This window comes from Dendrobates tinctorius, unplaced genomic scaffold (assembly GCF_039654945.1).
Source record: "Dendrobates tinctorius isolate UK_male_01 unplaced genomic scaffold, ASM3965494v1 ptg000103l, whole genome shotgun sequence".
Lineage (NCBI taxonomy): Eukaryota > Metazoa > Chordata > Amphibia > Anura > Dendrobatidae > Dendrobates > Dendrobates tinctorius.
In genome coordinates, this window is record NW_027361771.1 from 36,159,665 (window position 1) to 36,396,772 (window position 237,108).

The 237,108-nt window shown below is 45.8% G+C and overlaps 3 protein-coding genes across 3 annotated transcripts; 1 reads left to right on the plus strand and 2 right to left on the minus strand.

Annotated features, from left to right (window-relative positions):
* Positions 1 to 12,469: 12,469 nt before the first annotated feature.
* LOC141100208 (uncharacterized) lies at positions 12,470 to 173,983 on the minus strand. Its single transcript, XM_073588551.1, has 8 exons — positions 173,831 to 173,983; positions 154,899 to 154,987; positions 100,816 to 100,998; positions 100,613 to 100,730; positions 97,042 to 97,136; positions 96,838 to 96,949; positions 80,793 to 81,641; positions 12,470 to 14,357 (listed from the first exon to the last, which is right to left on the minus strand). Exons 2-8 carry the CDS (start codon positions 154,971 to 154,973, stop codon positions 13,720 to 13,722), a joined length of 2,070 nt encoding a protein of 689 aa, XP_073444652.1. The 5' UTR covers positions 154,974 to 154,987; positions 173,831 to 173,983; the 3' UTR covers positions 12,470 to 13,719.
* On the minus strand, positions 145,743 to 152,207 carry LOC141100204 (uncharacterized). The gene is made up of 2 exons (XM_073588547.1): positions 148,601 to 152,207; positions 145,743 to 148,490 (listed from the first exon to the last, which is right to left on the minus strand). The coding sequence occupies exons 1-2, from the start codon at positions 148,951 to 148,953 to the stop codon at positions 148,040 to 148,042; spliced, it is 804 nt and encodes a 267-aa protein (XP_073444648.1). The 5' UTR covers positions 148,954 to 152,207; the 3' UTR covers positions 145,743 to 148,039.
* Positions 173,984 to 220,339: 46,356 nt separating the features above from the next.
* On the plus strand, positions 220,340 to 221,885 carry LOC141100160 (uncharacterized). Its single transcript, XM_073588438.1, has 2 exons — positions 220,340 to 220,538; positions 220,645 to 221,885. Exon 2 carries the CDS (start codon positions 220,821 to 220,823, stop codon positions 221,883 to 221,885), a length of 1,065 nt encoding a protein of 354 aa, XP_073444539.1. The 5' UTR covers positions 220,340 to 220,538; positions 220,645 to 220,820.
* Positions 221,886 to 237,108: the final 15,223 nt, after the last annotated feature.

The window sequence follows — 237,108 nt, forward strand, 5'->3', positions numbered from 1 at the left end:
AATTTTAAACAAAACAATTCAGATGCAGTTGAAGTTCAGACTTTCAGCTTTCATTTGAGGGTATCCACATTAAAATTGGATGAAGGGTTTAGGAGTTTCAGCGCCTTAACATGTGCCACCCTGTTTTTAAAGGGACCAAAAGTAATTGGACAGATTAAATAATTGTAAATAAAATGTTAATTTCTAGTACTTGGTTGATCTTGGTGTCATCTGTCCAAAGAATGTTCTTCCAGAACTGTGCTGGCTTTTTTAGATGTTTTTTAGGAAAGTCCAGCCTAGCCTTTTTATTCTTGATGCTTATGAGTGGCTTGCACCGTGCAGTGAACCCTCTGTATTTACTTTCATGCAGTCTTCTCTTTATGGTAGATTTGGATATTGATATGCCTACCTCCTGGAGAGTGTTGTTCACTTGGTTGGCTGTTGTGAAGGGGTTTCTCTTCACATGAAGATTATTCTGTGATCATCCACCACTGTTGTCTTCCGTGGGCGCCCAGGTCTTTTTGCATTGATGAGTTCACCAGTGCTTTCTTTCTCAGGATGTACCAAACTGTAGATTTTGCCACTCCTAATGTTTCTCAGATGGGTTTTTTCTGTTTTTGCAGCTTAAGGATGGCTTGTTTCACCTGCATGGAGAGCTCCTTTGACCACATGTTTCCTTCACAGCAAAACCTTCCAAATGCAAGCACCACACCTCAAATCAACTCCAGGCCTTTTATCTGCTTAATTGAGAATGACATAACGAAGGGATTGCCCACACCTGTCCATGAAATAGCCTTGGAGTCAATTGTCCAATTACTTTTGGTCCCTTTAAAAACAAGGTGGCACATGTTAAGGAGCTGAAACTCCTAAACCCTTCATCCAATTTTAATGTGGATACTCTCAAATGAAAGCTGAATGTCTGAACTTCAGCTTCATCTGAATTGTTTTGTTTAAAATTCATTGTGGTAATGTCTAGAACCAAAATTAGAAAAATGTTGTCTCTTTCCAAATATATATGGACCTAACTGTATGTAAATCCTCTCAATAGAATGAAATCTATATCTGTGTGGAGGGGAGGTGGCCCTGCTGTGATTAAAAACGCCTGCGGCTACAAGGTGGAGTGCTCAGTCAGAAGGTTAATGAATACAAGTTCCAAAAAACTGACCATCACATCCAAACAAAACCAGATTTGAACAAGTGCTTAACATAGAGTCACCAACTCATATACATTCAAACAAAAAAGGAAGCACACTGTAGTGCCATAGCATTCAAACATGAAATATGAATTGCATTACTGCATTAGAAACATGAAAAATTGAGAAAGCTTAGCGCTTAAAATGGGCAATTTATGTGTACCTGGAAGCCACGGTAAGGCGTTTCTCGTATTCCAGGACCCTAAACTAATGCCAATCCTCACTTAGAATAAAGTCTTCATCTGTATGGGAACATATGTAAATCCTCTCCTTAGACTGAAATCTATATTTCTGTGGAGGGGAGGTGGCCCTGCTGTGATTCATTTTTCATATTTGCATGCTATGGTGCTACAATGTGCTTCCTTTTTTGTTTGCATGTATCAGTTGGTGACTCTAGGTTAAACACCTGTTCACATTTGGTTTATGCTTGGATTTGACTGTCAGTTTTTAATTATTATTATTATTATACATTTTTATAGCGCCATTTATTCCATGGCGCTTTACATGTGAAAAGGGGTAAGTACAATAAACATGAGCAATACAAGACACACAAAAGTACAGAAGGAGAGAGAACCCTGCCCGCAAGGGCTCACAGTCTACAGGGGATGTGTGAGGATACACTAGGAGAGGGTAGAGCTGGTTGTGCAGCGGTTCAGTAGACTGGGAACCACTGCAGGTTGTAGGCTTCTCGGAAGAGGTGGGTCTTCATGTTCTTTTTGAACATTTCCATGGTAGGCGAGAGTCTGATGTGTTAGGGTAGAGAGTTTCAGAGTATGGAGGAAGCACAGGAGAAGTCTTGTATGCAATTGTGGGAAGAGGAGATAAGAGGGGAGTAGAGGAGATCTTGAGAGGGTCGAAGGTTGCGTGTGGGTAAGTACCAGGAGACCATGTCACAGATGTATGGAGGAGACAGGTTGTGGATGGCTTTGTATGTCATAGTTAGGGTTTTGAACTGGAGCCTCTGGATGATAAGAAGCTAATGAAGGGCTTGGCAGAGAGGAGAGGCTGGGAATAACGGGGAGACAGGTTAGTCGGGCAGCAGAGTGTAGGATGGATTGGAGTGGTGCCAGAGTGCTAGAGGGGAGGCCAGAGAGTAGTAGGTTGCAGTAGTCGAGGCGGGAGATAATAGCGTGCACTAGTGTTTTTGTGGTTTCATGGTCAAGGAATGCACGGATTCGGGAAATATTTTTGAGTTTGAGATGGAAGGAGGAAGCAAGGGTTTGGATGTGTGGCTTGAAAGAGGGCAGAGTCCAGGATCAACCCGAGGCATCGAACATGCGGGACTGGGGAAAGTGAGCAGCCATTGACATTTATGGATAGGTCTGGTGGAGGGGTAGAGTGAGATGGGGGAAAGATTAAGAATTCAGTTTTGTCCATGTTCAGTTTAAGAAAGCGAGCAGAGAAGAAAGCTGAAATAGCAGACAGACATTGTGGGATTTTGGTAAGGAGGTGAGGTCAAGACCAGATAGGTAGATCTGCATGTCATCGGCATAGAGATGATACTGCAAACCGTGGGATTCTATGAGCTGTCCCAGACCGAAGGTGTAGATGGAGAAGAGTAGGGGTCCTAGAACTGAGCCTTGAGGAACACCGACAGACAGGGAAAGAGGTGAGGAGGTGGTGTGGGAGAGGGAGACACTTAATGTTCGGTTTGTAATATATATTGAGATCCAGGATAGGGCCAAGCCTGTGATGCCAAGAGATAAGAGAATCTAGCAGAAGGGAATGGTCAACAGTGTCGAAGGCAGAAGACAGGTCCAGAAGGAGGACAGAGTTGTGTCGCTTGCTCTTGGCGGTTAGTAGGTAGTTGGTGACTTTAGTTAGGGCAGTTTCAGTTGAGTGATGCAGTCGGAAGCCTGATTGTAAGCGGTCAAAGAGGGAGCAGGAGGAGAGGTGGGAGGACAGTTCAAGATGGACATGCTGTTCCAGTAGTTTTGAGGCATAAGGGAGAAGAGATAGGCGATAGCTAGAAACAGAGGATGGGTCAAGGGAGGTCTTTTTGAGGACGGGTGTGATCGAGGCATGTTTGAAGGATGAGGGGAACACACCATTTGTAAGTGAGAGGTTGAAGAGGTGTGTTAGAGTAGGGATGAGGACTGTGGCGAAGTTAGGGATGAGGTGGGACGGGAGCGGGTCAAGCATGCAAGTGGTGAGGTGTGATCTTGATAGTAGGGTGGAGAGCTGATCTTTTGTCATGGTGGAGAAGTTGGTTTTGGAGGAACAGGGCTGAGCAGCTAAGAGGGGCGTTGGGGTCTGTGGGCCAAAGCTTTCTCCGATCGTATCAATTTTCTGCTTGAAGAAAGAGGCAAAGTCTTTAGCGGTAATGAGAGAAGGAGGAGGTGCTGGGGGACGTAGTAGAGAATTGAAAGTGTTGAAAAGCTGTTTAGGGTTGTGAGACAGGGAGGATATGAGAGATGAGAAGTAAGTGTGCTTTGCGGCAGTGAGCGTGGACTTGAAGCTGGTGAGGGATTGCTTGTATGCAGTTAAGTGCTCGGCAGAGCGGGATTTCTTCCATCTCCGCTCAGCAATCTTGGAAGCTCATCTCAGTTCTTTGGAGAGGCTGGTCAGCCAGGGCCGCCTTGACTGTACGAGTTTTGCTATGCATAAGGGGGGCGGCCAAATCAAGTGCTGCTGTTATTGTTGTGTTACAAAAGGTGGCAGCAGAATCTGTGTCATGAAGTGAGGATATGTCTGTAAGAGGGAGGAGGGACTCAGAGAGCGATTGTAAATTGAGGTGCTTGAGATTTCTGCGAGGGTGAGTTTGTGGAGTGGGGATTGTGCACTAGAAGAGGAGAGGGAAGAGAATGTCAGTAGGTTGTGGTCAGACAGGGGAAGGGGTGAGTTAGTGAGATTAGTAAGGGAACAGAGGTGGATGAAGATAAGGTCCAGCGTGTGACCATCTTGGTGAGTGGCCGCGGAGGACCATTGAGTGAGGCCAAAGGAGGCAGTGAGCGATAAAGGTGGAGAAGTGGTCGAAAAAGGTGGAGATGGCAAGTTCTGGGTGGCGGTAGATGACAGCCAGCTGGAGGTTGGAGGGAAAGTAGATGCGAACAGAGCGCACCTCAAATGAGAGAAAGGTAGCGGAGGGTGGTAGCGGAATTGGGGTAAAGGAGCAGGTATCAGAAAAGAACAAGCCAACTCCTCCACCACATTTGTTGCTGGGGCGAGGGGTGTGAGAGAGATGGAATCCGCCATAAGAGAGTGCAGCTGGAGAGGCTGAGTCAGAGGGGGTGAGCCAGGTTTCGGTGATGCCAAGGAAGGAGAGTTTGTTGGTGATGAAGAGGTCATGGATATACGAAACAGGGCGTTTTTTGGAATTTGTATTCATTAACCTTCTGACTGAGAACTCCACCTTGTAGGCGTTTTTAATCACAGCAGGGCCACCTCCTCTCCAAAAAATATATAGATTTTAGTCTAAGGAGAGGATTTACATAGGTTCCCATACAGATGAAAAATATTCAGGATTGAGAGTCCTCAGTAGTTGATACCTTTTAATGGCTAACTGAAAAGATGGTAATACATTGCAAGCTTTCGAGACTACTCAGGTCTCTTCATCAGGCTAGACTAATACAAAATCTGAAGTCACATATTTATGCACAATATGTGACTTCAGATTTTGTATTAGTCTAGCCTGATGAAGAGACCTGAGTAGTCTCGAAAGCTTGCAATGTATTACCATCTTTTCAGTTAGCCATTAAAAGGTATCAACTACTGAGGACTCTCAATCCTGAATATTTTTCTATCTACTGGCTAACACGGTACAAAGATATACATCTTTCCTGTATCATACAGATGAAGACTTTAGTCTAAGTGAGGATTGGCATTAGTTTAGGGTCCTGGAATATGAGAAACGCCTTACGGTGGCTTCCAGGTACACATAAATTGGCCATTTTATGCGCTAAGCTTTCTCAACTTTTTTTTTTTTTTCTCAATTATTTTTATTGAGGTTGAACAAGAAAACAAGTCAAAACAATGACAACCATAGTTACAACCACCATATATATGAAACTAGGGGAACGAGAGGAGAAAATAAGGAGCAGAAAGTGGGGACCGACATGAAAAACAGGAAAGGAAGGGGGGGAAGGGGTGAGGGGAGGAACAGGCATTAGTGGCATCGATAGAACTATGTGTAACAGCAAGTACACATAAGTCTCAGTGTTCTGCAGTACAGTAATATATTCCAAAAAGGAAAGAAAACAAACAACATCCAATATCTAATATCCGGCATCTTAATTATATACGGCTAAGCAGGCTGGAGCGGGGCAACCGTGGAGTGTCTACTATGTATCCAGGGGTGCCAAATGTTCTGTCTTTTTATTATGGCGGTCATCGAGTGAGCTAGTGCTAGTTCAAGCTGGCAGTGAGTGTTAATTCTATCAATTAGTCCTGCAACCTCTGGGGGGGATGGATCTTTCCATCTAGCCGCTGTCAACACTCTAGCAGCTATCAAAATATGTGACAGCGTACCTCTAAGAATATGAGGAATTTCGTTCAGGCCAATGTGTAAAATGGCCTAGCTTGGGGTCAGAGTCATCTGGATACCCAAGACTTGTGAGATCAATAAATCAACACCCCTCCACCAAGGCTGGAGCAAGAGACAGGACCACCAAGTATGCTCAAGAGTACCCCTCATCCCACACCCTCTCCATCATTCACCAGACCCACCAGCTCCAAAATGTGCCGTTCGGACCGGGAACTGGTACCATCTCAGGTGCGTCTTTTTCAACTGCTCCAGATGGTTCACACATGAAGAGACCCGTACAACTTCACACAATCCTTCCTCCCAGTCAACAGGTTCGGAGAGAAAACCCAGATCCCGCTCCCACCTGATCATATAGGGCAGTTTTGTACTATCCGGCGGGTCATTCAGGGCTCTATATAATAATGAGATACCTCTCGGGCCAGAATCAGGCAGCAGAAAATAACCGTTAACTGTGTTATTTAGTTGTGAATTGAAAAAAACCGAGTCCGGTGAATTATGCAACATATGACGTATTTGTAGGTATTGGTAAAAACACCTCCGGGTGGCCGGAAACTCAGCAGCCAGTTGGTCAAACGGGATTAACCCACCACTCCCCACCAGGTCTCCCAGACTCACAATTCCGGCAGCAACCCATGACTGAAGATTAAGGTATGGAATATGCATCTCAAGGGCCTTTAACGATATGGAGTGGCATGATAGTTTAATAAGAGATGGGACTACTGTCCTCCAATGATGTAGCGCAGCTTTGATAGTTGGCAAAAGTGGGGAATATTTAGTAGTTTTAATAGCTTCAGCCTCCAAAATATATCAGGTAGACCTGGCGGTAGCATAATAGTTTTCTATTTGAAGCCATTTATGGTCTCTGTCCGCTTGCCACCAGTCTCTCAGTCCCGTCATTATAGCGGCTTTATGATATTTTAACAAGTTAGGTACCCCCAGTCCCCCTTTTTTATACGGGAAATACATTAGGGCCCTGGAGATCCTAAACTTTTTATATGACCAAATATAACTATATGTCATAGTTTGTAATCTTAGAATTCTTTTTTTAGGGATTATCAGTGGTATGCACCGGAGTAGGTACAATATTTTAGGTAGGACAATCATCTTAAAGGCATTAATCCTTGCAATCCAGGAGGTCTGGACAGCATGAAGCTGCTCCAATTGTTTCTTAAGCTGTATTTCCAAATTAGTAAAGTTCCGATCCACAATCTGCTCAGAACCCGTCAGTGTAATGCCCAAATATGGAATACCTTCTCTCATCCACTTAAACGGAAAGATGGCCTCCAGCCTTGTCTTTGCCGCACAAGGAACCGCCACTGGAAACAACAGGGATTTTGTGGGGTTCAGTTTATAGTATGAGACCTTGCTAAATTCCCCAAGTTCACAAATAATCGCAGAAAACGAAGATTCTAAATTTACACCAGATAGAATGACATCATCGGCGTATAGACCGACTTTGTGCTCCACCTGTCCAACCCTAATCCCAGAAATGCCCGCCGACATTCTAATGCGCTCGGCAAGCGGCTCCATGCACAGCGCAAAAATAACAGGCGAGAGCGGGCACCCCTGTCGCGTACCGTTCGTGATCTGGAACGGGCCGGACAAGAAGCCAGACGCCAAAACCCTGGCGCAGGGGGTCGAGTACATGGCACAGATTGCGGATAATATAGGGCTCGACAGTCCAAATTTCTTCAGGACTGCTCTTAAATATCCCCAGTGCACCCTGTCAAAAGCTTTTTCAGCATCAAGTGACAGGAATGCACTGGGATGGCCAGACAGCTCAGATATTTTAATCAAATTCAACATACGTCGTATGCCATCCTTCGTCTCCTGTCCTGCAACAAAGCCCACCTGATCTGGTGACACTATAGTCGGTATAATTAGTTTCAGTCTAGATGCTATGATTTTAGTAAACAGTTTGACATCTGAATTTAACAAAGCAATGGGTCTGAAATCTCCGGGATGCGTGAGTGATTTCCCCGGTTTTGGTATAGTGGAAATAGTGGCCTCTAAATTAGGGGCCATCACAGTACCAGCGTCTCTCCAGTGTGTGAACAGACACTGTAGATATGGTGTTAATTGCTGAGAAAAGGTCTTATAATAATCATTCGTTAAGCCATCCGGGCCTGGGGCTTTATGAAGTTTAGTCTGTATAATCGCCTGCTGAATTTCTGCAGCCGCGAAGGGGGCGTTTAAATAATTTAATTGGTCAATGGTAATACATGGCAAATTAACAGAATCTAAGTATGCAAGTATGTATGTATCATCTTTTAAATTATAGAGGGCAGTGTAATATTGAGCAAAGGCTTGCACTATGTCCCGTGGGTTCCTAAGGGCTCTACCTTGCTCATCCAATATGTGGTCAATTCGTGACATGACCTCCCGTTTACGAACTCTGCGAGCTAGAAGCGCTCCCGCCCTGTCCTCGGTAGCATATAAGTTAGTTTTAAATTTTCCCTTAATTTAAATCTAATTTGTGAGATCTCCTCAGAGACGGAGGGCGTATGTTCAGCCTTATTAATAGCATCTAAATAATGTAAACGGGAGAGCAGAGCCTCTCTACTGGCTTCTCTTTTCTTCTTTAAATATGAAGCTTGTTGTAGGAGAACCCCCCTAACCACTACTTTGTGAGCAGACCAAAGGGTCTCATCAGAGGCCTCCCCATTATCGTTTATTTGAAAGTAGCCCTCCAGCTCCGAGGAAACCTTATCAACCACCTCCCCCCTCAGCACCAATGAGTCATGAAGATGCCACCTGAACGCAGGGTCAGCCTGGTGGGCAAGAGCAAGGGTCAGAGAGACAGGAGCGTGGTCAGACCAGGCGATTAGGCCAATAGTGGCATTTAGACACCTGCTTAGGGTCGCACTATCTATCAAGAAATAGTCAATACGGGAGTATGTGGAGTGCCTAGGAGAATAAAAAGTATAATCTCTTTCCGATGCGTGTGAGTATCTCCAAAAATCATGTAGGTGAAATTCATGGGATAGGAGGTTCAAACCCCTCCTAGTTCTCTTCCTTCCTGAAGAGCAGTCAAGGTCCGCATTCATGGGGAGATTGAAATCACCACATATGATATTGCTACCCTTCGCTTTTAAAGAGATATCATTAAAGGTAGTTCTCAAAAATTTGTGTTGGCCTTCATTGGGAGCATATACATTTGTCAACGTGTGCACCTCTCCATTTAGCAGGCAAGTGACTGTCAAGCTTCTACCTACGGAGTCAGCATATTGTGATAACAATTGAAATGCTATTGTACGTTTCACCATAATGCACACACCAGCCTTTTTGGTCTGACCATTAGCAAAAAACATGTGGGGGAAGTGAGGGTGTCGAAGCCTGAAATTATCGGCTTCCAATAGATGTGTTTCTTGAAGGCAGACAACATCCGCCCGTGACCTCCCCACCTCCCTCCACATCATAGAGCATTTTTCAGGGGAATTTAGGCCCCTAACATTCAAGGATAAGATTTGTATACTCATAATACTGATACGAGAAGTTCACAGTGCTGCCGGCAGAATGGAACTGCACACTTAATATAGTCACATATAGCATGCTAGAACCAACACGTCTACAAATACACTGAGAGTCCATTGTAGCACATAGATGCCTGGGTATTTGGGAGGAAAAAAACCTGGAAGAAAAAATGGGAGCAGATATACTTACAGACGGGCCAGAGTATTGACCCGAAAGGATGCCAAAAAGAAAATAAAAAAGAGAACAGACAAAAAAAGAAAGGAAAAGTAAAAAAGAAAAAAAGATAAGAAACCAAAACATAGTCAAATATACGAGAACCACTCGTATAAACATCCAGAACAGTTCGGACGATTCGCAGATCAAGGATCTACGAGGGGGGTGGAAGTGAAAAGTTCACGAACCAAGGCCCACTAGGAAGCATAGCAGGAGAGTCCAGTTATCCAGACTCATACCATGCAGTACAGTCAAGCCATAGACCACTCCGAAGCCACCTTCTGACCCGTGTCAGCTTGTCTCGGTGAAAAAAGGATCTTCCAGTTCGTGAGCTTCTCCGCTTGCTTAGGAGAGGAACAGACGACTGTACTTCCGTCATGAGTAATGAAAAGCCTCACAGGATTGAAACCCCACCGATATTTCACGGAGACCTCCCTTAAGGTTCTGCAGACGTGGGCATATTCCCGCCTCTTAGACAGCGTAGCAGCCGACAGATCTGGGAAAACTTGCAGTGCCTGAAACTCAGGAGGAAGCTCAGGAGGATTTCTTATTTGTCTCAGAAAGGTCTCTTTAGTAGTATACAGGTGTATCCTTGCAAGAGTGTCCCTGGGGAGAGACGAATCCAAGTGCTTGGGTTTGGGCATCCTGTGGACCCTATCAACTAACAGGTCCCTTGGGGAGAGCGATGGCAGGACAGCTTGCATATAGTTTTGGAGGAAGGGGGCCAGATCTTTATCTCCTATAGTCTCTGGGATGCCTCTTATACGAAGATTATTTCTTCTAGATCTGTCCTCCAGATCGTGTATTTTATCAAATGCCCCTGCCAATCTACCTTTCATGGCTTGATTCTCATCCACAAGAGCGTTGATAACAGAAACATACTCAGACATCTTGTTTTCTCAGTGGTCTGTACGTACTCCTAAAGAGTTAACTTCTCTTATCTCCTTTAACATGTCCTGCATGTCCTCCCTTAAAGAAGTGCGTATAGATGCCAGGAAATCCCTCATGTCCCCCCTAGTCATAGGTGCAGAGTTACTGTGATGTGTATCTGCTGAGGTCTCACCTCTCTCTGAGCCCTGGGAGGAACGAGATGATCCTGTGGGCTGTGGGAGGGAAAGCTGCTGCCATTTTCCCTGCTGCATGTGCAGTCTGAGTCCTCAGAAATTCAGGCAGGCGCGGAGGAGAAGCCTTTCTCTGTGTTCTACCACGGGTCATCATGTGCCCTGGGGTGTTAGGAAGCCGGCGGTGCACTGCACGGCGGTCGAGGAAGCCGCTGAATGGCGATATGAGCCGATGTAAGTCTGGAGTCACCTTGAGCTCTGGAATCACACTCCCTCCATCTTCAGCACGCCTTCTCAATTTTTGATATTTCTAATGCAGTAATGTAATTCATTTTTCTTGTTTGCATGTTATGGTGCTACAGTGTGCTTCCTTTTTTGTTTGAATGTATACGAGTTGGTGACTCTAGGTTTAGCACCTGTTCACATTTGGTTTATGCTTGGATGTGACAGTTTTTTGGAATTTGCAACAGGATAATGACCCAAAACACAGCTAAAAACACCCAAGAATGGCTAAGAGGAAAACATTGGACTATTATGAAGTGGCCTTCTATCAACCCTGCCCTAAATTCTATTGAGCATCTTTGGAAAGAGCTGAAACATGCCATCTGGAAAAGGCAACCTTCAAACACGAGACAACTGGAACAGTTTGCTCTTGAGGAGAGGGACAAAATACCTGTTGAGAGGTGCAGAATAGTGATGAGCGAGTATACTCGTTGCTCGGGTGGTCTCTGAGTATTTTGGCGTGCTTGGAGATTTAGTTTTCGTCACCTCAGCTACATGATTTGCGACAGCTAGACAGCTTGAATACATGTGAACTTGAATACATGAAATCATGCAGCTGAGACAAGGAAAACTCACCCGAGCAACGATGCTACTCGCCCATCACTAGTGCAGAAGTCTCATTGACAGTTACAGGAATCATTTGATTGCAGTGATTGCCTCAAAAGGTTGTGCAACAAAATATTAAGTAAAAGGTACCATCATTTCTGTCCAGGTCTATTTCATGCGTTTTATTTTTTAAAAAATTCTGTGGAAGCATAGTTGAAAAGCAATGTCTGACTTTCATTTTCATAGATTTTTGATTTATTATTATTTTTGTCAGATTCAAGTTATTTCTGTGACCACTGTGGGTTTTTCTCTCATTAAACGAAGGGTACCAACAATTTTGACCATGTGTGTACCACCCACTTGGACTTAACAAAAGTTAACTCATCAGTGGCTAAATACTTTGATTGCAAATATCTCTAAAACAGAGAGGCAAAATAAAAAACATACATTTTATTCTGCTCTGTAGCCATTATCACATCATGTGTCCAGATAAACGTGAAAAAAATGTGGTGAAAACTCCTCTTAGGCTATGTGCACACACGGAAGTTACCGCGGGAATTCCGGAATTCCATTTCGCGGGAAAACCGCATTTTAAATTCCCGCGGAAAAACTAGCGTTTTGCAAGCGTAATTAGCTTGCAGAATGCTAGCGTTTTCCAAGCGATCTGTAGCATCACTTGAAAAACTGATTGACAGGTTGGTCACACTCATCAAACATAGTGTTTGACTAGTTTGACCAACTTTTTACTATTGAGACTACCTATGCGGCATCAGTAGTAAAAAGATCTAATGTTAAAAATAATACAAAAATCATGTTTTTCTCACCTTCCGACGTCCCGCGCAGCGTTCCCGATCATCACGAGGCTCCCCAGCAGGTCCCGTTCCCAGTGATGCATTGCGACAATGACCTTTGATGACGTCGCGGTCAGTAGGCAGAACATTGCATTCCTATGTGTGCAGAATCCCCGCGATTCCGCAAAATTAATGAGCATGCTGCGTATTTTTCCACAATGCGATTCCGCCGCGGGAAAATCCGCAGCATTAGCACAGCATTGCGGAATCCCATAGGATTGCATGGGATGCTGATTTTTGCGTTTTCGCATCAAAATCACGCGGTAATAATCGCAACGTGTAAACGCAGCATAAGGCCTGTGGAAATATCACTCACTTCACCAAAATCCCACGCGTGTATCTCAAAATGTTCCTCCATTATATCTTTGTAATTTTGATGTAAAATCATTGCATAGGTAAATAATTTTATTATTTTCATGCCATGACTACAGAATACATATATGTTACAAATGAACTAACATATTATTAAAATATTATTGACCAAACACTTCAAATATATTATGATAAACATCACACATATGGAAAGGAAATATTATCATAGAATATGCAATAATATAATGACGGAAGAATGGGAGGTCCTCTAGAACATCAAAGATCAAGAGAGATAAATATAGAGCCGGGTGAGTTCTGTGGATGGATTACGGTATATTATAAATAACAGTTTTTTCTTATATTATACTTACTGCTTGATTTGTTTTGTGCTACATTTTCAATTTCAGTTTAGCCCTGACAAAAAGCTGCACTTACACTGCAAGACAATGTTGTTAAATACACTCGTTTCACGATTATCTTGCCATATAAACAGGCTGCCGATCACCTGATGAGGAAGCAAAATGCTCAATAATCAGATAAAATGATATTTTGTGCAGTGCAAAAAATCATCATTCTCATCAGTGCATTGCCCTGTGTAAACAGGACTCGGACTGAAGAGAACTATGGCAGTATTTGTGCCCATATCAATCTAGTATAGATCATTCAATGTGTGTCACTTGTGTCTGCCTGTATAAACAGGTATTTAAAAGACCACAGATTTACGGATCGTCAGTCATATCGCACCACCTTTCGGTTCATGTAAACAGACCCTAAGGGACTCATTACACCAAGATAACTCTCTGTTGTAGACTACAGTAACAGGTAGGAAAGTTTAAGGCGATGGATAACTCTAGGTTTACTGCTTAAAAGGCATGGCTGTCGAGTCGGTAAGCCAAACCACCAACTCCGAATCTGACTCCTCAATTTCCATGACTTTCGACTCTGACTCCACAGCGCTGCCTCACTACTGAGCATGTACATAAAGTGCAGCACAGATTCATCTCAACTAAAAGCCGAGATCCTTAGATCAGAAACAGAACAGACATTTATAGGATATTTCATAACTTTCCCAAATTCTTATGAAAACATTTACAGCACATCCTGCACTGAACCCAATGCAATATATGTTAGGAATCGGAGTCAGTCCATCTTATACCAACTCCGACTCTACCAAAATGCCAAAAAGGACACCGACTGCGACTCCACATCCCTATTAAAAAGGTAACATGCCTACACCCTGCACTTCTTGTCCATCTTGGAATCCCAGTTATGGTGGACCTTATGTGGGAAAAACCCTGTGACTTAAAAAAAAAGTGTTCTATATTTCACATATTGCGATATAAAAAGGGTCTATCTCCTGTGTGAATCCTCTGATGTTTCATGAGAACAGATTTCTGGGTGAAACACCTTCCACACTCTGAACATGAAAATGGCTTCTCCCCTTTGTGAATTCGCTGATGTTTATCAAGAACGGATTTCTGGGTAAAACATCTTCCACATTCTGAACATGAAAATGGCTTCTCTCCCGTGTGAATCCTCTGATGTTTAACAAGAACAGATTTGTCAGTAAAACATTTGCCGCATTCAGGACATGGAAACGGCCTCTCACCAGTGTGAGTTCTCAGGTGATTAACCAGAACTGCTCTCTTATTAAAACATTTACCACATACAGAACATGAAAATGGTCGCTCCCCTGTGTGAATTTTCTCATGTTCACTAAGGCCTGATTTATAGGTAAAACATTTCCCACATTCTAAACATACAAAAGGTTTCTCCCCTGTGTGAATTCTTCCATGTTCAACAAGGCTCGATTTTCGGGTAAAACACCTTCCACAATCTGAACATGAAAACGGTTTCTTGCCAGTGTGAAGTTTTTGATGTTCGAACAGACCTGATTTCTGGGCATAGGATTTCCCACATTCTGCACATGAAAACGGTTTCTCCCCAGTATGAACTTTCTGATGTTTTAAAAGATCCGATTCTTGTGTAAACCATTTTCCACATTCCAAACAAAGAAATTGAGGAGGACCTGTGTTTGTTCTTTGCTGATTCAGAAGATACGGCCTTTGTGTTAAACTTCTCGCATCATCTGAATAAGAAATAGGCTTTTCTCCTGTGTAACGTCTTTGATGTTCTACAACATAAGATTCCCAAGGAGAGGGTTGGCCGCTTTCATCACTATCTGATTTCTGAGTGAGATGGTCCTCTGGCTCAGGAAATGGGACTATATTACCTTCTTCATAACTGGTACTTTGTGTATTAATTAATGATTGACCAGGAAAAGTTATCTTGATATTAGAAGGATAAGATGATGTATCATTGCTGAGAAGTTGTGGCTGTATATTAGAGCAAGTAGAGTTTTCTATTAAAGTACCTTGCGTGATACCATTACTTTCCTCTGAATCTGTGGATAAAAAGGAGATGTCACTCAAAGTTACTCCTATAGTCAATTAATGTCTACAAAGACCATGAAAAGTATCCGAAAGAATTGGTATTAACTTGTCAAAATGATTCTATTCTATTATAACAGGATGAAACTTTTTCAATACAATTGTAAATATCAACAAAACAAAATTATATATACAAAATAACCATGGTAACACAAAGCAGAATTACTGAGAAAGCCTTTGGAGTGACCGGCCATAGGCTACAATCTCAAAACCATATAGTGATTACTAAGGTTGATTGAATAGCTTCGGATTAGTGCTTATACGAATAGCTATAGCGCTTACCAAACAGCTGCATCGGTAACCCGAATACCTGGAGCGCTCCCAACAATCAGGTGTCCGGAACCGCAGCTGCATGTGTCGCAGCTATGTGACAGTCACAACACATGCATGGATAGACCAACAAACAGTCTGTCCATGCATGTGTTGTGGCTGTCACACAGCCGTGACACATGCAGCTGCGGCGCCAAACAGCTGATTATTGGGAACGCTCCGGGTATCTGGGTTACTGAGGCAGCTATTCGGTAAGTGCTTTAGCTATTTGGATAAGTGCTTATCCAAAGCTATTTGATCAACCCTAGTGATTAGGCTTTGCAGTCTATTGGCTTAGTATTAGTCTAAAATTCAGATGCACATTTAGGGGTTTCTATCTGGATTTGTAGATTCAACATCTCTCTATTGCAGTGGTCTTCAACCTTACTTACGTTAAAAGCTACATTCAGCTCTGTCAAATGGTCACAAGCCACATCTATAGCCCTCTGATTAGTGACATTCAGTAATGACACCATGAGCCTTCAAGTTATTGATATGACCCCCCCCCAAAAATCACACTGAGAACTTGTGCCACCTTTCTTTTTTGGTAGCATACTTACATTCAGGGGTTCCCACCTTACACACATTCAATATTTTTGCATACAGCGCTCCCTCTACACTATTATATCCAAACATCTGCTTTATTGGAAAATGTTTACTATGCCCTATGTTTGTAATCAGTGCTGTGCAGTTGGTAGGCCGAACCTCAGGCTCCTCAATTTCCCTGACTTATCCTGACCCCACAACACTACCTCACTACTGAGAATGTACATACCCCAAACCCACAGCACTCCCTCACTACTGAGCATGTATATACCCAAACTCCACTGCACTGCCTCACTACTGAGCATGTATATACCCTGACCCCACAGCACTGCCGCACTACTGAGCATGTACATACCCTGACCCCACAGCACTGCCTCACTACTGAGCATGTACATACTCCAACCCCACAGCACTACCTCACTACTGAGCATGTACATACTCCGACCCCACAGCACTGCCTCACTACTACTGAGCATGTAGATAAATTTCAGCACAGAATCATCTGAACTAAAAGCCGAGATCCTTAGATCAGGAATAGAACAGATATTTATAGGACTTTTCATAACTTTCCCAAATTATTATGAAAATATGTACAGCACATCCTGCATTGTACAACTGGACCCAATTTATTATATACTAGCTTGGCTCGTGTGAAATTTTCGCACATTGGTCATCGGGGACGCAGGCAATTTCAGTAAAAACAAGCTGGTCAAATGTAAATGTATTTCATGAGCTGATGAACACAGACAGGTATTTATATATGTAGATTGGTAATACAATAAATTGTTTTGATAAGAAGAGGCCAAAAAATGTTTTCCGGTTGAGGTGCCACCTGCAGGTCATTGTGTCTTTCTGCAGGTTTATGAAAATGAATGTTTAAACTGTATTTAGTGATAAAATCGTGAATGTGTGGTTTGTTTGGCTGTTTTCTTCCTGAAGGGAGCAAATTTACCTTTCAAATGGTGTATCGTGTGTGTGTGTGGGGCGAAGTAATGAGTGAAAAAGCAGTGCATGTTTACAAATGTGTGGTAGTCTGCTTTGGAGTACTGTGGTGCCACCTGCAGGTTATTTTTCTTTACTGCAGGTTTAAGAAAATTAATGTTTAAACTGTATTTTGTGATCAAATTTTGGATGTGTGGTTTGTTTGGCTATTTTCTTGCTGAAGGGGGCAAGTTTACCTTTCATATGGTGTATCATTTGTGTGTGTGGGTGCAGTATGAATGGGGATACAAAGGAATCACCGAAAAACAGTGTTTAGAAATAATAGAATAGATTTTAGGAGTCGGAGTTGATACATTTTATACTGACTCCACCAAAATGGACACCGACTCTGACTCCACAGCCCTGCTTGGAATATGTATTAAAATTACACTGGTACTATATATTGATTTCATGAATATTGCTCACCTGGACTGATATCTACAGGAATTTTTTCTTCCTTACATTGCTGATCTGCTTTGACATATACTTCTTCGTCACCATCTATAACTTCAATTTTAATATCGATCAAGTCTTCACCCGGATTCGACTTATAGGAGAAATGATGTACAAGTCAGCAAAGACTTGTAAAATAAGTACAACTGATTAGCACATAGCAAACTAAAATGAGATATCATTGCTTTAGTTATACCATTAGAGGTTTTTCAATGTTATTATTTAGTGAAATTAGCAAATTTTCTATCTACAGAAATGTTCCAGGACACGAGGCCTTTAATAAAGAGGTTTTCCCACGAACAAAATTTCATTTTAAGTAATAGATCTTGGAATAAGTTTCACAACTGGATGTGTTTAAAAAAATGTCCCTGTGCTCTTATAAATGTGCCCCTGTTGTGTACTGTGTAATGGCTGTGTCTGACCATGCAAGGAAATGCTTTACCTCACAAAAAGAATTAGCTGTGACCCCGTGCTGTCCTGTCTGTATCCTCTTTTGCATTGTACCCTGCCCAGGAGCTGTGGTATGATCAGACCATGTTCCTGTACGGTCAGTCATAGCCATTACACAGTACACAGCAGGGGCATATTTATAAGATTATCTCAGCACAGGAATATTTTTTTAACACATCTAATTGTGGAACAGGTTATTATTTCAAGATCTATTGATTAAAATCTACTTTTGTTTGTGGGAAAACCCCTTTAAGGCTTTTATCCATGTTATGCACTATACCTGATGATACAGTGGGACACTGTGATTTTCTTCTTGACAATCCTGGGAATACAGGGGGTCAGGACATCCTCCAGGTGGATTTCTCTTACTGGATCCATCTGTATACACACACAATGGCTCAATGATAAAGTGTATTGATTATGTGATAATCAGATAATAGAGTTATCCAAAAGTGCATTTTCACTGGATGATAATCAGGAATGAGCATTCCTGGGAACGCTTGTTTCCTGATAACAGTGACATTGCCATTTCCGTGTGTGATTTCACCATTACTCCACAGCAACATGCCCGCTGTCTTGAGGTCATACTTGATTCTGAGCTTCATTCACCCCCCACATTCGATCACTGGCTCGCTCTTGTTATCTGCACCTCAAAAACATTTCTAGAATTCGACCCTTTCAAAAACTCTTACTGTTTCTCTTATTCGTTCTCGTCTGGACTATTGTAACTCTCTACTAATCGCTTTCCTTCTTACCAAACCTCCCCTCTCCAATCTGTCTTAAATGCTGCACCCAGAATCATATTCCTCACCAATCGTTACACCGATGCCTCTACCTTGTGCCAGTCATTACACTGGCCACCCATCCACTCCAGAATCCAGTACAAACTTATTGCCCTCACACACAAAGACCTCCATGGCTCAGCACCACCCTACATCTCCTCCATCATTTCAGTCTACCACCCAACCCGTTCCCTCCGTTCTGCCAATGTCCTGAGGTTAACATCCTCAATAATCAGAACCTCCCACTCCCATCTCCAAGACTTTGGAATGCACTACCCAGGTTAATACGATTAATCCCCACAGTTTTAAGCATGCCCTAAAAATGCATTTGTTCAGACTGGCCTACCGCCTCAACGCATTAACCTAAATAACCATGTGTTGCCCATTCAAAGTTTTTAACATAACCAGGTTCCTCGCATCATATTCTCACATACTTTATGCATTTAATAGCCCTCTGTGTCTGCACTGTTACATGCTTAAGCTGATAACCGGTTCATGCAGCATCACAGGAACACCAGATTCTTAGATTATGGCTGGTCCGACTCCGAACAATGAAAGCAATTGTTACCATCTACCTTCCGTGACTCCCCTTTTCCTCATAGATTGTAAGCTTCATTTCTCGTGGCATCTGTTTTGATTTATGTGCTTATTGGTATGCTGTAATGTCTAGTCTATTGTCTGTAGAAGTTCCCTCTATAATGTAAAGTGCTGCGGAAAATGTTGGCGCTATAGAAATAAAATTATTATTTATAATCGGCCTGTCTAAACAGGCTGCCAATCACCAAATTTTTGAGCAAAATGCTTGTTTGTTAGATACAATGATTTTTAAGCATCCTTCAAAATGTCTCCTTAACCGTCATAACAAATATCCACCTACCCAGAGATGTAAGTGGCTGGTGCTCTTCCATCATGATGTCCTTGTACAGATCCATGTGTCCTTCTATATACTCCCACTCCTCCATGGAGAAATGGACAGTGACATCCTGACACCTTATAGGAACCTGACACAATGATACAGTAATCACCCAGACACATCATCCCTTGTGTTACTGTATAATGCCCCAGTATTCCCAGCAGCGCTCACCTCTCCAGTCAGCAGCTCAATCATCTTGTTGGTGAGGTCCAGGATCTTCTGATCATTGATTATAGAATGATTTTTGTTTCTTTCCTCTGACGAAACGGTACGACTTCTGGATGTTAAATATTTACTTGATGTTTTTTTCACTATTGTAAACTCCTGGGAAATAGGATTACATGACAATTTACATTTCCAAAACCTCTCACAGCTTCTCTGGTGAAGCCATATAAGAGTAAGGCCTGCCAGTGCACCCTTAATACCGGGATCCCTCACCTCTCCAGTAAGCTGGTAGATTATCTCCAGGGTCAGATTTAATAACATCTTGGTCAACTCATTCTTGTCCTTTTCCATCCTTGGTTGATTAGTCAATAAAAGTACCATTGTCTTGTGGAGTTTGAAGACACTATACCTATGAGGATCCTGGAAAATAGAGACAGCATTTCTAACATTGTACAGGTTGAAAATATGTCCTGGCAAATGAAACAAATAGTCTGAATCTAAAATAATATGTCAATAGTTTTGTTTTTTTTAAACCGTCTTTATTGAGTGTAATACAAAGTATACATATAATGTCCAATAACATAACAGAAGAATATATATGCAATATTTTTAACATTCGACGGCATTTTTCAACTATAACCCCCCCCCACACCCCGGGCAAACTCCATAACTTCATAACACAATTTCAATCCAGTCTAACAGGAATATTACCGGCAAGCTGCTCTCTCATATACCAGTTGGTGAGCTGGAAACAACTATGTATCTATCGCCTGGCATGTGGAAGATGTCTGAGTATTGATAAAAAAGAGGACCATGTGAAAAAAAAGCGTTCGGTGTCTTTTTCTTTATTAAGGCCTCTATCCAATCCATTTTGAAGAGATATGTTACTTTCGTAGTAATTAGGCTTAAAAAAGGTGTTACATCCTGTGCCCACAAATGGAGAATGCTTTTACGTGTGGCTGCCGCCCATATGAACAAGATGCGGCGCTGCTGAACAGAAAGCCTCACCAACTGGTCCTGTGCGAGAATATTAAATATGGCCCACTCCGGGGAGAGAGAGGGAGATATGCCAAAAGTGTTGATGAGATGTTGCAGAAGTGTAACCCACACCTCCCTTATTTTTGGGCAGTCCCAAAGGCAATGGAAAATATCAGCTGGAGAGTGTAAGCATTTAGGGCAGGGATACTCCCCTGAGGGGGACATTTTAGACTTGACCTCCGGGGAGATCTATGCTCTATGAAATATCATAAGAGACATGGTTATGTAACTGTCATATGGTAATATAGAGTTAATACGCAGTGGCTTTCAAAAGGTCATTTACCCAACAGTTCGTTAATTGAGCAACCCATTTTCCAGGGCCTTGTGAAGAGTCTGACCAATGTATAGAAGGCTTTAATGAGTTATATATAAGACTCATAGAATAAGTTCCCATTTGGGCTTTAACGGATATTAAATTTAGAGGGTGTGTTCTAGCATCATCTGGTATGTCTCGCAATATTGAGCTTACATAATGTCTAATTTGAGAGATAGTAAAATTGTCTTCTGTAAGGATTGGGTATTTGAAAACCATGTCCTCTAAGGTAAGTGTTAGGAACAGCGGAACGCACTAAATAAAAATAAATAATAAAAAGTGCGTTCGCAGCTCGGGGTCCACCGTGCAGTAGATGATATGACTGCTGCTAAGTAGTGACAGACGAGCAATATGGCGGAAATGCGCACGCAGGTTGAACGTCACCCAAGTGCGCTAAGCAATCTCTGTTTGCTAACAGTGATGTCAGCAGAGGTAAACACAAAAGGCTGAGCCTGTTAGTGTCACAGGTCTCAGGTAAATGCACACACAGTATCTGGTCACAAGAGCAGGACCCAAGACACAGGAGCTGCGTCCGTCTAGACCTACCGTGCGTGCGGCGTCGCTTCTGCGGACGCCAAAGAGGGCTGCAACTGCAGCGCGGCGTATGACACTGCCGCTGGTCGACAAAGCAAGGAAGCAGGCGCAATGTTGGACGCTAGCACTGTGGATGATGGTGTAGTGGCTTGAGGCTTGACACGCGCTGGCGCTGACTCTAATCTAAGTCCTTGTACACATTCGTAATATCAGAGGGAGGGAATCTTAATGAGTCATTCGCAGGTTCATACATCCATCAACATTCACACAGTAGCAACTAGAGACTATACTAGCGCATGGCCGAACGGTCACGCGCGCTTTTTTATAGCCGGGACCTTCCGGAAGCTTACAGATCTCCGAGATGGACCAATGAGATCTGGAGCAGGATCTGGGCACATGACTCTCGATCTTGGGATATCGTCTCGTGAGCATGCCCAGTAGGAAAACAGAGGGACTTAGTCTCTGGAGCGATCTGCTGCAAAGTAATCTCCTCTGCGGTAGATAGACAGCAGGAGACCGCAGAATGTGAGGCTCTGGATTCCTGTAGAGCAGATGCAGAAACCTGACGCCTAACAGTAAGGCCTCTTTCACACATCAGGTTTTCGCCGTCAGGCGCGATCCGGCGCTTTTGACAGAAACCGGATCCGGCGAAATGCAATGCCGGATCCGGTTTCCCCCCCATTGACTTGCATTTGCGCCGGATCGCGCCGGATGGCCATGCGTTTCATCCGGTTTTCGCCGGATCCGGCAATGTGTCGCGATCCGGCGTCTGGAAAAAACGTCTACTGTAACGTTTTTTGTCTCCGGCGAAAAAGCCGGACCCGCCGGATCCGGCGCGTCCGGCTTTTTCACACAATGAAAGCCTATGAGCGCCGCAATGCGCCGGATCCGGTTTTTTTGTCTGAGCATGCTCAGTAGCTCTGCCCACAGGAGATATATAAAAGCAAGACAATGGGACCCTCAGCCACACCCAACATGCCACCCAAGCCAAGAACCAGGAGCAGGAGAAGGCAGCAGACATCTGCAGCAGCAGCACCATCAGCACCACCCCAAATGGATCAGCAAATGGAACATGCTGAGGAGGGGAGTCCAGCAGCAGATGAGAGACGGTAATTATCAAATCCCCCATTCCTCCAAACTAGGGCCATGGAATATCAAGATATTCATTGGCCCTTTGTTTCTCTTTATTCAACAGCCGCCAAAGAGATGCAGCAGCAGCAGCAGAAATGGCATCACTGGCAGCAGCAACAGCAGCAGCAATACCCACAGCCATGGAGTCTGGCCATCAACAGGACAGCACATCTTCTTCTGGGAGCCCTCCCTCGCATCGTCAGCGTTTGACGGTAAGTTTTTATTTCCAAAATCCATCATCTCTGTAATATATGTCTATTCATTGCCTTTTATTTCAAAACAGGAATCACAAGATGAAGAGGAGCTCCCAGAAGAAGAAGGAAGGGGTGGACAGACACCTGGAGTGGGCTCACAATTGGTAAGTTTTTTGCATCAAACGCAGAAACACAACATCACACTACACACAACACATAGAAAACAATGTTCTGCAGACCACACACAGCAAACAAATGCCTACATCCAAAGACATAACATTTTTTGTTTTCTTCTCTAGTCTTCCCAATCTGGTGCTCGGCCAAGAGGTCCTCGCAGTGCCTCCCAGGGTCGTCGGCGACAGCAACGCGGCGGTCACCAGCGTGTAAGTATAAATATTTTTGCTTTGTTTTTTTGCACTTTTTATTTCATTTCTTTTGTGGAGGCTAATTATGTTATTTTTGTCTTTTTCTTTAACAGCCTTCACAGCGTGCTCCCGACTCTGACGGTGAGGATGGAGGGATTGATGTGGACCGCCTCATCGATCTCGTCAGAGAAAGGGAGCCGCTCTGGAATATGGCTGACCGCCGCCACGCTGACCTGATCATTACCCGACGACTCTGGGAGGAAATCTGTTCTCTCCTTGTGGGCCGCTGGGAGGACCTCGAAGCTCGGGCCCAGATTAAAGAGCGTAAGTATATACAGTACCGGTTGCTTGATGTAAACCAGTGTTTCCCGAACTCCAGTCCTCGTGGTCCCCACGGATCATGTGTTCAGGATTTCTATTTACTATGGAAATCCTGAAAACATGACCCCTGGGGACCATGAGGACTGGAGTTTGTGAAACACTGATGTTGTATACTAACCACTCCTTTCTCGTTTCAGGGAACAGAATTGTGAATCGGTGGCGGTCTGTGAGGGATCGTTTCAAGAAGGAGTTCAATAAAGAGATGCGGGCCCCGAGTGGATCTGGAGGACGCAGGAGCAAGTACAAGTACGCACAAGCCCTGTCGTTCCTCCGGGAAACAATGCTCACCAGAAGGTAAATATTACACACCACATGTGAAAAAAATGTTAGATGTAACTTTTTTTTTTCAGCCAGGGCCATACCATGTCAGTATTTTAATTGTTTTTTTTTCTCTTTATTACACAGCACGGTGAGCAGCACTCGGGAGCCTGCACGATTGGACCCTTCTGAGGCGATCCCTGAGGAGACCGGCACCGAGGGACACTTCGACCGCCCCGGTACATCTGCACCTTCCCAGCCTTCCCACACATTCGACCCATCTGTCCCATCCACCAGCACAGGAGCATCGTGGCCGCCTACATTACATGAAGCTGCTGGTGAGGAGATCGCTTTCCCTTTACCCCACCCTTCTGCCCCTGCCACCTCTAGTACACCTGCGGGTACTGGGCGGCAGCGGCAGAGGGGTCAGGAAAAGAGTTATGCGCAAGAGTTCTTGCATCTGAATGCATCTTTCCAGAACTGTCTCAAAGTCTTGTCAGAGCAAATCTCCGCAGGCTTTCAGCAGATCAACTCCAGCATTCTGGAGGTGAAGACACTTCTGCAAACCATGCATTCAGAAGCAAGATCTTCGCCAAACCACACCTTTTTCAGGTCTGTTGTGGAGCGCATGGCAACACTATCTCCTACCCAGCAGATGCATGTAATGCATTCGTGCCACGGTGCTCTACAGCAGGTTACCTCCCAACCTCCACCTCCCACCACTGTAGTTCCTCCACCTGCACCCCCTCCAGCCACTTTCCATCCTCCCCCTCCTATTACATCTGCACCCCCTCCAGCCACTTTCCATCCTCCCCCTCCTATTACATCTGCACCCCCTCCAGCCACTTTCCATCCTCCCCCTCCTATTACATACCAGCAACCTCACCAGTACCAGACATCTCCCCACTTCCAGCAACCTGCCCCGTACCAAACTCCTTCCCCGTACCAAACTCCTTCCCCGTACCAAACTCCTTCCCCGTACCAAACTCCTTCCCCATACAACTTTCCATCAACATCATCTGCTCCTACAGTCCCTGCCCAACCCTCCACTCCACCGCCCACCACCTCTTCTGCCTCCCACATGTCCACCCATTCTGTAGCTTTTTCCACACCTTCACCTCTAACTGTTCCTTCCCCACCACGATCCCAGTCCTCTCTCCACACACCCAGTGTCGAAGTGTCCCGCAGCCCCTCCAGCAGTATTTCCACCCCACAGTACACAGATTTGTAATGTTTTTTTTTTTGTAATAAAAATGCCCATTGGGTTTAAAACCTTTATTAAAAAAGTTTTTTGCACTTTAAAAACATTTTACAAAAAAAAAAAAAAATTTAAATAAAAGTTAAATTATTGTTTCACAATGGTTGTCTGTCATTTCTTTGTGCGGCGAACTATGTTTTTAAAAAAGGTTAAATAAAGGGTATTTCAAAGGTAAAAAGGTATTCAAAACCAGGTATATAACTGTGGGTAAATTTTAGCTTTTTGCCACAGTTGTGTTCCTGGTTGTGTTTGAAGCAAAGTATTTCACCTAAAAAGTTGTGTTTATTGTTGGTGATTTCCTAACAATGTACACAACTTTTGTTAAAAGGTGAAATACTTTGCATAAAACACAACCAGGTACACACCTGTGGCCTAAAGGTAAAAATAGTAAGACCATGACAAGATAGCCAACTTTGGTTGGCAAAGGTATATACTGTTGGTCCAGAAGGTACACAAGTTTAGGGCACAAATCTTTCACACTCTGTCATCCCAGTGTACTCTGCCTTGAGGTGACATAAAGTATAGTGGAAAATTGTCCCTGAAACCGTCACAGAACTTCTAGTGGTAATATTTCCAATGACAACATCCATCTTCGCCAGTAACTTGCTCTTCTCTCCAACCTGCACTTTCTTCTCTACAACCTGTCAAAGAAGGGCTGTAGGAACATGCTATATCTAGTTTTCCAGTAGCCAATCCCGTTCGGAAGGCCACAAGGGTCAATTTTAAAAACCGGATCCGGCGTAATCCGTCGAAAAACGGATAGAAAAACGGATGAACCGGATGAGACGGATCCGGTTTTGTCTGTCAAGAACAAGACGGATCCGGCAGAAAACCGGATCAGGCACTTCAGGTTTTACAAAACATTTGCCGGATCCGGCATTCCGGCACGACGCCGGATCGCGCCTGACGCCGAAAACCTGATGTGTGAAAGTAGCCTAAGAAGGCATTGATTATTTGTTATTGTATCTCAGACTGGTCTACACCCATTGTTTCCAAGCACCTTGTAAATGGGAGGTGGCTTGCCTTGTAGGAAAGAGGGGTTACCTTGAAAGGGAAGAAACATCGAGATGTGGGGGTCAAGACCGCTAACTCGTCTAACTTGACGCCATCCTAAGATTACCGACCATAATGTCAATAGTTTTTGAAGCTCTATTTACCCTTTAAATGTATTGAAAGGGAATATGTGACCAGGTATTTGCTACCCCGAGAGGAGCATGATGTAGGGGCAAAGATCCCGATTCCTGCAATGCAAAATGTACAGCTTGCTTCATTTTTCAGAAAATCCCTGTTTTATCTGCTGCAGATCTTCCAGTTCTCTGAATGCTGAGTGCTGTATAATCCCCCCCACCAATGATTGGCAACTTCCTGTGTACACTGTGTATAGGCAGAAAGCTTCCAGGGCGGCAGAATTATACAGAGCTCATGCGTCCCTAAGCACCTGATGCAAACTCGAGTAGCAAGTACTTTCGCCCATTAGAGGTGGCCAGTTTCATAGAAATAGGACTGAAAACTGATAAATGGCAAATTCTTTTTGAACACCTGCATACAACTGTCAGTCACAGCCATGCACGAAGATGGGTCATCAACTGAGAAAAGTCCCATATTGCCCCATCCCATGAGAAATAAATGTTAGGATTTATTTTGAACACCAGAGAAGCAATCACTTTTTTTAAGTGATGCAAGACCCCTAAAACCACCCAGAATCAATATCTTTTTGCCAAATGAAGAGGTTTTATGCATTCCTTAAACATGGAAATACAACAAAAGTGGTACAGAGACCTGAAATCTCGGGATGAGCCAACAATCCTTTCCAGAGACAGATAATCCTCCATGAGTTGGTGACTCTACCTGAAGAACTGGAGATTGTCCGAGAGAGATCTGGACAAGCAAGGAAGCTTGGAAGACACTGGCATTAGCATGCTTTCCAACTGTTCTGGAACCATGCGGACTGTCTCGGGAGCTCGGGGTATGAATCGACGTCAGATACACGAGTGTCCTGAAGTCATAGATATAGCTAACCATAATAGTGAGCAAGAGTATAAGGCCGGGGTCACACTAACCGACGCAAAATACGATCCGTAGTTTACAGGCGTAATACGGATGAATGACCCCTAAATAGTGCTCCGTATGTCATCCGTAAGCCAGGTGCGGTCGCGTATTTTGCGCATGTCAGCATCCGTATGTAATCCGTATGGCGAGATTTTCTCGCCGCCTTGCAAAATGGACATATAATGGAGCCCTATGACAGGGTTTCTAACAGAAACGAAATAATAGATATAGACACATAGAATACAAATATATATATATACAGTCATATGTAAAAGTTTGGGCACCCCTATTAATGTTAACCTTTTTTCTTTATAACAATTTTGGTTTTTGCAACAGGTATTTCAGTTTCATATATCTAATAACTGATGGACTCAGTTATATTTCCGTATTCAAATGAGGTTTATTGTACTAACAGAAAATGTGCAATCTGCATTTAAACAAAATTTGACTGGTGCAAAAGTATGGGCACCCTTATCATTTTCTTGATTTGAACACTCCTAACTACTTTTTACTGACTTCCTGAAGCACTAAATTGGTTTTGTAACCTCATTGAGCTTTGAACTTCATAGCCAGGTGTATCAAATCATGAGAAAAGGTATTTAAAGTGGCCACTTGCAAGTAGTTCTCCTATTTGATTCTCCTATGAAGAGTGGCATCATGGGCTCCTCAAAACAACTCTCAAATGATCTGAAAACAAAGATTATTCAACATAGCTTTTCAGGGGAAGGATACAAAAAGTTGTCTCAGAGATTTAACCTGTCAGTTTCCACTGTGAGGAACATAGTAAGGAAATGGAAGAACACAGGTACAGTTCTTGTTAAGCCCAGAAGTGGCAGGCCAAGAAAAATATCAGAAAGGGAGAGAAGAAGAATAGTGAGAACAGTCAAGGACAATCCACAGACCACCTCCAAAGACCTGCAGCATCATCTTGCTGCAGATGGTGTCACTGTGCATCGGTCAACAATACAGCGCACTTTGCACAAGGAGAAGCTGTATGGGAGAGTGATGCGAAAGAAGCCGTTTCTGCAAGCACGCCACAAACAGAGTCACCTGAGGTATGCAAAAGCACATTTGGACAAGCCAGTTACATTTTGGAAGAAGGTCCTGTGGACTGATGAAACAAAGATTGAGTTGTTTGGTCATACAAAAAGGCGTTATGCATGCGCTGTATTGTTGACCGATGCACACTGACACCATCTGCAGCAAGATGATGCTGCAGGTCTTTGGAGGTGGTCTGTGGATTGTCCTTGACTGTTCTCACCATTCTTCTTCTCTGCCTTTCTGATATTTTTCTTGGCCTGCCACTTCTGGGCTTAACAAGAACTGTACCTGTGTTCTTCCATTTCCTTACTATGTTCCTCACAGTGGAAACTGACAGGATAAATCTCTGAGACAACTTTTTGTATCCTTCCCCTGAAAAGCTATGTTGAATAATCTTTGTTTTCAGATCATTTGAGAGTTGTTTTGAGGAGCCCATGATGCCACTCTTCATAGGAGAATCAAATAGAACTACTTGCAAGTGGCCACTTTAAATACCTTTTCTCATGATTTGATACACCTGGCTATGAAGTTCAAAGCTCAATGAGGTTACAAAACCAATTTAGTGCTTCAGGAAGTCAGTAAAAAGTAGTTAGGAGTGTTCAAATCAAGAAAACGATAAGGGTGCCCATACTTTTGCACCGGTCAAATTTTGTTTAAATGCAGATTGCACATTTTCTGTTAGTACAATAAACCTCATTTGAATCCAGAAATATAACTGAGTCCATCAGTTATTAGATATATGAGACTGAAATAGCTGTTGCAAAAACCAAAATTGTTATAAAGAAAAAAGGTTAACATTAATAGGGGTGCCCAAACTTTTACATATGACTGTATATATACATACATGTCACTGTGACAAACATATATATATATACACACACAAGTCATTGAAATAAACATATATATTATATATATATATATATATTTATTTAAATTTCACAGAGTTCCTCATAGCAGAATAGCCGCTAATTAAATTGCCGGCTTCTATCAAATCATTCCCCAACCCGACATGAAATGACACATGGTTTACATACAGTAAAGCATTTAATTTCATGTTTTTCTTTATATGTCCCTGACTAATAATTAGATGAGGGTTTGTGTGCAAAAATTGTGTCTCACCTTACAATCGAATGGTGACATTAACCCTTTGTTAGATTAACCCATTCGCCACCACTACAGGACAATGGGAAGCCCACGCATTTTTTAACAACAAATTAACCCCTTAAAATAACAACTACAACTCCCAAATTTTGCACACAAACCCTCATCTAATTATTAGTCACGGACATATAAAAAAACATGAAATGAAATGCTTTACTGTATGTAAACCATGTGTCATTTCATGTCGGGTTGGGGAATGATTTGATAGAAGCCGGCAATTTAATTAGCGGCTATTCTGCTATGAAGAACTCTGTGAAATATAAATATATATATATGTATGTCACAATGACATGTATGTGTATGTGTGTATATATATATTTATATATATGTATTCTATGTGTATATATCTATTCTTTCGTTTCTTTATTAAACCTGTCAGTGTGAGTTTACTGTATAGTGCACTGAATTGCCGGCTTTTCTAAAAGACACCGGGTGCGTATTTCTCGCAAGTCACATGTGTGGTCCATGTGTAATGCGTATTTTTTGCGCACCCATAGACTTTCATTGGCGTACTACGGGCGTAGTACGCTGACAATCGCAGCATGCTGCGATTGGCACGGACCGTAGAATACAGACGAGAAATATACGGCTGTTGGGAGCAAACCCATAGAGAATCATTTGTCCGTGTGTAATGCGTGCTTTTAACGCCTCTCACTCGTCCGTATTCCTCTCTAGTGTGACCCCGGCCTGACAGGTCCTTCCTCTACTGTTTAGTCAATGTGAAGACTCAAGGTCCAGCCAGTACCATCTGATTGTCAGCAGAGCTGAAGGAAGAGAAGCAGGACACAGGCAAGGGGCGTGTGTGTGATGTAACAGAACTGAGTGTGTATACAGTGACATGTAACATTGGGCACCACTGGTCAAAACTGCTGTTATTGTGAACAGTTAAGCAAGTTGAAGATTAAATGATCTCTAAAAGGCCTACAGTTAATGACACATTTCATTTGTACTTTAGGCAAAAAAAAACCCAAAACATCACGATAAGGAAAATGGGCCAATGCAAAAATTTGGGCACCCTTGGACATTTGTGTGCTTAGATAACATAGACCAAGGTTTCATACCTTAATTATCCTGTTAGGGTTATGGCTTGTTCACGATCATCGTTATAAAAGGCTTTGTGATGCAAATTTCCCAGCTTTATATAAGCCCAGCCTCCTCTAACCTTGTGCCAAAACCAGTAGCCATGGGTTCTTCTAAACAGCTGCCTAGCCCTCTGAAAATTAAAATGGTGGAAGCCCACAAAGCAGGAGAAGTCTATAAAAAGAGAGCAAAGCTTCAAGTTGCCCTTTCCGGAGTTTGAAATGTAATTAAGAAATGTCACTTACCAGGAGGTCAAGATAAGGTCTGGAAGACCAAGCAAAATTTCAGTGATAGCTGCACGATTGCAAGAGAGGCAAACTGGAACTTCCGCTTGACTGTAAAAGACCTTCAGAAAGATTTAGCAGACTCTGGAGTCAGGGTACATTGTTTTACTGTTCAGAGACACCTGCACAAATATGGCCTTCATGGAAGAGTCATTAGAAGAAAACCTCTCCCGCGTCCTCACCATAGAATTCAGTATCAGAAGTATGCAAAAGAACATCTAAACAAGCTGATGTGTTGTGAGTTCATTTTCCCCTTTGATGTCTGATGAACTCTCTCTGCTGGTGAAGAGAGGTAGTGAAATTGATTGGGATGGGAAGAACCTATTATCTGAACAGGCGGAGTGTGATTGGACATCTGGAATTTCTGAGTGGATATAAGGCAGCCGACGCCCTGCAGGGTTTGCTGGTGACCCTTTCTGCTCTGAGCTCTGGCATCCAGTTTTAGTTCCTGTCTACTAAAAGCTAAGTTTTTGCCCTGCTATTATTCCATGAGATTTTGTCTGGTTTCCTTAGTGTTTGTATTCAGCCAGTCCTGGTTGGGACTGGCTGAATTCCATTTTTGTCTCTAATCAGTTGATCTCTTTGCTCTGTTTTCAGAATATGCCTGAGTGCTGATATAGTGATTTTGAAGTCTAGCGACTTCAGGGCCGTTTTTCCTATCAGACGGTTGGGACATTTTTGGTAGGGTTTTTTGCGGATTGCAGCCAGCATCTTTTCTGTCCTGTCCTATCTAGTTAGTTGGGCCCCATCGTTTGCTCAGCCTGTCTTTCTGTCTGTTTGTGTTTTCATCTGTATTTCACCGACAATACATGTTGGGGGCTGTCTATTGCTTTGGGGTCTGCTCTAGGGCAGTTTAGATTTCCCCTTTCCTTCTTTAGGCTTATGTAGTTCTCCGGCTGTGACGAGGGGTCTAGGGCACCGTAGGAACCCCCCACAGCTACTGTTAGTTGTGTGAATAGGATCAGGGGTCTGCTGTTATGATTGAGTCACCGTAGGAGGCAAAAACAAAAATGCTAGCTAAGTCCAGAAAACCAGAGAGGTTGGCAGCTATCGGATTGCAGACCCCTGATCCTATCACAACAACTAACAGTAGCCGTGGGGGTTTCCTACGATGCCCTAGACCCCTCGATCACAGCCGGAGAATTAAATAGGCCTAAAGAAAGAAAGGGGAAATCTAAACTGCCCCAGAACAGACCCCAAAGCAATAGGCAGCCCCCAACATATAATGACGGTGAAGCAAGATGAAAACACTAACACAGACAAAAAGATAGACTGAGCAAAGACGGGGCCCAAAACTACCTAGATAGGAAAGGACAGGAAGGCTGCTGTCTGCAATCCGTGAAAAACCCTATGAAAATAAGAGCCAACAGACTGACAGTGAAAAAGGCCCTGAAGACGCTAGGCTTCAAAAAAGCTATGTCAGTACTCAGGAATATTCTGAAGACAGAGCAACCGGCAAAAGGAGATTCAGCTCATCCCAGCAGGGAATGGCAGAATCCAGAAAAGCAAGGAAAACAAACACAAAACATAAATGCAAACAGGCAAAGCAGGAACTTAGCTTTAGGGAAGCAGGAATCAGACTGGTGTCCTAGGAGTCCACAGAGAAATCACCCGCAGGGCAGAAGGGCGTCGGCAGCCTTATATCCAGTCAGTGACTCCAGTCATCCTCATTAGACTCAGGTGCCCATTACCTTCCTTTACCAGAATAGGGAGTTCCCCAGACCTCAGTGACGAAGGGGAAAATGAACTCACAACAGTCTGCAATCCAATAGCTACCAACCTCTCCGGTTTTCTGGACTTAGCTTGTATTTTTGTTTTCGCCTCCTGTGGTGACTCATTCATAACACTGATGCATTTTGGAAACAAGTCCTGTGGGCCGATGAGGTTAAAAAGAATTATTTTGCCACAATGATTGAAGGCATGTGTGGAGAAAAAAAAGCAGAGGATTTCAGGAAAAGAACATCTTGTCATGGTTTGGGGTTGTGTTGCAGCCAATGGCATCTGGAACATTTCACAGGCAGAGGGAAGAATGGAATCAATGAAATTTCAATAAATTCTTGATGCAGACATAGCACCATGTGTAAAAAAGATGAAAAGAGGATGGCTTCTACAAATGGATAATGATCCTAAATACACATCAACATCCACAATAGACTACCTCAAAGGCACAAGATATACGTTTTACAATGGCCCTCACAGTCCCCTGATCTGAACATTATTGAAAATCTGTGGCTAGAACTCAAAATAGCAGCGGATACAAGACGACGCAGGAATCTCACAGAACAGGAAGAATTTTCCAAGGAAGAATGGTTGAAAATCCCTCAAACAAGGATTGAAAAACTCTTGACTGGCTACAAAAAGCTTGGATAAGGTGTTATTTGAGCATGCTCAGTGACTTTGGCGATACTTTCAGAAGGGGGTGCTACTAGGTACTAATCATGCAGGGAGATCAAACTTTTGCATTGGCCCATTTTCCTTTTTGTAATTTTTAACATGTAAAAAAGACAATGTTTTCTTAAAATATATAGGAAATGTGTCATCTTTAACTTTTGCCCTTTTAGGGATCATTAAATGTTGCCATTCTGACCTGGGGTGCCCAGACTTTTACATGACACTGTATACCCTGCTGCTGACATCATACTATGTGTGGGGGCAGCTTTTCGTACAGGGCGCACTGTGTGGAAACGCTAGTGGACCTCACTGAAATAAAACGCACTAGGTGAGGATACGGCACAGGCTTGGTGTGAACAGGGACGCAGTGTGCGCCCCTCTCATCATTTCCATGTCGGATGGTGAGGGACAGGATTCACAAATGGCCACAATTCACACAGGTGAGAGAGGTCTCCTCAGCAGCTACAGCCGACAGGTCACACTAAGGAGAGGCGGGGACGGAGCCACACACAGAGGCGGCGGCGGCGTCCTGTCAGGGCTGTCTCCGCCCCTGCACACACGCACGGCAGCACACAAGGCGGCAGGTAGCTGCACCCCATACATACCCTGCCCAGGAACAACTCCGGCTGTTCGCTCCTAGAGACTGCAGGACCTGTGATGATGTCACCGTCATGTGACCAGGCGTAGGAGGGGGCGGAGCTAAGTAGGAGGTCGTGAAGCAGCTGGGAATGAAAGAAAGTGCTGGGTTCATTGGGACTTGTAGTTCTCCTTCAGCTGTGATACCATCAGTTCTGTAGCTATCCGGTCTGTGTTACTTCGAGTTCTCATATGTTCCCCTTTCTATTATGTCTTCTAATATCCTGTAATAACTGGCCACACATTCTGAGACTTTTAGTTCCTGTATAACCACTTCCAATAATGGTTCTTTGCTAACCTATAATAACTTGCCTGGACGTGCTGGGACTTTTAGTTCTTGTATAGCCACTTCCAATAATGGTTCTTTGCTAACCTATAATAACTTGCCTGGACATGCTGGGACTTTTAGTTCCTGTATAACCACTTCCAATAATGGTTCTTTGCTAACCTATAATAACTTGCCTGGACATGCTGGGACTTTTAGTTCCTGTATAACCACTTCCAATAATGGTTCTTTGCTAACCTATAATAACTTGCCTGGACATGCTGGGACTTTTAGTTCCTGTATAACCACTTCCAATAATGGTTCTTTGCTAACCTATAATAACTTGCCTGGACATGCTGGGACTTTTAGTTCCTGTATAGCCACTTCCAATAATGGTTCTTTGCTAACCTATAATAACTTGCCTGGACGTGCTGGGACTTTTAGTTCCTGTATAGCCACTTCCAATAATGGGTCTTTGCTAACCTATAATAACTTGCCTGGACATTCTGAGACTTTTAGTTCCTGTATAGCCACTTCCAATAATGGTTCTTTGCTAACCTATAATAACTTGCCTGGACGTGCTGGGACTTTTAGTTCCTGTATAGCCACTTCCAATAATGGTTCTTTGCTAACCTATAATAACTTGCCTGGACGTGCTGGGACTTTTAGTTCCTGTATAACCACTTCCAATAATGGTTCTTTGCTAACCTATAATAACTTGCCTGGACATTCTGAGACTTTTAGTTCCTGTATATTCACTTCCAATAATGGGTCTTTGCTAACCTATAATAACTTGCCTGGACATGTTGGGACTTTTATTTCTTGTATAACCACTTCCAATAATGGTTCTTTGCTAACCTATAATAACTTGCCTGGACGTGCTGGGACTTTTAGTTCTTGTATAACCACTTCCAATAATGGGTCTTTGCTAGCCACTAATAACTTGCCTGGACATTCTGAGACTTTTAGTTCCTGTATATTCACTTCCAATAATGGGTCTTTGCTAACCTATAATAACTTGCCTGGACATGTTGGGACTTTTATTTCTTGTATAACCACTTCCAATAATGGGTCTTTGCTAGCCACTAATAACTTGCCTGGACATGTTGGGACTTTTATTTCTTGTATAACCACTTCCAATAATGGTTCTTTGCTAGCCACTAATAACTTGCCTGGACGTGCTGGGACTTTTAGTTTCTTCTCTTCTCCCCCCTCCTTGTAATCACTTGAAGTCCATCCATAAGCGCATGAACCTGTTGGGACTTGTAGTTCTCTCCCTGATACCACCTTACGGCTCCCAGTACTGTCTTCTGTAGTCACAGCCTGGGAACGCTGGGACAGGTAGTTCTCCCACCTGGACACTATATAGCGGGGGCCTGAACTCTGCACCCTATGTGTATTTTAAGCTTTTATTATGTGACATAGGCCGGGATCACACATGTGACCGCACAGCAATACATGGGGCCGCACGCTCCGCTCCCGAGTGCAGTGTCGGGTATTAACATGCGAGACTCGGCCGCGTTCCTCACGTGTGATCCCGGCCTTACTAAGAATAATATAGGCCAGGAGCCTTGTGCTGCTGTCAGGATGAAGAGAAAACTGATACACACGGATCCTGTTCCTGGTATATAATATAATGAATATAGAATTTGTAATGAGGGGCAGATCCCAGTCCCTCCCCAGGTCCCGGCGGTGAGTCTCCTCCCTTGCTTCCGGTGTCTTTTGTCTTTATAGCTGGTGCGGCAGCTCATCCGTGAGTTCAGGAGCTCTGAATGCGGCATTCAGGCTGCACGTTGTCAGGAGCAGCACCAGATACTCAGTGCTGGACTCGGGCACTCCTTAAAAACACGGCTTTTTTTCCTTCTGAATAGCCCCTTTAAGAACCTGAGACCTCTTAAAGGAAACAAACAGATCTGTAAAGATGAAAGCGTTGCTACTAGGAGATCACTATCATTTCATTAATATCAAATAGCATCTAAAACCCCATCGAGAGCAGAAGGGAGGGCAGAAAGAGCATTGGGGAAAGCTTTCCTATCCACAGTTTAGGGCCGTGTAACGAAAAAATCTGAAAAGCCAAGCACAAGAGCACTTTATAAAGAATCCGTAGTAATACACCACGATGGCATGCAATCAGCATAATGGATCAAAAGCTCGTGGATATTGAATAATATCCCATATATCACAACTGCAGCCTATGAATAGTCATATTTCTGGGTCCACACCTACCATTAGAATAGCTCCACTGGTGGATTTAGTGTCATGGATCAATTCTGCGGACATTGAATAGTGTCCCAAATCAGACAGTTGTAAACCACGATGTTGATAATATCCCTATTCCACACCCACAACCGTAATCACTGCCAGTGGTTCTTTTGTTTGATAATAGAAAACTGTTAAGAAGGTGAATAAGTTTTAGGCTACGTTCACACGTACCGGAACTCTCGCGGAAATTACCGCGAGAATTCCGGAATTCCATTCCGCGGGAAAATCGCATTTTAAATTCCCGCGATTTTCCCGCGGAAAAACTAGCATTTTGCAAGCGTATTTAGCTTGCAAAATGCTAGCGTTTTCCAAACGATCTGTAGCATCGCTTGGAGAACTGATTGACAGGTTGGTCACACTCGTCAAACATAGTGTTTGACGAGTGTGACCAACTTTTTACTACTGAGGCCGCCTATGCAGCATCAGTAGTAAAAGATAAAATGTAAAAAAAAAAAAATCACTTCGCGATCCCGCGAGAACGGAAGCCATCGCGGGCATTTTCTCAAAGGATTACTGGGAACGAGAGCGTGAAGAGAAGTGGGAAGGCTGCTCGAGACGCCGGAAGGTAAGAATAACAATATTTTTTATTTTAAATTCTATTTTTTACAGGGATATGGTACCCAAAGCCCGGAGGACAGTCTCCTCTCCTCCGGACCGTGGGTACCATCCGCAAATGTTCTGCTTACTTTCCACATGGTGTGCACAGCCACATGCGGGAAGTAAGCGGAACAATGCATTCCTATGGGTGCAGGACTGCCGCGATTCCGCAAAATTAATGAGCATGCTGTTGTTTTTACCGTGAAGCGATTCCGCCGCGGTAAAAACCGCAGCATTAGCACAGCATTGCGGAATCCCATAGGAATGCATGGGATGCTTATTTTTCGCGTTTTCGCGGCAAAATCGCGCGGTTAAAACCGCCGCGGAAACGCGAAAAAAAAACCTCAGCCTTAATCTTAGGAATAATCATTAAAAGTTACATTACAAAATACAGGTGATTCTCACAAAATTAGAATATAGAATATCAAAAAGTTATTTCAGTTCTTCACAACAAAAAGTGAATCTCATATATTATATAGAGTCATTACAAACAGAGGGATCCATTTTATGTGTTTATTTCTGTTAATGTTGAGGATTATGGCTTACAGCCATTGAAAACCAAAAGTCATTATCTCAGTAACTTAGAATAGTTAACAAAAAACACCTTCAAAGGCTTCCTCAGCCATTAAAAATGTCCCTTAATCTGTGTCAGTGGGCTCCACAATCATGCGGAAGACTGCTAAATTGACAGATGTCCAGAAGGCCGTCACTGACACACTCCACAAGGAGGGTAAGCCACAAAAGGTCATTGCTAAAGAAGCTGGCTGTTCAGAGTGCTGTATCCAAGCATATTAATGGAAAGTTGAGTGGAAGGAAAAAGTGTGGTAGAAAAAGGTGCACAAGCAACCGGGATAACTGCAGCCTTGAAAGGATTGTTAAGAAAAGGCCATTCAAAAATTTGGGTGAGATTCACAATGAGTGGACTGCTGCTGGAGTCATTGCTTCAAGAGCCACACACACAGACGTATCCAGGACATGGGCTAAAAGTGTCGCATCCATAGTGTCAAGCCACTCATGACCAATAGACAACGCCAGAAGTGTCTTACCTGGGCCAAGTAGAAAAAGAACCAGACTTTTGCTCAGTGGTCCAAGGTGTTTTCAGATGAAAGTAAATTTTGCAATTCATTTGTAAATCAAGGTCCCAGAGTCTGGAGGAAGAGTGGAGAGGCCACAATCCAAGCTGCATGAGGTCTAGTGTGAAGTTTCCACAATCAGTGATGGTTTGGGGAGCCATGTCATCAGCTGGTGTAGCAGTCCATGAGCCGGGCCAGATATCGGTACTACCCGGAGTGACTAATTCTCTTTGGTGTTTTTAGGTAGATGCATGTCTGTAGTTTATGTTTTGATATGATAGCCCTTGCACATCAGTAGCTTAACCCCTTCAGGCCTATTTGTACCCAAATGCCTAGGCCATTTTTTGTAAATCTGACCTGTCACTTCATGCGGTAATAACTTTGGGACGCTATCACCTACCCACGCCATTCTGAGATTGTTTTCTCGTGACATATTGTACTTCATGGTAGTGCTAATTGTGAGTCAATAGATTTTACCTTTCTGCATAAAAAATTACAAAATACACGAAAATTTGGGAAAAATTCGCTATTTTTGAACTTTGAAATTCTCTACTTTTTACAAAAATGCTGATACCCCCCATAACAGTTATTAGTTTACATTCTCCACATGTTTACTTCACATTAGCATCATTTTGGAAATTAAATTTTATATTTTTCGGATGTGATAAGGCTCATAGTTTTATACGCAATTTTTAAAGTTTACGACTAAATTTCCAAAACCCATTTTTCCAAGGACCAAGTCAGTTCGGACGTCACTTTATGGGTCTTGTATAACAGAACCCACCCATACATTACCCCATTTTGCAAACTACACCCCTCAAGGTGTCCAAAACGGATTTTCAAAACTTTGTTAACCCCTTAGGTGTTGCACAGGAATTCAAGCAAAATGACAGTGAAATATCAAAATTTCAATTTTTTAGCAGATATTCCATTGTAATCCAATTTTACCTGCAACCCAGCAAGGGTTAACAGCAAACCCAAAATTGGTTACCCCAATTCCGCAGTTTATAGAAACACCCCACATGTACACGTAAACTAAATTATGGGCGCGCGAGAGGGCTCAGCACAGAAGGAGAGCTAGGCGGTTTTTGGGATAATAGATTACACTGGAAGAAATCCAGTGGGCCATGTCGTATTGGAGAGACCCTGAGGTACCCCCAGAGTGGAAACCCCCAAAAGGTTACCGCATTTTGGAAACTACACCCCCTAAGGAATGTTTTAGGGGGTATAGTAACCACTTTGACCCAACAAGCGCTCCATTGGAGTTTCATGCACTTGGTTGAGGAAATTGAAAAGTAAGTTTTTTTACCGGAAAAAGTCGCTTTAGTCCCACATTTTTCATTTTGAAAAGGGGGACCAGGAAAAAGTACACCCCACTTTTTATTCCCCATTGTCTCCCGAACACGGCAATACCACAAGTGTTGTCTAAAACCACAGTATTGGCGCATATGGGAGGGGGAGGGGGGATGTGTAGTGTAGTGTTTTTGTTTTTTTTAACTTTCTTTTACACTTTTTGCCTGCCTGCCCAGACTTGCTGGGACTTGTGGTACCACAAGTTCCAGCGAGTGCAGGCAGGTCCGGCCAGCCTGCACAGTGCAGCGATCGTCCCTGTATGAGACCCTGTGCTGACAGGATCTCATACAGGCAGAGGCGACACTGTCGGCCCTGCTACATCGCTGCTATGGCTAGAACGATGTTCTAGCCAATCGCAGCGCAGGGGGAGGAGATCAGACACTGACATCCTCCCCCTGGCCTGTGGAGTGACTGGTAAATGCACCAATCGCTCCACAGGCACGAACCCCTGCAGCGAATCACGCCATGTTTTACAAGGCATGCTGCGATTCACTGGGCTATATAGCCCAGCGAATCACAGTGATTCTAGCTGCAGGGGGTCGGCGCGATGGCCACACACGGCGAGGGGACAAGCCCTGCTGCCGATAAGTGCGGCCATCTACCCCCGATCCCCGCACGATTAGCGGCGGGGACGCTAAAGGGGTTGTGCCGTACTAGTACTGCTCTTGTCCTTTGGTCCAGGACGAGAGAGCAGTACTCGTACGGCGCTCGGTGCCAAGGGTTTTAATGTTTTTCTTTGTGCTTGCAGGTGTTTACTGACATATCTAATGGCATGATGGAAGTACCAGCGAGGAAGAAATCACGGATCGACTGTATCATACACTGCTCTAATGATGACAGTGATGATCTGGCGTCCCTACAGGATTTGGACTCCTGGAAAACATTGCTTAGGGCTGCAGAGATCAGACAGCATGAATCCGTCCTGGAAGCAGCTAAGGGCCTTGAAGAACGAGAAATACCACACATACAATATCACCGTAAATGTCGTAGTCTCTTTACAATGAAGAAGTCACTGGATTCTATCCTTGCCAAGGGTGTCAATGTCGAAACAGCAAGCGAAATCCCCAGGAGGAGGCTACCGAGGGGTACCCCCAGTGATAGCAGGGTGTATGCCAAAGTATGTATGTTCTGCGAGAAGTCAAGCAAGTATCTCAAAGGAGAAAAAACAAGCGAGCCAATCGTCCAGTGTGTTGAGCTACGAGCAGATGAGACGATCCGCAGAGCAGCGATAAGGAAAGGCACACAGAGAATCCTTGGTTTACTTAGCAGAGACCTTGTTGCTTCAGAGGGGCACTACCACAAGTCGTGCTACAAACTATTCACAAAAGATGATTCCCAAGTGGCCTGTAGGTCTGGTGCAGCAGAAAATCAGGAAGAAAGCAAGGAAGTACGCTACGGAGAGGCAGAGAGAGAAGCCCTTGAGGAACTCTTCTTATATATAAGGACTGAATTGTTCCCAAACCCAGAAGTACTGCCTATGATAAACCTCACATCTAGGCTTCAGAGATGCATGATGTCCCGTGGTATCATCAAACTGAAACCATCGACAAAGAAACATGTTCGCCGAAAACTTGAAACAGAGTTTGGTGAATCACTCCGCTTTCTCTCCGATGAGAAAGGTAAGCTTCTAGTCTATCCATATAGCCTATCAATGGACGATCTTGCCCGGCAAGCACACAGCATGACAAAAGATCTGCAAGAAGCAAGAGCCGCTAACTCTGGAGATGTCGTAACCAAAGCAGCAATGCAGCTGAGGAATGAGATCAAGAAGCAAGATGTGAGTCAGCCATGGCCTCCCGATACAGATCAGAATGTCGTTCCTGCATTAGTCACTCAATTCCTGCAAACCCTGCTTACAGGAGATTGTGAGTGCCAAACTCCCTCTGAAAGAGCTCAACGTCTTGCCACATCCGTCGGCAGTGACTTGGTTTTTGCTGTTACCAATGGAAAGACAAAGCCACCCAAGCACGTACTGCTGTCCTTTGCAATTAAGTCTTTGACCGGCAATACAGAACTGGTTCGAACTCTGAATCGTCTTGGCCACTGTGTGTCATATTCAACGGCTGAGGAGATCGATACAGCCCTTTGTATCCAGAAGTTGGAATGTTCAACGGATGACATCCCAATGCCAGCAAATATCTACCCTGGTGTGTTCACAACCTTGGCCTGGGATAACATTGATAGACTTGAGGAGACACTAAGTGGAGCAGGTGCATCTCATAGTCAATGGCATCGCTGTTCAGTCCAATGTTGCATGCTCTGTGACAAAAGTCCTGCCAGATGTAACCAAGTCGAAGAAAAGAAGCATAATTCCGACAGAAATAATGCTACGAATATACAATGTTGGGCGGCGGGGAGGGCCACTCAGGATTGAGACTGCGAATGTTAACACTACCGAGGAGGTCCAGGATTCAAAAACCAAGAACCATATCTGGCTTCTGGCTAGAATGTCAGACCATGAGGATCAGACCATTAGCAGTTGGACTGGGTTCAACATCCAAATCCGCAGCGACATTGTAGTGGCCCAGGACACTGTAAGCTACCTGCCCACTATCAATGCTCCTGCAACAGCCATGTCCACTGTGAATGAAGTCTTGGAGCAAACACATGCCATCATGCAGACCCTGAAGCTTAACAGAATTGTGTGCGTGTTTGATCAAGCACTCTATGCCAAAGCTGCCGAGGTTATCTGGAAACAGGAGAAGTTCAAGAACATTATAATTAGAATGGGTGTCTTCCACACAATCTGTAATCTCCTGTCCATCATAGGTAAGAGATTTCAGGATGCAGGCCTTAGAGATCTGTGTGTTGAATCCGGTGTCATCGCTGAAGGATCAGTGTCTGGAGTGATGGACGGCCGGAGGTACAACAGAGCAGTGAGACTACACAAGCTGGTCTATGAAGCACTTATGAGGCTTGCATGGAAAAACTTCCTTACATGGCTAGACGAAAACCATGCAAGGGACCTTCACCATCTGGATGAAACACTGAAGAACATCACAAACTTTCGCATCAGTGTGTCGCAGGGATCCTTCAAAAAGTTCTTGGATAATGAATCTTGCACACTTACCCTGAAGCTCTTTCAAGTGTATCTTGAGACCTTCAGAAATGAACAACTCTCAGCATTCTGGATGTCATACTTGGACATGGTTGAGACCATGCTGGCCCTGGTTCGAGCTTCAAGAGAAGGCAACTGGATGCTTCACCTAGGAGCAATCCGACAGATGATACCGTGGTGTTTTGCCTATGACAAGGTCAACTATGCCCGATACCTAACCTATTACTATGCTACGATGTCTCGGCTGCCCATAGACCACCCAGAGGTCCATGAATACTTCATGAAAGGTGGCTTTTCGGTCCAGATCGGTAGCAAGAATCCTTTTGGACGGATTCCTGTGGACCAGACCATCGAAGAAACAATCAACAAAGACACCCAGACACCAGGGGGCACAAAAGGCTTCAGCCTCAAAGTTGGAGCTGTCGCCAGATTCTACCTGACATTGGAGTACCGCAGCATGTACTTGATGCAGCTGAGGGCCCTAGTAGGCCAACAATATACTGACTTCAGTCATTCAGACCTACAGGTGTCCAGGATTAGATGAGATGAAGCCGATGTCCGATCTTTTGTTGAACTGCTGGAGACTGGTTGGTTGAACCCCTTCAACAAAGAGCATAATGGTGACCTTATCAGTTTATCAACAGCGACTGCAGCACCACCAGATGTAGCCAAAGACCTTCTAGGGGCATACAGTATAGGAGAGGATGCATATCACACACTCAAGGATGAGCGTTTGGGTACCGATACGTCAACTACACTGTTTCATGACAAGATGACGAAGAACAATCTTAAAACGTTCTCTAACATCCGAATGAAGACACACAGACAAGGCCTTGGCAAGGAGGTAATTTTGAAGGCTGACAGGAACCTATTTGGCCAGATGATACTTGTAGCTGAGAACAGAAAGCTACAAATGAGTGATGTCTTGACTCATCCCCTAGGGCCATTGCCATGGGCACTTGCCAACGGTGATGGGTCTATCCACAAGACCAACAAGGCTGCCCTAGCAAGGGAGTTGGAGAGGAATGCTCCTCCTGCAGAGGTGATCCCTGAGCCCTCTGCAACCATCATTGATGGGATGAGCCTGGTTCAGAAACTGAAGGGAAACGATGCAACATTTGCCCAGCTAGCAGGCACAGCAATGAGTCGCGCTATCCATGAGGGTGCTAAGAGCAAGCGCATTGATATTGTCTTTGACGTCTACAAGGAGACATCCATCAAAGATACAGAAAGAGTCAACAGATATGAAGGCACAGGGATCCATTTCAAGAACATTCAACATGGGCACAACATCCAGCAGTGGAGAAAGCTACTAAGTAATTCCTCCAACAAGGCAAGTCTCATAAAGTTTCTGGTAGAAGAATGGAAGGCGAAACACCACAGGGAGAAGCTTGAGGAGAAGGAGATGTATGTCACATGTGAGCAGCTCTGCTTTAAGATCACCAAAGAACAGTGGGAAGAGGCTGCTGACCTTAAGTCAAGTCAAGAAGAAGCAGACACACGCCTCCTCCATGCTCTTCATGCAGCAGAATCTGGTTACAAGTCTGTCATCATCACTTCAGAGGATACTGATGTCATGGTCCTGTGTCTGGGCATGTGCCACAAAATCCCATCCCACCTGTTCCAGAAATGCGGTACACAGAACCGGACAAGATTCCTGGATATCACCACTCTGAGCAGAACATTGGGAGGCAGCGTGTGTGATTCATTGATTGGTATGCATACATTTACAGGCTGTGACAGTCAGTGCATTCGCTGGCCGTGGGAAGATGACGACACTCAAGCAGTTGAAGATGAACAAGGCATACCAGGATGCCTTTCAGGAAGTTGGTCGTTCATGGGAAGTGTCTCCCGAACTCTTTGAGATGTTACAGGAAATCACCTGCCACATGTACCTGCCAACTACCCAAACAACTGAGGTAAACAGGCTCTGGTATCAGCTGTTCTGTGCCAGACGTGGAGTGGTAGAGTCAAGTCAACTCCCTCCTTGCAAAGACTGCCTTTTCATGCATGCACTGCGTGCAAACTACCAGGCTGCGATCTGGAGGAGAAGTCTGCAGAGCCAGCCATTTGTTGCAAACCCAACAGACTGCGGTTGGATGATAGATAATGACGGAAAGCTTGTTGTCAAGTGGATGCGAGGGGCACCAGCACCAGAAGCTATTATCCAGCTACTGTCCTGCAAGTGTGTGCGGTCATGCGAACTTCCTCAGTGTACTTGCCTCAGCAATGGCCTGAAGTGCACGGACATGTGCAGGTTACAGACATGCCAGAACAAGGGTATTGAAGACGAGCCAGTAGAACAACAGTCAGATTCAGAGTCTGATTTTGAAGATATTATGGAGTAACGTTATATAATTATACATACACACAATATATATATATATATATATATATAATATATATACACACACACACACACACACATACACATACACACACACACACTCTAGTATGGACAAGCCCATGACATGTTCAGTGTGTATTTACATAACTTGGATTAAATTTTGTTACAAATACTACATGCAGTGTATTGACATTTTGGCATTTCCCCTAAATCGACCTTTAATCATTATTTTTTGGAAATATAGGTAGGATCTATTCAAAAGGTGAAAAATACCATTAACCCCTTCGCGCCGGCCGCCTTAGCGGTACAGCGAATCGTACCCGGATCATATGCCGGGCGAGCGCCGCGGGTCGGGAGCCGGTTCCCGGTGCAAAGTGGTTACTGTACCTCCTAAAACATTCCTTAGGGGGTGTAGTTTCAAAAATGGGGTCACTTTTTTGGGGTTTCCACTGTGCGAGACCTCAGGGTGTCTCCAAATGTGACATGGCCCCATAGATTTCTTACAGTGAATTTTGCCGCAGCTTCGCTTATGAAGCCTGCCGTGCGCCAATACTGTGGTTTTAGACAACACTTGTGGTATTGCCGTGTTCGGGAGACAATGGGGAATTAAAAAGTGGGGTGTACTTTTTCCTGGTCCCCCTTTTCAAAATGAAAAATGTGGGACTAAAGCGACATTTTTTGGTAAAAAACGTACTTTTCAATTTCCTCAACCAAGTGCATGAAACTCCAATGGAGCGCTTGTTGGGTCAAAGTGGTTACTATACCCCCTAAAACATTCCTTAGGGGGTGTAGTTTCCAAAATGCGGTAACCTTTTGGGGGTTTCCACTCTGGGGGTACCTCAGGGTCTCTCCAATACGACATGGCCCACTGGATTTCTTCCAGTGTAATCTATTATCCCAAAAACCGCCTAGCTCTCCTTCTGTGCTGAGCCCTCTTGCGCGCCCATAATTTAGTTTACGTGTACATGTGGGGTGTTTCTATAAACTGCGGAATTGGGGTAACCAATTTTGGGTTTGGGTTTGCTGTTAACCCTTGCTGGGTTGCAGGTAAAATTGGATTACAATGGAATATCTGCCAAAAAATTGAAATTTTGATATTTCACTGTCATTTTGCTTGAATTCCTGTGCAACACCTAAGGGGTTAACAAAGTTTTGAAAATCCGTTTTGGACACCTTGAGGGGTGTAGTTTGCAAAATGGGGTAATGTATGGGTGGGTTCTGTTATACAAGACCCATAAAGTGACGTCTGAACTGACTTGGTCCTTGGAAAAATGGGTTTTGGAAATTTAGTCGTAAACTTTAAAAATTGCGTATAAAACTATGAGCCTTATCACATCCGAAAAATATAAAATTTCATTTCCAAAATGATGCCAATGTGAAGTAAACATGTGGAGAATGTAAATTAATAACTGTTATGGGGGGTATCAGCATTTTTGTAAAAAGTAGAGAATTTCAAAGTTCAAAAATAGCGAATGGTAGTGGCGTGGGTAGGTGATAGCGTCCCAAAGTTATTACCGCATGAAGTGACAGGTCAGATTTACAAAAAATGGCCTAGGCATTTGGGTACAAATAGGCCTGAAGGGCTTAAGCTACTGATGTGCAAGGGCTATCATATCAAAACATAAACTACAGACATGCATCTACCTAAAAACACCAAAGAGAATTAGTCACTCCGGGTAGTACCGATATCTGGCCCGGCTCATGGACTGCTACACCAGCTGATGACATGGCTCCCCAAACCATCACTGATTGTGGAAACTTCACACTAGACCTCATGCAGCTTGGATTGTGGCCTCTCCACTCTTCCTCCAGACTCTGGGACCTTGATTTACAAATGAATTGCAAAACTTACTTTCATCTGAAAACACCTTGGACCACTGAGCAACAGTCTGGTTCTTTTTCTACTTGGCCCAGGTAAGTGGGTAGGTGATAGCGTCCCAAAGTTATTACCGCATGAAGTGACAGGTCAGATTTACAAAAAATGGCCTAGGCATTTGGGTACAAATAGGCCTGAAGGGGTTAAGCTACTGATGGGCAAGGGCTATCATATCAAAACATAAACTACAGACATGCGCTACCTAAAAACACCAAAGAGAATTAGTCACTCCGGGTGGTACCGATATCGTCAAAATTGGCTCATGGACTATAGGTCCACTGTGTTTTATCAAGACCAAAGTCAGCGCAGCCGTCTACCAGGAAATTTTAGAGCACTGCCTCCCTCTGCTGACAAGCTTTTTGGAGGTGGACATTTCATTCTCCAGCAGGACTTGGCACCTGTCCACACTGCCAAAAGTACCAATACCTGGTATAAAAACAACAGTATCACTGTGCTTGATTGGCCAGCAAACTCGCCTGACCTTAACCCCATAGAGAATCTATGGGATATTGTCAAGAGGAAGATGAGAGACACCAGACCCAACAATACAGACGAGCTGAAGGCTGCTATCAGAGCAACCTAGGCTTCCATAACACCTCAGCACTGCCACAGACTGATCGCCTCCATGCCACGCCACATTGATGCAGGAATTGATGCCAAAGGAGCCCCGTATTGAGTACATTTACTGAACATACATTTCAGTAGGCCAACATTTCAGATTTTGAAATCATTTTTCAAGCTGGTGTTATAAAGTATACTAATTTACTGAGATAATGACTTTTGGGTTTTCATTGGCTGTAAGCCATAATCATCAACATTATCAGAAATAAACACATGAAATAGATCACTGTGTTTGTAATGACTCTATATATGAGTTTCACTTTTTATATTTAAGAACTAAAATAAATTCACTTTTTGAAGATATTCTAATTTAGTGCGCAATCACCTGTATATAACTCCAATTGGATTAGTCAGTGAAATTTTGTCGTGTGTGTCACCAATCAGAAGAGATACTGGGAATGCTGACAGGTAAGTGGAGAATCGCAGTTCTCTTTCGTTTGTTGCCACAGACTACTTAATTGGCTACTGGACCAGGACCCTGTGAGTCTTTTGGCTCATCTCTAAGGAACAACCTATTTTATTTCAATTTGGCTTTAATAAGGCAGTTTGCTGGCGTGTGAACACAGTTATAGGGCCTCCTATCATCACAGCGAGGCATGGCTTGGACAAGTAGGACAGCTCCTCGCCTTAGAACTGGCACAGCTCTATGAGAAAGAGGTCTGCTTTGTGGAATAACACTCACTAAAGGGATTTAAAGCTGACTTTAGAAAACCTAAGATGGATTACTATTCCAGGGATCAATGGAATTGTGGAACACTACTATAGAAATAGTTTGGGCTAATGTGGCTTCTGTGACATTAGCAAAAGGGCACAAGCACTTTTCATGGAGGCTTCCTCCGAGGTCAGTCCTGCATGCCCACAAACACTGTAAGGTGCAGCACTGGCAGAGGCTTTTATCATTGCACCTCTTTTGGGAGTGTGTTGTGAACTTATTTTCTGGTCTACTTCTGGTTTCTGGTGAGGGAGCTGGTTGTGCTGACAGAGGAGTTGTGAGTTCTCTTTCCGGGCTCCCTCTGGTGGTGGCAGGAGGTAGTGAAGCTGATCTAATTAACAGAGACCTGCCACCTGATAAGGAGGAAGAGGAGTGGACATCTGGAGTCTCAGACTGGATTTAAGACAGCCGGCTCCCTATTCCCATGTTGGTGATTTTTTCCTGCCTCCTGAGGTCTTAATTTCCAGCTCAGTTCCTGCCTTCTCAAGCTAAGTTGTCTTTGCTAATGTTCACATTTGATTTGGTTTGGTCTATTCAGTTTTTTGTGTGGTCAGCCAGCCCCGGCTGGGGCTGTGCTGAATTTCCACTCTTATGTCACTGTATGTGCCAGTTTGCTTTTTGTCCCTTATTAGATTGGCCTCTTTTTTGCTCTGTTCTCAGAATATGCCAGAGTGCTGATATAGTGGGAGAAGTCTAGTGACTTCAGGGTATTTTTTGCTATCAGAAGTGTTGGACATTTTTGCAGGGTTTTTTGGCAGCTGTTTCTATGGCATACAGAAGTACAATCAGTGCTTATTCCCACACTGCTTTTTGCCACATTTTTTCCGTTCATTTTTCAAGGGTAAAAACACTGCGCTTTGCAATGCCAGCAAACAAAATGAAATTTCTAAAATATCATGAACATGCTAATTTCTTTCTTGTTGATCTGAACCAGCAAATATTTTTTTTTTTTTAAATCTTGCAGCATGTCAGTTCTTTAAGCGTTTTACACCCAATTCAAGGGAATGGGGAAAAAAACACAAGTAAAAATGCATAAAAAATGCGCGTATTTTAAGCAGAAATTTTCCTGCCAAGACTTAGAAACATATCCTGCAAATGCTCAACCTATCCACATACACTTACCAGCATTTCATACGTTTTTAAACATTTATTGACAAATACAAAACAATACATTTATGCTAAGACTCAATATTACAGTGATAACCTTAATCAAGATTTCTGCTATCCACCCTGCTTCTGAGCCAAATCCTGACTGATGACAACACATATTTGGAATTCATCACAATTTCTGTATTTTTGTTTGTCCACAAACTTAGAGAATTGACCAAAGGTTCTCAATGGGATTGACAGCTTATACCTTTTCTGACAATTTTCATGTTGTTTTATACCTTTCTGCTTCACTTCCTGTGAACTGACAGTAGTCCTTTTGTCATAGCGATCACTTCACAATCCTCTGCTCACCCCTTACTCCATTTTCCATCACCCATTTTTCTGGGTTGCAAGCCAGCAGTGAGAGCACACCTCCTTTAACTCTATCTAAACCCCTCCCTGTCACAAACGACCCAAGCATGACCTCGTGTACAGGACACAGCGGGGACTAGAAGAAATGCATAAAGCACCATTACACCAACCTTGACACTAAAGATTATTCCATACTCCCCCTTACTGATATGGATGATTGGATGGATCAATGGATGGGATGCGGAGAGATCTGAATGTATTCACATTATAAAGAGAATACAGAATGGTGTATATACATTACACAGAGTATACAGCAGTTTGTGAACATGAATATACACCATGCTGTATACATGCAGATGCAAAGAAGAGCTGAGTATGCAGCAGCATTCAGAGAAACAGTGAGCTCTGCTGAATGCAGCCTTGCCCCCCCACACAATAGCACTGCACATCCGCCAGTTCCAGAGCCCAGAATGGAGGGAGAGTGTGATGTGAGATCACAGCCAGAGATTATGTGAGCAGAACAGCTCCATACCTCCCAACTTTTGAAGAAGGGAAAGAGTGACAAAGGTTGCGGTGCGCGCAGCAGCAAGTTTTAGGCCACGCCCCGACCACACCCATTTCATGACTAGTCACACCCATGTCCATGCCCAACCGCACCCATTTAGCACTGCTGATCACACTGACTGGTACTGGGGGCATAGTCGCTGGCATTATGGGCACAGTGGCTGGTACTGTGGGCACACTGACTGGTACTAAGGAAAAGAAAGAAAGAAAACAGAGAGAGAAAAAAGAAAATAGAGAGAAAGAAAGAAAGGAGAGTGAGAGAGAAAGAACAGAGAGAATAAAGAAAGAGAAGAAAGAACAGAGAAAGGGGAAAGAAAGAACAGAGAGAGAAAGAAAGAGGGGAAAGAAAGGAGAGCGAAAGAAAGGGGAAAGAAATAAAGAACAGAGAAAAATAACGAGGGGAAATAAAGAAAGAACGGGGAAAAAGAACACAGAAAATAAGAAAGAGGAGACAGAAAGAATAGATAGAAAGAACAGAAAGAGTAAAAAAGGGGAGAGAAAGAAAGAGGGGAAAGAAAAAAAGAGAGCAGAGAGAGAGAAACAAAGAGGGGACAGAAAGGGGACAGAAATAAAGAACAGAGGGAGAGCGAAAGAAAGAAGGGAAAGAAAGAATAGAGAAAGAAAGAGAAAAAAGAAAGAGAACAGAGAGAAAAAGGGGAAAGAAAGAACAGAGCGATAGAGAGAAAGAAAGAGGGGAAGAAAGAACAGAGAGAGAGAGAAAGAGAAAAAAATGAGAGAAAGAACAGAGAGAAAGAGGGGAATGAACAGAAAGAGGAAAGAAAGAGAGGAAAGATAGAGGAAAGAAAGAAAGAAAAAGAAAGAGGGGAAAGAAAGAACAGAGAAAGAGAATGAAGTAAAGAAAGAAAGAGAACAGAGAGAAAGAAAGAGGAAAGAAAGAAAGAACAGAGAGAAAGAAAGTGAGGAAAGAAAGAGGGGAAAGAAAAAAAGATTAGAGAAAGAAAGAACAGAGAGAAGAAAAAGAGAGGGAAACACAGAACAGAGAAAGAAAGAAACAGAGCGAAAGAAAGATTCTATAAAGATGCTATAGCAGCCCGGCTCCCATTGTAGTGCCCACCTGAGCCTCCCGATGCAGGACATATCATGATCCGCTCACATGGCCGGCATCCCTGATTCCAAGGCGATCCTGCTGTTCGCGCTGTCGGAGGAGGACATGGTGATGGATCTGAAGCATTCCCTGAAGTGCCTCCATGGTTCCGTCACAATCTCCTCATGAAATTACCTTATTTCCAGTCAGCTTCCAGCACATCACTTCCGGTGGAACGTCATGTGCGAGTTTTAAAGTGCTCCTCGGGTCTCCGCCGTATACTCCTGTGTCCGTGGGAAAAGCCCACTTTTTATGCCTCATACACACTTGGCTCCGCTCCGTACATCCAGTACACATATGGCTCCACTTCGTACACCAAGTACACACACGACTCCGCTCCGTACACCTCGTACACACGCGGCTCCTCTCCGTACACCTCGAACACACACAGCTCTGCTACATCCACACTCTAAACCCCTCCTGACCCCACACAAAAACTTTACCTCATCCAGCACCATGACAAGCAGCACAGCAGAGTTCTGCAGAGTGCAGACAGACACAATGCCCCTGATCATGTGACTCCTGACTCCTCCCCTCCTGTGAGCTCATCACAAGTCCTGTAGTCGCTCCTCTCCTGCAGCTGTAGGTCTTCACTCTGGATCATGTGACCCCTGTCTCCTCCCCTCTCACAGGTCCTGTGCGCATAGAACACACACAACCCAGCCACATCATTGCAGGCTGAGGTGGGTCTAGTATCTATGATGGCGAGGATGGCGTCGGTGGATGGGGGCGCGTGACAGCTCAGTGCAATGCGGGAAAAAAAGTGTCGCGGGACGCGGGAGGGAGGTGTCAAAAATGGGACTGTCCCGCGGGAATTGGGACGCTTGGGAGCTATGCATCTCAGCTTACAGCAGGATTTGGCAAAGGAAGGTATTTAGTGAAGTTCTTATCTATGGCAGTTAGTTTACATAAAAAGGCCATGTAAAGTAGTGGCCAACCAATCATAGAATCGTAGAGTTGGAAGGGACCTCCTGGGCCATCTGGTCCAACCCCCTGCTCAAAGCAAGATTCGCTAAATCATCCCAGACATATCTGTCCAGCCTCTGTTTGAAGACTTCTATTGAAGGAGAACTCACCACCTCTCGTGGCAGCCTGTTCCACTCATTGATCACTCTGTCAAAAAGTTTTTTCTAATATCTAATCTGTGTCTCCTCCCATTCAGTTTCATCCCATTGCTTCTAGTCTTTCCTTGTGCAAATGAGAATAAAAATGATCCTTCTGCAATGTGACAGCCCTTGAGATATTTGTAGACAGTTATTAAGTCTCCTCTCAGTCTTCTCTTCTGCAAGCTAAACTTTCCCAAATCCTGCAACCTTTCCTCATAAGACAGGGTTTGCAGACCGGTCACCATTCTGGTCGCTCTTTTCTGAACTTGCTCCAGTTTGTTGATGTCTTTTTTAAAATGTGGAGCCCAAAACTGGACACAGTATTCCAGATGAGGTCTGACCAAAGAGGAGTAGAGGGCAATAATGACTTCATGTGATCTAGACTGTATGCTTCTGTTAATACATCCGAGAATTGCAGTTGCCTTTTTTGCTGCTGCATCACACTGTTGACTCATATTCAGTCTGTGATCTATTAGTATACCCAAGTCTTTTTCACATGTGCTGTTGCTTAGCCCTATTCCTCCCATTCTGTATATGCTTTTTTCATTTTTATTGCCCAGATGTAGTACTTTGCATTTTTTCCTGTAAACCCCTTTCTGACATCAGATGTACTATCCCGTCCATGGGACCCGGGCCCCTATACCCATGGATGGGATAGTACGTCTAGCGCGATCAGCGGCGCCCACGTGGTGAGCGCCGCTGACCGCAGCCGGGTGTCAGCTGATTATCACAGCTGACACCCGGCACTATGTCAGGGGCGGTCATGGACCGCCCCCAACATGTTAACCCCTTGCACACCGCGATCAAACACGATCACGGTGTACCAGGATTTAAGGGAAGCATCGGCAGGGAGGGGGCTCCCTCCGTGCTTCCCTGAGCCCCCCACAGCAGCGCAATGTGCAGCGCTGCTGCGGGGGGCTCTTTCCCTGCAGGTCCCCGGATCCAAGATGGCGATGGGGACCTTCGGGGGCCTGCAGGGAGCTGGCTTACTCAGTGCCTGCAAAGCGCAGGCAAGGAGGAAACCTGCACACTGCCTGTGACAGATTGCTGATCTGTCACAGTGATCTGTGATGTGACAGATCAGCGATATGTCACAGGACAGTGATGTCCCCCCTGGGACAACCTAATAAAGTTTAAAAAAAAAAGTGTAAAAATAATTTAAAAAAAAATCGCTAAATAAATTTAAAAAAAAAAAATTCCCTAATACATTCATTTTTTGGAAATAAAAAAAAACAACAAACAATAAAAGTACACATATTTGGTATCGCCGCGTCCGTAACGACCCGCCCTATAAAACTGTCCCACTAGTTAACCCCTTTAGCGAACCCCTTAAAAAATAAAAATAAAAAAACGAAGCAAAAAATAATGATTTATTATCATACCGCCGAACAAAAAGTGCAATAACGCGCAATCAAAAAGGTGCATATAAATATCCATGGTACCGCTGAAAACGTCATCTTGTCCCGCAAAAAACGAGCCACCACACAGCATCATAGAGAAAAAATAAAAAAGTTATAGCTCGCAGAATAAAGCGATGCAAAAATTACTATTTTTATGCTCCGTTCCATTGGCCTCAAGGATACCGTTCTCTCCTGGTTCTCCTCCTATCTCTCCGACCGCTCCTTTACTGTATCTTTTGCAAGTTCCTCCTCCTCTCATCTTCCCCTTACTGTTGGGGTCCCCCAAGGATCGGTTCTAGGCCCCCTCCTCTTCTCCTTGTACACTGCCCCTATTGGTCAAACAATCAGTAGATTTGGTTTCCAGTACCATCTCTATGCTGATGACACCCAATTATACGCTTCTTCTCCTGACATCACGCCAGCCTTTCTAGAAAACACCGGCGATTGTCTAAACGCTGTGTCTAATATCATGTCCTCACTATATCTGAAACTGAACCTGTCAAAGACTGAACTCCTGGTGTTTCCTCCCTCTACTAATGTACCTATACCCGACATTGCCATTTCTGTGTGTGGTTCCACTATTACTCCCCAGCAACAGGCCCGCTGTCTTGGGGTCATACTTGATTCCGAGCTTTCCTTTGCTCCCCACATTCGATCACTGGCTCGCTCTTGTCATCTGCACCTCAAAAACATTTCTAGAATTCGACCTTTTCTTACCTTTGACTCTGCAAAAACTCTTACTGTTTCTCTTATTCATTCTCGTCTCGACTATTGTAACTCTCTTCTAATCGGTCTCCCTCTTACCAAACTCTCCCCTCTCCAATCTGTCTTGAATGCTGCAGCCAGGATCATATTCCTCACCAATCGTTACACCGATGCCTCTACCTTGTGCCAGTCATTACACTGGCTACCCATCCACTCCAGAATTCAGTATAAACTTATTACCCTCACTCACAAAGCCCTCCATGGCTCAGCACCACCCTACATCTCCTCCCTTGTTTCAGTATACCACCCTACCCGCGCCCTCCGTTCTGCTGATGACCTGAGGTTAGCATCCTCAATAGTCAGAACCTCCCACTCCCGTCTCCAAGACTTTACAAGTGCCGCGCCAATTCTTTGGAATGCACTTCCCAGGTCAATACGATTAGTCCCCAATCCCCACAATTTTAAGCGTGTCCTGAAAACGCATTTATTCAGACTGGCCTATCGCCTCAACACATTAACCTAATCTATCCCTGTGTGGCAGAGCCAAAAGTCTTACCATAACCAGGTTCCCCGCATCATTCTCCCACATGCTTTATGCATCCATTAGCCCTCTGTGTCCGTACTGTCACACACCTAACATTATGGCTGGTCCATACAATCAGGGCAACTGTTACCACCCACCTTTCGTGTCTACCTCTTTCCTCATAGACTGTAAGCTTGCGAGCAGGGCCCTCTTTCCTCTTGGTATTTGCTATAATCTACTGTATGTGATTATTGTTATGCTGTAATGTCTATTGTCTGTACAAATCCCCTCTGAAATGTAAAGTGCTGCGTAATATGTCGGCGCTATAAAAATAAAATTTATTATTATTATTATTATTTTTTATATAAAATTGTTTTTATTGCATAAAAGCGCCAAAACATAAAAAAATGACATAAATAAGGTATCGCTGTAACCGTACTAACCCAAAGAAGAAAACCGCTTTATCAATTTTACCGCACGCGGAACGGTGTAAACGCACCCCCCAAAAGAAATTCATGAAACGCTGGTTTTTGTTCATTCTGCGTCCCAAAAATCGGAATAAAAAGCGATAAAAAAAGTCACGTGCCCGAACATGATACCAATAAAAACGTCAACTCGTCCCGCAAAAAATAAGACCTCATATGACTCAGTGGGTCAAAATACGGAAAAATTATAGCTCTCAATATGTGGTGATGCAAAAACTATTTTTACAATAAAAAGCGTCTTTTAGCTTGTGACAGCTGCCAAAAATAAAAACCGCCATAAATAGTAAATCAAACCCCCGTTATCACCCCCTTAGTTAGGGAAAAATAATACAATTAAAAAAATGTATTTATTTCCATTTTCCCATTAGGGTTAGGGCTAGGGTTAGGGCTGTGTTGGGGTTAGGGTTGGAGTTAGAATTGGGGGGTTTCCACTGTTTAGGCACATCAGGTGCTCTCCAAATGCAACATGGCATCTGATCTCAATTCTGTGTTGAAAAAGTCAAATGGTGCTCCTTCCCTTCCAAGCTCTGCCATGCGCCCAAACAGTGTTTTACCCCCACATATGGGGTATCAGCCTACTCAGGACAAATTGCAAAACAACTTTTGGGGTCCTATTTATCCTGTTGCCCTTAGGAAAATAAAAAATTGGGGGCAAAAATATCATTTTTGTGGGAAAAAAATGTTTTTTTTTATTTTGACTCCCGGGCGTTATAAACTTCTGTGAAGCCCTTGGGGGTTCAAAGTGCTCACCACACATCTAGATAAGTTCCTTAGGGGGTCTAGTTTCCAAAATGGTGTCATTTGTGGGGGGTTTCCACTGTTTAGGTAAATCAGGGGCTCTCCAAAGGCAACATGACACCCGCAGAGCATTCCATCAAAGTCTGCATTCCAAAACGTCACTACTTCCATTCCGAGCCCCGACGTGGGCCCATACAGTAGTTTTATCCCACATCTGGGGTATCAGGGTACTCAGGACAAATTGGACAACAACTTTTGGGGTCCATTTTCTCCTAGCACCCTTGGGAAAATAAAAAAATGGGTACTAAATGATCATGTTTGTGGAATAAATACAATTTTTTTATTTTCACGCCCGGGCGTTATAAACTTCTGTGAGGCACTGGGGGAGTTCAAAGTGCTCACCACACATCTTCCTTAGGGGGTCTAGTTTCCAAAATGGGGTCACTTGTTGGGGGATTCCACTGTTTAGGTACATCAGGGGCTTTCCGAACGTGACATGGTGTCCAATCTCAATTCCAGCCAAAAAAGTCAAATGGCGCTGCTTCCCTTCCGAGCTCTGCCATGCGCCCAAATAGTGGTTTACCCCCACATATGGGGTATCAGCATACTCAGGACAAATTGCACAATAACTTTTAGGGTCCTGTTACCCTTGGGAAAATAAGAATTGAGGGTGAAAAGATCATTTTTGTGGAAAAAATATGATTTTTTAATTGTACCGCTGTACGTTATAAACTTCTGTGAAGCCCTTGTGGGTTCAAAGTTCTCACCACATATCTAGATAAGTTCCTTGGGGGTCTAGTTTCCAAAATGGGGTCACTTGTGGGGGGTTTCCACTGTTTAGGTACATCAGGGGCTCTCCAAACGTGACATGGCGTCCGATCAGAATTCCAGCCAATTTTGCATTGAAAAAGTCAAACGGCGCTCCTTCCCTTCTGAGCTCTGCCATGCGCCGAAACAGTGGTTCCCCCCCACATATCAGGTATCAGCATACTCAGGACAAATTGTACAATAACTTTTGCAGTCCAATTTTCCTTTTACCCTTGGTAAAATAAAAAAAATTGAACCTGAATTATTTTTTTGTGAAAAAAAGTTAAATGTTCATTTTTTTTTTTAAATATTCAAAAAATTCCTGTGAAGCACCTGAAGGGTTAATAAACTTCTTGAATGTGGTTTTGAGCACCTTGAGGGGTGCAGTTTTTAGAATGGTGTCACTTTTGGGTATTTTATATCATATAGACCCCTCAAAGCGGCTTCAAATGTGGTGTGGTCCATAAAAATAAAATGGTGTTGTAAAAATGAGAAATCGCTGGTCAACTTTTAACCCTTATAACTTCCTAACAAAAAAAATTTTGGTTCCAAAATTGTGCTGATGTAAAGTGAACATGTGGGAAATGTTACTTATTAAGTTTTTTGTGTGCCGTATCTCTGTGATTTAAGGGCATAAAAATTCAAAGTTGGAAAATTGCGAAATTTTCAAAATTTTCGCCAAATTTCCGATTTTTTCACAAATAAACGTAAGTTATATGAATGAAATTGTACCACTAGCATGAAGTACAATATGTCACGAGAAAACATTGTCAGAATCACCGGGATCCATGGAAGCGTTTCAGAGTTATAACCTCATAAAGGGACAGTGGTCAGAATTGTAAAAATTGGCCCGGTCATGAACGTGCAAACCACCCTTGGGGGTGAAGGGGATAAAAACCATTCTGTTAGTTGCTGCCCACTGCTCCAGTTTATTTATATCTTTTTGAATCTTCTCTCTCTCTTCTCTAGTATTAGCTATCCCTCCTAGCTTTGCGTCATCAGCAAATTTAATCAGTTTACCCTCAATTCCTTCATCTAAATCGTTGATAAAGATGTTGAACAATATAGGGCCCAGGACAGAGCCCTGTGGTACCCCACTTGAGACATTCTTCCAACTGGATGTGCAGCCATTTACGCCCACTCTTTGGGTCCGATCACTAAGCCAGTTATGAATCCACCTAACAGTTGCCTTGTCCATTCCATACTTAGTCATTTTTCAATAAGGATTGTGTGAGATACTTTGTCAAATGCTTTGCTGAAGTCAAGATATACTACTGTATATATACAGCATTTCCCTGATCCACCCAATCAGTGATTCTGTCATAGAAGGAAATTAAGTTAGTGTGACATGACTTATTAGTTACAAACACATGCTGACTGTTTAATCACTTCATTCTTATCCAGGTACTGAGATACATGTTGTTTAATAATTTGTTCAAAGATCTTTCCTGGTATAGAAGTCAGACTCACCGGCCTATAGTTGCCTGGGTCCACCTTCTTCCCCTTTTTGAAGATAGGAACATTTGCTCTTCTCCAGTCTTCTGGGACTTCTCCTGTTCTCCACAAATTTTCAAAGATTATGGAGAGTGGTTCAAAAATTTCTTCTGCTATCTCCTTCAGTACTCTGGGGTGTAATTCATCTGGACCTGGAGACTTGAATTCATTTAGGTTAGCTAAGTGTTTCCTCACTATATTTCTGTTTATAGATATCCTGGATTCTTCTATTCCCTTAATAGGACAGTGAAGAATAGTTGATGTTACATTTCCTTTCTGAGAGAAAACAGATGCAAGATAGGAATTTAAAAGTTCGGCCTTCTCAACATCCTGTCTTACCATTTCATCATTTTCATCCTGTAAAAATCCTATAGCATCTTTGACTTTTCTTTTACTTTTTACATATCCCCAAAATCCTTTATTAGTGCTTTTGACGTCTCTTGCAAGCCTCAATTCATTGTCAGCTTTAGTAATCTGATTTGTGACCTGCAGGTTCTGCAGACAGCATTATATTCTTCTTTAGATATGCCTCCCTCTTTCTATTTTATAAACATTTCTTTCTTCTTTTTCAGCATGTGCTTAAATTCTGTGTTCATCCATCCTGGTTTCCTTAAACGCTTCCTATTCTTCCCTCTTTTCGGAATTGTTTACAATTATGCTTTGAGAATTTCATTTTTCATGATTTCCCATCCTTCCTGGACATTTTTGTCCTTAAGGATATCCAGCCATTGGATCCCTACAATTCTCTTTCTGGATCCCTTAAAATCTGCCTTTCTGAAATTTAACCTTGACGTCTGAGTCTTAACAGGTCTTCCTCCTCTAGTTATCCAAAATTCTAAAATAGCATGGTCGCTACATCCTAAGGTCCCAGGCACTTTTACCTCCGCAACCATTTCCTCCCTGTTTATAAGGATTAGATCCAAGTTAGCAGATCCCCTTGTTTTCTCCCCTACCTTTTGGAAGATTAAGTTGTCAGCAAGAGAGGATAAGAATTTCCTTGACCTGTTAGTTTTGCTTGAGATTCCCAACAAATGTCTGGATAGTTGAAATCTCCCATGACAACTATGTCATATTTTTTTTGGAGAACTTGGCCATTTGATGCATAAAGAGTTCATCCATATCTTCAGCTTGCACAGGCGGCCTGTAGTAAATGCCTACAATGGTGTCCTTTCCATTGTTCTGTCCTTGTATTCTTACCCAAACAGTTTCCACAGAACTCCCAGTCTCTGAAGCTTCAATCTCTGTGCAGATATACACGTTTCTAACATACAATGCGACACCTCCTCCTCGTTTATCAAGTCTGTTTCTAGCAAATAAGTTGTATCCTTCTAGTCTTGTATTCCAATCATGTGTATTGTCCCACCAAGGTTCAGTGATTCCAATGACATATTTCTTTTCCTGTGTTATTAGTTCCAATTCTCCTTGTTTGTTGCCCATGCTTTGTGCATTAGTATACAAACATTTTAGTTTGTGATTGGTTTCTCTTTCTCCAATATTTTTATTATTTAGATTTTTTTTTGTCTTTGGTCTTTCCTCCCACTTCTAATAGCAGAGTTCCCAATAGCATTTGTCAGGTGTATGGCTTTTTCTGGCCTTTTGCTTCCCTTCCCGCATTGTTCTAGTTTAAAGCTCTCCTGATGACTGTAGCAAGGCGACTTCCAAATACATGTTTTCCAGTCTTCGTAAGGTGCACCCCATCTCTAGCAAGTAGTCCATCGTATAGGTAATTCACTCCGTGATCCAGAAATCCAAATCCTTGCTGACGGCACCATCGACGTAGCCACTTGTTCACCTGCAGAATCCTATTCCACCTCCTTGTTCCATGGCCATCCACTGGGAGGATGGAAGAGAAGACCACCTGCGCTCCCAGTTCTTTCCATTAAGTATGGAAAATATAGTTACTGCAATATAGATGGATGAGTACTAGCAATATGGTAATATGGCACATACTGTGACGACTCCTGGAGTGGACCGTCTGGGTCATGGCACCAACCCTCCCAGGGCAAGCTGACCTAGTGAGGACCACCCCCTATACAGGAAGTGTCAGGGGCAAGCCCAAGGGGGTGAGGTACCATGACTGCTGGCACCAGGTGGCCGGCTCACAGGATACACGAGTACAGGGCAAGTGTACGGAGGCACGGAGAGTACAGGACAATACAAGGCGTGTACACGGGAGTGCGCTAGATACAGGATAGTGCAAGGCGGGTACATGAAAGCACGCCCGGGTGCGAGCAAAGCAGGGCGCATGCTAAGGAGCACGCCTGAGTACAGAGTTAGACAGCGCGTGTGCAGAGAAGCATGCCAGAGTGCAAGGCTAGGCAGAAGGTGTGCCAGGAGGCACGACAGAACACAGTGCAGGAACAGAGCATGTGCCAGGAGGCACAACAGAGCACCTGGCAGAGTTCAAGGACAGAGCATGTGCCAGGAGGCACAACAGAGCACAAGGCAGAGGACCCGAATACAGCACACATCCAGGCAAGGACAAAGCAGACAAAGCCAGGAAGCACAACAATTATCAGGCACCTCCCATAGGAAGAGGTAGCCTATATAGCACATGAGCGCTAGGCCTTCCGGGTCAGGTCCTCCAATACCATAGAGGACATGACCGGAGGCCGAGCAGAGAAGGGTGCGCGTGCGCACAAAGAACCTCGTGCAGACATGGCACTAAGTAGAAGTGCGCGTGCGCACCCGACGGGACCCCAGGAGCGGCCGCGGCACCGGAAGAGGCGACATCGGGCCCGAGGTCCCACCCCCAGGTGAGAGCGACGCGACAGGCGGTGTGACACATACCAGACTCCCTGCAGACCGGTCAGGCATGAGCTCAAAGATGAAATTACTTCACCAATTGTTGGTCACCCCTAGGTATACGTGGGTTCCTGGTAAGAATGTGAGAGCGAGCAGAAAAGAAGTCTATATTGTGCTCCAGTAGACGTCCAAACGACTAAGATATTTTCAACAACTGAAGTTTTCTTTGCAAGTTACTGATTCCTAGAATGGAAAATGGATGCGGAAGAACAAATATTAACTGGTAAATAGTTGTAAATGCGATCAGCAAGGAACTCTGAGCTGTCAGTGGTGCAAAATCAGTGAGATTTGGATATGACTCGTGCATCCCATGGCACAGTTTGCGCAGAGATTTTAGACTTGCTATAGCTTGTTATGATGGGACAATCACAATTGGACACAATTGTGTCTACAGAAGGCTACAGAACACCTCCACAGAGGAACAGATGGGTGACATTGCCATTGTTACAAGTGACTGATTTTCAAATTTCCATTCCTGGTTCTTACCATAAAATGGCTGCTGGTGGAGGAGAATGTGACCAGACCTGTCCATCAGTCTTGTCCAAATGAACACTTACATAGACAAAATTGCTTTTCTAGAGGAGGCTGATGGATAGGTCTGGTCACATGCTTCTCCACCATCTGCCATGTTTTGAACTGGAGATCTGTGCAGTCTGTGAGGAAAGCTCCACGAACAAGACACTAACAAGAGCAGGAGGAGAACCTGTATATATTAGTATTGCAAAAAGGGAAACAGCTGATCGGCACCGCTATCACAACTCATTCGTCAATACTTTTTACTGTGCAGGAACTGCAACCGGCAAATATCCCAAAACCCACGGGTGCCCATTCAATTGAAAAAACATGTCCATGAAGCAAACAAGAAAAAAATGAACGGCACTCACCGGGTGTAGGTTCAAGCGTTTTTTAGGACATCTTCAGCGGGAGAATGGGTGTGAGAGTGATGGCCATTTTGCGCAAACGCGCTTCCATGGATCACATGACGAGAGGGAAATGATGGAGGATAAAATACCTGCAACCAGGTAAACTCCTCCCACCAAAACCTCCCGCTTGACTAACAGTGAAGTATAATACAAAATGAAAAGAAAATAACAACAATAACAATTTTAAAAACATAGTGAATCACTAACAAATTACCCTGAGCTTAAAGACCTACGGTAATTTAGAGAAAGACATAATCGATCCTTTCATTGAAGCCGGTGGAATAAAGCGCACAAGTGCACATGATCCACCTGGCTTCCCTCCTGAGAAGATTTTTATGCAGATCGCCTGCCTGAGGTGGTAACACAACCCTCTCTATGCCGGCAAAAGACAAAACCCTTGGGTCCCCCCCATGAACTTCCCTAATATCAATGATTAGTTTGGTTACATCCTTTCGTGAAGTAATGGAGTTATAATGTTCCCTGAACCTGACAGAGGGGGTGTATAGTCTTCATTATATAAAAGAACCTACAGGGACAAAAAAAATCACATATACTATGTGGGTAGTCTTACAGGAAATAAAATCAGAGACACGATGTGTCATGCTCCAATATGTAAACAGCGGTCTGTAATATGGTATATACAAAAAGGACAATGTCCACATCTGTAATTTCCCTTAGGGACATTTGAGGCAAGCCAATTAGTGTGTTCCTTATCCATGCAAATATGAACAAGAATATCCTTTAAATTGGTACTTCTTCTACAGGAGAACAGAGGTCCTCTCATCACAACATCTATTAAATCATTGTCCCGTTCAAGAATATGCCAATTTTTACGAATTGATGATCTAATAAAATTGTCCATAGGACCATATTCAAAACTAAAGACAAATCTCTTGTCCTTTTCATTAACCTTGTTCTTATTCGAAGTAACTGGATTCGGACTAATCCTGACCTGTGTTTTCTTGAGTAACGCACTGGGGTAACCCCTTTCTCTAAATCTCCTATATAAATCAGCTGACTGTCTTTCATAGCCAGCAGAGGTGTTGTTAAATCTTTTCAACCTAAGAAACTGGCTGTATGGCAGAGAGTGTTTTGTGTAAGAAGGGGGATAGCTGTCATAATGTAACATGGCATTTGTGGAAGATGGTTTACGGTGTACAGTAGTACATAAAAGCCCATTATTAATCTAAAAAAAAAACATCTAAAAATTCCATGGAGTCACCCCCAAATTTTGCAGTGAATGACATATTCATGTTGTTATAACTGTTGAGATATGCTACAAAATTGTCTGAAGATTCTTGAGGACCGTCCCACACCATAAATATGTCATCCACATATCTAATGTATAATTTGATATGTTTTAAATACATATTAGTAATGGAATACATGTATTTATTTTCAAGCAATGCTAGGAACAGGTTGGCAAATGTGCATGCTACTGGAGTCCCTATTGCAGTCCCAACTCGTTGCAAATACCAGGTATCTTGAAATTTGAAAGCATTATGTCTCAGGATAAACTGTATCCCCTCGCATAAAAAAAATCAATGAAAACAGAATCTTTTTCAGTTGTGTTTAATATCTCTCTTATGGCCTCCACCCCTAAATCCTGTGGGATTTTAGTATAGAGATTTTCCACATCTATGGAGACTAGGGAAAACCCATTCTGCCACAAGAAATCATTGACAACATCCAAATACTTATTGGTATTCTTTATGTATGAGGGGATATCCTTGAGAAGTTCAGGGAACATTATAACTTCATTACTTCAGGAAAGGGTGAACCCAAACTAATCAACCATATTAGGGAAGTTCATGGCGGAGACCCTAAGGTTTTGTCTTTTGCCGGCAGAGCGAGGGTTGTGTTACCACCCCAGGGAGGCGATCTGCATAAAAATCTTCTCAGGAGGGAAGCCAGGTGGAACATGTGCACTCGTGTGCTTGATTCCACCGGCTTCAATGAAAGGATCGATATGTCTCTCTTTCTCTAAATTAGGTTCATAAGCTCAGGGCAATTTGTTAGTGATTCACTATGTATTTAAAATTGTTAATGTTGTTATTTTGTTTTCATTTTGCATTATACACATCGTTGTTAGTCAAGTGGGAGGTTTTGGTGGGAGGAGTTTACCTGGTTGCAGGTATTTCATCCTCCGTCATTTCCCTCTCGTCATGTGACCCGTGGAAGCGTGAAACGGCCTTCGTCACTCCCGCTCCCTCGCTTTCCATTCTCCCGCTGAAGATGTCCTAATAAACGCTTGAACCTACACCCGGTGAGTGCCGATCATTTTTTCTTGTTGTCTGCTGTATATATTAGTAATTGCTGCAAAATCATGTCCCCAACACATCTGTCAGAGTTAAGATATTTGGCCGGCCCCATAACCTCATTATGCAGTCAGGACTAGACAGTGTAATACAGTGGCTACAGGAGGCAAATGGAGCAAACTTGTAAATCAAACCCAATTGCAAATGTTAATTTTGGGCCCACTTACATGCATTCAAGTAAGAAAAATAAATTGTCCTCAAAGTGGACAACCCCTTTAAGGGAGTGGCAAGTGGTGTGACAAGAAATGAATACAAATGTCATGGTTGATGTTGCACTCTGTTTTTTTATGTTAAAGGGGTATTGTCATGTCGGACGCTGTTCACACCACAGCATCCGGCAGGCAGAGGTAGTTCCACCTCCAGCCACTATAGCCTCAGTGGCGCCGGCCTGATCTTCAGGCTCTCGGGGGTTAATCCTGCTGGAGACCAGGTTGGATGGTTAGTCACGCCCACGGTCTTTAAATAGTCATACTGGCATATGGACGTCGCCGATTATAGCTTGTGTTTCATACCAAGTGGTTCCGGTCTGGAGTGGAGGTGTTCAAGAGAGAGAGATTCATTTCTGGTGTCGTATGATCCGTCGTTATCCTTTCTCCTTCCCATATTTGTGTTTAGTTGTGCCCTGTTCACATTACTGTTTATTCCTGTGTGTGTGCGGCGCAGTGCAGTTTAAGTTCTCCCTGTCTGTCATTATTTGTGTGGGAGCTTTGGTGGTGACTTCTCACTGGGTGGAGGGTGGAGGGTTAAGTGCAGGGCTGAGCAGGAGATAAGGAAAGGTCGGAGGCTCAGGCATTTGCACCTTCAGCAAAAACCCTGGGTTGAGGGTCAGACAGGGTTTCCCCTAGTAAAGGGACACCACAGGGGCCCCGGGTATTTCAGCCTTAGTTGAACTAAGCCCCCGTGACATTATAATCGGCCCACATTTTTTCAGGAGTCCATGGATCCATTAGATTCCATAACCCGCCAGTTGGCGGCGCTGTCCATACAGGTCTCCGAGTTGAATGGGGCAGTTCAGCAGCAGGGCCTGGTAGTAGCAAAGGTGCAAACGGCATCTGCAGGTATCGGTGCAGAGCTGAAGTTTCCGCTGCCAGAACGATTTTCAGGCGTTCGCAGCAAATTTGTCGTATTTCGGGAGGCCTGCAAATTATACTTCCGCATGCGGCCAATATCCTCAGGTAATGAGGCCCAGCGAGTAGGGCTGGTGTTGTCATTACTGAGTGGTGACCCCCAAGCATGGGCATTTTCCTTACCACCTGACTCTGCTACATTTCATTCGGTCGATAATGTTTTTTCTGCCCTCGGGCTCATTTACGATGACCCTGACCGACTGGCTCTAGCGGAATCTAAAATCCGCGCCCTCCGCCAGGGGGAGCGCTTGGCAGAAGACTATTGTTCGGAATTTCGCCGCTGGGCTGTAGACACACAGTGGAATGACCCAGCACTGCGGAGCCAGTTTATTCATGGGGTATCAGGGAGGGTGAAACAAGCCCTCCTGATGTATGAGACTCCGGCATCATTGGAGTCTGCCATGAGTTTGGTGATACGTATTGATCGCCGTTTTCGTCAGGGGGCACAGGAGACGCTACCTCTGGGGGAAAACAGAGGTGCAGGTGTGGTTGAAGTAGATGAGTCCCATGAACCTATGCAGATTGCTGGCGTGGCACAGGTTCAGCCTCGCGCTCCGGGAGTCCGGAAGTCCGGAGCATGTTTCTACTGTGGTAAAGGAGGTCATTATGTTAACGTTTGCCCGGTACTACCTAAGAGGGTCACACCGGCGGAAAACTGTTAAGCTCAGAGGGTATGGAGGAGACCCAACTGAGCGTATGCATATCCTCCATGATGGTATCTCAATGTATGCTCCCTGCCAAGGTTATTGTCGCCGGCAGAGAGCTACCTATATCAGTGTTTGTGGATAGCGGTTCCGCCACCAATCTCATAGATGAGGAGTTTGCACACACCGCCGGGTTTAAGATTGAAAAACTTCCTCACCCCATACAGGTGGTGACCATTAATGCTGTTCCCCTCCCTCAAGGGGAGATTACTGAGTTTGTGGCAGAGGTGAAACTCCACATTGGGGTCCTACATTCTGAGTCGGTTACATGTAGGGTCCTCCGTAATCTCCCAGCTCAAATGGTCCTGGGTTTTCCATGGCTGTCCAGGCACAACCCGGTAATTGATTGGAAAACTCAGGACATAGTACAATGGAGTGGTTTCTGCCAAGACAATTGCTTGGCCACATGTGTGTCCGCCGTGACGCCCAGCCTGCCGGAGGCTTTGCAGGATTTCGCGGATGTTTTCTCTGAGAAGGGTTGCTCAGAACTGCCTCCACATAGAGCCTATGACTGTGCTATTAGGTTAAAACCCGGGGCCAAATTACCTAAGGCCAGGATGTTTAATATTTCTGGTCCTGAGAGACAAGCTCTGAAAGACTACATCGCGGAGAGTCTGAGCAAAGGTCACATCCGGCCTTCATCCTCGCCTGTAGCCGCGGGGTTTTTCTTCATTAAGAAGAAAGATGGGGGGTTACGCCCGTGTCTGGATTTCCGAGAGTTAAACCAGATTACTATCCGTGATCCCTACCCAATGCCGTTGATCCCGGATTTGTTCAACCAGGTAGCGGGGGCAAAATGGTTTTCCAAGCTGGACCTCAGGGGGGCGTATAACCTCATAAGGGTCCGTCAGGGGGATGAGTGGAAAACGGCGTTTAACACTCCTGAGGGTCATTTTGAGAGTCTGGTTATGCCGTTTGGGTTGACCACCGCGCCTGCCGTTTTCCAACATTTTATTAATGATGTCTTTGCTCATGTCCTGGGGAGATTTGTGATTGTATACCTGGATGATATCCTCATTTATTCTAGCGATCGGGACACTCATTTAGAGCATGTCAGGCAGGTGTTACAGCTGCTCCGTGAGAATAAGCTCTATGCTAAGCTGGAAAAATGTTTATTTTTTGTCCAGGAGTTGCCCTTTTTGGGATATATTGTGTCCGCAGCTGGTTTTAAAATGGACACCGCTAAGGTGCAAGCGGTGTTGCAATGGGAGAGGCCGGAGAGTCTGAAAGCACTCCAGCGGTTCCTTGGGTTTGCGAATTATTATAGGAAATTTATAAAACACTTTTCGACTGTCGCCAAACCGCTCACGGACATGACAAAAAAGGGTGCCGATCTGGCGAACTGGCCTGAGGTGGCTATACGTGCATTTGAGCGTCTGAAGAATAGTTTTGCTTCAGCCCCCATTCTGGTGCAACCAGACGTGTCTAAACCTTTTGTGGTAGAGGTTGATGCGTCGGAGGTGGGAGTGGGGGCAGTACTGTCTCAAGGCTCGTCCTTGAGCGAGATGCATCCATGCGCCTACTTCTCCAAGAAGTTGTCGCCGGCCGAACGGAATTATGATATCGGCAACAGGGAGTTGTTGGCCATCAAACTGGCTTTTGAGGAATGGCGACACTTCTTGGAGGGGGCGGCTCACCAGGTCACAGTTATCACCCACCATAAGAATCTGCTCTACCTGGAGTCGGCCAAGCATCTGTCTCCTAGGCAGGCTCGCTGGGCATTGTTTTTTACTCGTTTCAATTTTCTTGTGACGTACCGTCCCGGGGCTAAAAACACCAAGGCGGATGCTTTGTCTAGGTGTTTTCCGGGGGGAGAACCTCGGGAAGAGCCGGTACCTATCCTCCAGAAAGGGGTAGTGGTCTCGGCTCTCACGACTGAGGTAGAGGCGGAGATTGCCGAGGCCCAAGAGGAGGTACCACCAGCACTTCCCGCCAACAAATCATTTGTACCCCTGCATCTTCGGCCTAAGGTGTTGAAGGAACACCACGATTCGGTACTGGCTGGTCACCCAGGGGTGAAGGGCACCTTAGAGCTGGTATCCCGTCGTTTCTGGTGGCCCAAAATCCGGCAGGACGTGGTCTCGTACGTGGCAGCTTGCATCACGTGCGCTAGGGCTAAGTCACCCCGAACCCGTCCTGCTGGCACGCTACAGCCTCTGGGGGTACCCAATAGGCCATGGACAGAAATCTCCATGGATTTTATCACTGACTTGCCAGCCTCGGCAGGGAACACGGTCATCCTGGTGGTGGTTGACCGTTTTTCAAAGATGGCGCATTTTGTGGCGTTGTCCTCTTTGCCCAATGCTAAGACGTTGGCTCAGGTATTTGTGAAGGAGGTGGTCAGACTCCACGGAGTACCGTCTGACATAGTATCTGATAGGGGTACGCAATTTGTGGCGAGGTTTTGGAAAGCTTTTTGCTCAAGGTTGGGGATCAAGTTGTCACATTCATCGGCGTTTCATCCACAGTCTAATGGACAAACTGAGCGCATGAACCAAAATCTAGAACAGTATTTACGATGCTTTGTGTCCGACAACCAGGAGGAGTGGTCTACTTTCCTTCCTCTGGCCGAATTCGCATTAAATAATCACCGCCAAGAGTCATCAGGAGAGTCTCCATTCTTTTGTGTGTACGGTCAACATCCTCAGTTTTGTACCTTACGTCAGGGTGACTCCGGGGGTGTCCCGGAGGAGGATCAGCTAGGAGCCCAATTGTCATCAGTCTGGAGGCGGGTGAAACAGCGTTTGTTGAGCATGAGTGCCAGGTACAAACGGGTGGCTGACAGTAGACGCGTGCCAGGTCCGGACCTGTGTGTGGGTGAATGGGTGTGGTTAGCTACTAAGAACATAAAACTCAAAATCCCTTCTTTAAAACTGGGTCCAAGGTTTATTGGGCCTTTTAGGATTTCTGCCATCATTAACCCAGTAGCTTATCGGTTGGAACTTCCCGCGGTGTACAAGATACACAACGTGTTTCACAGGGCTTTATTGAAAAAGGTGGTAGGCTTGGTGGACACGACGCCGATGCCACCTCCAGTCATGGTGGATGGCGAGTTAGAGTTCGAGGTCGCCAAGGTAGTGGACTCTCGAGTAGTACGCCGTACTCTTCAGTATTTGGTGCACTGGCGGGGGTATGGTCCAGAGGAGAGGTCTTGGGTTCCAGCCTCAGACATACATGCGGATCGGCTGGTCAGTTCTTTTCACCGTCGTCATCCGGACAAGCCGGGTCCTATGAGTCTTGAGGGCCCTGGGGTCCCTCGTAGAAGACGGGGTACTGTCATGTCGGACGCTGTTCACACCACAGCATCCGGCAGGCAGAGGTAGTTCCACCTCCAGCCACTATAGCCTCAGTGGCGCCGGCCTGATCTTCAGGCTCTCGGGGGTTAATCCTGCTGGAGACCAGGTTGGATGGTTAGTCACGCCCACGGTCTTTAAATAGTCATACTGGCATATGGGCGTCGCCGATTATAGCTTGTGTTTCATACCAAGTGGTTCCGGTCTGGAGTGGAGGTGTTCAAGAGAGAGAGATTCATTTCTGGTGTCGTATGATCCGTCGTTATCCTTTCTCCTTCCCATATTTGTGTTTAGTTGTGCCCTGTTCACATTACTGTTTATTCCTGTGTGTGTGCGGCGCAGTGCAGTTTAAGTTCTCCCTGTCTGTCATTATTTGTGTGGGAGCTTTGGTGGTGACTTCTCACTGGGTGGAGGGTGGAGGGTTAAGTGCAGGGCTGAGCAGGAGATAAGGAAAGGTCGGAGGCTCAGGCATTTGCACCTTCAGCAAAAACCCTGGGTTGAGGGTCAGACAGGGTTTCCCCTAGTAAAGGGACACCACAGGGGCCCCGGGTATTTCAGCCTTAGTTGAACTAAGCCCCCGTGACAGGTATTCCCATCCCAAAAGATCCCATCCCAATATGTAGTAGGTGTAATAATAATATTAGCAAATACCTCCAAGTAGAACTATAGTATAGTTTTTCTGATTCTTTATGTCTCTTTCCTCATGTGCAGGCATTGCAGGACCTTAGGTATCCATGGTTATGACCATTAGCAACTAGTGCTAACTCTCACTACATCAGTAGTCATAACCATGGATACCTAAGTTCCTGCAATGCCTGCACATGAGGAAAGAGACATAGAGAATCAGAAAAACTACACAACAGTTTTAATTGGAGTCATTTGTTAATATTACTACACCTACTACATATTGGGATAGGAACTTAGAGATGAGAATATATCTTTAAGTTTAGGGGGAGGCAATCATTTATGTAGACTGCTTGGGTCTTTGTACCAGGGATTGTCACGTGTTATGATTGAGTCACCGTAGGAGGCAAAAACAGAAATGCTAGCTAAGTCCAGAAAACCAGAGAGGTTGGCAGCTATCGGATTGCAGACCCCTGAACCTATCAGCACAACTAGCAGTAGCCGTGGGGGGCTCCTACGATGCCCTAGGCCCCTCGATCACAGCCGGAGAATTAAATAGCCTAAAGACAGAAAGGGAAATCTAAACTGCCCCAGAGCAGACCCCAAAGCAAAAGGCAGCCCCCCACATATAATGATGGTGAAGCAAGAAGAAAGAACACAACACAGACAGAAAGATAGACTGAGCAATGACGGGGCCCAAGCTAACTAGATAGGAAAGGACAGGAAGGCTGCTGTCTGCAATCCGTGAAAAACCCTATGAAAATAAGAGCCAACAGACTGACAGTGAAAAAGTCCCTGAAGACGCTAGGCTTCAAAAAGACTATGTCAGTACTCAGAAATATTCTGAAGACAGAGTAACCGGCAAAAGGAGATTCAGCTCACCCCAGCAGGGAATGGCAGAATCGAGAAAAGCAGGGCAAACAAAAACAAAACACAAATGCTAAAAGGCAAAGCAGAAAACTTAGCTTTAGAGGAGCAGGAATCAGACTGGTTTCCTAGAAGTCCACAGAGAAATCACCCGCAGGGCAGAAGGGCGTCGGCAGCCTTATATCCAGTCCGTGACTCCACTCAGCCAGTCATCATCCTTAGACTCAGGTGCCTGATAATCAGGCTCATTACCTTCCTTTACCAGAATAGGGAGTTCACCAGACCTCAGTGACGAAGGGGAAAATGAACTCACAACAGTACCTCCCCCTTGAGGAGGGGTCACCGAACCCTCATCCACGCCACCAGGGCGATCAGGGTGAGCCCGATGAAAGGCACGCACCAATCTTTTGGCATGAATATCAGAGGCAGAGACCCAGGAATTATCCTCCTGACCATAACCCTTCCACTTAACCAAATACTGGAGTCTCCGTCTAGCCAGACGGGAATCCAGTATTTTCTCTACCTCATATTCCATGTTCCCTTCAACCAATACAGGGTCCGGAGGTGCCACCCCAGGAACAACTGGTTCAACAAACCTCTTCAACAAGGACTTATGGAACACATTATGGATTTTAAATGTGACAGGGAGAGCCAAACGAAAAGAGACCGGATTAATAATCTCCAAAATCTTGTAGGGTCCAATAAATCTAGGCTTAAACTTAGGAGAAGCCACCTTCATAGCAATATTTTTTGATGATAACCACACCATATCACCAATATAAACTGGGGACCAATGGTCCTATGTCGATTGGAAAACCGCTGGGCCTTTTCCTGGGAGAGAGATAACTTATCCACCACTTGGTCCCAGATTTGGTGCATTCTCTCCACCACAGTGTCAACACCTGGGCAGGCAGAAGGCTCCACCTGCCCTGAAGAAAATCGAGGATGAAACCCAAAGTTACAAAAAAAGGTGACATCAAAGTGGCAGAACTAGCTCTATTATTTAAAGCAAATTCGGCCAAGGGCAAAAATGAAACCCAATCATCCTGATCAGCGGAAATAAAACATCTCAAATACGACTCCAAGGTCTGGTTTGTTCTCTCTGTCTGCCCATTGGTCTGAGGGTGAAAAGCAGAGGAGAAGGACAAATGAATTCCCAGCTTGGAACAGAAAGTCCTCCAAAATCTAGACACAAACGGAACTCCTCTGTCAGATACAATGTTCTCAGGAATCCTGTGCAAGCGAACCACCTGTTGCAAAAACAGGGGCACCAACTCAGAGGAAGACGGCAACTTAGGGAGTGGTACAAGATGAACCATCTTAGAGAACCTATCACAAATCACCCAAATAACAGTCAATCTTTGAGAGACCGGCATATCAGAGATGAAATCCATTGAAATATGGATCCATGGCCTCCTGGGGACCGGCAAAGGCATCAACAACCCACTAGAGCGAGAACAAGATTTAGACCGGGAGCAAGTTCCACAGGACTGCACAAAATTCCTGACATCATGAGACAAGGTGGGCCACCAAAAAGAGCGACTCACCAGATCTCTAGTACCAAAAATACCTGGATGACCAGCCAATGCAGAGCAATGAACTTCAGACATCACTCTCTTCTTCCACTGGTCAGGAACATACAACTTTCCACTGGGACAACGCTCAGGTTTGTCCTCCTGGAATTCTTGCAGAGCAAGTCTCAAATCAGGCGAGATGGCAGAAAGAACTACCCCTTCGCCTAAGATGGTAGCAGGCTTGGTCACCACAGGAGAATCAGCAAAGAAGGTCCTAGAGAGGGCGTCTGCCTTGACATTCTTAGTTCCCGGAAGAAAAGAGACCACAAAATCAAAACGTGTAAAAAACAAGGCCCACCTAGCCTGTCTAGGGTTCAAGCGTTTAGCCGACTCTAGGTAAATCAAATTCTTGTGGTCAGTGAGGACCACAACTTGATGTTTAGCTCCCTCCAACCAATGTCTCCACTCCTCAAATGCCCATTTCATGGCCAACAGTTCCCGATTCCCCACATCATAGTTACGTTCAGATGGAGAGAACTTTCGAGAAAAGAAAGCACAGGGATTCATTTTAGATGTTACAGGATCCTTTTGGGACAAAACAGCTCCTGCACCAATCTCAGAAGCATCCACCTCTACCTGGAACGGGAGTGAGACATCAGGTTGCCGCAAAACCGGGGCGGAGGTAAATCTTCGCTTCAGCTCCTGAAAGGAAGCAACAGCCTCCGGAGACCAATTCAACACATCAGCACCCTTCTTAGTCAGATCAGTCAATGGCTTGGCAATACTAGAAAATTTTGCTATAAATTTCCGATAAAAATTAGCAAAACCCAAAAACTTCTGGAGGGCCTTCAAAGAAGTGGGCTGAACCCAATCATAAATGGCCTGTACCTTGGCCGGGTCCATTTCAATAGTTAATGGAGACAAAATAAATCCCAAAAATGAAATCCTCTGTACTCCAAAAAGGCATTTCGATCCTTTGACATACAGGGAATTCTCCCTCAAGATCTGGAACACAGTCCGAATATGTTCCACATGAGAATCCCAATCCTTGGAGATCAAAATATCATCCAGATAGATAATCAAAAATTTATCGACAAAGTCTTGGAAAATATCGTTCATGAAGCACTGGAAGACAGAAGGGGCATTAGTGAGCCCAAAAGGCATCACCAGGTACTCAAAATGTCCCTCCGGAGTATTAAACGCCGTCTTCCATTCATCCCCCTGCTTAATGCGGATAAGATTATACGCCCCCCTGAGGTCAAGCTTGGTAAACCAGCAAGCACCTCTAACTCTAGAGAATAGATCCGAAATCAGGGGTAACGGATACTGATATTTAATAGTAATTTTGTTGAGGGCACGATAATCAATACAAGGCCTTAAAGAACCATCCTTTTTGGCCACAAAAAAAACCCCGGCACCTAAGGGTGAAGAGGATGGTCTAATATGACCCTTCTCCAACGCCTCCTTAATATAGGACCGCATAGCCTCGTGCTCGGGTACAGATAAATTGAAGAGCCGACCCTTGGGAAATTTACACCCCAGGCTCAGTTCAATTGCACAGTCATAACTCCTATGAGGAGGCAAGGACGCAGACTCATTCTCACTAAATACATCATAAAAGTCTGCCAAATAGTCAGGAACATCATGCGACTGAGGAGAGGTGGAAAAAAACGGAGCCTCACTACAGGCACACCGACAACCCCAACTCACCACAGACACAGATTTCCAATCCAAGACTGGATTATGAATTTGCAACCAGGGAAACCCCAGAACAACGGCATCATGCAGACCATGTAACACCAAAAATCTGCAATTTTCTTGATGGTCTGGGGCGACCCGCATGACCACCTGGGTCCAAAACTGAGGTTTATTTTTCGCCAAAGGAGTAGCATCAATCCCCCTCAAAGGGATAGGCGTCTGCAGAGGTGTCATTGGAAATCCACAACGTTTAGCAAAATCCAAGTCCATTAGGTTTAGCGCTGCTCCCGAATCCACAAAAGCCTTGGCGGAAAATGTGGACAGGGAGCAGATCAGAGTAATTGCCAGAAGAAACTTAGGTTGAACACCACCAACAGAAAACGTGTGTGCAAAGCGTTTCTCTCGTTTAGGACAAACAAATAATATGCGAGGCATCTCCACAGAAAAAACACAGCTTATTACGCCTTCTGAACTCCTGACGTTGCGCCTTAGACAAAACTCTATCACATTGCATAGGTTCAGACGTCTGTTCTACCGGTGGCAACACCTCTCGTGCAATCCTGCGTTCACGTAAACACCGATCAACCTGAATGGCTAATGACAGAATCGTCCAGACCAGAGAGAACAGGAAATCCCACCATAGTATCTTTTACGGCTTCTGACAAACCCTTCCGAAAGAGAGCAGCCAAGGCATTATCATTCCAGATAGTAAGGACCGCCCACTTTCGGAACTTTTGACAGTACAACTCTGCAGAATCTCGACCCTGGTTCAATGCCAACAGGGTCTTTTCAGCCTGATCAATAGCATTAGGTTCGTCATACAACAACCCCAAGGCTTGAAAGAATGCGTTCACATTAGTCAGAATAGGATCATCTGGTTTCAAAGAAAACGCCCAATCCTGGGGATCGCCACGCAGCAAAGAGATGACAATTTTAACCTGCTGCGCGGAACTCCCTGACGAGTTAGGCTTCAAGGCAAAAAATAATTTACAATTATTTTTGAAACTCAAAAATTTAGATCGATCCCCAAAAAATACATCAGGTGTAGGGGATCTTTGGTTCAACAGCATGCGAACGAGCAAGGTAGGCGGAAATTCCCCGCACTTTTGCAGCGAGCTGCTCCACACGATCAGACAATTGCTTTATCTCCATTGAGAGAAAAAAAAAAAAAATTCCCCCTACGGCCTCAGAGATATAGAGGAAAGAATATACACACTTTTTTTTTTTTTTAAACACAATTCTTTCCTGCTATTGAGTACCCTAGGATCTGCGGTATGGCGGGTGATTCTGTTATGATTGAGTCACCATAGGAGGCAAAAACAGAAATGCTAGCTAAGTCCAGAAAACCAGAGAGGTTGGCAGCTATCGGATTGCAGACCCCTGAACCTATCAACACAACTAGCAGTAGCCGTGGGGGGCTCCTACGATGCCCTAGGCCCCTCGATCACAGCCGGAGAATTAAATAGCCTAAAGACAGAAAGGGAAATCTAAACTGCCCCAGAGCAGACCCCAAAGCAAAAGGCAGCCCCCCACATATAATGACGGTGAAGCAAGAAGAAAGAACACAACACAGACAGAAAGATAGACTGAGCAAAGACGGGGCCCAAGCTAACTAGATAGGAAAGGACAGGAAGGCTGCTGTCTGCAATCCGTGAAAAACTCTATGAAAATAAGAGCCAACAGACTGACAGTGAAAAAGGCCCTGAAGACGCTAGGCTTCAAAAAGCTATGTCAGTACTCAGGAATATTCTGAAGACAGAGCAACCGGCAAAAGGAGATTCAGCTCACCCCAGCAGGGAATGGCAGAATCCAGAAAAGCAAGGCAAACAAAAACAAAACACAAATGCTAAAAGGCAAAGCAGAAAACTTAGCTTTAGAGGAGCAGGAATCAGACTGGTTTCCTAGAAGTCCACAGAGAAATCACCCGCAGGGCAGAAGGGCGTCGGCAGCCTTATATCCAGTCCGTGACTCCACTCAGCCAGTCATCATCCTTAGACTCAGGTGCCTGATAATCAGGCTCATTACCTTCCTTTACCAGAATAGGGAGTTCACCAGACCTCAGTGACGAAGGGGAAAATGAACTCACAAGTCACGTGTACCTGTCCTGTGTGACACGACCCGCAGGTCGGTAACTGAAACAACAAAACTGTCACGTGTACATAAGCCAGTGTCTCTGTCCTGTGTGACACGACCTGCAGGTCGGTAACTAAAACAAGACAAAAGGGGAACACCGGGGAAACAGTTACAACGGTGGGCCCTGCAATAGGGAACGGGGGCGTGGAGACCTCCTGCACTCCCCTGAGGCAGTGTCCCTGAACACTCCTAACGTTCCCTATATGGGCTCTTCACCTGTCGCCGACCACGATTCCTGAATCCCTCACTAGCCCTGCGCCTATCCCTTACTAGGGAACTGAAAAGTGCGGACACTGGTCCCACCGCTGCACTAATACACACAAAGGAAAATACTCCAAACAGGTGAAAACAACAAAACACTTATCTTTCTCTGCTGCAGTCACCGAGCAGCAGAGTTCATCACCGGATTAGCTTTCAGCAGTGGCTCGACACCTAAGAGCCAGCTGCTACCTTCACCATCTTCAGCAGTGGCTCGACGCCTAAGAGCCAGCTGTTACCTTCACCATCTTTCTCTGCTGCAAATACCGGGCAGCAGAGATCAGCACCAGATCAGCTTTCAGCAGTGGCTAAACACCTCAGAGCCAGCTGATAACTTCACCGTGGTTGGAATCCACCAAGGACCGGCTATAACCAACACCAGCTGATACACCGTGACTTTATATAGCAAAGGAGAAGTGTTAACATCAGCAGGGAAAGCAACAGACATGTAAAAACCCCAGTGACCACCGGGGGCAAAAACCCATATTAAGGCCCCAAAGGCCTGAAATGAAAACAAAAGGTTTAAATGAGGGAATCCAGAATCTGACACAGATCCAAGAATTGGACTGTGACAGTACCCCTCCCTAAATAAGGGGCCTCCGGACCCTCAACACCGTACTACACTGGAGACCACCTACAGTGAGGACACCCTGTTCCGCCAGAGTTCACTTCAGCAATCATCTGACACTCCAGGTCATGGCAAGAGAGGGCAGATGGAGGTGATGACGTATACTACGGAGATACCACAAATCTCCAGAGCGCCAACCTGGGGAATGAGCTAGGCCTGGCTATAACAAAGGGTAACTCCAGTTGATAACTTGCTGGCGCGAGAATGGCAGACACCCATACAAACACGTACACACCCAGGTCCGGACCTGAACATTTATTGTCATTCACTCTCTTGCCACTAGATGGTGAACTCCTCACAGAACCGACAACAGAGGCGCCCCCCCTTGTCGTAACACTCACACCCGCACAAGGCTCAGAGGTAACCACTCCTCTCTGCCCCCCACCTCCTAAGAGGGCTCCGACTCCAAGGGGCAGCTTGTGAGGGTTGCGACTTGCCCCTACTCCCTGGCAGCACCCCTGCTGCCATTACTGGAGAAGGGGACGGGAATATGGTGGAAATATACACTCCCTGGTCGTCTTCCTCCGCACGACCAAGAGGGGGCGGCTTCTTCGAAGATATAGTAGTTTCGGCATGAGCCCCGTGGACTAAATCATCAGTCTGCTCACTACAGGGACGTGCCCCCTCACCATGGGGAACATCAGGTAGCACCTAGGGGACACCAACTCCTCCCACCTGCCTGGGTACGTCCGCGTGTATGAGCAAGTCCTGCTCCCTAGCAGGGACTACAGGGGGCATATTCGCCAAAGCCGCACATTGGGGTTCTGGTTGAGCCACAGGGGAGGCCGCAGACCCCAACAACTGCTGCTCAAATACACAATGCAGCACCTCACTCTCCTCAGTGAGGACCAGAAGCAATTGGTCACAGATCTGTACTTGGTCCGTGGCTCACCAGAGAAAATGAGTGGTTATAAACTGTCACGTGTACCTGTCCTGTGTGACACGACCCGCAGCTCGGTAACTGAAACAAAACTGTCACGTGTACATAAGCCAGTGTCTCTGTCCTGTGTGACACGACCCGCAGGACGGTAACTAAAACAACAAGACAAAAGGGGAACATCGGGGAAACAGTTACAACGGTGGGCCCTGCAATAGGGAACGGGGGCGTGGAGACCTCCTGCACTCCCCTGAGGCAGTGTCCCTGAACACTCCTAACGTTCCCTATACGGGCTCTTCACCTGTCGCCGACCAGGATACCTGAATCCCTCACTAACCCTGCACCTACCCCTTACTAGGGAACAGGAAAGTGCAGACACTGGTCCCACCGCTGCACTAATACGCACAAAGGAAAATACACCAAATGGGTGAAAACAACAAAACACTTATCTTTCTCTGCTGCAGTCACCGGGCAGCAGAGTTCATCACCGGATTAGCTTTCAGCAGTGGCTCTACACCTAAGAGCCAGCTGCTACCTTCACCATCTTCAGGAGTGGCTCGACACCCAAAAGCCAGCTGCCACCTTCACCATCTTTCTCTGCTGCAAACACCGGGCAGCAGAGTTCAGCACCAGATCAGCTTTCAGCAGTGGCTAAACACCTCAGAGCCAGCTGCTAACTTCACCGTGGCTGGAATCCACCAAAGACCTGCTATAACCAACACCAGCTGATACACCATGTGACCTTATATATCAAAGGAGGAGTGATAACATCAGCAGGGAAAGCAACAGACATGTAATAACCCCAGTGACCACCAGGGGCAAAAACCCATATTAAGGCCCCAAAGGCCTGAAAGGAAAACAAAAGGTTTAAATGAGGGAATCCAGAATCTGACACAGATCCAAGAATTGGATTGTGACAGGGATGCTGTTTAATTCCAGTCCTACCAATAGGGATGCCGAAATTCAGCCATATTACGACTATACGACTATCTGATAAAGAACCTTACAGGGAATGTCAGCAGGTTTTTGTTACCTCATCTGAGAGCCTGATGTAGGTAAAGAGATCCTGAATCCAATGATATGTCACTTAGTTTACTAGGTGCAGCTGTTCTGACACAATCAGAGCTTTTAAATTTAGCAATGCTGCAGAGCTGTGGAAGCTAACCCCGCCCACACCAGACTCTATATGTATAAAGTCTGTAGACTGCGAGGGGCTCATTACAGCCAGACCAGGAGGCATGAGCTGCTGTGTCCAGCAATGATAAGCTCTTGGTGCTAAAACAATCATTGCAAGCAAACAAAACCACGGAGCTTGATAAGAGGCATTGCTGAAATCTGTGTTTTAACCCCTACAGCATGGGGTCTTCAGATTACATAGCAAAAATCTGCTGACAGATTCCCTTTAGGCTATGTGCCCACGTAGCGATTAAGCGTTTTTGGCGCGAAAACGCTGCAAAAACGCTTAAAAATCGTGTACAGAACGCCCCCCATGCATTCCTATGGCATTCCACACATGCTGTGCTAATGCTGCGCTTTTTTCCGCGGCAGAATCGCATCGCGGAAAAAATCGCAGCATGCTCATTCTTTTGTGCGGAATCGCAAAGAATTGCCGCGATTCCGCACCCATAGGAATGCATGAGAATCGCTTACTTCCCGCATGTGGCTATGCCCACCATGCGGGAAGTTAAGCGTCTCATGTGTGGTTGGTACCCACGGTGTGGAGGAGAGGAGACTGTCCTCCAGGCCCTGGGTACCATACCCCTGTAAAAAAAAGAATAAAAAATAAAAAATCGGGGTATATTTACCTTCCGATGTCCCGCGCTGCATTCCCGGCCTAAGCGTTCCCAGTAATGCCTTGCGGCACGGTCCAGTGATGACGTGGTCTCGCGTGACTCTAGCGGTCTCGCGAGATTGCTATAGCAACGCGAGACCACGTCATCACAGGTCTCGCAAGGCATTACTGGGAACGCTGAGGCCCGGGAATGCAGCGCGGGACGCCGGAAGGTAAATATACCCCGATTTTTTTATTTTTTTTTTAGCGTTTTAACATCCTATCTTTTACTATTGATGCCGCATAGGCGGCCTCAATAGTAAAAACCTGGTCACACTTGTCAAACACTATGTTTGACGAGTGTGACCAACCTGTCAATCACTTTCCAAGCGATGCTTCAAATCGCTTGGAAAGTGCTTGAATATCGCACACGAAAATCGCGGCAAAATCGCGATCATAATCGCGGTAAAATCATGGTGAAATCGCACGGAAAAAAACGCGCGATTTCTGGGAAGGAGTCCGGTTTTTAGTGAGCGTTTTAAAACGCTACGTGGGCCCACAGCCTTAAAGTATCATTATTAAAAATTATACTTTTCTGACGACTGTAGAGTCCATGATTCTCTATGTCACTTGTTTCCAGTGTAGTATGGTTAAATCTATAATAGGAAAGCCGGGTCCCCGCAACTTTTGATAGACATTTCTTCTCAATTCTTTTGACAACGAATTACAACCACAGGTTACCTCAGGTAGAAACATTTTAGGGTTTGAAAAATCTAGGAAAATTTCACATTCACAAAAGGAGATTTTTTTTTAATTGGCGGTTTTACATGCGTGAACCTGTTGTATTTAAATTGTTGATTGTTGCGTAAATGTTTTTGATATAATTAGCATGGAATCAACGCTCTGATTTTTTTTTTATAAATGCTTCCTATGCTATAAACAAAAATGACTTCTTTCAAGAGTGAAGTTTCTGATGGCTAACAAGAGATGATTTTTGAGTAAAACATTTTCCACATTCAGAACATGAAAACGGCCTCTCCCCTGAGTGAACTCTACAATGGTAAACAAGTTTAGATTTCTTGATAAAACATTTTCCACATTCAGAACATGAATATGGCTTGATTTCAGAGTGAATTTTTTGATGGTTAACAAGATATGATTTCTGGTTAAAACATTTTCCACATTCAGAACATGAAAATGGTTGCTCCCCTGTGTGAATTCGCTGATGATCCCTAAGTTTGGTTTTATTAATAAAACATGTCCCACATTCTGAACACAAATATGGCTTTTCCCCTGTGTGAATCCTCTGATGTTCAGCAAGAGAAAGTTTCTGAGCAAAAGAGATCCCACATTCAGAACATGAGTAAGGTTTCTCCCCTGTGTGAGTTCTCTGATGCTCTCTTTCCTTTGCTTTACTAGAAAAACATTTTTGACATTCAGGACAAGAAAATGGTTTCTCCCCAGTGTGAGTTCTTTGATGTTGAACAAGGTGAGGTTTTTGGGTAAAACATTTCCCACATTCAGAACATGCAAACGGTTTCTCTCCAGTGTGAATTTTTTTATGTTTAAAAAGAAAAGATTTCTGATTAAAAGATTTCCCACATTCCAAACACGTAAACGGCTTCTGGCCTGTGTGAATCATTTCATGTTGATTGAGAACCGATTTACGTGTGAAACACTTTCCACATTCTGAACAGGAGTATGGCTTCTTCCCTGTGTGAATTTTTTTATGTTGGAAAAGATTTGCGTTTTTTGTAAACTGTTTTCCACATTCACCGCATTGAAACATTGCAGCCTCTGTCTGGCTTGTAACAATTTGTGAATGCTTAGGAGGATGTTCTTGAAGATTAGAGAACTGCGCTGTAGTGTGAAGTTCCATATGCACATCATGGATGAGATTTCCTACTGACGAACGTTGCAAGGTATCTTTCACGTCTTCTATATAATTTGGAGTAACACAGCAGTTTTCTTCCAAGTTCTTATTAGGATTTTCTGCAAGATAAAAATAGATTTGATTATATTTTTAGGTTTTACAAACCACAAAATAGACTTATTTCATAATACTTCTAAGATTTTAACTTAATGTAGGACAAATACATGGATTTATATGGTAGTCACTTATTTACAGGTATATGTAATAATTACCTTATCTGAACCTCCATTTTATCCTTGTCAGCACATTCGGGTCATTCATACAGAGTATTCCAAAGGTTTAAAAGATCACTTTTATATGTCTATTCCAGGATACTATCAACCCGTCATTTAATAGCTAGTTTTAACAGGATAATATGCATAACATGCTGTGTCGTAGAATACACAGACACTAATTCTATTTACGGTACTGGTCAAAAGTTTGAGTATACACATTGTAGATTCAGACTGAAGGCAGCAAAACTAGAACACCGTTGAAACAAATCAGAATATGTTTCGGATTCCTCAAAGTACCCCCCTTTTAGAGCTCGCTTACATGAGCGTATAAATTGATAAAACATCACACTGCACTCTGACCAATGTTGGCAACCGAGTGAGTGCTCATCGAGCTTTTCCTCAGCTCTAATCGGACGGAGGAAAAAAACTGCAGCATGCTGCGAGTGGATGCGAGAACTGGTTCGCACTTGCCAATGCAATTCAATGGGTGCAAGAAAAAAAATAGCACTGCACAAAGACCATGCGTGTGTCGTCTGATTTTACACCTGACATTTAACCCCTTCACCCCCAAGGGTGGTTTGCACGTTCATGACCGGGCCAATTTTTACAATTCTGACCACTGTACCTTTATGAGGTCATAACTCTCAAACGCTTCCATGGATCCCGGTGATTCTGACATTGTTTTCTCGTGACATATTGTACTTCATGATAGTGGTAAAATTTAATTCAAATAACTTGCGTTTATTTGTGAGAAAAACGGAAATTTGGCGAAAATTTTGAAAATTTCGCAATTTTCCAACTTTGAATTTTTATGCCCTTAAATCACAGAGATACGGCACACAAAAAACTTGATAAGTAACATTTCCCACATGTTTACTTTACATCAGCACAATTTTGGAACCAAAATTTTTTTTTGTTAGGAAGTTATAAGGGTTAAAAGTTGACCAGCGATTTCTCATTTTTACAACACCATTTTATTTTTAGGACCACATCACATTTGAAGCCACTTTGAGGGGTCTATATGATAGAAAATACCCAAAAGTGACACCATTCTAAAAACTGCACCCCTTAAGGTGCTCAAAACCACATTCAAGAAGTTTATTAACCCTTTAGGTGCGTCACAGGAATTTTTTTGAATATTTAAAAAAAAATGAACATCTAACTTTTTTTCATAAAAAAAATACTTCAGGTTCAATTTTTTTTATTTTACCAAGGGTAACAGGAGAAATTGAACTGCAAAAGTTATTGTGCAATTTGTCCTGAGTACGCAGATACCCGATATGTGGGGGGGAACGACTGTTTCGGCGCATGGCAGAGCTCAGAATGGAAGGAGCGCCGTTTGACTTTTTCAATGCAAAATTGGCTGGAATTCAGATTGGACGCCATGTCACGTTTGGAGAGTCCCTTATGTACCTAAACAGTGGAAACCCCCTACAAGTGACCCCATTTTGGAAACTAGACCCCCCAAGGAACTTATCTAGATATGTGGTGAGAACTTTGAACCCACAAGGGCTTTACAGAGGTTTATAACGTACAGCGGTACAATTAAAAAATCATATTTTTTCCACAAAAATGATCTTTTCACCCCAATTTTTATTTTCCCAAGGGTAGCAGGACCCTAAAAGTTATTGTGCAATTTGTCCTGAGTACGCTGATACCCCACATGTGGGGGTAAACCACTATTTGGGCGCATGGCAGAGCTCGGAAGGGAAGCAGCGCCATTTGACGTTTTTGGCTGGAATTGCGATCGGACACCATGTCGCGTTTGGAAAACCCCTGATGTACCAAAACAGTGGAAACCCCCCACAAATGACACCATTTTGGAAACTAGACCCCCTAATGAACTTATCTAGATGTGTGGTGAGAACTTTGAACCCCCATGGGCTTCACAGAAGTTTATAACATAAAGCCATACAATTAAAAAATCATATTTTTTCCACAAAAATGATCTTTTCACCCTCAATTCTTATTTTTCCAAGGGTAACAGGACCCTAAAAGTTATTGTGCAATTTGTCCTGAGTACGCTGATACCCCACATGTGGGGGTAAACCACTATTTGGGCGCATGGCAGAGCTCGGAAGGGAAGCAGCGCCATTTGACGTTTTTGGCTGGAATTGAGATCGGACACCATGTCGCGTTTGGAAAACTCCTGATGTACCAAAACAGTGGAACCCCCCCACAAATGACACCATTTTGGAAACTAGACCCCCTAAGGAACTTATCTAGATGTGTGGTGAGAACTTTGAACCCCCATGGGCTTCACAGAAGTTTATAACATAAAGCCATACAATTAAAAAATCATATTTTTTCCACAAAAATGATCTTTTCACCCTCAATTCTTATTTTTCCAAGGGTAACAGGACCCTAAAAGTTATTGTGCAATTTGTCCTGAGTAAGCTGATACCCCACATGTGGGGGTAAACCACTATTTGGGCGCATGGCAGAGCTCGGAAGGGAAGCAGCGCCATTTGACGTTTTTGGCTGGAATTGAGATCGGACACCATGTCGCGTTTGGAAAACTCCTGATGTACCAAAACAGTGGAACCCCCCCACAAATGACACCATTTTGGAAACTAGACCCCCTAAGGAACTTATCTAGATGTGTGGTGAGCACTTTGACCCCCCCAGTGCTTCACAGAAGTTTACAACGCCCGGGCGTGAAAATAAAAAATTCGTATTTTTTCCACAAACATGATCTTTTAGTCACCATTTTTTTATTTTCCCAAGGGTACCAGGAGAAATTGGACCCCAAAAGTTGTTGTCCAATTTGTCCTGAGTATGCTGATACCCCATATGTGGGAGAAAACTACTGTATGGGCACACGTCGGGGCTCGGAAGGGAAGTAGTGACGTTTTGGAATGCAGACTTTGATGGAATGGTCTGCGGGTGTCATGTTGCCTTTGGAGAGCCCCTAATGTACCTAAACAGTGGAAACCCCCCACAAATGACACCATTTTGTAAACTAGACCCCCCAAGGAACTTATCTAGATGTGTGGTGAGCACTTTGACCCCCCCAGTGCTTCACAGAAGTTTACAACGCCCGGGCGTGAAAATAAAAAATTCGTATTTTTTCCACAAACATGATCTTTTAGTCACCATTTTTTTATTTTCCCAAGGGTACCAGGAGAAATTGGACCCCAAAAGTTGTTGTCCAATTTGTCCTGAGTACGCTGCTACCCCATATGTGGGAGAAAACTACTGTATGGGCACACGTCGGGGCTCGGAAGGGAAGTAGTGACGTTTTGGAATGCAGACTTTGATGGAATGGTCTGCGGGTGTCATGTTGCCTTTGGAGAGCCCCTAATGTACCTAAACAGTGGAAACCCCCCACAAATGACACCATTTTGTAAACTAGACCCCCCAAGGAACTTATCTAGATGTGTGGTGAGCACTTTGACCCCCCCAGTGCTTCACAGAAGTTTACAACGCCCGGGCGTGAAAATAAAAAATTCGTATTTTTTCCACAAACATGATCTTTTAGTCACCATTTTTTTTATTTTCCCAAGGGTACCAGGAGAAATTGGACCCCAAAAGTTGTTGTCCAATTTGTCCTGAGTACGCTGACACCCCATATGTGGGAGAAAACTACTGTATGGACACACGTCGGGGCTCGGAAGGGAAGCAGTGACGTTTTGGAATGCAGACTTTGATGGAATGGTCTGCGGGTGTCATGTGCGTTTGGAGAGCCCCTGATGTACCTAAACTATTGAAACTCCCCACAAGTGACCCCATTTTGGACACTAGACCCCCCACGGAACTTATCTAGATGTGTGGTGAGCACTTTGAACCCCCAAGTGCTTCACAGAAGTTTATAACACTCGGACGTGAAAATAAAAAAATCATTTTTTTCCACAAAAATGATATTTTTGCCCCCAATTTTTTATTTTCCTAAGGGTAACAGGAGAAATTGGACCCCAAAAATTGTTTTGCAATTTGTCCTGAGTAGGCTGCTACCCTACATGTGGGGGTAAAACACTGTTTGGGCGCATAGCAGAGCTTGGAAGGGAAGGAGCACCATTTGGCTTTTTCAACTCAGAATTGGCTGGAATTGAGATCAGACGCCATGTTGCATTTGGAGAGCCCCTGATGTGCCCAAACAGTGGAAACCCCCAATTCTAACTCCAACCCGAACCCCAACACGCCCCTAACCCTAGCCCTAACCCTAGCCCTAACCCTAGCCCTAGCCCTAGCCCTAACCCTAGCCCTAACCCTAGCCCAACCCTACCCCAACCCTACCCCAACACACCCCTAGCCCTAACCCTAGCCCTAACCCTAATGGAAAAATGGAAATAAATACATTTTTTTTATTTTATTATTTTTCCCTAACTAAGGGGGTGATAACGGGGGGTTTGATTTACTATTTATGGCGGTTTTTATGTTTGGCGGCTGCTGCACGCTAAAAGACGCTTTTTATTGTAAAAATAGTTTTTGCATCACCACATATTGATAGCTATAATTTTTCCTTATTTTGACCCACAGAGTCATGTGAGGTCTTATTTTTTGCGGGACGAGTTGACGTTTTTATTGGTACCATTTTCGGGCACGTGAAATTTTTTGATCGCTTTTTATTCCGATTTTTGGGACACAGAATGAACAAAAACCAGCGTTTCATGAATTTCTTTTGGGGGGGGTGCGTTTACACCGTTCCGCGTGTGGTAAAATTGATAAAGCGGTTTTATTCTTCGGGTCAGTACGGTTACAGCGATACCTCATTTAGGTCGTTTTTTTATGTTTTTGTCGGTTTTATGCAATGAAAACTATTTTATATAAAAAATAATTATTTTTGCATCGCTTTATTCTGCGAGTTATAACTTTTTTATTTTTTCGCTGATGATGCTGTGTGGCGGCTCGTTTTTTGCGGGACAAAATGACGTTTTCAGCGGTACCATGGATATTTATATGCGTCTTTTTGATCGCGCGTTATTGCACTTTTTGTTTGGCGGTATGATAATAAATCATTATTTTTTGCTTCGTTTTTTATTTTTATTTTTTAAGGGGTTCGCTAAAGGGGTTAACTAATGGGACAGTTTTATAGGGCGGGTCGTTACGGACGCGGCGATACCTAATATGTGTACTTTTATTGCTTTTTTTTTTATTATTTTCAAAAAATGAATTTATTGGGGAATATTTTTTTTTTTTTTTACTAATTTATTTGGCGATTTTTTTAAATTTATTTTTACACTTTTTTTTAATTTTTTTTTTACTTTATTACATAGTCCCAGGTGGGACATCACTGTCCTGTGACAGATCTCTGATCTGTCACATCACAGATCACTGTGACAGATCAGCAATCTGTCACAGGCAGTGCACAAGGCTTCCTCATGCCTGCGCTTTGCAGGCACTGAGGAAGCCAGCTTCCCCAGGCCCCCCGAAGGCCCCCGTCGCCATCTTGGATTCGGGGGCCTGGAGGAAAGGAGCCCCCCGCAGCAGCGCTGCACATTGCGCTGCCGTGGGGGGCTCAGGGAAGCACGGAGGGAGCCCCCTCCCTGCCGATGCTTCCCTTTAACTCCCGGTACACCGCGATCGCGTTTGATCGCGGTGTGCAAGGGGTTAACGTGTCGGGGGCGGTCCGTGACCGCCCCTGACACATTGTGCCGGGTGTCAGCTGTGATAATCAGCTGACACCCGGCCGCGATCAGCGGCGCTCACCACGTGGGCGCCGCTGATCGCGGTAGACGTACTATCCCGTCCCCGGTCATACGGGCCCGGGTACCGTGGACGGGATAGTACGTCTCATGTCAGGAAGGGGTTAATCAGTCAAGTGCAGTAAGTTCACAGCCTGAACCATCAGAATAGGATATAAAGATTAGATAGAATAAAGATATAGAACACATAGATGTCATGTACAAATTTAATGTCACAAGCCAACTACATATAATAAAATAACACCCTTTAGTGCCTTTCATGTGGCACGAAAGGGTGTTTAGCCGTATTAACCTTTGGAGCGTTTTTCACTTTTGCGTTTTCGTTTTTCGCTCCCCTCCATCCCATAGCCATAACTTTTTATTTTTCCGTCAATATGGCCATGTGAGGGCTTGTTTTCTTTTTTTCGGGACGAGTTGTACTTTTGAACGACAACATTGGTTTTACCATGTCATGTACTAGAAAACAGGAAAAAAAATTCCAAGTGCGGTGAAATTGCAAGAAAAGTGCAATCCCACACTTGTTTTTTGTTTGGCATTTTTACTAAGTTCACTAAATGCTAAAACTGACCTGCCGTTATGATTCTCCAGGTCATTACAAGTTCATAGACATCAAACATGTCTAGGTTCTTTTTTATCTAAGTGGTGAAAAAAATTTGAAACTTTAAAAAATATTTTATTTAAAATTGCACCATTTTCCGATACCCATAGCGTTTCCATTTTTTGTGATCTGGGGCTGGGTGAGGGCTTATTTTTTGCGTGCCTAGCTGACGTTTTTATTGATACCATTTTGGTGCAGATCAGATCTTTTGATCATCCGTTATTGCATTTTTAAGCAATGTCGTGGTGACCAAAAAAACCTTATTCTGGCGTTTTGATTTTTTTTCTTGCTACACCGTATAGTGATCAGGTTAATCCTTTTTTTTTATTGATAGATCAGGCGATTCTGAACGCGGCGACACCAAATATGTGTATGTTTAATTTTATTTTTATTGTTTTAGTTTGAATGGGGCGAAAGGGGGGTGATTTGAACTTTTATTATTTTTATATATTTAAAAACTTTTTTTCCCACTTTTGGCATGCTTCAATTTCAATAGTCTCCATGGGAGACTAGAAGCTGCCACAACCTGATCGACTATGCTACATAGAGGCAATGATCCGATCGCCTCTATATAACAGATTTACTCATTTGCTATGAGCGCGGACCACTGGGTGGTGCTCACAGCAAGCCAGTACTGACAACCATAGAGGTCTCCAGGAAATCTCCGGTTGTCATGTCAACAAACCGGTCAGGCTGGGAAGAGACAGTTAATCATGAACCTTTCCCAGCCTATTAATATCAGCTCACAGCTTTTCCTTTGCTGGTTACAAAAATGGGGGGCGGGGCTCAACTTCATTTTTTCAAAAAAATATTTAACGTTGTGGGCACGCGATGGATTACATCAAAGTTGTGGGAATTTTTTTCTAATAATTGGTGAATGAGGGAGTGTTTCTTGCCTTTATTTCATTCTCACTTTTTCTGTCTCTCAGGTTCCCATTTTTGGACTACCTCATGGATAGTGGTTGGGTGAAGCCATTTATTGCCAAACTACTATGTTTTATCTTTTTAAATCATAATGACAACCCAAAATATTCAAATGACCCTGATCAAAAGTTTACATACCCTGGTGATTTTGGCCTGATAATATTCACAGAAGTTGACACAAATGGGTTTGACTGGCTACTAAAGGTAACCTCCTCATGTGTGACCTGTGAAAAATGCCAGGAAAAGTGTTCGGGATGCAAAGAAAAACCCACAAATAACATCAGCTGAAATACTGGACTCTCTGAAAACTAGCGGTGTGGCTGTTTCAAGATGCACAATAAGGAGGCACTTGAAGAAAAATGTGCAGGACGACTGGTTGCAATTGAAGGAAACATGAATGTGGCCAAGTACAGAGATGTCCTGGATGAAAACCTCTTCCAGAGTGCTCTGGACCTCAGACTTGGCCGAAGGTTCACTTTCCAACAAGACAATGACCCTAAGCACACAGCTATAATAACAAAGGAGTGGCTTCAGAAAAACTCTGTGACCATTCTTGACTGGCCCAGCCAGAGCCCTGACCTAAACCCAACTGAGCATCTCTGGAGAGACCTGAAAATGGCTGACCACCAACGTTCACCATCCAACCTGACGGAACTGGAGAGGATCTGCAAGGAAGAATGGCAGAGGATCCCCAAATCCAGGGGTGAAAAACTTGTTGCGGGGGCGGGGCCTAGCTCTTGATGTGAGAAGTCGGGTGGCTGTGCTTCTCTGCCGCCATTAGCCTCAATTATCCTGCACAGAGCCCGAACTAGCTAATTCCTTTACCAGGATCAGATGTCTGAAGGTCCCAGGAGTCAGGGGCAAGCTTCTGCCAGACTCAGAGAGACAGACATGGGCCGCAAAAGGCAGAAAGATGCCAGAGCCTGCCGCAGTGCCCCAGTCCAAGATGGCGCTGAGAGAGAGGAGGAGGCGGGAAGAAGAAACACAGCCTATGCACAGAAGCTGGAAGTCTCAGCCTGGCTGAACAGGTATGTGAGGGGCATGGAGACAGATGAAGAAGGAAATGGAGGGAGTGAGAAGCACAGAGATGAGGAGGAAGACGATGAGGAGATGCCTGTGCTGAATGCAGAGCTGGAGCAGCGAATGCAGAGCTGGAGCAGCAGGAATAGGGGGATGGTGACACTGTGCAGGCAGCTGAAAGTGCAGATGTAGCAGAGCCCACCCTGCGGGATGTATTCCAAGCTGTCTTATACTGCAATACTGCCTTAACTGCTCTGACAAAGCAGGTGAATTGCCTGAAAGAGGAAATGGGAGGCATAAAAACATCTATGCAGAAAGTTACAGCCAGATTAACTGAGGTGGAGGACAGAGTTGGTGTAACAGAAGATCACTTAACCTCAGTGCAAAAGACACAACAACAGCACACTCCTCAGAGGATCACGGTAGTAGCCAATAAAAATGATGACCTGGAAAACCGGTCACGTAGGAACAATTTGCGCATTGTGGGCATCCCTGAGAGAGCTGAGGGTGCTGACCCCACAGCCTTTATTGAAACCTGGCTGCTGGACAAGTTTGGTGCTGATAACTTGTCGAGAGTGTTTGCGGTGGAGCGTGCCCATCGCGTACCCATGAGACCCCCCGTGCCGGGAGATGGACCTCGCACGATGCTAGCCAGAATCCTGAATTGCAGAGACAGGGACACTATCTTACGAAAGGCTGGAAAGTTGACAGATCTTAACCTGGAGGGCAAACGAATCGAAATATACCCGGATTACTCAGTCAAGGTGCAAAAGTTACGACTGCGGTATGGCGAAGTGAAGAAACAGCTCCGCTCTTTGCATTTGAAATACTTTACAATTTATCCTGCTAAATTAAGAGTGGAAGCTTTTGGAAAGGTCATTTTTTTCCCGTCACCGGTTGAGGCTGCTTCGTGGTTGGAACGCAACCGCAGCAAATTGAGAGAAGATAATGGCAATATGACCACATGACCCTGCTAGACTGATCACTGGACAGGGTCGTGGCGCTGCTTTACTCTGCGAAATAGGAGCGCAGAGGAGGGGGAGAACTCCCCACTGGGATCTATGTATTATGGTTAATTGTTTGACTAATGGTTTGGGTCTATGCATACTGTTGACAATATGGCGGAGAGGCTGCCAATGATGGAGGAGGACACGACGCAGGTTGAAGTGCGGAATACTGAGACGTTGCTCAGGTTCTTTGAGTTCCCACTCTCACGTTGGGGAGAGAGTGACAACTGCAAAAGGGGAAGGGTGGGGGGAGGGGAAGCGGAGAGGGATGGGGGGAGGTGGGTGGGGCGGATATGTAGGGAGATGGGGGTTTTCGTGCTGTTTGACCGGGTATGATTGGGACCACAATGTAATGATGTTACTTGATGATGATGGATTGATCTTTCTAATGCACAATGAGTAACCGTACTGTTCGGATGTTAAGTTGGAATGTACGTGGTATATCTGATAAGGTTAAGAGGGCGGCTGTTCTGAATCATATCAAATCCTGTGAACCTATGATCGCGTGCTTGCAGGAGACACATCTCACTAGAGACACTATGCACTGGTTGTCAAGAGCCTGGATGCTAAAGACATATCATTCTACTTATTCCTCATACTCCAGGGGGGGTGTCAGTCCTAATACACAAAAACACACATTATGAAGAGCTGGAAGTGCATGTAGACAGTGAAGGGCAGTATGTATGGATTGCTTGCAGATTGTTCGGACACAAAATGATTTTAGTGGCTTTATATATCCCTCCACCTTACTCTAAAAAGAAACTACAAGCAGTACTGGAACTGACAGGCAGATGGGGGGAGACTCCATTGTTGATTATGGGAGATGTTAACAACACTATGAATGATTATTGGGATAAAGTACGACTGGCAGGTACGGAAGCTGGACAGGACAGGATGACTGCCTTTGGCACGTATGTAGGGGAACTTGGGCTGGTAGATCTGTGGAGAGAGCGAAATGAGGGTAAGAGGACTTTTTCATGTCATTCGGCAACACATGGAACACTGTCGAGGATAGACCTGGCTTTGGGGGATACCGCTATGGACGGGATGGTGGGGGAGGTGGAATACCTACAGAGGACTCTCTCGGATCATGGTCCTGTGGTGGTCACGCTTCTGGTGAGATCTGCTCAGGGTCAGAGGGGAGGTTGGCGTCTTCACCCGACTTGGCTTAAAGTGGTGGATATGGGTGGCATAACCAAAGAGCTAGAGCACTTCTTGAATGAACGAAGGGAGTACTGAGGCCACAACGGTATGGGATGCCATGAAGGCGTTTACGAGGGGACTTTTTATAAGTGAGATTGTGAGGTGTAAGACCAAAACTAAATTGGCAGATCAACAAATAAAGGATGACCTGACAAGAGCGGAGGCAGACATGATTTCGGCGCCAACGAGTGAAGCTCACAATAGACTAAAATTAGCTCAGGAGGCAGTTGATAAACTGCACATGATGCAAGCTGAGAGGAAAAGGGCATTTCAGCAAGCCCAATTCTTTGAAGAAGGAGAGAGAGTGGGTCACTAGTTGGCGGTGATATCTGCGGCACAGAGGGAGTCTTCCAGGGTGTATAAACTGAGAGATCAAACAGGGGCGACTCTGACAGACACAAAGGACATACTGGAGGTCTTCAAGGCATATTACATGGCACTGTACACTTCGAGAGCACGGGACACAGAGGGGGATGTGGATAATTTTTTGGAAGGCATTTCACTACCTAAATTGTCTGAGGAAGATAGGTTGAGGTTGGAAGAACCTGTGAGTGTGAAGGGGTGGAATGTGCAATACTGTCTATGCCCAATAACAAATCACCGGGAGCTGATGTTCTACCTGGGGAGGTGTACAGGGAGTTAGTGGAACTGCTGGCTCCGAAATTGAAATCTGTGTTTGATGAGGCTTTAGTGACGGGGGGGCACTGCCGAGATCAATGGAGGAAGCGGTGATAGTAGTTCTGCCGAAGGAGGGAAAAGATCCCATGGATGCGGAGTCGTACAGGCCCATTTCGTTGTTGACTACGGATGTCAAAATACTCGCTAAGATCCTGGCCACCCGGCTCACCGGGGTTGCGCATACCATTATACACGAGGACCAGTCGGGCTTTATGCCTAACCGCTCCACAGCTGTTAACTTAAGAAGATTATTTGTTAATATGCAACTGCCTGCTGATAATGGTGGCAGGAGAATAGTGATGTCATTGGACGCTAGAAAAGCATTTGATAGCGTGGAATGGCAATACTTATGGAAAATCATGGAACTGATGGGATTCGGCCCCGCGTTCATGGCCTGGGTGAAGTTATTGTGCTCATCCCCAAAGGCGGTAGTTAAGGTGAATGGAGAACAGTCCGGGATGTTTGACTTGCATAGGGGCACAAGGCAGGGGTGTCCGCTGTCCCCGCTATTGTTCGCGGTGGCAGTGGAGCCCCTGGCAGCCAAGATCAGAGCTGAGAGGGGAGTGGTCGGATTTAAATTTGGGAAGCTGGAAGAAAAAAATATCATTGTATGCCGACAACATCCTGTTGTTTTTGGAAAGTGCAGGAGAGACACTAGGGTGCACGATGGATGTAATTAAACAATTTGGAAGCATTTTGGGACTGGAGATAAATTGGCACAAGTCTTATGTCATGGTTGTGGATAGAGCAATAGAAGCGGAGGAGATAGATGAGAGGGGGAAACAACTCCAGCTAGTTTCACAGTTTAGATACCTAGGGATATGGGTAGCTCTTCCACTATCCCGATTCACGGATCTGAATTTGGTTCCTCTGCTAGAGAAATTTAAAGGGAAAATAGGTGCATGGTGCAAATTGGCTTTAACGGTAACGGGTAGAACTAACCTGATTAAGATGGTCCTTATGTCACAACTAATGTACGTTTTGCACAATTCGCCGATATGGCTACCAAAAAAACGGTTTCGGGGCATTGATTCTATCTTCAGATCCTTGATATGGGGCAAGAGGCAGGCACGGATTAAATTTGGAACTCTGCAAAAAGGGAAGGAAGAGGGAGGACTGGCCGCACCAAGTCCATGGGTCTATTTCTTGGCAGTACAGGGCCAGCATGTCAGGGGGTGGAGAGAGCTCGATTGTGGAGGAGCAGCTCACCGGGTGCTGGTACATGTGACGGGGAGACACCCACTTATCCAGGGTCTAGAGGATGGAACCTTTAAGAAACTGGGAGCACCATATCCTACCATAGGCTTGATTCAGAAGGTATGGGACACCATTAAAAGGATCAGAGGGGTGGATGAGCTGACTAGGTACTCACCGGTGTGGGACAATGAGCATCTGCCGGAACTTAATAAGCTGTGTCAAATGGGCAATTGGAAGGCGAAAGGAGTGAGATATGTGTGCCAGCTGCAGAGTGGAACGGACCTGAAGACCTTTGAGACATTGAAAGAGGAATTTGATTTGCCTTCGGTATGGGGGTTTCAATACTATATGCTTCGACATGCTTGGAGGGCACAGTGTAGATTGGGAGCCATGACGGTTCAGGGCGACATTGTACTAGACTTTGTGTGTATGAAGGGAGGGACGAGGGGAGTTATATCAAGCATATATCATGATCTACTACACTCTTATCTGGGGGACAGTCACCTCACTGCAAAGAGTAAATGGGAAAGGGAGGTGGGTACCCTCACAACAGAACAATGGGAGGCTATTCTTGAATATATCCCGAAGATCTCTCTAAGCGAGCAGGCACGGCTCTCCCAATTATATGTAATACATAGAACATACAAAACACCGCTGGTCCTATTCAAGGCGGGCTTGAGGGGAGACTCTAGCTGCCCTAGATGTGGCACAGACCAGGCCGGACTGTTACATATGTTATGGTCGTGTCTGCGGCTGGGAGCATACTGGCTGGTCGTTATCAACAAAATTGAGAGAGCTTATGCATGTACGCTCGACAGGAATCCAGTGCTGTGTGTTTTGGGGGAGGTGGATGGGATACCTGTCTCAGAACATTACAAGGTGGCAATAGCGAGGTTGCTGTATGTGGCACGCAAACTAATAGCACGAAAATGGAAGGATTTGGAACCCCCCACTAGGAGGGAATTTATTGCTCAGACACGTATGGTAATGCATTTAGAGGAAAGCATTTACAGGCGAAGGCATGGTGAAAGAACTTTCGAAAAAATATGGTCCGCCTGGATGGCGGTTATATGATTGCTAAGACTCTCAATTATACCCAGCATAAGGAGTATTGGGGGAGGGGGGAGGGGGGATGGCTTTGATTGTATTACTACAAGATATGTGAATTGTTACATGTATATTGTTTAAAATCTTTTGAAACCTAAATAAAAATAACTGGTTTAAAAAAAAAAGAAAAACTTGTTGCATCATTCCCAAGAAGACTCATGTACTAGCTCAAAAGGGTGCTTCTACTCAGTACTGAGCAAAGGGTCTGAATACTTATGACCATGTGATATTTCAGTTTTTCTTTAATAAATTTGCAAAAAAATTCTACAGTTCTGTTTTTTTTTCAGTCAAGATGGGGTGCAGAGTGTACATTAATGAGAAAAAAAATGAACTTTTTGGAATTTACCAAACGGCTGCAATGAAACAGAGTGAAAAATTTAAAGGGGCCTGAATACTTTCCGTATCCACTGAATATACAGTAAATACAACATTTTATATACTGATTCATACATTTTATATACTGTCACTCCATCAGTAGGTGGGTAGTGCTTAACAATTGTGATTTCAAGTATCCTGTAGTTGTTCACAGTAATTTGCCTATTGATAATAATTTCTATTGCACAAGCATTCACCTCGTGCCATTTGTGCAATTCCATATCGCTTTCCTCTGTTTTTGGCATGAACCTGCTTCACACTTCTTGTAAATACACTCTCATAGAACTACCATTGTGATTTTTATTTTTAGGTGATCACCCATCTCCTACAGTGCCACCATCTAACCATTGTTTGTTAATAAAAGTTTTTTCTTACCTTTGATATCTTTATTTTGACTTTTTTAATGACCTCAGGTTCAGTTTCCTTCTTTAGGCACACATTGTCTAAAGAGTAACAAAAAAGTACTCCGGTCCAGGATATGGCAGAAGGACAGGTACATGTGCTCTAATGTGTTAGCAACATAGGAACAGAGCCTAAATATATATGGAGATACTTTCCTACTGCACCCATATTTCACACATACAGCTCTGCTACAGTCATAGTACTGTACACTCACACCTATAATAAAGGCATAGTAAAGCACACACACAGCTCTGCTACAGTCATATGGACTACAAAAGATGGGTTATACCGTATTCCAGAAGGCCTGCAATACACATTGTGCCATCAATGAGCCCGTGGAGTCCTTGAGCTCCAGCTAATCATACATGACGCACTGTACTGTTGACAGACACCCTGCGGAGCCTTGTGTTGCCTGAAGAGAACCTGAGAGATCGTGTAGCCTTGCTGAAATCCCAAATTGTGAATCCCTAAATCTGTTCAAAGCAGGCGTCCCCCCCAGCTTAGGAATGGAGATTTTTTTTTCTTCTAACCCTAGGTCAAGCTGCTGACATGGGATTAAACTTTTTTCTCCACATAGTAGTGCCTCAGAACTATGTCCTTTCATTTGAACCTTATTAAACAGGCACAGAACATGAGCAAAAGCTTAAGGGATGTCACGCTATCTTCTCTGGCTCGTCAGAAATTCCGAATTTAACATTTAACAAATGTGCGCCATGGCATATGGCGTTTTTGCTCAGTCTGGGCGCAGTGATGAAGTCTGAAGTTGCATGACAATTATATACACACCTTTTTAAGGACGAATACATGGGTGAAAATCCAGATCCCTAACAGAATATTAAATATGACAAGATGAAACATTATTGGAAGAAAACGCTGTTCCTTACCCATTCCAATATCTAATGGCATTTCCTCCTCCTTACACTGCGGATCAGCCTTCACATTAGTGGCCTCGTCTTCTCCGATAACTTCAGCCTTGATATCACACAGATGTTCACTCTGAACAGACAAGGAGGAAATATAGAAAGAACATGTAAGTTTGGTCTGCAGATGGAAGGTTATTATAGGAGGATATCTGACGTGCCTCCTACCTGACCGCTCTGCAGGACACCATATTTCTCTGCATTATCTGGAGAACTTAGAGGACTGGGGCTTCTGTCTGGTACATTTGTGCCCGTGGTGCCATCTGTGGTGGAAACAATGACACATTTATCCAGAAGTCAGTAATGAGGTGTAACTAAGGAAAGACAACTTGCATGCTCGGACACCGGTACTGTTATGTGAGCTTCAGTGGCCACTTCTTAGCCATTACTCTTGAGCTTAGTTCCTATCACATTTAAAGGGACTGTCCAACCATGTGATGTTGATGACCTACCCCTATCCTCAGTGACCAGCACTAGGATGGAAGCTGCCTGTGGGAGTAGTAGTGAGGTGCCAAATTACAGAGGAGGAGAACATCCACAGGTGTTAACAGGGACAAACGCCAACTTACAGATGATTTGATATTTTACACATATGGATCCATTATACATGGCAGTGTGATCGCTTCAACATTGCAGATATTTGCATGCATTGGCATAGCGGCGAGCCTGAATGAAGACTTAGGGGGTGATTCATCAAAGCTATTACACCAGAACACTAGTGGAAAAAAAAAAAAAAATCACAAAAAAATTTGTGCAACGTGAAGTGGCAAAAAAAATCTTGCCGATTATGCAGAGATGGGGAGGAGCCAGGGCGGGATGGGGCATGGCTACACCTGCCTGTCAAATTCTCCAAAAAGTGATGACATTTTTCATGTCAGAAATCCTGCTTCAGTCCATAACTGGAGTAGCATTTCTGGCAAGGTGCATTGAGTCGCACACCACAAATTAAGTGGCATGCGACCCCTTAATGAATTTGGTGCATCGTACTTAAAGAGGTTCTCCCATGAACAGAGAATATTTTAATTAATTAATCTTGGAATAATAATAAGTTCCACAATTGGATGTGTTTAAATTAAATGTTCCTGTGCTGAGATAATCTTATAAATGTGCCCCTGCTGTGTACTGTTTAATGGCTGTGTCTGACCGTACAGGAACATGGTCTGATCGTACCACAGCTCCTGGGCAGGGGAGGACGCAAAAGAGGATACAGACAGGACAGCCGGGGATCACAGCTGATTCATTTTGTGAAACAAAATATATCACTGCCTGTTTTTAGGCAATGTTTACCTGAAAAAAATATTTGCGATCATGTGCTGTCCTGCCTGTGCACTCATTTTTGCATCCTCTCCTGCCCAGGATGTGGTATTTGCAGACCATGTTCCTGCACAGTCAGACACGGCCATTACATAGTACACAGCAGGGGCACATTTATACGATTTATCAGCATAGGAACAATTTTTTTAAAACACATATAATTGTGGAAATTATTATTATTCAAATATCTATTCATTAAAATTAACTTTGCTCATTGGAAAACCCCTTTAAGCGAGTCCTCCATTGACCCCTTTCTGACCTTAGATGTATAGGTACTTCTAAGGCAACCTCCCCCTGTTTGATGAGGGCTCCAGCGATGAGCCCGCAACTTTTCTGACAAATGTCAGCTGATTTCATTAGCTGACATGTCCCGCCTAACAGCCACGGGTGGAATCGCGATCCAGCTGCGGTTGCTAACATGTTAAATGCTGCTGTCAATCTCTGACAGCGGCATTTAACATGATTGTGCTGGAAGCGCTTCACTAGTTCTGCCCATTAGCGCCCATGTCACATGAGCGGGGGTCGCCGATGGGTTGGCATGACAATGACAACCCGGGGTCTGCAGGATAGCTATGAGTGCCTCCCAGCGTTTTGCGTTCACAGCAAGTGAGCATTTTTGCTAGACAGAACAGGACTGCAGCCCTGCTCTGTGTAGCACAAGCGATTGGATGATCACAGCTTCTAGTCTCCCATGGAGACTATTGAAGTAAGTAGTAAAAAAAAAAAAAAGGTTTTAAAAAATATTTAAAAAATTAAGAACAAATACAAAAGTTTAAATCACCCCCAATATTTCAAAATAAAATTTAAAAAAATTACACATATTTGGTTTAGCCGCGTTCATAATCATTCAATCAATACATAAAAATAATTAATCCGATCGGTAAACGGTGTAACAAGAAAAAAATCAAACCAGAATTACATTTTTTTGATTGCCACAACATTGCATTAAAATGCAATAAAGGGAAAATGGTATCAATAAAAACATCAGCTGAGTGCGCAAAAAAAGAAGCCCTCACTCAACCCGAGATCATGAAAAATTGAGGTGATATTGGTCTTGGAAAATGGCTACTTTTTTTTTTGAGAAACTTTGGATTTTTTTTTCATCACTTAAATAAAAAAAGAACATACCGTATTAGGCATCTACAAACTCATAATTGTTAGGCGTCGGGTTCCTGTCGCTGCACAGCGGGAATCCCGAGCCTTACTTTCAGCGGTCTCCCATTCCTCTCCAGCCGCAGAGGAGGTTGCTCAGCCAACTCGTCTGTCCCAGCGCTCTGCCCAGACCAGCTCCGTGGGTTTGCTTGCTGCTGCCACCTCTGGCACACCTATGGCAATGCAGGCTGCTCAGCAGCGAGCTTCTCCAGGGACTAAGTCCCCATGTCGGGCCACTGAGCATGCCCGTGGAGTGATCTCCCATTGGAGATCAAGGGTCACGTGCCCAGGTCCTGCTCGTGTTCGGACTGGCCCATCCGAGAAGCCAGGAAGGTCCCGGACGCTCGCGGCTATAAAAGGTTCGCATGGCCGCTCGGCCATGCGCTAGGATAGCCTGTATTTTCAGACTATAAGGAGTGAGTGGTGTATGCACATATGAATGTCTCTGGTGACTGACTCATTATGAAACCCCTACCCTTGGTACGCATGTGTTGTGCAGCCTAGCCTGCTAGCGCCCAGGTTTAGGCATAGGTAGGTCAGAGTTGAGGCAGGCATTAGCCATCATCAGTGACTCGGCACGCCTCAGTGCCCTGTGCTCCACACTCCATAGTCAGCGTCTATAGCGGCGCTCGTCTCAGTGACGCCGCGCGCTCAGTGGGCCTAGAAGGACTCTAACCCCGTGTCCTTGGGGTAGAGTTCTGTGGCTGCTTGCTGTGCGCTCTTTGGCCGGGTTCTGTGAGTTAAACAGGCTCCAGCATCCACGTTCAGCGGCTGTGCGGCTCTGTGAATTAACAGAGTCCGCTCCTGTTCACATTGGGTGACGTAACCCACGTGTGACTGTTTTTACGCCGCTCTATTCTTCCGCCATTACCTAGCAGCAGTGTACCACCTCTGAACGGTGGACCCCGGGCTGCGAACGCACCTATTATTTTATAATTTGGTGCTTTCCGTCAGTCCTAACACATAATGACCTGGAAAATCATAATGGTAGGTCAGTTTTAGCATTTAGAGAACATGGTAACAAAAAAATAAAATTGTGGAATTGCACTTTTTTTTTGCCATTTCACAGCACAACTCGTCCTGCAAAAAAACAAGCCCTCAAGTGGCCATATTGACAGAAAAATAAAAGCGTTACGGCTCTGGGAAGAAGGGGAACAAAAAATGGAAAAATGAAAAAACCCAAGGTGGTGAAGGGGATAAGATTGGCATATTCAATGCCAGTCTAAAGAATCGGCTCCATTGTTGGCACTGAGCTGAATACAGTTTTACCTACCTGGTGATGTGAGAAGATGGTCAGTCATGATGTCCTTGTACAGATCCATGTGTCCTTCTATATACTCCCACTCCTCCATGGAGAAATGGACAGTGACATCCTGACACCTTATAGGAACCTGACACACAATGATACAGTCATCACCCAGACACATCATCCCTTGTGTTACTGTATAATGCCCCAGTATTCCCAGCAGCGCTCACCTCTCCGGTCAGCAGCTCAATCATCTTGTTGGTAAGGTCCAGGATCTTCTGGTCACTGTATCTCTTGGGTATTTGTGAGTGAGGCTCCATGATGGGGCTGTGGGTTCTGCTCCATCCTTCTGATACAGGATGATGTCTGCTTCTTGTGACAGACTCAGATGTCTTCTTAGCTAATATGTAATCCTGAGTGCAGAGGGAAACTGCTAGTATCACTCGGTACATACCTAGAATAGATCATCTCCCCAGTAAAGCTTCAGTTACACAGAAAGAAGTCATCATGTCCAATGACAAAGTGACTGTATATTAGATGACCAATATCCCAGACATCAGGCTGAACACATGCCTAACTTATACCCGTCAGACTCTGATGTGGGCATTACCAGAAGTTGGTAAGGAATAGTGGGTGAGGCAGTGTTTTTAAAAACCTAATGTGTTACTTTTGTGCTTGCTTTAAAGAAAATGTATAATAAAAAAGATAAAACAAACTAAGTATTAATGCTTTAAACCCTAAAGGACCGAGCCACTTTGTAGGCTAATGACGTGACCTCATTTTTTAAAATGTGACTGGTGTCACTTTATGTGATAATAACTCTGGAACGCTTCAACGCATCCCACTGTTTTCTGGTGACATTACTTCATGATATGACTTTTATTTGTAAAGATATTGGAAATTTGGAAAATTTTTTAGAAATGTCACAATTTTTAAACTTTTAATTCTTATGCCATTAAACCAGAGATTCATGTCACATAAAATAGTTAATAAATAACATTTCCCACATTTCTGCTTTACATCAGCACAATTTTTGAAACATAATTTTTTTTGTTACGAAGTTAGAAGACCTAAAATTTAATTAGCAATTTTTCAACAAAATTTACAAAACCATCTTCTTAGGGACCAGATCACATTTGATGTGATTTTGGGGGGCCCATATGACAGAAAATATCCAAAAGCGACTCCATTCTAAAAACTGCACCCCTCAAAAGTGCATTTAAGTTTATTAACCCTTGAGGTGCTTCACAGTAATTAAAGCAATGTGGAAGGAAAAAATGAATATTTTACTTTTTTTTTTCTTTAGCCCCAAATTTAAAATTTTCACAAGGCTAACAGGAGAAAATGAACTTCAAAATTTGTTGTGCAATTTGTCCTGAGTACACAGATACCCAATAAGTGGGGGAAACCTACTGTTTGGGCGCATGGCAGGGCTTGGAAGGGAAGGAGTGCCGTTTTTACTTTTTAAACACAAAAATGGTTGGAAATCTAGAACAGATGCCATGTTGGGTTTGTAGAGGCCCCGTTGTGTCTGAACAGTGGAAACACACACAAGTACCCCTATTTTAGAAACTAGATCCCTGAAAGAACGTATATAGATGTGTAGTGAGCACCTTGAATCCCCAAGTGCTTCACAGAAGTTTATAACAATAAGCTGTTAAAATAAAAAAATTTAATTTTTCCCCACTAAAATGGTCCCAAATTTTTTATTTTCACAAGGGTAACAGGAGAAAATGCACAGCGCAATTTGCTGTGCAATGTCTCCTGAGTGTGCCAATACCCCATAGGCGATCGAAAACTACTTTTGAGGCACAGTGCAAAGCTCAAAAGGGAAGACGTGCCATACTGGGGTTCAGATTTTGCTGGAATGGTTTGAGGTTGCCATGTCACATTGGCAGAGCCCCTGAGGTGCCAGAACAGCAAAGCCCCCACATAAGAAACCCCATTTTTCAAACTACACCTTTCAATGAATTCATCTAGGAGTCCACAGAAATTTATACTACTGGGTGGTGAAGAAAAAATAATTACAATTTTACTGCTAAAATGTTGTTTTAGCCCTAAATTTTTAATTTTTAAAAGGGCTAGTAGAAAAAAATGGATCTCAGTTTGTTGTGCTATTTCTCCTGAATGTGGCAATACCATAAATGTAAGTGGGAACTACTTTTGAAGCAGAGTGCAAAGCTCAGAAGGCAAATAGTGTCATATTATAGTGCAGATTTTACTGCTATGGTTTGTGTGTTCCATGACTCATTGACAGAACCCCCAGCAAGAGCACCCCCCATAAGTGACCCCATTTTACAAACTACACCTCTCAAATTCATCTAACTGTGCAGTGGTCGTATTGACACCATGGGCGTGTCACTGAATTTTAGACCACTGTACAGTGAAGAAAAAATAATTTTAACAGAAATCCATTTTTAGCCCCAGATTTTACATTTTCACATGGGCAAGGCTAGGTTCAGATTTGCGGATGTCAGCGCTGCGGACGGCTGCGTAGTTCCTCTGTGAAGCTCCGCCCACTGCTGCACCTACTCCGTTCAGCTCCGCCTACATCTGCCTGCCTCATTCGTACCTATCTTTAACATTGACGTAGCAGGATGGCTTGTACATTATTTTGATCAAAATTATGTTAACTAAATACCCTTATTATTATTACTACCTTCATGTAATTTTTGCTATTTATTTTTACTTTTTTATTTTAGGATATTGATTGGTTTTGTTTTTCTATCTTTAACATTGGCTACACAGGCCATGCGGATGTATGCGGATGCGTCCGCATATGTCGCTTTGACGCTGCGGCGACCTGTGTCGAACGCAACATGTTGCATTTTGCTGAGGTCGCCGCAGCGTCAAAACGATGCATGTGGACGCATCCGCATACATCCGCATGGCCTACGTACCCAATGTTAAAGATAACAGACGTAGGCGGAGCTGAATGGAGGAGGTGCGGCAGTGGGCGGAGCTACATGGAACTACGCAGCCCTCCGCAGCTCTGACATACGCAAATCTGAACCTAGCCCAATTGGGTAAAAATGGCACCAAAATTTGTCACACAATTTCTGCTGAATGTGGCCATGCCCCATATGTGGCTTTACAGTACTACTTGGTCACATCGCAAGACTCGGGAGGGAGAGAGCGCTATTTGCACAGCACAGATTTTCCCAGAGTAGTTTGCGGACTCCATATACAGAGCCCCTAAGTGCTAGAAAAGCAGTATACCCTCCTCAAGTGACCCCATGTTGGAAATTATACCCCAGCCAAATATGTGGATGCTAAATGTGGTTTAGACACACTTGAGCTCAGGAGGGAGGGGCATTAGGATTTGGGAGCGCAGAATTTGTTGGATTCTATTCTTTTTCAGGGATGAGGAGCCTGAAAAATCAGGGCACAAACAATAAGCCATCAGCTAGCCCATATCCAGAAAACTGAAAAGATTATGGGTCTCGAAAAATGGCGACAAAAGCTAATTTTTTTTCTTACAATTTTTTTTATCACTTAAATAAAAAAACAAAGCTATACATATTTGGTGTCTGCATACTCGTACTTACCTGGATAACCATATATATATTTTTTTACCTTATATAGAACATGGTAAATAAAAAAAACCAAACAATCCACAAAACAACTATAGAATTGCAGTTTTTTTTCTTCCATTTGATGCACTTTGAATTTTGTTGATTAGTAAGGAATATTAATTCTGTGTGGTTTTGCCTATGTCTGATACTCTCCTTTTAAGAAAATTCTTTTACTTGTTTATCAATTATTTATATGCAGTTTAACTTTCAAACACAAGTCCAGCAATACCTTTCCTTGGACAGTCCATTCCTCGATTACACTATGATGGGTGACTTCAGGCAAAGGAGCCATCAGACAAGCAGGAGGTGGCAGTGCTGGGCATGGCACAGAGCTGGAGTGACTCTGACAGAGGCCTCAGATCTACAAATAGTTCTTTATTCTGATTTGCATATCAATTCAAACATGGTTTCCCCCGTAATTGAGGAATAGACTGCCCATGTATAGGTATGGCTGGACTTGTACTTGAAAGACCTACACGGGGATATAAATGTTTTAGGTTGTGAAATCCTGAAACTGTGACTGTCTAGCTCACAAAGTGTGCATATTGCAATCAATTGTATTTTTACAAATATTACATACAGTAGATACACGCCACACCAATACAGCACCCTGCTGAAGGTGAACGCTTGAGGCACGTCTACCTACCTAGCTTTCTTTATTATGTCATTTTTGAGAAAAGAGTTTAAATTTGTTATCTCTAAGGCCTGTTTCACACTTCATTTTTTTTGTGTCAGTTAAAATCCGCCAAAATGGCGGAAAGCGGATCCGTTGCTAACTGATGTAAACGGATGCCACCGGACCGTTTTTTTTGACGGATCCGTCGAATGAAGAATTTTAAAGGAATCACTGCCCAGGGAGGGGAGGGGAGGGGAGAGGAGAGAAGGAGAGGAGAAAGAGAGAGAATCTTTACCGTCCGCCAGAAATGATTTCAGGGTTAAATTTCCGGCTGACTTCATTCCTCCGGGAATGCGCACTACAAAATGCGGATCCTTCAGCCAAAAAAACGTTACGTGGTCCGTCCGGGCATGTCGGCGGACGCAAAAAAATTGGCGGATCCGCAAAAAAACGGATCCGACGGATGGCCATTCGTCAAGATCCATTGGTAATGCAAATCAATGGGGAAAAAACGGATCCGCCAATAAAAATGGCGGATCCGTTTTTTTTGCAAAACGGCGGATTTTGACTGATGGTCAAAAACGGAAGTGTGAAACAGGCCTAACAGCGACACCGTCAGTCGTCCACCTCCATTACAGTAATCTTTAACATTACGGACTTTAAATTCAGTCAGTGACACCACTATCATTCTGCCCTTCAGTCCTCTAAACCACAGCAATCTGGGGATATTGTGCAGCAACTTCTTCCTGATAATTTACTGGATGAGATGAAGAGTCACTCTAATAGAATGACATGGGACCTGGAGGACATAATCTACATACCGTAAGTGGCTTTATTAGCCATAGAAGTAGGGGCACTTGAAGCAAAAGTGGCGGTGGCACTCTCAGTCATAGCAAATCTAAATGTGGGAATCAGGCGAGAAGATACGGAGCTGAGGACAATTCCCACACTGAGGCAACATTCAGCCGAATCACAGATGATTATGACAATGAGGACTGTGTGACCTAGTAATCAGACTGAAATATGGGGGAGGGCATCGGAGGAGAAGGGCGATGGCCAATGTCCAGCCTAAACATCTCCAGGTGGCAGATTTGCTCTAAGGTTTGCATGGGAGCAGGTGATACCTATCAATAGCACTAAAAAGCTGTTGTTGTGGTGACTTCTACATGCTGTTGTTCCAGGTGTGGGAGTTCTTTTCACTTTGCTGACCGAAGAATCTTTTGGCAATCTAGTGGAAAGCCTTACATTTGTAAAAATGAATCAGTCATGGGTCAGTGCTGATTTTCCTTCACTTGCGGCACATGTCAATGACAAGAATGACCTTAGCATCTGCCTGTCCATTATATTCAACATTGCTCTCTTGCCACCAGTGCAAATGACCCAAGCCCAGCCAGGCATCTCCTGTTTGTCCATCATGGTATATTGATAATGTGTTACTGCTGCTACCAATATTGGCGCCACACGGCCGACATCCTATTGCCTGTCACTTTATGTTCGATAGCATGTAGCTTTTGTGCTGCATATCCCCTGTCCATCCATACATTCTCTAACTTTACTGTAATGCTGCTGTTGGGCTACCAGTGCTGGCACTATACACATCACCTTGCTTGCCTCATTAAATTCTATACTATGTGGCTTTTGCCACTTCAGATAAACTGCCACACATCTCCTGAGTGTCCATTATATTATATCAAGCCTGCACAACACAAGGCCCATGGATTATGTGCAGCCTGCCGAAGGATGTTGTGCAGCCCACAAAAAAACGGGAAAATATGGTTCTCATCTTTCAATACTGAACTGTATTCATGTCTATCAGACGTCAAGACATCAATTTATTCAGCATCGAGTATGAGTAATATGGAATAAAATCCCTGCACTTAGCACACCTTGGCTGTTAGTGAGGTTATGAATGGTTGTATGAGGAATGTTCTGCCACGCTGAATGCACTTGGGCATGCAAATCACCAAAATCCGCATCTGGCAACTTTCTTTGTAATGGCAGACCAATTGCATCGCAGTTCTTTGCCTTCCATTCAGGACTCATGAAAAGTTGTGTGAAATTATTTTCAACCAATTAAGTGGACTGACAGTGAACAAAATCCCTTTGCAGTTACCAACCAATGACATCCCAGATGAGCTGTGAAATTAAAGGCGCTATATACTGAAAATGAAGAAATAAATAATTACATGGCTTTTCCTTCTTGTTGTTGCAATTTCAATGTTAAACTGTGTAATTTGAGGTCAGGAAAATTAGCATACTAAGCCTGTGTGTGCATTAAAGGGAATCTGTCACCTATTTTTTCGACTAACTGCTGCCGGCACCGCCATCAGGGGCTTATCTACAGCATTCTGTAATGCTGTAGATAAGCTCCTGATGTAACCTGAAAGATAAGAAAAATGAGTTATATTATACTCACCGAGGGGCGGTCCGGGTCCGGTCTTGGTCCGATGGGTGTCGCGGTCCGGTCCGGTGCCTCCCATCTTCTAATGGTGACGTCCTCTTCTTTGCTTCCTGTCGTGGCTCCTGCGCAGGCGCACTGCTCTGCCTTGTTGAGGGCAGAGCAGAGCACTGCAGTGCGCAGGCTCCAGGAGAGTTGACAGATTCCCTTTAAAGAGTTTGAAAGAGGTTAGATACAGACCTAGGCGAGTGTTAAGCTATGTTCACATGTTGCATTTTTACTGCGTTTTTTGTGCCAATTTTAAGCTGTGTTTTACAGTACCAGCAAAAGCTATACAAGCTTATGAGAATCTCATACACACATTACTTTTTTCCTGACTGATTTGGAAAACTGCTGTTTTTGCAAACTGCAGAATGCCTCTCTTTTCATCGCTTTTTTCACACAGAAAGTAATGGGTAAGCGCAAAAATGCAGCAAAAAGCGCAGGTATCAGGTTTTGCTTCGTTTTTGGTGCAAAAACTTGAAGGAAATTGCATCATGATCTTTTGTGGGGCACTAAACTTTATCAGCATGCCCAAGAGACAACAAAAAACACAGCAAAACCTTCTTTTTGTAAGCAGCTTCCTTACTGCCAAGAGAGAAGGTTTTCCACGTGGGAAAACCGCAGCAAAAATGCAATGTGTGAACATAGTCTTGCACGGGTCTTTTTCGAGCAAGCTTGCAGTATTGAGAAACAAGGTGAAAGGATTAGCTGCTATTCAAATTTAGGGAGAAATGATACCACGCTGTCAAATTTGGATTTTCAAAGACTCGCTCATCTCTAATGACAACTCATTGTCAAATCGCAATTATGGGGCGAATGACAGCGACATAGCCGACATCCGCTGTGTATGCTACAGGTTCAGCTCCTGAGTTTGCTCCATACACCTGCACCCAACGTAATACATACCATCACATAATAAGTTGGGAAGAAATGGAAAACATTCATGGAGACAATTGTGGAAAAGCTTACATGACGTTTTATTTAAAAAAAAAAAAAAAAGTATAGTGCTCTTAATTAACTTAATCTAAAGTCTAAGTCCGTGGCACCAGTGGAAACAATAGTTCTGATGGTAAAATGATAAATGCTCCTGGCTGAAATAAGCCTTTAACAATCTGAATCATTTTCAGGTCATATTCCTTTTTGTTTTTTTTTGGTTTTTTTTATCTCTGTGCCTTTCTGTGCCTTGGTTGCAGGGGCGTAACTAGAACTGATTGGGCCCCATAGCAAACTTTTAAACGGGGCCCCCTCAAAGACACACCCCCTTCAAGACACACCCCCTTACCGATAATGCATACTAGAGTCACATTAAGCAACAGAATTAGAAATAATGTAACACAATTATTCCTAATCTTGTAACTCAGTCAATACAATCAAATTAGTTAAGCATTGACACCACATAGTCCTCCATACAGTATTATGGGCACCACATAGACCACCATACAGTATTATGGGCACCTCATAGTCCAGTATACAGTATTATGGGCACCACATAGTCCACCATACAGTATTATGGGCACCACATAGTCCTCCATACAGTATTATGGGCACCACATAGTTCGCCATACAGTATTATGGGCACCTCATAGTCCAGTATACAGCATTATGGGCACCACATAGTCCACCATACAGTATTATGGGCACCTGATAGTCCAGTATACAGTATTATGGGCACCACATAGTCCACCATACAGTATTATGAGCACCCACATAGTCTGCCATAGAGTATTATGAGCACCCACATAGTCTGCCATACAGTATTATGTGCAACCACATAGTCCACCATACAGTATTATGGGCACCTCATAGTCCGCCATACAGTATTATCGGCCCCATATAATGCTCCTCCATGCAGTATTATGGGGCACCTGCTCCTTCATACAGTATTATGGGCCCCCTGCTCCTCCATGAAGCACATTATGGCCCCCCTGCTCCTCATTGCAGCACATTATGGCCCCCCTGCTCCTCCATGCAGCACATTATGGCCTCCCCTGCTCCTCCATGCAGCACATTATGGCCCCCGTGCTCCTCCATGCAGCATACTATGGCCTCCTCTGCTCCGGCACAGCTTCCAGCGAGCATGGTGACGAGAATGATATACTATTTTTTTTTTTTAATCCAAAGATTTTTATTGAATTTTCAAACAACAAGAAAGGCAATGCACAAAACAAGACAAGGCATAACATCATACATTGCAAGACAAGGGGGAAGGGGGGGAGGTAACTTACAACAATACAGTAAGTACATTTATTGCACAGAAAAAGAGAGTTGTTCTAAACCACCTGTTACGGAACTACCTCTCCAACCTATTACAGGAGCAGGCTATCACCATTTTAGAGGGGGAGAGGCCCTGGGAGAGGCCAACCACATCGCCCAACGTTTTTGAATTTTTAAGGCCAAAGAGACACTGCTGGCTAATTGAGTTTCATAGTGGAAGTGCATGTTGATTTTAGCAATCACCTCCTCCAGAGCAGGAATTTCAGGGGACCTCCACCTAGCTGCGATACACTGTCTGGCCGAGATTAGGATGTGAGAGATGCATTGAGCAATGGGAGCAGGAAAGGCGTCCAAGCCCATGTGTAAAATCCCCATTTGAGGTGAGGGAGGAAGTCTAGTCTCACAAACCTCTGCCACTAGATCAAAGATCCGACCCCAGAAACTATAAATTAAAGGGCAAGACCACCAGAGATGTCCTCCGCAAACCTAGCTATCTGGGCTGGGCACCTATACCAACCCATGTGTACTTTCTTAATCTGTTCCAAATGGTTAAGGCAGGCGGAGGACCTCAGTACCATCCGGGAGGCCACATGCCACTGCTGAGCCGGCAAGGGGAGAGACAGCTCTTTTTCCCATTTTGTCATATATGTTGGTGTCTTCCCCTCCACATCAGAAGCAAAGTGGCGATATAACAAGGACAAGCCCTTGACTGGTGGTGAGTCCTTCAATAGAAAGTCTGCCAAAAACCTATGTCCTGATGCTGAGGAACTCAGGTGGAAAGTGCTTAGGAAATGCCTAATTTGAAGATATTGGTAGAAAACCTGCCTTGGAAGGTTGAATTTGGACATCAGCTCAGGAAAAGGTATAAGGGAACCCTTGTCATAAAGATCTGACATACGCAGGGACCCCAACTGATCCCAAGCCCTGAGGTCAACATCAGGAACACAAGCGCTAACGTCCTTAAAGGGCAACCTCCAAATCAGACCGGACACAAGCTCCGATGTCCAGTCCCTCCAGTGCCACCTCAGCGCCTCGACCGTGCCCAGAATGGAATGCGGGACCAACCGATTTTGCATCAAAGCCCCCAGCAGTTTTTTTGTTGAACCTAGTGGACTTAGGAATCCCTCAATCTGCAGCCATCTATGATCCTCCGTCTCTCTCCACCAGTCCCTGACAGACTCTAAAACCGCCGCCCTGTGATATGCTACCCCATCAAGCACACCCATTCCGCCTTCCCCAAATGGGAGGTGAAGTGATTGAAGGGGTATTCTAGATTTCTTCCCAGCCCAAATATATTTGCGGATAAGGCCTTGTATACCCGACAGGGAGTATCTCGGAATCTTCAAAGGGAGGCATATAAAAAGGTATATCAGCTTTGGGAGAAATAAGGCTGGTTTCACATTTGCGTTTTTTTCGCGGTATTTTAGCGCTAAATAGCGCATGCGTTTTTTTTCCTATACTTTGCATGGGATGCGCTTATGTGCGCATACACATGCGTTTGTACGCGTTTTACCGCGCATGCGGTTTTTTGCGGTATGCGCTCGGGCGCACAAAATGCAACCTGTTGCATTTTTTGAGCGTCCGACTTGCCTCAAAAAAACGCATGCGCGCGCAATGCGTTTTTTTACAGCAAGACACCCATTATAAGTCTATGGTGAGCATATGTGCGCATTGGCATGCTTATGTATGCGTTTTTTTGCACATGCGTTTTTTTTTTTACCATTAGTTTAGACAATGGAATTTAGGGGTTTGGGTTAGAGTTAGGGTTAGTTAAGGGGGTTTAGGGTTAGGGTTAGGGTCAGGGTTAGGATCAGGGTATGGTTTGGTTAAGGGTTAGGGTCAGGGTTAGGATCAGGGTATGGTTTGGTTAAGGGTTAGGGTCAGGGTTAGGATCAGGGTATGGTTTGGTTAAGGGTTAGGGTTAGGGTCAGGGTTAGGGCCAGGGTCAGGGTTAGGATCAGGGTATGGTTTGGTTAAGGGTTAGGGTTAGGATCAGGGTATGGTTTGGTTAAGGGTCAGGGTTAGGGTCAGGGTTAGGGTTAGTAAAGTCATGGTTTGGGTTAGTGTGAGGGGCCACCTAATGTTGGAAAAAAATGCAAACGCGGTAAAAACGCACTAAAAACGCATACAAACGCATAAAAACGCTGCGTTTTTTTCATGCATGCTCATAAAAATGCTTGAAAAAAACGCAGCATCTGTATGCGTTTGTATGCGTTTTTTCAATGCGTTTTTTTGCGGGAAAAACGCGCTGCAAAAAAAAGCAAGTGTGAAACTAGCCTAACACTTTAAAAGTGTGAATTCTGGCCAACCACGATAGAGGCAGTGCAGAAAAGCGCAGGAGCTCTTTTCCTAATTCTTTGGTCAGTTCTGAGATATTTTTCCTTACCAATTGTTTAGTTGTTGTAAGATGGATTCCCAAATAGGGAATACTATGGTCCACCCAACGAAATGGCAAGGATGTGGCGAGCCTCTCCCTTTCAGCCCGGGGAACAAAGAAGGGAAGAGTTAGGGATTTATTTGCATTAAGTTTATAAAATGAAACAGCAGAAAATTCCTCAAGAACCGATAGTACATTAATTAAAGAACTCTGTACTTCAGAACAGGAAATAATAATGTCATCAGCATACAGACCCACAACATGTTCAACTTTACCAACTGCCACCCCCACGATACCCTTATGCAACCGAATGTACTCCGCCAGAGGCTCCACCACCAAAGCAAAAATTATTGGGGAAAGGGAGCACCCCTGGCGGGTACCATTAGATATAGAAAAACTACCGGAGGCAAACCCTGAAGCGAAAACCATAGCGTTAGGATTGGAATACAGGGACAGAATTGCTGATAAAATTGGTCCCCGAAATCCAAATTTCTCCAAAACATTCTTTAGAAATCCCCAGTGCATCCTGTCGAACGCTTTTTCCGCGTCAAGGGACAGGAGAACACTGGGGACCCTTCTACTCTTTATCACAGCTATAAGGTCAATCAAACGTCTAGTCCCGTCTTTAGCCTGCCTTCCGGCAACAAACCCCACCTGATCTGGAGCTATCAAGGAGGGAAGGATCTTATGTAAACGCGAGGCTAAAATTTTTGCATATATTTTAAGGTCACAGTTGAGCAGTGAGATAGGGCGAAAGTTTCCCGGAGAGGTGGGGGGCTTCCCCGGCTTAGGGAGGGTGGTAATTATCGCTTCTAAATTGGAAGGGGCGACCGAGGATTGATTTTGCCAATATGTGAAAGTCCTGCACAAATAAGGACCCAGGAGATCCACAAATTGTTTATAGTATAAATTAGAAAACCCTTCTGGGCCTGGAGCAGATTGTGTCTTTGTAGCTTTGACCGTTTTATGGATTTCTTCTATAGAAAAGGGGGCATTTAGAACCTCCAGGTCCATTTGAGACAGACTAGGCAGGTGTAGTTTACCTAGGAAGGCCTCAATAGCAGGTTTCGTTGGCTGAGGGGTGGACGGGTCGTCTTTTAAATTGTATAGACCCTGGTAATAGTCTGCAAAGGCATTTGCAATGTGAATAGAATTTTTAATTATAGAGCCCTCCGGAGTATGCAAAAATTCAATTCTGGACTTCATTTCCCGACTTTTGACCCTCCTAGCTAAAATGGAACCGGCTCTATCTCCCAAGGAGTAATGTTTGATTTTAAAAGCTCTAAGATTTTTTTCATATTTAGAGATAAGAATTTGCCTTAGCTGTAACCTTAGCTCTTTTAATTGGGCCGAGCGCAAGGGTAAGGGGCCAGTTTTATTTAGGGATTCTAAGGTTTGAATCTGACCAAGAATATTCGCTGTCAACTGTTCTCTTTTCTTTTTTTCCCAAGCAGCAATTTTAATAAAAATTGCCCTAATTACCGCCTTATGCGAAGACCAAAGAGTCTCATCTGAGACTGAATTATCATTCAGAAGAAAAAACTCTGATAACCCCCCAGATAATTCTTGTAAAACATGTTGTTTAGAGAGCAAGGAGTCATTTATTTTCCATCTATGAAAAATTGAGGAGTTATGACGCTCATTAATTGTTAGGGAGACGGGCGCATGGTCAGACCATGATATGACTCCTATTTGAGACTCCGAGCACTCAGCCAGGAGGCTGCTATCCACTAAAAAATAATCTATGCGGCTATAAGAGGAGTGTTACAGAACCACTCAGCACCCAGAATATGTTGTGCAGTTATATGTATATATAATAGGTTCCATGTGAGATGCATGTCCCTAATGTATCAGCAGTGTCCGCCCTCCCCCCACCTTTGTAATTCCCACAGTAAACATCCGCAGGCTCTGGCCACCTGTGGCTTTTGTAATGCATGTCTGGCCTGACGCTTGTCTATTGCCGGCCCTCTGTATCTGTGTGATATATTCTGTGTCCTGTGAGAAAAGTGTTGTCAGACTGGAAATACATGGAGAAGCAGTGATCTTTTATATGCGCCCATGCACTCAGAGGAATTCCAGCCAGCGTCCTTAATTCAGACTCCAGCCAACGCAGAGTGGACCTCCGAAAAACACGGGGTGGTACTGAAAGAGGTACCCCAGCTTGGATGACCCCGTTACACTGGTAGCAGCCAGCGGGATTTGATACCCCTTCTACAGGAGGAAAGGAATGAATGGAAAATAATTACCAGAAGTTAAAGAGGACTACATTAAAAGACCTGGTGGAAGCCCGAGGGTTGATCGCCAGCAACAAAACAAAAGCGGATTTGATAGCAGCCATCATGGAACACGACAGTGCAGCGCCCCCCAATGTGAATGTGGAGGAGACCGAATTCCAGAGGGAGGTAAAGAACAGACTGGTGTTCTATGGCCCAAACCCTGCAGTAGAGATCATACGAGAGGTGATGGCTGATGTGCGTACTGATCTGAAGGAAAAGATGGCCGAGCGGACCAGGATAGAGCTATCCAAGATCGAAATGGCAGAGCGGACCAAAGTGGAGCTGGCCAAGATGGAGATGGCAGAGCGGAGAGAGGAGAGTCAGCGAGCAGGGGGAGCTCTGGCCTTCGACCAGGTACCTTCAACAGTAAGCCACAAAAAGATCCAGTACAATGCCTTCCGACAGTTGGGGGAGGCAGAGGAAGACATTGATGGCTTTCTGCAGGACTTTGAGCGGCAGTGTGCCCTTCATCAAGTAAAGCCGGAGGAACGGGTTCAGATTCTGGCCAGCAAGCTGACAGGCCGGGCAGCGGACGCCTATTGCACGGTACCTGATGAGGACTGTATGGACTATGAGCGGATCAAAGAAGTGATCTTGGCCTGGTATGCGCTGACACCAGAGGCCTACCGCCAAAAGTTCAGCAGACTTATAAAACGCGTAACCAATACCCACGCTGAATGGGCCTGTAAATTACGGCGGTCACTGCTACAGTGGGTACAAGGGAGCCAAGCAACCACTAAGGAGGACGTCCTCCAGCTCTTCCTGTTAGAACGATTCTTTAATGGACTAAACCCCGAGACACAGGAATGGCTTCGGGACAGGCGGCCAACGACTCTTGAGGAAGCCGCTCGTCTGGCCGATGAACATCATGATGCCAGGAGGCCGCAGTTGTCCGGATCAAAGGTGGTCACTAGGGGCCCGCCCATGGACCTAGAGGGCCCCAAACCACCGAAGATTGTAGGGGGACCAGCAAGAAACCCGGCCTACCACAGTCCCCCTGGGGTGCAATGCCACACCTGTCGTCAGCTGGGCCACCTGCAAAGACAATGCCCCAACCGGACTCAGCATACCCAGTGGCCAAAGGCGGGAACAGCTACCTTCAGCCGGGCTGCTGTACACTGCTACCAAGGAGAAGCTAACCCGGCATTGGGGGCTACGATTAACCAAGGGGTGGAAGAGATGGAGGAAGTGCTGCATGAAGTAGACCCCGTGCAGGCAGCCCGGGCAGATAATCGACAACAGCATCGACAGGTCGTGTGGGTTAATGGGAAACGTATGCAGGGACTAAGAGATTCCGGGGCAACTTTGACCCTTGTGAAGCCTCATCTCGTCCGGGACCAAGAGAAGACGGACCGGACAGTGGCAGTCCGTGTAGCAGGGGGAGCCATACATCGACTACCCACTGCCAGGATTCACCTGAACTGGGGAGTCGGGGATGGCCTTGTTGAGGTCGGCTTGATGGAGGATTTGCCTGCAGACGTCTTGCTGGGAAATGACTTGGGGCCCATGTTGTCTGCATTCTCGGTGGCCCCTCTGGCTGAGACATATCCTGTGACCACCCGGAGACAAGCTCGAGCTGCGGAGGCGGAATCACACTCAGAGGCCCAGGTAAGACATTCCAGCCCTACACGTATTCCCATAGCCAGACACATTTCTTGGGCCACCCCAGATGAATTTAAGAGGGAGTTACTTGAGGATCCTTCATTAGAGGGATATCGTGGGAAGGCACAGGAGGGGAGAGGGGTACTGGAAGGGGAACAGTTTGTATGGAAGCAGGGACTCCTCTACCGGATCACAGAGCAGCACCACACAGGGACGAGCCCCACTATAAAACGACAGCTGGTAGTTCCCAAGAAGTATAGGCAGGAGTTACTGCGAATCTCTCATGATATACCCTTGGCCGGGCACTTCGGCGTCAGTCGCACCAGGCATCGTCTGACACAAGACTTCTTTTGGCCGGGGGTAACCTATGATGTTCGTCAGTACTGCCAGACCTGTGACAGTTGCCAGCGCATTGGCAAGAGGGGGGATCGATGCAAGGTCAAATTACGCCCCCTCCCCATTGTGGAGGAACCATTTAGCCGAGTAGGGGTCGATCTGATAGGGCCGCTAGCCAAACCCAGTCTGTCAGGGAAAAGGTATATATTGACAGTGGTAGATTATGCCACACGGTATCCAGAGGCGGTTGCGTTATCTAACATACTGGCAGAGACGGTGGCGGCCGCCCTGCTCCAGGTTTTCTCAAGGGTTGGATTTCCCCGGGAGATTATCTCGGACCAGGGTACCCAGTTTACAGCAGAGGTGACCAACCAACTGTGGAAGCTGTGCGGCGCAAAGTCTATTAGAAGCGCCCCGTACCACCCGCAAACCAATGGGTTGTGTGAACGCTTTAACAGGACATTAAAACAGCTCATTGGGACTTACCAGGACCTACAGGGACTGGGAGAAATTCTTGCCACACCTCCTGTTTGCCTTTCGGGAGGTGCCCCAAGAATCCATGGGGTTCTCCCCGTTCGAGCTGGTATATGGGAGACGGGTAAGGGGACCCCTAGACTTAGTGCTGGAACACTGGGAAGGGGAGGGCCTCATAGAAGGGGTACCTATTGTACCCTATGTGCTGGAATTCCGGGACCGCCTACAGGAGCTGACCCAGGTTGTACGTGAGAACCTGCAGGCGACCCAGCGGCGCCAGCGCGCATGGTACGATTGGAAGGCCAGAGAGCGCACCTTGGAAATAGGACAGAAGGTCCTGGTGTTAGAGCCCACTAAGCAGAACAAGTTCCAAGCTGCATGGCAGGGGCCCTACCAGGTAGTGGGGAAAATAGCCGACACAACCTATAATGTCGCCGATTGTGACGACCCCAGGGTTATCCGCATGTTCCACGTGAATATGCTGAAGCCCTACCGGGAGCGCCCTGAAGAGGTAGTGGCCATCTGTGCACCTGAAGCAGAGGATTTAGCCGGACTTCCCTTGCCGGATGTCTTAGGGGAAAGGACTCAGTCTAAAACATGGGACCAGGTACACTTAGGTGAAGAATTAGGCCCCCGGGAGAGACAGCAGGCGGAGGCGTTGTTGAGGCTGCGACAAAGGATGTTTTCAGAGAGACCGGGGTACACTCGCCTGGCACAACACAAGGTTGAGACCCAGGATCACACTCCCCTGCAACAAAACCCCTTCCGCGTCCCTGAGTCTGTACGAGAGGGGATGCGACAAGAGATACAAGAGATGTTGCGTTTAGGGGTCACTGAAGAGTCAGATAGTCCCTGGGCATCCACCGTAGTGTTAGTGCCCAAGAAGGATGGGACTACACGGTTGTGTGTAGACTATAGTAAGCTCAATGAGAAAACAGTGACGGATGGATATCCCATGCCGCGTGTGGATGAGTTGTTAGACCGGCTGGCGGGGGCAAAGTATTTGACCACCATCGATCTATGCAAAGACTACTGGCAGATTCCCCCTAGTCCTGACGCTATTCCCAAGTCGACATTTGTCACCCCATTCGGCTTATTCCAGTTTCGAGTTATGCTATTTGGGATGAAGAATGCTCTGGTGACCTTCCAAAGGCTGGCTGACCGGCTTCTGGATGGTCTCCAGGACTACGCTTGTGCCTACCTGGACGACATCGCCATCTACAGTGCGACATGGGAAGAGCATCTAAATCACCTAGAGACAGTATTGGACAGGATCCACAAGGCCGGAATCACCCTGAACCCAAACAAGTGTCACGTGGGCAAAGCAGAGGTTTAGTATTTAGGGCATTGGGTGGGAAGTGAGAAACAGCGACCAGAACCAGCCAAGATTGAGGCCATAGCCAAATGGCCCATCCCACGCACTAAAACCCAGGTCATGGCGTTTCTAGGGACAGCGGGGTATTACAGGAAATTCGTTCCCAATTACAGCAGCGTAGCCAAGCCCCTCACTGATTTGACTCGTAAGAACCAACCCCGCCAGGTAACCTGGACCTCAGAGTGTGAGGAAGCCTTCCGCCAACTAAAGGACGCCCTCACCAATACCCCTGTATTGGCTGCACCCGATCCAACTAAACGTTTTCTGGTTCACACAGACGCTTCTATGTTTGGATTGGGGGCAGTACTGAGCCAAGTCGGGCCGGACGGCCAAGAACACCCGGTAGCTTACCTGAGTCGGAAACTACTGCCCCGTGAAGTAAGCTATGTGGCCATCGAGAAGGAGTGCCTGGCGGTAGTATGGGCACTCAAGAAGTTGCAACCATATTTGTATGGACGACAGTTTTCCCTCCTAACGGACCATAATCCCCTAGTCTGGCTTAATCAGGTCTCCGGAGACAACACCAGATTGCTGCGGTGGAGTTTAGCCCTACAACCTCTGGACTTCACCATCCACCACAGACCCGGCAAACAAAACGGTAACGCCGATGGACTAAGTCGACAAACGGAACTTGTACCAACCCCATAAACTTCGGTCATCCCCAAACCGATCCGTTGAGGATCAGTCTGTGTATGCCGATCGCGTCGCTGAAAAGGGGGAGCCGTGTTACAGAACCACTCAGCACCCAGAGAATGTTGTGCAGTTATATCTATATATCATAGGTTCCATGTGAGATGCATGTCCCTAATGTATCAGCAGTGTCCGCCCTCCCCCCACCTTTGTAATTCCCACAGTAAACATCCGCAGGCTCTGGCCACCTGTGGCTTTTGTAATGCATGTCTGGCCTGACGCTTGTCTATTGCCGGCCCTCTGTATCTGTGTGATATATTCTGTGTCCTGTGAGAAAAGTGTTGTCAGACTGGAAATACATGGAGAAGCAGTGATCTTTTATATGCGCCCATGCACTCAGAGGAATTCCAGCCAGCGTCCTTCATTCAGACTCCAGCCAACGCAGAGTGGACCTCCGAAAACACGGGGTGGTACTGAAAGAGGTACCCCAGCTTGGATGACCCCGTTACAAGGAGTATCTAGCAGAATAATACGTGTAGCCCCTTTCTTCAGCATGGGTGTATCTCCAAACATCGTGAAGGTAATGTGCTAAAAGCTGGCCAATTTCTTTCCTATGTGCAGTATTAGCGGAACAGTCTAGTTCTTTTGAAACAGGGATATTGAAATCTCCACAGATTACTTTATGACCCACAGCTATTTGGTCTAGGATTTTTAGGAATTTCCGCAGAAATCCGATTTGCCTTATATTGGGAGCATAGACCCCGGCCAGAGTATATTTCACATTGTTCAGGGAGCACACAATAATCAGAAATCTGCCCTCTGAGTCAGAATGTACAGAATCCAGCTTAAACACCACCGTAAGTTTAATAAAAATACTAACCCCAGCCCGCTTTTTACTAAAGTTAGCATGAAAATTATGAGGGAACAACCGATTGTTGAGCCTGAAATTGTCAGCTGCAACCAGATGAGTTTCTTGGATGCATAGAATATCACACTTTGACTTGTGAACCTCACTCCATAACATGTTACGCTTAGCCGGGGAATTCAACCCTTTAGTGTTCAACGATAAAAACTTTAACCCCATTACAGATCATACAGAATATTTATGTTACCGTAGGAAGAAGGAAGGGAGGGGAGGGGGGGGAGGGAAATGGTAAGAGGAAGAAGGAGAAGGAGTGGGTGAGGAAAAAAGCATGATAACTAGAAGGAAAGGAGCAGAAACTAGCAAAAATAACATGAAGAAAACAGGCAGTCTAATAAACAGCTTTAACAAGAAGCTGTATCACCACCACCACAAAGGGGGTAGCTGGTGGCTAAAAATGAAACTGAGCCACTTGGGGGCACCTGGTGAAGAAAAAAAAGAAAAAACAGACCAAGATCTTGAGCAACAGTGAGCTGGCTCTTAACTTCAGGTTTGGATCCATTCCTCTGAGATCTTTGCCAACTGGGAATTATCTTGAGGGCAACCTGCAGCCTCACAAAGCGGGAGAATGTTCCAGGATTCCATCAGTTTTGCTAGATGAGCAGGAGAGCGGCAAACATGGAGGGCACCGTTATGTGAAACTGAGAGACTGACTGGGAAGCCCCAGTGGTATTTTATTCCAGCATCCCTAAGAGCTTTAGTGAGAGGAGCATATTCCTTTCTTTTTGCAAGTGTCCCTGCAGATAGATCCGGGAATACCAACAAGGCGGCATATCTTGGGGATAAAACCGGCTGTCTCCTCAGAGCTCGTAAGAAGGCTTCTTTAGTCTTAAAGAAATGCAACCTGGCCAGAGTATCACGTGGGATGTCAGCTCCGAGCGCTCTAGGCTTAGGCACTCTGTGGACCCGATCCACCATGAGACTGGCCGATTCAGACTCAGGGAGCACCTCAGATAAGAGACCTTGTAAAAACTCTGGCAACTCCCCATCTGGTACCGACTCAGGGATTCCACAAATCCTTACATTATTACGGCGTGACCGATCCTCCAAATCTGTAACTTTAGCTTGAAGGCCACTAACGAGATCTTCTAAAGTAGAATGGGCGTCTATAAGGTCGTTATGAGACTTGGTTAGCTCCGCCATTTTAGATTCTAAATGATCCGTTCTGTCCCCTATAGCCGTTATGTCTCCCCGGATCCCCGCCAGCATACCTCTCAGATCCTCCTGTAAAGAAGCTCTCAGTGAGACCAGCAGGCTCTGCATTGCTTTGTCAGCGGGATGTCTGACTGGTCCGGCGCCGTGTCAGAGTTCACCACTGAGGCTCTTCTGGAGGAGCGGGAAGAAGTGGAAGCAGGGGAAGTCACCATCTTCCCCTTTACCATGCTGCCGTCTCTGGGGAAGAAGTCTGTAAGTTTGGCTGGAGAAGGACGCTTAGCAGCTTTCCCTCTGGTCATCTTGTTCCTGGGAGGCACGAAGGTAAAACTCACAACCCCAGCCAGGAGAGAAGGAGGAATGAATCTGTTTGAGCCGATTTAGAGCAGCTTACATGGGAGCTCAGGAGTTATGCAGCCAGCGCCATCGCCAGTCAGGCCACGCCCCCGCAAAAGTCTTTTTCAATATATACCAATCTAATATTTATGGTAGCACCTAGCACTTTATCCCTTGTTAATAGGTAAACCTCTCTAGTCTCCATACTACGACCATATTTACTGGTTTACATAATGCTCCCTTCTTCTGGGATCATTGTGGGGTCTATAAATATATCCATCCTTTTCTGCACTTTCCCCCCTAGGAGGTCTTTTCCCCACCCTATCAATTAACTGTTTGTACAGATTTTATTAGTTTTAATAAAATGATTTGTATCTTTTACTTATGCTAGAATCTCTTGTTATTGACAGCAATAAATCTAGCTGCTATCAATTTGGTAACCATTCTATGATTCTATAACATTGTTTTCATTGTGTAAAAGCAGCAAAAAAAAAATCTATTTACAGTAAATCTGGTATCGCTGTAATTGTACTGACCCGAAGAGTAAGGGTATGTGCACACGCTGCGGATTCTGCTGCGTTTCCGCAGCATTTTTGGCTCTGCAGAAACGCAGCAGATTCTGCTGCGTTGTACAGTACCTTTATTTCCTATGGAAATCAAAAAAAGCTGTGCACATGCTGCGTTTTTTTCCGCGCGGTTTTGCTGCGGTTTACAATCCGCAGCATGTCAATTGTTTGGTGCAGAAACGCTGCGGTTTTACACCTCATCCATTATGAGGTGTAAAACCGCAGGGCAAAACCGCATAAAAAACGCAGATAATCCGCAGAAAAACCGCAGCACTTTGTCCTGCGGATTTCCTGCGGTTTTCTCTACAAAATCCGCAGAGACTAAAAACTACGTGTGCACATACCCTAAAGCTACCTCATCACTTTTACCACATGGTGAACGGCATAAAAAACAACAAAACAATTCCTGAATTGTTGTTTTCTTGCATACTCTGCCTCCCAAAAAATGTAAAAGAAAGCGATCAAAAAATGTTGTGCCCAAAAATCGTACCAATAAAAAACCCTACTCATTCCACAAAACAAAAGTTGTCACATGACGCTCTTGGAAAAAAATTGGAAAATTTATATCTCTCAAAATTCGGCAATGCAAAAACCTTTTTCTATTGTGCAATTGTAGCAAAACAAAAGAAAAAATATATTAATCTGGTATTCTAGTAATTGTAATCACCAGAAGAATAAATCCATCTAACATAGTAACATAGTTTTGAAGGCTGAAGGAAGACCTTATGTCCATCTAGTTCAGCCTATTTTTAGTGCAGCTGTTCTTCATTGTTGATCCTGGGGAAGGCAAAAAACCCACAGAGTAGAAGCCAATTTTCTCCATAGGGAAAAAAATTCCTTCCCCTAAGCTGGGTCAACCATCTACCTATAATATTCTGTTATTCGTAACCTTCTATATTGTTACTCACAAGAAAAGCCTCCATTCCTTTCTTAAATTCATTCAGTGAGTTGGCCATCACCACTTCCTCAGGAAGAGAATTCCAGAGCCCCACTGCTCAAACCGTGAAGAACCCTCTTCTATGCTGGTGCAGAAATTGTCTTTCCTCCAAACGAAGAGAATGCCCCCTTGTTCTTGTCACAGTCCTTGGTACAAACAGTTCATTGGAGAGATCTATGTATTGCCCTCTGATATACTTGTACATATATATTAAGTCTCCGTTAAGTCTTCACTTTTCTAGAGTAAATAGACCTAATTTTGATAACCTTTCTGGGTATTGTAGTGAACCAGCTCAATTTATCATTTTAGTAGCCCGCCTTTGAACCCTTTCAAGTTCAGTAATGTCTTTCTTGAGCACCGGTGTCAAAAATTGCACACAATACTCCAAGTGTGGTCTGACGAGTGAATTGTACAGAGGGAGAATTATGTTTTTGTCTCGTGTCGCCAGACCTCTTCTATTGCATCCCATGACCCTATTTGCTTTGGCGGCAGCTGCCTGACACTGGGCACTCCAATTTAGCTTCTTATTGACTAAGATTCCTAAGTCTTTTTCCATAGTGATACAGACAAGGCGTGCACTCTGTGGATATGAGGTAGGTGCAAGCTGAACCTGGAACTTAGTCCAGACAGTCATCCAGTGAAGAGAAAACAGCTGCACTCTGGGAAATTTTGATTTTCAATGCAAAAAATATTTTTTTATTGAAGACACCACAGACGGCACTTGCTGCCCCACGCTTTCAGCTCATCTCAGGACCTCTGCCTGGTCCCTGCCAGACCGGATTTCTACATATGGCACTTTAGCCCCTCCTGCAAATTCATACTGCCGTGATTGCTTCTTTTTCTCTTGTGCTTTAAGTGAGGTTTGAAAAAGACCCAACATAGGGTCAAAACGTTACCTCAACGCACTATTCCCCTGTGGTGTCTTCAATAAAAAAATATTTTTTGCATTGAAAATCAAAATTTCCCAGAGTGCAGCTGTTTTCTCTTCACTCTAAGTCTATTTCCTTGTCTGATTTCCCCAGTAGTTTCCCATTTAGTAAGTAAATGTAGCATCTGTTTCTCCTTCCCATGTGAATAACCTTACACTTATCTGTGTTAAACCTCATTTGCCATTTTTCAGCCCAATTCTCCAATTTACTCAAATCTGTCTGTAGTTGCAAACTGTCCTCCTTTGTGTTAACTACCTTACATAGTTTTGTATCATCTGCAAATACTGATATTTTACTGTGTAAGCCATCCACTAGATCATTAATAAATATATTAAATAGTAGGGGGCCCAATACAGAACCCTGTGGTACCCCACTAGTAACCCTGGCCCAATCTGAGTATGCCCCATTAATAACCACTCTTTGTTTTCTATCACTAAGCCAGCTACCTACCCATCTACACACATTGTCCCCTAGCCCAAGCTTTCTCATCTTACTTACCAATCTTTTATGTGGGACAGTGTCAAATGGTTTAGAGAAGTCGAGATAAATGACATCCAATGATTCTCCTTGGTCCATTTGAGAGCTTACATCCTCATAGAAGCTGATCAGGTTAGTTTGACAGGAGCGATCCTTCATAAATCCATGTTGATATGGAGTTAAACATTTATTAACATTGAGATATTCCATAATGGTATCCCTTAGAAACCCTTCAAAAATTTTACCCACAACAGATGTTAAGCTTACCGGCCTATAGTTTCCAAGTTCCCTTTTACACCTCTTTTTGAATATTGGTACCACATTTGCTTGCCGCCAATCAAAAGGAACAGACCCTGTTTCTATAGAGTCTTTACAGTAAATATAAGGAATAGAGGCCTGTCTATCACATTACTTAACTCCCTTAATACCCGAGGGTGAATGCCATCAGGGCCTGGTGATTTGTCAATTTTAATCTTACTAAGGCGGTTCTGCACTTCTTCCTGGGTTAGGCAGGTAATACTTAATGGGGAGATTACATTATCACTCTGCATTTCCCCTGGCAAATCCTTTTCCTGTGTGAACACTCTTGAGAAAAAAGTATTTAAAACATTTGCTTTTCCCACATCGCTCTATGATTTCTCATTGTTCTTTAAAGGGCCGACACCATCAATTTTAATCATTTTAATGTTTATATAATTAAAGAATAGTTTGGGGTTTGTTTTACTTTCCTTAGCAACGAGTCTCTCAGTTTCCACTTTTGCTAAATGTATTTGTTTTTTTACACATTTTATTTTTTTCTCTATATTGTTATGCTGTAATGTCTATTGTCTGTACAAATCCCCTCTGAAATGTAAAGTGCTGCGGAATATGTCGGCGCTATAAAAATAAAATTTATTATTATTTATTATTATTATCTATGACATAACTATCAAATGAAATAACCGCACTACTTTACAGTTAAGGATAGGTGCTAGTTTTAGCCCCCAAAAAAACAGATAAATAAAAAAAAAGCAGGTGGCACAAAAAATGGGAAACTATCAAAGTCCAGTGAAACTTTTAATAAGCCATATAAGCGACATGCAACGTTTTGGCTCCACAGAGCTTTTCTCATGTGGATCAGAATCGCTGCATGTTGCACATTTGGCTTAATAAAAGTGACACTGGACTTTGATAGTTTCCCATTATTTTGTGGCACCTGTTGTTTTTCTTATTTTTATATCTCTCATATGTATCTTAATATCTATTTATCTCAGCATTGAGCTATAGTCATCGTCTAGCTTTCCTACATGTCTGATTTAACCTCTATGTAAGTAATTATCCATCTATGTATATAATGTAATCTTTCTCTATTTGTCCATCTCTGCCATATCTCTCCATCCTACCCATGTTGTATCTATCTTAATAGCAATCTTTATATATATATATTTATCTTGTCTATTCATCCATTTCATATCTATCCTGGGTGGCATTTATGCACATGTAATCGAAGTACATGTATCAAAGTCCTACTGGCAGTTATAACATGGATGAATGTGACACGCATCTCTATTCTCTTCATACAGGTAACCAGCTTTTCCAATCTCTGCTCTGAATCCACTCCTGTGTCTCCATTCAATGTCAGCAAGCAGTTAATCCTGAATGCTATCTATGTGTTTTCAACTATGCAAGCTTATATCTGGTAACCAGCTTTTCCAATCTCTGCTCTGAATCCACTCCTGTGTCTCCATTCAATGTCAGCAAGCAGTTAATCCTGAATGCTATCTATGTGTTTTCAACTCTGCAAGCTTATATCTGGTAACCAGCTTTTCCAATCTCTGCTCTGAATCCACTCCTGTGTCTCCATTCAATGTCAGCAAGCAGTTAATCCTGAATGCTATCTATGTGTTTTCAACTATGCAAGCTTATATCTGGTAACCAGATTTTCCAATCTCTGCTCTGAATCCACTCCTGTGTCTCCATTCAATGTCAGCAAGCAGTTAATCCTGAATGCTATTTATGTGTTTTCAACTATGCAAGCTTATATCTGGTATATAGTTTTTTTTTCAACTTACTCTACTTGTCCCCTTATGTTGTGAGGTCAAGAAACTTTTTAAAGTGCTTTATGATCCATGTAGTGCTGGACATCTGTTTATTTGACCACAACACTTTATTGGGTGCTGGTGTCTCAATTTAGTGTGATTGATTAACGAGAAGAGAGAGAGCAAAAAAAAAATTAAAAAAAAATCTTAGCCTTAACCTCCTATATATTCAGACCTAGCTAGGGGGAGCATTTATGCACATGTAATCGAAGTACATGTATCAAAGTACTACTGGCAGTTATAACATGGCAGTTAGACAGGGCAGGAGACAGGAAAGACATTTATATACATCTACTCCCTGTACATTAGGAGTACAACAAATATATACCATATGCATTTGTGTAATTTTTATTCTGGCCGCTGCATTCACACACATCCACCGCCCTGGCATTAACTCTCTACACTCCATCCATATCGGCCCCTCGCTCCTTTCCTCTCCTATGTATAGCACTTACGCTCTTTTCACATTGTTAAATTGCACAGATCCAGTCAGTCCCACCATTCAACATCAGAGACGCTCTCACAAATCACTTAACCATCTGCTCACTCTTTCTATCCTCCTTCTCCTAGTCGCAGGAGACATTGCTCCCAACCCTGGTCCCCCATGTTATAGAAAGTCAAACCCCCCGACTGCTACACTTAGAAACCCCTCTAATCTTATTAATATTCCCTGCATGCCATCTGTCTCTCTTAATTGTGCACTTTGGAATTCTCGCTCAGTGTGTAACAAACTCTCCTTCATCCATGACTTCTTCCTTTCTAATTCTCTTAACCTCCTGGCTCTTACTGAAACCTGGATCCAGCAGTCAGACACTACCGCTGCTGCTGCTCTTTCATACGGGGGGCTACACTTCTCTCATACCCCAAGATCAGACAATAGAGCAGGTGGAGGCGTTGGTCTGCTCCTATCACCAAAATGTACCTTTCAGGTTATCCCTCAACTACCCTCACTTGTCTCCCCTTCTTTTGAGGTCCATGCCGTCAGACTCTACACCCCCTTCTCCATGCGAGTGGCGGTGGTGTATCGTCCTCCCGGCCCCTCCCATCAGTTCCTGGATCATTTTGCCACTTGGCTTCCACATTTTCTCTCCTGTGACATCCCTACCCTCATCATGGGAGATTTCAACATCCCCATTGCTCTTCCCCTCTCATCATCTGCTACTCACCTTTTATCTCTAACCTCCTCATTTGGCCTTTCGCAGCTTACTAATTCTCCAACGCATGAAGATGGAAACTCCCTCGACTTGGTCTTCTCTCGGCTTTGTGCAGTGGATGATTTTGCAAACTCTCCTCTCCCGCTCTCTGACCACAATCTTCTTTCATTCTCTATCAAGAACTGCCAGGCTGCTCAGGTCACCCCCACTGTCCAGACTTATAGAAACATACAGGCCATTAACACCCAGAAACTTATGAAGAACTTACAGTCTTCATTGGCCCCTATCTCCTCCCTCTCATGTCCTGATTCTGCATTGAAGCATTACAATGAAACACTTCAAAGTGCCCTGTATGAATTTGCACCCCCTATAAATAGAACACCACAACGCAGACGGCGACAACCCTGGCACACGGTGCAATCACGTTTCCTGCAGCGGTGCTCCAGGTGCGCCGAAAGTCTGTGGAGAAAATCCAATCTACACGAAGATTTCATCCATTTTAAGTTTATGCTTAGAACATGCAACACTGCCCTTCACCTCTCCAAACAAACCTATTTCAACACCCTCATCACCTCACTGTCCAATAACCCAAAACGTTTCTTTGACACTTTTAATTCTCTACTCAATCCAAGAGTACAGGCCCCAACCACGGAGCTTCAAGCTGACGATCTGGCCAATTACTTCAAAGAAAAAAATTGACCAGATTCGACAGGAAATTATCTCCCAATCATCTCATACCATACACTGTCCTCCCTACCCCACTGCATCTAGCTCACTCTCTGATTTTGAACCAGTCACAGAAGAAGAAGTAAGCAGGCTCCTTGCATCTTCTCACCCAACTACTTGCACCAGTGACCCATTTCCGTCACATCTCCTCCAGTCCCTTTCCCCTGCTGTCACCCCTCACCTAACTAAAATATTTAACCTCTCTCTCTCTCTTCTGGTATTTTTCCCTCCTCATTTAAGCATGCCATCATACATCCACTACTTAAAAAACCATCCCTCGACCAAAACTGTGCCGCTAACTATAGACCTGTCTCTAATCTTCCCTTCATCTCCAAACTCCTGGAACGCCTGGTCCACTCCAATCTTATCCACTATCTCTCAGAAAACTCTGTTCTCAACCCTCTCCAATCCGGTTTCCGCTCTTTACACTCCACTGAAACTGCCCTCACTAAAGTCTCTAATGATCTGCTAACATCTAAATCAAATGGCCATTACTCCATGCTAATTCTCTTGGATCTCTCTGCAGCATTCGACACTGTGGATCATCAGCTCCTCCTCACTATGCTCCGTTCCATTGGCCTCAAGGACACCGTTCTCTCCTGGTTCTCCTCCTATCTCTCCGACAGCTCCTTTACTGTATCTTTTGCCGGTTCCTCCTCCTCTCACCTTCCCCTTACTGTTGGGGTCCCCCAAGGATCGGTTCTAGGCCCCCTCCTCTTCTCCTTGTACACTGCCCCTATTGGTCAAACAATCAGTAGATTTGGTTTCCAGTACCATCTCTATGCTGATGACACCCAATTATACGCTTCTTCTCCTGACATCACGCCAGCCTTTCTAGAAAACACCGGCGATTGTCTAAACGCTGTGTCTAATATCATGTCCTCACTATATCTGAAACTGAACCTGTCAAAGACTGAACTCCTGGTGTTTCCTCCCTCTACTAATGTACCTATACCCGACATTGCTATTTCTGTGGGTGGTTCCACTATTACTCCCCAGCAACAGGCCCGCTGTCTTGGGGTCATACTTGATTCCGAGCTTTCCTTTGCCCCCCACATTCGATCACTGGCTCGCTCTTGTCATCTGCACCTCAAAAACATTTCTAGAATTCGACCTTTTCTTACTTTTGACTCTGCAAAAACTCTTACTGTTTCTCTTATTCATTCTCGTCTCGACTATTGTAACTCTCTTCTAATCGGTCTCCCTCTTACCAAACTCTCCCCTCTCCAATCTGTCTTGAATGCTGCAGCCAGGATCATATTCCTCACCAATCGTTACACCGATGCCTCTACCTTGTGCCAGTCATTACACTGGCTACCCATCCACTCCAGAATTCAGTATAAACTTATTACCCTCACCCACAAAGCCCTCCATGGCTCAGCACCACCCTACATCTCCTCCCTTGTTTCAGTATACCACCCTACCCGCGCCCTCCGTTCTGCTGATGACCTGAGGTTAGCATCCTCAATAGTCAGAACCTCCCACTCCCGTCTCCAAGACTTTACACGTGCCGCGCCAATTCTTTGGAATGTACTTCCCAGGTCAATACGATTAGTCCCCAATCCCCACAATTTTAAGCGTGCCCTGAAAACGCATTTATTCAGACTGGCCTATCGCCTCAACACATTAACCTAATCTATCCCTGTGTGGCACAGCCAAAAGTTTTACCATAACCAGATTTCCCGCATCATGTTCCCACATGCTTTATGCATCCATTAGCCCTCTGTGTCCGTACTGTCACACACCTAACATTATGGCTGGTCCATACAATCAGGGCAACTGTTACCACCCACCTTTTGTGTCTACCTCTTTCCTCATAGACTGTAAGCTTGCGAGCAGGGCCCTCTTTCCTCTTGGTATTTGTTATAATCTACTGTATGTGATTATTGTTTTGCTGTAATGTCTATTGTCTGTACAAATCCCCTCTGAAATGTAAAGTGCTGCGGAATATGTCGGCGCTATAAAAATAAAATTTATTATTATTATTATTATTATTTTAATGCTTCTTCATTGCCTTCTTGTTTTAGCTTCTTAAATGCCTTGTTCTTGTTATTTATTGCCCTTTTTACATCCTTATTTAGCCACATCGGTGTTCTCCTGTTACTAGCCCTTTTATTTCTGTACGGTATGGCTAGCTCGCAGTGGGTGTGTAAAACTGATTTAAATATTTCCCATTTATTTTCTGTGCTCCTATTTTTGAGGACATTGTCTCAATCAATTCGGCGAAGGTCCTCTGTTATGAATGGGTCACCGAGGAGAAAAAATGCAACACACGCTAAGTCTCAGAAAACCAGAGAGGTTGGTAACTATGCAGACTGCAGACCCCTGAACTTAACACACAACTAGAAGCAGTCGTGGAGCGTGCCTACGATGGTCCTGGACGCCTCGTCACAACCGGAGAGCTAAATAAGCCTAAAGTAAGAAAAGAGGAAAACTAACTCCCCCAGAGCAGACCCCAAAGGAAAGACAGCCCCCCACATGTATTGACGGTGAAGCAAGATGAAAACACAAACAAAGGCAGAAAAATAGGCTGAGCAAACGATGGGGCCAAACTAACTTGAATGGACAGGAAAGGAAAGATACTGTCTGCAATCTGCCAAAAACCCTACCCAAAATAATGTCCAACACTTCTGATAACAAAATTAACCCTGAAGTCACTAGACTTCTCCCACTATATCAGCACTCTGAAATATTCTGAGACAGAGCAAAAAAGAGGCCAATCTAATAAAGGACAAAAAGGCAAATTGGCAACAGATAAATAAGAGTGGAAATTCAGCACAGCCCAGTCGGGCTGGCTGACCACACAAAAACTGAGCAGACCAACAAGAGCAAATGTGAACATTAGCAAAAACAAACTTAACTTGAGAAGACTGGAGCAGAGCTGAAGTCCAAGACCTGAGCAGCAGACTGAGTCACCAGCAACAGGATAGGGCGTCGGCTGTCTTATATCCAGTCTGATACTCCAGAGATCCAATCATTATTCTCCTCGTCAGGTGGCAGACCATTACCAATTAAACTAACCTCACTGCCTCCTGTCACCACCAGAGGGAGAACGGAAGGAGAACTCCCAGCTGGTGGAGCAGAAAATGAGCTCATAACAGTCCTCTCTAAGCTGATCAAACTTTGCTTTCCTGAAATTCAGCGTTTTTGTAACCCCCTTCCAGGGCACCTTACTGAAGGACAAGTGGAATTGTATTATATTGTGGTCACTGTTCCCTTGGTGCCCATCGACTCGTACTTCTGTTATTTTATCTGGCCTGTTGCTTAAAATTAAGTCCAGAAGGGCTGTACCTCTAGTTGGGCCCTGCACAAGTTGTGAGAGATAATTATCCTTGGTCACTGACAGAAATTGGTTTCCTTTCTGAGATACGCAGGTTTCAGTTTCCCAGTCTGTGTCGGGGTAGTTGAAGTCCCCCATAATAATCACCTCATTGTGATTTGCTGCTTTGTCTATTTGTTTCAATAATACATTTTCAGTGGCTTCTGTTATATTTGGTGGCTTATAACAAACCCCTATGAGGATTTTATTACTTTTCCCTCCTTGTATCTCCACCCATAGAGACTCCACCTCTTCATTTCCCTCACGTATACCTTCTCTTAGTGTGGGCTTTAAAGTGGACTTTATATATAGACAGACTCCACCCCCTTTCCTTATTTTACGATCCCTCCTAAACAAATCATATCCTTGCAAGTTAGCCGCCCAGTCATAGCTGTCCTCTAACCATGTCTCAGTTATTCCTACTATGTCGTATTTTTCCTCATACATTACCAACTCCAGATCTTCATTCTCATTGGTCAGGCTTCTTGCGTTGGTCAGCATGCAGGAAAGAAGTTTTGCTTCCTTTTTCTTAGCTTCCTTCTGAGTACCCTGTCTTGGGTCCTCTTTACCACATCTAGTATCCTTGATTAGTTTGTCCTTCTGCTGCATGTTCTTGTCTGCTGTTTTTCCTCACATCCCCTCTTCTAGTTTAAAGCCCTCCTGATAAGTGTGGCCATTCTTCTGGAGAATGTGTGTTTCCCATGTTTTGTGAGGTGTATCCCATCTCTTGCGAGAAGTCCATCGTAGAGGTAATTCACGCCATGGTCCAAGAATCCAAATTCTTGCTGCCTGCACCACCGTCGTAGCCAGTTGTTCACCTCTAGTATCCTATTCCATCTTCTAATGCCATGACCATCGACTGGGAGGATTGATGAGAAAACAACCTGTACGTTCCGTTCCTTTATTTTCTTCCCCATAATTTCAAAGTCTTCGCAGATAGTTGGTAGGTCATTTCTTGCCGTGTCATTTGTGCCTACATGTATCAGTAGGAAAGGGTAGTCGTCCTTGGATTTGAGGATAGATGGTATCCTGTTGGCCACATCCTTGATTTTTGCTCCTGGGAGGCAGCATACTTCTCGTGCAGTTATGTCCGGCCTGCAGATAGTTGCCTCCGTGCCTCTTAGTAGTGAGTCGCCCATAACTACCACTCTTCTTTTCTTTCCGGACGCACTGCTTGTTGCTCGTGAGTGATTTTGAGTGTCATTTGTTTCCGCTTTTGTTGAGAGAGTAACTTTAGTTGATAGTGTGTCGTCTCTTGCAGATACTGAGCTGTGCCATTTTCGTTCTCCAGCATGAGGGCTTCATATTGGTTGCTAAGCTGTGTGGGTGGTGATGACCACTTGATCCGTTTGCTTCTTTTCGTCACATGGCTCCACTTTTCAGCCTCTGTATGTGCTCTGAAGCTTTTCTCACTTTCCGTATCATGAATGGTTGCTTCAGCTTCATCCAAGTCGTCCTCATGTTCTTTAATTACCTTCAATGTTGCTATTCTTTCTTCCAGTCCCTGCACCTTTTTCTCTAAGAGGGCAACAAGTTTGCACTTCTGACAGGTAAAGTTGAGTTTTTGGGCTGGAAGATCCATAAACATGTAGCATGTGTTGCAGGTGACCATGTGGATTTTCTTCTCTTCCATATTGCTATTGCAGATGCAGTCTATGATGGGTGGAAACTCAGCGAGACCTGGCAAGTCCCAGCGATCGATCAGTTTATGGCGACTCGTCTCCTCTTCCCAGAATGCACCGGAAATATGCAGATGAGCTTCCTGCTTCTCCAATCCCTGGTTTTGCGATGTCCTCAAACAGCGAGACCCGGCAAGTCCCAGCGATTGATCAGCTTATGGCAACTCTTTTCCTCTTCCCAGAATGCACCGGAAATATGCAGATGAGTGCCTGCTTCTCCAATACCTGGTTTTGTGATGTCCTCAAACAGCGAGACCCGGCAAGTCCCAGCGATTGATCAGCTTATGGCGACTCTTCTCCTCTTCCCAGAATGCACCGGAAATATGCAGATGAGCTTCCTGCTTCTCCAATCCCATCTCATCACATACTGCATGGTGAATGGGGTAAAAAAAAAAAATCTCGACCTGCTGTTGATTTGTTTATTCTGCCTCCCAAAGATCGCAGTAAGGCTCGACTCACATTTGTCCTGCACTCTGCGCTGAGCGCTTACAACGTGGTGTCCATGTAATGTCTGAAAGATGCACAAAATCCCCAACAGAACATTCCCTATAATAATGCAGATGGAGTCATTTTGGACTCCGTCTGATCTTTTATTCAGTGGTGTCTGTCTTTTTAGGTATCCTTTTAGGCATGCACAAAAGCAAGATCGACCACAGTTTAATGCACCTCTGAAAAGCCAAATAGAGTCTGGAGTAAATCATTGTGCCTCTTTAGTGAATGAATCTGTCGGGGGTTTCATCTGAATCACTTATTTTGGAGATTTAGATGGAAACATCAATGTAAGTGCTTAGCGTAAATCATAGGATAAATGTTATCCCAAATATTATGCACTCCAAAATGCTTCCAATAAATGCTTCAACTAAACCCACAAAAACTAAGCCCCCACTCAAGTCTGTTGTCTGTTAACAGAAATATAGAGGGTTTTCACGTTACTGGTAGCAAAAAGCCTCTGGAAAAGTGACAAAGCTCCCATCAAAATAAAAATCCAGTGATCTCTGTGTTCCAAATCCAAATAACCCACTCTCTTCTGAGCCCCACAGTATGCCTAAACCACAGCGGTGAGCCCACATCTTTACTGGCACATGTCAGCTGTTTTAAATAGCTGACATGTGACCAGAACAACCGTGGGTGGAATCGCGATTCACCCACGGCTGTTATCCGGCTAAATGCTGCTGTCAAACTCTGACAGCAGCATTTAACGCGCACTTCCGGCAATCGAGCTGGAAATTCTGCCTATCGGTGACCCCGTCAGGTGATCTCGGGTCACCAATGGGTCGGCATGACAACCAGAGGTCTCCTCGAGATCTCTATGGTTGTCAATGCCAGACTGCTATGAGCGCCACCCGGTGGTCGGCACTCATAGCAAGTCAACAATTCTGCTACATACAGGCGATCTGGTCATCATGAGTAGTACAAAGTCAGGACGACAAAGAATAGCAGCAGGTGCATGTGGAATGAGAAATTGAGTTAGGCCGCGGTCACATTAGAGAGGAATACGGACGAGTGAGAGGCGTTAAAAGCACGCATTACACACGGACAAATGATTCTCCATGGGGCAGCTCCCAACAGCCGTATAATTCTCGTCCGTATTCTACAGTCCGTGCCAATCGCAGCATGCTGCGATTGTCAGCGTACTACGCCCGTAGTACGCAAATGCAAGTCTATGGGTGCGCAAAAAATACGGATTACACACGGACCACATGTGTGATTTGCGAGAAATATGCAGGTCTTTTGGCAGGTGACAGGAAATGGGCCAATCCATCATCAGGAAGCTTAGACATGCTAATTACCTCAAAAAGCGCTCCAGACATCCAGGAAGTACGCTGCGTCATGGCGCCATATTTCCTCAATGTCGATATGCTGATTGTACTAGTGCTGGAGCGCCCGGAAATTTGGGAACAACGTGATGCCCATTATGCCAACCGGGTAAGAAAGGTGTCAGGGAGGCGCATATGTCGCCAGATGTTCCACGATTTTGCTGATTGGCCACGTGAGGAGCAGCAGCAGCAACTGAGTAAGTACTACCCAAAAAATGTTTAAAATTACCTCATATCAAAAAAGGCATTTAGAATCAGTCCCCCCCTTCCTGTGCTTGGACTTTTTGCCTCATGAGGCGGGTAGATTTTTATGTGACCCATGGTTTTACACTGCCATAATTTGGCCCAGGCCACAAGCTCCTCATCCTCCTAGCCAACCAAGTTATTAAGTGTAGTTACTTGATACCTGAACTATTGTGACCCTGTGTATCTGGCCTGGATGCCCCAATTATATATGCCACCCTGGGTAGAAAGCACACCCTAGAAGGCCACATGCCTAGGCTACTGGTAGCAAATTTGACCTAGCAAATATGTGAAATTGAGAATATTTCCTGTCACATTGCAGTGGAAGATGTGACGAGACGTTGGTGCAGCATCCGTGACCAATAAAGGCGGGAATGTCAGCAGCGGGCCAGGAGTGGTGATGCGGGCAACACAAAGCGAAAATATATCTATTATGACCGCCTCTCCTTCCTCGCTCCAATTCTGGATCTGAGACCGTAAGTAAATACCTCACACCACATTACACAGATACTTTACAGGGCCAAAAAAAGGGATTTATTTTTGGCTCTGTTCTATTTCATAACAGAACTCAGTCCAACCTTACGGAGAGAAACTGGCTCAGATACCGAGCCCATCATAGATCCTGGGTCTGTAGGGGAAGAGGTGGCTGGCCCATCTTCTCCCCCTCCTAGAAGCATGGGTGAAGATTCCTCTCAGGAAAACCCAGTGCCTGCACCACATACTCAACCACCAGGACCACATCCACAAGCAGGACCGTCTGCTGCTGCACCATCAGCCATACAGGAGGAGCAGGGCAACATCAGCAGCAGCCCAACTGCGCAGATCCGGGGATCCCCACAGCCTGCTGGACCATCCCAGCGAGGAAGAAGAAGGCGCCAGATCCCTGCCCAAGATACCCGTACCAATGTGGACACAGGGGTACTGAACTATCTGGCTAGAGTCAATCATGATGATGGCGAGGAGGCATACACACGCAGAATGGCCCTTTATCTTCGTACCCTTTCTCGTGAGGTGAGGCTACGTATTCGAGGATGTTTTCAGATCCTGCTTGATGCAAGCACACACCCCAATCCCCCATATGAGTTATTTGAATATCTGGAGAGGTGGCAGCTTTACCCCAGGAATCTGATGCGCCTTAGACACCCCACACACATGCTTGCTCAAGCAGGCTCTGAAGATCCTCAAATACGTGGGCCTACACCTCACTCCCTTCCTCTCCCTACCCAACCTTTCCTACAGCAGCCACATATGTCTGACTCTAGCCAACCTCACAAATATGGCCACTTGTTGCCACCCAGTGTTGGAGGCTGGTCCCAACCTGGTTGGGAACGACATGGCTAATTTTGGTGGGTATGAGACACGGGCCTACCAGCCCCAACAAGAGGCCACCTCTCCAGTATCACTCTGGCCAGTACCAACCACAATCCCAGGAGGCAGTACACTACCCACATCATGGGCAACAGTATGCCCCCACAGAGGGCGATGGCCAAGTTGGGCAAAGTAGCCAGCAGCAAACACAGGCTGGTCTTCCGCCTTCTCCTCCCCCGTCCTACCAAAATTTATAATGTTGCCATTTTGGTATTGGCTAATGGTTTTGTGGTTGTTTTGTTTGTCAGAAAATGTTATTTGTTCCCAATTTTCACATCTGCACGAAGGCTAATTTGGCCCATTGCCACATTGATCATACTGCAATAATATGTTTTTCTAAAAAAAACAAATAAGGCAAAAGTAAACATTTGTCTACTACATTTTACGTCTGTCTCAAGTCTAAAAAAAAAAAAAAGGTGTCAGCATACTAACATACGCTTACCAATGCAATTAAACAGTCATAGAATCATAAGGGGTTTAAATATATATATTTAGACAGACATAAAGCAAAAAAATAACAGACACAGCATGCTCTTGCCAAGAAGTTTCCCCCTCAGGTGACATAAAGTAATCTGTGAAAATATCACGCACTTGTCTACGTTGAGGGTTGATAGGTGGTCTTGCCCTACGCACATTGTCCGACTCACGCACAACACCAGCAGAGGAGGAACAATCATGTATCCTGGTTAAGTTATGAAGAACCACACAGGCTTTAACTACTTCATTAACATTTTGTTCACTCAGCTGAATGGCAGACTGGAGTACACGCCATTTAGCACAAAGAATGCCAAAGGAACACTCCACCAGTCGCCGAGCACGTGATAGGCGCAAGTTAAAAATTCTGCGCCGGTGGTCCAGGTTGCGCCGGGGATAGGGCCTCATGACATTGCGCGTTAACTAAAACGCCTCATCTGCCACAAGGACATAAGGGACAGGTTCTTGAGTGGAGCCTGGTAGCTGGCGTGGAGGTGGTAGATCCAACTGATTGGTGCGTAGCCGCCACCCATAATGGAGGTATTGAAGACTCGAGAGTCTCCCGTCCTTCCATAGGCCCCAATGTCGACAATTATAAACTTGTATTGAGGGTCGGCCAGAGCCAACAATACAACAGAAAAGTATTGTCTATAATTGAAGAATTGGGAGCCAGAGTTTGGCGGCTTATGCATCCGGATATGTTTGCCATCAAGGGCCACAATACAATTAGGAAACTGGCATTCCTCCTCAAAGTCCCTTGAAATCCTCAACCAGTCTTCCATCCTGGGCTCGGGCACGACGAGTTGATGTAGTCTTGACCATATTTCACTACATGTCGATCTGACTATGCCAGAAATGGTAGATCTTCCAATGAGAAACTCATGGTGGAGGGCGGCATAAGACAGGCCAGTGGACAGGAAGCTCAGACCTCATCTGGAATATTGTGTCCAGTTTTGGGCACCACATTTTAAAAAAAAGACATCAACAAACTGGAGCAAGTTCAGAAAAGAGCAACCAGAATGGTGACCGGACTGCAAACCCTGTCTTATGTGGAAAGGTTGCAGGATTTGGGATTGTTTAGTTTGCAAAAGAGAAGACTGAGAGGAGACTTAATAGCTGTCTACAAATATCTAAAGGGCTGTCACATTGTAGAAGGATCAACTTTATTCTCATTTGCACAAGGAAAGACTAGAAGCAATGGGATGAAACTGAATGGGAGGAGACACAGATTAGATATTAGAAAAAACTTTTTGACAGAGTGATCAATGAGTGGAACATGCTGCCACGAGTAGTGGTGAGTTCTCCTTCAATGGAAGTCTTCAAACAGAGGCTGGACAGACAGCAGGGGGTTGGACCAGATGGCCCAGGAGGTCCCTTCCAACTCTACGATTCTATGATTCTAACAGAAATGGAACATTTTAGAATGAAAAGATTAACAAAACATCAGGTACATACATTGATATATATTATTGATTCATATCTACTAACACACATATATTTGGTCGCACAATGACTACGTAATATTCCAGACATATTACACATAACATTCTGGTCTATAAGTTTAAATATATCTGGAATAAGATGAGGGTATAAAACTTAGTCCAAAAATCAAAAAATACATACTTTGGGCAACACATCATGAACATAGAGAATGTGGTTGTGTAGTACATACCATATTGTGAGTAGAAGTCGCTCCTCTGCAGATATAGCTTTGCGCATCCTTTTGTCCTGAAAGGTTATCCCAGGGCGCACTGTCTCCAGTAGTAGATCAAATGTTGCAAGGCTCATGCGACAGTATTGGTAGAATTTTTCCGGATGCTCCCACAGAGAAGAATAGTGCCACGGCCATCCAGGTATAGAGAAGAACAGAGGCGGTGAAAATGACCTCTTGTGAGTCGTTGCCTCAAAAGTGGATGGACCCACATGCGTCTCCTCCTCCACGGATCCACTATCACTGGGTATGGTTGACCAAAGCGGCGTGACAAAAGCCAGTTGAAGAGAACCTGTTCAGTTGTGTTGAAAGTCAGACTGTCTGCCATGTTGCACATACAACACCAACATACCTAGTGAAGGCAAGGTAATGGCCAGAAAGGAGGCAGCCACCTGTTCCTGAGCCAATAAATAGGGTGCAGGCTAATGATTTAAATAGTTAGCAGGCCTCAAAACCGTTAAATGTACATTTTGCAAGCCTGAGAGAAAATCTCGCCATACAGATGCCATATGGATTACATACGGATGCTGAACACACCTTGCTTACGGATGACATATGGAGAACTATTTAGGGGTCATTCATCCGTATTACGCATGTAAAATACGTATTTTACGTCGGTTAGTGTGACCCCGGCCTTAGTGTCATCCCCTGCCTGAGGTTAAACTTGTGTGAAATTGAAGATGATGAAGACAGCACGAGACCTGACAATCAAGCATCAAAGTGGAGTGTGTAAAGAGGATCAGTGGGCTACCTGTCATGCTGATAATCAAGGTAAGCTGTATGCTCAATTGCTTGTGGATGACAGGTGTATAGAATCATAGAATCGTAGAGTTGGAAGGGACCTCCTGGGCCATCTGGTCCAACCCCCTGCTCAAAGCAGGATTCGCTAAATCATCCCAGTCAGATGTCTGTCCAGCCTCTGTTTGAAGACTTCCATTGAAGGCGAACTCACCACTTCTCGTGGCAGCTTGTTCCACTCATTGATCACTCTAACTGTCAAAAAGTTTTTTCTAATATCTAATCTGTGTCTCCTCCCATTCAGTTTCATCCCATTGCTTCTAGTCTTTCCTTGTGCAAATGAGAATAAAGTTGATCCTTCTACAATGTGACAGCCCTTTAGATATTTGTAGACAGCTATTAAGTCTCCTCTCAGTCTTCTCTTTTGCAAACTAAACAATCCCAAATCCTGCAACCTTTCCTCATAAGACAGGGTTTGCAGACTGGTCACCATTCTGGTTGCTCTTTTCTGAACTTGCTCCAGTTCGTTGATGTCTTTTTTAAAATGTGGTGCCCAAAACTGGACACAATATTCCACATGAGGTCTGACCAAAGAGGAGTAGAGGGAAATAATGACTTCACGTGATCTAGACTGTATGCTTCTGTTAATACATCCTAGAATTGCATTTGCCTTTTTTGCTGCTGCATCACACTGTTGACTCATATTCAGTCTGTGATCTATTAGTATACCCAAGTCTTTTTCACATGTGCTGTTGCTTAGGCCTATTCCTCCCATTCTGTATATGCTTTTTTCATTTTTATTGACCAGATGTAGTACTTTGCATTTTTCCCTGTTAAAAACCATTCTGTTAGTTGCCGCCCATTTCTCCAGTTTATTTATATCTTTTTGAATCCTCTCTCTCTCTCTTCTCTAGTATTAGCTATCCCTCCTAGCTTTGTGTCATCAGCAAGTTTAATCAGTTTACCCTCAATTCCTTCATCTAAATCGTTGATAAAGATGTTGAACAATACAGGGCCCAGGACAAAACCCTGTGGTACCCCACTTGAGACATTCTTCCAACTGGATGTGCAGCCATTTACGACCACTCTTTGGGTCCGATCACTAAGCCAGTTATGAATCCACCTAACAGTTGCCTTGTCCATTCCATACTTAGTCATTGTTTCAATAAGGATTGTATGAGATACTTTGTCAAATGCTTTGCTGAAGTCAAGATATACCATATCTACAGCATTTCCTTGATCCACCCAATCAGTGATTCCGTCATAGAAGGAAATTAAGTTAGTCTGACATGACTTATTAGTTACAAACCCATGCTGACTCTGTTTAATCACTTCATTCTTATCCAGGTACTGACATACATGTTGTTTAATAATTTGTTCAAAGATCTTTCCTGGTATAGAAGTCAGACTCACCGGCCTATAGTTGCCTGGGTCCACCTTCTTCCCCTTTTTGAAGATAGGAGCAACATTTGATCTTCTCCAGTCTTCTGGGACTTCTCCTGTTCTCCAAGAATTTTCAGAGATTATGGAGAGGGGTTCAAAAATTTCTTCTGCTATCTCCTTCAGTACTCTGGGGTGTAATTCATCTGGACCTGGAGACTTGAATTCATTTAGGTTAGCTAAGTGTTTCCTCACAATCTTTCTGTTTATAGATATCCTGGATTCTTCTATTCCCTTAATAGGACAGTGAAGAACAGTTGATGTTACATTTCCTTTCTGAGAGAAAACAGATGCAAACTAGGAATTTAAAAGTTCGGCCTTCTCAACATCCTGTCTTACCATTTCATCATTTTCATCCTGTAAAAATCCTACAGCATCTTTGACTTTTCTTTTACTTTTAACATATCCCCAAAATCCTTTATTATTGCTTTTGACATCTCTTGTAAGCCTCAATTCATTGTCAGCTTTAGCTAATCTGATTTGTGCCCTGCAGGTTCTGCAGACAGCATTATATTCTTCTTTAGATATGCCTCCCTCTTTCCTTTTTATAAACTTTTTTTCTTCCTTTTTAGCATGTGCTTAAGTTCTGTGTTCATCCATCCTGGCTTCCTTAAATGCTTCCTATTCTTCCCTCTTTTCGGAATTGTTAACAATTGTGCTTTGAGAATTTCATTTTTCAAGATTTCCCATCCTTCCTGGACATTTTTATCTTTAAGGATATCCAGCCATTGGATCCCTCCAATTCTCTTTCTGAATCCCTTAAAATCTGCCTTTCTGAAATCTAGCCTAGACGCCTGAGTCTTCACAGGTCTTCCTCCTCTAGTTATCCCAAATTCTAAAATAGCATGGTCGCTACCTCCTAGGGTCCCAGCCACTTTTACCTCCTCAACCATTTCCTCCCTGTTTATAAGGATTAGATCCAAGGTAGCAGTTCCCCTTGTTTTCTCCCCTACCTATTGGAAGATAAAGTTGTCAGCAAGAGAGGATAAGAATTTCCTTGACCTGTTAGTTTTGCCTGATAGAGATTCCCAACAAATGTCTGGATAGTTGAAATCTCCCATGACAACTATGTCATAGTATAGATAGCATCAAGCACAGAGACGAATATGGGATAGCCATGCTTTTAAACCCGCATCATAAAAGCAAAATAGGGAAATTGTCAAAATGGCTCATGCCATTAAATTGAGCTTAGCATCTTTCTCCCTGTACATTGTGTTATGTATTGTTCTTTTGCCACCAGTGTCTATGACCCCAGCCCAGACGAGCATTTACTGTCTGTCCATCATGTTATTCCTATTGCGTCCCACAAAACCCTGGCAGTCGGCATCAACGAAAGGGAAAAGCTTGCTCTGTACCATCCAGACAGGAGAGACAGGATCACTTAAGGAGCCCATGCAGCTTAAGGCCTGTTTCACATTTCAGTTTTTCGACATCAGTCAAAATCCGCCAAATTTTGAAAATGGCGGATCCACCGTTTTTTCCCGTTGAATTACATTAGTGGCGGATTTTGGCGGATGGTCGTCCGTTACGTCCGCTATTCGGCGGATCCGCCAGATTTCTGGCGGATTCTGTCTGAGGTAGACGGAATTTGTAACGTTTTTTGTCTGCGTCAAAATGGCGGATCACGGCGGATCCGCCATCGTCCGCCATTCGGAATCCACTTTTTCGCACTGAGCATGCTCAGAAAAAAAGATACTTTTCCAGACAGTCCAAAAACTATATAAGGTGGGATAATTGGGCCCAGACATGCAGTACCAGCATCAAGACGGAAGAGAGAAGATACCAGACACAGCCTGCCAGCCAGCCAGCATCTGGCAGCATCAAGAGGCCTGCCACAAGAAGCCAGCACCTGCTAACAGCAAGTCAGGACCAAGAGGCCTGCCACCACCGAGCCAGGACCGAGAGGCCTGCCAGTGCCAGCACCAACAGCCTGCCAGCAAAGACGCCTGCAAGTGTGAGTATAACCTATTTGTGTGTGACATTTCTGTGTGTGTCTGTGGCTTGTGTGTGTGTCTGTGGCTTGTGTGTGTGTACTACCTGTCTGTGTGTGTGTACTACCTGTGTGTGTGTACTACGTGTGTGTGTGTACTACCTACACGTGTGCGTGTACTACCTGCGTATGTGTGTGTACTACCTGCGTGTGTGTGTGTACTACCTGCGTGTGTACTACCTACGTCTGTGTGTGTGTATTTTTATTATGCAGTTTTTTTTCATAGTTTGCTTGTTTTATTTTTGTTGCATGTGTACTGCATTTTATTTTCATACTACTGAAATTTTATTTGAATATTTCAAAGTGTGCTGTGATTGTGTGTTGTGTGTATTGTATGTGGTGTTACTGGTATTGTATGTGGTGTCACTGTAGCATGTGTTCAGCAATTTATTTTTTTTCATGTACTGTGGTATTTAAAAAAAAGAGCATAGTAGCTCCTACTTGTCAAAAAAATAAAATGAAAACAAAAAAAATTATAATAAATAAAAATTGTCTCCAAAAACTGTCAGTAGTATCATTGTAAAACCAGGTAACGTTAAGTGTTGGCATACGTGCAACAAGGTCACGTTAAGTGTTGGTATACGTGCAATACCTAAACAAGGTCACGTTAAGTTTGGGTATACGTGCAATACCTAAACAAGGTCACGTTAAGTGTGGGTATACTCTCACTGATAGATTCTCAGTTAACTATGCATCAGGGAATTACACACATGCAATACCAAAACAAGGTCACTTTAAAGTGTGGGTATATGCTCACTGATAGATTCTCAGTTAACTCTGCATCAGGGAATTACACACTTGCAATACCAAAACCAGGTCACTTTAAAGTGTGGGCATACATACAATACCAAGGTTTTTTTTTTAAAGGGTTACACGAGGTTTAGGGTTGGGAAGGTTGCGCATTTCACATATCAACATTCAATTTTTTGGGGTGTTTTTTCAATCAAAATATATCTGAACATTTTTTTTTATCTTATTACAAGTGTGTTTATACTTGCAGATCCATTCACAAAGAACACGCAAACCATACCGCAGCAGACCCGCCATACCGCAGCATACCCACCAGACCGCAGCAAACCCAGAGAAAAAACTTAAATTTTCCCAGTAAGTATAATCTCCTGAAAGCTTTTGTTGTCCTTTGTATAGTAGCTTAACAAGTGTACTTGCAGATCCGTTCAGGAAGTAACGCAAACCGGACCACAGCAGACCCGCCAGACCGCAGCAGAGCCAGAGAAAAGAGTTACATTTTCTCAGTAAGTATAAAGGCCTGAAAGCTTTTGTTATCCTTTGTATAGTAGCTTAACAAGTGTCTTTATACTTGCAGATCAGTTCAGGAAGGACCGCAAACATCATCAGCGAACTGAGGTAATCTAAATAATGTTTTTTTCTTACTCTTATTTTACACAATTTTCTTTTTTAACAATATATGCATGTATTATGTTTTCACAGGAAGCTGAATCTGAGGAGCTTCCAGGAGGAGACATGCAGGGTGAAGAAATGCAAGGAGGGGGCGCGCAGAGTGTAAGTTTAGCAGATACAAACACATACATAACGCTACACCCAACACAAACATTCATCACAGCACACACAATAACTACGCATCCATCCAAGCACATAACTTTTTTTTTTTACAGTCTTCACAATCCAGTGTCCGCACTAGAGCGACTCCCAGGACAACCCAGCGTCGTCGAGGTGATGCTTCCGGTGATCGGCGAACAGTAAGTAACCCTTTATTTGGGTGATTGATTAATGAACCTCATGTGTCTGAATTTAATATTCCTTTTTTTTTTCTTCACAGGTTTCACAGCATGCTCCCCACAGACCAGTAGAAGAGGGGATGATCATCGATGTGGACACCCTCATCGAGGCTGTGCAACCGCGGGAGCCGCTGTGGGACATGGCAAACCGCTACCATGCTGACCAACCAACCACCCGACGGCTATGGGATGAAGTGTGTTCGGAGGTTATAGAGAACTGGGAGAAGCTCGATGCGAGGGCCAGGGATTTTGTGCGTAAGTAGTCCAATTTCAGTAACTTAATATTGCAGCATGTGAAGTTTTTAATACTGACCACTTTTTTTTTTTCCCTTCACAGGTGACAGGGTTATCATATGGTGGCGGTCACTCAGGGATCGCTTCAAGAGGGACTTCAACAAGGAGATGCAGGCCCCGAGTGGATTGAGAGGACGCAGGAGCAGCCAGTATAAACATTACTGAGCCCTGTCGTTCCTCCGGTCGACGATGGTGAGCAGAAGGTAAATACTCCACACACCATTTCTGTAGTACAAATGTTTACATGTTTAACCTAATTTTTTTTTTTCAGCAAGGCCAAATGAAATATCAATATATTAATATATTTTGTTTCTCTTTTCTAGCACCATCTGCAGCACTCGGGAGCCTGCTTCTGAGTTGCCTCCCTCTGGAGGGATCCCTTCGGAGACCGCCACCGGGCACCACATCGAGATATCTGACACCTCTGTACCTTCCCTCTTGTGTCATCCCTCTCTCCCATCCACCAGCATTGGAGCAGAAGGTCAGTCTTCATCACATGAAGCTGCTGGTGACGACTTATAGTACCCTTTACCCCACCCCTCTGACACTGCCGCAACATCTCAACCAACTTTTAGTTCTGGATGGCAGCGTCTGAGAGGTCAGGAAAGGATGACTGTCTGAATCTGAATTCAACCGTCCAGAATGCATTCCGACTTTTAGGACAGCAGATAACTTCTGGGTTAAACATGATAAATCAAAATATCATGGAACTCAGAAGTTATATGGAGCGGAAGATTTCAGAGTCAAACCAGGCACCGAGAAATTTTTTTTCAGTCAGTTGTCCGGCAAATGGAAGATTTAAATCCTCACCTACAGATGCATGTGATGCAAGCATGTCACAATGCTCTAGTGACTGCAGTATCTCAGGCCTCCCAATCTACCCATGCACCTATTCCATCACCTTCTCTTTCCTCCGTCCATCCTCCCACCGTCCATCCTCCCACCACTCCTCCTTTCTCTAGTTCCCCCTTCCATTCCTCCCAGTACCTTCCTTCCCCACTGCATTATACCCCAATGACCTCACTGTACCCCACCTTCAATGTTCCCACAAACCTCCTCTGTCCATCAACTCCCATCCCAACCTTATGTTTTAAACCCCCCTTCCACTTCTGATCCTCACCAACCTTGTTCCCAGTCCCGATGTGGTCAACCCTGTTAACCCCTCCGATGATATCTCCACCCAACAATTCTGGCATTTGTAAATTTGTTAAAGTAAAAAAAATAAATTATTTTTTGTTTCAAAACAATTTTATTGTGTGGTTTAATTTTTTTCTTTAGTGTTAAGTAAAAAAAAAAAAAAACACCAGTTGTGTTGAGGTTAAATACACAACACTTGGGTAAAGTGAACATACAAAGAGGGTAGCGCAGAAAAATCTAGACATCCTATGGGACAATGTAATAAATAATATGTCACAAGTGACCATAATTAATGTCCCCATATATTTGTAACACTGGACTGTAAGTGACCAATTGCCAAAAGCTCATATAGAGAAAGGGGGGAAGGGACGAATCCAAAGAGGCAACAGAAGGTCATAGTGAAAAATATTTTATTAAGTGGAATTGCAAGAAACAAATGACTAAAAAACATGCAAGTACTAGTAGATCATTGGTAACACATGATTAGGGCCCTGGGCACCATGTTGCTAGTAGTATACAAATATTGTCATATACAACATGAAACCGTTATTTCCTCAGAATATGCATGGCAGAATTAGACAAAATCTGCAATAAGTATGTATTTCTAGTAGATATTTGAAAAATTAGGAGCAGAATTTATATGCAAAAGAACGCCATGTCATTAATAATATTACCTGAGAATAGACAGTGTAAGCAAAGCAAGGATCCCCGGGCCCGCCTCACTTGGGTAAAGGTAATACACAACAAAAAGGTCAAATGTACACCGGTGGTGTACAGGTATATACACAACACTTTCGTAAATGTTAAAAAAGGTTAGAGGTACACCGGTGGTGTACAGGTATATACACAACACTTGGGTAAAGGTAATACACAACACTTTGGTGAATGTAAAAAAAGGTTAAAGGTACACTAGTGGTGTACAGGTATATACACAACACTTTGATAAATGTACCATAACTCTGAAACAAAAAAAGTAAAAAATTACAAAAAAGTTTTTCTTATACAAAAGAGGAACCTAAAATAACCAAAAAAAAAAAATATATACCTTGTCATCTTGCCAGTCAACTCTTCCTTCTGGTGACACAAAATAATCAGCAAATGTGTCCCTCATTCTTGTCACTGACACAGTACTCCGAACACTTGTCTGGTGATAATCCCACAAGGTGGTTTCACAAACATTTTCTTCCATGGAAACAGGTTCCTTTGAAATTACAAAATTGTACAGGATCACACATGCCTTCACCACCTCATCCACAGTCTCAGTTTTCATTTTTATGGCAGTTAACAGCACTCTCCATTTTGATGTTAAAATCCCAAAAGCGCACTCCACCACTCTTCGCGCTCTTGTCAATCGATAGTTAAAGATTTTTTTGTGTGTGTCAATCCATGACTTCCATATGGCTTCAGAAGATGTTTTGACAGTTGAAATGCATGGTCTCCAACACACACAATGGCATTGATGGGCCTGTGGTTCCAGGGCGTGGTCTTGGAGGTGGGAATTCAAAATTGTCTCCTGTTATGATGAGTCACCGAAGGAGGGAAAAACAAAATACCAGCTAAGTCCAGAAAAACCAGAGAGGTTGGCAGCTATCGGATTGCAGACCCCTGAACCTATCAACAACAACTAGCAGTAGCCGTGGGGGGTTCCTACGGTGCCCTAGACCCCTCGATCACAGCCGGAGAACTAAATAGCCTAAAGACAGAAAGGGAAAAAACTAAACTGCCCCAGAGCAGACCCCAAAGCAATAGGCAGCCCCCAACATATAATGACGGTGAAGCAAGATGAAAACACTAACACAGATAGAAAGATAGGTTGAGCAAATGATGGGGCCCAAGCTAACTACATAGGACAGGATAGGAAAGCTGCTGTCTGCCATCCGCAAAACCCCTATCAAAATGAGCCAACCGACTGATAGGAAAAACAGGCCCTAAAGACGCTAGGCTTCAAAAGACTATATCAGCACTCAGGTATATTCTGAAGACAGAGCAAAAGATCAACAGATCAGAGACAAAAATGGAATTCAGCTCACCCCCGGCCGGGGATGGCAGAACTCCCAAAAAACAAGGAAAAACAAAAACAAAACTGAAGTGTACAAAGCAGAGCAGAAAAACTTAGCTTTGAGATGCAGGAATCAGACTGGTCTCCAAGAATCCAGCAGGAAAATCACCAGCCAGGAAGAAGGGCGTCGGCAGCCTTATATCCAGTCCTCAATTCCAGCCACCCAGTCATCATCTAGCTGCCCATGTGTTTGGTAATCAGCCTTACTACCTTCCTTCACCAGAGGAGGGAGTTCATCAGACCTCAATGGTGAAGGGAAAAATGAACTCACAACAGTCTCCATACAAACGACGGCCCATCGCGGACATCTTGAATACCTGCGAATCATTGGATCGACCATACACACCAATGTCCACCGCAATAAATTTGCATTTTGAGTCTGCAATGGCCATCAATACAATTGAGAAGAATTTCTTATAGTTGAAAAATTCAGATCCGGACCCAATGGGTTTCGCAATCCTTATGTGCTTCCCATCCACTGCACCAAAACAATTCAGAAACTGGCAGATCTGTTGAAAGTTGTCAGCAATCTCCAGCCACCTTTCCTGTGTTGGCTGTGGGATGTACTCCTTCTTTAGACAATCCCACAATGCCCGACAGGTCTGTTGGACTATTCCAGAGATTGTCAATATCCCAAGCCGGAACTGGTAATGGAGGAAGGCGAAGGATTCTCCAGTTGCCAGGAATCTGTTAAAAAAAGGGTAAAAAGTAAAATTAATACAAACTACAAGCAATAACATGACAATAAAAGTCTGCAGAATCTGAAAACTTAAAAAAAAAAAAAAAAGATAACTTACTGAAGGGTCACCATCAAACGCTCCGCCGGAGATATCGAAAATCGCAAGTACGTGTCCCTTCTCTGGATTTGCGCTCCGACACGCTCCACCAAAATTTCAAACAGGTCCTGTCTTATCCACACATAATTGAAGAACTTGTCCGGATTATCCCTCAATTCCAGATAAAATGTCGAAAAAACTCCAAGGGTCAATCTCTGTGCATTTATAGGATGAATCCACTGCCGTCTCTTCCTTCTCCGACGCAGGATTCGCAGTCTTCTTTCCTCCGTCTGCTGAGCAAGGATTGCCAAACGATTGCACTCAAAATCAAAATCCATACAGATGCTATTAATATTCGCTATTACTCCTTCCATCTCTGCCACTAGCTCTACAACCTTTCAAAGATATTGTGTTAAAACACCCTATTGTTTTCCCTAGTTTCCAGGATCCAATCACATTTGGGAGCATTTTCCAAGAGTCAATCATATTTGGGAGCATCCCATTTTGAAGGTGTGGAAAAACGGATCCGTCAGAAAACGGACCCAACGGATGGCAAAAACGGATGCCAGCGGATGGTACGGATCCGTTTTTTGACGGATCCGTATAGCGGATCCATCAAAAAACGGATCCGTACCATCCGCTTTGTCACATTTTTAGCGGATCCGCCATTTTCAAAATTTGGCAGATTTTGACTGATGTCGAAAAACTGAAGTGTGAAACAGGCCTAAGAAAGGGGAATCTTTGAGACAAAATGAAAGAGAACTATGCGCAAGGCACAAGTAGTATCTACCGTCCTGACTACATCTACTTACTTATGCCCTGTATGTGGGTGAGCCTTCATGGCCCATACTGGCCTCATAAGTCTCTTCTGAACTCACAGCAGAGTCTCTTCTAAACCCTAAAGTCATGGTCATCTATGACTATGAAGTTTTCCTTTAAATGTCTGTTCTGTTCCTGATCTAAGGATCTAGGCTTTTAGTTGAGATGAATCTGTGCTGCACTTTATGTACATGCTCAGTAGTGAGTCAGTGCTGTGGAGTTGACTTACAGTCGGAGTCGGAAGTCAGGGAAATTGAGAATTGTATGAAGCACTATGTGGGGACATTATACTGTATGGAGCACTATGTGTGGCCTATTATATTTGTATGGAGCACTAGGGTTGTGAAGTCGAAGTTGTAGTTTGTGTCCATTTTGGTGTAGTCAGAGTGGGTATAAAATGGACCGATTCCCAACTCTCAGTAGTAAGGCAGTGCTGTGCAGTTGGAGTTACAGTCGGAAGTCAGGGAAATTGAGAAGTACTGTAAGGAGCACTATGTGGGGCCATTATACTGTATGGAGCACTATGTGGGGCCATTATACTGTATGGAGCACTATGTTGGTCCATTATACTGTATGGAGCACTATGTGGGGCCATTATACTGTATGGAGCACTATGTGGGGCCATTATACTGTATGGAACACTTTTTGTGGCATTATACTGTGTGGAGGAGGGCTGTGTAGGGATTACAGTTGGAAAATCATACTGTTATAGGGTCACCATTCTTTGTCTGGGGGGATTGAAGGAAGGGTCATCATACCGTGAGGGAGGAGGGTACTGAGGAGGAAGTCACTATGGAAGCATCATACTGTGTTTGGGTGCACTTCTGTTTGCATCATACTTTATTAGTCAGTATTATTTAAGATTTTTATCCTTTGTTATTACACTTTTAAAATTAGGCCATTGGGCCATATGCTTTTTACTGTGCTTACATAACATATTATAGTATTCCGATATTTTATTCTAAGATCTATTAATTAAAATGTACTTTGTTCATGGGACAATCCCAATAAGTTTGTTTCCATATGAAAAAATACAAAATTATGTTTACTAATAAGGAAAAACTTCCTCAATTGTAGACATTTAATAAATAGCCTCGAGCCAACCTTGATATGTCCAAGATTTTAATTTTGGCCCACTGTGTATTTCAGTTTGATATTCCTGCTCTACAGAGTAAATGAACCTGAAACTAATCACCAAAAAGGGATCGACCAAACAAGGCAAACCTTTACTGTTCCACCACTCCAACCACTCCATATACCAGACCTCTGCCTTTCCCTAATAACCTCCCTCTCCATCATCACTGAAGGAGAGCTTACCCATCTCCTTTCCAAATCACACCTCACTACCTGTGCACTTGACCCCATCCTTTCCCACCTGCTCCCCAACCTCACTAACATGCTCATTCCAGCCCTAAACCATCTCTTCAACCTATCGCTATCTTCTGGTACCTTCCTACCATCACACCCATTCTCAAAAAAACAAACCTTGACCCAACTGCTATGCCTAGCCATCGCCACATATCACTGCTCCCGTTTGCTTCCAAACTCATTGAGCAGCCTGTCCATGTTCCACTTCCTCCCACCTCTCATCTAGCTCTCTCCTTGACAACCTCCAATCTGGCTTCCACCCCCCCCCCCACTCCACCAAAACTGCCCTGCCCAAAATTACTAATGACTTACAGCCAAAACTAACAGACAGTTCTCCATCCTCCTCCTTCTCGACCTGTCCTCTGCCATCGACACAGTTGGCCACTGCCTACTGCTACGGATTCTTTCTTCCCTTCGCATCAAAGAACTTGCCCCGTCCTGGATCGCCTCTTACCTTTCCGACCGCACATTCAGCGTTTCCCACTCCTGCCACCGCTGAATACCCTGTCCTACCTGCCTGGGGGCCGCAGCATCGGCCCACTAAAATAAAAATGTTATAGCTCTCAGAATAAAGCGATGCAATAATAATAATTTTTAGATAAAGTAGTTTTTATTGTATAAAAGCGCCAAACATAAAAAAGATATAAATGAGGTATCGCTGTCATTGTACTGACCTGAAGAATAAAACTGATTTATCAATTTTACCACACGCGGAATGGTATAAATGCCCCACCCAAAAGAAATTCATTGCTGGTTTTTGGTCATTCTGCCTCCCAAAAATCGTAATAAAAAGCGATCAAAAAATATCATGTGCCCGAAAATGGTACCAATAAAAACATCAACTCGTCCCGCAAAAAACAAGACCGCACATGACTCTGTGGGCCAAAATATGAATAAATTATAGCTCTCAAAATGTGGTGATGCAAAAACTATTTTTTGCAATAAAAAGCTGCCAAACATAAAATCCCGCTATAAATAGTAAAGCAAACCTCCCGTTATCACCCCCTTAGTTAGGGAAAAAATAATAAAATAAAAAAGATGTATTTATTTCTATTTTCCCGTTAGGGTTAGTGTTGGGGTTAGGGCTAAAGATAGGGTTAGGGTTGGGGCTAAAGATAGGGTTTGGATTAGAGTTATGGTTAGGGTTGGGATTAGGGGTGTGTTGGGGTTAGAACTGGGGGGTTTCCACTGTTTAGGCCCATCAGGGGCTCTTCAAACGCGACATGGCGTCCGATCTCAATTCCAGCCAATTTTGCATTGAAAAGTCAAACGGCGCTCCTTCCCTTCCAAGCTCTGCCATGCGCCCAAACAGTGGTTTACATGCATATATGGGGTATCAGTGTACTCAGGACAAATTGTACAACAACTTTTGTGGTACAATTTCTCCTGTAGCCCTTGGTAAAATAAAAAAATTGGACCTGAAGTAATTATTTTTGTAAAAAAAGTTAAATGTTCATTTTTTTAAAAAAACATTTCAAAAATTCTTGTGAAGCACCTGAACAGTTAATAAACTTCTTGAATGAGGTTTTGAGCACCTTCAGTGGTGCAGTTTTTAGAATGGTGTTACTTTTGGGTATTTTCTAATCATATAGACCCCTCTGTCAGGAACACCGCACTGCACTTGCTCACTGAGCCAGTGCGCGTGTCCTGAGAACAAAAACAATGCTCAAAGATACCTGTGGAGCGGGACAGCAGCGGTGACGATGCGTGCTTCAGACTATCAGGACCTAAAGCACGTGACTGCTGGGAGCGTGACCTAAGCTCCACAGAGCTAGGAGCTGCAGGGAAACTCCTAGAAAGGTAACTACGGGACAAGTTACCAAGGGGCATAGACAGAGACAGAAACCAGATAAAGCCGGGGTCAAAGCACGAGATAGCAGGACAGTACCAAACGGTTAGATAGAGCGAATAGTCGGGACGTAGCAATAGATCAGAAAACCAGAACGGGCAATGGACGGTAAAATAGGGACAAACTGTAACGGAGTAACAATAGCCAAGCCAGGAGGTAAGAACCGGAGAAGACAATAGTACCAAAACGAGAGACGGAGTTCAGAGTGAGGGGACAGACCGGGTCATACACGGGAATCAAACAAGCAATGCAGTATCCACGCACACCGGGGGGTCAGACACACAGCCAGAATAACAGTATAGCTGACAGAGAATCCTAGTCTGGAGTGAGTATAAATATCCCTTCCAGATCCAAAGAGAGGCCGGCAAAAGTTAACCCTGTGAGAACAGGACATTAACCATGTTCTAAAAATGACTCCCTCAAAGTGACTTCAAATGTGATGTGGTCCCAAAAAAAAATGGTGTTGTAAAAATTAGAAATCGCTGTTTAACTTTTAACCCTTATAACTTCCTAACAAAAAAAAATTTGGTTCCAAAATTGTGCTGATGTAAAGTAAACATGTGGGAAATGTTACTTATTAAGTTTTTTGTGTGCCGTATTTCTGTGATTTAAGGGCATAAAAGTTCAAAGTTGGAAAATTGCAAAATTTTCAAAATTTTCGCCAAATTTCTGTTTTTTTTCACAAAAAAATGCAAGTTATATCAAACAAATTTTACCACTAACATGAAGTACAATATGTCACGAGAAAACAATGTCAGAATCACCATTGAAGCGCTCCAGAGTTATTACCTCATAAAGGGACAGTTGTGCAAACCACCCTTGGGGGTTAAGGGGTTAATACATTCCTGACCCTATAGATTGATAATGTGCATTTTGAACATACGGTTAATAATTTGAGGGCTATGCAGTATTGTGATTCACGGTGAATTGATTTGCTGTTATTCAAATTTTAGCAAAAAATTAGATGAAGCTGACGAAATCCAATTTTCTTTTTAAATTGCTCATTTCTATTGGCAATCCATCATCATGACGCAATCATGGGAAGTGACAGTGGCATTTAAGTGGATAAACAGCTGGCTAAGCTAACACAGCCGACATCCGCTGTGTATGCTACAGGTTCAGCTCTTGAGTTTGCGCCATACACCTGCACCCAACTTCAGACATACCATACCATACCATAAAGGGCCTGTCACACTAAGCGATATCGCTAGCAATATCGTTATAACTTGTGACGTTATAGCGATATTGCTAGCGATATTGCTGTGTGTGATACTTACCAATGACCGGCTCCCCCGCTGGTTATCGCTGATCGCGCAAGAACAGGCTGGACTGTTTTTCGTCGTCAGCTTCCTGCTGTGAGGACGAGCGACGCGTGGAGCCGGGCGGGAGGACGCAGGATCGCCTAGTCTGACAGGTAAGTAGCGACCCCCGTCCCCAGCGATGTCGCTGGTGAGATCTGCCTGTGTGGCAGCTCACTAGCGACCACTTAGCGATGTACCAGCGATCCTGACCGCGTCATATCGCTGGTACATCGCTAAGTGTGACAGTACCTTAACACCCTAACTCGGGAAGGAGTTAATATGCCAAGTCATGGAAGCACTTGTGTAAATGCTTACATGAGGTTTTTAGTGGAAAAAAAAAAAAAAAAGTACAGTGCTCTGGATTACCTTAAACAAAAGTACATGGCACTGTTGGCAACTATGGTTCACATGGAAAAATGATAAATGCTCATGGCTAAAATACGTCTTTAACAATCTGAAACAAATTCTGGAACTTTCTTTGCCTGGACTGTGAGATTATTTATGTCTATTTTTTTGCTCTTACTAGTGATGAGCGAGTATACTCGTTGCCTGGGTTTTCCCGAGCATGTTTGGGTGATCTCCGAGTATTTTGGCGTGCTCAGAGATTTAGATTCCGTTAACTGCATAATTTGCGACTTGTAGACAGACTGAATACATGTGGGTATTCCCTAACAAACAGGCATTCCACACGTATATTCAAGCTGTCTAGCAGTCACAAATCATGCAGATGAGACGACCAAAACTAAATCTCCGAGCTCGCCAAAACACTCTGAGGACACCCGAGCATGCTCGCTCATCACTATCTCTTACCTCTTCTTTATCTAGTTAGGCCGCATCTTTTTTATTGGTATACGTTCCTGTTTTATACTATATAATTTTTATTTTCTTGTATTTCAGATGTCACCAATCACAAATATTACTTTCCTTTATCTTTGTTTAAACCGCTAAAAAGTCAATAAAGTTTAGAGAAATTCCTCCTCACCTCTCCGGTCAACAGGTAGATGATCTCCAGGGCAAAGTCTAATATTCTTTTCCTAACTGTATTATCGTCCTTCATTATTCTTATCAGTTCTGTTAAAAAAAGAGAGTTAGAGAAGAGAACCTGAGAATGCTGGATTGGTGGGACATTTCTTGTATTGCAAGCATCTTCATGAAAAGAGAAGAGGCTCCAAAATCATATGGAGGAATTAATGTGTGAAATACAGAACATCGTTTAGAGCAGTGTTCTCCAACTCTGGACCTCGAGAGTCACCAATGGTTCAGGTTTTCAGGATTTGCTTAGTACGGCACAGGTGATGGAATTCTTGCCTGTTCAGGTGATGCAATTATCACCTGGGCAATACTAAGGAAATCCTGAAAACATGACCTGTTGGTAGCTCTAGAAGACCAGGGTTGGGAATCACTGGTGTAGGGTTTGTGCATAGGACATCTTTTTCTGGTGGCAGTGCAACCAAGTTTATCTAGGTGAAACCACTACAGGAAAGCGTCATCATTCGTGTTCCTAAAGGAGCTTCAATGTTTTGCCATTGCTTTTTGCGACGGTTCTGCCACTGACATCTTTTTTTCATTATAGTGGCCAAAAAATGAGCCTGGTACTTCTTTTAACGGCTTCTTGATTTCCGAACCCCAAAACAGTTAAAAGAAGTAACCAAAGATTGAACATGTGCACAGCTATGTCGTTTTTATATCTTGATGAAAAAAAACATTGTGTACACATACTTTGCTGAGAAAAATAAGATTGTCAGAGTACAAAATGAGAGTAGACTCATGTAAAGCAGTGGGGAAATGAAGATTAACTACCAAAGGAGTGAGAGGACCTAGTGTATGAAGAAGATAAAGGTGCGAAGTGAACTTCCTCCACAGTTTAAGTATGTTAAGGAGAGTAGGGGGATAATTTTATACAGTCATGTGTTAAAGTTTGGGCACCCCTATTAATGTTAACCTTTTTTCTAACACTTTTGGTTTTTGCAACAGCTATTTCAGTTTCATATATCTAATAACTGATGGACTCCGTTATATTTCTGGATTCAAATGAGGTTTATTGTAACAGAAAATGTGCAATCTGCATTTAAACAAAATTTGACCGGTGCAAAAGTATGGGCACCTCAACATAAAAGTGACATTAATATTTCGTAGTTCCTCCTTTTGCAAAAATAACAGCCTCTAGTCGCTTCCTGTAGCTATTAACCCCTTCACTACCAAGGGTGGTTTGCACGTTAACTACCGGGCCAATTTTTACAATTCTGACCACTGTCCCTTTATGAGGTCATAACTCTGGAACGCTTCCATGGATCCCGGTGATTCTGACATTGTTTTCTCGTGACATATTGTACTTCATGTTAGTGGTAAAATTGCATTCAAATAACTTGCGTTTATTTGTGAAAAAAACGGAAATTTGGCGAAAATTTTGAAAATTTCGCAATTTTCCAACTTTGAATTTTTATGCCCTTAAATCACAGCGATACGGCACACAAAAAACTTAATACATAACATTTCCCACATGTTTACTTTACATGAGCACAATTTTGGAACCAAAATTTTTTTTTGTTAGGAAGTTATAAGGGTTAAAAATTGACCAACGATTTCTCATTTTTGCAACACCATTTTATTTTTAGGGACCACTTCACATTTGAAGCCACTTTGAGGGGTCTATATGATAGAAAATACCCAAAAGTGACACCATTCTAAAAAATGCACCCCTTAAGGTGCTTAAAACCACATTCAAGAAGTTTATTAACCCTTTAGGTGCGTCACAGGAATTTTTTGAATATTAAAAAAAAAAATGAACATTTAACTTTTTTTCACAAAAAAAATACTTCAGGTTCAATTTTCTTTATTTTACCAAGGGTAACAGGAGAAATTGGACTGCAAAAGTTATTGTGCAATTTGTCCTGAGTACGCTGATACCTGATATGTGGGGGGGAACCACTGTTTCGGCGCATGGCAGACCTCAGTAGGGAAGGAGCGCCGTTTGACTTTTTCAATGCAAAATTGGCTGGAATTCAGATCGGACGCCATGCCGCGTTTGGAGAGCCCCTGATGTACCTAAACAGTGGAAACCCCCCAAGTGACCCCATTTTGGAAACTAGACCCCCTAAGGAACTTATCTAGATATGTGGTGAGAACTTTGAACCCACAAGGGCTTCACAGAAGTTTATAACGTACAGCGGTACAATTAAAAAATCATATTTTTTCCACAAAAATGATCTTTTCACCCCCAATTTTTATTTTTCCAAGGGTAACAGGACCTTAAAAGTTATTGTGCAATTTGTCCTGAGTACGCTGATACCCCATATGTGGGTGTAAATGACTATTTGGGCGCATAGCAGAGCTCGGAAGGGAAGCAGCGCCATTTGACGTTTTTGGCTAGAATTGAGATCGGACACCATGTTGCGATTGGAAAACCCCTGATGTACCAAAACACTAGAAACCCCCCACAAATGACACCATTTTGGAAACTAGACCCCCCAAGGAACTTATCTAGATGTGTGGTGAGCACTTTGAACCCCCCAGTGCTTCACTGAAGTTTATAACGTACAGCAGTACAATTAAAAAATCATATTTTTTCCACAAAAATGATCTTTTCACCCTCAATTCTTATTTTTCCAAAAGTAACAGGACCATAAAAGATATTGTGCAATTTATCCTGAGTACGCTGATACCCCACATGTGGGTGTAAACCACTATTTGGGCGCATGGCAGAGCTCGGAAGGGAAGCAGCGCCATTTGACGTTTTTGGCTGGAATTGAGATCGGACACCATGTCGCGTTAGGAAAGCCCCTGATGTACCAAAACAGTAGAAACCCCCCACAAATGACACCATTTTGGAAACTAGACCCCCCAAGGAACTTATCTAGATGTGTGGTGAGCACTTTGAACCCCCCAGTGCTTCACTGAAGTTTATAACGTCCGGGCGTGAAAATAAAAAAATCGTATTTTTTCCACAAACATCATCTTTTAGTCCCCATTTTTTAATTTTCCCAAGGGTAACAGGAGAAATTGGACCCCAAAAGTTGTTGTCCAATTTGTCCTGAGTACGCTGACACCCGATATGTGGGAGAAAACTACTGTATGGACACACGTCAGGGCTTGGAAGGGAAGTAGTGACGTTTTGGAATGCAGACTTTGATGGAATGGTCTGTGGGTGTCATGTTGCCTTTGGAGAGCCCCTAATGTACCTAAACAGTGAAAACCCCCCACAAATGATCCCATTTTGGAAACTAGACCCCCTGAGGAACTTATCTAGATGTGTGGTGAGCACTTTGAACCCCCAAGGGCTTCACAGAAGTTTATAATGCCCAGGCATGAAAATAAAAAAATCGTATTTTTTCCACAAACATGATCAATTAGTCCCCAATTTTTTTATTTTCCCAAGGGTAACAGGAGAAATTGGACCCCAAAAGTTGTTGTCCAATTTGTCCTGAGTACGCTGATACCTCATATGTGGGAGAAAACTACTGTATGGGCACACATCAGGGCTCGGAAGGGAAGTAGTGACGTTTTGGAATGCAGACTTTGATGGCATGGTCTGCGGGTGTCATGTTGCTTTTGGAGAGCCCCTGATGTACCTAAACAGTGGAAACTCCCCACAAGTGACCCCATTTTGGAAACTAGACCCCCTAATGAACTTATCTAGATGTGTGGTGAGCACTTTGAACCCCCCAGTGCTTCACAGAAGTTTATAACGACCGGGCGTGAAAATAAAAATATCGTATTTTTTCAACAAACATCATCATTTAGTCCCCAATTTTTTTATTTTCCCAAGGGTAACAGGAGAAATTGGACCCCAAAAGTTGTTGTCCAATTTGTCCTGAGTACGCTGATACCTCATATGTGGGAGAAAACTACTGTATGGGCACACGTCGGGGCTCGGAAGGGAAGTAGTGACGTTTTGGAATGCAGACTTTGATGGATTGGTCTGCGGGTGTCATGTGCGTTTGGAGAGCCCCTGATGTACCTAAACTATTGAAACTCCCCACAAGTGACCCCATTTTGGAAACTAGACCCCCCACGGAGCTTATCTAGATGTGTGGAGAGCACTTTGAACCCCCAAGTGCTTCACAGAAGTTTATAACGCCTGGGCGTGAAAATAAAAAAAACATTTTTTTCCGCAAAATTATATTTTTGCCCAATTTTTTATTTTCCTAAGGGTAACAGGAGAAATTGGACCCCAAAAGTTGTTTTGTAATTTGTCCTGAGTAGGCTGATACCCTACATGTGGGGGTAAAACACTGTTTGGGCGCATGGCAGAGCTTGGAAGGGAAGGAGCACCATTTGACTTTTTCAACGCAGAATTGGCTGGAACTGAGATCAGACGCCATGTTGCCTTTGGAGAGCACCTGATGTGCCCAAACAGTGGAAACCCCCCAATTATAACTCCAACCCTAACCTCAACACACCCCTAACCCTAATCTGAGCCCTAGCCCTAACCCTAGCCCTAACCCTAACCCTAGCCCTAACCCTAACCCTACCCTAACCCTAGCGGGAAAATGGAAATAAATACATTTTCTTTTAGTTTTATTATTTTTCCCTAACTAAGGGGGTGATAACGGGGGGTTTGATTTACTATTTATGGCGGTTTTTATGTTTGTCGGCTGTCATACGCTAAAAGACGCTTTTTATTGTAAAAGTAGTTTTTGCATCACCACATATTGTGAGCTATAATTTTTCCGTATTTTGACCCACCGAGTCATGTGAGGTCTTATTTTTTGCGGGACGAGTTGACGTTTTTATTGGTACCATTTTCGGGCACGTGACATTTTTTGATCGCTTTTTATTCCGATTTTTGGGACGCAGAATGAACAAAAACCAGCATTTCATGAATTTCTTTTGGGGGGGTGCGTTTACACCGTTCCGCGTGCGGTAAAATTGATAAAGCGGTTTTATTCTTCGGGTCAGTACGGTTACAGCGATACCTCATTTAGGTCGTTTTTTTATGTTTTGTCGGTTTTTTGCAATGAAAACAATTTTATATAAAAAATAATTATTTTTGTATCGCTTTATTCTGCGAGCTATAACTTTTTTATTTTTTTGCGGATGACGCTGTATGGCGGCTCGTTTTTTGCGGGACAAGATGACGTTTTCAGCGGTACCATGCATATTTATATGTGTCTTTTTGATCGCGCGTTATTGCACTTTTTGTTCGGTGGTATGATAATAAATCATTATTTTTTGCTTCGTTTTTTATTTTTATTTTTTAAGGGGTTCGCTAAAGGGGTTAACTAATGGGACAGTTTTATAGGGCAGGTCATTACGGACGCGGCGATACCAAATATGTGTACTTTTATTGTTTTTGTTTTTTTTTATTTTGAAAAAATGGATTTATTGGGGAATTTTTTTTTTTTTTTTACTAATTTATTTAGCGATTTTTTTTTAATTATTTTTAACACTTTTTTTTTTTTTTTTTACTTTATTACCTTGTCCCAGGTGGGACATCACTGTCCTGTGACAGATCGCTGATCTGTCACATCACAGATCACTGTGACAGATCAGCGATCTGTCACAGGCACTGCTGCAGACTTCCTCATGCCTGCGCTTTGCAGGCACTGAGGAAGCCAGCTTCCTCAGGCCCCCGAAGGCCCCCGTCGCCATCTTGGATTCGGGGGCCTGGAGGAAAGGAGCCCCCCGCAGCAGCGCTGCACATTGCGCTGCTGTGGGGGGCTCAGGGAAGCACGGAGGGAGCCCCCTCCCTGCCGATGCTTCCCTTTAACCCCCGGTACACCGCGATCGCGTTTGATCGCGGTGTGCAAGGGGTTAACGTGTCGGGGGCGGTCCGTGACCGCCCCTGACACATTGTGCCGGGTGTCAGCTATGATAATTAGCTGACACTCGGCCGCGATCAGCGGCGCTCACCACGTGGGCGCCGCTGATCATGGTGACGTAATATTCCGTCCATGGTAATTAGGTCCATGGTCACATGGACGGAATATTACGTCAATTGTAGGTAAGGGGTTAATGAGTTCCTGGATCCTGGATGAAGGTATTTGTGACAGAAACACAAAATTATCATCAGTCCAGGCTGTTTTGTTACTTCTACAGACAAAATTGGGTGCCATGAAGCCGTCACCCACTCTCCTAAACATACAGTACAGATCAAAAGTTTGGACACACCCTCTCATTCAAAGAGTTTTCTTTATTTTCATGACTATGAAAATTGTAGATTCATGCTGAAGGCATCAAAACTATGAATTACGGTAACACATGTGGAATTATATAATTAACAAAAAAGTGTGAAACAACTGAAAATATGTCTTATATTCTAGGTTCTTCAAAGTAGCCACCTTTTGCTTTGATTACGGCTTTGCACACTCTTGGCATTCTCTTGATGAGCTTCAAGAGGTAGTCACCAGAAATGGTTTTCACCAGGGCTGTGGGGTCGGAGTCGGTACTCATTTTGGTGGAGTCGGAGTTGGTATAAAATGGACCGACTCCTAAAATATATAATAAATTGGGTACAGTAGTTCAATGCAGAATGTGCTGAATATTTTTTCATAGGAATTTGGGAAAGTTATGAAATGTCCTATAAATGGCTGTTCTATTCCTGATCTAAGGCTATATTCTAAGGCTACATTCACACACAATTTTTTGAGGATACGTTTTTCATATTCATCACATGCGCAGTGTTGTGCACACGCTGCAGCTGGCAATAAGAGATAGTCTGCAAGATGCTGGAAATCTGATTGGAAAAGTGAGGAAATTGGTTATTGCCGCCAGAACCCCTAAAATTGATTCCATCTTGAATAGACGTGCTGGGAAAGGGGCAATTGTAGATCAAGCCACTCGGTGGGACAGCACTTATTTAATGATTGAGCGATTGCCTGAACTAAAACCGTTTTTTATAGATATGGCGAACCCTCGGGTAACCCTAAATGAAGGTCAATGGACACAGGTGGCTGAATTGAAGGAATTGCTTAATCACTCATTTACCGTGACTAAAAAATTACAAGCTGAAGATTTTACTCCTGGCATTTTCATAAGGGAGTGGAAGAACTTGCTATTTTGCCTGTCCCAAAGAGGAGGTTTAATCGCAGATGGCATTTCTGCTTCAATGAAAAGGAGATAGGATAATCTATTGAAAAATAAAATTTTTCTGGCAGCTGTTTATGTGGACCCAAGTCATCGTATATTGCTTGATGATCAACAGCTTACTAAAGGAAAAGAAGCTCTGACTGAGGTCGCAGTTAGGATGAGTGGCCTACAGGAGGACTGCCAGGTGCAAGAGGACTTGGGTCCTAACAGTGCTACTGCTGCCATATCTTCATCCTCATCAGATGAGGAGTTTGACTTTGACAAGTATTTGGATGACATGGAGCAGGCAAAGCGTTGCCGCAAGGAAAAAGATTTCACATTTTTACATATTTACAATTTATTACAGTTTTTTGTGTTCTAAAGTTGTATTCCAATAAATATATATTATGTTCTATCTAAATATCTTGATTACTTTATCATAAAAATGATTAAATGTCTGATGTTCACATTGTACTACAATAGATTTTTCACTTAAATATAAGCAATATATGTGGGAGTCGGAGTCGGAGTAAGGGAAATCGAGGAGTCGGAGTCGCAGGTTTGGCTTACCGACTCCACAGCCCTGGTTTTCACTTCACAGGTGTGCCCTGTCAGGTTTAATAAGTGGGATTTCTTGCCTTATAAATGGGGTTGGGACGATCAGTTGTGTAGTGCAGAAGTCTGGTGGATACACAGCTGATAGTCCTACTGAATAGACTGTTAGAATTTGTATTATGGCTAGAAAAAAGCAGCTAAGTAAAGAAAAACGAGTGGCCATCATGAAGGTCAGTCAGTCTGAAAAATTGGGAAACCTTTGAAAGTGTCCCCAAGTGCAGTGGCAAAAACCATCAAGCGCTACAAAGAAACTGGCTCACATGAGGACCGCCCCAGAAAAGGAAGACCAAGAGTCACCTCTGCTGTGGAGGATAAGTTCATCCGAGTCACCAGCCTCAGAAATCACAGGTTAACAGCAGCTCAGATTAGAGACCAGGTCAATGCCACACAGAGTTCTAGCAGCAGACACATCTCTACAACAACTGTTAAGAGGAGACTTTGTGCTGCAGGCTTTCATGGTAAAATAGCTGCTAGGAAACCACTGCTAAGGACAGGCAACAAGCAGAAGAGACTTTTTTGGGCTAAAGAACACAAGGAATGGACATTAGACCAGTGGAAATCTGTGCTTTGGTCTGATGAGTCCAAATTTGAGATCTTTGGTTCCAACCACCATGTCTTTGTGCGACGCAGAAAAGGTGAACGGATGGAGTCTACATGCCTGGTTCCCACAGTGAAGCATGGAGGAGGAGGTGTGATGGTGTGGGGGTGCTTTGCTGGTGACACTGTTGGGGATTTATTCAAAATTGAAGGCATACTGAACCAGCATGGCTACCACAGCATCTTGCAGCGGCATGCTATTCCATCCGGTTTGTGTTTAGTTGGACCATCATTTATTTTTCAACAGGACAATGACCTCAAACACACCTCCGGGCCCAATACAGAACCCTGTGGTATCCCACTAGTAACCCTGGCCCAATCTGAGTATGCACCATTAATAACCACTCTTTGTTTTCTATCACTAAGCCAGCTACCTACCCATCTACACACATTGTCCCCTAGCCCAAGCTTTCTCATCTTACTTACCAATCTTTTATGTGGGACAGTGTCAAATGCTTTAGAGAAGGAGAGATAAATGACATCCAATGATTCTCCTTGGTCCATTTGAGAGCTTACATCCTCATAGAAGCTGATCAGGCTAGTTTGACAGGAGCGATCCTTCATAAATCCATGTTGATATGGAGTTAAACATTTATTAACATTGAGATATTCCATAATGGTATCCCTTAGAAACCCTTCAAAAATTTTACCCACAACAGATGTTAAGCTTACCGGCCTATAGTTTCCAGGTTCCCTTTTACACCCCTTTTTGAATATTGGTACCATATTTGCTTGCCGCCAATCAAAAGGAACAGACCCTGTTTCTATAGTCTTTAAATATAAGGAATAGAGGCCTGTCTATCACATTACTTAACTCCCTTAATACCCGAGGGTGAATGCCTTCAGGGCCTGGTGATTTGTCAATTTTAATCTTCCTAAGGCGGTTCTGCACTTCTTCCTGGGTTAGGCAGGTAATACTTAATGGGGAGTTTACATTATCACTCTGCATTTCCCCTGGCAAATCCTTTTCCTGTGTGAACACTGTTGAGAAAAAAGTATTTAAAACATTTGCTTTTCCCACATCGCGCTCTATGATATCACCCTCATTGTTCTTTAAAGGGCCAACAATTTTTCAAAAATTTTTATTGTTTAAATCATTAAACAGAAGGGGGGGGAAGGAGGAGGGAAGAGATAATAGGGAATTAGGGAACAAGTACCAGTTGACAAGGGATGCAACCCTTGAGTCATAAACAAAGTCAACATTATAATCTGAAATATAATACAAGGGTATTAACTAAGGCAATGCAGAATAAACCGCATAAAGAGAGAAACGGTATTACAAAAATACACAATAGCGAGTCTGTGTAGCAATATAGAGATTGGGTTGTGTAAGGATGAAGTAATAAAGATATTGCAATATAACACTGATGTGTCTTTGGAGAGAAATAAATCAAGTAGGTAGATAGGACTGGACTCTAGCATGGTAATGTTTAAGTGATAGGAGATGGGAAGATTTGGTCCCATTTTTGCCATTTACTAAAAAATGATTTGAACTGGTTGTTAGACAGAGTGAACTTTAGTTCATAGGAGCGATGGCGAGAAACTAATTGTATAATGTCATTAGAGTTAGGAAGTGTAGGCCCTTTCCAGTGGTATGCAATGGAGTTTTTTGCTACCATGCAAATATGTAAAAATAATAGTTTTAAAGAGGGTTCCCATTCTGCTATGTCTAAGGAAAGAAGTGCAGATTGTGGACTAACAGTCATAGTAGAGCCGACAAGTTTGCTTAGGATAGAAAAAATCTGAGTCCAAAAGGAATGTGCTATTGGGCAGCTCCAAAATATGTGGAATATGTCTCCTTTTTGCCCACAGTTTCTCAAACATTGAGCTGAGTTTGACGAGCCAAAGTGGGCCATTCTGGCCGGAGTATAATATCAGCGGGAGGACACTTTGTAATGCGCCTCCTGCAAAGGCATGGATAAAGTGGAATTATAGGTTAGAGAAAGGGAGTCTTCCCAATCTTCTATGGAGAATGTGCGATTGAGAGTTTTTTCCCAGTTGATCATGTAAGGGTTTTTTTTTTAAAGTTGAATCACCATTGAAACTGTCATATAAGAAGCTATGACTCCAAAATCTTGGATGTCCGCAGTTACATAGCAGCTTCAAAGAGGTCTCAGAGAGGGTAGGTTCCTTATTCAAGAACAGCCTTAAGTTGTTTTTTAGAATCAGGAAATCCATAAATAGTTACGAGGGGATATTGTACTTATTCTTGAGGGAGCTAAAGCTTAGAAAGTCTTTACCGTTAAAGATATCTCCTAATTTTTTGATATTCAAATCTGCCCAAGTAGGAGGAATAGTATGACCAATTATTGTATAAGATAAAGATAGAGGGATTTCTTGTAATATTTTTGTCTTTGGAGTTTTATTATCTGATTTTAAGATTTTTAGCCAGGCAGTAGTTATTGCTTGGAAGACGGGATATTTTTGTTGAGTCTGATGCCTACGGATTATTTTATCCAGTATTAAAAATTTAAGGGGTTTGATATTATTAATAGCAGTTTCAAGATCAAGCCAAGCTGGGTCGAGTAAATTAGAAAGCCAAGACAAACTGTGTTTGAGTAGGAGGGTGAGGTAATGTGCGTTGAGGTTGGGAAAGCTAATTCCTCCGTGAGATTTTTTCTTATACAGGGATCTGGTGTCAGTCCTAGATCTTTTATTGCCCCAAATAATTGAGTTTATTAGTGCTTGAATGTTCGTAAGACATATAGTGGGGATGGGCAGGGGTAAGCATCTCAGGATGTACAGAATTTTTGGCAGAGTAAATAATTTTACCACGAGATTCCTCCCCCACCAGGTCAAGTCTTTGTCCTTGAAAGATCTACTGTCTTTAAGAATTGATTCCTCTATTTTTTTAACGTTGGATTTGACTGTTTCCGATAGATCCTTATTAATGATTACGCCTAAATAAGTGAACTCCTTTTCGCACCAGTTGAATGTGGTTACAGCTTTGATGATTGTGATTTGTTCTTTTAGAACATGAAGTGGAAGAATGTTTGATTTTTGGTGATTTATTTTGAAGTTGGAGAGAGTTGAGAATCTATCTATTTCTCTGAGGGCTTCAGGGGTGGAGAGTTCAGGCCTTGTGAGAGTGAGTATTAAGTCATCAGCAAATAGACTCAATTTATGCTGCCGAGTATGGGTGGTAAGACCCGTTATATTAGGATTTTGCCGTAGGTGTTCTGCTAATGGTTCCATGGCCGACACCATCAATTTTAATCATTTTACTGTTTATATAATTAAAGAATAGTTTGGGGTTTGTTTTACTTTCCTTAGCAATGAGTCTCTCAGTTTCCACTTTTGCTAAATGTATTTGTTTTTTACACATTTTATTTTTTTCTCTATAACTTTTTAGTGCTTCTTCATTGCCTTCTTGTTTTAGCTTCTTAAATGCCTTGTTCTTGTTATTTATTGCCCTTTTTACATCCTTATTTAGCCACATTGGTGTTCTCCTGTTCCTAGCCCTTTTATTTCTGTACGGTATGGCTAGCTCGCAGTGGGTGTGTAAAACTGATTTAAATATTTCCCATTTATTTTCTGTGCTCCTATTTTTGAGGACATTAACCCAATCAATTCGGCGAAGGTCCTCTCTAAGCTGATCAAACTTTGCTTTCATGAAATTCAGCGTTTTTGTAACCCCCTTCCAGGGCACCTTACTGAAGGACAAGTGGAATTGTATTAATTCATCTGGACCTCATCTGGAATATTGTGTCCAGTTTTGGGCGCCACATTTTAAAAAAGACATGAACAAACTGGAGCAAGTTTAGAAAAGAGCGACCAGAATGGTGTCCGGTCTGCAAACCCTGTCTTATGAGGAATGGTTGCAGGATTTGGGAATGTTTAACTTGCAGAAGAGAAGACTGAGAGGAGACTTAATAGCTGTCTACAAATATCTGAAGGGCTGTCACATTGTAGAAGGATCATCTTTATTCTCATTTGCACAAGGAAAGACTAGAAGCAATGGGATGAAACTGAATGGGAGTAGACACAGATTAGATATTAGAAAAAACTTTGACAGTTAGAGTGATCAATGAGTGGAACAGGCTGCCACAAGAGGTGGTGAGTTCTCCTTCAATAGAAGTCTTCAAATAGAGGCTGGACAGACATCTGTCTGGGATGATTTCGCGAATCCTGCTTTGAGCAGGGGGTTGGACCAGATGGCCCAGGAGGTCCCTTCCAACTCTACGATTCTATGATACTAAGTCTATGGGATTTACAATCCGCAGTGCAAATGTTGCGGTTTTTTCACTGCGGAAAAGCTGCAGTTTTAAATCCGCAGAGAGAATTGACATGTCAATTCTTTCTGCGGATTCCGCTGCAGTTTACCATCTCCTCCATTGCCCAGGTGTCAAACCGCAGGTCAATTTACCTGCGGATCCGCACGGAAAAATCCGCTGGTGAATCCGCAGCGTGTGCACATAGCCTAAAGCATACCAGGTATTTGAATGAGAGGTCTTCAGCTTTGCAGAGATTCTAATTCCCTGACACCTGGGTCAAATCTCCAATCTATGATTACTTATGAGAGGCTAGCCTTCTCTTTGGTAGGCACTGACACATGCCATTTGTTTGATCTGTAACACTGTAATGTCATAAATGAGAGGACAAATGTCTCAATTTGTAGAATAGGAAACATATCAGTTGAGCCATGGGCTAAATCTTTTTTCTTAACCCAAAAACTGTCAGTATCCTGTAAACTTAAGGAAATAAACTACAAGAGGCTGTCCAGATGGCATAGAACGCCTGTCAATCTATATAGGATGGCTCTTTATGTTACATGTTACAGACATTTATTGGAGGTGCTCCTCAACTCCTGGTACATTGATGTACATTTGGTGGAGTTGCCCAGGGGTCCAACCTCTCTGTAATGACATACACTCACTGGCCACTTTATTAGGTACACCATGCTAGTAAGGGGTTGGACCCCCTTTTGCCTTCAGAACTGCCTCAATTCTTCGTGGCAGAGATTCAACAAGGTGCTGGAAGCATTCCTCAGAGATTTTGGACCATATTGACATGATAGCATCACACAGTTGGCGCAGATTTGTCGGCTGCACATCCCTGATGCGAATCTCCCGTTCCACCACATCCCAAAGATGCTCTATTGGATTGAGATCTGGTGACTGAGGAGGCCATTTGAGTACAGTAAACTCATTGTCATGTTCAAGAAACCAATCTGAGATGATTCGAGCTTTAGGACATGGCGCATTATCCTGCTGAAAGTAGCCATCAGATGTTGGGTACATTGTGGTCATAAAGGGATGGACATGGTCAGCAACAATACTCAGGTAGGCTGTGGCGTTGCAACGATGCTCAATTGGTACCAAGGGGCCCAAAGAGTGCCCAGAAAAAATTCCCCACACCATGACACCACCACCACCAGCCTGAACCGTTGATACAAGGCAGGATGGATCCATGCTTTCATGTTGTTTACGCCAAATTCTGACCCTACCATCCGAATGTCGCAGCAGAAATCGAGACTCATCAGACCAGGCAACGTTTTTCCAATCTTCTACTGTCCAATTTCGATGAGCTTGTGCAAATTGTAGCCTCAGTTTCCTGTTCTTAGCTGAGAGGAGTGGTACCCAGTGTGGTCTTCTGCTGCTGTAGCCCATCTGCCTCAAAGTTCGACGCACTGTGCGTTCAGAGATGCTCTTCTGGCCACCTTGGTTGTAACGGGTGGCAATTTGAGTCACTGTTGCCTTTCTATCAGCTCGAACCAGTCTGCCCATTCTCCTCTGACCTCTGGCATCAACATGGCATTTCCGGCCACAGAACTGCCGCTCCCTGGATTTTTTTTCTTTTTCGGACCATTCTCTGTAAACCCTAGAGATGGTTGTGCGTGAAAATCCCAGTAGATCAGCAGTTTCTGAAATTCTCAGACCAGCCCTTCTGGCACCAACAATCATGCCACGTTCAAAGGCACTCAAATCACCTTTCTTCCCCATACTGATGCTCGGTTTGAACTGCAGGAGATTGTCTTGACCATGTCTACATGCCTAAATGCACTGAGTTGCCGCCATGTGATTGGCTGATTAGAAATTAAGTCTTAACACACAGTTGGACAGGTGTACCTAATAAAGTGGCCAGTGAGTGTATTCTTTCTTTCTTTCTACTTGATTAAAGGAACTCATATATCACATGCAGATGTCACCAGAAGGAGCAGTTTTATTCATGTTTCCAGATTAAAAACGCCTAATAAGGTATTTTGCACCAGCCACTCATCAGATTATCATCAGGCATTGGAAGTCGCAATCTCCACCAACTAGGATCATTAGGGGAGATGCTGCAGACTAACTTCAGCATTGTGATGCTGAGTCGCTACTCAAGGGCAAGCCTTGAGAAAGGGTAGTCAGGAGATCTGAGGTCAGATAGCAGGAGAGCTTGTAGTACAGAGGGGCAAGTCAAAGGCATGGTCAGGAGACAGTTCATGTTCAAATGCCAGAAGGGTACATCAAAACCAGGGAGTAGAACAAACGGAAAGTCAGAGGCCAAGTCCGGGGTCAGATGTCTGAAGTCAGAGAGCGTCAAAAGCAGAAAAAATATGCCACAAAAATTGTCACAACAGATCCAAAGTCAAAAACAAGACCAGACGTCAGACAAAGAGCAAGCGCACACACACCTACTTAAAGCAAAGCTACAACTGACTATCTGCTGCTCACATCAAGCCAGCTAAATACCTAGCAAATCATCTGAGTACGGGGGCACCTGAGAAAACACTGACAGATGAGACCAGATTGAGCAGCAGGGTTGTCAATAAAAATTCTGACAGCCCAGCACGCTCCAGGATCTGTCTGGATGATTGGAATGCCACTCACAAAACCGACAGACCAGAACACTCCAGATTCCAAAGGGCAGCTGAGCTGTCACTCACAGTGTCTCCAGGCCACAGTCAGTTATGAAACCATGACAAGCATATGAAAGAGCTAAGGCTGCTTTCACATTAGCGTTTTTTAACCCAGCGCATCGTGCGAATACATGCGCCCTTATGTTTAACATGGGGGCGCATGGTCTAGCATTTGCACGCGATTGTATGCGTTTTCGTGCACATGGTTTTTTGTAGTGTGCGCCTAGGCGTGTCGGACGCAACCTGTTGCATTTTTGATCCGTCCAACCTGTGTCAAAAAAACCCTGCAGTAACTAAATAGTAACACATGTAAAAAAAGAGTAAAGTGTAAAAGCCATACCACTCTGACAATGTGTACCCATTCACGATGGCCCCTACTATAGTGACTCAGCTGTCATGGTGTGTTTTGCGTTTTGGGTAGGTGGTGCAGGAGTTAACTTTGAGAGCCTCTCTGTGGGTCTGAGGAGGGTTCTTATAGCATCAGGGGAGAGCCGCCCCCTGTCGCTTATACTCCTATCTGAGTGTGCCCGACCCTGCTCTATCCGTGCTGCACGCCAATCATTGTCTGCCTGATATTCTGACCCTGTTCTGTTACGGTTTACGTCTTTGGTTTGCTGACTCTGTACCTGCTTTGCCCGTGCTGTGTATGACCCTTGGCTTTGTCTGACCTCCCTTCTGATTATCCCTCCTGTACCGCACCTGCCCGTACTGTGTATGACCTTTGGCTTTGTCTGACCTCCCTTCTGATTATCCCTCCTGTACTGCGCCTGCCCGTACTGTGTATGAACCTTGGCCTTGTTTGACCACTCTCTGTCTATCCCTTGTCTCCTGTCACAGTAGCGCTGTGGGAGCTCAGCGATAGCTCCGCCCGCTCCTTCTGATGCGCGGTCACGTGACCGCAGGTCCTGCGGGCTCTGAGCGCTTCCATACCACTCTGCCCTCCCAGCAGGTCCTGGACCCGGTTTTGCCTGCACCCACGTGGTGCTCCAGTCTCCCTTTGCAAGGTAAGACGCTGGGTATCATCCAACCACCCTGTGTGCTTGCCCCCCTGACCGGTCGGGCAGTAACCTGGTCTCTGTCTAAAGCTAGATATCAGCTTGCTATTTGCCAGTAGACCTCAAAATAGACAGGGGAACAGCTGGACAAGGCCCTGACTGTTTTACACCATGTAAAGATAACTCAACAAGAGATTTAGCACCATTGTCATAATGATAGCGTACATTCCAAAATCATATTATTCATGATAGTGCTCATATGGGGGCCTCATAGGCGAACCAATCGCCAATATAGACATAACAAGGACAGAAACAATTATGATCAAACAGGCCCAAAGTAAAAAGATATAATACACACAATATACAAAATTAGCAGACAGCCATTGAATCAAATACTCAGAATAGAGACCAATTGCCCATAATCATTACCAATAGATCCCTTGATTTACAATATGTAATAAAGTATTAATATCGTTTTACTTTGGACCTGTTTGATTGTAATTGTTTCTGTCCTTGCTGTGTTTTACACCAGCCTGTGGAAAGATGAGTAAATAAGATGCACAGTCCAAAGGGATGGCAACAACCCTAAATTACAAGAACCTGAAGCAAAACCAAAAACCAACAGTCAGCACACCAATAAGTGTAATAAGTAGGTACATATACATACGGTGGCCATTAACAAGCACAACCTAGAATAAAAACAATACATAGAAGGCTTACAGAACATTTACTTTATGAATGCTATACATTGTTTTTATTCTAGGTCATATTTGTTATATTTATATTGTGCCCAAACTCCTCCGCTCCCCCCCTTTTCATTACCCTCTCTTCTTTCTTCCCCAAGTATGTAACCGCACCCCCGCTCTTACTGACAGCCGACGCAGCACTCATGCACTACAGAGCTGGCTGTCAGTCAGAGCTGGAGTGTGGTTACAGACAACTCATTATGTTCTGAGCAGTGACTGAAGCCACGCCTGTATGACTGAAAGTCTTAAGCCCCCTTCACACATAGCAAGATCGCTAGCAATATCGCTAAAGCATCACCGATTTTGTGACGCAACAGCTATATCGCTAACGATCTCGCTACATATGACACCTCCGACCCGGCTCCCCGCTGGATATCGCTGATCGCGCAAGAATGGGATGGTTCATTTCTCGTCGTCGGCTTCCTGCTGGCGCCGACGAGCGACTCCATGGACGCGGGCGGAAGACGTCACCCTCGCTGCGTGTGACAGGTAAGTGACGACCCCCGACTGCTGCTGCATCGCTGCATCGCTCACTAGCGACCATTTAGCGATGCACCAGCGATCCTGACCGGGTCGTATCGTTGTCGGGATCACTGGTGCATCGCTAAATGTAAGGGACCTTTAGACTGACCAAAAGAATAAAATTCATTTTCTCTCGGTGACCGGCCTTCCAGTGCGGTGGCCGCAAGGCTTCACAATGCTAAAAACCTGCAGAGTAACCCCAAATATACAAGTGTTTTTGATTATTGACAGGTTCCCCTTAAGTACAGAAGAGGTCTTTAAAATATGACACAGCGTCTTCCTCTAGCCAGTGAGTCTACTGTGTAGAGACTCTTACCTGCGCAGCATGAGGGGGGCGATATGGATGTAATAGAGGGGAGTTTGGGTCAAGGCTGCTTTAGTCAAAGACAGTACAGAGTGGCTCTACTTCTGGGGCCCCACCTGATTTGTGCACTACATATATAAAGCAGTGAGTTTTAGGTGAGGGCTACAGTGCAAAATAGAGATCACGATGTAACATTACAATATAACGTCTATCTGCACCATATACTCTAAATGCTTTGCACAATTTTATGTTCTCTTTATGTCGTTTAACAAATCACATATTAATGCAAAATCAAGAACTAGAAGCGGTAACAATAATCAGCACCCCAAGTGATAATAGTCCGCTATTTCACAGTGTTCCTACATTAAGTCTACAAAGTTTGAATAAGGATCAGGACCCCAAAAACCTTCACACAGCCTTGTGAGTGGGAACACATCATAGTGGCTCAGTGGTTACCACTGCAGCGCCTGGGTCCTGGGTTCAAATCCCACCAAGGACAACATCTGCAAGGAGTTTGTATGTTCTCCCCGTGTTTGTGTGGGTTTCCTCTGGGTTCTCCAGTTTCCTCCGGCATTACAAAGACATACTGAGAGGGAATGTAGATTGTGAGCCTCGTCGGGGACAGTGATGATGAGGAAGCGCTGTGGAATTAATGGCGCTATATCAGTGGGTATAATAAATAAATCTGGCAGCCAGTAGCGCCTCCATGCGGACCTGATGATATATTACTGTGATATAGCGGGCTATTATCACTTGGGATGAAGATTATTATTATTTCTGACATTTCTTTATGTTGCATTCATATGTGATCTGCAGATAACATTGTGTGCAGCATTTCTATGGTGCGGACCCCGTGGACGCACACGTGCCTCAGTGGTTGGGTTGGACACATGTGTGACATAACGTCACGTGTGACTTCTTACGGTGTCGCGTTCCGACCTGCGGCGGTTTCCATACAGTAACCTTTATATTACAACGTGTGGCCCAAACCTGACAAACCCTACAGAAATAACGGACAGTGCTGGCTCTATAGATCTATAACACCTCAGATCCGGGAGAAGGCGATGGCGGCCAAGCTAAACCTCCTACTCACTACTGACTGTGCTGTGGGTTGGGGTGAGGGCATCCCAGAGAGGATTCACCGTTGTTTACCAGCTCCATGGTAACCACAAGTGTTTGTGAAGATTTCTGGGCCATATAGCTGCATAGGTCTTCCCTTGTCCTATAGTATAGCGTCCTGTATACAACATCCAGAACACAACCCCGGTGACTACAACTCATACATACCCGGAGCTAGACCTCAGCTGCACCCTGCGCGATATATTGCTGCCTGCAGGACCTGTGGTGACGTCACCGTCACGTGGTCAGTGACAGCTGAGGAAAGTGACTGCAGGACCCGTGGGTGAGGTCATGTGATTGTCGTTATGGGGCGGAGCACAGCAGTGGGAAGTTGCGCTGTGAGTGTGAGAGTCTAGAGACTCTAGTGTGAGAGGGCTTCTGTGGCCCTATGGGGATTCCTGTGCCGTGTGTGTGGTGGGCTCTTGTGCCATGTGGGGATTCCTGTGCCATGTGTGTGGTGGGCTCTTGTGCCATGTGGGGATTCCTGTGCCATGTGTGTGGTGGGCTCTTGTGCCATGTGGGGATTCCTGTGCCGTGTGTGTGGTGGGCTTGTGTGTCCTGTGGGGATTCCTGTGCCGTGTGTGTGGTGGGCTCTTGTGCCATGTGGGGATTCCTGTGCCGTGTGTGTGGTGGGCTTGTGTGTCCTGTGGGGATTCCTGTGCCGTGTGTGTGGTGGGCTCTTGTGCCATGTGGGGATTCCTGTGCCATGTGTGTGGTGGGCTCTTGTGCCATGTGGGGATTCCTGTGCCGTGTGTGTGGTGGGCTTGTGTGTCCTGTGGGGATTCCTGTGCCGTGTGTGTGGTGGGCTCTTGTGCCATGTGGGGATTCCTGTGCCGTGTGTGTGGTGGGCTTGTGTGTCCTGTGGGGATTCCTGTGCCGTGTGTGTGGTGGGCTCTTGTGCCCTGTGGGGATTCCTGTGCCATGTGTGTGGTGGGCTCCTGTGGCCCTGTGGGGATTCCTGTGCCATGTGTGTGGTGGGCTCTTGTGCCATGTGGGGATTCCTGTGCCGTGTGTGTGGTGGGCTTGTGTGTCCTGTGGGGATTCCTGTGCCGTGTGTGTGGTGGGCTCTTGTGCCATGTGGGGATTCCTGTGCCATGTGTGTGGTGGGCTTGTGTGTCCTGTGGGGATTCCTGTGCCGTGTGTGTGGTGGGCTCTTGTGCCATGTGGGGATTCCTGTGCCATGTGTGTGGTGGGCTCTTGTGCCATGTGGGGATTCCTGTGCCATGTGTGTGGTGGGCTCCTGTGGCCCTGTGGGGATTCCTGTGCCATGTGTGTGGTGGGCTCTTGTGCCATGTGGGGATTCCTGTGCCGTGTGTGTGGTGGGCTTGTGTGTCCTGTGGGGATTCCTGTGCCGTGTGTGTGGTGGGCTCTTGTGCCATGTGGGGATTCCTGTGCCGTGTGTGTGGTGGGCTTGTGTGTCCTGTGGGGATTCCTGTGCCGTGTGTGTGGTGGGCTCTTGTGCCCTGTGGGGATTCCTGTGCCATGTGTGTGGTGGGCTCCTGTGGCCCTGTGGGGATTCCTGTGCCGTGTGTGTGGTGGGCTCTTGTGCCATGTGGGGATTCCTGTGCCGTGTGTGTCCTGTGGGGATTCCTGTGCCATGTGTGTGGTGGGCTCTTGTGCCATGTGGGGATTCCTGTGCCGTGTGTGTGGTGGGCTTGTGTGTCCTGTGGGGATTCCTGTGCCGTGTGTGTGGTGGGCTCTTGTGCCATGTGGGGATTCCTGTGCCATGTGTGTGGTGGGCTTGTGTGTCCTGTGGGGATTCCTGTGCCATGTGTGTGGTGGGCACCTGTGCCATGTGGGGATTCCTGTGCCATGTGTGTGGTGGGCTTGTGTGTCCTGTGGGGATTCCTGTGCCGTGTGTGTGGTGGGCTCTTGTGCCATGTGGAGATTCCTGTGCCATGTGTGTGGTGGGCTTGTGTGTCCTGTGGGGATTCCTGTGCCGTGTGTGTGGTGGGCACCTGTGCCATGTGGAGATTCCTGTGCCATGTGTGTGGTGGGCTTGTGTGTCCTGTGGGGATTCCTGTGCCATGTGTGTGGTGGGCTCTTGTGCCCTGTGGAGATTCCTGTGCCATGTGTGTGGTGGGCTTGTGTGTCCTGTGGGGATTCCTGTGCCATGTGTGTGGTGGGCACCTGTGCCATGTGGGGATTCCTGTGCCATGTGTGTGGTGGGCTTGTGTGTCCTGTGGGGATTCCTGTGCCGTGTGTGTGGTGGGCTCTTGTGCCATGTGGAGATTCCTGTGCCATGTGTGTGGTGGGCTTGTGTGTCCTGTGGGGATTCCTGTGCCATGTGTGTGGTGGGCTCTTGTGCCCTGTGGAGATTCCTGTGCCATGTGTGTGGTGGGCTTGTGTGTCCTGTGGGGATTCCTGTGCCATGTGTGTGGTGGGCACCTGTGCCATGTGGGGATTCCTGTGCCATGTGTGTGGTGGGCTTGTGTGTCCTGTGGGGATTCCTGTGCCGTGTGTGTGGTGGGCTCTTGTGCCATGTGGAGATTCCTGTGCCATGTGTGTGGTGGGCTTGTGTGTCCTGTGGGGATTCCTGTGCCATGTGTGTGGTGGGCTTGTGTGTCCTGTGGGGATTCCTGTGCCGTGTGTGTGGTGGGCTCTTGTGCCATGTGGGGATTCCTGTGCCGTGTGTGTGGTGGGCTTGTGTGTCCTGTGGGGATTCCTGTGCCATGTGTGTGGTGGGCTCTTGTGCCATGTGGGGATTCCTGTGCCATGTGTGTGGTGGGCACCTGTGCCATGTGGGGATTCCTGTGACATGTGTGTGGTGGGCTTGTGTGTCCTGTGGGGATTCCTGTGCCGTGTGTGTGGTGGGCTCTTGTGCCATGTGGAGATTCCTGTGCCATGTGTGTGGTGGGCTTGTGTGTCCTGTGGGGATTCCTGTGCCGTGTGTGTGGTGGGCTCTTGTGCCATGTGGAGATTCCTGTGCCATGTGTGTGGTGGGCTTGTGTGTCCTGTGGGGATTCCTGTGCCATGTGTGTGGTGGGCTCTTGTGCCATGTGGGGATTCCTGTGCCATGTGTGTGGTGGGCTTGTGTGTCCTGTGGGGATTCCTGTGCCATGTGTGTGGTGGGCACCTGTGCCATGTGGGGATTCCTGTGCCATGTGTGTGGTGGGCTTGTGTGTCCTGTGGGGATTCCTGTGCCGTGTGTGTGGTGGGCTCTTGTGCCATGTGGGGATTCCTGTGCCATGTGTGTGGTGGGCTTGTGTGTCCTGTGGGGATTCCTGTGCCGTGTGTGTGGTGGGCTCTTGTGCCATGTGGGGATTCCTGTGCCATGTGTGTGGTGGGCTTGTGTGTCCTGTGGGGATTCCTGTGCCATGTGTGTGGTGGGCTCTTGTGCCCTGTGGAGATTCCTGTGCCATGTGTGTGGTGGGCTTGTGTGTCCTGTGGGGATTCCTGTGCCATGTGTGTGGTGGGCACCTGTGCCATGTGGGGATTCCTGCGCCATGTGTGTGGTGCGCTTGTGTGTCCTGTGGGGATTCCTGTGCCGTGTGTGTGGTGGGCTCTTGTGCCATGTGGAGATTCCTGTGCCATGTGTGTGGTGGGCTTGTGTGTCCTGTGGGGATTCCTGTGCCATGTGTGTGGTGGGCTCTTGTGCCCTGTGGAGATTCCTGTGCCGTGTGTGGTGGGCTTGTGTGTCCTGTGGGGATTCCTGTGCCATGTGTGTGGTGGGCACCTGTGCCATGTGGGGATTCCTGCGCCATGTGTGTGGTGCGCTTGTGTGTCCTGTGGGGATTCCTGTGCCGTGTGTGTGGTGGGCTCTTGTGCCATGTGGAGATTCCTGTGCCATGTGTGTGGTGGGCTTGTGTGTCCTGTGGGGATTCCTGTGCCATGTGTGTGGTGGGCTCTTGTGCCCTGTGGAGATTCCTGTGCCATGTGTGTGTGGTGGGCACCTGTGCCATGTGGGGATTCCTGTGCCATGTGTGTGGTGGGCTCCTGTGCCCTGTGGGGATTCCTGTGCCGAGTGTGTGAAGGGCACCTGTGGAGATTCCTGTGCCATGTGTGTGGTGGGCTTGTGTGTCCTGTGGGGATTCCTGTGCCATGTGTGTGGTGGGCTCTTGTGCCCTGTGGAGATTCCTGTGCCATGTGTGTGGTGGGCACCTGTGCCATGTTGGGATTCCTGTGCCATGTGTGTGGTGGGCTCTTGTGCCCTGTGGAGATTCCTGTGCCGAGTGTGTGAAGGGCACCTGTGCCCTGTGTGTGGTGGGCTTGTGTGTCCTGTGGGGATTCCTGTACCGTGTGTGGTGGACTCCTGTGCCCTGTGGGGATTCCTGTGCCATGTGTGTGGTGGGCTCCTGTGCCCTGTGGGGATTCCTGTCCCGAGTGTGTGAAGGGCACCTGTGCCCTGTGTGTGGTGGGCTTGTGTGTCCTGTGGGGATTCCTGTACCGTGTGTGGTGGTCTCCTGTGCCCTGTGGGGATTCCTGTGCCGTGGGGATTCCTGTGCCATGTGTGTGGTGGGCTCCTGTGCCATGTGGGGATTCCTGCGCCCTGTGGGGATTCCTGTGCCATGTGTGTGTGGTGGGCTCCTGTGCCATGTGGGGATTCCTGTGCCATGTGTGTGTGGTGGGCTCCTGTGCCCTGTGGGATAGAGCATGTGTGATGGGTTTATGGGCACAGGACTATGGGATGGAGGATGTGTCATGGGCATATGGGCACGGGACTATGGGATGGAGAATATGTATGATGGGTATATGGGCACGGGACTATGGGATGGAGCATGTATGATGGGTATATGGGCACGGGACTATGGGATGGAGCATGTGTGATGGGTATATGGGCATGGGACTATGGGATGGAGCATGTGTGATGGGTATATGGGCACGGGACTATGGGATGGAGCATGTATGATGGGTATATGGGCACGGGACTATGGGATGGAGCATGTGTGATGGGTATATGGGCACTCGATTATGGGATGGCGAATATGTATAATGGGTATATGGGCACGGGACTATGGGATGGAGCATGTGTGATGGGTATATGGGCATGGGCCTATGGGATGAAGGATGGGTATATGGGCACTCGACTATGGGATGGCGAATATGTATAATGGGTATATGGGAACGGGACTATGGGATGGAGGATGTATGATGGGTATATGGGCATGGGACTATGGGATGGAGAATATGTATGATGGGTATATGGGCACGGGCCTATGGGATGGTGGATATGTATGATGGGTATATGGGCACCGGACTATTGGATGGAGGATAATTATAATTTGCTACAACTAACCACAGTTAGTTACTATGCCCGGGCAGCGCCGGGCTCTTCAGCTAGTCTAATATATAAAGCTCAAAGTGCGTATGTATGTATGTCTGGGATAGGCATCCGCACCGTCGCAGCTACAGCCACAAAATTTGGCACAGTCGCATGTCTGGAACCCGAGAGCGTCCTAAGCTATGTTGTGAGGCGAAATTTTAACCCCGCGTGTTCCAATTCACCAAACAATTTTGCCCCTATCTACATACTGGGGGAAAAAGTGTGTGTGTCAAGCCCCGCCCCTCATTATGATGTCATAATGCCCCTATTTGCATACTGGGGAAGCAGTGTCTGCGTATCAAGCCCCGCCCCTCATTATGATGTCACAATGGTTGCCATGGCGACGCTGATGTCATCATAGGTTGCAAGCCCTGCCGCCGCTCATTATGATGTCATAATGGTTGACTATGGGATGGAGGATGTGTGATGGGTATATGGGCACTGGACTATGGGGTGGAGGATATGTATGACGGGTATATGGGCACGGGACTATGGGATGGCGGATATGTATATGGGTACAGGACTATGGGATGGAGGATGTGTGAAGGGCATATGGGCACTTGACTAGGGGATGGAGGATATGTTTGACGGGTATATGAGCACGGGACTATGGGATGGCGGATATGTATATGGGCACGGGACTATGGGATGGAGGATGTGTGATGGGTATATGGGCACTGGACTATGGGATGGAGGATATGTATTACGGGTATATGGGCACGGGACTATGAGATGGCGGATATGTATGATAGGTATATGGGAATGGGACTATGGGATAGTGGATATGTATGATGGGTATATGGGCACGGGACTATGGGATAGTGGATATGTATGATGGGTATATGGGCACTCGACTATGGGATGGCGAATATGTATGATGGGTATATGGGCATGGGACTATGGGATGGAGAATATGATGGGTATATGGGCATGGGACTATGGGATGAAGAATGTGTATGATGGGTATATGGGCATGAGACTACTGGATGGAGGATATGTATGATGGGTATATGGGCATGGGCCTATGGGATGGTGGATATGTATGATGGGTATATGGGCACGGGACTATGGGATGGAGGATAATTATAATTTGTTATAACTAACCACAGTTAGTTACTATGCCCGGGCCTATGGCATGGCAGATATGTATGGGTATATGGGCATGGGACTATGAGATGAAGGATGTGTGAGGGGTATATGGGCACTCGACTATGGGATGACGAATATGTATGATAGGTATATGAGCATGGGACTATGGGATGAAGAATATGTATGATGGGTATATGGGCATGGGACTATGGGATGGTGGATATGTATGATGGGTATATGGGCACGGGACTATGGGATGGAGGATATGTATGACGGGTATATGGGCACGGGACTATGGGATGGAGGATGTGTGATGGGTATATGGGCACTTGACTATGGGATGGAGGACATGTATATGGGCACGGGATTATGGGATGGAGGATATGTGATGGGTATATGGGCACGGGACTATGAGATGGCGGTTATGTATGATGGGTATATGGGCACGTGACTATGGGATGGAGAATATGTATGACGGGTATATGGGCACTCGACTATGGGATGGCGAATATGTATGATGGGTATATGGGCATGGGACTATGGGATGGAGAATATGTATGATGGGTATATGGGCATGGGATGGAGGATGTGTGATGGGTATATGGGCACTCGACTATGGGATGGCGAATATGTATGATGGGTATATGGGCACGGGCCTATGGGATCGTGGATATGTATGATGGGTATATGGGCACGGGACTATGGGATGGAGGATAATTATAATTTGCTATAACTAACCAAAGTTAGTTACTATGCCCGGGCAGCGCCGGGCTCTACAGCTAGTCTAATATATAAAGCTCAAAGTGTGTGTGTGTGTATGTATGTGTGTGTGTATGTCTGGGATAGGCATCCTCACCGTCGCAGCTACAGCCACAAAATTTGGCACAGTCACACGTCTGGACCCTGAGAGCGTCCTAAGCTATGTTGTGAGGTGAAATTTTAACCCCGCACTTTACAATTCACCAAACAATTTTGCCCCTATCTACATACTGGGGGAAAAAGTGTGTGTGTGTCAAGCCCCTCCCCTCATTATGATGTCACAATGGTTGCCATGGCGACGCTGATGTCATCATAGGTTGTAAGCCCCGCCGCTCATTATGATGTCATAATGGTTGACTATGGGCTGGAGCATGTGTGATGGGTATATGGGCACTGGACTATGGGATGGAGGATATGTATATGGGCACAGGACTATGGGATGGAGGATGTGTGATGGGTATATGGGCACTTGACTATGGGATGGAGGATATGTTTGACGGGTATATGGGCACGGTACTATGGGATGGCGGATATGTATATGGGCACGGGACTATGGGATGGAGGATGTGTGATGGGTATATGGGCACTGGACTATGGGATGGAGGATATGTATGACGGGTATATAGGCACGGGACTATGGGATGGCGGATATTTATGATGGGCACTGGACTATGGGATGGAGGATATGTATGACGGGTATATGGGCACGGGACTATAGGATGGCAGATATGTATGATGGGTATATGGGCACGGGCCTATGGGATGGAGGATAATTATAATTTGCTATAACTAACCACAGTTAGTTACTATGCCCGGGCAGCGCCGGGCTCTTCAGCTAGTCTAATATATAAAGCTCAAAGTGTGTATGTATGTATGTGTTTATGTCCGGGATAGGCATCCGCACCGTCGCAGCTACAGCCACAAAATTTGGCACAGTCACACGTCTGGACCCCGAGAGCGTCCTAAGCTATGTTGTGAGGCGAAATTTTAACCCCGCGCGTTCCAATTCACCAAACAGTTTTGCCCCTATCTACATACTGGAGAAAAAGTGTGTGCGTCAAGCCCCGCCCCCATTATGATGTCATAATGCCCCTATTTGCATAATGGGGAAACAGTGTGTGCGCATCAAGCCCCGCCCCTCAGTATGATGTCGCAATGGTTGCCATGGCGACGCTGATGTCATAGGTTGCAAGCCCCGCCGCCGCTCATTATGATGTCATAATGGTTGACTATGGAATGGAGGATGTGTGATGGGAATATGGGCACTGGACTATGGGATGGAGGATATGTATGACGGGTATATGGGCACGGGCCTATGGGATGGAGGATATGTATGATGGGTATATGGGCACGGGACTATGGGATGGCCGATATGACGAGTATATGGGCACGGGACTATGGAATGGAGGATATGTATGATGGGTATATGGGCATGGGACTATGGGATGGAGGATATGTATGATGGGTATATGGGCACGGGACTATGGGATGGAGGATATGTATGACGGGTATATGGGCACGGGACTATGGGATGGAGGATGTGTGATGGGTATAAAGTCACTGGACTATGGGATGGAGGATATGTATATGGGCACGGGACTATGGGATGGAGGATATGTATGACGGGTATATGGGCACGGGACTATGGGATGGAGGATGTGTGATGGGTATATGGGCACTGGACTATGGGATGGAGGATATGTATGACGGGTATATGGGCATGGGACTATGGGATGGAGGATATGTATGATGGGTATATGGGATGAAGGATGTGTGATGGGTATATGGGCACTCGACTCTGAGATGGCGAATATGTATGATGGGTATATGGGCATGGGACTATGGGATGGAGAATATGTATTATGGGTATATGGGCATGGGACTATGGGATGAAGAATATGTATGATGGGTATATGGGCATGGGACTATGGGATGGAGGATATGTATGATGGGTATATGGGCACGGGCCTATGGGATGGTGGATATGTATGATGGGTATATGGGCACAGGACTATGGGATGGAGGATAATTATAATTTGTTATAACTAACCACAGTTAGTTACTTGTTATGAATGAGTCACCGTAGGAGGCAAAAGCAGAAATACAAGCTAAGTCCAGAAAACCAGAGAAGTTGGCAACTATCAGATTGCAGACCCCTGAACCTATCAACACAACTAGCAGTAGCCGTGGGGGGTTCCTACGATGCCCTAGACCCCTCGATCACAGCCGGAGAAATACATAGGCCTAAAGAAAGAAAGGGGAAATCTAAACTGCCCCAGAGCAGACCCCAAAGCAATAGGCAGCCCCCAACATATAATGACGGAGAAGCAAGAGGAAAATACTAATACAGACAGAAAGATAGACTGAGCAAAGACGGGGCCCCAAAACTACCTAGATAGGAAAGGGACAGGAAGGCTGCTGTCTGCAATCTGCCAAAACCCTATCAAAGACATAAGCCAACCAGGTGATATGAAAAAGGCCCTGAAGCAGCTAGGCTTCAAAAACTGAAACAGCACTCAGGTATTTTCAGAAGACAGAGCTAAATGAATTCAGCACACCCCAGCAGGGAATAGCAGAAATCCAGAAAAACAAAGCAAAAACAAAGTCAAAGCACAAAAGCAAAAGGCCGAGCAGCAAACTTAGCTTTGGAGGAGCAGGAATTCAGACTGGTCTCCAAGGATCCCACAGAGAAATCACCCGCAGGGCAGAAGGGCGTCTGCAGCATTATATCCAGTCCGTAACTCCACTCAGCCAGTCACAATCATCAGCCTCAGGTGTTTGACAATCAGGCTCACTACCTTCTTTTACCAGAAGAGGGAGTTCCTCGGGCCTCAGTAATGAAGGGGAAAATGAACTCACAACAGTACCTCCCCCTTGAGGAGGGGTCACCGAACCCTCAACTATGCCACCAGGGCGATCAGGGTGAGCCCGATGAAAGGCACGCACCAATCGTTTGGCATGAATATCAGAGGCGGAGACCCAGGAATTATCCTCCTGACCATAACCCTTCCACTTAACCAAATACTGGAGTCTCCGTCTAGCCAGACGGGAATCCAGTACTTTTTCTACCTCATACTCCATGTTACCTTCAACCAATACAGGGTCTGGAGGTGCCACCCCCGGAACAACAGGTTCAACAAACCTCTTCAACAAAGATTTATGGAACACATTATGGATTTTAAATGTGACAGGAAGAGCCAAACGAAAAGAGACCGGATTAATAATCTCCACAATCTTGTAAGGTCCAATAAATCTAGGCTTAAACTTAGGAGAAGCCACCTTCATAGCAATATTTTTTGATGATAACCACACCATATCACCAACCTTAAACTGGGGACCAATGGTCCTATGTCGGTTGGAAAACCGCTGGGCCTTCTCCTGGGAGAGAGATAACTTATCCACCACTTGGTCCCAGATCTGGTGCATTCTCTCCACCACAGTGTCAACACCTGGGCAGGCAGAGGGCTCCACCTGCCCTGAAGAAAATCGAGGATGAAACCCAAAGTTACAAAAAAAAGGTGTCATCAAAGTGGCAGAGCTAGCTCTATTATTTAAAGCAAATTCGGCCAAGGGCAAAAATGAAACCCAATCATCCTGATCAGCAGAAATAAAACATCTCAAATATGACTCCAAGGTCTGGTTTGTTCTCTCTGTCTGCCCATTGGTCTGAGGGTTAAAAGCAGAGGAGAAGGACAACTGAATTCCCAGCCTGGAACAGAAAGTTCTCCAAAATCTAGACACAAACTGCACTCCTCTGTCAGATACAATGTTCTCAGGAATCCCGTGCAAACGAACCACCTGTTGTAAAAACAGGGGCACCAACTCAGAGGAAGACGGCAACTTAGGGAGTAGTACAAGATGAACCATCTTAGAGAACCTATCACAAATCACCCAAATAACAGTCATCCTCTGAGAGACAGGCATATCAGAGATGAAATCCATTGAAATATGGGTCCATGGCCTCTTGGGGACCGGCAAAGGCATCAACAACCCACTAGAGCGAGAACACGATTTAGACCGGGAGCACGTCCCACAGGACTGCACAAAATTCCTGACATCACGAGACAAGGAGGGCCACCAAAAAAAACGACTCACCAGATCTCTAGTACCAAAAATACCTGGATGACCAGCCAAAGCAGAGCAATGAACTTCAGACATCACTCTCTTCTTCCACTGGTCAGGAACATACAACTTTCCACTGGGACAACGCTCAGGTTTGTCCTCCTGGAACTCTTCCAGAGCACGTCTCAAATCGGGCGAGATGGCAGAAAGAACTACCCCTTCGCCTAAGATGGTAGCAGGCTTGGTCACCACAGGAGAATCAGCAAGGAAGCTCCTAGAGAGGGCGTCTGCCTTGACATTCTTTGTTCCAGGAAGAAAAGAAACCACAAAATCAAAACGTGTTAAAAACAAGGCCCACCTAGCCTGTCTAGGGTTCAAGCGCTTAGCCGACTCTAGGTAAATCAAATTCTTGTGGTCAGTGAGGACCACGACTTGATGCTTAGCTCCCTCCAACCAATGTCTCCACTCCTCAAATGCCCATTTCATGGCCAACAGTTCCCTATTCCCCACATCATAGTTACGTTCAGATGGAGAGAACTTTCGGGAAAAGAAAGCACAGGGATTCATTTTAGATGTTACAGGATCCTTTTGGGACAAAACAGCTCCTGCACCAATCTCAGAAGCATCCACCTCTACCTGGAATGGAAGTGAGACATCAGGTTGCCGGAAAACCGGGGCGGAGGTGAATCTTCGCTTCAACTCCTGAAAGGAAGAAACAGCATCCGGAGACCAATTTAACACATCAGCACCCTTTTTAGTCAAATCAGTCAATGGCTTGGCAATACTAGAACATTTTGCTATAAATTTCCGATAAAAATTAGCAAAACCCAAAAACTTCTGGAGGGCCTTCAAAGAAGTGGGCTGAACCCAATCGTGAATGGCCTGTACCTTGGCCGGGTCCATTTCAATAGTTGACGGGGACAAAATAAATCCCAAAAAAGAAATCCTCTGTACTCCAAAAAGGCATTTAGATCCCTTGACATACAGGGAATTCTCCCTCAAGATCCGGAACACCGTCCGAATATGTTCCACATGAGAATCCCAATCCTTGGAGAAGATCAAAATATCATCCAGATAGATAATCAAAAATTTATCGACAAAATCTCGGAAAATATCGTTCATGAAGCACTGGAAGACAGAAGGGGCATTAGTGAGCCCAAAAGGCATCACCAGGTACTCAAAATGTCCCTCCGGAGTATTAAACGCCGTCTTCCATTCATCCCCATGCTTAATGCGAATAAGATTATACGCCCCCCTGAGGTCAAGCTTGGTAAACCAGCAAGCACCTTTAACTCTGGAGAATAGATCAGAAATCAGGGGTAACGGATACTGATATTTAACAGTAATTTTGTTGAGGGCACGATAATCAATACAAGGTCTTAATGATCCATCCTTTTTGGCTACAAAAAAAAACCGGCACCCAAGGGTGACGAGGATGGTCTAATATGACCCTTCTCCAACGCCTCCTTAATATAGGATCGCATAGCCTCGTGCTCGGGTACAGATAAATTGAAGAGCCGACCCTTGGGAAATTTACACCCCGGGCTCAGTTCAATTGCACAGTCATAACTCCTATGAGGAGGCAGAGACGCAGACTCATTCTCACTAAATACATCATAAAAGTCCGCCAAATAATCAGGAACATCATGCGACTGAGGAGAGGTGGAAAACACCGGAGCCCCACTAAAGGCACACCGACAACCCCAACTCACCACAGACACAGATTTCCAATCCAAAACTGGATTATGAATCTGTAACCAGGGAAACCCCAGAACAACAGTATCATGCAGATTATGCAACACCAGAAATCTGCAATTTTCTTGATGGTCTGGGGCGACCCGCATTACCACCTGGGTCCAAAACTGGGGTTTATTTTTAGCCAAAGGAGTAGCATCAATTCCCCTCAAAGGGATAGGCGTTTGCAGAGATGTCATCGGAAATCCACAACGCTTAGCAAAATCCAAGTCCATTAGGTTTAGGGCTGCTCCCGAATCCACAAACGCCTTGGCGGAAAATGTGGACAGGGAGCAGATCAGAGTAATAGCCAGAAGAAACTTAGGTTGAACACCCCCAACAGAAAACGTGTGTGCAAAGCGTTTCTCTCGTTTGGGACAGACAGAAATAATATGCGAGGCATCTCCACAGAAAAAACACAACTTATTACGCCTTCTGAACTCCTGATGCTGCTCTCTGGACAAAACTCTATCACATTGCATAGGTTCAGACATTTGTTCAACAGGTGGCAACACCTCTCGTGCAGCTTTGCGTTCGCGCAAACGCCGATCAACCTGAATGGCTAATGACATAGAATCGTCAAGACCAGAGGGAACAGGAAATCCCACCATAGTATCTTTTACGGCTTCTGACAACCCCTTCCGAAAGAGAGCAGCCAAGGCATTATCATTCGAGGTAGTAAGTACTGCCAACTTTCGGAATTTTTGACAGTACAATTCTGCAGAATCACGACCCTGGCTCAATGCCAGCAGGGTCTTTTCAGCCTGATCAATGGCATTAGGTTCGTCATACAACAACCCCAAAGCTTGAAAGAATGCGTTCACATTAGTCAGAATAGGATCATCTGGTTTCAAAGAAAACGCCCAATCCTGGGGATTGCCACGCAGCAAAGAGATGACAATTTTAACCTGCTGCGCGGAGCTCCCTGACGAGTTAGGCTTCAAGGCAAAAAATAATTTACAATTATTTTTGAAATTCAAAAATTTAGGCCGATCCCCAAAAAATACATCAGGTGTAGGAATCTTTGGTTCAGCAGCATGTGAATGAGCAAGGTAGGTGGAAATTCCCCGCACTTCCGCAGCGAGCTGCTCCACACGATCAGACAATTGCTTTATCTCCATTGAGAGGAAAAAAAAAAATTCCCCCTACGGCCTCAGAGATATAGAGGAAAAAATATACACACTTTTTTTTTTTTTTTTTTTACAATTCTTTCCTGCTATTGAGTACCCTAGAATCTGCGGTACGGCGGGTGATTCTGTTATGAATGAGTCACCGTAGGAGGCAAAAGCAGAAATACAAGCTAAGTCCAGAAAACCAGAGAAGTTGGCAACTATCAGATTGCAGACCTCTGAACCTATCAACACAACTAGCAGTAGCCGTGGGGGGTTCCTACGATGCCCTATACCCCTCGATCACAGCCGGAGAAATACATAGGCCTAAAGAAAGAAAGGGGAAATCTAAACTGCCCCAGAGCAGACCCCAAAGCAATAGGCAGCCCCCAACATATAATGATGGTGAAGCAAGAGGAAAATACTAACACAGAGAAACATAGACTGAGCAAAGACGGGGCCCCAAAACTACCTAGATAGGAAAGGGACAGGAAGGCTGCTGTCTGAAATCTGCCAAAACCCTATCAAAGACATAAGCCAACCAGCTGATATGAAAAAGGCCCTGAAGCAGCTAGGCTTCAAAAACTGAATCAGCACTCAGGTATTTTCAGAAGACAGAGCTAAATGAATTCAGCACACCCCCGCAGGGAATGGCAGAAATCCAGAAAAACAAAGTCAAAGCACAAAAGCAAAAGGCCGAGCAGCAAACTTAGCTTTGGAGGAGCAGGAATTCAGACTGGTCTCCAAGGATCCCACAGAGAAATCACCCGCAGGGCAGAAGGGCGTCGGCAGCATTATATCCAGTCCGTAACTCCCCTCAGCCAGTCACAATCATCAGCCTCAGGTGTTTGACAATCAGGCTCACTACCTTCTTTTACCAGAAGAGGGAGTTCCTCGGGCCTCAGTAATGAAGGGGAAAATGAACTCACAACAGTTACTATGCCCGGGCAGCGCCGGGCTCTTCAGCTAGTCTAATATATAAAGCTCAAAGTGTGTATGTATGTATGTGTGTATGTCCAGCATAGGCATCCGCACCGTCGCAGCTACAGCCACAAAATTTGGCACAGTCACACGTCTGGACCCCAAGAGTGTCCTAGGCTATGTTGTGAGGCGAAATTTTAACCCTGCGCGTTCCAATTCACCAAACAACCAATTCACCAAACAATTTTGCACCTATCTACATACTGGGGAAAAAGTGTGTGCTCTTCAAGCCCCGCCCCTCATTATGATGTCATAATGACCCTATTTGCATAATGGGGAAACAGTGTGTGCGTATCAAGCCCCGCCACTCATTATGATGTCACAATGGTTGCCATGGCGACGCTGATGTCATCATAGGTTGCAAGCCCCGCCGCTCATTATGATGTCATAATGGTTGCCTATGGGATGGAGGATGTGTGATGGGTATATAGGCACTGGACTATGGGATGGAGGATATGTATGACGGGTATATGGGAACGGGACTATGGGATGGAGGACGTGTGACGGGTATATGGGCAGGGGACTATGGGATGGCGGATATGTATGATGGGTATATGGGCATGGGATGGAGGATGTGTGATGGGTATATGGGCACTCGACTATGGGATGGAGAATATGTATGATGGGTATATGGGCATGGGACTATGGGATGGAGGATAATTATAATTTGTTATAACTAACCACAGTTAGTTACTATGCCCGGGCTGCGCCAGGCTCTTCAGCTAGTTTTGAATAAATCCCCAACAGTGTCACCAGCAAAGCACCATCACACCTCCTCCTCCATGCTTCACGGTGGGAACCAGGCATGTAGACTCCATCCGTTTACCTTTTCTGCGTCGCACAAAGACATGGTGGTTGGAACCAAAGATCTCAAATTTGGACTCATCAGACCAAAGCACAGATTTCCACTGGTCTAATGTCCATTCCTTGTGTTCTTTAGCCCAAACAAGTCTCTTCTGCTTGTTGCCTGTCCTTAGCAGTGGTTTCCTAGCAGCTATTTTACCATGAATGCCTGCTGCACAAAGTCTCTGCTTAACAGTTGTTGTAGAGATTTGTCTGCTGCTAGAGCTCTGTGTGGCATTGACCTGGTCTCTAATCTGAGCTGCTGTTAACCTGCGATTTCTGAAGCTGGTGACTCGGATGAACTTATCCTCCACAGCAGAGGTGACTCTTGGTCTTCCTTTCCTGGGGCGGTCCTCATGTGAGCCAGTTTCTTTGTAGCGCTTGATGGTTTTTGCCACTGCACTTGGGGACACTTTCAAAGTTTTCCCAATTTTTCGGACTGACTGACCTTCATTTCTTAAAGTAATGATGGCCACTCGTTTTTCTTTGCTTAGCTGCTTTTTTCTAGCCATAATACAAATTCTAACAGTCTATTCAGTAGGCCTATCAGCTGTGTATCCACCAGACCTCTGCACAACACAACTGATGGTCCCAACCCCATTTATAGGCAAGAAATCCCACTTATTAAACCTGACAGGGCACACCTGTGAAGTGAAAACCATTTCCGGTGACTACCTCTTGAAGCTCATCAAGAGAATGCCAGGAGTGTGCAAAGCAGTAATCAAAGCAAAAGGTGGCTACTTTGAAGAACCTAGAATATAAGACATACAGTATTTTCAGTTGTTTCACACTTTTTTGTTAATTATATAATTCCACATGTGTTAATTCATAGTTTTGATGCCTACAAAGTGAATCTACAATTTTCATAGTCATGAAAATAAAGAAAACTCTTTGAATGAGAAGGTGTGTCCAAACTTTTAGTCTGTACTGTACATAATATGTTACAAAGGGATAAAGCAAGGGTGTATTTAGTGTATATACATTAGGGGCTATACATATATATATACACACACACATTATAGGAATGTAAAGCAGGGTGTGTATATATAGGTGTGTATATAACACAGGAGTATAGCAGGAAGGAAATTGTCATGGTCACGCGTGTCTGGACGCAGCGAGTACCGCAAGGCGAACCCATGTGACACACGTGGCCCTGGATACACCTCCTCCAGTTGGGCGAATTTAACCCCTTTCCTTCATTGGACGTAATATTCCGTCCATGTGCCCTGGGCCCTAATTACCATGGACGGAATATTACGTCATAGCGATAAGCGGCGCCCACGTGGTGAGCGCCGCTTATCGCGGCCCCCACGTGGTGAGCGCCGCTTATCGCGGCCGGGTGTCAGCTAATTATCATAGCTGACACCCGGCACAGTGTGTCGGGGGGACCGCCCCCGACACGTTAACCCCTTGTGCACTGCGCTCAAACACGATCGCGGTGTACCGGGGGTTAAAGGGAAGCATCGGCAGGGAGGGGGCTCCCTCCGTGCTTCCCTGAGCCCCCCACAGCAGTGCAATGTGCAGCGCTGCTGCGGGGGGGCTCCTTTCCTGCAGGTCCCCGGATCCAATATGGAGGCGGGGACCTCCGGGGGCCTGCAGGAAGCTGGATTCCTCACTGCCTGCAGCAGTGCCTGTGACAGATCGCTGATCTGTCACAGTGATCTGTGATGTGACAGATCAGCGATGTGTCACAGGACAGTTATGTCCCCCCTGGGACATTGTAATAAAGTTAAAAAACAAGTGTAAAAATTAAAATCGCTAAATAAATTTAAAAAAAAAAATATTCCCCAATAAATTCATTTTTTGGAAATAAAAAAAAAACAATAAAAGTACACATATTTGGTATCGCCGCGTCCGCAACGACCCGCCCTATAAAACTGTCCCATAAGTTAACCCCTTAAGCGAACCCCTTAAAAAATAAAAATAAAAAACGATGCAAAAAATAATGATTTATTATCCTACCGCCAAACAAAAAGTGCAATAACGTGCGATGAAAAAGACGCATATAAATATCCATGGTACCACTCAAAACCTCATCTTGTCCCGCAGAAAACGAGCCACCATACAGCGTCATCAGCAAAAATATAAAAAAGTTATAGCTCGCAGAATAAAGCGATGAAAAAATAATTATTTTTTATATAAAATTGTTTTCATTGCATAAAAGCGCCAAAACATACAAAAAAAGACATAAATGAGGTATCGCTGTAACCGTACTGACCCAAAGAAGAAAACCGCTTTATCAATTTTATCGCACGCGGAATGGCGTAAACGCACCACCCAAAAGAAATTCATGAAACGCTGGTTTTTGTAAATTCTGCGCCCCAAAAAACGAAATAAAAAGCGATCAAAAAATGTCACGTGCCCAAACATGTTGCCAATAAAAACGTCAACTCGTCCCACAAAAAAATAAGACCTCACATGACTCGGTGGGTCAAAATATGGAAAAATTATAGCTCTCAATATGTGGTGATGCAAAAACTATTTTTACAATAAAAAGCGTCTTTTAGCGTGTGACAGCTGCCAAATATAAATACCACCATAAATAGTTAAACAAACCCCCCGTTATCACCCCCTTAGTTAGGGAAAAATAATAAAATTAAAAAAATGTATTTATTTCCATTTTCCCATTAGGGTTAGGGCTAGGGGTGTGTTGGGGTTAGGGTTGGAGTTAGAATTGGGGGTTTCCACTGTTTGGGCACATCAGGTGCTCTCCAAACGCAACATGGCGTCTGATCTCAATTCCAGCCAATTCTGCGTTGAAAAAGTCAAATGGTGCTCTTTCCCTTCCAAGCTCTGCCATGCACCCAAACAGTGTTTTACCCCCTCATATGGGGTATCAGCCTACTCAGGACAATTTGCAAAACAACTTTTGGGGTCCTATTTCTCCTGTTGCCCTTAGGAAAATAAAAAATTGGGGGCAAAAATATCATTTTTGTGGAAAAAAATATGATTTTTTTACTTTCACGCCTGGGCGTTACAAAGTTCTGTGAAGTACTTGGGGGTTCAAAGGTCTCACCACACATCTAGATAAGTTCCTTGGGGGATTTAGTTTCCAAAATGGTGTCATTTGTGGGGGGATTCCACTGTTTTGGTACATCAAGGGCTTTCCAAACGCAACATGGTGTCCGATCTCAATTCCAGCCAAAAAAGTCAAATGGCGCTGCTTCCCTTCCGAGCTCTGCCATGCGCCCAAATAGTCATTTACACCCACACATGGGGTATCAGCGTACTCAGGACAAATTGCACAATAACTTTGAGGGTCCTGTTACCCTTGGGAAAATAAAAATTGGGGGTGAAAAGATCATTTTTGTGGAAAAAATATGATTTTTTAATTGTACCGCTGTACGTTATAAACTTCTGTGAATCCCTTGTGGGTTCAAAGTTCTCACCACATATCTAGATAAGTTCCTTGCGGGGCCTAGTTTCCAAAATGGGGTCACTTGTGGGGGGTCTCCGCTGTTTAGGCATATCAGGGGCTCTCCAAATGTGACATGGCGTCCGATCTAAATTCCAGCCAATTTTGCATTGTAAAAGTCAAACGGCGCTCCTTCCCTTCTGAGCTCTGCCATGCGCCGAAAAATTGGTTCCCCCCCACATATCAGATATCAGAGTGCTCAGGACAAATTGCACAATAATTTTTGCAGTCCAATTTCTCCTGTTACCCTTGGTAAAATAAAAAAAATTGAACCTGAAGTATTTTTTTTGTGAAAAAAAGTTAAATGTTAATTTTTTTTAAATATTCAAAAAATTCCTGTGAAGCACCTGAAGGGTTAATAAACTCCTTGAATGTGGTTTTGAGCACCTTAAGGGGTGCAGTTTTTAGAATGGTGTCACTTTTGGGTATTTTCTATCATATAGACCCTTCAAAGTGACTTCAAATGTGATGTGGTCCGTAAAAATAAAATGGTGTTGCAAAAATGAGAAATCGCTGGTCAACTTTTAACCCTTATAACTTCCTAACAAAAAAAAAATGTGGGTTCCAAAATTGTGCTGATGTAAAGTAAACGTGGGAAATGTTACTTATTAAGTTTTTTGTGTGCCATATCTCTGTGATTTAAGGGCATAAAAATTCAAAGTTGGAAAATTGCGAAATTTCCGTTTTTTTCACAAATAAACGCAAGTTATATGAATGAAATTTTACCACTACCATGAAGTACAATATGTCACGAGAAAACAGTGTCAGAATCACCGGGATCCATGGAAGCGTTCCATAGTTATGGCCTCATTAAGGGACAGTGGTCAGAATTGTAAAAATTGGCCCGGGAGTTAACGTGCAAACCACCCTTGGTAGTGAAGGGGTTAAATAATAAACACGTGCAGCTGGATACACCGCCTCCAACTGGCGAATTTAGACATTACACGTTTATACAAGTCTGGAAACCCCGCCTCCAGTAAGGCGAATTTAAACAATAAGGGAAACCTGGGAAACATTAACAATGGTGGGCCCTGCGATAGGGAATAGGGAAGTGGAGACCTCATGAGCTCCCCTGAGCCAGTGTCCCTGCACTCCTAACGTTCCCTATGCCGGTTCCGCACCGGGCGCGCAACAGGAACCTAAAAACCCTAGCTCGCCCTGACCTAAACCCTCACTAGGGAATTGGTCGGTGCGGAAACTAATCCCACCACTGCACTAAACACACAAGAGGGAAGATGACAAAACAGGGGAAACACCACTTAACTTTGCTCTGTTGCGTACGCTCCTAGCAACAGTGCCCACCACCTGTATCTTCACCCGGATCCATCACCATAACTGGATCCTTCACCATAGTGCAGCCTTGGAGCAGAGTCCACCACCAGTCGCAGCTGTCCAGTAACAGAGTCCCAAAGATGAGTTCAGCTCCTGCCTAAAAAGTCCAGCATGCATGAGTCCAGCTCTAAGCAACCAAGTCCCGCATGCTGAGTGCAACTCTCTCCATAGTCGTCACTCCACCAAGCCATGCAAGCACCTCCTGCTGACACCATAAACTCTGACTCTACCAGGACTCATGTTCAGCTCCTTCATCACCCAGGCTTCCTTCCCAAATGACGAACTCACAATATCACCAACAGTCATCAAACCCACCTGAACTCATTTATAGAGACTCACACCTGATTTGTAATTAAGTGCACATTAAACCAAAGAAACTAAAGTGCACTACCACTCACCACCACCGGGGCAACTTAGAATGAACGACACAACGTGTAATAATTCTAATGGCCACCGGGGGCAATCAACCCACTTTGGCACAAAGCCAAAGGAAAAAAAAAGTTCACTTTGTGCATTTAAAATGTCAGATCCACCTTGGATCATGACAGAAATATATACATTACATTATAGGGGTATACAACAGGATGTGTACATATTACTCAGGTATATAGCAGGGGGGTACATATATATACATTATAGAGGTATACAGCAGGATGTGTATGTATTACTCAGGTATATAGCAGAGGGTGTACATATATATACGTTATAGGGGTATACAGCAGGCTGTGTATATATTACTAAGGTATATAGCAGGGGTGTACATATATACACACCCTGCTGTATACCCCTATAATATATATATATTACCCAGATGTATATCGGGGTGTACAGTATATATACATTATAGGGGTATACAGCAGGGTGTGTATATATTACTCAGGTACAGTATATAGCGGGGTGTACAGTATATATACATTATAGGTGTATACAGTAGGGTGTGTATATATCACACAGGTGTAGAGCAGGGGGTGTACATACAGTATATATACATTATAGGGGTATACAGCAGAGTGTGTAGATATTGCTCTGGTACATAGCCGGAGTGTACAGTATATATACATTATAGGTGTATACAGCAGGGTCTGTATATATTACTCAGGTATGTAGCGGTGTATACAGTATATATACATTATTGGGGTACACAGCAGGGTGTGCATATATTACTCAGGTATAGAGCAGAGGTATACAGCAGGGTGTGTATATATTACTCAGGTATATAGCAGGAGGTGTACATATATATATATACATTATAGGGGTATACAGCAGGGTGTGTATATATTACTCAGGTATAGAGCAGGGTTGTACATATACTGTATATTACACAGGTGTAGAGCAGGGGGTGTACATACATTATATATGCACTATAGGGTATACAGCAGGGTGTGTATATATTACTCAGGTACATGGCCGGAGTGTACAGTATATGTGCATTATAGGTGTATACAGCAGGATGTGTATATATTATTCAGGTATATACCAAGTCCATCGGAGCACCTCTACCAGTGCTTGCCGGGCCGAGCTGGGCAGATTCCCTCTACACCTAACGGTTCTAAAGAGGGCACTGTCATTCCGGGCTCACCTACGTAGGAGCAATCCAAGCTCCCATCACCATAAAGCCCTGACACATGTAGGTGAAACAGACAAACCAGGACCCTCGGAACAGCCCACCCAAACCCAACCTGACCAGAACACCAATCACAACAACCTGACAAAAGCCGGAATCAGGAATATGGTAGATGAAGGCCAGGAGAGGTACGTGACTGGAAGAACGACATCATCAGCTCACAGAAACTGACCATGTACCAGAGTCTACAGAGAGACTACAGACTGGCCCCATACCTGGAGAAACTCCCGGACCCCAGAGACCGCAAGATCCTGAGCCGGTATAGACTCAGTGCCCACAGTCTGGCCATCGAGGTCGGCCGACACAGGCAGAGCTACAAGCCCAGGGAGGAAAGTCTGTGCCAACACTGACCTGGAGGCCCTGGAGGATGAGACCCACTTCCTGCTACACTGCCCCAAATACTCAGCAGTGAGGGACACTCACTTCAGGAGACTCTCACATCTCTTCCCCGATTTCATCACCATGAAGGAGGAAGAGAAAACATATATCCTGCTGGGGGAAGAAGAGAGAGCAGTGGAGATAGCAGCGCGGTATGTGAGCGAATGTCGTAGACTGCGAGAAAGAGAACTATGATATGCCATGGACTTCTATGGCCCAAACCCTGGATCTGCCCCCATCCCCCCATCCACCTTCCCTATGCCATGGACTTCGATAGCCCCCATCCTAGATCTGCCCCCATCCACCTTTCCTACAGACCCTTCCCAACATCCCTATAGTCCCAATCCCTATTCCCTTTTGTGCACTTGCTTTGGCAAAACTAATGTGTATTTAGTCCTGCCAATAAAGCTTCTTTGAATCTAGAATATAGCAGGGGTGTACATATATATACATTATAGGTGTTGTAACGGGGTCTTCCAAGCTGGGGTACCTCTTTCAGTACCACCCCGTGTTTTCGGAGGTCCGCTCTGCGTTGGCTGGAGTCGGAATGAATGACGCTGGCTGGAATTCCTCTGAGTGCATGGGCGCATATAAAAGATCACTGCTTCTCCATGTATTTCCAGTCTGACAACACTTTACTCACAGGACACAGAATATATCACACAGATACAGAGGGCCGGCCAATAGACAAGCGTCAGGCCAGACATGCATTACAAAAAAAAAGCCGCAGGTGGCCGGAGCCTGCGGATGTTTACTGTGGGAATTACAATGGTGGGGGGAGGGCGGACACTGCTGATACATTAGGGACATGCATCTCACATGGAACCTATTATATATACATATAACTGCACAACATATTGTGGGTGCTGAGTGGTTCTGTAACACGGCTCCCCTTTTCAGCGACGCGATCGGCATACACAGTCTGATCCTCAACGGATCGGTTTGGGGATGACCGAAGTTTATGGGGTTGGTACAAGTTCCGTTTGTCGACTTAGTTCATCGGCGTTACCATTTTGTTTGCCGGGTCTGTAGTGGATGGTGAAGTCCAGAGGTTGTAGGGCTAAACTCCACCGCAGCAATCTGGAGTTGTCTCCAGAGACCCGATTAAGCCAGACTAGGGGATTATGGTCCATTAGGAGGGAAAACTGTCGTCCATACAAATATGGTTGCAACTTCTTGAGTGCCCATAATACCGCCAGGCACTCCTGCTCGATGGCCGCATAGCTTACTTCACGGGGCAGTAGTTTCCGACTCAGGTAAGCTACCGGGTGTTCTTGGCCGTCCGGCCCAACTTGGCTCAGTACTGCCCCCAATCCAAACAGAGAAGCGTCTGTGTGAACAAGGAAACGTGTAGTTGGATCGGGTGCGGCCAATACAGGGGTATTGGTGAGGGCGTCCTTTAGTTGGCGGAAGGCTTTCTCACACTCTGAAGTCCAGGTTACCTGGCGGGGTTGGTTCTTACGGGTCAAATCAGTGAGGGGCTTGGCTACGCTGCTGTAATTGGGAACGAATTTCCTGTAATACCCCGCTGTCCCTAGAAACGCCATGACCTGGGTTTTAGTGCGTGGCATGGGCCATTTGGCTATGGCCTCAATCTTGGCTGGTTCTGGTCGCTGTTTCCCACCTCCCACCCAATGCCCTAAATACTGAACCTTTGCTTTGCCCACGTGACACTTGTTTGGGTTCAGGGTGATTCCGGCCTGGTGGATCCTGTCCAATACTGTTTCTAGGTGATTTAGATGCTCTTCCCATGTCGCACTGTAGATAGTGATGTCGTCCAGGTAGGCACAAGCATAGTTTTGCAGACCATCCAGAAGCCGGTCAGCCAGCCTTTGGAAGGTCGCCGAGGCATTCTTCATCCCGAATGGCATAACTCGAAACTGGAATAAGCCGAACGGGGTGACAAATGCCGACTTGGGAATAGCGTCAGGACTAAGGGGAATCTGCCAGTAGCCTTTGCATAGATCGATGGTGGTCAAATACTTTGCCCCCGCCAGCCGGTCTAACAACTCATCCACACGCGGCATGGGGTATGCATCCGTCACGGTTTTCTCATTGAGCTTACGATAGTCTACACAAAACCGTGTAGTCCAATCCTTCTTGGGCACTAACACTACGGGGGATGCCCAGGGACTATCTGACTCTTCAATGACCCCTAAACGCAACATCTCTTGCATCTCTTGTCGCATCCCCTCTCGTACAGACTCAGGGACGCGGAAGGGGTTTTGTTGCAGGGGAGTGTGATCCTGGGTCTCAACCTTGTGTTGTGCCAGGCGAGTGTACCCCGGTCTCTCTGAAAACATCCTGTCGCAGCCTCAACAATGCCTCCGCCTCCTGTCTCTCCCGGGGGCCTAGGTCTTCACCCAAGTGTACCTGGTCCCATGTTTTAGACTGAGTCCTTTCCCCTAAGACATCCGGCAAGGGAAGTCCAGCTAAATCCTCTGCTTCAGGTGCACAGATGGCCACTACCTCTTCATGGCGCTCCCGGTAGGGCTTCAGCATATTCACGTGGAACATGCGGATAACCCTGGGGTCGTCACAATCGGCGACATTATAGGTTGTGTCGGCTATTTTCCCCACAACCTGGTAGGGCCCCTGCCATGCAGCTTGAAACTTATTCTGCTTAGTGGGCTCTAACACCAGGACCTTCTGTCCTATTTCCAAGGTGCGCTCTCCGGCCCTCCGATCGTACCATATGCACTTGCGCCGCTGGGTCGCCTGCATGTTCTCACGTACAGCCTGAGTCAGCTCCTGTAGGCGGTCCCGGAATTCCAGCACATAGGGTACAATAGGTACCCCTTCTATGTGGCCCTCCCCTTCCCAGTGTTCCAGCACTAAGTCTAGGGGTCCCCTTACCCGTCTCCCGTATACCAGCTCGAACGGGGAGAACCCTGTGGATTCTTGGGGCACCTCCCGATAGGCAAACAGGAGGTGTGGCAAGAATTTCCCCCAGTCCCTGTAGGTCCTGGTAAAAGTCCCAATGAGCTGTTTTAATGTCCCGTTAAAACGTTCACACAACCCATTGGTTTGTGGGTGGTACGGGGCGCTTCTAATGGACCTTACGCCGCACAGCTTCCACAGTTGGTTGGTCACCTCTGCTGTAAACTGGGTACCCTGGTCCGAGATAATCTCCCGGGGAAATCCAACCCGTAAGAAAACCTGGAGCAGGGCGGCCGCCACTGTCTCTGCCAGTATGTTAGGTAACGCAACCGCCTCTGGATACCGTGTGGCATAATCTACCACTGTCAATATATACTTCTTCCCGGACGGACTGGGTTTGGCTAACGGCCCTATCAAATCGACCGCTACTCGGCTAAATGGTTCCTCCACAATGGGGAGGGGGCGTAATTTGGCCTTGCATCGATCCCCCCTCTTGCCAATGCGCTGACAACTGTCACAGGTCTGGCAGTACTGACGAACATCATAGGTTACCCCTGGCCAAAAGAAGTTTTGTGTCAGACGATGCCTGGTGCGACTGACGCCGAAGTGCCCGGCCAAGGGTATATCATGAGAGATTCGCAGTAGCTCCTGCCTATACTTCTTGGGAACTACCAGCTGTTGTTTTATAGTGGGGCTCGTCCCTGTGTGGTGCTGCTCTGTGATCCGGTAGAGGAGTCCCTACTTCCATACAAACTGTTCCCCTTCTAGTACTCCTCTCCCCTCCTGTGCCTTCCCACGATATCCCTCCAATGAAGGATCCTCAAGTAACTCCCTCTTAAATTCTTTTGGGGTGGCCCAAGAAATGTGTCTGGCTATGGGAATACGGGCAGGGCTGGGATGTCTTACCTGGGCCTCCTCTGAGTGTGATTCCGCCTCCGCAGCTCGAGCTTGTCTCCGGGTGGTCACAGGATATGTCTCAGCCAGAGGGGCCACCGAGAATGCAGACAACATGGGCCCCAAGTCATTTCCCAGCAAGACGTCTGCAGGCAAATCCTCCATCAAGCCGACCTCAACAAGGCCATCCCCGACTCCCCAGTTCAGGTGAATCCTGGCAGTGGGTAGTCAATGTATGGCTCCCCCTGCTACACGGACTGCCACTGTCCGGTCCGTCTTCTCTTGGTCCCGGACGAGATGAGGCTTCACAAGGGTCAAAGTTGCTCCGGAATCTCTTAGTCCCTGCATACGTTTCCCATTAACCCACACGACCTGTCGATGCTGTTGTCGATTATCTGCCCGGGCTGCCTGCATGGGGTCTACTTCATGCAGCACTTCCTCCATCTCTTCCACCCCTTGGTTAGTCGTAGCCCCCAATGCCGGGTCAGCTTCGCCTTGGTAGCAGTGTACAGCAGCCCGGCTGCAGGTAGCTGTTCCCGCCTTTGGCCACTGGGTATGCTGAGTCCGGTTGGGACATTGTCTTTGCAGGTGGCCCAGCTGACGGCAGGTGTGGCATCGCGCCCCAGGGGGACTGTGGTAGGCCGGGTTTCTAGCTGATCCCCCTACAATCTTCGGTGGTTTGGGGCCCTCCAGGTCCATGGGCGGGCCCCTAGTGACCACCTTTGATCCGGAGAACTGCGGCCTCCTGGCATCATGATGTTCATCGGCCAGACGAGCGGCTTCCTCAAGAGTCGTTGGCCGCCTGTCCCGAAGCCATTCCTGTGTCTCGGGGTTTAGTCCATTAAAGAATCGTTCTAACAGGAAGAGCTGGAGGACGTCCTCCTTACTGGTTGCTTGGCTCCCTTGTACCCACTGTAGCAGTGACCGCCGTAATTTACAGGCCCATTCAGCGTGGGTATCGGTTACGTGTTTTATAAGTCCGCGGAACTTTTGGCGGTAGGCCTCTGGTGATCTAGACTGTATGCTTCTGTTAATACATCCTAGAATTGCATTTGCCTTTTTTGCTGCTGCATCACACTGTTGACTCATATTCAGTCTGTGATCTATTAGTATACCCAAGTCTTTTTCACATGTGCTGTTGCTTAGCCCTATTCCTCCCATTCTGTATATGCTTTTTTCATTTTTATTGCCCAGATGTAATACTTTGCATTTCTCCCTGTTAAAAACCATTCTGTTAGTTGCTGCCCACTTCTCCAGTTTATTTATATCTTTTTGAATCCTCTCTCTTCTCTAGTATTAGCTATCCCTCCTAGCTTTGTGTCATCAGCAAATTTAAACAGTTTACCCTCAATTCCTTCATCTAAATCGTTGATAAAGATGTTGAACAATACAGGGCCCAGGACAGAGCCCTGTGGTACCCCATTTGAGACATTCCTCCAACTGGATGTGCAGCCATTTACGACCACTCTTTGGGTCCGATCACTAAGCCAGTTATGAATCCACCTAACAGTTGCCTTGTCCATTCCATACTTAGTCATTTTTTCAATAAGGATTGTATGAGACTTTGTCAAATGCTTTGCTGAAGTCAAGATATACTATATCTACAGCATTTCCTTGATCCACCCAATCAGTGATTCCGTCATAGAAGGAAATTAAGTTAGTCTGACATGACTTATTAGTTACAAACCCATGCTGACTCTGTTTAATCACTTCATTCTTATCCAGGTACTGACATACATGTTGTTTAATAATTTGTTCAAAGATCTTTCCTGGTATAGAAGTAAGACTCACTGGCCTATAGTTGCCTGGGTCCACCTTCCCCTTTTTGAAGATAGGAACAACATTTGCTCTTCTCCAGTCTTCTGGCACTTCTCCTGTTCTCCAAGAATTTTTAAAGATTATGGAGAGGGGTTCAAAAATTTCTTCTGCCATCTCCTTCAGTACTCTGGGGTGTAATTCATCTGGACCTGGAGACTTGAATTCATTTAGGTTAGCTAAGTGTTTCCTCACTATCTTTCTGTTTATAGATATCCTGGATTCTTCTATTCCCTTAATAGGACAGTGAAGAACAGTTGATGTTACATTTCCTTTCTCATAGGAAACAGATGCAAAATAGGAATTTAAAAGTTCAGCCTTCTCAACATCCTGTCTTACCATTTCATCATTTTCATCCTGTAAAAATCCTATAGCATCTTTGACTTTTCTTTTACTTTTGACATATCCCCAAAATCTTTTATTATTGCTTTTGACATCTCTTGCAAGCCTCAATTCATTTTCAGCTTTAGATAATCTGATTTGCGCCCTGCAGGTTCTGCAGACAGCATTATATTCTTCTTTAGATATGCCTTCCTCTTTCCATTTTATAAACATTTTTTTCTTCCTTTTTAGCATGTGCTTAAGTTCTGTGTTCATCCATCCTGGTTTCCTTAAATGCTTCCTATTCTTCCCTCTTTTCGGAATTGTTAACAATTGTGCTTTGAGAATTTCATTTTTCAAGATTTCCCATCCTTCCTGGACATTTTTGTCTTTAAGGATATCCAGCCATTGGATCCCTCCAATTCTCTTTCTGAATCCCTTAAAATCTGCCTTTCTGAAATCTAACCTTGACGCCTGAGTCTTCACAGGTCTTCCTCCTCTAGTTATCCAAAATTCTAAAATAGCATGGTCGCTACCTCCTAGGGTCCCAGCCACTTTTACCTCCTCAACCATTTCCTCCCTGTTTATAAGGATTAGATCCAAGGTAGCAGTTCCCCTTGTTTTCTCCCCTACCTTTTGGAAGATAAAGTTGTCAGCAAGAGAGGATAAGAATTTCCTTGACCTGTTAGTTTTGCCTGAGAGAGATTCCCAACAAATGTCTGGATAGTTGAAATCTCCCATGACAACTATGTCATATTTTTTGGAGAACTTGGCCATTTGATGCATAAAGAGTTCATCCATATCTTCAGCTTGCACAGGCGGCCTGTAGTAAATGCCTACAATGGTGTCCTTTCCATTGTTCTGTCCTTGTATTCTTACCCAAACAGTTTCCACAGAACTCCCAGTCTCTGAAGCTTCAATCTCTGTGCAGATATACGCGTTTCTAACATACAATGCGACACCTCCTCCTCGTTTTTCAAGTGTTTCTTGCAAATAAGTTGTATCCTTCTAGTCTTGTATTCCAATCATGTGTATTGTCCCACCAAGTTTCAGTGATTCCAATGACATCATATTTCTTTTCCTGTGTTAGTAGTTCCAATTCTCCTTGTTTGTTGCCCATGCTTTGTGCATTAGTATAGAAACATTTTAGTTTGTGATAGGTTTCTCTTTCTCCAATATTTTTATTAATTAGATTCTTTTGTCTTTGTTCTTCCTTTTCACTTCTAATAGCAGAGTTCTCAATAGCATTTGTCAGGTGTATGGCTTTTTCTGGTCTTTTGCTTCCCTTCCCATGTTGTTCTAGTTTAAAGCTCTCCTTACAAGTGTAGCAAGGCGACTTCCAAATACATGTTTTCCAGTCTTCGCAAGGTGCACCCAATCTCTAGCAAGTAGTCCATCATAAAGGTAATTCACTCCGTGATCCAGAAATCCAAATCCTTGCTGACGGCACCATCGACGTAGCCACTTGTTCACCTGCAGAATCCTATTCCACCTCCTTGTTCCATGGCCATCCACTGGGAGGATGGAAGAGAAGACCACCTGCGCTCCCAGTTCTTTCCATTAAGTATGGAAAATATAGTTACTGCAATATAGATGGATGAGTACTAGCAATATGGTAATATGGCACATACTGTGACGACTCCTGGAGTGGACCGTCTGGGTCATGGCACCAACCCTCCCAGGGCAAGCTGACCTAGTGAGGACCCCCCCGTTGCTGACGGCACCATCGACGTAGCCAGTTGTTCACCTGCAGAATCTTATTCCACCTCCTTGTCCCATGGCCATCCACTGGGAGGATGGAAGAGAAGACAACCTGCGCTCCCAGTTCTTTCACTTTCTTGCGTAAGTCTTCAAAGTCTCTGCAGATGGTTTCCAGGTAATTTCTTGCGGTGTAATTTGTCCCCACATGTAGTAGCAGGAATGGGTAGTCATCTGTAGGTCTGAAGAGTCCTGATATCCTGTCAGACACATTGTCATGATCCAGGACGGGATTTCGCTTTGACCCGTCCTGGTTAGACTATGGGTTAATTGTGCTGCCTCTCTCTGGCAGCAGGAGGCTATTTAGTGCTCACTGGACCTGGGTCCGGTGTCAGTTATACTCCTGCCCTCGGCTGAGTTAAGTGACCTCTTGTATACGTGTGCCTTGTGCCTGATATCTTGCTTGCTTGTTCGGTTGTGATCTGGTTCTGTCCCTGTTACGAGTTCTGCCTGACCCTCTTGTACTGCGCTACCTCTCGTGTATGACTCTCTGCTTGTGACCCGACTCCTCTCTGCTCGTCCCCTTGGTACCACGTTGCCCTCTTGTGTATGACCTTTGGCTCTGTCTGACTACCCGTCTGTTTGTCGCTCCTGTGCCTCGTTTGCCCGTACTGCTGTGACCACTGTTTTGCCTGACTCTGAGTTGTTGTATGGTGTCCTGTCCTATCTGAATACAGGATGCTAAGCCCCGCCCCCTTGCAGTCACAAGACCATAGGTCCCGTGCAGACTATTCAGTTTCAGTGTCCGCAGGTCCTATGCTTCTTTACCTTCCAGCGCTGACTGGACCCTGACACTATTAGCCTGAAGCACGCATGGTCACCTCTGCTGCCCTGCTCCACAGGTATCTTTTAGCACTGCTTCTGTTCTCAGGACACGCGCACTGGCTCTATGGGCAAGTGCAGTGCGGTGTCTCTGACACACATCTTTAATTTTTGCACCTGGAAGACAGCACATTTCTCTTGAAGTTATATCCGGTCTGCAGATAGCGGCCTCTGTTCCTCTCAACAGGGAATCCCCCATGACCACCACTCTCCGTTTCTTCTTCACAACATTTTTCTTTCTCCATCCAGGAGGACTCTGAAGGCGTACAAGGTTGCTGTTTGTTGGCAAAGTCTTATCCTGATGTATTTCTTCATCGTTTTCCTGCGTGAGAGCCTGGTACTGGTTCCTGAGCAGTATGGGTGCTGACTGCCTCCTGATCCTCCTGCTTCTCTGGGTCACATGTCTCCATTCCTCTGTTTCTTCAGATGCACTTCGAATTTCTTCTCTTTCTGTAACATGAAGAGATAATTCTGCTCTGTCCAAGAACTCTCATCTTCCTTAATGATCTTCAACGTAGATAACCTCTCTTCGAGATTTTGCAACTTCTCCTCCAACAGGGACACAAGCTTGCATTTGTTGCATGTGAAGTTTGGCTTTTCCACTGGTAAGTCTGTGAACATGTAGCAAGAAATGCAGCTCACCAAATGGCTCCTGGCCGCTTCCATATTGAGATTTCTTAAAAACGATGAAAGATGAGCCAAAATTCGCGCGCACTTATCCCAGAAGGCACTGGGAATATGCAAATGATCTCCTCAAGACTCTTCCCCTGGTTTTCAGATTTCCTCTTTTCAGCTGCAACGGCCAAAACCCAGTGATCGTTGAGCTCGCGGAGACTCTTCACTTATCCCAGAAGGCACTGGGAATATGCAAATGATCTCCTCAAGACTCTTCCCCTGTATAGGTGGCATTTTCACTTTTCCAACTACCACAGGTCTCATTTGGATTTCACCTGTTCTGACTCCGAAGGAAAATTTTCCCTCAGCCAAATTTAGCGTCATCCCTTTCAAAACATCTATTCCCAAAATATATTCTGGTATAGGTACTACTAAAACTCGATAATTCCTTATTGGTAAATTACCTATTTTCAGGGCAACTTGTGTTTGGACCCCAGTGATAACTTGTCCTCCTAATCCTGCAATTTTAATTTTCGGACCTTTGAATTTGTTTGGATTTCCATAAATTAAGGTAGCCTCCGCCCCAGTATCAATTAATGCGGGAACCCTTTGTACATTGTCCCCTTTCCAATGGATACTTAAATTTACGTATGGACGTTGATCACTTTTTATCCATACGGGGGCTTGGCTGGCTACCTATGATATCTCTTCATCAGAATTTTTTCCCGTGGCTGCCTCATAGGCATTCCTGCCCCAGCCATCACTTACCCGAGTAGCTACTGCTGCAGCCAGTTCCTCCCAAGGATAGACTGTTTTAAAGTCTTCCCATGACACTTTCTCAGGTGCTGTTGGAATTTTAACAGCTTTCTCCTTCTCTTGACCAACTTCTTTTTTAGCATCCACCTTTTTAGCAGACAACACTTTCTGCTTATATAATCTCCACAATTCACCTGTCTGTTTTCCATCTATACATTCTTTACTCATTCCAGCTTTCAATAATGCCTGGAACATTTCCCTCCGGGATACCCGATCCGGATTAGAGGGGTTCCCTTCTTTCTTCCATTCTGAATTATAGGGTTTACTATTACCTGGGTGTGTTTGGGAGGGATTTTGAGGAGAGGATGCCTGGGCTGCAGCTTTCTAGTCACCCATATCCTGCAACTCCCTCATTCGAGTAATCACTCTGCTCACTGGTTCTCCTGTCATTGCACCTGTTAAGGTCAATATCACAGCTTTATATGCAGGAGGAGCAGTCTTTACCAACCGACTCCTCATGCTTGCAGTCATTGGATACTCTATATATTCTTCTTCTACAGCTAACACTGAAACTGCACTCCGCATAGCTTCTTCTTTCAATCTTTCAATACCATCACGGAGAGTATACCATGGTTTATCATTGACTGGTATGTCAGCCTCCGTAGGATATTTATCCATTATGGCTCTGGCTACAATAATTACAATATTTTGCAATTGTTCTTGATTCTCCTTGAAATAGTTTTTGAAATATCTCTGGATCACAGGATCCCGGGAAAGAGTAACAAATTTAGTGATGTCCTGAAAATCTAGTTTTATCCCTGTTCCTCCAAAATCATGCATCCTAACTAACCAAGCAATTTCTGACTCTCCTGGCCTTTGTTTAAACTGAGTTAGAATGCTGTCTACCTCATTTTGAGTATAATCTTCGGTGGAGACTCTGGTTCGGGTATGGGGAACACTTCGGTCTACCATAAGGGGTTGTCCGTCAGCCTCAAATTGAAGCTGGCCAGCTGCATCACGGGCTTGTTCCCGGATTATTTCATTTTCCGTGCGTTCCATACGCCTTTGAATTGGATTAGCTTTTACTTTTGATGAACCCTTTGGGGGTTCAATAACAGGGGCTGGTGGGTTCTCCCAGTCATCTGAAGAAGAGGTATCCCACACATCCCCATCCCATTTATCCGGGTCTCAATTTACAGATGCAGTGGCTATGCTTTTATAAACTTTTTCTTTGTTGTTTTTTCCTTTCCGCTTACGATATTTATTTTGAGCAACCTTTATAGCAGCTTTTTCTGCTACATTCTGATAGTGTTCCAACTTATCTTTAAGCAGACGGGTATTACAATCCAGCACCACTTTCTGCCCACCTAACTCTATCACTTTTTGTTCCAACTGAGAACATTTTCTGTGCATCTGTTGATTCCTCTCATGCATCGCGCGATATGCGATATGCACTGAGCAGGATCCAGGTTCGTCGCCCAAGCGACACTACATCACCCGCCTTTGCGGGGACTCCCCTGAGTACTTCAACAACATCAGTGGGTTCACTACCTTTGAGCTTACTCGACCATTGTTCTGCTAGCCCAGAGCTACTCAATTCATGTGCCAGTATATCATAGGGTGCTGTGGTCCAGCCAGGCACCTCTACAACATCATCTTGTTTTTCTTTTCGTTTCCTAAACATTGTCACTATTATTGGCAAAAAAAAAAAAGTGTCAACTACATATTTGTGATAACAAAACTGTGTTTAAAGAAAAATCCTGCCGACTACGCCAATTTATGTCTTACCGAGTCAATATGATGGACTTATGGTCCTTACACGTAGCGCTCACTAATACACTAATTATGCAAGAGACAAGAAGTCTGTGCTCAGTAAAACAATAGTATTTTATTCTAATAAAATCAGAGATATTAATGAATTAACATATAAATTTGCACATGAATTTTAGCAGCACTAGTCTAACATTACATGATCAATACATCATCTATTCATAGAGAAAGTAAGCATCAATATATTACCGGATATAGTAGCATCACTCCTCTATCGGGGGACTCGATTGGCGAGGAGGAAATATCCAGTAAAACTCCATCACAGAAGATATGCGTCCATAAGTCTCCTGGAACGTCCCTACTCGCCAGTGGAAATTCCCTCGGTTATATACAAACTGTTCCTAGATATGAATCTAGTCCTGCGCACTACAACTTCTACAAGTGATGTTTACACAACACTGGACTATGGGATGGAGGATATGTATGACGGGTATATGGTCATGGGACTATGGGATGGAGGATATGTATGATGGGTACATGGGCATGGGACTATGGGATGGAGGATATGTATGATGGGTATATAGGCATGGGACTATGAGATGAAGGCTGTGTGATGGGTATATGGGCATGGGACTATGGGATGGAGGATGTGTGATGGGTATATGGGCACTAGACTATGGGATGGAGGATATGTATGATGGGTATATGGGCATGGGACTATGGGATGGCGGATATTTATGAGCGGTATATGGGCACGGGACTATGGGATGGAGGATATGTATGATGAGTATATAGGCATGGGACTATGGGATGGAGGATATGTATGATGGGTATATGGGCATGGGACTATGAGATGAAGGATGTATGATGGGTATATGGGCACTCGACTATGGGATGGAGGATATGTATGATGGGTATATGGGCATGGGACTATGGGATGGCGGATATTTATGAGCGGTATATGGGCACGGGACTATGGGATGGAGGATATGTATGATGAGTATATAGGCACGGGACTATGGGATGGAGGATATGTATGATGGGTATATGGGCATGGGACTATGAGATGAAGGATGTATGATGGGTATATGGGCACTCGACTATGGGATGGAGGATATGTATGATGGGTATATGGGCACGGGACTATGGGATGGAGGATATGTATGACGAGTATATGGGCACGGGACTTTGGGATGGAGGATAATTATAATTTGTTATAACAAACCACAGTTAGTTACTATGCCCGGGCAGCGCCGGGCTCTTCAGCTAGTCTAATATATAAAGCTCAGAGTGTGTATGTATGTGTGTATGTATGTGTGTGTATATGTGTGTGTGTATGTCCGGGATAGGCATCCGTACCGTCGCAGCTACAGCCACAAAATTTGGCACAGTCACACGTCTGGACCCCGAGAGCGTCCTAAGCTATGTTGTGAGGCGAAATTTTAACCCCGCGTGTTCCAAATCACCAAACAATTTTTCCCCTATCTACATACTGGGGGAAAAAGTGTGTGCGTGTCAAGCCCCGCCCCTCATTGTGATGTCATAATGCCCCTATTTGCATACTGGGGAAGCAGTGTGTGCGTATCAAGCCCCGCCCCTCATTATGATGTCACAACGTTGCCATGGCGACACTGATGTCATCATAGGTGGAGTGGCCATATGAATGTTGGGGAGCAGCCTCCAGGCCAGCCCCTGTGATAGTGTGTGGCTTCCAGTTCCCCTGTGTATTGATGTGTGGTCTCCATGACCTGTGTGCTGGTGTGAGGCCTCCAGCCCCTGTGTGCTGGAGTGCAGCCTACAGCCACTGTGTGTAGTCTCTAGCACAGACTATGTGTTTATGAGTAGTAGCCTTTTGCTCAACCCCTGTGATGGTGTGTTACCTCCAGCCAAGCCCCTGTGCGTTGGTGTGTGGCGTCCATCCTCTGTGTGTTGGTGTGGCCTCTAGCCTAGGACGTGTATGTTGGTGTGTGACATCCAGCTCAGTTCTTGTATGTTCGTGTATGGCCTTAAGCCCAGCCGCAGTGTATTGGTGCGCGGCCTCCAGCCCAGGTCCTGTTTGGTAGTATGTGACGTCCAACCCAGTCCCTGCCGCCTCGGAGTGTGGCCTCCAGTCCCTGCCGCCTTGGAGTGTGGCCTCCAGTCCCTGCCGCCTCGGAGTATGGCCTCCAGTCCCTGCCGCCTCAGAGTGTGGCCTCCAGTCCCTGTCGTCTCGGAGTGTGGCCTCCAGTCCCTGCTGCCTCGGAGTGTGGCCTCCCCCCGTCCCGGCTGCCCCGGAGTGTGGCCTCCCCCTGGCCGCCTCGGAGTGTGGCCTCCCCCCGGTCCCCTCGGACTGTGGCCCCCCCGGTCCCGGCCGCATCGGAGTGTGGCCTCCCCCCCCGATCCCGGCCGCCTCGGAGTGCGGCCTCCCCCCCGGTCCCGGCCACCTCGGAGTGTGGCCTCCCCCCAGTACCGGCCGCCTCGGAGTGTGGTCTCCCCCCGGCCGCCTCGGAATGTGGCCGCCTCGGAGTGTGGCCTCCACCCGCTCACCGTCGCCTCGGAGTGTGGCCTCCCCCCGGTCCCGGCCGCCTCGGAGTGTGGCCTCCCCCGGTCCCGGCCGCCTCGGAGTGTGGCCTCCCCCCGGTCCCGGCCGCCACGGAGTGTGGCCTCCCCCCGATCCCGGCCGTCTCAGAGTGTGGCCTCCCCCCCGGTCCCGGCTGCCTCGGAGTGTGGCCTCCCCCCGGCCGCCTCGGAGTGTGGCCGCCTCGGAGAGTGTCCTCCCCCCGCTCACGGTCGCCTCGGAGTGTGGCCTCCCCCGGTCCCGGCCGCCTCGGAGTGTGGCCTCCCCCCGGTCCCGGCCGCCTCGGAGTGTGGCCTCCCCACGGTCACGGTCGCCTCTGAGTGTGGCCTCCCTCCGGTCCCGGCCACTTCGGAGTGTGGCCTCCCCCCGGTCCCGGCCACCTCGGAGTGCGGCTGTTACAGAACCACTCAGCACCCAGAATATGTTGTGCAGTTATATGTATATATAATAGGTTCCATGAGATGCATGTTCCTAATGTATCAGCAGTGTCCGCCCTCCCCCTACCTTTGTAATTCCCACAGTAAACATACGCAGGCTCCGGCCACCGGCTGCTTTTGTAATGCATGTCTGGCCTGACGCTTGTCTATTGGCCGGCCCTCTGTATCTGTGTGATATATTCTGTGTCCTGTGAGTAAAGTGTTGTCAGACTGGAAATACATGGAGAAGCAGTGATCTTTTATATGCGCCCATGTACTCAGAGGAATTCCAGCCAGCGTCCTTCATTCAGACTCCAGCCAACACAGAGCGGACCTCCGAAAACACGGGGTGGTACTGAAAGGGGTACCCCAGCTTGGAAGACCCCGTTACACTGGTGGCAGACAGCGGGATTTGATACCCCTTCTACAGGAGGAAAGGAATGAATGGAAAATAATTACCAGAAGTTAAAGAGGACTACATTAAAAGACCTGGTGGAAGCCAGAGGGTTGATCGCCAGCAACAAAACAAAAGCGGATTTGATAGCAGCCATCATGGAACACGACAGTGCAGCGCCCCCCAATGTGAATGAGACCGAAATCCAGAGGGAGGTAAAGAACAGACTGGCGTTCTATGGCCCAAACCCTGCAGTAGAGATCATACGAGAGGTGATGGCTGATGGGCGTACTGATCTGAAGGAAAAGATGGCCGAGCGGACCAGGATAGAGCTAGCCAAGATGGAGATGGCAGAGCGGACCAAAGTGGAGCTGGCCAAGATGGAGATGGCAGAGAGGAGAGTCAGCGAGCAGGGGGAGCTCTGGCCTTCGACCAGGTACCTTCAACAGTAAGCCACAAAAAGATCCAGTACAATGCCTTCCGACAGTTGAGGGAGGCAGAGGAAGACATTGATGGCTTTCTGCAGGACTTTGAGCGGCAGTGTGCTCTTCATCAAGTAAAGCCGGAGGAACGGGTTCAGATTCTGGCCAGCAAGCTGACAGGCTGGGCAGCGGACGCCTATCGCACGGTACCTGATGAGGACTGTATGGACTATGAGCGGATCAAAGAAGTGATCTTGGCCCGGTATGCGCTGACTCCAGAGGCCTACCGCCAAAAGTTCTGCGGACTTATAAAACGCGTAACCGATACCCACGCTGATTGGGCCTGTAAATTACGGCGGTCACTGCTACAGTGGGTACAAGGGAGCCAAGCAACCACTAAGGAGGACGTCCTCCAGCTCTTCCTGTTAGAACGATTCTTTAATGGACTAAACCCCGAGACACAGGAATGGCTTCGGGACAGGCGGCCAACGACTCTTGAGGAAGCCGCTCGTCTGGCCGATGAACATCATGATGCCAGGAGGCCGCAGTTGTCCGGATCAAAGGTGGTCACTAGGGGCCCACCCATGAACCTGGAGGGCCCCAAACCACCGAAGATTGTAGGGGGACCAGCTAGAAAACACGGCCTACATCAGTCTCCCTGGGGCGCGATGCCACACCTGTCGTCAGCTGGGCCACCTGCAAAGACAATGTCCCAACCGGACTCAGCATACCCAGTGGCCAAAGGCGGGAACAGCTACCTTCAGCCGGGCTGCTGTACACTGCTACCAAGACAAAGCCGACCCGGCATTGGGGGCTACGATTAACCAAGGGGTGGAAGAGATGGAGGAAGTGCTGCATGAAGTAGACCCCGTGCAGGCAGCCCGGGCAGATAATCGACAACAGCATTGACAAGTCGTGTGGATTAATCGGAAACGTTTGCAGGGACTAAGAGATTCCGGGGCAACTTTGACCCTTGTGAAGCTTCATCTCGTCCGGGTCCAAGAGAAGACGGACCGGACAGTGGCAATCCGTGTAGCAGGGGGAGCCATACATCGACTACCCGCTGCCAGGATTCACCTGAACTGGGGAGACGGGGATGGCCTTGTTGAGGTCGGCTTGATGGAGGATTTGCCTGCAGGCGTCTTGCTGGGAAATGACTTGGGGCCCATGTTGTCTGCATTCTCGGTGGCCCCTCTGGCTGAGACATATCCTGTGACCACCCGGAGACAAGCTCGAGCTGCGGAGGCGGAATCACACTCAGAGGAGGCCCAGGTAAGACATCCCAGCCCTGCCCGTATTCCCATAGCCAGACACATTTCTTGGGCCACCCCAGATGAATTTAAGAGGGAGTTACTTGAGGATCCTTCATTAGAGGGATATTGTGGGAAGGCACAGGAGGGGAGAGGGGTTCTGGAAGGGGAACAGTTTGTATGGAAGCAGTGACTCCTCTACCGGATCACAGAGCAGCACCACACAGGGACGAGCCCCACTATAAAACAACAGCTGGTAGTTCCCAAGAAGTATAGGCAGGAGTTACTGCGAATCTCTCATGATATACCCTTGGCCGGGCACTTCGACGTCAGTCGCACCAGGCATCGTCGGACACAAAACTTCTTTTGGCCGGGAGTAACCTATTATGTTCGTCAGTACTGCCAGACCTGTGACAGTTGTCAGCGCATTGGCAAGAGGGGGGATCGATGCAAGGCCAGATTACGCCCCCTCCCCATTGTGTAGGAACCATTTAGTTGAGTAGCGGTCGATCTGATAGGGCCGTTAGCCAAACCCAGTCCGTCCGGGAAAAAGTATATATTGACAGTGGTAGATTATGCCACACAGTATCCAGAGGCGGTTGCGTTACCTAACATACTGGCAGAGACGGTGGCGGCCGCCCTGCTCCAGGTTTTCTAACAGGTTGGATTTCCCCGGGAGATTATCTCTGACCAGGGTACCCAGTTTACAGCAGAGGTGACCAACCAACTGTGGAAGCTGTGCGGCGTAAAGTCCATTAGAAGCGCCCCATACCACCCGCAAACCAATGGGTTGTGTGAACGCTTTAACGGGACATTAAAACAGCTCATTGGGACTTTTACCAGGACCTACAGGGACTGGGAGAAATTCTTGCCACACCTCCGGTTTGCCTATCGGGATGTCCCCCAAGAATCCACGGGGTTCTCCCCGTTCGAGCTGGTATACGGGAGACGGGTAAGGGGACCCCTAGACTTAGTGCTGGAACACTGGGAAGGGGAGGGCCTCATAGAAGGGGTACCTATTGTACCCTATGTGCTGGAATTCCGGGACCGCCTACAGGAGCTGACCCAGGTTGTACGTGAGAACCTGCAGGCGACATAGCGGCGCCAGCGCTTATGGTACGATCGGAGGGCCAGAGAGCGCACTTTGGAAATAGGACAGAAGGTCCTGTTGTTAGAACCTACTAAGCAGAATAAGTTTCAAGCTGCATGGCAGGGGGCCTACCAGGTAGTGGGGAAAATAGCCGACACAACCTATAATGTCGCCGATTGTAACGACCCCAGGGTTATCCGCATGTTCCACGTGAATATGCTGAAGCCCTACCGGGAGTGCCCTGAAGAGGTAGTGGCCATCTGTGCACCTGAAGCAGAGGATTTAGCTGGACTTCCCTTGCCGGATGTCTTAGGGGAAAGGACTCAGTCTAAAACATAAGACCAGGTACACTTGGGTGACCTAGGCCCCCAGGAGAGACAGCAGGCGGAGGCGTTGTTGAGGCTGCGACAGAGGATGTTTTCAGAGAAACCGGGGTCCACTCGCCTGGCACAACACAAGGTTGAGACCCAGGATCAGACCCCCCTGCGACAACACCCCTTCCGCGTCCCTGAGCCGGTACGAGAGGGGATGCTACAAGAGATTCAAGAGATGCTGCGATTAGGGTTCATTGAAGAGTCAGATAGTCCCTGGGCATCCACCGTAGTGTTAGTGCCCAAGAAGGATGGGACTACACGGTTTTGTGTAGACTATCGTAAGCTCAATGAGAAAACAGTGACGGATGCATATCCCATGCCGCGTGTGGATGAGTTGTTAGACCGGCTGGCGGGGGCAAAGTATTTGACCACCATCGATCTATGCAAAGGCTACTGGCCGATTCCCCTTAGTCCTGACGCTATTCCCAAGCCGGCATTTGTCACCCCGTTCGGCTTATTCCAGTTTCGAGTTAAGCCATTCGGGATGAAGAATGCCCCGGCGACCTTCCAAAGGCTGGCTGACCGGCTTCTGGATGGTCTCCAGGACTATGCTTGTGCCTACCTGGACAACATCGCCATCTACAGTGCGACATGGGAAGAGCATCTAAATCACCTAGAGACAGTATTGGACAGGATCCACCAGGCCGGAATCACCCTGAACCCAAACAAGTGTCACGTGGGCAAAGCAGAGGTTCAGTATTTAGGGCATTGGGTGGGAAGTGGGAAACAGCGACCAGAACCAGCCAAGATTGAGGCCATAGTCAAATGGACCATCCCACGCACTAAAACCCAGGTCATGGCGTTTCTAGGGACAGCGGGGTATTACAGGAAATTCGTTCCCAATTACAGCAGCGTAGCCAAGCCCCTCACTGATCTGACCCGTAAGAACCAACCCCGCCAGGTAACCTTTACCTCAGAGTGTGAGGAAGCCTTCCGCCAGCTAAAGGACGCCCTCACCAATACCCCTGTATTGGCCGCACCCGATCCAAATAAACGTTTCCTTGTTCACACAGACGCTTCTCTGTTTGGATTGGGGGCAGTACTGAGCCAAGTCGGGCCGGACGGCCAAGAACACCCGGTAGCTTACCTGAGTCGGAAACTACTGCCCCGTGAAGTAAGCTATGCGGCCATCGAGAAGGAGTGCCTGGCGGTAGTATGGGCACTCAAGAAGTTGCAACCATATTTGTATGGACGACAGTTTTCCCTCCTAACGGACCATAATCCCCTAGTCTGGCTTAATCGGGTCTCCGGAGATAACGCCAGATTGCTGAGGTGGAGTTTAGCCCTACAACCTCTGGACTTCACCATCCTCTACAGACCCGGCAAACAAAACGGTAACGCCGATGGACTAAGTCGACAAACGGAACTTGTACCAACCCCATAAACTTCGATCATCCCCAAACCGATCCGTTGAGGATCAGACTGTGTATGCCGATCGCGTCGCTGAAAAGGGGGAGCCGTGTTACAGAACCCCTCAGCACCCAGAATATGTTGTGCAGTTATATGTATATATAATAGGTTACGTCATATGTTAATATGTTACATAACAAGGCCTAGTATAAGTGTAAAATAAACGTATGTTACATACCAAGGCCTTAAACGTATGTTACATACCAAGGCCTAGTATAAGTATAAAATAAACGTATGTTACATACCAAGGCCTTAAACGTATGTTACATACCAAGGCCTAGTATAAGTGTAAAATAAACGTATGTTACATACCAAGGCCTTAAACGTATGTTACATACCAAGGCCTAGTATAAGTGTAAAATAAACGTATGTTACATACCAAGGCCTTAAACGTATGTTACATACCAAGGCCTAGTATAAGTGTAAAATAAACGTAATCTGTTAATAGGTTACATACCAAGGCCTAGTATAATAACTAGCGTTTTACCAACTAGGATCTGGTTTCCAGAAACACAAACTGGTGAAACTCGGTCAAAAAAAAAGGAGAGTTTCTTTCATTCAAAATGAATGAACTTGTTTTTCCACTGGTTGGACAAGTTTTATTTTAAACTAATTTGGTTTCATGAAACCCGATCCAAACAAAGTTGCTCATTGTCATAATCAGAACTATTTATCAATCATATCAGGTTAATACACATATCATATTTAACCAGCAGCTTTGCTTACCATATTTAACCTGCAGCTTTGCTATATATTTAACGCAGACTAGCGATGCTGCATTTTAAATTGTGTATTTACCTGCGGCCTCGGAGTGTGGCCTCCCCCCGGTCCCGGCCGCCTCGGAGTGTGGCCTCCCCCCTATCCCTGCCGCCTCGGAGTGTGGCCTCCCCCCCGGTCCCGGCCGCCTCGGAGTGTGGCCTCCACCCAGTCACGGCCGCCTCGGAGTGTGGCCTCCCCCCGGCCGCCTCGGAGTGTGGCCTCCCCCCGGCCGCCTCAGAGTGTGGCCTCCCCCGGTCCCGGCCGCATCGGAGTGCGGCCTCCCCCCGGTCCAGGCCACCTCGGAGCGCGGCCTCCCCCCAGCCGTCTCGGAGTGTGGCCTCCCCCCGGCCGCCTCGGAGTGTGGCCTCCCCCCGGTCACGGCCTCCTCGGAGTGTGGCCTCCCCCCCCGGTCCCGGCCGCCTCGGAGTGTGGCTTCCCCCGGTCCCAGCAGCCTCGGAGTGTGGCCTCCCCCCTGGTCAAGGCCGCCTCATAGTGTGGCCTTCCCCCGGCCGCCTCTGAGCGTGGCCTCCTCCCGGTCCCGGCCGCCTCGGAGTGTGGCCTCCCCCCGGTCCCGGCCGCCTCGGAGTGCGGCCTCCTCCTCGTCCCGGCCGCCTCGGAGTGTGGCCTCCCCCTGCTCCCGGCCGCCTCGGAGTGTGGCCCCCTCCGGTCCCGGCCGCCTCGGAGTGTGGCCTCCCCCCGCTCCCGGCCACCTCGGAGTGTGGCCTCAGCCCGGTCCCGGCCTCCTCGGAGTGTGGCCTCCCCCCGGTCCCGGCCGCCTCGGTGTGTGGCCTCCCCCCGGTCCCGGCCGCCTCAGAGTGTGGCCTCCCCCCCGGTCCCGGCCGCCTCGGAGTGTGGCCTCCCCCGGTCCCGGCCGCCTCGGAGTGAGGCCTCCCCCCCGGTCCCGGCCGCCTCGGAGTGTGGCCTCCCCCCCGGTCCCGGCCGCCTCGGAGTGTGGCCTCCACCCAGTCACGGCCGCCTCGGAGTGTGGCCTCCCCCCGGCCACCTCGGAGTGTGGCCTCCCCCCCGGCCGCCTCGGAGTGTGGCCTCCCCCGGTCCCGGCCACATCGGAGTGTGGCCTCCCCCCCGGTCCCGGCCGCCTCGGAGTGTGGCTTCCCCCCGGTCCCGGCAGCCTCGGAGTGTGGCCTCCCCCCGGCCGCCTCGGAGTGTGGCCTCCCCCCGGTCACGGCCTCCTCGGAGTGTGACCTCCCCCTGGTCCTGGCCGCCTCGGAGTGCGGCCTCCCCCCGTTCCTGGCTGCCTCAGAGTGTGGCCTCCCCCCTGGTCAAGGCCGCCTCAGAGTGTGGCCTTCCCCCGGCCGCCTCGGAGTGTGGCCTCCTCCCGGTCCCGGCCGCCTCGGAGTGTGTCCTGCCCCCGGTCCTGGCCGTCTCAGAGTGCGGCCTCCTCCCTGTCCCGGCCGCCTCGGAGTGTGGCCTCCCAGCGGTCCCGGCCGCCTCGGAGTGTGGCCTCCCCCCGCTCCCGGCCGCCTCGGAGTGTGGCCTCCCCCCGGTCCCGGCCGCCTCGGAGTGTGGCCTCCCCCCGGTCCCGGCCACCTCGGAGTGTGGCCTCCCCCCCGGTCCCGGCCGCCTCGGAGTGTGGCTTCCCCCCGGTCCCGGCAGCCTCGGAGTGTGGCCTCCCCCCGGCCGCCTCGGAGTGTGGCCTCCCCCCGGTCACGGCCTCCTCGGAGTGTGGCCTCCCCCTGGTCCCGGCCGCCTCGGAGTGCGGCCTTCCCCCGTTCCTGGCTGCCTCAGAGTGTGGCCTCCCCCCTGGTCAAGGCCGCCTCAGAGTGTGGCCTTCCCCCGGCCGCCTCGGAGTGTGGCCTCCTCCCGGTCCCGGCCTCCTCGGAGTGTGTCCTGCCCCTGGTCCTGGCCGCCTCGGAGTGCGGCCTCCTCCCCGTCCCGGCCGCCTCGGAGTGTGGCCTCCCAGCGGTCCCGGCCGCCTCGGAGTGTGGCCTCCCCCCGCTCCCGGCCGCCTCGGAGTGTGGCCTCCCCCCGGTCCCGGCCGCCTCGGAGTGTGGCCTCCCCCCGCTCCCGGCCGCCTCGGAGTGTGGCCTCCCCCCGGTCCCGGCTGCCTCGGAGTGTGGCCTCCCCCCCGGTCCCGGTGGCCTCGGAGTGTCGCCTCCCCCCCGGTCCCGGTCGCCTCGGAGTGTGGCCTCCCCCGGTCCCGGCCGCCTCGGAGTGTGGCCTCCCCCGGTCCCGGCCGCCTCGGAAGTGTGGCCTCCCCCCCGGTCCCGGCCGCCTCAGAGTGTGGCCTCTCCCGGTCCCGGCCGCCTCAGAGTGTGGCCTCTCCCGGTCCCGGCCGCCTCAGAGTGTGGCCTCCCCCTGGCCGCCTCGGAGTGTGGCCTCCCCCTGGCCGCCTCGGAGTGTGGCCTCCCCCGGGTCCCGGCCGCCTCGGAGTGTGGCCTCCCCCGGTCCCGGCCGCCTCGGAGTGTGGCCTCCCCTCTGTCCCGGCCGCCTCGGAGTGTGGCCTCCCCCCTGTCCCGGCCACCTCGGAGTGAGGCCTCCCCCCGTTCCCGGCCGCCTCGGAGTGCGGCCACCCCCCGGTCCCGGCCGCCCCGGAGTGCGGCCTCCCCCCGGTCCCGGCCGCCTCGGAGTGCGGCCTCCCCCCGATCCCGGCCGCCTCGGAGTGTGGCCTCCCCCCGATCCCGGCCGCCTCGGAGTGTGGACTCCCTCCAGCCGTCTCGGAGTGTGGCCTCACCCCGATCCCGGCCGCCTCGAAGTGTGGCCTCCCCCCAGCCGTCTCGGAGTGTGGCCTGCCCCCCCGCTCCTGGCCGCCTCGGAGTGTGGCCTGCCCCCGCTCCTGGCCGCCTTGGAGTGTGGCCTCCCCCCGATCCCGGCCGCCTCGGAGTGTGGCCTCCCCCCGATCCCGGCCGCCTCGGAGTGTGGCCTCCCCCCAGCCGTCTCGGAGTGTGGCCTCCCCCCGATCCCGGCCGCCTCGGAGTGTGGCCTCCCCCCAGCGGTCTCGGAGTGTGGCCTGCCCCCGCTCCTGGCCGCCTCGGAGTGTGGCCTCCTCCCAGCCGTCTCGGAGTGTGGCCTCCCCCCGGCCGCCTCGGAGTGTGGCCTCCCCCTGTCCCGGACACCTCGGAGTGTGGCCTCTGCCCCCCGGTCCCGGCCTCCTCGAAGTGCTGCCTCCCCCCGTTCCCGGCCGCCTCGGAGTGTGTGGCTATATACTAGCAGGAAACCCAACAGTGTCATCGGGCTTTACAGTGACTGCTTTGAGTATTGCATTGCTGTATTGTGCCGCAGTGACTGTTGTCCTTGATGTCACTGTTGGGTTTCGTGCTAGATATATTCTAGCAGGAAACCCAACAGTGTCATCGGGCTCTACAGTGACTGCTTTGAGTATTGTATTGCTGTATTGTGCCGCAGTGACTGTTGTCCTTGATGTCATTGTTGGGTTTCGTGCTAGATATATTCTAGCAGGAAACCCAGCTGTGTCATCGGGCTCTACAGTGACTGCTTTGAGTATTGTATTGCTGTATTGTGCTGCAGTGACTGTTGTCCTTGATGTCACTGTTGGGTTTCATGCTAGATATATTCTAGCAGGAAACCCAACAGTGTAATCGGGCTCTACAGTGACTGCTTTGAGTATTGTATTGCTGTATTGTGCCGCAGTGACTGTTGTCCTTGATGTCACTGTTGGGTTTTGTGCTAGATATATTCTAGCAGGAAACCCAACAGTGTCATCGGGCTCTACAGTGACTGCTTTGAGTATTGTATTGCTGTATTGTGCCGCAGTGACTGTTGTCCTTGATGGCACTGTTGGGTTTAGTGATAGCATATGTCGTGCATCAAAAACACAAGTGACATGTTGTTTTTTTTTCCAACAGTGGACAAAGTCCGAACACGTTGGCGCTCGATCAAGGACCGCTTCAACAGTGATGTTCGTGCTGAGCGCCAGGTTCGCAGTGGATCTGCGTCAAGGGCAAGAACCCGATACCGTTACTATCACGCGTTGCAGTTCCTAAGACCTGTCCTTGCCACCAGAGCGTAAGTATTATAATTTTTTATTTTTATTTTTAATCTGTGATTTTCTAATCCACAGCTGATGCTTCTTGTAAAGGCATGATATTAATGATTTTCTTTTCTTCAACAGCACCTGGAGCAGCACCCTGCAACCTGGCCCTGGAGCGGTCCTTCATCGGACGTCCTCTGACCCGTCCCAGCCATCCGACAGCCAGGAAGCACCTTGCAGGTCAGCCACACAGACAGCTGGTGACCAGGAAGCTGGGCCATCAGGTGTTCCCCTGTCCCAGGTCTCTGCCACTGGTTATGCGGGCACTACTCGCCAGCGGCAGAGGGCCTTGGACAGGAATGTCTTGCCCCGAGTTTATGCACTTGAGCGAGGCCTTTAATGCCAGCCTCAAGTCGCTGTCCGACAGAGTTGAAAGCGGTTTTGCACTCATGGAACGTGGTTTTAACCACTTTGAACACCGCTTCAATTCTGTCAAACAGCGCCTTGACCGTCTGGAGGCCGACCTCAACAGACCAGCGCATCATTTTTTTAGTAAGATTGAAAAGGGCATGGTGGAACACCTTAGTCCTGAGCAACAGCTGAATGTGCTTCAGGCCTGCAACAATGCTTTCTTGCAGGCTATGCAGCATAATCGGTACGGGCAGCAGTCAGTAGTGGCATTTCCACCTGTGCCACCATTGACTCGCTTCACCTCACTACCGACTTGTGCTGCATACCACTGCACGGACACCTCTATTCAAAGCCAGGACACCCACCGCTACACCACCACAAGTCTGAGTACAGCTGGTCAGTTCACCAACACCACCATGGCAAGCGCTGCTCCTGTCTGGAGCACCACCGCCACCCCCATGCATGCTTGGAGCACAGCCACCACTCCGCAAATGTGGAACAGCCCTGCTACTACAACAACATGTAGTAGCCCTGCCACGACCACTCCGCAAACTTGGACCAACAGTGCCGCCACCAGTCCTCCTGCAAGGACGAGCACTGCCACCGCCACCACAGAGCATCAGCAGCAGCCACCACAGCAGCAGCAGCCACAGCAGCAGCAGCCACAGCTGCAGACGGGGGACCTACATTCTATATTTGCCCCAAGTACAAGGCGACATCATTCAAGGCGGGCATTGGGCCCAAGTAGGTCCAGGCAGTCAAGTTTGCGGAGACAAGCACTTCGTTCCAATGTCCCTGAACCTCTTTCATCTCCTCAAACTGTTTCTATTGCAAGTCCCATAACTGGACTCCCTTCCCCCACAAGTTTTTTGGCCCCTTCCCCTAGAACACCTTCTTCAACAGTTAGTTCTGCATCTTCCCTGCACACCCCCAACTTGCAACCATCTGCCCCCAAACGCAGAAAAAAATAAAGTTTTTTAAAATATTTCTGTTTCAAAATAAATTTACAATTTCTGGTTCACCATAACAAAGTTTGATTAATGTTTTTGGCGCCGCTCACACACACTGCGCCGTACACACAATGTGACTTAAACTTTGCAAGGTGTCATAAAAAGTGTTTGGAGGATTGGCTGTTTTTACCATCCTCATTTCACTTATTGTGATTCTAGGCAAGGTGATTCTAGGCAAGGGGGATTATTGATATACCTTGTAATTAAAAACATACTCGTGTGTTTAGAATCCACTAATGGGTAAAATACACGTCATATGTTAATATGTTACATAACAAGGCCTAGTATAAGTGTAAAATAAACGTATGCTACATACCAAGGCCTTAAACGTATGTTACATACCAAGGCCTAGTATAAGTATAAAATAAACGTATGTTACATACCAAGGCCTTAAACGTATGTTACATACCAAGGCCTAGTATAAGTGTAAAATAAACGTATGTTACATACCAAGGCCTTAAACGTATGTTACATACCAAGGCCTAGTATAAGTGTAAAATAAACGTATGTTACATACCAAGGCCTTAAACGTATGTTACATACCAAGGCCTAGTATAAGTGTAAAATAAACGTAATCTGTTAATAGGTTACATACCAAGGCCTAGTATAATAACTAGCGTTTTACCAACTAGGATCTGGTTTCCAGAAACACAAACTGGTGAAACTCGGTCAAAAAAAAAGGAGAGTTTCTTTCATTCAAAATGAATGAATCTCCAACTTGTTTTTCCACTGGTTGGACAAGTTTTATTTTAAACTAATTTGGTTTCATGAAACCCGATCCAAACAAAGTCGCTCATTGTCATAATCAGAACTATTTATCAATCATATGCCCAGGTTAATACACATATCATATTTAACCAGCAGCTTTGCTTACCATATTTAACCTGCAGCTTTGCTATATATTTAACGCAGACTAGTGATGCTGCATTTTAAATTGTGTATTTACCTGCGCAGGTGAATAAACATCATGAATTCACAGGTATACATGTGAAGTTTTTCATTTTATTGGAGTGTAAAAAACAGAGTGCACTCGGTACTGGTATCAAATAAGGTTTTTATTAACAAACACAAACGAACATTATTACACCATTTCATCTTGCCAGTGCACCCGTCCTACATCAGAAACAAAGTAGGCCGCAAATTGGTCCCTCATTTGGCCAACTTCAACGGATGACCTGAGAGCCTGAGAGGGTGCTGAGTGAATTCAGGCAATGGGTTAGGAGCATCATCGTCCAGTTCAAAGGTCGGGTGCTCTTTAGCCATCACAAAATTATGTAGAACCACACATGCCTTCACCACCTCATCGACCGTTTGAAGTTTAAGATTTATGGCTGTGCCGAGAATTCGCCATCTTGAGACAAGAATCCCAAAAGCACACTCGACAGTTCTTCTGGCCCTGGTCAGCCTGTAATTAAATATTTTTTTGGTGTGGTCCAAGTCCCGGCTGGAGTAGGGTTTCAGTAAGTTTGCGCACATTTGAAAAGCCTCACCCCCGACCATTACAAAGGGCAGTGGCGGAGCTTCGGTGTGAGGAAGAGGCCGCGGCATAGGGAAATTAAATTGGTTGCCATACAACCTCCGGCCCATGTCTGAGTTTTTAAAAGCCTGTGAGTCATTACCACGGCCAAATGCTCCAATGTCCACTGCTATAAACATACATCCGGCATCCGCAATGGCCATGAGTACTATTGAAAAGTACTTTTTGTAATTATAGTACTCAGATCCTGTTCTTTTGGGTTTGATGATCCGTATGTGTTTACAATCAACAGCTCCCAAACAGTTGGGGAAATTGCATACTGTCCAAAATTTGTCAGCAATTTCCATCCACTTTTCAGCGGTGGGCAGGGGCATAAATTCTGGACAAAGAACATTCCAGAGAGCCCGGCAGGTGTCCGCAACAATTCCAGACAAGGTAGAGATTCCAATACGGTACAGGAAGTGTAGTGAAGATAGGGTTTCTCCAGTCTCCAGGAATCTGTGAACAGAGAAAGAAGTAAAATTAATATTTCTGTATATTATTTTGTAAAACTATAAAATAAAATATTAGTACATTCACGAAAGCTAATTACCCAAGGTTTTGAATACTAAATTTAAAAAAAACCCATCAGACCGCACCCCTTGGTTTTTAAATATTACGTACAGTAATGTCACCAGTAGCCGTTCCTCAGGAGGAATCGCACGACGGAGCTGTGTGTCCTGTCTCCGGATGGATTGTTGGACACGAGCAAGCAAATCCCTGAAGCTTTCTTGGGACATCCGGATATAATCTGTAAATTTCTTCGGGTTTGCCTGTAGCTCTCTGTAGAGGGTGTGGTATGCCCCACGGCTCTCCCGGATTTCAACAATCGGATGTATCCACATACTCCGCCGCTGCCGTCTTCGCTGCCTCTCTCTCTTCCTTTGTTCATGGCAAGCAACTGCATATGCCTGAGCCATCGCGATGTCCAAATCCAAGTTGCAGTGAAAACTCTTCCAGCGCAGATCCATGTTGACACGAGAAGAATCAAGCAAATCTGAAGAATACTATAGACAGGGTCTATATATTAACATACCACACCGACATTGACGTCCCATTGGTCTTGTGTGTTGTTGGTTTTTTTGGTTTTTTTTGGGTGTGGACCAAAAATGTGTAAAAAACCGCAAATGCACTAAAAACGCATACAAACGTATAAAAACGCTGCGTTTTTTTTCCTGCATGCGCATAAAAATGCTTGAAAAAAACGCAGCGTTTGTATGCATTTGTATGCGTTTTTTCTATGCGTTTTTTGTGCTAAAAACACGCTGCAAAAAGAAGCAAGTGTGAAATTAGCCTTAGCTGCACTGTTCACGGCTGTCTGAGAGGTCTCTGACTGTGTGTGAGTGCAGCTCACGCTGAGTAGTGTGTCCTGCAGCTACGTCTGGTTGTAGGCCGCTCAGCGTGTCACTGCCTCACACATTTTTCTTTTATTGCAGCTCATTTTTTCTCCTATTAGTTTGCATCCATATGTATCCATATACGGTGGTTGCAAACACTCTAGGAGTACACAGCGGAGCCTGTCTGCAGCCTGTCAGTGCTAGTGCCCACTTAGCTGCACTGTTCACGACTGAGAGGTCTCTGACTGTGTGTGAGTGCAGCTCACGCTGAGTAGTGTGTCCTGCAGCTACGTCTGGTTGTAGGCCGCTCAGTGTGCGTCACTGCCTCACACATATTTTTCTTTAATTGCAGCTCATTTTTTCTTCTCCTATTAGTGTGCATCCATCCATATCCATCTACATTGGTTGGTTGCAAACACTATATAGGAGTAGATGGAGGAGCCTTTTTTCTGGCTTGTGCCCTTCAGCTGCAGCCAGATTAGTATTACCCAATTTTTTTGGAGCCTCATCTTTTGCATTGTAGGTTACCTGCCTGCATTGTAATAGCTCCAGAAAGTTGGTGATACTCTGACTTTCAAATCTTTGGTCACATCCTTTTAGTTTTTTCTCCCCCCAAAAAAAACAACAAAGTTCACCAAACACTACATTTGAAAGTTGTGTAGGCCACATTAGCTCCCATTAAAGTGTAGTCGACACACACACTTCATAAAATTAGTGTTTCTTATACCTGTAACCAGCTGTTCAGGAATAAGCACACTAAGGCCCCCCTTTGTACTTTTCTGCCTATCTTTCTCAGTCTAGCAAGATGAAGAAGGCAGGGAGTGGCCGTGGGCGTGGAGTTTCAGCAGGGAGAGGACGTGGGGATTCTGCAGGGAGAGGAGGTGGGGATTCTGCAGGGAGAGGACGTGGGGATTCTGTGCCTGCTGTTGGCACCAGTGAGTCAGCATCCCCCAACAGTCCTTTATGCGCAGCTTTGTAGGACCTCACCGTACCCCACTGCTACGGGAGGAACAAATTGAAGCCGTTGTCGGATGGATGGCAGCTAACGCATCGACTTCAACTACTTCCACATCCTCTCAGGGCCAGAGCACCGAAGAGCAACCATCTGTCTCTTCACCACCTGCCAAAGTGCCCAGGCAGACAGAGAGTCCTGGACAGGAGCCATCACAGTCTCTACTTCTGTTCTCGGAATTTGTTGGGCCAGCCAAGCAGCATTCCAGAATGTGAAGAAGAGGGAGTATGCAGTGATGCGCAACTTCTTTGTCCCTCTGAATCTGAAGAGGCGGGTGGGCCAGTGCCTATGGTCAGCACACCTCAGTACACATCAGATGATGACGAGACTCAGTTACCACTTTCTGCTGCGTACGGTGCTGGCGAGACAACCCAGGAGAAGCAGGTGTTTGAAGAGGGGAGTGTAGATGATGAGGTCCTTGACCCATCATGGCGTGAGAACAGGAAGGTGGTGTGAGCAGCTCTGAGGAAGAGATTCCCCGAACGGCCAAAACCGGAGGGAGAGGGAGGGGGCAGACTTGGTTGCCTGTAGCCTCCACTTCGGCACCCGTTAGGAGCATTCCACTTTCAAAAGGCAAAACGGGCGCTCCCAAGACTTGCAGTGCGTGGTACTTTTTTGACACAGTTGCAGATGACATTTGCTTTGTCAAATACAAGCTGTGTCATCAGAGAGTCAAAAGAGGGAAAAATGTCAGCAACCTCAATACCACTAATATGTGGAAACATGTGCGGACCAAGCACGAGGTGGAGTTACACAGACACACTGAAGACGTAGGCCAATGTACAGCACCTCCTACCACCTCTTCAGCTCGTGTTGGGGCCTCTTCCTCCAGCTCACACACAGCTGGTTCGACTTCCTCACAGGATCGCCAAGGAAGAACCTCTGGCACTGTTGTCCGGAGACCCTGTGACATTCCACCCACAGCACCACGTTCCAAGTCATCCTCACACTCCCAGGCCACTCGGCAGCCAACGGTAGCACAGGCATGGGAGAAAAGGCGGCCATACTTGGCAAACCATCCCCGAGCACAGGCTCTGAATGCTGGCATTGCCAAACTACTGGCCCTTGAAATGCTGGCATTCAGGCTGGTGGAGACTGACACCTTCCAGGACTTTATGACATTGGCAGTCCCACAATACACCCTGCCCAGCCGCTTTTATTTCAGCAGGTGAGCCGTCCCTGCCCTGCAGAAACATGTGAAGGCAAACATAAAACATGCGCTACTAAACGCCGTCAGTAGCCGTCAGTAGCAAGGTCCACCAAGGTCCACCTGACCACTGATGCGTGGACCAGTAACCATGGACAGGGACGATACCTTTCCCTCATTGCCCATTGGGTCAATGTTGTGGAGCCGGGTACAGATCTGGAGAGTGGCGCTCTACGTGTTCTGCCAACTCCACGGATTGCAGGAATCCAGTCTGTACATATTGACTCCTCCTCCTACTCAAGTTCCTCTGAAACAGCGCAGCAGGAGCCTGTTACGACCGATATGAGCACAGCCGTGGCCAAATGTCAACAGGCCGTACTCAAATTAATTTCTTTGGGGAATCGAAGCCACACAGTGCAGGAGCTCTGGAATGCCATCAAGCAGGAGAGCGACGTGTGGTTTGTGCCAGCGAATCTCCAGCCGGGCTTGGTAGTGTGTGACAATGGCCGAAATCTGGTGGCAGCTCTTGGCCTAGGCAACCTCACTCACATCCCATGTCTGGCACATGTGCTCAACTTGGTCGAGCTTTCTGAGGGACTATCCGGATCTTGATGCACTGCTGCACAAGGTCCGCATAGAGTGCGCTCACTTGCGTCGTTCCAGTACGGCAAGATCGCGCCTTGCTGCTCTGCAGCGCCGATTACGCCTTCCGGAACATCGCATCATATGTGACCTACCCACCAGGTGGAATTCAACGTTACATATGTTGGAGCGGTTGTGTGAGCAGCAGGCAGCAGTCATGGAGTACCAGCTACATCAGGCGCAAACAAGTCGCAATGTGCGCCGGTCACACTTCAGCACCACTGAGTGGGCCTCTATGAAGGACATCTGCCTCGTTTTGCGTGCCTTCGATGATTCCACGCAGATGGCGAGTGCAGATGATGCACTAGTCAGCATGACTGTCCCCCCTTATCTGCCTGCTTCAAAAAACACTGCAAGCACTAAGGGATGAGATTTTGGAAGAGGTGGAGGATGAGGAGTCCCAAATGCCATCTGCTTCTGGACAGTCTGCGCTACGTGCTTCATCACAAAGGCCTAGGCAGGGGACACTTTGTGAGGAGGATGAGGAGGAGTCGATGGCGGAGGAAGACATCTCTCCACAGGAGGGAGGTACACAAAGCTCTAGTCAGTATGCACAGCGAGGGTGGGGTGATGCAGAGCAGGCAGAGATCACGCCTCAAGCAGGGGACAGCAGTTCTTTGGCAGTTGGGAGTCTGCAGCACATGGTTGACTTCATGCTGCAGTGCCTGAGAAACGACCGCCGCATCGCCCACATTCTCTACACGGCTGATTATTGGGTGTACACCCTCCTAGATCCTCGCTACCGGGACAACTTGCAAACCCTCATACCAACGTTGAACCGGGAGCGTAAACTGCGGGAGTACCAAGACACTCTGGTGCAGTCCATCATGTTTTCCATTCCACCTGACAGCAGTGGTGCTAGTGCTTTACAAAGCACCTCTGTGCGTCGAGCCAGTGGAGGAAACTCGGCACAAAGAGGGAGCAGAGGCAGCGCCTCAGCACATGGCAAGACCAGTATGGCCCAAATGTGGCAAAGTTTTGTGTGTCCGCCACAATTGTCTACACCATCACTGACGGCTCCAGTCAGCAGGAGGCAACGTTTCCGTCAGATGGTGACAGACTACATGTCTTGCCCTGTGACTGTACTCCCAGATGGCTCTTCCCCCTTCAAGTTTTGGGTCTCTAAGCTGGATACATGGCCAGAGCTTAGCCAGTATGCATTGGAAGTGCTGGCTTGCCCTGCTGCCAGTGTATTATCGGAACACGTCTTTAGTGCCGCAGGTGGTGTACTAACAGACCGTCGCATGCGACTTTCTTCCGATAACGTCGACCGGCTTACTTTTCTGAAAATGAACAAGGCCTGGATCTCCCCAGAAATTGCCAGTCCTCTTCCTGACTAAATAATTGGTTGGCAACTGTATCCAGGTCTCCTGTTGTGTTCATGTTTCTACCACCTGAACTATAATCCCTGGGCTTCAACACAGCCAGTTGTCGCTCAGATGTGTCATCTGCACAGAGAAAAACACTAGCTCCTGTGTTAGTGGGGTTCAGTAACGCCAGCTGCTCCCCTGCTGTGTGGACGGCAAAGTCTCCTGCTCCATCCACATTCAATCTACTACTGATTTTTAACCCTGCTCCACTTAGGCCTCTGGCTCCACTGTCTCTAGTATTTCCCCTGGCCTCCAACCCCGCCAGTGACAGCTCTTAAGTGGCGTCTACATAATCCACACTTGTTCCAGTGTTACTTGGCCTCAGTCACGTCAGTTGATCCCCTGATGTGTGTCCAGCAAGGTCTCCTGCTCTGTCCACATTCCCATTACTAGTAGTGTGAATGAGGACAGAGCAGGAGACCTTGCCGGACACACATCAGGGGATCAACTGACGGGACTGAGCCCAAGTAACACAGGAACAAGTGTGGATTGTGCTGACGCCACTTCAGAGCTGTCACTGGCGGGGTTGGAGGCCAGGGGAAATACTAGAGACAGTGGAGCCGGAGGCCATAGTGGAGCACGGTTACAATCAGCAGTAGTCTACTACCTCTATAAAACGTGCTGCAAGTTGGCCTCAGCCTGCTCCATGCCTCATCCTGGGCTCCAACAACGCCAGTTGGTGTTCAGAAGTGCCGTCTTCACACAGAAAAACACACTCGCTACTGTGTCTGTGGGGTTCAGTAATGCCAGCTGTTCCCCTGCTGTGTAGACGGCAAAGTCTCCTGCTGCCTCCACATGCCAACACCATCAGGCTTCAGCTTGCTCCATGCCTCATCCTGGGCTCCAACAACGCCAGTTGGTGTTCAGAAGTGCCGTCTTCGCAGAGAAAAACACACTCGCTACAGTGTGTGTGGGGTTCAGTAATGCCAGCTGTTCCCCTGCTGTGTAGACGGCAAAGTCTCCTGCTGCCTCCACATGCCAACACCATCAGGCCTCAGCCTGCTCCATGCCTCATCCTGGGCTCCAACAACGCCAGTTGGTGTTCAGAAGTGTCGTCTTCACAGGGAAACAAACAATAGCTCCTGTGTTAGTGGGGTTCAGTAATGCCAGCTGTTCCCCTGCTGTGTAGACGGCAATGTCTCCTGCTCCATCCACATGCAAACTACTACAGATTTGTAACTGTGCTCAACTTAGGCTTCTGGCTCCACTGTCTCTAGTATTTCCCCTGGCCAACAACCCCGCCAGTTACAGCTCTGAAGTGGCATCTGCACAATCCACACTTGTTCCTGTGTAACTGTGGCTCAGTCCAGTCTGTTGATCTATGTTTGCTGGTCAGGCAATGTGTGGAGGCCATTCCTGATATGTCTATGTTCAGACCTGGTTGGCCTTCATCTGCACTTGCTCCATCTGGCTTCATGGGAGCGATCCAGTAATGTTCAGGTACAGATTGCACTTGATGTGGTCATGCTCTAAATGTATTTAGGAGGCCGTAATGGCACAGCATTTATTAAAAATATATAGAGTAGGACCCCCCATATGAGATTGCCTTGGCGCGGCGGGGTGGCTCAATTGAATTGATCAATTTTTTTGCTAAATATCTCATTTTTGAATACAGCTAGACATTATGTGCATATGCACTCCAATTTATGCGTTCTAACCTTAAGCAGTGCTGGCTTCCCCCCCCTATTTTCTTGTTGTTGGTTTGTGGCTCACCACCACTGTTGCCATGCACGCTTGGTTATGTCCGCCATAATTTTTCTGTGTTCATTGTGATGGATTAGGCTGCTGTGCACACACACGGCAGCCCCACCCTGCCCCAAGCTTTATTTAATTGTGCACCTGTGTCTGGGCCAACATCGCCCTTCATCTATGTTTGCTGGTCAGGCAATGTGTGGAGGCCATTCCTGATATGTCTATGTTCAGACCTGGTTGGCCTTCATCTGCACTTGCTCCATCTGGCTTCATGGGAGAGATCCAGTAATGTTCAGGTACAGATTGCACTTGATGTGGTCATGCTCTAAATGTATTTAGGAGGCCGTAATGGCACAGCATTTATTAAAAATATATAGAGTAGGACCCCCCATATGAGATTGCCTTGGCGTGGCGGGGTGGCTCAATTGAATTGATCAATTTTTTTGCTAAATATCTCATTTTTGAATACAGCTAGACATTATGTGCATATGCACTCCAATTTATGCGTTCTAACCTTAAGCAGTGCTGGCTTCCCCCCCTATTTTCTTGTTGTTGGCTTGTGGCTCACCACCACTGTTGCCGTGCACGCTTGGTTATGTCCGCCATAATTTTTCTGTGTTCATTGTGATGGATTAGGCTGCTGTGCACACACACGGCAGCCCCACCCTGCCCCAAGCTTTATTTAAATGTGCACCTGTGTCTGGGCCAACATCGCCCTTCATCTATGTTTGCTGGTCAGGCAATGTGTGGAGGCCATTCCTGATATGTCTATGTTCAGACCTGGTTGGCCTTCATCTGCACTTGCTCCATCTGGCTTCATGGGAGAGATCCAGTAATGTTCAGGTACAGATTGCACTTGATGTGGTCATGCTCTAAATGTACTTAGGAGGCCGTAATGGCACAGCATTTATTAAAAATATATAGAGTAGGACCCCCCATATGAGATTGCCTTGGCGCGGCGGGGTGGCTCAATTGAATTGATCAATTTTTTTGCTAAATATCTCATTTTTGAATACAGCTAGACATTATGTGCATATGCACTCCAATTTATGCGTTCTAACCTTAAGCAGTGCTGGCTTCCCCCCCTATTTTCAAAGTCTCCTGCTGCCTCCACATGCCAACCCTGTCAGGCCTCAGCCTGCTCCATGCCTCATCCTGGGCTCCAACAACGCCAGTTGGTGTTCAGAAGTGCCGTCTTCACAGAGAAACACACACTAGCTCCTGTGTTAGTGGGGTTCAGTAATGCCAGCTGTTCCCCAGCTGTGCGGATGGCAAAGTCTCCTGCTGCCTCCAACATCACACTACATGTTATTTTCCACTTGCTCCAAGTAGGCCTCAGCCTGCTCAGAGCATTGATCCTGGGCTTCAACACAGCCAGTTGTAGCTTGGAAGTGCTGTCCGCACAGATAGAAACACTCGCTCCTGTGTCTGTGGGGTTCAGTAACGCCAGCTGTTCCCCTGCTGTGCGGATGGCAAAGTCTACTGCTGCCTCCAACATCACACTACTACTGACTTTTAACCGTGGTCCACTTAGGCCTCTGGCTGTACTGTCTCTAGTATTTCCCCTGGCCTCCAACCCCGCCAGTCGCTGCTCTGATGTGCCGTTTGCACAATCCGCACTTGTTCCTGTTACTGGGGCTCAGTCACGTCAGTTGATCCCCTGATTTGTGTCCGGCAATGTCTCCTGCTCTGTCCCCATTCCCATTAATAGTTGTGGGAATGTGGACAGAGCAGGACACCTTGCCGGACACACATCAGGGGATCAACTGACGTGACTGAGCCCCAGTAACTCAGGAACAAGTGTGGATTGTGCAGACAACACTGCAGAGCAGCAACTGGTGTAGTTGGAGGCCAGGGGAAATACTAGAGACAGTAGAGCCAGAGGCCAAAGTGGAGCACGGTTACAATCAGTAGTTGTGTACAACCAATATAAAACTCGCTCCAAGTTGGCCTCAGCCTGCTGTATGATTGACCCCTGGGCTTCAACATCGCATGTTGCTGCTCAGAAGTGTGTTTGCCACGGGTACTCCCTCCTGCCCAGCCGGGTTCCAGCACCGTCAGCTGGTTCTCGGCAGAGCCTTTGGCCTAGGTGCCTCCTTCTTGGTATCCGAGTTCCAGCAACGTCTGCTGGTCCTTGGTAGTGCTTTTTAGCACAGGTAACTCCTGCTTAGAAACCGTGTTCCAGCACCGTCAGCTGGTCCACGGTTGTGCCATTGGCTCTTGTTTCTTTTGCTGCCCCTCCGGGTTCCAGCACCGTCAGCTGGTTCTCAGCAGTGTCTTTGGCACGGGTACTCCCTCCTGCCCAGCCTGGTTACAGCACGCCTGCTGTTTCCGGGTAGTGTCAACGTCACTTTGCCACAGATACGTTGTCCGGTCGTGTTGCGGTCGGGTTAGCCGAGTCTATGGTGCCTGCAGTTTCAGTGCTTCCTATGTGGGCTGCGGGTTCTGGAAAAAAGGCTGGTTGCATAGTGCCAATAGGACAAGCACCCCCTGTAGGACTGTAGTTTTCGGTAACTGCGGCCGGCTCGCGGCTTTGCAACTTTGTTTTTCATGGGTACCTTCTGCTACCCATCCGGGTTCCAGCACCATCAGCTGGTTCTCGGCAGTGCCTTTGGCTGAGGTGCCTCCTTGTCGGTATCCGAGTTCAAGCAACGTCTGCTGGTCCTTGGTAGTGCTTTTTAGCACAGGTACCTCCTGCTTAGTAACCATGTTCCAGCACCGTCAGCTGTTCCACGGTTGTCCCATTGGCTCTTGTTCCTTCTGCTGCCACTCTGGGTTCCAGCACCGTCAGCTGGTTCTCGGTAGTTCCATTGAGTATTGTAGCTTCTGCTACCCATCCGGGTTCCAGCACCGTCAGCTGGTTCTCGGCAGTGCCTTTAGCCAAGGTGCCTCCTTGTTGGTATCCGAGTTTCACCAACGTCTGCTGGTCCTTGGTAGTGCTTTGGAGCACAGGTACCTCCTGCTTACTAACCGTGTTCCAGCACCGTCAGCTGGTCCACGGTTGTGCCATTGGCTCTTGTTCATTCTGCTGCCCCTCCGGGTTCCAGCACGTCAGCTGGTTCTCAGCAGTGTCTTTGGCACTGGTACTCCCTCCTGCCCAGCCTGGTTACAGCACGCCTGCTGTTTCCGGGTAGTGTCAACGTCACTTTGCCACTGATACGTTGTCCTGTCGTGTTGCGATCGGGTTAGCCGAGTCTATGGTGCCTGCAGTTTCAGTGCTTCCTATGTGGACTGCGGGTTCTGGTAACAAAGGCTGGTTCCATAGTGCCAATAGGAAAAGCACCCCCTGTAGGACTGTGGGTTTCGGTAACTGCGGCCTGCTCGCGGACGCGACACTTTGTTAATCATGGGTACCTTCTGCTACCCATCCGGGTTCCAGCAACGTCAGCTGGTTCCCGGCAGAGCCTTTGGCCTAGGTGCCTTCTTGTCGGTATCTGAGTTCCACCAACGTCTGCTGGTCCTTGGTAGTGCTTTGGAGCACAGGTACCTCCTGCTTAGTAACCGTGTTCCAGCACCGTCAGCTGGTCCACGGTTGTGCCATTGGCGCTTGTTCATTCTGCTGCCCCTCCGGGTTCCTGCACCGTCAGCTGGTTCTCGGCAGTGTCTTTGGCACGGGTACTCCCTCCTGCCCAGCCTGGTTACAGCACGCCTGCTGTTTCCGGGTAGTGTCGACGTCACTTTGCCACTGATACGTTGTCCTGTCGTGTTGCGGTCGGGTTAGCAGAGTCTATGGTGCCTGCAGTTTCAGTGCTTCCTATGTGGACTGCAGGTTCTGGTAACAAAGGCTGGTTCCATAGTGCCAATAGGAAAAGCACCCCCTGTAGGACTGTGGGTTTCGGTAACTGCGGCCTGCTCGCGGACGCGACGCTTTGTTAATCATGGGTACCTTCTGCTACCCATCCGGGTTCCAGCAACGTCAGCTGGTTCCTGGCAGAGCCTTTGGCCTAGGTGCCTCCTTGTCGGTATCCGAGTTCCACCAACGTCTGCTGGTCCTTGGTAGTGCTTTGGAGCACAGGTACCTCCTGCTTAGTAACCGTGTTCCAGCACCGTCAGCTGTTCCACGGTTGTCCCATTGGCTCTTGTTCCTTCTGCTGCCCCTCCGGGTTCCAGCACCGTCAGCTGGTCCTCACTAGTTTCATTTGCTCTTGCAGCTTCTGCTACCCATCCGGGTTCCTGCACCGTCAGCTGGTTCTCGGCAGTGCCTTTGGCCTAGGTGCCTCCTTGTCGGTATCCGAGTTCCACCAATGTCTGCTGGTCCTTGGTAGTGCTTTGGAGCCCAGGTACCTCCTGCTTAGTAACCGTGTTCCAGCACCGTCAGCTGGTCCACGGTTGTGCCATTGGCTCTTTTTCATTCTGCTGCCACTCCGGGTTCCAGTACCATCAGCTGGTTCTCGCCAGTTCCTCAGCCTTCTTGTAACTTCTGCTATTTTTCAAAGTTCAAGCTTGTGGAAATGGTTATTGATTCTCACTCTGGATCTCCCTGACAATGACCCTGAACACGACGACCCTGAAGACCACACAGAAGAATACCTAAAAGATGACCCTGAAGATGACCAAGAGGACAAAGAACAGGAAGACAACCACCAAGATGCAGAACAACAAGAGACAGAAGACCAAGAAGCATAAAAACCAAAAGCAGAAGAACAATAAGCATAAGACTAAAAATGAGATTATCAAATTTATAAGCAGAAGAAGACTAAGCATTGTATGGGGGTGAGTCCGTTCCTCCTCGTGGTGCCCCTGGAAAACGCCTGCTGCTGCAGGCCAAACTGAACGCGGACAAATCCTGTTGTAAATCTTTTGTGACAGGCTGAACGGAAGGTGTAATCTTCAAACTTTTATAGATAACAACTACAGGAATGCCTGACACAAATAAGAATATGATGAACAAGAATAGGAAGAAGATGAAGAAGTAGAATATGAAGAAGAATAAAAGAAGAAGAAGATACTGCTGCTGCTGAAGGTGATGAAGGAGAAAGTGTGGGAGAAGTAAAAAAGAAGGTGAAGAGCATGGAAGTAGTGAAACATACATATCTGACAAAAAATTAAAGACTTTAACATAGTCAATATCTTTGTAACTACGAACGTCTTTTTTAAAAAAAAAAAATCCTGCTATTCCATTTGATTGGGCTAAACCTCTATGGCTTTAATGTCTCCTACACCTCCCACAATACATTGTACATTATTATTGGTTGTTTTTCTTCATGTAGAATTAACTGACAGGGAAAGAAAGGGTTTTTTTTAATTCCGATATTTCTGTTCCATTGACTTGAATGGGACTTCCGGGATCGGAATCGGCGATACCCGATACTTTTTTTAGATTGGCCAATCAATTCCGATACGATATTTTTCAGTATCGGGTGGTATCGCTCAACACTAAGCATCACACCTAACCTAGGGTCTGCATGTGCTGGAACTGTCGGGACAATATATCTTTCCTCAACTGTCTGCATAAGCTGGAGCTGTTGGGACACTATATCTTATGTACTACTTCACCCATTCTCCTAACTCTTGTCCAGTCTATAACTGTATTTACATCAGCACTGCGTCTCGAAGCTGCAGTGTCCATCTGTGACATAACTGCTCTCAGCTGCTGATGCTCGCACCCCTCCTCTCTGTGCTTCCGTGCTAGCTCCAGCATCTCACTCAGCTTTTCTAATCTCTCCCTATACGCTGCCCCTCCCCGGGTGATCATGTTAACATATTGTTGTGTAAGCTGCCTATCAAGAGCCTGATCAAAAGTTATGACTGTCTTACACAAAGCCGCTACATGGCTTTTAGCGTTCCCTAGCGAACTCTTTCTATCTAGTTCCCTGTGGTAAACCATAGCACACAATTTAGCCACGTGGTTTCCACATTAACCCTCTCCAGCTGGGGTGTGCCTGCCTGCTTCCGTAACCACTCCATATTTCCAGTGGTCTACAAGGACGAGTTTTACTCTGTTCTAGTTTCAACAAATGCAATTAAGCAAAGTTAGATACTCACACCTCTCTCGAATGGAAGACCTCCTGCCGGCTGTTTGGGGTTGACCAGATATCAAAAGAGGTGCAGCCGTGATTATAGCCTCACTCGTTAGCTTGCCAGGCATCTCCCCACGCCCTTTTAAAGCTTCTTGCTACCAGGCACAAAAAAGTTCTCACGTCCTTGTAGATAGCTTCTTCTTAGTTACTCATCTTTTTATAGTCTTTTTCTTTGTCCATGGTTTTCTTATAAAAAAATCGGGCAGGTGGTCTCGGAGCGATCACGAGAGGTTCTCCTTCAGGCTGGCTTCCTTTGATCGGTTTCACGTGTGGCCACACGCATTTTTTTTATTTTTTCTTCACTCTTCCAACCTCAAACTCTCATCTGCAACTTCTTCCACAAAGGTTCTTCTGGAGGCCGCTCTCCGGAGCCACTCCTCCTGGCTGGCAATCGCCACTTGTAAGAAAATGTTCTTATCGGGAGAGTTGGAAGAGCCGGACAAAATTG

Bases quoted from the DNA above. Each gene is read 5' to 3' on its own strand.
- LOC141100204 (XM_073588547.1), bottom strand. From the start codon at position 148,953: ATGGAAGGAGTAATAGCGAATATTAATAGCATCTGTATGGATTTTGAT. The intron at 148,491-148,600 runs GTAAGTTATCTT...TTTTTTTAACAG, and splicing joins CGTTTGATGGTGACCCTTCA to ATTCCTGGCAACTGGAGAAT.
- LOC141100208 (XM_073588551.1), bottom strand. From the start codon at position 154,973: ATGAAGGACGATAATACAGTTAGGAAAAGAATATTAGACTTTGCCCTG. The intron at 100,999-154,898 runs GTGAGGAGGAAT...CTCTGCACTCAG, and splicing joins TCTACCTGTTGACCGGAGAG to GATTACATATTAGCTAAGAA. The intron at 100,731-100,815 runs GTGAGCGCTGCT...ATTGTGTGTCAG, and splicing joins TTGAGCTGCTGACCGGAGAG to GTTCCTATAAGGTGTCAGGA.
- LOC141100160 (XM_073588438.1), top strand. From the start codon at position 220,821: ATGCGGGCACTACTCGCCAGCGGCAGAGGGCCTTGGACAGGAATGTCT.